Source organism: Mobula hypostoma, chromosome 21 (assembly GCF_963921235.1).
Source record: "Mobula hypostoma chromosome 21, sMobHyp1.1, whole genome shotgun sequence".
Classification (NCBI taxonomy): domain Eukaryota; kingdom Metazoa; phylum Chordata; class Chondrichthyes; order Myliobatiformes; family Myliobatidae; genus Mobula; species Mobula hypostoma.
The window spans coordinates 21,573,700-21,862,057 of NC_086117.1; the positions used below are offsets into that span (position 1 = coordinate 21,573,700).

The 288,358-nt window shown below is 42.6% G+C and overlaps 3 protein-coding genes across 5 annotated transcripts in view; 1 reads left to right on the forward strand and 2 right to left on the reverse strand.

Moving 5' to 3' along the window:
* Positions 1-7,967: 7,967 nt before the first annotated feature.
* Positions 7,968-71,871, reverse strand: qsox2 (quiescin Q6 sulfhydryl oxidase 2). 2 transcript variants are annotated; one of them, XM_063073603.1, is made up of 12 exons: positions 71,348-71,871; positions 61,391-61,491; positions 59,412-59,460; positions 57,039-57,144; positions 54,520-54,610; positions 53,723-53,868; positions 48,884-49,027; positions 47,696-47,825; positions 35,998-36,120; positions 33,630-33,780; positions 21,204-21,392; positions 7,969-11,951 (listed from the first exon to the last, which is right to left on the reverse strand). In XM_063073603.1, exons 1-12 carry the CDS (start codon positions 71,616-71,618, stop codon positions 11,428-11,430), a joined length of 2,025 nt encoding a protein of 674 aa, XP_062929673.1. In that variant the 5' UTR covers positions 71,619-71,871; the 3' UTR covers positions 7,969-11,427. The 2 variants fall into 2 exon arrangements, with proteins under 2 accessions (XP_062929674.1, XP_062929673.1); XM_063073604.1 differs by lacking the exon at positions 61,391-61,491 and having other exon boundaries at positions 7,968-11,951; positions 71,348-71,486.
* Positions 71,872-88,282: 16,411 nt separating this feature from the next.
* LOC134360084 (centrosome-associated protein 350-like) lies at positions 88,283-212,742 on the reverse strand. The gene is made up of 29 exons (XM_063074165.1): positions 212,613-212,742; positions 210,491-210,620; positions 206,899-207,563; positions 198,405-198,542; positions 185,562-185,696; positions 178,197-178,334; positions 175,475-176,208; positions 173,011-173,093; positions 167,739-168,454; positions 166,876-167,005; positions 147,667-147,812; positions 145,790-145,854; positions 142,172-142,308; positions 140,461-140,588; positions 138,378-138,538; positions 136,275-136,465; positions 135,117-135,204; positions 131,183-131,329; positions 128,910-129,085; positions 126,515-126,702; positions 117,181-117,305; positions 113,913-114,018; positions 113,324-113,484; positions 111,865-112,001; positions 109,695-109,768; positions 105,697-108,521; positions 103,930-104,268; positions 102,786-102,932; positions 88,283-90,593 (listed from the first exon to the last, which is right to left on the reverse strand). Exons 1-29 carry the CDS (start codon positions 212,740-212,742, stop codon positions 90,414-90,416), a joined length of 8,520 nt encoding a protein of 2,839 aa, XP_062930235.1. The 3' UTR covers positions 88,283-90,413.
* Positions 212,743-271,078: 58,336 nt separating this feature from the next.
* LOC134359857 (G-protein-signaling modulator 1-like) overlaps positions 271,079-288,358 on the forward strand; it is a 294,482-nt gene continuing 277,202 nt past the window's right edge. Inside the window, exon 1 of one of the 2 annotated variants that reach the window (XM_063073605.1) lies at positions 271,079-271,496. In XM_063073605.1, coding sequence (XP_062929675.1) covers positions 271,325-271,496 — 172 coding nt within the window. In that variant the 5' untranslated portion in view covers positions 271,079-271,324. The remainder of the gene's footprint in view (positions 271,497-288,358) is intronic. The other variant, XM_063073611.1, reaches the window with a different exon arrangement.

A 288,358-nucleotide genomic window follows, 5' to 3' on the forward strand; every position in this document is an offset into this window, starting at 1 on the left:
TTAGTTTACTGCATTCCTTTTATTTGGTCAATGAAGTATCCACGATTATGTTTATCTATAACCCGTTAGCTCTCTGAGTAGCTGGATGTGGCCACTTGGAATTTCAGTTTCACTCATAACGTCTACAGTCGCAGAAGCCATGTACCACTCCACGCCATACATTCGAACTCAGCCCCAAGTTTCGGTCAGCAGCTCAGCTCGGCGCACGCGTCCCATTGTAAAGGGTTGTCTTTAATAATCACGCTTGTTACAGCAAGTGTGTTCATTAGAATTAATCCGTTTACCAGACACTGTGAGAAGATTACAGTTAATAGATAGAGCATAAACTCCATGTGATGGCAGCGGAGGCAAATATGTCTGGATCTTCCCACCCAGTCAAAGGGGAACTGAGAGGCAGTACGTCGTGTTCTATTATTCCAATAGTTACATAAATTGCTGGTTTCTTCGCGCCAGACTAGCACTGCAAACTATCGATACTTCAGCTGTATGATCGTGATGGCCATTTACAATTTGAATCGAAGACAACTTTTTGTTTTAAATCAAATTCTCTTTCGTCTGGGCATACCACATGACAGCTGAATAGAATTGCATTGCATTTTGCGCATTTTCCCGCTGGCTGCAGCGGCGCTTATATTATTTGTCTGTATTACCCCTGACCTTAGCACACTGGAAATAAAATGTCAGGAGATATTCAGAAGCTGACAGAATGATCCAACCATGTGCTCACTGTGGGGACATATTTTACTGTTATAAAGAGATGGACAGAACATTTAAAGGCCTAGCTCCGGCAGGAGAGGGGTCCTTTGGTCCGCCAACTCACCTGACTCTTCACGGAGTTGGCTTTGTCCGATCACTGGCAGCTACGGTCATTTTATACCTAACGTTTGCATATTAACTAGTACTCCAAGTAACCACGTCGCCGCTTATTATTAGCTTGTTAAACTGCATTTATAGGCGAAGGTGTACAGTAGCATGCAAAAGTTTGGGCACCCCGGTCAAAATTTCTGTTACTGCAAATAGCTAAGCGAGTAAAAGATTTTTATGCCTTTTGGAAATCAGTTCAAGATGACATATTTCTTTAATATTTTAAACAAGAAAACTTTTTTATTTCCATCTTTTACAGGTTCAAAATAACAAAAACGGAAAAAGGCCCGAAGCAAAAGTTTGGGCACTCTGCATGGCAGTACTTAGTAACATCCCCTTTGGCAAGTATCACAGCTTGTAAACGCTTTCTGTCAACACACATAAAAGTTGCTAGTGAACGCGGCAGGCCAGGCAGCATCTCTAGGAAGAGGTACATTCGACGTTTCGGGCCGAGACCCTTCGTCAGAACTAAATGAAAGAAGAGATAGTAAGAAATTTGAATGTGGGAGGGGGGAGGGGAGATCCGAAATGATAGAAGAAGACAGGAGGGGGAGGGATGGAGCCAAGAGCTGGACAGGCGATTGGCAAAAGGGATATGAGAGGACCATGGGACAGGAGAGCTAGGAAGAAAGGAGAGGGGGAGGGGGAGGGGAGGAACCAGAGGATGCGCAAGGAGTGTAGTGAAGGGGACAGAGGGAGAAAAAGGAGAGAGAGAGAAAAAGAAAGTGTGTATATAAATAAATAAATGATGGGGTACGAGGGGGAGGTGGGGCATTAGCGGAAGTTTGAGAAGTCTATGTTCATGCCATCAGGTTGGAGGCTACCCAGTCGGAATATAAAGGTGCTGTTCCTCCAACCTGACTGTCGCCTCATCTTTACAGTAGAGGAGGCCGTGGATAGACATATCTGTAGCCAGTAAAGAGTCTTTCAATTCTTGTTTGGGCGATTTTCGCCCATTCTTCCTTGCAAACGGCTTCTAGTCCTGTGAGATTCTTGGGCCGTCTTGCATGCACTGCTCTTTTGAGGTCTATCCACATATTCTCAAGATGTTTAGGTCGGGGGACTGTGAGGGCCATGGCAAAACCTTCAGCTTGCGCCTCTTGAGGTAGTCCATTGTGGATTTTGAGGCGCAAACACGAGGAATTCTGCAGATGCTGGAAATTCAAGCAACACACATCAAAGTTGCTGGTGAACGCAGCAGGCCAGGCAGCATCTCTAGGAAGAGGTACAGTCGATGTTTCAGGCCGAGACCCTTCGTCAGGGCTAACTGAAGGAAGAGCTATTAAGAGATTTGAAAGTGGGAGGGGGAGGGGAAGATCCAAAATGATAGGAGAAGAGAGGAGGGGGAGGGATGGAGCCAAGAGCTGGACAGGTGATTGGCAAAAGGGATATGAGAGGATCATGGGACAGGAGACCCAGGGAGAAGGAAAAGGGGGAGGGGGGAACCCAGAGGATGGGCAAGGGGTATAGTGAGAGGGACAGAGGGAGAAAAAGGAGAGTGAGAGAAAGAATGTGTGTAAATAAATAAATAACGGATGGGGTACGAGGGGGAGGTGGGGCATTAGCAGAAATTAGAGAAGTCAATGCTGTGTTCACCGGCAACTTTGATGTGGATTTTGAGGTGTGCGTTGGATCATTATCCTGTTGCAGAAGCCATCCTCTTTTTACCTTCGGCTTTTTTTTACAGACAGTGTGATGTTTGTTTCCAGAATTTGCCGGTATTTAATTAAATTCATTCTTCCCTCTACCAGTGAAATGTTCCCCGTGCCACTGGCTGCAACACAAGCCCAAAGCATGATCGATCTACCCCCGTGCTTTAACAGTTGGAGAGGGGTTCTTTTCATGAAATTCTGCACCGTTTTTTCTCCGGACATACCTTTGCTCTTTGCGGACAAAAAGTTCTATTTTAACTTCATCATTCCGCAGGACTTGTTTCCAAAATGCATCAGGCGTTGTTAAATGTTCCTTTGCAAACTTCTGACGCTGAATTTTGGCCGCCATGAGCAAAGGTATGTTTGGAGAAAAAAGGGTGCAGAATTTCATGAGAAGAACGCCTCTCCAACTGTTAAGCACGGGGGTGGATCGATCACGCTTCGGACTTGTGTTGCAGCCAGTGGCACGGGGAACATTTCACTGGTAGAGGGAAGAATGAATTCAATTAAATACTAGCAAATTCTGGAAGCAAACATCACACCGTCTGTAAAAAAGCCGAAGGTGTAAAGAGGATGGTTTCCACAACAGGATAACGATCCTAAGCACACCTCAAAATCCACGATGAACTACCTCAAGAGGCGCAAGCTGAAGGTTTTGCCATGGCCCTCAAGGTTCCCCAACCTAAACGTCATGGAGAATCTGTGGATAGACTTCAAAAGAACAGTGCATGCAGGACGGCCCAAGAATCTCACAGAACTACAAGCTTTTTGCAAGGAAGAATGGACGAAAATCCTCCAAACAAGAATTGAAAGACTCTTAACTAGCTACAAAATGCGTTTACAAGCTGTGATACTTGTCAAAGGGGGTGTTACTAAGTACTGCCATGCAGGGTGCCCAAACTTTTGCTTCGGGCCCTTTTCCTTTTTTGTTATTTTGAAACTGTAAAAGATGGAAATAAAAAAGTTTTCTTGCTTAAAATATTAAAGAAATGTGTTGTCTATAATTTTATGCCTTTTGGAAATCAGTTCATCTTTTACTTGCTTAGCTATTCACAGTAACAGAAATTTTGACCAGGGGTGCCCAAACTTTTGCATGCCACTGTATGTGCGTATCTGAATAAGACGTGCATGGAAGGCGTGGGAAGGGAAATCTCATTCAAATCTACCGAATATTGAAATGCTTTTAGTGCAAGAGTCTAGGGACAATAGGGCAGTTTCGGAATAGAAAGACGCCTCTTTAGAACAGAGATGAGGAGGAATTTCATTAGCCAGAGGGTGGTGAATACTGCAGGTGGAATTCGTTGCCTAAGGCCACTGTGGTGGCCAAGTCATTGGGTTTATTTAAAGCGGAGGTTGATAGGTTCTTGATTAATAAGGGCGTCAAAGATTATAGGGAGAAGGCAGGAGAATCGGGTTGTATGCGGAAATAAATCAGCCATGATCAAATGCAAATGGAGCAGATGGGCCCAATAGGTTAATTTTGCTCCTGTAACTTATGGGGGCGTGGGCGTGCTTGCGAGGTGTGTACACGAGACCGTGGACGCCTGCATCACCGTGAGCAGCAAGTAGTGTATGTGAGTACCTCAGCGACGAGTCTGGGTGAGATGTAAATATGAGTACATGTATTTGTGACTGTATTGGGAGCTTTATATGTTAAGTGGAATGTTTGTATGTTCGTTTAAGATCTGCCTGTGTACGTTGTATGGAGGTAGAGATGGGGACTTTGAAAATCGTTTCTTGGGCTTTCCTACTTTCAACCCTTGATGAAAGCTCAGTAGGAACCCATACATAAGGATGTAAGAAGTGAGAAGAGGCGTCCAATAAGACTGCGGCATATCATTGTCCTGCACTAATCACCCCATATTCTTTGATTCCCTTATTACAGTATCCAAAAATCTATCAATCTCTGCCTTACATATACGTGGAAGACGGAGCCTCCACCCTTGTCTGGGGTAGAGCGGTTCAATGATTCATTGTCTCGAGGGTGAAGAATTTCTTTTCTCATCTTGCCCTGAATGGCTGACCCCCTTCACTGAGACCGCAATTCCTGGTTTTAAACACCTCAACTACCGGAAATATCGTCCCTGCTGCCTAGCCCCATTGAAAGAATACAAAATTACGATGAAACGAAGAAACATAATGTCCATCCTGGTAAAGAAAAACAGAGTTTAATTCCATTTACAAGATCTTTTTCCAGTGTATTGTAAGCTGAGTCTTCAAGTCGTCAACCAATATTTTGCAAAATGTACTTCTTTCTCTCTCACCCTTTCAGAGTCCGAAACCCCTGCTACTCGTTGAGTGAAAAGAGCTGCCCATCGCACACCCCCAGAAACTTTCTGCTAATCAACTTAAAGTCTATGCTCCATTGTTATTTCACCTCTACTCCGAGCTGTAGGCCATTCCTGTTTACTCTGCTTAAGCCTCTCATAATTTCGTATCATAATTACATTATACCCCAGTCCCCTTTGTTTTAAAGAAAATAATCCAGCCTGTAGTTTCTTTTCAGAACTATAATGCTCCATGCCCTGGAACATCCTTGATAATCTTGCCTGCACCCTCTCTAATTCAGACAACCAAGTTCAATGGGGGGTAGAGTGAACACCGTTGAATTAGCATCAGACTGAGCACATGGTAAAAAAGGACCGTTCTCACTGAGCTAAGATAAACTCTGCAGTAACTTGTTTAATATAAAGTTTTAATGGAAGGGGAAGTTTTGTCACTAAACCGAGGAAAGGGAAGGATGATGACACAGACAGTAGCAGCCAAATTCCTAAAGATGGACAAGGAGCAATTTTCTTGAAAGTCCCAGCCTAAATCGCCAATTGACTGAGGATCTGATTATGCCATTAGGCTGTATACATGGCAGTTGTACAGTTGATGAATCGGGACTTGTTCAAGTTTTTGGTTACACTCATCTTCCTACCCTGCAACTTTAGAGGAGCTCTACCCTCACGTAGATGACCACATACCATTGACGACTTGGCTTCAGCCCCAAATTCGGCAATTACCTCCCCAAATCTTCCCACTTCCAGTTAATACCTATAAATGTTTTATTTAGTCATGTGTCCCCTTTCCTCCTTTGGTGCGATCTTCATCCAATTCTGAATTTTCTGAGAAGATTTACTCCCTTAAGGTGCAGTATAGAAGCAAATTTTTGAAGTTAACACTATACATGACAACTCACTCACATACCTATCTAAAACGATTTGAACAATTTCAGATAGCCAACTAAACATAAAATAATCTGCTTTGAACATGTCTGGTGCAAATCATTCTTCCCAAACAGCTGGAGAATCTTTACAGGTTGCTCAAAAGAGCAATGGTCAATCTTGTCAGGATATTCCCACATGCCTGTCCCTTTTTACATGACAGAACTATCAGAAACTAAATGAAAGAAAAGGTGCAGAGTTAACTTCAATGTTGCTTCAGACTGAAAAATCAAAGGAGAAAATACTTGCCTTTTTTTTTAGTACAATACTCAAGATTCAAAGTCACTAGTCCACCATTTAAAAAGAACTAAGGACATGGGTGTTGCTGGCAATGTCACCAATCCCCAATAGGCCTTGAGAAAGTAGAGATAACTAGGCTTTTGAATTGCCAAAGTCCTTCTCGCAGCACTGTTGAGTAGGGAGCACCAGGCTCTGGAGACAGAAAAAATGAAGGGAATGTTTTTCCAAGTTATAAACTAGGAAGTGATGGTGCTTACCTAAGCCTACTGCCCTTGTTCACTTCAGTGGAAGAGTGTGAGGATTTTCCAGGCAGTGTCGAACAAGCTGAAACAAACAAGCAATAATACCCACAGTGTGTTTTTAAGGTTTATTATACACATATTCAAAAGCTGCAGTTTCACCTGGCATTCCATTATCCTACTCCGCTCTTCTTATCGATACCTGACTCAATAGCAGTTTGATAATTTGGGACATAAGGTTATGTTGGAATATGATTCTGCTGCAGCTGATAATCTACAGCCATACATGGATACGTGGTTTGCTACTGCCAGATCTGTTCCAAATCTACCCAAATTGGCACAAGTTTAGTGCCACAAAACAGGTCATGTGCAATGGTGTTTCAGTAGTAGTATCAAAAACATTGCAAGATATTGGTTAGATTTATTCCCTTTTGATTACTTAACACACATCACAGCCAAGGTTAGACAGCTAATCCTTGTGAGATGTATTTTGCAGTGGTGCCACTGATAGTGAAGGACATAAAATCCCAGCCTACAGTTTATGCCCTTGCCCTTCCTAATCTCAAGATTTAGTGGGTAGGTTTATTGTTTTTTTAAAATGACTGGTTATCAGTAGTTTCCTTTGTCCATGTTGTCTAGTGTCTGTAATCAATGTTGTAAGTTCCCAGTGCTGCTTACTCCAGCCTCAACATCACACTTCTGTTAGGTCTGTCTGGAATGAACTCATGGGGTTGTGGTGGAGGACAGCTGTCTGATGAGGAGACTTACTTTCTCATACTAGTCAAGCTACAGCCTTAACTACTGTCTGGGGGCAAGTCTCCTGAGTAGCTATCTGTCCTCAGGCACTCCTATTCAGATTTTGTCAAAACCAAGTTCTGTATCACTGGAATCTCATTGGTGGGTTTATGTAACTGACAAAACACTTTCTGGAAAAGCTACAATTACTATTTTCAGAAATAAAACTGTCCAACATAAAATTAGAGCTTAAGCACAAAATTTTGATATTTCACAAAAAGCTTTAAATCAAGAAGATTGATCAAATCATAAAAGTAATTATTTTATAAGATCTTCACTTGGTTTCTTTTCTTCCAAAGTAGTTTTAAGTTTTGCCAGGGACCCTTGAGCTTGCACAATAGTTTATGCCTAACATTTGGATAAGTATATCCGCCTCCTTTCTCACACTCACCAAAATCTATGGGATAATCTATCAAAGAAAGCCCAAATCCAATTTTGGAGAATTAGATATTTTTCTTCCTAGACAAGTGATAGTGATTGTACGTCAAAACATTGGTATTAACCACTATTATATTCAGTTACGCCAAACCAATGGTTCTCCAAAACCATTCAAATGGCATATTCATTTTGAGCATGTCCAAAACTACTATTTTCAAAACCTCAATTACGTTTTGAAGCATTTTTCATGTTAATAAAAACTTCAGCGTCTAGCTTGGGATTTCTTACTTCTCAGAATACCACCAAAAAGACAAGGTGAATAAACAGATGACACCCTCACTGTGCTGACACAAGAGATGGAAAGATTTGCCATATGTAGAAGGAAAACTTAATACTGAGGAAAAAAAATCCACCTTAGATCTTCAGAACTCTTGAGCAAAGCGATGGGAAATTTCTTTTAAATCAAAGTCACGAAGTCTCTTTATTTTGTGTTCATTGTGAAGAACATCAGCAATGAAGATCCCACAATTTCATCTCTTAGAATTACCAAAACCCAGCCATCACAGTGAACTCCCCTAGCTTGGCACTTGCATCTTCATTATAGCACCAATGTAAATTTCCAATACCAACAATACCCAAAACCTCTCTTGGCAAGACTGACAATGTGGTGAAAGCTTTACACTTTGGAAAAATATCAAGAAATAATTCAAATGTTAACATAGAACATAGAAAATCTACAGCACAATACAGGCCTTTAATACATAATGGTTTAATGTATTTCATTAAACATAAAGTAGGATGCTCTGAAGTCACAAACAGCATTGTATTAATACCTAGCTTCCTAGTGTAATTCAATTAACACTGAATTTAATTAAACTGTGCAGAGCTGTGCCTCTGACCACATGAGCTTCACATCAGTTACAATTTAACTTCCGTTATTTTTTAATGTTAACAAGTTGCTTTGATGGTCTTTTGCTAGCAGGATTTGTCCAATATGCACGTGGCTGGCAAGTATAGTTCTACTCAGCTGTTAAAGCACTCATGCAAAATATTTAGACTTCGGTCACATGGAGGTGTAACAAATAGGTTCATACATAGATCAAGGAATGTAATGGCCTTTATATTTTGCCTTCTTAAGAACCAGAATCATTGATCATTATATAGGGCAGATGCATGAAATTGATCAATGCACCTGAAATGCGAGTTGGAAAACAAAATTAGGAATTTCTCAAGTTCTTTATGATTTTTAATTAAAAAAAACACTGAACTGGATGTTCAACATTGCAGCATAATTTATTTGAACTTGTATTAGTCTTCCATGAAGCTTTTTTTCAGTACAAAATATTGTGTACATTTCCTCCGAATGAAAATATAAAGTATTAACTGACATTTGTATATCAAGAACAATTTAGTAAACTGAAAACCATGGAAGCTATGAATAAAATAAATAAATTAAACCAGACATCAATTATCTTTAAGAAATATTTGCCAAGAGATGGCAGCTTTCTGAATGAGCAAACGGCACTCAATCTATTTAAGAGCAGAATCAGAGAAATATTGATTTTTCTTCTGTCATTCAACAGAACCTTGAGATTTCAGGCTGGATATGGAATGATACTTCATCAATTAATAATCTAGGCAGTCCTACTATAGGTAGATCAGTTGGACCTTTCAGCTGATTTAAATATAGTTATGCTTTGAAGAAGATGCTATTGGTGTGGCTGAGGAAGGGAATGCAGTGAACGCAAATACAAGACGATTGGACTCTTCATCGAAGTTGGAAAGCAGAGTTACAGTTCAATGAAAACACTTCTGTTTTGTGTTTGCAGACATACAGGAAATTGGTCTCAACATATGCTTTCAGATAGTTTGTTGCAAAATTCTAGAAAAACACTTAAAGGGAGCAACATCTCTTAGGCAAAATACCTAAAACTTCAGGCTTGTTTGTGGTACAAGATGAATTCTGAGATTCTCTTATATATATACTGCAAGGACATCATGGAATGTACATCAACCCCAAATACACAATTTAACTATTGCACTAGGATAATACTTAAACATCTTTCTGACCTTACAAGATTGGGCTATTCCATCTGCTAAAGTATTTAAAAGGTCTCCGAATTGACAGTAATCAATCTTTTTAGTACCACAGGAAACTATCTTTCACTATTAAACAAGGACTGTTTTCAAATTGAGGTTTTAAAAAAGGGAGACTTTACAAGAATGACTGACCCTTGGTCAGTGAAACTAGGTCAGCAAGATGGAGGAGCCTTAGGAGTATATTTTATGTCACTGGTAAAATTTTGGCAGACTTAAAATAATTAAACTATAACAATAAGCAAATCTTATCTGGCACTGTAAAGTTGATTCCTTGTATACAATAAATAAAAAATTGCTACTCTATTTTAGCACCTTCACATTAAAGTTATATGACACTGCCATTAGAAAGGCATCAAATGTTTTCCCACAGAAACAAACTCCAGGCCCTAACTAATGTATGTTCCTCTACAGTAATTTGCTAAAATATTTAATGACATTCATTCAGGCAAATTCTTCCAAGCATCATTATTCTACCAATGAAAAAATATATTTTCCAAAAATATAACAATATTTTTCACTGACTCTTTGTACAAGGAGTCTTAACAACAAAAAAAAAATTGAAGAACATTCCAGCTTGGTGTCATCACAAAGAAAGCACACCAAAACTACTCCTGTCCAATGAATATGATCAATTCAGCACAGTGAAATGTGATGAGTAACACACAAAATATTTGAGCAACTCAAGGTCAGGCAGCATTATGGTGAAGAATAAACAGTTGATGTTTCGGCTCGAGACCCTGTTTATTCCTTTTTTGTAGATGCTGCCTCACCTGCTGCATTCCTCCAGCATCTTTTGTTTGTTACTCTGGATTTCCAGCATTTGCTGAACCTCTTGTGAAATATGATTGTTTTAAACTTTTAAAATCTGGACAATAAAGTTATTTAAATACTAAATAAGATATAGTCAAAAAACTAACATTTATGCCACATAAACACGAGAAAGTCTGCTGATGTTGGAAATCCAAAGCAACACACACAAAATGCCGGAGGAACTCAGCAGGTCAAGCAACATCTATGGAAATGAATAGATAGTCGACGTTCTGGGCTTCCATAGATGCTGCCTAACCTGCTGTTTCTCCAGCATCTTGAGTTACACCACATGGTGCATACAACTGATCTGATCACGAAATTCAAATTAGTTCATCTTGCCTATGCCAAAATGACCACAATTACTGAATTAATGTAAAGACTTTAACTTGGTAAAGTTAAATAACACTTTAGAACTGAAAATGTAGAGTTAGGGGTTATTCAAATTAATTATTGTGTTGAAGGTTAAGAGGTCTTCCACTTGAGAACAATGAACATTTGGAATTGCCTGGCAAGGTACATTGGGTACAGAGAGTCTTTTACCGCATACCATGTTGGGAGAATTAAGAGCACCAGGGTGGTCAGAGCAGGATCAGAACCTCGTGCTCTAAGAGTAAACATATCAATAAAAGTCCAAATTCACTCCTCAGCTCTTCTAATCTTGTTGACCTCAAAAGGAGTAATAGGGCAATGGAAGAGAGGTAGAATGAAAAAGAAAATTAAAAATCAGAGACAGATATAATGCAAAACATCCATCCTTCATCTCACTGAGTATTATAATATTTGCCAAGACATTGTGCACAAGTGTGCCCTGATGAGATATCAGTTGATTTCCAATTCTATACAATCTCACCAAATTCAACAGTTAAAATAGGGAGCTAAGAATGATGGGCAGGGTATGATGAAATTCCTCTAATAAAGGCACATAAAGAACTTAATTTTTTTTTTCATTTTTCTAAAGGAGGTGGAATTTCTGGAAAATAGCCACATGTCAACTTTGCATCATAATTCAGACTGAAATTCATAGTTAAAGGTGAAGGTGCAATTTGGGACAAGAAGAGGTCTGTGAATATTCTCACCAGAAAGACTACCTATGCAAAATAGATGAGTCATTTCCTTTTTGGAACTTATTTGAAAATTGTCTTAAACACAAGGACGGTTATATCTGCTTTTCCACCTTTTGGACCTCATTTGGAAGTAGAAGTACATGATCATTAGGAAAAAACAGGAAGCCGCATACAACATGACACAAAGGCTCATGTCCGCATTGGAAAAGCCTATTCCAAAAAATGCAACTTGTTTGATTTCTTGTTTGTGACTGAATACTTTCTGTTCTCGCTTCCTCAAGGCACTGTATCTTGAGTTTTGGTCTTCATTTGGAGAGCCGACTTTTTGCTCCTTTTGGTGATTTATCATTTTGGGTTGCCCTTCATCTTTACCCTTATTTCCATTACTTTTATGAGCTTCATTGTCTGCCAAGTGGGTTTCAGATTCATGTCCACTATACTTATATGAAATATTATCCACACTATAATGAGACTTCAAAAATTTCAGAACCTCCTCCTCTTTCCAGGTATGGATGCCTTCAATTTCATCATGACATTCTGGACAATGGTCTGGAGTTGGCCAAGCCACTTTAGGGAACATTGGATCCTCACTTGCAGCACCTAAAAAAATCAACAGTAAGATAACATTAGAAGTGCCCTGTCCATAGATAATTCTGGGAACAGACAGAAGGAAGTACTTAGCTACCAAATTAACTGTTTTAATACTTTTTCACTGGTCATGAGTAATAAAATCATAATACGCAATCCAAATGGTAAAGACACTCAATTTATCAGGCAGTAATGGCTTTGCATCAGATGCTTGATCATCTGTTTGCGTCTAACATCTACATGAGAATTGGAACACAAATGTCTATTTTGAGAAAGAATAGTCATGAGCACAGAAGCCTCAAACACCTGCTCAATGGGGAATTTGTTGATTCCTCTACCATCTCATTCCACCATCCACAACAATCAGACCCAACATCTAACTGACTAGCACTAGGATTAAAATTTACAACCAAAGTTCAGAACTAAACAGATGTTTCTGCTCATTGTTATTTTCTTTTTATGTCTGATATTGATTACATCACAAAACTGTTAGAATGACCATAATATTAACCAATCTAAGAACAAGATTTAATTAAATACATTCTCAAATTTAACTTTGAAAAATCAGTTAGGTCGCGAGAGGATTTTAGTACATGTTAATGCAGGGGGTTCTCTTCATCTGCACACACAAACCCACATTTTCACTACCGAATAGAACTTTAATATTTAAAGAAAAAATACATATGCTAGGTTTCAGGAACTTGCTCCTAGTTGTCTTAGTGAATCACTTGCATCATGGGTTGATAAAATTCCATGGATGGACAAGTTACTCTTTAACTTGGCAGTTCTTAAGGTGACTGGCTCTGAGAGTACTTTAGGTCGATCTGATTTTTTTTTTTTAAATACCTAAACTACCCATAATGATTGGAAAAGCTTATTCCAAAAAAATGAAACCTGTTTTATTTCTTTTTCATGGCTGGCTATTTTCTGTCCTCACTTCACCAAGGCACTGTTACTTTGGTTTCTGTCTACATTGATATGAGGAATAGCAATGGGGTGGAGAGGCACAGAGAGAGAAACAAGCTTGGTCAGAGGTGGTTTCTGAGAAACAGGTCTTAAGATGGAGAGTATGACAGAATTAGAGAGAATATTCTAAACTAAAAGGTCCTTTGCAGTTGAAACCAATTAAAAGCAGGTCCTGGAAAGACGGAGATTACATCAAGATACAAAGAAAATGTTACGTTTGATTCTACAGAAAATAGCTTAGGGAAAGAGTCAACCTGACTGTGTACAACTGGATGGAGTAAGAGACAGCCGTACTTGCGATGAGCTGAAGCTGATGGAAAGCCAACCAGTTGAAACAAGGTGAACAACTGGTGAGCATTCTAAGAGCAGGTTGTTAGAGGCAAGTCACACTACAAAAGGAAGTAGACTATGTGATGAACAGTTTAGGTCAAAAAGGATCCAGAGCTAATTGTACATAGTGAAAAAAGGGGGCAGAGTCAATGTCAAGAGTAGGGTTTGTGGAATAAACTGAAGGCACTGGTTTCCTTAATCTCAATGTTCTGATGTAGCTAGAAGTTATATCCCCATCAATCTAAGACACGTGATATTTAAACAAAACAGTGAAGCCCTGATACTTAAAACTAGCCCCAACATATGAGAAGTCACACATTTTATGATGACATTTAATACTGAATTGTGGGAAACAGGCCAGAAGGATTGAATGGCCTAATTCTATTTCAATGTGTGAACAGCATTGTATTCTGTCATATTGGCCAATTACAAAAACTTGGAATACTTGTTTTCCAACTTTACTCATTGAATTTAACAGTTTCCCCCCCTAATTTGCCAATGACTTCCTAATTTCTTGTAAACTGTTATTCTATGAAAATAAATCTTCTTGTTGAAATTAGATAGGAAAACGATCCAACAGTACTACAATTCCTTGCTTACATCAGGAGATCCACAATAGACTTGGTCTTTATAAGCAAAAGTGAGGAAAGCTATGGATATATGGATAGAAATTATGTGAAAAGAACTCACTCCAAGCTAACTTAATATTTAAGCCTGACTGAAGATCATATTTCTGCATTTTATAAGCAGCTGAGGGATGAGAATTATTTTGACTGTAGAATTCATCCCAAAAATAGCAGTAAATCTTTGAAGGTACAAATTCACCTTCATTTTCAGAAAACTGAAGCCCTGTTTTGTACTTGCCTATACAGAGTGGTGATGATGAGGTTAATTGGGGCAACTGTTCAGTAACTATTATATTAAAAAATGCCCAGGCTGCAACCTTTCTATGCCATATTTTCTACTTGAGGAGAGACACAAGCTAATCTCATTTCTGTTCATAATTGTGATTACAAAGGCCACAGAAGAATTGATGATTTTAAATAATGCAGTATCATTGTAGAAAGACTAAAGGCAGCAGTCCTGGTTTTGAAAATAAGGTTAACTTCTGAAAGTTTTTAAAGCCTACAGTGCCTAAAGGTACGCTCTGACAGATGCATTATTCAGTTTTAACCGCCTCCTCTACCAGCTGTTTCTTTGAAGCCTTTTTGTATAGGCCTTGGGCCTGGTTAACAATTCATTACAACACAAGGAAAACAAAACCAACTGACTCCTACTTTGTGAATTGTGAATGCAGGATTCTCCCTTTCACTGGTTACTGGTCGACAGATGACAGGTTGTGTGTCATAATTCTCCAAAGATGGGGTGGGAGGGGTAGGGTGGAAAGGGCTAAATTTCCAAATGGGACCATCTCTCGAGTGCCACAGTGACCTCTCTTACTTGATGCCTCCAAACAGTCAGTTACAGGAACACAATGGACATGCAAGCCCTATGCTGTTTATAGTGGCAAAATAAACTGAACGATAGAACACAGCTGTCCTGTAAGCCTATATTTCCTTCACAGTACACAAAAAAGCAGACTACCATTCAGATACACAGGCTGAAGCACACAAGTAGCCACTACAAGTTGACTAGTGTAGCTGCAGCTGCAGAGTACAATTAATTTGTGCACACCCCTGCTGTGATGTTATTGTACGTTTGTCAGTATCAATCATTGTTCTCGCCATTTGGCCTTGTGTTAGTAAATGGGATCCATTTTATGGATCATTAGACAGGCTTGGGTATTCAGTATATGGTATAGATAGGGAAAAATATATATGGAATAAAATGCAGCAACAAAGCCTGATCAGTCAGCCTACGCTGCCCTCTAAGGGTGGCCCTTTACAAAAAGGCAACGATTCATCTATATTGGGGAGCAATAATTCAGAAAAATGTGCTTCAGAAGATGCCCTCTCCTTTCTTTTTTGACATTAGCAAAACAGTACTTAACAGTCCACTTGCATTCAAGTGGTAATTGAATACAACTTCTAAACAATGACTTCACTCAACAATGGAGATGCAGAACAAAACGGGCAATTTACATGCTACATGTTTACAATAACATAGGATATGCAGAGCTAGGTTGTTAACCATTGCAATTCATCAAGTGAAATTTTCACATTTATTTAAAAAGAAACTATTGGAATAAGTTAACAGTGCAACCACATAATCTGCATTTGTTGAAGTATGAAATTTTGTTCCTCAGCTTCCCCCAATAAATTTAAATGATATCCGCTTAACTCCTGATGTACCCCATGCACAACCTAAATGACTATACTTGAACTGTCAGTCCAAAAGTGCACTTGTATTCATGTGGGCAGACAGAAGCACAAGATCTGAATTACTGGTAGGGGAGGGCTGAATTTTCAGACGTAAAGAGAAAGGGAGAGGGTCCAGATCAATTGGAAGTATGAGGATTGCAGTTTGAAATTAGAGCTCTATACACTGAGGATAACTACAATGTCTTTTGAACAGACTTGATTCTTGGTGACCCCAATCTTAGGTTGAAGATCAGTATAATTTTCATCTGTTGACACACACTGGATGTGATCTTCATTGCATCACTACTCAGAACAAGACAAAAGGCGGCCTTATCAATCACTATACATGAACTTGCTCAACCTTGGTCTTTGACCCCACAATCAGGAAATATTATGGATCATCCTTCAAAATGTGTCACAATTTTACATTTGTTTTATGTTGGCATGCAAGCAAAGACCCGAACCAATGAACCTACAACGGAGTCAACCTACGACCTACAACAGTGAAGGCCGGATTCAAACAAAACTGCATCAAAGATCTAACCCTTCTCTTAATCTTTCTCACCGGAATGACAACATCTCACTTCCAACAAACATTCTGCAAGAACAGAGTTAATCTGCAGAACTATTGGGAAACTGTTCAAACCAGACTGAAAATCAAGGGAGCCCAATACTCAATGGTCTAACTGCAGGATGCAGACCAAAACTGCATTTGTTTGTGATTGGAAGCAGTGTTTTTCCATTAGCGACCATTACTGATCCATTCATTGAAGCATTATGGGTGGATGCATCTTATACTCACACCCACAAGACAAAGGTCCCCTACCAACCTGGCCTGGCTGCACAAGACTTCCTTCCAAGAATAAAAGCTCATGACAAGACCCTTGAAAAAGTGGATCACTTCCTTACCTTGGGAGACCCCACAAGATGAAAGCAGATGAAATTCACCATTGGCTTCATCTTAGATAGATAGATAGATATACTTTATTAATCCCGAGGGAAATTTGGTTTCGTTACAGCCGCACCAACCAAGAATAGAGCGTAAATATAGCAATACAAAAAACCCCAACAATCAAACACCAAAATGCAAACTATGCCAGATGGAAAATAAGTCCAGGACCAGTCTATTGGCTCAGGGTGTCTGACCCTCCACGGGAGGAGCTGCACGTTCGATGACCACAGGCAGGAACAATCTCCCGTGCCGCCAAGTGTTGTATCACGGTGGAATGTGGCCCAAGTCCAACAGTAAAAAGTTCAATATCCAGTCTGCAAACACGTTCCTCAATCGTAATATGCCCCAGATTGCACCACCCGTTGGTAACCAGATCAGTAAGCACCCAACTCCTTTACGCTTACCGCTCTCAGTGCACTTCCGGTCAGCCGGAACGGTATTACCCACCGAACTCCTCTTCTCCAAAAGGCACTTGCAGCACAGCCTTTATCAATTGAAGGAAAGGGTGTCTGGAAAGAAAAAACTGAGCACAAAACTCAAGGCCTACCAAGGCAGCTGTGATGCCCAGCTTGCGTGTTCTTGAGAGCGGCACGGTAGAATAGCAGTTGGTGTAACACTTTGCTGCGCCAGCTCAAACATCAAGACTTAATCAATTCCCACCGCTGTCTGTAAGGATTTTGTACGTCCTCCCTGTGAACATATGGGCTTCCTTAGGATGCTCCAGTTTTCTTCCACATTCCAAGGATGCACGAGCTTGGGTTAGTAAGTTGTAGGCATATTATGTTGGCACAAGAAGCATGGCAACAGTTGCGGGCTGTGTTGGTCGTTGACGCAAACGCACTTTTTTTTAAATATATAATTCGATGCTTTGATGTACATGTGACAAATAAAGCAAATCTTTAAATGCTGGATGATTTATAGCAGGCAATTTAATGCATTGGAATGATACCACCAATGTCACCTCTGAGCAACTAACATCAAGTGTCCTCTTTCAGATTAATGAGGTCCTAATTAGTCAGTTAGCTCTGTTGGCCAGGCAATGTGGCTTTCATTCAGAACACCAGAATCTGGAATCAATTATTCTATTGCATGCTCTGTCATGGAAAGAAATGTCTAGGCAAACAGAAAACAATTCAAGGACACAAGGATGGCATGGTAGCATAGTGGTTAGCCCAGTGCTTTACGGTAGCAGCGACCTGGGTTCGATTCCCGCCACTGTCTGTAAAAAGTTTGTACATTCTCCCAATGATCGCATGGAGTTCCTCTGGGTGCTCCGGTTTCCTTCCATGGTCCAAAGACGTACCGGTTGGTAGGTTAATTGGTCATTATAATTGTCCCATGATTAGGCTAATGTTACATAGGGGAGTTGCTAGGCAATGCTGCTCTTAGAGCCAGAAGGGTCTATTCCATGCTGTAACTCAATAAATAATAAATCAAAAATAAATATTTGCCTTGAAACAATTCAACATCCTCAGTTGCTTCTGGGAACCCCTAGGCAATGACAGCTCATATTGGAGAAAGAATATTTTGGGTATTTATAACCTCAAGCCATGCACGCATGAGACCACAAAAGCCCTGCAGACACAGAGAAGCCCATCACCTCTCAAACCATCCATTCACTTCACCATCAAGCAGCTCCGTCCACATGTATGGAAAGATCTGCAGCTGTCACACTGTCCTCAGTCACCTTAGAAACCACAAAATAAGAGCGTAAGCAAGTCATCCTCAACAAAAATTCAAGATATGAATAATACTGGTAAGACTGCATTAGTTACTTTCTTCTTCCACCAGCACTATTTCTGTGACAAATATGCTTCTTGAACAATGCTCAATGAAGAATTCGAGAATTATAACCAAACAACAAGAATTGGTAATTATATACCATCCCAAGATTGTCTAGTTTAATTGATGAGGTAATTGTCCATTTTCCATAGTTGCAGTTTTCTAAGCACTCTTTACAAATCTCTTTTGGGACGTTCTGAGGCAATGGCCAAAGAAATGCTACTTTCAGTACTACACCAATTGTGTATAGAAGTTTTTCTCAAATAACATTGTGATAATGACAAAAAAATTTGCTTATGTGAGATTAAGAATTAAGCATTCGGCAGGATATCCAGAGAACCATCATTTTTTTCTTTTAAATCGTAGGATCTTTTATTGCTGGTTCAGAAATTCCTGGAGCTTAGGAGACGATGGCACCTAACGACGACTCCTTTGCTTGCACCTTTGGAAACAGCTCTATTTCCATTTTTAATATCTCTATTTTTCTTTTTCAGTGTTCTTTTGAAGACCCTGACCTGACGTTACACGCTGACTTCAGCAGGAATGGGACCTGCTCTTGGGATCTCATGACTGGCTGCTATTCGATATACCAAAGACACGGCCTAGAAGACTAGCACGCCTTCAGGGTCCTGGGATTTTGTGGCAATGGAAGCTGGCTGCTGGCTGTGTGCCCAGAGACCTGAGTTCTTTGGGCACAGAGCTTGGAAAATATGATGCAATGGAGTTTTAACATCATAAATAGCGAGTTGGTTGTTATTTCTCCCCTGTCGCTGTGAAACAGGGACATTTCTTTTTCCCTTATTAGGGAGAGAGAGAGGGAGAGCCTGTGGTATGTTGAATTATCGGGTGAACGAGTAGCCTTTGGGTACTGCAAGTCTGTGTCTTTACTGATGTTTTGCTGTACACGAGTGCTCGGTGGGGGGTGCTGATGCTTTTTTTTGCTGATGGGGGGGGATCGTTGATTTGCCGCTGCTTATGCGTGGAGAGGAGCGGGGAGGCTTAACTGTCATTCATTCTTTGGGGCACTCCTCTGTTTTTGTGGATGGTTGTAAAGAAAAAGAATTTCAGGATGTATATCGTATACACTTCTCTGACATTAAATGTACCTTTGAAAACTTTGCAAGCAAAGCATTTACTCATGCCCCCTTTGATAAAACTGTATTCCCTCAGTACTTTTTATGCAATTCCATGGAGTCAAGGTCACTTTGGTTCAATTCAGGTGACTGATGAGGCTAATGTGGGGCCGACAGAATCTGCCACTTGTGGGGTAGGATTTGCTTGAGGAGTCAATTGAGTGAGTAGGTTGGGAGGTTGTGTTTTCTTTCCACCCTTTATGGTGGGCTTGTTTCCTCTCCAAATATTCTTTCCCCCTTTGGATTGGCATGGACTAGAGATTCCAATAAATTGGTGTGGATCTTTTACTTTTTTTTAAAAAAAACGAGGCTTTGAGAACTTGCATTAATTGCTTCTTCAATGCACTGATTACCTCTAGCTGCAATAGAAGGGAGTGTAGTGTGCACCGGATGCCCAAAAGCTGTACTGGTGCACTGAAGGAGTTGGCGAATTTAGTTATTTAGAGATACAGTCAGGAACAGGCAATTCTAGCCCAATGAGGCACGCTTCCCAGCAACCCACCTATTTAACCCTAGCCTAATCACAGGACAATTTACAATGACCTATTAATCAGTATATCTCTGGACTGCTGGAGGAAACCAGAGCACCCATGGAAACCCATGCGGTCATAGGGAGACGTTACATGCAGAGCTGGAAATGAACTCCGATGCCCGAGCGGTAATAGCGTTGTGCTAACTGCTACACTATTGTGGGGCCTTGGTGATGAAAACAGTGATGATAGGCCTCATTGTGGAAATATATCATTGGAGGGTAGTGCTGTGTAGCCGGGCAGAATAATTGGAGAAACTTTGTTCTAATAGTAAGCAACGCACATAAAAGTTGCTGGTGAATGCAGCAGCATTCTAATTTTGCATTTCTAATATTAAGATTAATTTTCTAGTACGTTTCAGTGAATGAGTTAATGATTCAAATGCCAAACTAGATTTGCATAAATCTGCAAGGAAAGACATAAAGCCACAACACTGCCATTCCATACCACATCCATATGCGATTACCATCACTTGGCACCTCTTAAGACCACAAGACCATCAGAAGATGGCAACCTTACATAGTTGCAGCAATCCAGAGGTAAGTTCAGAGTAACTTGTTGTTAACAATGCTTCCTGAAGATTTAGTGTAGAACGTAACCACAATAGAAAACTACAAATTCATTCAGGTTTGTTCAATATGTTAGAAGTATGTCATCTTTCGCTCAATTTGGATTATTCTCAACTGAATCAGTGCACACTCTAGGAGATTTGGGCATTAAAGCAAGGCAACACTATAGTACAGGACCAAACAATGTTGCACTATCAAGAGGCATTCCTTTTATACTAGAGGCTAGGTTTGTCTTCAGGTAATGCAAAAGACTGCAAAGTACTACCTTGAAAATGAGAAAAGGAGCTTTTCACTTGTGACATGTTCGAAATCTATCTCTAAACTACCACACACAAAAAAAAATCTGATGTTTTTTTAATAATATCTTGCACAATAGTACATCGCTTTATATCTTCCCTCCTGGAATTGAAGACGACTTGTATCGACTACAGTTTTGTGGAATGAAACCCAAAGTGGAAGCACAATAGGTGCCCAACATAAACCGTACTATAATTAGGGCCTCAGTGCTGAGGATCTTTGCCTGGGAAAGGACCTCAAAGTTGGTTTGCTTATTCTTTTGTGGAGACAGCACTGGAGGTATATTTATTGGTGAGTTGATTACTGCAAGTAGTCAAAGGTCTTAGTAGCTGCTGTCCTTCAAACATTATGGTAACACACAATCCACAGTTCTTACTCCCAAAGAATCAAATTAATTTCTCTTACCTGCCAGCCTATTATTTACTTCGTTATGCTTCTTCCACAACCACAAAATAGCACCATCTAGTGTTTGCACATCATCCATAGATTCTTCAGCCATTTCTTCAAAATGTTGTGCACAGACCCTACAGCCGAAGAAATGATGAATATACCTTCTGATAACTTGCAGAACGACTTGAGGCCCATTATCAAAACCTACACAAATAAAAATTAGATTTGTTTAGGAGCAAGGCCAAAGCACCTAATATAAGAGTATCTTTTAAAAGGATTAACTACTTTCTCATAACACCAGTAATCTTTTTGTTCCTGAAAAATTAAATTCACCAACCTCACAAACTCATTCCCCTGAGAGACATTCATTTAATGAAAACATGGCTCAACTTTTCCTTGCACAGAAATAAATCAAGTTTGAAAACCTGTCTTTTTAAAAACTTAAATATCAAGTATTTTCCCAGTTTGGCTTTATCCAATTCTTTTCAAAGAAGAAACCTGCAAGTCAGCACTTTTCCACAGAGGGAAAGTCCTATGTAAAATTCCAACTAGACAGCAAAGGTCCATATATTGTTACCATCTGAGAACTCATTCCACAACCACTCATAGCAAAAATGATGGGATTAATTATATTAGATACAAAAAGCCATTATATAAAGTAGCATTCAGCAGTATTATTCTGCTCAAGCAACACACACAAAATGCAGCAGGAACTTAGTAGGCCAGGCAGCATCTATGGAAAAAAGTAGTCAACGTTTTGGGCCAAGACCCTTGGACAGGACTAGAGAAATAAAGTTCTTTTCCCTCTTGCAATTGAGTTCTATAGACCTTAATCTCTTTTTCTTCCTTCCAGTGCATGAATTTAGTTGCTGCAATCCTTTCCTAATCAGCTAACTTTTTCTAATAATACCCAAAACAGTATACTGTATACAACTAAGAGGAGCATGTCCACAGGGGATTCCTGTGTTTAGCACTTCCCCTGCCCCTTCCTGCTTCACAACGAATTCATTTGCAGCTTTAGCTCCGTAATGCCCATTAACCACTGACATGCCCCCACTGACCTTCATCAACTTCTATAGATGCACTATAGAAAGCATCGGGATGCATCACAGCTTGGTATGGCAACTGCTTTGCCCAAGACTGCACGACTGTATGGAGTTGTGGACACAGCTGAGTCTGCACTTTCCATTCACAGAAAGCAGCCAACATAATGGACTGTACCTCTTCCTAGAGATGCTGCCTGGCCTGCTGCGTTCACCAGCAACTTTGATGTGTGTTGCTTGAAGTTCCAGCATCTGCAGAATTCCTCATGTTTGCATCATAATCAAGGATCCCTTCCACCTAGTCATTCTCTTCTCCATCCTCCCGTCAGATAGAAAACAAACACTTGAAGAACACATCACCAGGCTCAAGGACAGCTTTTATCCCACTGTATTGAGCCTCTCGAACATATTGTGTTTATGTTAAAGATGAAATGTTCATTTCTCAATCTACCTTGTCATGGTTCTTGCACCTTACTATCACTTTCTCTGTAACTGTAACACTACTTTCTGCATTCTGCTATTGCTTTCCCCCTTGTACCATCTCAGTGCACTTGTGTTTTGAAATGATCTGTCTGGATAGCATGCAAAATAAAGTTTCTCCACTGTATTTTGGTACAGTTACAAAATTACTGTCCAAATACATTTCCTGCATGATCAGTGGGAATTGTGGAAGTGTTCCTGATTTTACAAGTAGCACAGGAGGATTTTCCGTGAGTCCTTGCTCAGCTGTCATGCCATAGCTCCCCACCCCCACATATAATCAAAGGACCTTGTAAATTCTCAGCTCCTTCGCTTCCACTCATTTCAAACAACAACACTAATTCCAAATTTCAACAACAGTTAAATCTTTATCATTTATGTTAACTTAAATGATATTTGGCAAAAAAAAGCTCTAACCCACACTCAGAAAAAGGAATTATTGCTTTAGAGATAGTGAAATTCAAAACTGCACCATTCATCTAATCAATCTTGTTATAATGGAAAATCAACCTGTTAATTGGAAAATGTTACTCTGTGGTTCCTAGCAACAAACAGCCTTTCAGTTAATCCCTGCAGCAGAACCCAAAGTATGGGACTAACCTTGATCTAATACACATTCCCATCTCAAATTATACAGGACAACAGTGTTTTACAATTTTAGTAAAGACAACAACTGGGCGGGGGGGGGGCGTGGTGGAGGTGGAAGAAGCCACACAAAAGCAAATCAGCATCGCTGTAAAACTGATCAAAAGAAAAAGAAATTCTGCACAATGACATCATACCCATTTCCCCCAATGTATTCACCTGGATGCATTTCTTTCACATGCAAGGAGGGTGCACGTTCTGAGGTGAATAGCATACAAAATTGGCTTGGTGGAAGGAGACAGACGGGTAGTAGTGGAGGGTTGTTTATTCAGATTGCAGGTCCGTGACCAGTTGTATGCTGTAGTGATTGGTGTAGGGCCCATCACTTCTGTCATCTATATTAATGATTTGAATGACAATGTTATTAATGTGGCTAATCAGTTTGAAGATGATACCAAAACTGGTGGTGCACTGTATCTAAGATTACAACAGGATCAAATGATCCAAACAGGGGGAGTGGGTCAAGCAATGATAGATGGAATTTAATCTGGACAAATGCAAGGAGTTGCATTTTGGTAGGTTAAACCAGGGAAGGACTTGCACCTTAAGTGATAGGGCCCTGGAGAGCAGAGAGACCTCATGGTACAGATACATAGTTTCCCTGAAAGGTAGACAGGGTGCTGATGGCAGCATGTGATATGCTTGCCTTCAATGGTCAGGGCAGTGAATACAGAAGTCATACAGTCACACTGCAAATGTAAAAGCAAATGCATCATTTAGGTCAAAAGCCAACACAGTCCACGGATGTGTTGGGGGCAGTCCACAAGTTGCCATATAGCATGCCCACAACTTACCATCTCTAATTAATCCATATGTCTTTGGATTGTACGAGGAAATTGGAGCATCCAGAGGAAACCCACACAGTCACGTACAAACTCCTCACAGTCAGTGGTGGGATTTGAACAGAACTGCTGGTGCTGTGAACGGTTATGTTAACCATTATGCTACTGAACAACTGTCTGCCTGTATTGAGGATTGAGCGTTTTGGAGACTGGCAGGATGGATAGGAATGGATTTGCCAGATGCCTTGGACTGCTGACATCTTCTGCCTTTTCACCCCACCCCGTTCATGCCACAAAACACAGGGACTGGGTCAAGCTGAGTAGAGCTGGGAGCACTGAGCAGACCCACCCATGGGGTCTGTGAGTACGGCTGGCGGCTGCTCTCCCGTCACTGCTGTTGCTGTGACCCAATCCCATACACTGCTGTTGTTCATTACCAATTTATGAATTTAGAACAGTACAACATTTTAGCCTACTCCAAGATCAATCCAATGCTTCCCTGCCACATAGCCCTTCATTTTTCTATCATCCATCTGCCTACCCAAGAGACTCTTAAATGTCCCTAATGTACCTGCATGTATCACCACCCCTGCAGCACGTTCCATGCACCCACAACTCTTTAAAAAAAAACCTACCTTTGACATCCCTCTATACTTTCCTCCAAACATCTTAAAGTTATGCCCCCTTGAATTAGCCATTTCGATTCTGGGAAAAGTCTCTGGTTTTTCTCTCTACTTATGCTTCTTTTCATCTTATATACCTCTACCAAGTCACCTCTCAGACTCCTTTACGCCAAAGAGAAAAGCCCCAGTTCACTCAACCCATCCTCATAAGACACAATTCGGGCATCATCCTGGTAAATCTCCTCTGCACCCTATCTAAAACTTCCTGTAATAAGGTGACCAGAACTGAACACAATGCTCTAAGTGTCATCTAATCAAGAGTTTTGTAGAGCTGCAACTTTATCTAATGGCTCTTGAACTCAAAACAATCACCATCCTGCAGAATCTCACGTGAATATTTGTTGCTCCCCGTCACTCTCTCCTGCTTCAATTCTTGGAGTTGCCCAAGGTGATCTCCCCACCATCACATACTGAAGCACTTGCACCTGATGACCTGGCCCTTCCATATTCTGTGGCTAAAATCCACACATCAAAACCATTAATGGAGGAGGAAGATGTGGGAGGGGGAAGTGCAGGTGATGGTGCTGGTTGGGAGGGGATGATGGAATAAGGGGCATGATACGCAGGGAATGGAGGGATATGGATCATGTATGGGCTGAAGAGATTTAGCTGAATTCCACATCACATTAGGGATGGAAGTCCTGGGTCATAGGGTTAGTTCCAGTGGTACATATGACATTAAAGCTTAGCTAATCTTTATCTTCTCTTCAAAAAGCTACTTTCTCTAGACAGTGAAATATTACTGTGATGTCAATTATAATCCTCACAAAATCTGCCTTGTTTTAGAAGCGGACGGTTCACTACGCTGTAATTATGATTAGTATCCAATTACTAACTTAGAGACCTTAGGCATCAAAGTCTCACATCTGGAGAGGACTATTTAGATAGCCATAGGCCGGTGAGCCTGACATCTGTGGTGTAAAAGTTATTGGAAGGTATTCTAAGAGACTGGATACAAGCATTTGGATAGACATGGTCTGACTAGCGATAGTCAACATAGGTTTGTGCTTGATAGGTCATGTCTAACCAATCTTATAATTTTCAAGGAAGATACCAGAAAAGTTGAAGGCAAGACAGTGGATGTTTGCAAAGCCTTTGAGAAAGGAGGTTGCTCAAAAAGGTTCAGTCGCTTGGCATTCAAGGTGAAGTAGTAAATTGCATTAGACATTAACTTTGGGAGAGAAGCCAGAGAGTGGTAGAAGATGGTTGCCTTGCTGACTGGAGGCCTACAACAACTGGTGTGCCACAGGCATCGGTGCTGGGTCCATTGCCATTTGTCATCTATATCAACAACTTGGATGATAATGGAATAAACTGGTTCAGAAAATTTACAGTTGACATCAAGAATGGGGGTGTAGTGGACAGCAAGGAAGAATATCAAAGCTTGCACCAGTATCTGATCCAGCTGGAAAAATGGGCTGAGAAATGGCAGATGGAACTTAATGCAGACAAGTGTGAGGTGTTGCATTTTGGGAGGATCAACCAGGGCAGGTCTTACATGGAGAACGATAGGGGACTGAGGAGTATGGTAGAACAGAAGGATCTGGGAATACAGATCATAATTCCTTGATAGTAACATTAGAAGTAGATAGGGTCATAAAGAAAGTTTTTGGCACATTGGCCTTCATAAATCAAAGCACTGAGTACAAGAGTTGAGATGTTACGTTGAAATTTTATAAGACTTTGATGAGGCCTAATTTGGAATATTGTGCGCAGCTTTGGTCACCTACCTATAGGAAAGATGAAAATAAAATTGAAAGCATGCAGAGAAAATTTACAAGGATGTTGCTGGGACATGAGGACCTGAGATATAGGAAAAGGTTGAATACGTTCAGACTTTATTCTCTAGAATGTATTAGATGGAGGGAAGATTTGATAGAGGTATACACAATTGTGAGGGATATAGATAGGGTAAATGCAAGCAGACATTTTCCACTGAGGTTGGGTGAAACTTCAAATAGAGGTCATGGGTTAAGGGTGAAAAGTGAAATGTTTAGGGGAACACGAGGGGGATTTTCTTCACTCAGAGGGTGGTGAGTGTGGAATGACCTGCCTGTTCAAGTGGTGGATGTAGTTTCGATTCCTACATTTAAAAGAAATTTGGGTAAGGTACATGTACAGGAGGGGTATGGAGGACTATGGTCTGGGTTCAGGTCAATTAGACCAGGCAAATTAATGTTTCAGCATAGATTAGATGGGCCAAAGAGCCCATTTCTGTACTGTAGTGTTCTACGAGTATGACTCTAGTATAAGCCTGTGCATAGTTAAAATGATAACTTAATGACGCTCCTGAAAATTCTTAAGAGGAATGAAAAGTTTGTTCTGCAAAAAGCACCAAAACAATAGAAAACATCAATTTACAGAAACAATTTTCTGAGACAGCTGAAATTTCTAACACAAAGACTTTGGTGGGGAATCGTGTGCTAAGCTAGCTCCCTCGTGTGGTACAAATGGTACAAAGCAGAGAACTCGAGTTGCTTGGCTAAATTTGCATACAACGCAGGTTACGCATCAAAAACATCTGCATCGTCGACTGTACCTCTTCCTAGAGATGCTGCCTAGCCTGCTGCATTCACCAGCAACTTCGATGTGTGTTGCTTGAATTTCCAGCATCTGCAGAATTCCTGTTGTTTGCATCTACTGTTTTTCATTATGGCATTCAATTAACAAAAATAATTGATATTATCACTTTTATGAAACAATAGGTCAATTTACAAATAACTCTAGTACCACAGTTTATTCTGGCTTCTGCTCCCTTTCTAGTCCTGATGCAAAGTCTCAGCCCAAAATGTCCACTGATCATTTCCCTCCATAGATGCTGCCTGACCTGCTGAGTGAGTTTCTCCAACATTTTGGGTGTGTTCATAGTAACAAAGTCGCATATTCAAGATGATATGATGATTGACTGACATTAAGTTAGGCGGAAAATAGAAATGCTCTTATGAAAAATAACAGTGGCACACCAACAGCCAGAAGAGCTGATAAAATTATTTACTGGTTTCTATACATTTTAGTATAATTTACTATTCAATAATTTACTACTTTATACAAAACAAACTGCCAGAGGAATTCCGTGGGTTGATCAGCATCTGGATGCAGTGTCTTGACCTGAAATGTTAACAACTCCTTCTCCACCACCCTCACAGATGCTGCTTGACCTGCCGAGTTCCTCCAGCAGTTTGGCTTTTGCTCCAGACTCTTCTGCCTCCAATTTATAAAACAATTAGAGCTTTTAAAAGGATGTACAAATAAGCTGCAAAATGGAAATTACAGAATTAAGTTATAATCAACTAACCTATGTTCTAACAGTAACTAGCATCCAACTTGGACTTGGTGAGCTAACAGAGATCTATACTTGATTAAAACACATTGCTTTCTGCATGTAATCCACCTATCCTTATCCTAGCTACAGTCACCCCGACATCTGCAATTTAATTTATACTAATCTTTAAAGTGTACAACCACATAAATCTACCTGCGGTGCAGGATTAAAAGATCTTCACTGGTTACGCTAGACGATGTGGATAAGTCATACGGAGGAAAATTTCTATAGATAATCCAGCTATCTTAGCTGACCCAATTCTTGAAACATCATAAGAGTACCTCACAACCTGCTTCATCTCATTAGTGAACACATGAGAAACACCAGCTGGTGTTAGGAAGCAACATGATAAAGCACAATTTGCTGATTTTGCAGTCTCCTCTGCAGTAACTCACTCCTGAAAAAAGTTGCTCTAGTGCCCACAGTCTCACTTGACAACCCTTTTTTCATGCAAGTATCTTGAATACATGCCTACTATTGGTCAAATCTAATGCTATCTCCAGTGTTCATTTTTCAACAGGACCTTCGACTGCAGCATATCCTACAGATTTCTTCTTAACACCACAGTCTCCCTCGTGCACTTTCCAACTCACTAAACAGGAACAGAAGAACAATTAATGCCACTCATGTTGAGATCAGCTGATTGGGCAATTCTGATAATCAATGACCCAAACATTAAACAACAGGAATTCTGCAGATGCTGGAAATTCAAGCAACACACATCAAAGTTGCTGGTGAACGCAGCAGGCCAGGCAGCATCTATAGGAAGAGGCGCAGTCGACGTTTCAGGCCGAGACCCTTCGTCAGGACCCAAACATTAACTCTGTTTTCTGCTCCATGATGCTTCCTGGGCTGTTAAATACTTCCAGAATTTTCTGTTTTTATTTCAGATTTATAACACCTCCAAAGCTTAGCCTTTCACTTTCTGATGTGTTCAATTCTGCATTATCTACATTTATACAAAAATGCATCTCACTTCATTTCAGCCCCGTAAATTCTACTGTTAATTTCAAACTACATCTTTGACATGATTACCATATTTTGTAAAACAAGTCAAACCTAATAGAAAACTTGTATGCCATTCATAAGAATACCGTGATTTGAAAGTGTTCAGAATAAACTTGCTCTGCAATATTTACAATATTACAGACAATACACACTCATTAGGTAGGAAACAACACATCGGCATGGATCAAAGATTTGCTAATACAAAACACAGACAATTCTTCTGGTTGACAGCACATATTGAAAGATATGCAGAGATCAATGTTGGTGCTTCAAATATTTTACAATTTATGAAAGTGAGGGCACTAAAAGATAGTCACTAAATATGCTGACAATATAGAGGTGAGCAGGGAATTTAGTGAAAAGTACATAAGGAACCAAAGAATGAGATACAAATAGATTAAGCAAGTGGGAAAAGATCTGATAAATTACTGTATAATGTAGAAAATGTTAAATTATCCACTTTAGCAGAAAAAAATCATTATTTAAATGGTAAATGATTGAAGAGTTCTCAGATGAAGACGGACCTGGGTGTCAGAGAACATAATTTGGAATTAGTCTGGGGTGAAATCATGAAGAGCAAAGGAAATAGGATACAACTGGAAGTAATCTATTGATCTCCAAAATACAAACTCTAAGTTTAGAAAATACATGAGGAAATATCAAGGGCATGTTTGAATGGAACTGCACTTATCATGGTTGATTTTAAACCATGGATTAATTGAACCAATCAAATTGGCAAGAGTATCGCATCAGAAGAATTTGTGGAAGGCATTAAGGATTTTTTTTTTAAAAAAGCGAAGAGGCTACCAAAAATGGGCTACTTTAGATTTGGTCTTGTGTAGTTATGAATGCAAAAGTCCCTGAGGAATCTTTAGCCACAAGATCCTTTATTAACACAAAATGATAGAATTCAGAAAACAATTTAAAGATGAGCACCACAGACACATAACCTGAGTCTTTAATTTAAATAACAGCAATTTTAATGGTATGAGGGAGAAACTTTCCAAAAGACAGGTCACTGGGGAAACTGAGGCAGATATTTAAACTATAGTGCTCAGCTAGAGTTTAACCCAGGCAGTAAGAGGACTCCACGAGCAAGAGAAACAATCAATAGTTAACAAAAGATGTGATAGACAATATTAATTGAAAACTAAGGTGTACAAATTGGCAAGGATTACTGTTAGACCAAAGAACTTGGAAGTTTTTCAGATCCAGCAAAAAATAAAAGCACATAGGAGAGAAAATTAATTTTAAGAGAGTACTTGCATCTGTATAAAAACAAACAAAAGATTTTGTTGATAAATAAATAGGAAGAGGGCAGCTATGCCTTTAAAGAATGAGGCTGGTGAACATTAAACAAAGAAAGAACAAATATTTAGAACACATTTTTTGCAAGATAATGATAATATCCTTGAGATAACTCATGGGTTAATTTGACAAAACATGGCAGAACTCAGAAAAATCCCAATTACAAGGGATAAAATGTTGGCGAAACTGAGGGTGCACTGCTGGCTGTTTCCAATTTTCTTTTGTTCTGGCCCAAGCTCATAAACAGGTAGAAATTATGCAAGGTAATATAACCACATCATTTACAGGTACACCTGTTCATTAAGGCAAATATCTGATCAGGTAATTATGCAGCAGCAACTCAATGCATAAGAGGACGCTGACATGCTCAAGTTGTTCAAACTAAACATCAGAATGGGGAAGAAATGTGATCTAAATGACTCTGAACATGGAATGATGGCTGGTGCCAGTTGGGCAGGTTTGAGTGTCTCAGAAACTCTCCTGGAATTTTCACACATAACAGTCATTAGAGTTTATAGAGAATGGTGCAAAAAACAAAAAAAATCCAGTGAGCGGCAGCTCTGTGGGCAGAAATATCTTGTTATTGAAAGAAGTCAGAAGAGAATAGCCAGACTGGAACAAGCTGACAGGAAAGCAACAGTAACTCAAATAACCATGTATTACAAAAGTGGCTCAAAAAACGAGTTTATGACAGAGATCTAGAAGATTATAAGGCTAGCAGGAAGGAGATTAAGAATGAAATTAGGAGGCCTTGGCAGACAGGATTAAGGAAAACCCCAAGGCATTCTACAAGTACGTGAAGAGCAAGAGGATAAAATGTGAGAGAATAGGACCAATCAGGTGTGACAGTGGAAAAGTGTGTATCGAACCGGAGGAGATAGCAGAGGTACTTAATGAATACTTTGCTTCAGTATTCACTACGGAAAAGAATCTTGGCGATTGTAGGGATGACTTGCAGCGGACTGAAAAGCTTGAGCATGTAGATATTAAGTAAGAGGACGTGTTGGAGCTTTTGGAAAGCATCAAGTTGGGTAAGTCACTGGGACCGGATGGGATGTACCCCAGGCTACTGTGGGAAGCGGGGCAGGAGATTGCTGAGCCTCTGGCGATGAGAATGGGAGAGGTTCTGGAGGATTGTGGATGTTGATCCCTTATTCAAGAAAGGGAGTAGAGATAGCCCAGGGAAGTAGACCAGCAAGTCTTACTTCAGTGGTTGGTAAGTTGATGGAGAAGATCCTGAGGCAGGATTTATGATCATTTGGAGAGGCATAATATGATTAGGAATAGTCGGCATGGCTTTGTCAAAGGCAGGTCGTGCCTTACAAGCCTGATTGAAGTTTTTGAGGATGTGACTAAACACATTGATGAAGATAGAGCTGTAGATGTAGTGTATATGGATTTCAGCAAGGCATTTGATAGAGTACCCCATGCAAGGAGTATTGAGAAAGGAGGCATGGGATCCAAGGAGACATTGCTTTGTAGATCCAGAACTGACTTGCCCATAGAAGGCAAAGAATGGTTGCAGATGGGTCATATTCTGCATGGAGGGCGGTGACCAGTGGTGTGCCTCTGGAATCTGTTCTGGCACCCTTTCTCTTCGTGATTTTTATAAATGACCTGGATGAGGAAGTGGAGGGATGGATTAGTAAATTTGCTGATGACACAAAGGTTGGGGATGTTGTGGATAGTGTGGAGGACTGTCAGAGGTTACAGCGGGACATTGATAGGATGCAAAACTGGACTGAGAAGTGGCAGATGGAGCTCAACCCAGATAAGTGTGAGGTGCTTCATTTTGGTAGGTCAAATATGATGGCAAAATATAGCATTAATGGTAAGACTCCTGGCAGTGTGGAGGATCAGCGGGATCTTGGGGTCCGAGTCCATAGGACACTCAAAGCTGCTACGCAGGTTGACTCTGTGGTTAAGAAGGCAAACAGTGCATTGACCTTCATCAACCATGGGATTGACCTTAAGAGCCGAGAGGTAATGTTGCAGCTATACAGGACCCTGGTCAGACCCCACTTGGAGTACTGTGCTCAATTCTGGTCGCCTCACTACAGGAAGGATGTGGAAACCATAGAAAGGGTGCAGAGGAGCCTTACAGGGATGTTGCCTAGATTGGGAAGCATGCCTTATGAGAATAGGTTGAGTGAACTCAGCCTTTTCTCCTTGGCGCGACGGAGGATGAGACGTGACCTGTTAGAGGTGTACAAGGTAATGAGAGGCACTGATCATGTGGATAGTCAGAGGCTTTTTCCCCAGGGCTGAAATGTCTAGCATGAGAGGGCATAGATTTAAGGTACTTGGAAGTAGATACAGAAGAGATATCAGGGGTAAGTTCTTACACAGAGAGTGGCAAGTGTGTGGAATGGGCTGCCGGCCGTGGTGGTGCAGGCAGAAACGATAGGGTCTTTTAAGAGAATCCTGGATAGGTACATGGAGCTTAGAAAGATAGAGGGCTATGAGTAACCCTAGGTAGTTCTAAGGTAAGGACATGTTCAGTACAGCTCTGTGGGCCGAAGGGCCTGTATTGTGCTGTAGTTTTCTATGATTCTATGACGTGCAGAAGAGCATCTCTGAACACACATGTCAAACCTTGAAGTGGATGAGCTACAGCAGCAGAAGACCACAGTGAGTTCTACTCTTGCCTCTAATAAAGTAGCTACTGAGTGCACAGAGCATGAGCAAGGGCACATCAGGAACACAACTGCTCTCCTTATTAAAGGAAGAATGTTTATGGGAAGCTGTTCCAACAAGGTCTCATATGAGCTGCAATTTTGAAACACGATAGAACACTATTGAGACATACCAAATTCTGATAAGTCTTGATAGGGTGGATACAGAGATGTTTCTTCTTTGGGGAGCATCTCCAGATAGGGGTTCCATTTAAGAAGGGATCATCTGTCCTAGGGCTGCGTGTGCTTGGAATATAGTTCCTCACCAGGCAGTGGTAGATGAGATTTTTGACAAGCAGAAGCTTTCAAGAAAGGGGGCTTGAGCTTAATATTTGATCAGCAAGTATTTCACTGAATGGTGGAGCAGGTTCAAATATTCAAGTGGACTAATTCAGTTCCTAATTAATATATTTCTGGTTATTGGTATTAATACCTTACCACATACACAAAACCTTTTGGGTACAGAAATATAATTACTTTAGGGGGGAAAATTACCAGCAATTATCTGCAGGTCAGGACGTTTCTCAGCATGTACTGTCAAAACATGAAACAGTGTCCAGAGAGAACATGGGTAACCTCTGTACTGCGGCTCGCTGCCTTGGCAACCAACCCACTCGACAGTATTTCTCAGAGACATTCCAGATATCTGCAAGAGAAGAATGCACAAATAATTGCTCAAGTAGCGTATTTATGCTTCAGTATTTATAAGATTCTTCAAAAGTTTTATCCAATTGTTTGAGGAAGTGTTTTTGGATTAACACTAGAAAGTTTAGTTAAATAACTACATTATTGTGAATACAATTGCTATTCCCTAAAAATGCATTGTTAAGGAGTGGTTGACACTGTAATTATTAAACATGCATGCTTCTTAAACTACTGGTTGGACTAGAGACAACAAGTGGCCTGATAGGCCATTTCAAAAAGTCATGTACATTACTGTGGGACTGCTTCCATATAAAGATCGGATAAGGATGGTAGGCTTCCTTTTTAATAACCAATTTGTTCAGACAGCCTCATAGTCACTTACACAAAAACAGATTTTTAGCCCTAGGTTTTACATACAAAGCTTCAAAGGCAGCTCAGCACATAGAAAGTATAAATGTTGTGTTTGAGCACCCAACATCAAATGCTTAAAGATAAAAGGCAGCAATTCCAATAGTCAATTACTATGCAATAAATAACAAGAAAAAATAACGTACATACAATAAGTATTTTAGGTTACAAATACAAAATGATCACAGGTAACATACGGAGGGGCAGCAAAAACTGGGGGAAAATGTAATATTTCAATTTGATAATTAGCTTAATGCCTAGTCAAATATTCATGGACAAAGATAGTTAAATAATTCACTTTTACTCATCTTGTTCAAAGGCACCAGAAATCCATTTTAACGGTTTAATTCCTAGTGTATAAATCCACTCACTGCACGTGCTAAAAAAAAACTTCCCACTTTGAATAACCAAACCTGTTCTTACTAAATCCAACATTGTGATTACTTCACAACATTCTTCCCCATAAGTTGATTATGGAAGTACATGAACAAGAGCTTCCCAGAAACACACAAAATGCTGTAGGAACTCAGCAGGCCAGGAATCATCTATGGAAAAGAGTAAACAGCCCATGTTTCGGGTTGAGGCCCTTCATCAGAACCTGTTTTATAACCAATTTGTTCATCAATCTGAAAACTTCATAGTCACTTACACAAAAACAGATTTTTACCCCAGGTTTTACATACATAGCTTTTGCATGCAGAGTCCTGATGAAGGGTCTTGGCCCAAAACGTCATCTGTTCATTCATTTCCATAGATGCTGCAAGGCCTGCTGAGTTCCTCCAGCATTGTGTGTGTATTGCTCTGATTTCCAGTATCTGCAAATGTTCTCGTCCTTGTGCTTCTATCCCAGAGGTGTTTTATTTGATTCAACTGAAGATAAAACTGCTTGGGAAGAAAGAAACTGGAAGAAAGAGTGACTTGAAATTCATATCCGTGACCTTTATTGCTAGCTCACTTTATGTAAGCATTATGAACATTCTCCTTTGCACTCTTGACCTCAGCTCGAAACAGATTCCTGGATTTTTTTTTATCCCTGTCCATCAATCCATACAGCAGGAATAATCGATAGGAATTCAGCTCAGTGAAGTCTCATTTACGTAAATAAAATTTTGTAAACTATTTTTTTTAAAAAAGTTGTACAAGGAAACAGAATAGAGGAACAAACAAATCAAAGAAATATTGACCTAAAATTTTGAACAGGGAGGAGACTAAGTACTGCCCACGCCGACCACTAGACTCAAAAACAGTTATTTTCCCCAAGCAGTAAGGTTAATCAACATCTTCACCCACTAACTCACCCCTCCACATCCCCCCACCACTACTTTATCACTTCCTGTCAGTCACCTTACGCACAGATACTGCTGTGCCTACCATCATTTTATGCACATATAATCAATGTATAGAAGCCATCTTATGTATTTATATTTATTGTGTTTTTTTTATATTCTGTAATCAGATCCAGAGTAACAATGATTTCATTCTCCTTTACACTTGTGTAGTGGAAATGACAAAAAAAAACAAGAATTATAGAAAAGCAATGGCTTTCTGAAACCATTTATTGTGACTACTTTGGAGGCTTGCATGCAAAATGAAAATAAGGTACAAAAATGTAATTATTTTGAGCGTTCATATTGGCCCTTTCAGTGCAATGTATTCAACATAAATGCATGTAGTAACAATTTGCACAAAAGAGAAAAAGGTGCAACAAGGAGCTCTAATTTTGAGAAAATTAGATGTCAAAACAAAAAAAAACTTCTCTTTAGTGTCGAAGAATATTAGTCAGCATTATAAATGATGAATAAACACTTACCCTCATTTTGTTATTCACCAGATCCAAAATTGCTTCGTAAGGAATTTTATCCAATGGAAGGCTCACCAACCACTCCTGTAATGTTTCCAGTAGCTTTACTACTGGCTGCGGTCCAGGGAACAGCTGCGAAAAAGAAAAAGAGTACTTGTTAGATGAAAAAAATCTAGCATAAAATAAAGTATGGTTACTAAATTAGGATACACTTCAATTATATTGCACATTAAATTTTTATAGGTAATGCTGATTGAAGCTACATACAATTAATAATGTCCAAGTCTCTTCCCATCATGACGTGATCAGGAAAATGTTCAGTCTCCACAGAATTTATGCATATTGCAGGTAATCCCACATTTTGACTTTTCCAGTCTCTCATCTTCTGATGTCTTCAAACCTAAGCTGCTGCTTTGAGCAGCAATACTTACATTGTGGCTCGCAGGCCGCATGGGTCTTTCTACCTCATACTATGAAATTTTATTCACTAGATTTAATTTCTCATTATAGACTGCTAAGACTTAAATAACTGTTAATAAACAAATAGAATTCATTGAGCATTGTAATCATGTGCAATCTTTTATGGACACTGTATGTATTTTGCAGGAGTAATATACAGGGCAAACTATAGCCATGTGGCTTTTTGGTTTGTGATTTTAAGTGTGATCCCAAATCAAATAACTGTACCATTGCTTTAGAGGATTCTTATAACCTTTTGAAAATTAGAAAAAAAACTCGAATGTGCTTTGCAGGATATCCAACGTTAAATCTTGGGGTTTTCCTCTCCTGGAGTACAGGAGGCTGAGGGGTTACCTTGTGGAGGTATCCAAGATCATGACAGGCATAGGCAGGGTGAACGGTCACAATCTTTCTCAAAGGGACTAAGGATTCTAAAACTAGAGGAACTAGATTTAAGGTGATAGGGGAAACATTTTTAAGAAATGTGAGTCAACGCTTCCTCCCTCACACACGTTGGTGGGTATGTAGAATGTGTTGCGAGAGATAGTGGTAGAGGTGGAAACAATTAAAACATTTAACAGACATTTAGATAGGTATGTCAATAGGAAAGGTTGAGAGGGATATGGACAAAACACATGCAAACAGGAATAGGTCAAGTAGGTAACTCGATCAACATGGATGAGTTAGCCCAAAGGTCCTGTTTCTGTGCTGTATAACTATGAATTTAAATGCATAAATCGGAGTGTGAGTGAGGGAGAATTAAAGTAATGGAAGACTGGAAGCTCTCATGGTCGCAGAGCGAATTAGTTCACTACTTGCAAAGCAGCAATCCGGTCTACATTTGATCTCCTCAAAGTTCAAAACAAATTTATTATCAAAATACACACGTCACCATATACAACCCTAAAAAAAAGTTTTCCTATGGTATACTGAGGAAATCCAAGAAACATAATAGAATCAATGAAAGATCACACCCAACATAATGGACAAACAACCAATGTGCAAGAGACGACAAACTCTGTAAATACAGAATTAAATAAAAATTATAAAATATAAACATTGAGAACATGGGATTGAGTCTTTGACAGTGTCCATAGGTTGTGGGAACAATACAGTGATCGGATAAGTGAAGTTGAGTGAAGTTATCCCTACTGATTCACGAGCCTGATGTTTCATGGATAATGACTGTTCCTGAGCTTACTGGTATGGGTCCTGAGGCTCCTGTACTTTTTCCTCAAGGCAGCAGCAAGAAGAGAGCATGGCCTGGGCAGCGGAGCTCCTTGATGATGGATGCTGCTTTCCCGCGACAGCACTTTGTGTAGAAGTGCTCAATGGTGGGGAGGGCTTTACCCGTGATGGACTGGGCCGTATTCACGTCTTTTGTAGGATCTTCCGTTCAAGAGCATTGGTGTTTCCATACCAGGCTGTGATGCAACTAGTCACTAAACTCTCCACCACACATCTGTAGAAGTTTGTCAAAGTTATGTACGTCATGCTGAATTTTCACACACTTTTAAGGAAGCAGAGGCACTACAATGATTTCTTCATAATTGCACATTTAGTGCTGGACCCAGGACAAATCCTCGAAACGAATATGGTTCCTCTGAAATGAAAGGAATTTAAAGTTGCTGACTCTCTCCACCTTTGACCCCTGATGAGGACTGGCTCATGGATCTCCATTTTCCTCCTCTTGAAGTCAATAATCAGTTCCTTGGTCTTGCTGACATTGATCGAGAGGTTGTTGTGGCACCACTCAGCCAGATGTTTAATCTTACTACATGCTGATATGCCACTACCTTTGATTTGGCCTATAACAGTGGTGTCATCAGCAAACTTAAACATGGCATTGGAGCTGTGCTTTAGCATCATAGTCATAAGTATAAAGAGAGTAGAGCAGGGTGCGCTTGTGTCGATGGAGATTGTGGAGAATATGTTGTTGCCAATCCGAACTGACTGGGATCTGCAAGTGTTATAATCCAGGATCCAGTTGCACAAGGAGGTATTGAGGCCAACGTCTCAAAGATTTTGATTAGTTTTGAAGGATGATGGTATTGAATGCCATGGTGTGGCCTATGAAGAGCAACCTGAACTATGCATCTTTGTTGTCCAGGTGATCCAGGGTTAAGTGAAGAGACAATGAAATGGCGTCTGCTGTGTACCTGCTCTGCCACAGTGCAGAGTAAACCACACAGTCAGCAGCAAACTAGTGTGCAAGTTGATGGCAGGACAAGGAATTCCTACTTCATGCTAACAGCGTGCTTGGGACTTAGATGGTAACGATGAAGGGGCAAATGTTGCACTTACTGGAGTTTCACGTAAAATTATCATTGTAATCAGTGTTGTGGCAAGAACTGTCGCCTCAGGATTCTAATAGGAGGAGAGAAGGCAAACCTGTTAGCTAGATCACATTGGAGGTTCTGGAGCTGCAGAGGAATGATCAGTTGAATATGAAAGTTACTGGGGAAAAGTAAGGACGTGGAATCCAGTTTCCAGGCGTGTGGAGAAATATGCGAGGGCAGAGGTATGCAAAATGTAATAGGCATGGTTGAGGGCTCTGTTGACAGTGTGCCTAAAGGTAAAATTAAGAATTATTCGAGGCACTGGGTTAGAAGGTGGCATTTTCCAAATCCATGCAATGAAGCCAAAGAAACTAGGGAATTAGAATCAACTCCTTGTCAGAAGCTGGGTAGAAAGACTTGTAGTCATGTGCAGTTGTGGGTGTCTGATAATTTTTAATAAGTTTCAGTTTCTGGTCTATTGTATGAAATTGAAATCACAAGGTTGATTAGGAGAAATGGAAATAAACTATACAAAGGTCAGAGCAGGATGAAACCAGTTGAAGGGTGATGAAATATTCCCGGTCCTGATGAGAATGAGGGCTGAGGTAGCAGCATTGAGCAGATTAGATTAATGTTCTGAATACCCCACAGAGAAAGGGACAACTTGGATCCACATAGGATCCCATAGCAACTCCTCCCATGAAGGCGGTAAACAAATTCAAGGTAGTTATTCAATGCCAGGGTTTATGGCAAAAGATATTCAAGGAAACAGCAGGGTGTCCTGCTAGGGGATGGAAATGTAGCTGGAAATAAGTCATTTGGTGCCTGAAGATTATCGAAGAGACAGAGGGCAGTGATTATCTCCTTCATTCCTACTCAATCTATTGCCCCAGACCCCTGTTAATGAATCTCTGCTACAATTTGTCAAAGTAGAGAAAACAAAACTACATATGATATCCCAGAAGAGGATCCACCAAAACATTATCATTGTAGCATTCTCTAATACTTTTTTTAAATATAGGCATCCGTTAGTCTCGTGAGACCATGGATTTGCACCTTGGAAGGTTTCCAGGGTGCAGGCCTGGGCAAGGTTGTGTGCAAGACGGGCAGTTGTCCATGCTGCAAGTCTCCCCTCTCCATGCCACCGGTGTTGTCGCAGAGCAATGTGTAGTTAAGTGCCTTGCTCAAGGACACAACATGCTGCCTCAGCTGAGGCTTGAACTAGCAACCTTCAGATCACTAGACCGATGTCTTAACCACTTGGCCACATGTCAACACTCTAATACTTTTAATCCAACCTTATTTTACGTACAAGGTGCAAAACTCTTATACCTTAGATGTTAACTTTTGCTTCATTAGCCAGCATAGAGTGTACTGTATATCAGTTTCTTTCCATTTAGAAAATACTTTGTTCTTCCATTCTTCCTAATACATTCTTTTTCCAACTTCTTAGCCCCTTCATCTGTCAAATCCTTTAACAGATTCTCTGCACATTCATTACAGCACATCTTCCAACTGGCATTGTATGGAAGATACATTATAATTCTCATCCAAATCATTAATACGGATGGGGGAAAAAAAATCTAAGGACACAGTACTAATTGTAATGACCAACTTAGAAAAAAAAGTTTTATACTATTCTCTTTTATGCATGCTATTACCTGAAACTCACAAGTTTTTAAGCTATAACATTATGTTCTTAACGTGATTCAGAGAAAAACAATTAAGAGAAACGTGTATAAATAGGCATATAGAGATGGCATGTACAATGTTCGATTTGCCAAATTAATAATAAAACTGAGTCATGTAAATAAAATTAATTGCTTGGTTTTATTCATAGGAAGAAAGCAATTCCTGCATTAAATCCCTTTGCTAGCTCTTGAGTCCAGAAGCAAGCATTTGAGGACAGAATCCTAAAATGTTACTTAAGTTGACAGTCTGAGCAAAAGCCAGCTGACCTCACAAGAAACAAAGATGAGGATTATGAAAGGAACGGAGGAAGAACCCCATATTTCGTTTAATGGCAGTCGAGACACTGGAACTACTAAGCAATCACCAAGCTTGTCATAGCTGAGAAAGAATAAAATAGGATTTAATATTAATCTTTAGAATTTCAGTTCTTTTAAAGGAATCAAGAGAAGCCTTGGCTCAGGAAGTTAAAGGAGCAAGAATGTGAAATAGGACTAAGTACTTAAGGACACATGGAGTTATGTTAATCGAAATTTACTCAGTGCTTACGTATTGTAACAGAAAAAGCAAGTTGACCCCTCACAATCCTACACCATGATCCCAGGGGAAAATCTACCTTGATCTTTCTAAATACCAATAACAGATGCTATGATTCATTACTCTATTAGATGGCCTTCTGTCCCTGAGGCACATCTGTCAATTGTGATGTGCAATTTTCTACTATGAGATTAATAAATGCAATTTCAATTCAAAGAAAAGCATTGCAAGCTATATAGTTTATTTCATTTGTGATCTTCTCCAAGAACAATGGTTTGAAATACCATATGTGGCCAAGACGAGAAATCCTAATATAGGTTCATCACTTATATCTGCATGTGGATTAAACAGAGCTGCTCCACATGTAGCTTTGAGTACAGCTGCAGTTACAGTTGAATAAAATTAAAGTGTTATACATTTACTTTGAATAGGTGTTTAGAAAGCATACAGATTTACGGCTGTTGCCAAATCTTCTGTTGTAATGACAGTTCATTTCAATGCACGATCATTACAACGGAAGGCCTAGTTTCAATGTCCAGATACAAATTACAGTACTAGATTTTCTGAGCAATAGGGAAATACAGTATGTACAACATTTCCTACATTATAGCAGTGATTACACCTCCAAAGCACTATTACAAGTGCAATAAATTGCTTGAGAATTTCCTACGGTCATAAAGGCAAACCTCAGTACAATAAACCATTATATAAAATGAGAAGCAAGACCTAGACATTTCTTCATTCATCCTGATACAAAATGTCAATTTCCTTCAATACATCAGCTTTTGGCTAATTGAAATGTAAAAACACAGAAAATATTGTTATTCTTTTCCCCACAAAAGATCATTAAGAAAAGCTTCTCCAGAAGACCTGAAAAGGAGATGAAGCATTTAGCATGCTCAATGTAATCAGATAGATACAAAACCTCCACAGATTTCAACATTTGAATTTAGTATCTCTTTCAAGTTCTTAGTCATAAAGCTAAAAAAGAAAAATCAGGTTTACAAATGCTGATCAACAAAATTTAAAAAAATATTACCTGACAATCTGGTGGGTTCAGCATTATGGAATACATCTAACTAAAATACTAATCCTATTGTCAGTTAAAGGATCAAATTGATCCGTCAAGAAAGTGGAGTATTAAGATGACTCACACTTTAACTCAGCCAACTTTTGTCCTTTGGTAAAGCACCATTAGAAAAAGCGGGGATTAAATTGAGAAAACCTCAAGGGGTAAAAAAAAAATTGCCGCAGGGAAAGAAATTTGTTGGCATCCTCCAACTGCGAAAACTCAGTTACAACAACCTGCAACCCATAATCTGATAAATTAATGGAGGAATAAAAGAAATCCCTTTGAATGCTACCTTTTTCTAGTGTGCAGTTTTTGCATATGCCGATTGGCATCTTAAGCTATTAAAATGTGAAAATTGTCGAGTGATATTTTCTGATGCTCCCATCCTTGGCAAGTTCATGCTTCCTTCAGTAAGATCAAAACTGCAAGCTATATTCCAGTTACATCCTCACCAAGTACTATTCAACTGCAATGGGACTTGATTATTCCTCTAATCAAATCCTCCCATAGTAGAAACTAACATGCAATTTGCCCTCTAAATTGCATGTAGCACTTGCAAATGGCTTTCAATTACTTCTTTTGAAGGACATCAAGGTCCCCTGAACATTACCTCTTTCTCACCATTTGACAATGATTCTGCTCACTTGCACTAAAATAGATGACTCACACTCATTATATTCCATCTGCTATGTTCTTTCCAACTCCAAACTCGTTCACTTTTCCTTGAAGATTATATTGCAATCACAATCCCACCTAGTTTAGTACCATCAGCAAACTTAAAAATATGACAAATATTTCCCCTTGGTCACTCTTGACATACTTTATGCATCCTTGGGGCTCAAGCGTCTACATGGTAGGAGTTGGCCATTAAGCCCAATTTGCCTTACGTTTCCAACAAAGCTGCTGTGCCATTCAGTAAGATCACAGTTTATCCAATCTCCTTAAAGTCTAACTTCATGTCCTTTGCCCATATTCTTTGACTCCCCCAATTAGAAATGTATCTATTGCAGCCTTAAATGTAACCAAGATTCTGTCTCACTAGGTCGCTGTGGCAACGAGATCCAAAAATCACATAACCAGAGAAGAAGTTCTTTATGGGGTCCTTCATACTCTTATTACAAGACTGTACCTCGGGTTCTGAACTCTCCCATTACAGGACATATCCACTTAGCAGCTGCCCTATCTAGCCTCACAGGATCCTTTCTTGTTTCAATCAGATTACTACTTATTCTTCTAAACTCCAATAAGTAGTTCTACCTTTCTTCTTTAGGACAACCCTTCCATACCCGAGATCATTTTGGCAAATAGTCATTGTACTGCTTTTAATGAAAAAAAAATCTTTCCTTAAATGGGGGTGGGGTGGGTGGGTGAAAAAACAAAATTGTTCTCAGTACCCTAAATAGAGTCTCACTTGAGATCTGTGTTATTGAAGTAAAACAAAATTGCATTGCCCTTCTATTCTCCAAATCACTTGGGGCAAGCCAACATTCTATTTGCCTTCTCCATTACCCACTGCACTTAGAAACATAGAAAACCTACAGGCTGTTCAGCCCACAATGCTGTGCCAAACATGTACTTACTTTAGAAGTTACCGAGGGTTACCCATAGCCCTCTATTTTTCTAAGCTCCACATACAAGGAGTTTCTAAGCTCCAGAAACAAGGAGTTTCTTAAAAGACCTTATTGTATCCGCCTCCACCACCATCACCGGCAGCCCATTCCATGCACTCACTACTCTCTGCGTAAAAAAACTTACCCCTGACATCTTCTCTGTTGCTACTTCCAAGCACTTTAAAACTGTGCCCTCCCATGTTAGCCATTTCAGCCCTGGGAAAAAAGCCCCTGACTATCCACATGATCAATGCCTCTCATCGTCTTATACACCTCTATTATATTATATTATAAATTATATTACTATATTATGCCTCTTCAAATGTTCATAAAAACTGCCTCTCAGGATCTTCTCCGCCAACTTACCAAACACTGAAGTAAGATTAACTGGTCTACAATTTCTTGGGCTATCTCTACTCTCTTTTTTGAATAAGGGAACAACATCTGCAACCCTCCAATCATCAGGAACCTCTCCTGTCCCCATTGATGATGAAAAGATCATTGCCAGAGGTTCAGCAATCTCGTCCCTCGCCTCCCACAGTAGCCCTGTATATTAGTTTTCTGCATTTTCTGCAAAATGACCCCCAAATCCAGTTGCACTGCATCTTCCTGCAATTTTTCCTCATAACAGTATTTTTCCCAGGATCCTTTGCTCTTTGCAATAACCTATCGATCCAAATCAGCATTTTAACCCAAATCTATGTGTTCTAATCCTGTTTGAGACCACGTAGAAAATGTCCTACTGGCTCTTTAAGCAGTGCCACCCAGCATACTGCCCTCGCCCCCATCAAATTTAACTCTAGCCTAATCACAGGACAATGACCAATGTATTAACAGGTACATCTTTGGACTGTGGGAGGGAACCAGAGCACTAGGAGAAAACACACACATCCCATGGGGAGGATGTATAGACTCCTTATAGCTGAAATTGAACTCTGATGCCCCCGAGGGAGGAGAAGACGGCGATGCGACGCAGCGTGCGCAGCCTCTCTGGTGAATGATATCTGTATTTGTCAAGTAGGATGCCATGCACAATCCTGATTTGATGGAGACAGACGTGAGAAGGAACATCTGGAGAAACTTCAGAAATGCCCGCTTCGCTGCTGCTGCTACTATGCAATCGAGAATCTCTGGAGGGGAAGGCCCCGAATCCTCGGCTTTGCCTGTTGCTTGGCGGCCGGGGTCGGGGTCGAAGCGCTCGGCAGGGATGGTGCTCGGTATCGGAGGGCTGGTTGGAGGCTCGCAGTTTTCGGACGGACTCAAGAGTTAGCTGTGGTTGGGTGCTTCCAGGGTGCTGCATCAGCAAGTTTGCGGCGCTGGAGGTTCATGGCAAGGAGAGTTTTCTTCCTTCTACCGTCTGCGTGAGATGATGGGGCTATCAGAACTTTGAGACTTTTTTCTACCATGCCCATGGTCTGTTCTTTATCAAATTACGGTATTGCTTTGCTCTGTTGTAACTATATGTTATATTATGTGTTTTTTTAGTCTTGGTCTGTCTTGTGTTTCTGTGCTATCATACTGGAGGAACATTTATCATTTCTTAATGCATGCATTACTAAATGACAATAAACGAGGACTGCGTGTCCTCTTAATCTAAAGCTGTAATAGTATTGACGTAACTGCTATGCTACCAAGGAAACCTTTAGCTATCCTCCAATCCAAAGGAAAAATTCCAGAATTTCTGAGAACTTTGCAAGATGACAACTAGACCTCCACAATCTTTGAAATTACTTCTTTCGCAACTTTGGGACATAAATCATTAGGATGTAGGATCTATCAATTTTCTGGCTCACCAACTTCTCCAGTAACTTTTGACTAACACTCATTTGTTCTCCATTTTCACAAGATTTTTCATTTTCACTTTTTCTAAAATATCTGGAAGGTTTTATATGGCACATGAGATCACTGGGCTGTTCTTGCATTGCTGAAAAAATGAAAATTCCAAAGTTCAACTATAATTCTCACTCAAAAAGAACTTGCACATCCTACCACCTTTCAAACTGTTTCACAGCCAATAAAGTATAAACTTATTTTGAAGAACAATATATTACTGACGTGAGAAACAGAACTCTAAGATGCAAAACAAGCTTTCACAGAAGTAATTTGATAGTGACAGCTAGTTTTAGTGATATTGAATTTGTGTTTGCCAAGGAGTAATCATTAGCTATGATAACAGAATCTCTTTGTGAAGATAAAAATTGAGTAACAATTTTAACCTTTATTAAAATGAGTACATGAACCTGATAGCAAGACGTTCCTATGAGCATAAAAGCAAGCTCTGCAAGCTATCTTCCTGTGGAATCTAGTGTTGAAATACTAATCAGGTTTAAGTCCACAGCGTATTTGCAACTTTAAAGTCTACGGCATTGACATGAATCATCACAGCTGCTATGGTTAAATTGCACACATTTAAATATTGGTGAACTGCCATATCATTTATGTTGCACTTATTTAATGGATCTCATTAAAAAGAAACTAATTTATTTTCTATACTTTACTTACTTGTAGCCTTGACAAATATGCAGAAGTACAAACTACCACACTTGACCAAAGGCTTTACAAAATTTTAGAATGGATTCTTAACTTCTCTATCTAAATTATATCTTTTGTCTTTACCACAAGAAAAAAAGTAAAAACAAAATATGATCAAAGTCTACTTCAATTTAGAGCAGGGGTTCCAAACATGGGTTCCACAGACCCATCGGTTAATGGTAGGGGTCCACAGCAAAAAAAGGTTGGGAATCCTTGATTTAAGAGACATCTGTACATTCTCTATTACTACTTCTATTACACTATTCTCAAGCCAATAGTTAAACAACTTTTTTCAGTCCTGGACCGTAATTCTTGTCTGCTCCTCAAGCTCTGTACGACTAAGACTTTATGCCCAGGATCTTCCATGTGGTGACTTACTGAAGCTGGAACTTCACTTATGGAAAGGACCAAGTCAAAGGTCATCACTTAGAGGGTGATAGGCTAATGCTGATGCTATCTTAGAAGTACCTTAAACGTGGATGTTTTTAGTTACATTGCTCAAAAATTAGGCATGCCATGGTATCTGAACCCTGCATAACCTCTGGTATGCAAAGCCTAAATAACAACCACACAAAACAGGAAGGAAATATAGTTGGCAATTCATCATAATTACTATTACAATTCTACCAACTGTTACATGCTCAAGGAGATCTGTGTTTTTTTGTGAGAATGATGTAATGGTCTTTTGGAGGTCACCTGATGTGAGGTCACGTGATGACATGTGACCCATGACTATATAAGGGTCGACCCAGGTGACCCAGGGGTTTTTTCTTAGTTTGTAGATTTCCAGGTCGAACGTGTTGTGTCTCCGTTTCTGTTGCGTGTTTGGTTTTGTGATGCAGTTTCATGTTTAAAACGGAGTATGGTGTTCTATAGAAAAATACCATATTATTGGACTGGAAATTTTTGCTAGATGTGTTGATTTACCCAATTCCAACAGTAGAAGGGAGAGTGAAGAATTTATCGAAGTACAGAATCGAAGGATCGAGAGAAGTCGGCATTGTTTGGCAGTTTAATAAAGGATCGACCTTATTGAGAGTTCGTTGGGAGGAGCACGACCTGCATCGAGATAACTCTTGCCAAAAAGAGCAAGTAGTTCATACAAAAAGGTGCTCTCTTTCTCTAAAGGAATTTAAGGTCAGTTGATTTAAACTGTTTATTTTCGGCATCGTGAATCCTGTGGACAGAACCAGCAGGAAAGTTGCGTCTGTGAAGAAATCCTTCTCCAGAGAAGTCTCTCCCAATTGAACGTGTAAATCTGTTGGACTTTCAAAGTTATCGCTTTAAGAACTATATCTGACTGTATTGCTTTAAGAACTGTTTTTGCCTTTAACGTTTTAAGAACCAGAGCCGAGGGGCGAGTTGGTGAACGGCTGCATATTTGTTAATTTCCGGTTAAAGCTTTTGTTTATTTTTTTCCCCTTATCGTTTATCCGTGTTTATTGAATGTTTGGTTGTTTTAATATAACCTGTCTCGATTGATATTCATTGTTGCCGGTTACATTACACAACAAAGATATTCCAGTTACCTTTGATAGAACTGTAATTACATCCTTTAGTGCTGTTAGTTCGGGCCCCTCCAATATCTTGTGGCTAGCAAGTTCTACTCGAAGCAGATAATGCAAAGCAGACTCCAGATCAGCCAAATACACCTTACCCCTGAAAACAAAGACAGGTTATATTTTAAATAGCTGTCCATAACCTAAGTGGATAGCGCACCACAACAATGGGACAGTAGCGGGCAATGCACATTCTTTTAATGCAGCTTAATTGCGAAAATTGGAACTACCTACTTTCCGTTTCATAATCTTATAATGGAAGAAGCCAGTTATATTGTAAACAAGGTAGGACAATGGAAACCTGACTGGTTGAGGAGCAATCAATCAGGAGGGACAGACTCCTGATTGAAACTCAATGAATTTCTCTGCTACTTCATGACCACAAATTTATCACCACAAATCTTAAAAAAAAACTAATGCCGTGTCTTTTCTTAAATTTATGCAACCAGCCTGCTGTACATTTACAATTACCTTGAATTTTGAGTTCATTGCGATTGATCTTTGCTTGCTTCATGATCAGCATACTGTTAAGAGGCAGATGTTCACTCTGATGTTGATGAATCCACTCTTTCAATACACAATTGAGATCTTCATTTTATGCTACATGCGGTGTTTTTCTTTTGCTTTAATTAACTTCTGTTCATTACATATGTGAGGTAACTTCTCAGAAGTACTTGTGGTGTGCAGAGGCCTATACATGGTTTGGGAACCTTCCCAGGAGCTAATGGGATTTTCCATTTATGATGTTATGTTAGCACTCAAAAATATTTTGGATTTTGGAATCTCAGCCAAGGGGTACTCAACCTGTACTAGTTACGTTTGGCTGTGAGATGAGAAAAGGATTCTTCATCTTCACAACCAGCAATGTTACAGGACATTTTCTGAAGGCACCACTCTAAAACTAATAAGTAGCCATTACCAATATATTAAACAGCAAATTGATGGGATTCCCATTGGGCAGATCAAGAGTATCTCAAAAATATTAGTGGGTGAAGCAAGCCAAACAGACCCTGTTCATCTATTCATTAAAATTCTGGTTGATCCTTCATCTCCACCACCCTAGCTTAATCCTACATTGCTTGATACTCCCAAGTATTTCTGAAAATTTACAACTTGGTTATAGACTAAAAAACACTAAATTTTGAAAGAAAAACTTACTGATCAATATCGCTCCAGGGCTTTAATGCAACTATTGTCTCTTCTCTCTGTTTCACAGGCTCTTTTTTTCGGAAAGGCAGTCTCTTGGTTACACCTGGCAAAGACTTTAAATAGGAGGTAAAGAATGATCGCAGAGACTTCTGTCTATTTAGAAAACAGAAATTGAGTAATCAAATTAAAACTGTGTAATATTTATTCAATGACATTTCTCATATTTCCATTAGCACCCTGATTGATCTTATTCTTCAGCATTTTCAAAAGTTTCCCCAAAAGACTTGTCTGCATTATTACAATTTAAAGTTACAGTCAGTTAGTTTACAATTAAAGTTCATATATGAATAATTAAAGTGCACTGCAAAAATGCTTCAAATAATCACTTTCATAAGTTCTGTTTTATATTTAAAGATTAAAAAGGGTCAAATTCAAATCACACAATTATCAAATTACTGGACACCAAAAACAAAATCAAACTGCAAACAAATGTCCCTTAAACTTCAGAGGTAGAAAGAAAATGAATTAAGTCCATTAATAAAGTAACCAAAATGAAAAATTCATAGCCAATGCATCCAGAGATGTTGGCAACCAAATTAAAAATTGCCATTTTCCTTATACAAGGACTGAAGTCTTCATTACTGCTTTTGCCCCAGAACCATTGCAGGCTCGGCCTGCTGTGGTGACTTCTCAGAAAAATATCCATGGGCAGCCGGGAGTACAGACTCTCGAGTACAAGAAGTATAATGATAAGGAGCTATCTGAGATGGCTGCTCGTTTTAAACAAAGGTCTGGGGAATCACTGACCGAATGGTTCCTCTGCTTGTGGGATGATGGAGGTGCTAGTACAATCTTTTATCCTGAAGAACTAGCAAGGCTAGGGTCTTTAACCACGAATTCTCGTATTAATATTGATATTCTTGTATTTGGAGTATTGTGTGCAGTTTTGGTTACCAAATTACAGGAAAGATATTAATAAGGTTGAAAGAGTGCAGAGAAGGTTTACAAGGATGTTGCTGGGACTTGAGAAACTGAGTTACAGAGAAAGGTTGAATAGGTTAGGACTTTATTCCCTGGAGCATAGAAGAATGAGGGGTGATTTGATAGTGGTATATAAAATTATGATGGGTACAGATAGAGTGAATGCAAGCAGGCTTTTTCCACTGAGGCTGAGGGAGAAAAAAAACCAGAGGACATAGGTTAAGGGTGAAGGGGGAAAAGTTTAAAGGGAACATTAGGGGGAGCTTCTTCACACAGAGAGTGGTGGGAGTGTGGAATGAGCTGCCAGATGAAGTGGTAAATGCGGGCTCACTTTTAACATTTAAAAACTTCGACAGGTACATGGATGAGAGGTGTATGGAAGGATATGGTCCAGGTGCAGGTCAGTGGGACGAGGCAGAAAAATGGTTCAGCACAGCCAAGAAGGGCCAAAAGGCCTGTTTCTGTGCTGTAATGTTCTATGGTTCTATTATGACTTCAGTAAATCTAACCAAGCTTATTATTTATCACAGAATAGGACTGCATTAAGGAAAACAAAATGAAATGTAATTAGCTGAAGAGATTAGGAAAAAAAGAAACATTATTTGGATTGGAACAGTGTCACAAACAACTGGAACAGAAAAAAAGTGTAAAAACTCTGTTTAAAGAGTTATCAGCTGGTTACTTTAAACATAATTACAGAGCTGGAACAGCACAAAATATAGACTAGTGGCCATGTGAGAAGAAAAGTGCTGGTGCATACTGTACTATTCCATGCTCATAAAGATATATTAAATAAGGCATTATTAAATTATTTTAAAAATCATTTTAATTTGAAGCAATTTATTGCAAAGCAGAGGTTAAGAAAACAAAAAATGATTACTTTTAGTAATTATTAATTACCACAATAAACTGGTGCTAGAGGCTGTACATGTCATCAGACAAGCCATTCAAGATAATGAAATTCTACCAACCTGCAATGGACAACAAATGTTTGGCTGCATGGTACATTAAACTCAGTGATTTTATAAGTATTAATGCTTGAGATCAGCATTTATTTTCTGCACAGCAAGCTCCCTTTCAGCACTGATTTGCCCTAGCTGAGAGGAAGGATATTCATAGTAGTGAAATTATGTCAGCATGTGAAAATCTGGAAGGATGAGTAACATCTTTTTGGTGGTATTTTGACTTCAAAGTATTTTTCTAAACTACTTACAGGAAAGATTCCTAGCAGGATCAGGTCACTGACTGTGAAATCTGTTGTTTTGTAGCAGCGGTACTGTGCAAGGTACAAACATACAAGTTACTAAAACTAAATAGTTCAAAAGGGGAATAGTGTGGTAGTGTTCATGAATTCATAGACTGTTCAGAAATCTTATGGCAGAGGGGATGCTGTTCCTAAAATGTTGAGTGCGCATCTTCAGGATCCTGTACCTCCTCCCCAATTGTAATGAGAAAAGGCATCTGTTAGATGGTGAGGGTCACTTTTTGAAGATATCCTCAATCGTGGGGATTGGCTGAGTCTATAAACCCCCCGGAGACTCTTTTGATCCTGTACACTGGAGCTCCAAACTAGGTGGTGATGCAACCAGTTAGTATGCTCTTCACCATACATTTGTAGAAATTTGCGGGGGTCTTTAGTGACATACCAAGCCTCCTCAAACTCCTAACAATGTATAGCCACCAATGTGACTTCTTCATGATTGCATCAATGAGATGAACTAGATCTTCTGAATTGCTGATGTCCAGGATCTTGAAGCTGCTCACCACTTATCCATCTATGAGGACAGGTGTGTATTTTCTTGATTTTCCCTTCATGAAATCCACAATCAATTTCTTGATTGTACAGATGTTGAATGTAAGGTTGTTGTTGCATCACCACTAAACCAGTCAATACACTGTGGTCTCCTGATGAGAAAGCCATGGATCTTACATGACTCTCCAATGCCACAAAACTACTTAGGCAAAATGTCCAAATCTTGAGGTCAAAACTTGCTTTTCCCCTTTGATTTGCTCTCTGAGAATTCTCATTGGGTGCTCATTCTGCTCGATGGCATCATGATTGCTGGAAGCCAGGATTCTCGAAGCAGTTAAGGTAATACAGTGTTGAGAAAAGAGAAAATTTATCAGGGAACACATTTTTAGATGCAGCCACTGTGCACTTGTTCCATGTGGATTACAAGGAGGCTACGATGACATGGATTCAGTCAAGCTGCTTAATGGTGTTAAGTACTGCACTCATCCAGTCAAATGGAAGCTTGACTATAGAGGCTGGAGTCAAAAAGGGAATCACTCATTACACAATACTCAGTTCCTGACCTCCTCTTGTAGCCAGGGTATTTATGCGACTGATCCAATTCCGTTTTTGTTTGCAATGATCTTCATGATGTTTGTTGTTTTGTGTGGTTGACTATGGGGGGCGGGGGTGCGGCGAATGCCTGTTTAATGGTATATCATAAAGATCAAGTGCAGGTGGGTGGATTCTCATACTGATTGTTATCGTCTGGCCCTTTGGCATAAATATTCCTGGTCATCTATCATCCCAAGCCCGTCCATTATCCCAGTCTTGCTGCTCATAGAGGTAGATTATTTTCATTTGCTGACTAACTACAAATGGAATTGAACATTGTGCGGTTATCAGCTAGTGTCACCACTTATTCTAACCTTGTGATAAAGCAGCCGCGGCTACCCAGGGCACTACCTCGGTGATGTCCTGCGGCTGGAATGATTGACCTTCAACAACCACAATCATCCGTTGTTTGCACAAACATGATGAGAAATTCCTTTTGGAAATTTATTTTAATCCGGGAAAAAAATGAGTAAGTTTCATTTTGCTTGGCTTTAGCACTCTTCTTTGGATATTTTGCACTGTATTCAATTATTTCACTACTTTTTGTTTTATCCATCCATCCCCAGATTAAATTCTTTAACTGCCTCGTACACTATGGATTAGATATATTTCTATTAAATATTCTTTGCAAACAGTAGCTGAACCTTAAAGAAAACTAGAGAGCAAATCAAAGGGAAAAGCAATTTTTGAACTGAAGATTTAGACATTTTGCCCTATGCTTAAAGTAGTTTTGCAGCATAGTAGAGTCATGTAAGAAATAGCAAAGAAATACAAAAGCTTTAAAACATCTTGAAATATTTATCAGTGAATTACAATAGACAAATGAATGAGATTGTCAAAAAAAATAACTTCAAAAGGATTTTTAAAATAACCATACACATGATGCAACAAAACATTAAATTTCCAAGTATTTTGCTTGGACGATGAAAGCAATTTGAAAATACCCCAAATCCTACCCAGTTAATTTGAGCCTGTTACTTTACTAGAATGAAGACCAAAAAAATCTTATGGTATAGCAAGAACCACCAATAGCAGTGTACTGATTTTGTGTTTACATGAACACAAGATGCTTTATCAAATGGATGATGTAATGATAGTAGAGATTTGCAATCATGACAATAACAAAATGCACGCCACTAAAATAACAGGTAACAACGAGCTTGTGGATACAAATCTGCAAGCCCCAAAGAAGAATATCACACTGAACTCATATAATGTATATATTTATTTCACCTTCCATCTCCAAAACCACTTTTAGGTTAAATGAAAAACTGGAAAAATGTTTTCCACTACCTCTGTGCTTGCTCCATAGCCTGATGGTGTGAGAGAGAAACCTTCCCCCATCTCAAACAGTAAAGTCACCAAGTGGCAAATGCATTTTCTTTCCAACCAGGGAAAGTCGAGCAGGCACTACACAGCAACACCTAAATGTATTGTTTTGTTCCTTCTCTATTCCATTTCAATTCATACAATACAGCATAAGTTATTATACAGTTCACGCAAGTAATTTGTACACTCACATGTAAATCAATCCATGAGAGCCATTGGGATGGAATAGGTAGCAAGATGGCAATGAATGAATATCTAGTTTCGCCATCAATTTTTTATCTATATCCGTTGCTCGGTTTACCACAATATTTTTATACTGCATTAAGTCAAGAATCACCTATTAAAAGACAACAAACAGCTGTAAACATCATTGTCTGGTTAATTTAATTATACAATTAAATTTCATTTTTTCAAAGTAATCAATCTTCTATTTGTTCTAAACATACCATCGGGGTTGTTCAGATATATTGTGTAAATTTCTGGATTTATCCCCCAAGCTAAGCATCTGGAATACAGATGACCCAAATGGAATGTACAATCTAGCAAACTAAATTGGGACTTTTATTCAAACCAATTCCAGAGAACATAATTCTACAATTTGAAATGAAAATATTCAACTTAGTGCAAATGAATTTAACTTGCATTCAGGATGCTACAATACATCATGTTATTTCAACTTCGAACTACTGCTATGATCAGAGCTGGACATTGATTGTACAGGATTTTGCTTACAGATTATAATAAATGTATACGAACATGCTAGATCTCAACACTGGTTGTTTATTGAAAAATGCATTCACTATTAATCAATTCTCGTTAATTTTTAAACCAAAGTTATTAGATATATTTCATCACTTTCACTTATGTAAAACAAAATTTGATGCAAGAGACAAACCTTCCAATTTGTTGAATGGAGAGGGCCAGAAAAGAAGAACTGCAACAGAATGAAGGAAATGGAGAACAAACTTGGCAGACATGACAAACTTACCTCCCGACCCACATAGGACAACTCTGTTTCAAAGATAACAGCAGTGTAATGCCTCTGGTGTTTACCCATGTTTGTTAGGATTGAAGAGGAGCTGAAAGTGAGGAAACACATTTTAAAGACCAGTCATACTTTTGAGAAAGATAATTCAAAAAATGTACAACAAAGGCTGCTCCTAAAGTGATTTCTATTTTTCATTTGAACAAAACTTTGGATGGATGGCAGAATTAATATTATAAATTAGAAGTTTCAGATTTCTGTAAAGAAACTAAATGTATTCAGCAAACTTTCAGAACTTTTGTTTGAAGATCATGGCAATCCAAGCTAAACAGCATGTTTCACATTTCTGAATTTTAATTTTAAATTTGAAGGGTTTCTAATTTTTAGTTCACCTTCTGAAGACACACTGTTAGATTGCTTAACGGGTTTGCACCTTCAGACAGCCGTCAATAATAGTACACCCTTTCCCAACAAATAAAAAAGCTCAAACAGTAACCTTCTCATACACTATACAATCTTGGAGCTCATGCACACCAAACTCCAAAGCTTCTCTCCATGCAGTTAATGTTCTTAACGTCTCAGGCAGACTTTGCTGCACAGTAGGTTTTGGAACACTTGATCACTGGTCTATTCCCCAAGTCAAAATTTCCAGTAAAAATTACTGAGATCTTGATTAACAATAATATCACAATGAATCAATGACCTTATGTTTTGTATGTCTTAATACTACAAAATCTAGTTTGTTTCAATATATTATGACCAATGGACATCAATAAGATCAAAATAAATTTATTACCAAAGTACATACATGTCACCATATACAACCTTGAGATTTGTTTTCCTGTGGGCATACTCAGCAAATCTATAGAATAACTAACAGCATTAATGAAACATTATCCAGAGAGAAGACAACAAACAGTGCAAATGTAAATATAAATAAAGAGCAATAACTAACAAAAACATGAAACAGCAAGATAGAATCCTTAAAGTGAGATAATTGATTGTGGGAACGTTTCAATGGATGGGCAAGGGGGGAACAAGATCGAAAGTCATAAGTTCAAAGTAAAATTTATTATCAGTGTACATACATGGCACCATATACAACCCCAAGATTCTTTTTCTTGTGGGCATAGTTAGGAAATCTATAGAATAGTAACTGTAAACAGGATCAATGAACAAACTGCGCAAATGCAAATATAAATAAATAGCAATAAATAAAGAAAATGGAACAACAAGCTAGTGTCCTTAAAGACAGACCATTCCATTGGTTGTGGGAACACCAGAAATAGAACGAGTGTAGTTATCCCCTTTTGTTCAAGAGTCTGACAACAGCCTGATGATTGTGGGGTAGAAATGGTCTTGAATCTAGTTGTGTGAGTCCTGAGGCACTTGTACCTTTTACCTGATGGCAGTGGCGAGAAAAGAACGTGGCCTGGGTGATGAGAATCTCTGATGATAGATGCTGACTTCCATGCAATTATGCTTAATGGTTGGGAAAGCTTTACCCCTGATGTACTGGGCCAAATCCACAACCTTTTGTAGGATTTTCCATCAAAGGCACTGGTGTTTCCATACCAGGCTGTGAAGCAGCCAGTCAATACACTCTCCACTACACATCTTTTGAAGTTTGTCAAAAGTTTTGGATGTCATGCCAAATCTGCACAGTCTCCCAAGTAGAGGGCTGACGTACTTAATTTGCAATTGCACTTATGTGCTGGGTCCAGGACAGGTCCTTTGAAATAGAAACACCCAGGAATTTAAAGCTGCTAACTCCCTCCCCTCTGATCCCCTGCTGAAGACTGGCTCTGGGCCTCTAGTTTTCCACTCCAGTTCCTTGGTCTTGCTGACATTGAGTGAGTGGTTGTTGTTACTACACCACTCAACCAAATTTTCAATTTCCATCATGTATGCTGACTCACCACCACCTTTGATTGGGCCCACAACAGTGGTGTCATCAGCAAATTTGAATATGGTGTTGGAGCTGTGCTTAGCCACACAGTCATGGGTGTAAAGCGAGTAGAGTAGGGGACTAAGCACACAGTCCTGTGGTGCACCTGCGTTGATAAAGATCATGGAAGAGATGTTGTTACCAATCCATACTGAGTGGGGTCCACAAGTGAGGAAATCCAGGACCTGATTGCACAAGGAGGTATTGAGGCCAAGGTCTTAGAGCAATAAGATTGCATACAAGTAATTTACGTTGTGCAAATAGATGAGAGAATTTTGCACATGACAGACACAAGGAAAAAAAACTGAAATAATGATCAAAGTCTAGTTCCTTCATTCCCTAATAGAGAGAAGGCTGCAAATCAATTTGCTGCACAGTGATTAGAGGAGAGAGGTAAAATGTAACTGCAATGTGGAATGATAGAATCAGACTAAATGTGAACAGCTCACCAAAAATTTAGAGACAGTAGGTGGCACCCTTTTCAAATAGATCACAAGCAAAATCTCTCCAAACTAGTGTTAAAAGACAATGTTATTTCTGTTATTCCTTCAAAATGTTAAATTTCCAACAATACCTGATTGGTTGCAATACAGGGCAAGCAGGCGGCTTATTAGTATTTGTACTATTTTGTAGGAAGTCAATAATTATCTGTCGTAAAGTCTGCACCTCCCTGTTTGATCCTACAAAACAAATATTTGGAAATTTAAGATCCTTCAGCTGTTATCCAAAAGCATCATTGCAAAAGCAAGTATAACTGTCTAAACTTTGTGACTTTCACCAACATTTATTAAATATCAGATTTATAAGTTTTGGCAGCACTCAAAATGAATGATTTAAAAAGTTGATTCCAAAACCAGATACCCTTGAAGTGTAACAAAATGTTGAAACATAATGATAAAATTATCAAGGGGAAAATCTGCAATGATGTAAACAAAAATAACAAATTGTGTCTCTTCTCTACGAAATTAACAAAAAAAACAATAAACTTTACTCTGTATATTGCTCTGCATTTCCAGTTACACAAGATCAACTAAAACTCTTGACATGATAGCAATTGCTTATATTTAAAAAAAAAATCTTGGTAAGTAGACTTGGCTATGAAGGCCAGCAATTATCAAACCTTAATTGATCCCAAATTGATGGGTTACTTGCCCATTTCAGAGGCCATTAAGAATAAACCATCTTCATTGATAAGATAGGTCAGACCAGGTAAGGATGAACAATTCCTTCTTTGAAGAACATGAAAGGACTAGTCTGGTTTTTAAATAACAATTCAGCTGTTTTGTAGTCACTATTACTAGTAATTACTTTTTATTATTAATGTATTTAATTAATTGAATTTAATTTCCCCAACTACCATGGTGGGAACTGAATTTATGAATCCTGATCAGTGAACTCAGGCAACTATTTACTAATCAGTTAAAACCGCATCACAAGTATATGCAGAGCAGATTTAATGGGACAGTTTAATTTATATTCCATTGACCTCTGGATTATTAACCATTATAAAAGGGGATTGGTTATACACTATGGAAATATTTATGGCATCCATTAAGTAGAGAATAAAGATGATTCCTTCAAATATGGAGGAACAAAGGACTGCAGTGCTAGCGAAAATGTGGTTTAAAAAAAAGAAAAAAGACATTTAAATATGAAAACAACAGATTCTGTAAATCTGAAACAGAAACACTCAGCAGGTCAGGCAGCATCTGTGGAAAGAGAAATAGTTAATATTTTAGGTCTAGGATTCTTTGTCAGAATTGGGAGAGAGAGAAAAAATGAGTTTTTAGCAGCAGAGACAGAGGAGGAATGGATAGAAGAAAAAGAAAGTATTTTTTGAAAGGTGAGACAAAATTAGTTAAAACGGCAGTAAGTAGTAGATACCCTCTACTGGTTTTATTGTGTTGATATCAGTAGGACTCAGCTGGAGATACCCAGCAGATCAAACTATATTAAAGGGGCAAAAAAAATTGAGCCAAAAATACAGATAAATGATTAGCAGAAATTGTCAACTGTTATTCAGGTAGAAAGAACATTACCTGAAGTTGGAAAGTTTAATATTGAATTCCAAAGGTTGTAATATGCCCACTAGAAAGTGAGCATCAATTCGTGAGCTTGCACAGGGATGCACTGCAGTTAACCATAGATAGATCAGAGTGATTAGGATAAAGCATTTAAGTAGCAGCCGATTTAATTGGAAGCTCAGGATTATTCCTGCGGACAAACCCAAGTGCTCCACAAAGTAATCACGCAATCAAGCCTTTGCATTCTCTAGTAAAGAACACGAAATAAAGTACACTAAAATGGAAAAGTTAGACAACTTATGGTTAACAAAAGTGAATCAGTGCTTCACCGAGGAGGACTGTTTGGGCCTCTGGATGGAAAGAAGGCAATAAGTGAAAATGAGAAATAAGAGAAATCTTTGTTTGCATGAGAAGGTGCCATAAGACAGGAAATAACAGATGGGGACAGAAGAGTGGACCAGGGAGAAATGCCATCAGAATGCTAATAATAGAGGGGCAGGAATATTCGTCTGGTGCTAGAATCCTTTTGTTTCTAACATAATAGTGCAAATTACTCAAAGATTCTAGATGGTACGGGTGACCATTCTCCATAACATGATAAATTTTATTTCTAACAACCTCAGTGCTTGGTAGATATATACAAGAATAACTCAGCCATTTTCAAATAAGAAGGGGATAAAACATCTGTAGAACAGAAACCATCTCAAAGTAGAGTATTTATACCTAAAGGCACCATGACTGTTGCCATTACAAAGGTAAGTACCTACCCAAATCTTCTACCAAATAACACAGTAATATTACTTCCACATTCAAATTACAGAAATTCAAATTAGTTAACTAGTATTTGGCTATTAATATTACATCAGGTGCCCTTTGTTCAATTATCTGCTAAATATGTAACTTCTTCTATAAGGTTCTCATACCTTTATAATCTTCTCCAGTTGTGAAATGACCTACAAGTGCTTTGAAGTACTGCAAGGGAGCAACAAAATAAAAATTAATGATATTAATAACAGACTTCTTACTGATAGCACAAGAGTTTGTTGCTTTTGTTTAATATTTTCATTTGTTTACACAAAACCACATGCAATTTTGAAAATTAGGAAGAAACTTGACAAAACATTTTTATTCTAAAAAATTCATCTATAAAATTAATCTCACCCAAATTATGATTAGTCACTATTTCTTCTGAAACCCACTTCCTTCCACTATAATTAGTAATTTATTACTTCCCAATTGCACTGAGCTATTCTGCAGTATTATGGTTGGGCTGTCAAGATCAAAGTAGAAATTTAGTTGTATATCGCTGAGAGAAAAAAAAGCAATGTAATGCAAGCCTCAAATTAAATGTTCTAAATTCCTGGAAGATGAAAACAAAACTGCTGACATAGCTGTGCCAGCCAAAATTTCTTAAGAATACAGTCAGTCCAGAGAACAAACAAAAACAATGTAACAATAAGCATTGCACTCAACTCATTAATAACTAGGTTTCTGAGCTCAAGGCTGTCGAGAAATCATGCTCAGCTACACCGAGAACTTCAAATGGGGAAAATTGGAGATTCATGACGTTTTACTTTGACTGAAAAAAACAATTGGTCAAGCATCCTTAGGCTGGCCAAGTCCTAAATTCTGTCTGAGGCAAGACAGTGGAATAAAAAAAAATTGTTGATCATGCAGTCATATGGTTTTCATCTCAACAGCAATACTGGGGAACTATTATCATATTACTCCAGATCATCTTAAAGCCACTCTGCTGAAAGGAAAAGACAAACAACTTGTCATGCAATTTGGAATTCGTAAAGATATCAATTGAGTACTTTTCTATAAACAAGAGAGAAGATTCTCCTTGCTTATTTAGTAACTGCTGACAAGGTTGACAATGAAACAAAAAAATATTGTTACGCAGCTAAAGGAAATGGAGACCAAATTAGAAAGATTGAGAATATTGACTGAGAATTTACATCTCAAAACAGCAGTAACTTTTGTTTTGTGCAATACACAGTGTGCTGGAGAAGCTCAGCGGGTCAGGCTGCATCTATGGATGGGAATAAAGAGTCAATGTTTCGGGTCCAGACCCTTCATCAGGACTGGAAAGGAAGGGGAGTAACTTTTTTTAAATATACAATTTATGAAAATCATAAGAATTAGCATATTTAACATATTTCCTTGATATTGCTTTTGCCTACTGCATTATGATACAATTTCTCCTAATGATGTACATTGTTATTTTATCTTACCCCAGTCAAGAACCAATGATTTTCACCCTTTAAATCAGGAGTGCATTGAACAATTGCAAAACTTCAGGAAACATCTGTTCTCTATGGTACACTGTATTTATCCTTATTCTGCTGAAATTCACCATGCAGGGAATTTTTCTAGTAGGACACTAGTTACATGCTGGCCAACTGAAATAATTAGGAATAAAACCTAAATTGTAACAAATATGTAATAAATAAACTTCAAAAGAATAACAAATTTTCAATGATATGGTAAACACAAAGGACATTAATACCAGCTTCTGATTTAACAAGAAGCCAGTATAAATAAATGGCATGATAATTAATTAGATGGGGAAAAAATAAATTCATTTTTTTCGAACTTCAAAGCCAAGGGCACCTGATGGGCTAATATTGCTGCTTTGGTAGTTCTAGACTGTATGTACTGGTCTAATAATGCAAGGAAGGAAACTTCACTGTTAAGTTAGTTCACAATTATAATGCTGTTGTGCTTTATCTACCCACGTAATGAGATAAAAATTGATACATTTCAGGAGATAGTGCAAAAAGGAACTGATAATTAGTAAAAATTTTTCATTTCGAAATGCAAGTTTGCAAAGCGATTCACTGCACAAAGACACTATTTCTATCACATGCTCAGCCAGTAAGTACAAGTATGTCCTTACCCTAAAAGTTGGATAGAAGTGAACACCAAATTCTGTACAAGTGGCAAAATTCTTCTCATCAGCACAGTCCATCGCACCTAACCTGATAGCCAATTCCCAATCTACAAAGAAATGTTCATTCCATTATTTTTCTGATACAAATCTCATCTTTGAAAGGTGAATGGGATACTTAGATCAAATAGGGAATAGAATATAAAAGCTGAAATTTCTAGTTGAATTCATGCCAACTAGAACCAATAAATTTGAATGTTATGGACTAAGAATTTTAAAGCTGCCTTCCTGGAGTACAGTTAAACAAAATCTAAACTGCAATATTGATTTTTATGCAGATGAAGTGCCAGTTAATTTCCCTTCACAGGTAGAAGTTAATTTAGGTTCTATAAAAACTAAATGTGCATCAATGATCTGCTTCACTCCAGCTGCCTGGGACAAGTCAGATGGTGGCAGCACAATAAATGTTGTGAAGTGGAAAAGGAAAACAATTTTTATCCACAACCACAGAGATGAAACCAGAGCAGGAGATTACTTATTGTAAAATTCAGAAACATAATCATAAAAAGCTTTCCACAAAATAAGTACTCAATATTTTAAAAACACTGCAATGGGGTGCAGGTCAAGTGCCAAATAAAACTCAAACTGTTTCCTCATCAGGCGGATGCAAACACAAACTACCTTTATTAAACAAGGACTCGAATAAAAACTAATGAAAAATAAATGCACTCCACTAAAAGTGCTTACACCATAGAACAGAGAACATTAAATTGATCTGAAACCTTAAAAACAATAAAAAGGCACTGTACTTAATTCTGTAATTTAGCTTCTCTTTTGATGAGGAAACAAAGGCATTTTAAAATTTTCACTGCAAAAGTTATCTAGGGAATTACAGAACTGTTAAGTGGTTCAGAATTAGTCCATCTTTCTGCTGCAATGTGCTCATACAACAATGTTGAGGTACAATCAATATGCCAGTTAACAGCAGCTTTAAAAATACACTGCTAGCTGCAAGTTAACAACTGACTCATATGATCAATGTGTGCTTGTGGCCTTAGCATGTGTTATGCAAAAAAGCCAAAAATAGCATTGTTATCTTATGGATACATTTATGAAGCAGCAACTTTTCCTCTCCCAGTGTTCCTACCACTAATGTACTAAACTATGCAGTTCAATGATATTTTCCAAATTATGAGATAGCAAACTAAAATGCTAAATTAAATTGGAGGATCTTTCAAATGTGTCTTTTGCACATTATAAAATATTGCACTTTTTCTGTTCATGTACTGTGTATGTTATCAGCAATTTATTATCCATTGTATTTGCTCAGGAATGAGCTGTATTCTGCCAACTTTATGGAACTCGTGTAGGTATGTGTACAGTACCACTTGGGGATAGAACTTCAGGGCTTTGCTCTGATGTGGAAAGACAAACATATTTTCAAGTGCACTTACTACCCTTCATTTTGACAACAGTGGTTCCAGAGTTGTTGCAGTTCTGGCAGAATACTGCAGTGCATTTTTTTTTAAGAGGGAGAACACACTGCTGGCTTGGTCTACTGGCAACAGAGATCAGGCACTTTGGGGCTGTATGTGTCAAGTGAAAAGTGCTGAAGCTGGATGATGCTAATCTTTTCCCACACTCTCTGTAACATGTTTTGTCCTTTTCTTTATGCCTCTTTCCTCTGAAATGTAAACTGTTTCTCTTTAAGTGTTTTCTAGCATTTTACTTTGTGATTCCCAGTAGTGGCATTTTCAAAAAAATTTTTACTTCCCAAATGTTATAGGAGCTGCATCAAGCAGGAGGTGCAGAAGCCTAAAGTACCACAGCACCAGGTTCAAGAACAGCTGCTGCCCACCCACCATTTGACTCTTGAAATAACCTACACCACCCTAATCACAACAATTTAGTAACAGTGACCACTTCGCACCAAAATGGACTTGATTTTGCTCTAATTGAGCTTTCTTGTAAAATATGTATCATTTATGTTGAATTTATGTTTTTCTTATGAATGGTGCTTATATGTTGGCACATGTTAAGTTTTTCATTTCACCTATGCATATTGGGCATGTACTTGTTCATATAACAATAAACTCATCTTCAACTTTTATTTAACCAATCCAGGCTATTGCAGTATTCAACACTGTCCTAACTTGTGGATGGTGGAAGGATTTGAGGAAATAAATCTTATTGCAGAAGACCCACTCCCTAACGTCGTAACCATAGCATCTACATGACTAGCTGACCAGTTAAAAAACTAGTCAATGAGGAATCTCATGATGATGAATTATGGGAAATTCAGTGATAGCTGTCCCATTAAATATCAAGGGGACACTGTCATTACCTGGTTCTGAATGTTATCTGGGTCCACCTGTATAAAAGCATAGACTGCTTCGTTATTCAAGGAGGTAGAAGTAGGTCATGTACAAAATTCTCACATCCAACATCACAATGAATAGCAACACACAAAATGCTGGAGGAACTCAGCAGGTAAGGCAGCAGCATCTATGGAAAAGAATAGATAATCAATGTTTCGAGCAGAGACCTTTCTTCAGGACTCAGAAGGGGGCAAAGACCAGAATACAAAGGTTGAGGAAGGGAAAGAAGGCTATGGGAAGGCAGGTGGGTGGGAAAGGTCAAGGGCTGGAGAAAGAATCTGATAGGAGAGGACAGTGGACCTCGGAGAAAGGGAAAGACAAGGGAACCCAGGGGAAGTAATAGGCACGTAAGAAGGAGTAAAAGGTCAGAGTGGGAAATAGGGGAAGGAGTTGGGGGGGGGGGGTGTTTACCGAAGGAGAAATTGATATTCATGCCATCAGATTGGAGGCAAACCGGATGGAATAAAAGGTGTTGCTCCTCCATCCAATAATGAATAGTTCTTCTACCACATCCTGCCATTTTTGTGCCTCCATTACACCAGGCAGTTAAATGCATGCCGATTTCAAAAGATTTTCTGGAACTTCAGAAAATTTCAATGCTGGAAAACTAAGATAAAAGCAGAAAATGCTTTTATTATTGGTCACATTGTCACAAGTATACAGAGGATAGAACAGTAGGTTAATGCACACACCCTCGAGATGCACCTGTGTTGATTGTCTACATGGACATGTTATCTCTGATCCATAATGACTGTCGTCTCTTGTTGAAGAAGTTGAGGGTCTAGTCTCAGGAGGTACAGAGGCACAGGTTTAAAAACAATGTGATTAATACTGTAGAGATAATAAGTGTTGAAAGCTGAACTGTAATCAATAAGTAGCAACCCAATGTATGTTTTGCTGATGTTTAGGTGCTCCAAAGCTGAGTGCAGAGCCAATGAGACTACACCCACTTTAGACCTGTTGCGAAAGTAAGCAAAATGCAGCAGGGTCCAGATCCTTGCTCAGGCAGGAGTTAAATCCAGCCATAACCAATCTCTTGAAGAAATTCATCATAGTAGACAAGAGTGCAACTGGCCAATTGCCATTGAGGCTGCTCACTCTGCTCTTCTTGGGCACTGTATGATTGCTGCCTTTTTGAAATAGCTGGGAACATCATACTGTAGCACTGAGAGACTGAAGATGTCTTTAAACACTCCAGCTAGTTGGCCGGCACAGATTTTTAGTACCTGGCCAGGTTCACCAATGGGTCTTGATGCCTTGAAGTGTTTTTTTCCTTGAAGGATGTTCTGACCTCAGCCTCCAAAACAAAGATTGCAGGGTCGCCAGAAGCTGTGGGAATTCACAAAACGCGCATAAAAAAGTGTTAAGCTCATTGGGGAGTGAAGCCTGTAATTCATGCTGTAATGTATGACTTTATAGGAGTAATGCTATACAAACCCTCCCACAGCAGTCATACATCTCTAATTTCACACAAAATTTCCTTTTTGTTCTCATGATGGTCTTCCATAGGTTGTTTATAGGATCCTGGATTGCCAGTCTTGAACACAATAGATTTAGCCTCAGCAGATTGTGAATCCCCTGGTGCATCTAAGGCTTCTAGCTTAGTAAAATACAGTATGTTCTCAAAGGTAAATACTCATCTACGCAGGTCTGAAAGTTGGTAACGCTGTGACATATTGATTCAGATCCGAAGATGAATACTTAAATCTGGTCCAGTTTACCAACTAAAAGCAGTCCTGTAAATGCTCCTCTTGCTCTCTTCACCATACCTTCATGGGGCTCACCAGTGGTATTGCAGTCACTAATCTCTGCCTGCATGCCAAGAATAGAAATACAGCCAGATGATTGGGCTTGCCAAAGCGTGAGAGTGAAATGACACGGCAAGTAGCCATGATGGTGGTGTAACAGTGATCAAGTGTATTGGCTCCTCTGCTTCTGCAGATAACATGTGGGTGATAATTGATCAGGGATTTCTTCAAGCTGCTTCAATAATTCATTCTTTTGAAAACTCATAGGAAAAATCTGTTCAACCTTTGCTCAGTAATCAACACCTGAGAACAGAAAAACTTATGAATTTACACTAAAATAACTCCAAGCAAATTTATCCTTCTTTAAATAAGGAAATCATAAATGCAGATAGCTGTTCGGGGGGGGGGGGTCAGAGATGGAGTCAGACATCCTGACTATAATATCCATGCCCCTTAAAGTTGCACCAATTTCCCACTTACTTTCCTAATTACTTTATCCACTATACGTGCATGAACACAGACAGCCACACAGCTTCAAAGACCTGGGTTCAATCCTGATCTTTGGCACCATGGAATTGGCACTCTTACGATAACTACAAGGGTTTCTCCAGGTGTACCGGTCTTCTCCTATGTCCTAATGGTTAGGGTTTGATAGATCAACTAGCCACTGTAAACCACCACTACTGTGCAGGCAAATGATAGAATATGGGAAGGGCTGATGGGAGTGTCGGGAAATTTAAATGGGATCAGTATAGAATTAACATAGGTTGGGAATTGATAGATCCTGCAGATGCTGGAAATCTTGAGCAACACACACACACACACTCACAATATAGATGACTGCTTGATGGACTGAAGGGCCTTTTAGGAGCCATGCATCTGTTTTCGATCTACATTGCATATTTACTATGGTAACTAGTCATGTGGGTGGTGGCACGGTAAAAGCGAAGGGAATAAGTTAAGTATTCATGCTTCATTGTGGTTAGTTTATAAGAGCTGGAGACTGATGGATGTCACAGCTTTTTGTTGACTGCTTAATTTCCTTTAAGTCCACTCAATTGCATTGGTTGAAGATTGTATGTTTTGCTTATTGCTAATAAAGGATAGAATACATTCTTCGACATTTTGGAGCATTATTATTGGATTGTTCAGAGGGTACATCATAGAAGGATAACTACCTGTGGGGTCACCAGCAGTGGCAGTGGTTTGCTCAGGTTTCGATGCTGTATACTTCTACAGAAAAGCATTCTATCATCTGCATTCATTTCAACAATATTTTATATTATTTTTACTCTCTATGGACAACCTCACTTTTTATTCCACCTGCCATATTTTGCCCACTAATTTCTAACTAATAGACTCAGCACTTTTATTTAAGGCATCAATAAAGAGTGCAAACAACAAAAGTCTGAACACTGACGTCTGTGGCAATCCAACAGGTACAGCTTGGAAAACTAAAAATGTAAACCCATTTATCTTTACTGTTTGTTAGCTAATCCACCTCTGGGAGTTGTGTTCGGTGATCTTTCATCGAATGCCTTCAGAAACCAAAATTCAGCAGACTCCCCTTTATCCAACCAGTTTCTTACATCATCAACAAATTTGAATTTCCCTTTCATAAAACACCAGCTGCTGGGTTAGTACTTCCTGAATCAATGATCCTCCATTAATTCAGTATGAACATCATTTGTTTTTAGCAACATTATAGTCAACATTGTAGCCAGGAAAGTGAAGGGCTATTTGGGAGGGAAGGGTTATAGTCTGATCATGGAGTTAGGTTAAAAAAGTCAGCACAACATTGTGGGCCGAAGGGCCTGTTCTGTGCAATGCTTTAACTAATGCTTTTCTACACTGGCAACACAACATCAAATGTTGATAAAACTATTTTAACAGGAGTACACAGTCATTTTATCAGCAATCTCATTACTCAGAAATTCATAACCCGAGGCCAACACCCAAATATGTCAGACTGAAACTCTACCAATATACACTCAATGTCACTTTATCAGATACACCTGTACACATGCTCACAATGCAAATACCTAATCAGCCAAACACGTGGCAGCAACTCAATGCATAAAAGCATGCAGACATGGGGTCCTGCCAAAGGGTCTCAGCCTGAAATGTCGACTGTACTCTTTTCCATAGATGCTGCCTGGCCTGCTGAGTTCCTTCAGCATTTTGTGTGAGACATGGTCAAGAGGTTCAGTTGTTGTTCAGACCAAATATCAGAATGGGGAAGAAATGTGATCTAACTGACTTTGACCGTGCAATGATTGTTGGTGCCAGACAGCAAGGTTTGAGCATCTCAGAAACTGCTGATCTCATGGGATTTTTACGCTCAACAGTCTCTAGAGTTTACAAAGAATAGTGTGACAAACAAAAAACATCCAGGGAGCAGCAATTCTGTGGTGAAAATGCTTGGTTAATGAGAGAAGTCAAAGGCGAATGGCCAGACTCATTTGAGCTGACAGGAGGGCAACCGCAATTCAAGTAACCACACATTACAAGTGGTGTGCAGAAGAGCGTCACTGTGGCCAAGACCATCACTACACGCGCTAACCAGAAGCCATGGATGACCGCGAAGGTGCGTGCGCTGCTGAGGACCCGTGACTCCGCCCTCAGAGCAGGCGACAAGGCAGCCCTAACAACAGCGAGGGCCAAACTGTCCCGGGCCATCAGAGAGGCAAAGCGTGCACACGCCCAGCAAATCCACAGCCACTTCCAGGACAGCGGCGACACTGGGCGCATGTGAAAAGGCATTCAGGACATCACCAACTGCAAGACAACGACACCTGCCTGTGCTGGTGATGCCTCCCTCCCAGATGCGTTGAATAACTTCTAAGCTCGTTTTGAGGTGGAAAGTGACGTGGCAGCGAGGACGACCACCCCTCCTCCAAACGACCAGATGCTGTGTCTTACTGTAGCCGATGTGAGGAGAACCCTGTGCAGGGTCAACCCACGGAAGGCTGTTGGACCAGACAATATTCCTGGCAGAGTGCTTAGAGGATGTGCAGACCAGCTAGCTGAGATTCTCACTGACATCTTCAACATCTCCGAGCAGCGCCATCATTCCTACATGCTTCAAGGCCACCACCATCGTCCCCTCGCTGAAGAAATCTTTAGTGTCCTGTCTCAACGACTACCGTCCCGTCGCACGCACATCAATCATCATGAAGTGTTTCGAGGGGCTCATCATGAGGCACATCAAGACCCTGCTGCCCCCCTCACTGGTCCCCCTGCAATTCGCGTACTGTCGCAACCGTTAACAGACGACGCCATTGCCATCACCCTCCACCTGGCCCTAACCCACCTGGACAAAAAAAAAGACAAGTACTGTACATTCGAATGCTGTTCATAGACTTCAGTTCAGCATTCAACACAATCATCCCTCAGAAACTGATTGGAAAGCTGAGCCTACTGGGCCTGAACACCTCCCTCTGCAAATGGATCCTAGACTTCCTGACTGGGAGACCTCAGTCAGTCCAGATTGGAAGCAGCATCTCCAACACCATCACACTGAGCACGGGGCCCCCCCCGCCAGGCTGCGTGCTCAGTCCACTGCTGTTCACTCTGCTGACCCACAACCGTGCTACAACACACAGCTCGAACCGCATCATTAAGTTCGCCTATGACACGCCCGTGGTGGGTCTCATCAGCAAGAACGATGAGTCAATATACAGAGAGGAGGTGCAGCAGCTAACGGACTGGTGCAGAGCCGACAACCTGTCTCTGAAGGTGAACAAAACAAAAGAGATGGTTGTTGACTTCAGGAGGACACGGAACAACCACTCTCCACTAAACATCGACGACTCCTCCATAAAGATCATTAAGAGCACCAAATTTCTTGGTGTTCACCTGGCGGAGAATCTCACCTGATCCCTCAACACCAGCTCCATAGCAAAGAAAGCCCAGCAGCGTCTCTACTTTCTGCGAAGGCTGAGAAAAGTCCATCTCCACCCCCACCCCCCCACATTCTACAGAAGTTGTATTGAGAGCGTCCTGAGCAGCTGCATCACTGCCTGGTTCGGAAACTGCACCATCTCGGATCGCGAGACCCTGCAGCGGATAGTGAGGTCAGCTGAGAAGATCATTGGGATCCCTCTTCCCGCCATTACAGACATTTACACCACACGCTGCATCCGTAAAGCAAACAGCATTATGAAAGACCCCACGCACCCCTCATACAAACTCTTCTCCCTCCTGCCGTCTGGCAAAAGGTACCGAAGCATTCGGGGTCTCACAACCAGACTATGTAACAGTTTCTTCCCCCAAGCCATCAGACTCCTCAATACCCAGAGCCTGGACTGACACCAACCTACTGCCCTCTACTGTGCCTATTGTCTTGTTTATTATTTATTGTAATGCCTGCAAGTGTTTTGTGCACTTTATGCAGTCCTGGGTAGGTCTGTAGTCTAGTGTAGTTTTGTGTTGTTTTACGTAGCTCAGTGTAGTTTTTGTATTGTTCATGTAGCACCACAGTCCTAAAAAACGTCTCGTTTTTACTGTGTACTGTACCAGCAGTTATGGTCGAAATGAAATAAAAAGTGACGACTTGAATGCACAACGCATCGAACCTTGAAGTGTATGGGCAACAGCAGCAGGCCACACGTGGTTCTACTCCTGTAACTAATAAAGTGGCCACTCAGTGTGAACCTAGATTAAGGGATTGCCACGTCACAAAAGAAATGATTTGCATTTCAATGCATCCTGAATAAGTACTTTGCATACTTGATACTCACAAAGGACAAAATTTCTGACAGATAAATTCAACATCCTCATTCAATACATCTCCCTCAAAAGCACCTATTGGCCTTCAAAATGAGCATCAATCACAAAAATCAACTTTCAATTTCATTTGCTGACAAGGACCAAAGATAAGAAATAATTGTTTAACTAAGCTTTCTTTTTGACAAGTTAAAGTAGACTTTGTATTTACTTCCTAATGAACCCCCTCATATTCTCTACACAAACAGCAGTGTTGATCTGAGATGTACTGTTTAAAACACAAATCACACTGCTTTTCCTTATTTTAGTGGAAAAATTTCGGTTACCACGGAAAAGGAATCCAAAGTTCAAACTGCAATAGAAGTGAGAAATGGCAAATGCAGAAATTCATATTCATGTATCTCACTAATTTCAACATTTCTTAAGAACAGTATGTGAACAAATTGTTATGGAACAAAGAAACTAACCGCTCAGATCAGATAATTATCATTCAGCTCCTTAATCATCATTCTTAATAACTATAATAAAGCCAAAGTATCGTCAGCAACGGGCAAATGAGATAAATACACAATGAAGTCAACATATGGTTGGAGAAAGGACTCGAGTACTGATGAGAAGAATACAGAGCTTCAAACGATCTGTTGGAGGAATGCAACAGATCGAGTAAGTCTATGGGGTTGAAGGGTGGGTGAAAGAACTGTCAACATTCTGGGTTAAAATGTATCATCAGGACAGAGCTTGTACTGGGAGCTGAAGACAATGACTCTGGTCCATCGAACACTCAGCTGGACAGATTACAACTTTTCCAAAGTGGAACACTACGAACCACTATTTACACTCGCCTCTGATAGTGTTTTTTTTTCGCATTATGTCTTATTTTATGCTCTATGCGGTGTCTAAACCTAAGCTTGTGCAATGAAGTTTTAAAAAACGGTACTTATACCACACCGTACCTGTGCATATAGCAAAAAACCCGGCTTGAAAAGCACCATATGGCTTAAGCAATCCAGAACGTTCATCAACAACGGACAAGGCTGACCTCAACACAAGCAAATTTCAGAACTACGGCTGGGCAGCGACAGCAGGGTCTGTCTGGGTGTTGTGGGACCCACCTTTGACATCGCGGCCCAACGCTTTCCAGGTGGGGGCGAAGTTGACGCAGTGGCCGCACCAGGAGGAGTAGAACTCCACCGCCCAGGCGGTGGTCGAGTTCACCAGCAGCGCCTTCACTCCATGGGCCTCCAGGATGACCACCGGGTCCTGGCTGTTGTACAAGCCGGCGGCATGGCCGTGCCGCAGCAGCTGCACCAGGAAGGTAGCGGCGGCGGTGAGGGAGAGCAGAGCCCGGCAGCTCAGGCGCTTCCCCCGACACATCGCGGCCATCGTTTTGAAGCGCTGCGGCCAACAGCCGCCAGCCGCTCGTGCAGCTTCAACTCTGACCCTACCGGCCTGACGTCACCCAGGGACGTGCTTGGTCTGTCCCCAGGCAACGGGCGCACAGCCCCGCCCCTCTCTGCAGCGTCTCCATCGAAGCGTGACTGCGCCCACCGAGACTGAGATCAGAAGCTGCAGATGCTGGAAATCAAAAGTCAAAACTCAGGTTAGCTGAAAGACGAGAGAGAGGGAATGACTGGAAATGGAAGCAAACAAGTGCTTTAAATTCAAAGTAAATATCCTACCAAAGTAATATATGTCACCATATACAACCCTGAGATTGATTTTTTCAATAAATCCATAATGGAATCAATGAAAAACCATACCGACTTGGGCATTCAACCTGTGTTAAAAAGCAACAAACTGCAAATACTAAAATAACTAAATAATAATCAAAAATAAAAATAAATAAGCAATAAATATTGAGAACATGAGATGAAGAGTCCTTCAAAATGAGTACATAGGCTGTGGGAACATTTCAATGGCGGGGCAACTGAAGTTGTGTAAAGTTATCCGCTTTGGTTCAAGAGCCTGATGGTTGAGGGGTAATGTCGGTTACTGAACGTGGTGGTATGAGTCCTGAGGCTCCTGTATCTCCTTCCTGATGGCAGTACCAAGAAGAGATCATGTCCCAGGTGGTGGGGGCTCCCTGATGATGAATGCTGCTTTCTTGCAACAGTGCTTCATATAGATGTGCTCAGTGGTGGGGAGAGCTTTCCCTCTGACAGACTGAGCTGTATCCACTACTTTTTGTAGGATTTTCCATTCAAGGGCACTGGGTGTTCCCGTATTAGGCTGTGATGCAGCCAGTCAGTACTCCATTACACATCTATTGAAGTTTGTCAAAATTTTAAATGTAATGCCAAATCTTCTAAGGAAGTAGAGGTGCTGCCATACTTTCTTTGTAATTGCACTTACTTGGCCCAGGACGGGTCCTCCGAAATAATAACACCTTGGAATTTAAAGTTGCTAACCCTGTCCACCTCTGATCCTCAAATGAGGACTGGTTCATAGACCTCTGGTTTCCTCCTCCTGAAATCAATAATCAACTCCTTGGTCTTGCTGACACTGAGTTGTGGTGGCTATCCCTCGAGGTCGAGGATGATGGTCTCCGTTCTGAAGAAGTGGCCCACAGAGTGAAGACACCTGTGCGTGTATTTGTTTAACGTGTACTTGCTGTTGCACTCCAAGAAGCACACGATACTTCACAAATAAACTGACTGATTCCAGTGGCATGGAAACCACGACGATTGGAGCTGATGGATTTGTTGCAGCCTTCATCCGCCTTCACAGCTGTTGAGTTCAAAGTAACTTTGTCCGCCTGTTCCACCGTTGAGATCTTGGTTGGATTGTTCTTTGTCAGGGACCTCACCCTCAACCTTAATGCCATGGGTGACCCTACCAGGAGCATAGCTCCAGACAGCATCGCTCTTGGGATCTCAGGACCACACAAGCTTCTCCACTACGACAAGGCGACAATCCATGGGGTAATTGAGTAATTGACATTGAGTAAGAGGTTGTTGTTATGGCATCATTCAGCCGGATTTTAAATTTCTCTCCTATGTACTGATTTGTTACCACCTTTGATTCAGCCTACAATGGTGGTGTTGTCAGTAAACTAGAATATGGCATTGGAACTGTGCTTAGCCACACAGTCATCAGTGTAAAGTGAGTAGAGCAGGTTCTAAGCACACAGCCTTGTGATTCACCTGTGCTGATGGAGATCGTGGAGGAGATGTTGTTGCCAATCCAAACTGACCGGGGTCTACAATTGAGAAAATCAAGGATCCAATTGCACCAGGAGGTATTGAGGTCAATCTTGAAGGTTATTGGTTAGTTTTGAGGGGATGATGGTTATTGAAAGCTGAGCTGTAGTCAATAAAGAGCATCCTGATGTATACGTTTTGCTCTCCAAATGTTCCAATGTCGAGTAAGGAGCCAATGAGATGGCATCTGCTGCGGACCTGTTGCTCCGGTAGGCATATTGGAGGGGATCCAAGTCACTTCTCAGGCAGGAGTTGATATGCTTAATCACCAGATTCTCAAAATACTTAATCACTGTGGATGTAACTGCTACTGGACGACAGTCATTAAGGCAGGTCACCTCATTCTTCTTAGGCACCGGTGTAATTGAAGGCAGGTGAGTATCGAGACTGCCGAGGTGAGAGGTTAAAGATCCCAGTGAACACTCCAACCAGATGATCAGCACAGGTTTTTAGTACCTGGCCAGGTACCCCATCTAGGCTGGATGCTTTTTGTGGATTCAGGTTTTTGTGGATTGACAGTCCTCGAGACTGAAATCACAGGATCATTGGTGGCAGCCGGAGTTCATGATGGTTCCTCCATGTTTTGATGGTCAAAGGGAGCAGAGAAGGCATCGAGCTTATCTGGAAGTGAAACCCTGCTGTCTCCTTTGTTGCTTGGCTTAACTTTATAAGAGGTAATAGTATTCAAGCCCTGCCACACTTGCTGTGCATCCTTCATTGATTCAAGTTTATTCTGGAATTGGCACTTTGCCTATGAAATGGCTTTCTGGAGATCGTACCTGGACCTCTTGTAATTTTCTCTGTCACCAGACTTGAATGCCTCTGATCTGGCTCTCAGCAGATTGCGGATCTCATGGTTCATCCAGGACTTCTGATTGAGGAAGACTCCGAATGATTTTGTGTGGGGACACGCACAAATACAACTGTTTTAATAAAGTCTGTGACAACCATGGTGTATTCATTCAAATCCGCAGATGAGGCATTGAACACGGCCCAGTCCACCGACTCAAAGCAATTCCATAGCCGCTCCTCTGCCTCTCCTGACCACCTCGAATGGACAGCTAAGTGATCAAATTTAACGAAATGTAGTCCAGACATGTAATGGTAAGCATTCTTCATCAGTGGTCTGGTGCATTAGGACCTCAAGTGCTACAGGTTTTATGCTGATGGTAATTGGGCAGGGTTTTTTTCAAAACAGGTCTGGCTGAAGTCCCTAACTATGATTTGAAATTCATCGAGATAGACTGTTTCTTGTTTGGAAATGGCCTCATGCAGTCTCAAGTGCTTGACTATAGTTGGTCGCTGATGATAGGTAAACTATGGTCAGGATTATGTTGGGGAATTCCCTAAGTAAATATAACAGATAGCATTTGATCATTAGGTGTTCAAGGTCAGGGAAACATGAGTTTGACAAAACAATCATTGCAGAGCACCATCGAGCATTTATCATGAAACACACACCTCCAATTTTTACCTTTTCTGAATCAGCAGTTTGGTCCATTCTATGAACCGAGAAGCCTTCGGGTCTGAACTCTGTTTCTAGTGTGCTGGAAGTAAGCCAAGTCTCATTCAAGCATAGAACACAACAATATCTTATTTCCCTATGATTCAGCAATCTAGTCCTCAGGCAGTGAGTAGAGGGGGTGTAGAGGAGAAACAAAGGGAGTGTTTACGAACAGATTCTCAACCTGAAGTATTTGTTTCCAGTTCTTTGGAAGAAGGTTAATCATATGACTCAGGAATGTTACTGCACAAAAAGAAGCCACTTTGTCCATGGTGCCTTTTCCAGATTCTTGAAAAGCAGTTGACTTCATGCCACGTTCTCTCACGTAATACTAGAACACAAGAATCAGGAGAAGGAGGCCCCTCATACCTGCTCTACAATTCTGTAAGATCATGGCTGATCTAACCTTTACCAAAATTTCACTTGACTGCTCTCTCTTACTACTCTTGACTTGCTTCTAGTTCAAACCTCTGTCAATATTTGTCTTTAGTATATTCAGTGACTGTTCCTACTGCTCTCTGGGGTAGAGAATTCCAAAAAGTCACAATCCTCACAGAAGAAATTCTTCTTAATTTCCATCTTAAATTGATAACCTATATTCTTTTACTAAACCCTATTAAGGTAAGGATCATCTCACTATCCACTCAGAACATGACATACTTCAATAAGGTCACCTCCCTTTCTTCTATATTCCGAAGAATTTAGATCCCACCTACCTAACCTCAAACGATCTATCAATAATCTTCATACCAGGAATCAACCTAGTTAAGCTTTTTTACATCACCTGCAATGAAAGTATATTATTCCTTAAAAAGAAGTGATATACCAGCATTGGAAGCTGTGAAAGAGGGAGACTAAAGTAGTAATCTTTTCTTCAGTCACAGCCTCACAACTTATTTACTTAAGCCTTTCGTCCCTACTGGGACATAGGCTGCCAACAGGAGCTTGCCAGAGTCCTCGATCCTGGGCTAGTCTTTTAAGTTGTCCCCAGCTGTAGCCCACTTTTGAAGATTCTTCCTCTCCCAAGAATGAGGTTTATGGAGCTTCTGTTGGTGTTGCTGTCGCACTGGGTTTTACAGGATGGGGTCGCCAGTCCCATATCCAAACCCCCTCCTTTCGTAGCCAGGCTTGGAACTGTCCATGGCAGAGTTGCAGCCTCACAAGCACCCTCAAAAGTTGCATTGAAACATCCCCTATTGTAATGTACTGTACCCTTTACAATAAAGGCCAATATCCTCAGGACATACTGATAATTTTTTGAATTTTAAGGGAATCAAATGATATGGTTTTAGTACTAGAAAATGACGTGAAAAATCAGCCATCATTTTATCAAAGAACAAAGGAAACAAGAAGGGACAAACTACCTCCTCCTGCTTGAAGCTGGATAGCATGTAGATGCACCATATGCATGACTCTACTGAGAAATCCAGCAAGTTCAGCACTTGTGAATTTGTTATCTTGTCCATCACAGGCAACTCTAGAAGAACACGAAACAAATATAACTTTCAAATACAAAATCATCACTTGAGATTAAAAGTATTTATAGGGACTGATTCTATCCACTTGGAATGTTCAGCTACCAAATCTAACAGAGGAAGGTTCTTCAATTTGAAACATTAATTCTGTTTCTCTTCCCACAGATGCTGCAGAGCTGCAGAGTGATTCCAATTTTCTTGTGCTTCTCTATTGATTTTTAATTTATATTCTCCATTCCTGTTGCCAACTATTTTCACTTCATGACCACTTTCAGAAACCTTTACCATTTTAAAGGTGTTTTTTTTATATCGTCGCTATAGGATTTCTCCAACTTTTTTTTGTGCAATAGGGTCTTGCACTCTAGAGAAATGAGGTCTTGCATTCTCTAAAGCTTTTATGCTTTTATAGGCGAACAACTTAATCATGAAAATCATTTCATTACTTGTAAAGAACCTTGATATAGATCATTGATACATTGATAATGTTCTATTAGGAGGGATTAGTGTCTTGGTGTTTTTGATTTGCAGTTTAGTTGGTTCAGCACAACATTGTGGGCCGAATGGCCTGTTCCTGTGCTGTGTTGTTCGACATTTTTGGTGCTCTTAACCTCTCCTTAATTGAGCTTTATTTTGGATAGCTGATCCTAGTCTATCTAATTAGCTCCATGACCTGAAACAATTGTAGGATAGAGCTTTGCTTTGATACACTTTATTTTCATACATTCTGAAATCACCCTGATTCTCTCTTAAAATAATTATTAAGTATATTTTGTCAGTTTTCACTGTGGAATATACCAGCAGTATGGCAGAAATTTGAGTGCCAGGGAGCAGAAGTGAGTGTAGCTGCTATTACTAAGGAGAAAGTGCTTGGGAAACTGAAATATCTGAAGGTAGATAAGTCACCTGGACCAGATGGACTTCGCTGCAGGGTTCTGAAAGAGGTAGCTGAGAGATTGTAGAGGCTTTAGTAATGATCTTTCAAGAATCACAAGATTCTGGAATGGTTCCAGAGGACTGGAAAATTGCAAATACTGTATCGCTCCACTCTAAGAAGGGAGGGAGGCAGAAAAAAGGAAATTATAGGCCAGTTAGTCTGACTTTAGTGGTCAGGAAGATGTTGGAGTCCATTATTAAGGATGAGGTTTCAGGTTTCCTGGAGGTGCATGATAAATAGGTCAAAGTCAGCATTGTTTCCTCCTGGGGAAATCTTGCCTGAGGAAATAACAGGCAGGATAGACAAAGGCGGTCTCTGCAAGCGTCGTGGAACGTGTAGAGCAGGACTAGACACAGAAGACGTCCTGGTCATCCACTGCGCCTAGTCCCATCTACAGCCGTCTCGACTCTGTCTTGCCACTGGATCCAGATAGGAACTGGGAAGAGAGAGTGAGGCTGACGGTGTGCAACTCTCCCTCACTTAAATCCAAATCATGCGCTAGTCTCGACACCATCATAATGGTGTTGAGGTCCTCATCAACGTTGACCATGGACGAACACATAAAACCCAGAATGATTTATGTAAACAAATAAAGAAAGCTTAGTCAAACAATATATTTACAATATAACTCAAATATTACTAAAATATTAAATACACAACACTCCTCTCTGCTATAAACTCCAACTCAATATAGAATGCATCACAACATGAATATGTAACATATTGCTCTCTAGTCATTTTATATATATATATATATACACACACATACTAACATACTATAAACATATAAACATACTATATGATACAACTACAAAGCCACAGCGTAGTAAATATTAAATTGTCCTACTCAAGTCTAAAGATTTGATTGTTGTGGAAGATTTTTTACTGTTGTGGAATAATGCCTTTCCTGACGAGATGGGTGGGTGGTCATTCTGCTTGACAGGTATGACTTGTGGCCAGATTTGGAGGAAACTGTTATTACAACAATGATGTGTAGAAGACCATCTCTGAATGCACAGCACATTGAACCTTGAAGTGGGTGGCTACAGCATCTGAAGACCATACACTCAATGCAGGAGGTACCTGCATCTAATAAAGTGGCCACTGAGTGTATTGTGTCACTTAAATTTCTGTTCACACATCACCAATATTCCACCAACAATAAATCCAATACATTTCAACATTTGGAAAGGTGAAATAAAGTTCTGAGTTAGCTTGAGCATTTTAACATCCTGGTTACTACTTGATTTCTTCACCTAGTTCTTGTATATGATGACCTTTGCTACTTTTCCCTATAAAATTTGCACTGGTTGGCCTCGAGTTTGCTTCGATCTTTGTTTTCAAGCAACCTGATGACAGATGTTCCTTGAATCCAAAATTGCTTAAAAAGGCCACTTTAAAAAAGGACATTTTGTACTTCCACTATGAGAAGAACTCCCCTTCATGTCTTCTTCCCTTCACCTGAAAATACCATAGCTAGTTCTCAAAATACTAAAACTTAGAGACATCTTATACATGTTTGATTGTTGTCTCCATTGCTCAGGCGATATCATATGTCCACTTGAAATTCAGTTTCTTCTCATTGAACACCCTCTCTTTAAATTTCCGTATCCTGGATTCCCTAAACAATCCCATCCTGAAATATTTCTTCTCCACTTGTAAAGAGTGTTCACCCTGCTACAGAATGTCTCAAACCTACTAGACCCTGCAATAGCGTCATCTGGATGTTGATCTGAGTTGTTAAACACATACCAACTGTAAGGTATATAGACCTTGTCTGAGCATTCAACAGAGTATGTCGCCTGTACAGATTTTTATTTAAAAGATACCCAAAATGTTTCCCTTTCCCCCTCCCCCTCACATTCAAGCTCTAATTGTCTTAAGGAGAATGAGGAGATACAAGTTTTACTGCCAAGTGCCCTTTCACATTACCAAAGCCCTGAACAAAATAAGGACACAATTACTTCCAGCTGTTAACAAAACACTGCAAACTTTATTTCATGAAAATACAAAAATGGTTTAAAAAACAATAGGTGATAAGAACTTTCCAAGGAAAATAAATTTAAAAGTTTCTATCATCATTATATACAACAATCAGCTCACTATGATTTGGGCAATTAATTTACTCATTTAGAGGATTTTAGAAGAAATTAGCTGTGTTATTATACAGGAGATATCACAGTAAAATATGTTTAAAATAAAAATATTAAAGTAAAAGAATAATAAAAATAAAATGCAAACTCACTTTAAATCACCTCTGAATAGCAAAGCAGTAAAATAGCTGACAATTTTACTAATGACAGGAATATGTGGCGAAGAATTTAAAATTTAATCTTGATTACTGTTTGTCTAGAGCCAAATAACAGCAAGCTGTTTTAAGTTTTTGCAGCAAAATGCTGCAGGAAGTTGAAGTGCCTGGGAAACACTCAGTTAACACCTCAGTTTTATCTACCTTTGTCTTTAGACTTTAGTCAATCAGCACCAAGGAAGATCTGAGTTCAAATGAAAGAATAATAGAATACAAATTTTTGGTGAGATGGTTTATCATGATCATTAATTCACCTTAATAGTTGAGCTACTGTATATCAAAGGTAGAAGCTACAATGAAAATCAGTTTTTTGTTTTGAATCTGAGAAACAGAGTAATGAGGCCATTAGCACTGGTTAGCATCACAAATCAAAATAATAATCTTCCCAAAAGTCATCAAAGGGAAAATGCAGAATAAGCCCACCATTCTCATAACATTGTTTTTCTGTAGCTGAATGTGAGTTATCAAAAATTTTAATAAAATAGTACTTAGTGAAAACATTATGTTTAATGGTTATAACTAAGTTAGAGTTGTAATTTCATGCACATAATTCTAATTATCCTCAATTTCAATTTCTCAAAGGATTGAAAGATACATAATCATCCTGACTTGGTTGAAATTCAGATTATGTTTTCTTTACTCTCAAAGCAAATCAATGGACTATTGTTGCCCCTGGTGTGTAGGTGACTGGTGGCATCTGAGGGGTGGGAATTGATTGGGAGGTAAAGGGAATAAAATGGTATTAGTGATAGGATTCATGTAACTGGGTGATTGATAATCAATTGAACAAACTTCCCATTTCCATGCTGTATAACTCAGTGACTCTATGATGGCTTCCCCAATGGATTAAATGGATAGTGGGATCCCAAATCAGACAGACCTAGAAAACAAAATGAAAATTTAAAAAAAACCCTGCAGATATAGTAAATCTGAAATTAAAACAGAAAATACTGTAAGTACTCAGTTGGTCAGACCACATCTGTGGGAAGAGAAATAGAGCAAATACTTCAGGTTGAATGTATCAAAATTGGGAAGAAATGAAACATGTTTTTTAAGCTGCAAAAGGAAATATTTTTGATAGGGTAAAACCAGGCTGACTTTGGGATAAGCTGTAAATAAATCAGTTACATTAATTTTGGCTGTATCAGTAATTCATTTGTGATATTGGCTCTGCTTGTATTTCTCCTTTTTCTCTACTTTTTTTTTCTTCTGGAATTGGATGACATGCCCAGCCTAATCTGCCAGGCGTATCTCCCTGCTCTGCATTTTGCAGCTTCAACAGTCTTTTGTCTCTGTTCTCTCCCTCCAACTCAGGGGTTCCCAACCTGGGGTCCATGGGACTGCTCGGTTAATAGTAAGAGTCCATGGCATAAAAAAGGTTGGGAACCAAAATTCTGATGGCTGTCATTCACTCATTGATGAGGTAACTTTGGTTACAGTTTCTCCCATTAGTTATCCCTGTTTTACCCTGTTACGTACCCCGTAACTGGGTTGCCAAACCAGCAGAAATGGATCACTCAGTTGGAGTCTGGATTACCAGAACTAAGAAAGTTTTATTAAAGAAACAAGCAACACAGTAATCGAAAGGATAATAAATGCAACAGTTCAGCAATGATAAACACACGTGCACAGAATTAAGATAACAGCATCAATTAAGCTCTATCGTTGTCTAGGGATAAATGACCAATTTCAAAGTGACACAAAGTTCAGTCCAATTTAGTAGTTCAGTTCGCAGTAATCGTTGCCATGGCGATGGACAACGTGGGGCGAGAGAGAGAACGACTGATCATTCAGAAACAGCTTCCACTCACAGACCGGCGATTTGCTCACAAGCAGCAGCTCCCGGGCGGGTCCTTTGTGATGTCACCTGAGGTCACCGACTGTGACCCCTCCTCCAGATGCAGTCGATCCTCTGCAGTGAACCCGGCACCCAAGCGAGGGTGGACACACACCGGGTTCCCGCTGATCGTACCTTTCCGCCCTGTGCGTTTAAGGTCCGATACTTCCCACCGACTCGTGAGAGGCGCACCACTTTCAGGGTCTCGTTACCTCGGGTGTCGTGTGTCTGCTGCCTTAGCGAACCTGTCCCTTTTTATCCCCCTGCTGGGGTATCGCCTGTCCATCACTTCAAACAGTTCAGGGTTCAAAGGGGGAGCCGCTCTAGACAGCTCTCTCTCCCGTCCCTTCATTACACATCTCCAGATGCTGCTTCATTGTTCCTTATCTCTCTCTTCAAGACAGGTGGCAGACCAACTGCTGATCACACAGGACAGCTAACATCTTATCTATGTGTATTCTTGTCACAACCCAATCAGAGATTTACCCCTTCCCCCACCATCCTTGCATCTTAAGCAGCTCCTTTTTTTTACCTTCCCAGTTCTGTGAAGAGTCTTCCACCTGAAATATTAGCTTTGCTTCTCTTCCCACAAATGCAGCCCTACCTGCTGAATATTTCCAGCGCTTTCTGTTGTAATTTCAGAACTGGAAGATGTGCTTTATGAGAGGATTGCTGCCGCAGCAACAGGGGACATGCTAGCTATAGCAACAGCATCTCTGGGCAGGGAAATTGAAGAGGGAAAAAACAAAGCACAGCCAGGTCCCTGATGCATTAAGTCACTTCCTGTTTTCTGCAAGTGCTGGGAATAAAAATACTTGAAAATTATTTTCTTTCAAGATATACAATGACTATAAACTGCAATAAAGGTGTGTAAAGTCTGACATAAGCAGCCATAACTGAGTACAATCTTCAGAGATCATGTTGAGTGGATGCCAAACAGCTGCACAGGGCCATTGAAAGGACATCAGATTCAATAGCACTGTTAATATACTCACGTACTAAATGATACAAATAAATCATTTACGGTTGTGAAGGTATTCAGAAGCTAAACATGAGAATTCCAGACTAATTATCTGCTATGCTATAAACATATATAGTGTTACGTACCCCGTAACTGGGTTGCCAAACCAGCAGAAATGGATCACTCAGTTGGAGTCTGGATTACTAGAACTAAGAAAGTTTTATTAAAGAAACAAGCAACACAGTACTCTAATCAAAAGGATAATAAATACAACAGTTCAGCTATGATAAACACACATGTGCACAGAATTAAGATAACAGGATCAATCAAGCTCTATCGTTGGCTAGGGGTAAATGACCAGTTTCAAAGTGACGCAAAGTTCGGTTCAATTTAGTTCAGTTCAGTTCGCAGTAATCGCTGCCGTGAGAGATAGACAGTTGGGGGAAGGAAAGAGAGAGCAAAAACGAATGAATATTCAAAACGGCTTCCACACAGACCTTCGCAGTCAGCTTTCGGGCGAGTCCTTTGTGATGTGATCTGAGGTCACCGACCATGACCCCTCCGTTTCCAGATACGATCGTTTCTCTGCGGTGAACCCAGCACCCAGGCAAGGGTGGACACACACCAGGTTCCCGCCGATCGTGCCTTTCCATCCTGTGCGTCTATGGCCTGGTCCCACAATCGGCCTTCCAAAACTTCCCACCGACTTGTGAGAGACGCACCGCTTCCAGGGTCTCGTTACCTCGGGTGTCGTGTGTGTCTTGCCTTAGCGAACCTGTCCCTTTTTATCCCCCTGCTGGGGTATCGCCTGTCCATCACTTCAAACAGTTCAGGGTTCAAAGGGGGAGCCGATCTTGACAGCTCTCTCCTTCTGTTACTCTCTCTCCCGTCCCTTCATTAACATCTCCAAATGCTGCTCCATTGTTTTCCTTATCTCTCTCTCTCCTGAAGGCAGGTGGCAGACCAACTGCTGATCCCACTGGTGCCAGCACAGGACAGCTACATCTTAATCTTTGTGTATTCTTGTCACACTTCCCCCCTTTAAGGATTTTTACCGGGGTAAAAATTACAAACATGAATACATTATTTGATACACATAAATACACATCTTTATCAGCTATTTGGCTAGTACAGTGAATTTGAAGTTGTCAAAACCTGACAGACAGTCAGCAATCACATTTTCTGTTCCTTTTATATGTGTTATTAATAATCCCTTAGACCAGGCTCCAACTTAGCAAACTTCATAGTAGCCAAAAACACTGATGAATTGTGATCAATGTAACCTCTCATTGGGTTTCGTCCCGGACCACAATAACAAGGGTCATCCCATTCCGACTTAGTTTTCTCTCGCAAGGGCTTAGTAGGAGGGGGAGGGGTAGTAACCGCAGAGTTATTGCAATACTTCCTACAGTACCCCACCATCTCCAAGAGCCTTCTGAGGGCCCTCTTGTCTGTCGGGGTGGGGATGTCAGAGATAGCCCGCACTTTAGCTTGCATAGCTGCCAGCTGCCCCTGTGTCACCACAATTCCCAGGTAAGCGACCTTCGTGTGGCCGAACTCATTTTTTTCAAGGTTCACTATCAAGCTGGCTTCAGACAGCCGTATTACATCGCCAATACACACCCCTGTGTTCATCAGCCCTTCAGTCACTGAATTACTCATTCTATAGGTGCGGTGCTCGCTAGGCTGGCCTAGTGTAACAGATACCACCCAACGTCCCAGTTCTTTGCATCGTCTCGGGACAATCAAACACATGTGTGCGAGTTGTTTAATTACTTCTCCTAAAGAGTCGCTTTGTTCGGGGATTAAGGGAGAGACCTTATCAGCAGAGCTGGCCAAAACAATAGCCTTCTCCCCGCTGGTCGATACCATACTCATCTTTTCAAAATGGTTTTTTTCTCTTATCAGGGGGACCCAAGCTTCATTGATTTCCACGCTAACACCGACTAGGTTTGTTAGCATATCAAAAGCCTGTGACCGTCTCAGTTCGCGTCGGCCATAATCAATAACATCCTTCCTCCTGGGCAGCCGGTAAACCTCTTTCATGATTCCACCAACTGTTTCCTCCAGCACCGCAAAATGTCCACCGGGGGGTACCTTGTGGGCCAGGTTAAAAACCTCATCCCCATAATTCTTTTGCACCCCCCCATTCCTCATCTGCGGGCACGGTACTTGGTCTCCCTTTCTTCCTTAGCACTTCCTCCTCCACACAATAGCCTACTGGTTCCCTTATTAAGTCTGTGTCAGAGAGAGCTGCCTCCGCCAAAACCATCAGCCCCTCGTCCCGCTCCTGCGCCTGCACAAATTCTTTCCTGGCTAATGCTAAGTCTGTCTCAGCTCCCTCACTACCTCTTGTTTCACTACACTCCTTCTTCTCACTTTCTACCCCCTTCTCGTACAAGGCTGGCAGAAACGTCTCAGCTAAATTTACTACCGCAGTCCCGTGATGAACCTGTGAGTCCATGGGCGGGGCCTGAATGCTGGCAGGCTGACCTGTCAATCTCACGGCTGGGAACACGATTCCCCCGGCGAGGTCATTACCGAGCAAGACTTCCACGCCTTTCATCGGTAATTCGGACCTCACCCCGATCGTGACTAGTCCAGAGACCAGGTTACTTTGTAAGTGTATCTGGTGTAAAGGGATTGCCTCTGTCCCTTCCCCAATACCTTTGACCTTGACTCCCCAGTCTGGGTTTCTGAGCTAAACTCTAATACACTCTTCAGTATCAGTGACTGCCACGCTCCCGTGTCTCTCCAGATCCGCACTGGAACTGGTTTTAACCCCTCCTTCATTGACACCAATCCGGCCGAGATAAACCTCTCGCACCCTTCCTGAACTTTGGCAGACCTGTCCTCTCCTAGCGGTTTGTTTACCAGCTCGATACAGCCGGTCAAAATCGCCGTTTTTCCTTTTCCTGTCTCCCTCTTTGGGGCAAAGCACCTGGACGCAAAGTGTCCGACTTTCCCGCAATTATAACAGACGACCCCAGGAGACTTCCTACCAGACTGCTCCCGGTCTACCTTATCCTTCTCACTAGTCCCCGGCTTACTTTCTGACTTTTCTGGCGGACTCTCCCCACCGTCCTGACTACCCTTCTGGTAGCCTTTACTCGGGGCAAACTTCATTTTATGCATCAACGCATACTCATCCGCTAACTTAGCAGTTGCGGCTAACATGGCTGCCTCTTTCTCATCTAGGTAGGGTTTCATACCCTCAGGGACACAACCTTTAAACTGCTCAATCAGGATCAGCTGTAGCAGTCTGTCATAATCCCCCTCTACCCCCTTCGAGGCGCACCAATGCTCACAATATGTCTGCATCTCCCGGGCAAACTCTAAATACGTGCGGTCCCACTGCTTCCTCGCATTCCAGAACCTCTGCCGGTATGCCTCCAGGACCAACTCATAAATCCTGAGGATGGCCTCTTTCACCACCTCATACCTCTGGGCATCTTCCGCGGACAAAGCTGAGTAAGCTTGTTGGTCTTTCCCTTTCAGCACACTCTGAAGCAAAACAGTCCACTTATCCCTCGGCCAGTCCTGACTTGTAGCAACTTTTTCGAAATGGAGAAAGTACCAATCCACGTCGGTATCGTCAAATGGGGGAACCAGCCTAACCTCCTGGGTCGCCCGGAACCCTCCACCTTGGTTCGGCACGGGCCCCTGCTCTGCCCTTATCCTTAACTTCTCCAGCTCGAATTCACTTTCCCTCTGTTTCTCCTCTCACTCCAACTGTCTCTCTCTCTCTCTCTCCTGCCTTTCTAACTGTTTCTCTTTCTCCCGCCTTTCTAACTCTCTCTTCTGCCTTTCTAACTCTTTCTCTTTCTCCTCTCGCTCCAACTGCCGTACCCGGAACTCGTGCTCGAGTCTCAGTTTTTCAAGCTGTACCTGTACCGCGTCTGTGGCAGGTTTTTCAATAGACTCGCCTTGGGGAAACACACCTTTAGATACATAGTGCTCTACGATAGCTCTGTGTATCTCCTCTCTCCTCATTGTCGACTTCCCCTTAGCAAGATTCAACTGTTTGGCCACAGCTACCAATTCCGATTTCCTGGCATCCTCTAATGCCTCCAAGGTCGGCGCCTTTATAATTTCCTCAGCCTCCATTTCTGCTGTTTGTCTTTTCTTTCCTTCGGGAATTTTGACCCAACCAATTTACTCCGTCCCAAATTTAGCGTTCAAAATCGCGGATGAGAACCCCACTTATGTTATGTACCCCATAACTGGGTTGCCAAACCAGCAGAAATGGATCACTCAGTTGGAGTCTGGATTACTCAAACTAAGAAAGTTTTATTAAAGAAACAAGCAACACAGTACTCTAATCAAAAGGATGATGAATGCAACAGTTCAGCAATGATAAACATACATGTACACAGAATTAAGATAACAGGATCAATCAAGCTCTATCGTTGTCTAGGGGTAAATGACCAGTTTCAAAGTGACGCAAAGTTCAGTTCAATTTAGTTCAGTTCAGTTTGCAGTAATCGCTGCCGTGAAAGATGGACAGTGTGGGGGAAGGAGAGAGAGAGCAAAACGAATGAATATTCAAAATGGCTTCCACACAGACCTTCGCAGTCAGTTTTCGGGCGAGTCCTTTGTGATGTCATCTGAGGTCACCGACCATGACCCCTCCGTTTCCAGATACGATCGTTTCTCTGCGGTGAACCCAGCACCCAGGCAAGGGTGGACACACACCAGGTTCCCGCCGATCGTGCCTTTCCACCCTGTGTGTCAATGGCCTGGTCCCGCAATCGGCCTTCCAAAACTTTCCACCGACTTGTGAGAGACGCACCGCTTCCAGGGTCTCGTTACCTCGGGTGTCGTGTGTGTCTTGCCTTAGCGAACCTGTCCCTTTTTATCCCCCTGCTGGGGTATCGCCTGTCCATCATTTCAAACAGTTCAGGGTTCAAAGGGGGAGTCAATCTTGACAGCTCTCTCCTTCTGTTACTCTCTCTCCCATCCCTTCATTACACATCTCCAAATGCTGCTCCATTGTTTTCCTTATCTCTCTCTCTCTCCTGAAGACAGGTGGCAGACCAACTGCCTACATCTTAATCTATGTGTATTCTTGTCACAATAGTTTCATACCCATGTAAAGGAAAACATACAGGAGCCTAATACTAGTCTAGGATGAGAGCAAATTACGCTCATGTCCGTTACGTTGCCTATGCTTCCCACCACAGTAGATATTATTTAATAGCTGTGAATAGACAACAACCACTAAGCACTTGCCTGAATAAACACTTCAGGTAAGTCACATGACTAAATTAGCACTCAAAACACATCTTTGGTAACACTAGTTTCATCCATTATTGAATCATTCAGAGGCAAGAATAATCCGCTCAACAGTTATATCTGAGAACAGCACCAGTGAACGAGGCTACTTAGACTGTTAATTTCTGCGCAAGAGCAAACCAGTCTTCCCTCTCCATACTCTTCCCTCAGCTTTGCACATTTTTCCGCCTTTTTAATAATGCCAGCTCCCTCTTAAATATCGCAATTGATCTGCCTCTACGAGGACCTCTGGCAGTACACAGCAGATCCAAATCCAAAGTCATTTGGCACAAATCAATCTGGTTGCAGTATGTCCCAAATACTTCATTCTGATATCCCTTTCTCTCCTGTGCACTTATCTGTTTCCACTTATTGCAGCCATGCTTAACTGTTCAATGTTCTCTTGTGATCTGAAGTCTTGTACCTATCTTATCGAGGAGCTATTTATTTATTTATTATTGAGATAAAGCACAGACCAGCCCTTCGAACCATGCCTCCCGGCAAGCCCCGATTTAACCCCAGCTTAATTTTCAGCTCCAGCTGGTTTTCAGGGTTCTGATAGATACCAAGTTACTATTGAGAGCTTTCATACTTTTAATAGCAGGCCAATTACAGTCATACCTTGATTTACTAAATTGATGTATCACTGGAAGATCTTTTAAGTGTAAAATTCAGGGCAAAGTGCACACAAGTGTTTCAGTATTCTGAATCCCTTTACAGAGACATACACAGTAATCATCATTGACAGAAAGTGTCATAAATCACATGATAAAAACACACGGTTCTAAGAGTAAATGGCCCTAAGAGTTTCATAAATCAAACTTTAATAAATTGAATTACTGTATTATAATCTTCAGAAATTATTTGACAAAAATATTTTTGGGCTGTGAGTTTTTCTGGCACAGGGTGTATTCTATCACCCATCTCGAGATGCTCTCCGGAAGATGACTGTGAATAAGCTCCTCAATGCCTGCCATCAGTGTAGTGTGGTACTCACAACTTGCTACTGTATGCGAGTTATAGGATTATATCCAACTGTCTGTGACTGCAGCAGTGGAAGCTATGACCAAAGTCACACATGTTTAGGCTGATCCAATAAGAGTTCTAGATTCCAGCTTTTAAAGCGCTTGCCAAGGCTCCATCATATGTTCTCCAACAGGTTGGTGAAACACCACATGGTATTTGGCAGCAGCCCAGTTTTACATTCGCTTACCATCCACTCCAAGGATGCCAGCCAGCATTCATTAGCTTTCCTCGCCATTCTGCCACTGCCCTGACCGCTGTGTATTACCCATACCGAGGAGGTACAGTATGATCTGAAGCCATTCTGTCTGGGCACTGGGCTGTTTGAGGCCACATTGCAGCTGATGTCCGGTTACTGACTCTTACTGGTGGAGGGCCAAATGGACTACTACTTAGAACCCCAATTATAACCTAACATGTAATACTGGGGAAGGAATTGTAATATTTCTGGATTGCTTTAGATAATATTTTAATATCTCCCTCTGTTCCATCAGACATTTTAGTAAAACATCTTGATATTTTGCAGATAAACTTAAGAAGGTCAAAGAGTCAAGGAGATGTACAGCACAGAAATGGCCCTTTTGATCCATCTTGTCCATGCCAACCATTTTGCCTGTCTACACTAATCCCATTTCCCAGCATTAGGTCCATATCTTTCTATCCTTTGCCTATTTACTAAGTGCCTGCTGAAATGTCTCTTAAATTTCATAATTGTCATAATTTCATAATCCACTTGTCAGGTGTCACTTTATCTGTAAGCATATGCTCTCAAACTACTTTGCTAAGTCCTCTCTTACACTATATTTGTGAGTCATTGCTACAGGACAGGCAAGATAAGAACAGTGCATTAGACCAAGCAAGGCAAGGACCAAATATTTATATTGGTTCAGGTCCACATTGAACAAATACATTCTTCAATGTGTTTCTCAAGGTAAGTTTAATACTTACTTAACAGGTGGGAATATTCTGTATAGTAGGCGAGAATGTTGTTCAAAATCTGGGTGGAAGGCAAAAAAATTAAATAATTTGCAAAGCAGTAAAGTAAAAAAAAGTATGAAAAGTTGCATCTCTGCAGTCAGTGTCCATTACCACCACAGCAACTCCTAAAACACTTTACACCAGGTGAAGTACTTATTGAGTTTCTGTCGATTGTCATATAGAAAACACAGCAACCAATTTGTACTCAGCAAGCTCCCTTGGATAGCAATTTGCTTATGGCAGGGTAATCAGTTTCAGTGCTACTGGTTAAATAGACTTTCCAGAACACTGGTGCTAATACCTCAGAATAGCCTCATTAGAAATTTAACATCCACTTGAGAGACAGATTCAAAAACCATCGGCACTACAACATTCCCTATTTTCAAGTGGATTTTGTACAGTCATGTTGGAAGACTCCAACCCACAACTTTCGACTCAGAAGCAGGTGCTCTGTGCTAAGCCATGATCAATGTTAATGGGTGGCCATTACCCTGTTAGTCAATGTCCAAGGCAGACCTTCTCCCCAATACAATCAGGCATTGAAGTTTGTTTGCTCAGCATTGTGTAGATTCACTGTTTTAAATTTTCACATTATATGGTAATTGTGAACATTCTGTGAAACTTTTTAGTGGTTCTTTGCCTTCTGTTGCCTATAACTTGTAAGTAATACATTGGCTTAAATTGTCATGTGCTGGAAGAAATGAGCTTTTGTTCTGCCAGCTTCTTTCCACAGATGGTGCTGAGGATATCTGCAGTGTCATGAAGCAGGATGTTAAAGATGTCTTCAGTTAGTTTCATCTTCAATGCTAGCTCATCATCAGCATACTCAATCCAGTGACTCTCTTCTTCTTGCAGTTCCTGAATCTAAACAGGAGAGTGTTATTAGAACAGAGAATAATGCAGCAAAGACTGTGCCCTTTGCCACAACACACTGATCATGGTGTAATCTGTTGTGTATTTAATATTTCAGTCATATTGTAAATATATTGGTTGATTAAGCATTCTTTGTTGCTTAACTAACTTGTTACAGGTAAAGGTACATGTTTACTTTTGTTATCACGCCAGCACATCATATGTGTGCACCTTCCTTAAAGTAAAAACAAAATTAGACATGTATTCCTAGCTTCGTGTTTTTTTATTTCAATTAGTTTTATGTTTTGGAGTTGCAAAACAAAACAGTGGTGATGAGGGAGTTATAAACGAACCCGAGACGATACCTACCTGTTAAAGCACAGCGAGTGGTTTGAGTTAAAAAAATTAGCGCAACAAGAAACAGAGAAGTAAAAAAGCAGCACAGCATGTGCTTCTTCAAGAGGAGACAGAGACAGTCAAGTTAAAAAAAAAGAAAATAGATTAAATTCATAGGTTCAAACAGTGAGCAAGGGATGATAATAATAAATTTTTAAAAAGCAGAAATTGTTGGTTACATCAGAAATGTAGACACATTTGTTTGCACACAAGATAACTGGATATTGTATACTGAGTGAATTGGACAGTATTAAAACAAATGGAAAAGCCAATGAGAAGCAGGTGCCAGTTTTGCTGAGTTCATTGGGTTTAAAGGCATATAGTTTGCTTAGAATATTGATTGCTTCAACCAAACCAGTTGATATGAGTTTTGCTGATACTGTAAAAGTAATGTTTAAACATTTAAAACTAAACAATTGTTGATTGCTTAATGCTTTAGGTTTCATAAGTGGAATCAAAAGGAAGGGGAGTCCATTTCATAACTACTGTGGAAATAACATTTGTAACAGTGAAATACAACAACCAGCAAGCCACATTGGATTTATATGTGGTAAAAACATGAGGGCTACCATTATGGGGCCGTAATTGGCTGAGACAAGTACAACTGGATTGGAGAACTGTTCACAATCTGCATGCCACATTCCATACAATTGAGTCAACTGAAAATGGATTACGAAAGGTACTGGATGATACCACAGCAGTGTTCAAAGATGACAATGGAAAACTCAAACATTTCAAGGATAAAATAGTGTTAAGTGAAAATGCTAAACCCAAGTTTTACAAAGTCCATCTGGAACATTACACAATTTGTGATAAAATAGCCAGTGAGCTAGATCACATGGAGGCTGAAGGAATTCTTTCCAAGATTGAGTGGAGCCTATGGGTAATGCCAGTGGTCCCACAGTAGCCAAGAAGAATGGGACTGTCAGGAGATTTTAAGGTCACCATCAACCCAGTACTGAAAGCAGATCAATACCCTCTGCCCAGGGTAGAGGATATCTTTGCAAACCTTTCTGGAGGAAAACACGTCAGCAAATTGGACTTAGCTGAGCCTACCTACAGATGGAGATTGAAGAACAGTCTGAAGTGTTTCTAACCATAAACACTCATACAACACCCATAAAAGTTGCTGGTGAACGCAGCAGGCCAGGCAGTATCTATAGGAAGAGGTACAGTCGACGTTTCGGGCCGAGACCTTTCGTCAGGACTTGCGTTCACCAGCAACTTTTATGTGTGTTGCTTGAAATTCCAGCATCTGCAGATTTCCTCATGTTTGCATTTATAAAGACTCATAAATGGTTTTATTACTATAATTGGCTTATTTTTGGAGTAGCAGCTACACCTGCACTCTGGCAGAAAGCTATGGACCACATACGGCAAAGCTGTCCAGGCACTCAATGTTACCTGGATGATATTGTAGTTACCACTAAGGATGACAAAGAACACCTCCAAAATCTCAAGACAATGTTAAAAAGATTAGAAGATTATGGTCTCAGAGCAGAACGCAACAGGTGTGAATTCTTTAAACCAAGCATCACTTACTCTGATCACACTAATGATGCACAATGATTACCTAAGTGTGCTTAGAAAATTCAAGCAGTGGTGGATGCCCCAAGGCCAAAGGACGTGTCACAGTTGTGCTCCTTTTTAGAATTTGTCAATTACTATAACAGGTTCCTGTCAAACCTGTTGACTGTGCTCCATCCCTTGAACTCATTCATACGGATTGGAATGAAATGGCAATGCACAAAGCTGTGTGAGGTGGCTTTCGAAAAGGTGAAGGAAGACCGTAATATATAGGAGCAGAATTAGGCCATCTGGCCCATCAAGTCTGCTTCACCATTTCATCATGACTGGTCTAATTTTCTTCTCACCCCCAACCTACTGCCTTCTCCTCGTGTCCCTTCATGCCCTGACCAATGAAAAATCTATCAACCTCTGCCTTAAATATACATAAAAACTTGGCCTCCACAGCTACCTGTGACAAAGAATTCCGCAGATTCACCAATCTCTAGCTAAAGAAAATCCTCTTCATCTCCATTCTAAAAGGACGCTTCTCTATTCTGAGGCTGAGTCCTCTGGTTCTAGACTCCCCGACCATAGGAAACATCCTCTCCACATCCACCCTATCAAGGCCTTTCACCATTCGATCGGCTTCAATGAGGTCACCCGACATTCTTCTGAATTCGTGATTCCAGGCCCAGAGCCATCAAACGCTTTTCATATGACAAGCCTTTCAATGGAATCATTTTCACGAACCTTCTTTGAACCCTCTCCAGTTTCAGCACATCCTTTCTAAGATAAGGGGCCTAAAACTGATTGCAATACTCGGTGAGGAAACGGTGATGTCAGGCGCTGTACTCACACTTTATGATCCACATCAATAAGTTGAGAAGAGCAGAATCAATTGTTGGAGAAGAAAGGGAGAGAGAGGGGGAGCGAGAGGGAGAGAGGGAGAGAGGGAGAGAGGGAGAGAGGGAGAGAGGGAGAGAGGGAGAGAGGGAGAGAGGGAGAGAGGGAGAGAGGGAGAGAGGGAGAGAGAGAGATGCATTCTGTATTGAGTTGGCGTTCATAGCTTAGCAGGGAGGAGTGTTGTGTATTTAATATTTCAGTTAATATTTGAGTAATATGGTAAATATTTTGCTTGATTAAACATTATTTGATGTTACCTAATTCATGATGGGTCATATGTGTGCACCTCATTTAAAGTAAAAACAAAGTTAAACATGTTATTCCCAACTCTGTTTTATTTATTTTGATTAGTTTTATATTTTGGAGTTACAAAACATAACACAGTCAAACTAATCACATCTGCCTGTACATGATTCAGACTCGTTGATTCTATGCCCATTTATGTGTGTGTTCAAATACCTTTTATATTTGTTGTTATATCTGCATCTACCACCTCCTCTAGTAGCACATTTTCCATGTAAAAACACTTGCCACTTAAGTACAGACTTTCCTACTCTCGCCTTAAACCTATACTCCACTTGTATCATAGCCACTTATAATTTTATAAATTTCTATCATATCACTCCTCAGCCTGACACACCAGAGAAAACTATCCAAGTTTATTGAAACTCTCTTGTATCTAATACATTCCATTCCAGGCAACACCCGATGAACCTCTTCTGCATCCTCACACTTCCTACTATAATGTGGCCAGAACTGCACACAATATTGCCAAGCCAAAGTTTTGTACATTGCTGCATCATGACTTGTCATATTTTATATTCAGTGCCTTGGCCAATGAAGGTTGGTATGCCATATTTCTCCTTTAACATTCTATACTTGCATTGCTACTTTCAGGGAACTATGGGCTTGCACTCATAAGTGTGCCCATTTACTGTACATTTTCTTCTTTCATTTGAACTCCCAAAATGCAACTTTACATTTATGCAGATTAAAATTCATTTGCCATTTCTCCACCCAAAGCTCCATCTGATTTACTACTTGCAGTAGAGACTATTAATAGATGTAATTTTCAATTTGAAATCTTTTGATAATGGCTCGATATCTTATATTTATGGTCTGTTGTTGGGACTGAGAATGGCTCCCTTAGACAAAATTAAAAAAGATTGGGAAAAGGATTTACAGACTTCATTATCTGATGAGACCGGGAGGGCTATTTTCAAAATGGTAATTCGTCATCATTATGTGCTCTTCATTCCCTCCTACAGTTTAAAGTGGTACATCGGGCTCATATGTCTAAACACAAGCTCTCTCGTGTTTTTGCAGATATATCTCCTTATTGTGACAGATGTAATAATGGAGAGGCTTCTTTAATTCATATGTTTTGGTCATGTTCGAGCCTTGAAAAGTATTGGAAAGATGTTTTTCAACTTTTTTTGTACTTTTTAAAGTTAATTTTAAGCCCAATCCTTTGACTGCCTTATTTGGTATTGTTGAGGAAAGACTATAATTTTGGAGCCTTCTCATTTGCGGGTACTGGCTTTTATTTCTTTTATGGCTCGGAGGGCGATCTTGCTTAAATGGAAGGAGGTTGCCCTTCCCCCCCACATATGCTTAATGGTTATGCCATGTTAGGACATGTTTAAATTTAGAGAAGATTCGTTGTTCGATTTCTGATTCTAATCAAGATTTTCAAACGCTATGGGGATGCTTTCTGAACTATTTTGAAAATCTTTGAATTGTTATTGTTATTAAAATATAGATCAGGGCTATTATTATAAAACACTATATGGTAAAGTACTCTCTTTTTTCTTTTGTTTTTTTACCAACCAGTTTTGTCTTGGAAATGGGTGTAGATTTTTTTAATAATATAATTAACCGTATTATTGTATTTCATAATTCAATTTATTTTATTTGGTTGATCATGAATATGGGGTACCGTGATTGTATCAGTGTGATTTATATATGGTGCATTTTGCGCTACCTTATTTTGATTTATAATAACTATCCTTATGATTTCTGTATTAATGTATATGAAATTTAATAAAGATATTGGAAAAAGAAAAAAGAAACTACCTTTCCTTTCATAACTTTACCAATTTCAATGTCTTCTTCAAACTTACTAATCATTTTCATTTTAAAATCTTTTTATTTTTTTCATTTTAAAATCTTTTTATATAATCTTTTTATAGTAAACTTACTAATCAGTTCACTGACATTTTCATCTATATTTGTATTTATAGATATATCCATCTATATCTACCATACATAAACAGTATCTATAAATATACATATTAATATATATGTTCACTGCTTCTTGTGGAGCACCACTGTTGACAGATCTCTAGTCAGTCAAACACCATTTCACTACCATACTCTGTCATCTATGACCAAGTCAATTTTGTATCCAAGTTACTAGCTCACATGTATCCCATGTGATTTAATCTTCATGAAGGACCTTGTCAAATTATTTACTAGAGTGACAATATCACCTTCCATTTTTACTTCCATCTTACTCCACTAAAGGCACCCGTTGATTGATCGAGTACATTTTTCTCCCTTCACCTATGGTCACTCTCTGGTCACCAAGTTATTAAACCACAGAGAGTTTCAGTTAGATTTTCACCATCCAGTCAAAACAAAAATGGGGGACTGCTTGATTTTCCTCCTCTCTTACCCGGGACTACCAAGGCTGATAGCATCCCCTCTTCCTCGAAGCTCAGGTGAGATTTTTTAACTCAGCATAGGCCTGGGAGTGATGTGTTTCAGACTTTCCTGTTCAGATTCACTCATGGGTCGTCAGGTCATAACACATCTTGCATGACTGTGGTCGATTCCAACAACAGCCACAACTTTCTTAGTAGGAAGAGGAATACACTACTGAGACTTAGTTCAGGTTTACAATCTCTAAATAAACTTGCTGATCATAAGTACACAAAAGAGCAGTACTCAGTATGGTGGTAATGTATATTCAAGATAAAACATGGAAAAAGTTATTTTCGTCAATCAGATGCATTTTATCCACCACCTGAATAAATATTTCTAATCAGAGCCTGTTCCCACGTTTCGTCCAATCCCTTCTTTTTGCTCTAGCAGTAATAAACCTTAATCAATCTCCTCAAAAGCCAGAATAACAAATGTACGTCATCTTTCTTAACCATGAACATATGCTTTATGAGAGCATTTTCTTTATGTATGATTGCCATGGAGTCTGTGGTCTTCACTCGGTACACCATGGCCAGTTGCTGTATTGAGCATAGGTGATACAGCATAATCTCGTGACCTACAGCTCCATGGGAGCAGAACGGCACGGCCTTGTCCCTTTCTTGAGCCACTCTCAAGCCTTCAGCACAAGGCTGGCTGTTAATCAAATTGATTAGTTTAAAATGATTCCCAGAACGTCAGCAACGCTGCATAATTGAATTGGATAGAATGGCTTGAGTCATCCATCAATTCCAAAATGTGATTGTGTGTCAGATGGGACCTCCATTCAAGGACAATGGCAGCCATCAATTTACACACATCAGGTCTGTATACCAAGGTATATTTGTCAGCTAGCCTGGGATGTGATTCTCTGCTCCCTGAAAACTCAATATTGAAGCCTTTATGTTGTAACCAATAAGAACAAAATGATAATTTAGTGAAAAAACTCAAACTGAATTGAAGCTGGATGAGTCATTGTCAATTTTTGAACTTGGACCTTGAGCATTACGAAGGAAACTTAAATCGAAGTCAGATTCTAAATTAAAAGTGGGAGGGCAGGGGAAGTGACGCTGACTTCAAATTATCGTCCAACATTTTGTTCAACCATGCACTCCTCCCCTCTCTGAATTTGTACACAATGGATAAAAGAAAAGATTGCTTTCACTCTCAGCCAAGCCTCTGCCACTTCATCCTTTTGAAGAATGTCAGAGCGGACATCTACAGCTTCTTCTCCCATATCTAAGAAGAAGAGGATATGTCAGGGAAATGATTGTCGCCACGTTCAAGAAAGGAAGACAAATCCAATTACAGTCGTCACAGAGGTCTCTCTGATATCTGCCATAGGGAAAGTCATCTGTTCTCCACATTCGCCCCTTCCCGGAATCTAAACAACTGCTTCTCAAAACAGGGTGGATTGGATCACCTTGAGGAACAATAGACTAGGTCATCACCATAACATGATTTCAAAAGAAGAAATCCAGAGAGCAGCATCAATTACACACATTGCCATTTTCGACCTGACTAAGGCCAGTGACTATGTCAGTTGAGAAATCGTGTGGAGAACCCTTCAAATTTGGCTGCTCCCCTTCATTCATGTTGATCCTCTGCCTGCTGCATTGGGGGAGCTTGCCACAAATTTAGCCAGTGGATCCACAACTGTGTAAAGCAGTGACAAGGAGGGCTACATCTTCTTCCCAACATTCTTCTGAACTTTTCTCATTTCATAGGACACATCATCCCCAACAGCGATCCTATTGCAGTGGAGCTGATCTACAAAACAATGAGGGAACTATCCTACACCAATGTCACCACAGCCTCTGTCATTGGGTTGCACTATGGAGGTACACACTTGCGTGTGTGATGTTAGGAATTTTGGGTGATCTACAGGAGACATTTCAATCCACCTTATCAGATTGGGTAGATCACAATTGGTACACAGCAAAATTACTAGTTGGACAGAGGAGATTATTCAGTGACGTTCTCAAAGCCTCCTCAGAAATGTACTACATCCACACGCACTCATGGAATTCCTGGCACATGCATACTTGAAACGGAGAGGTAACATTTGGGATAGCACCAATAATCTCGAGACCCTACAGCAGGAGCACTCAGAAGCTTTGCAAAAATCATGAAAGGAATGTACCATCTCCCCACTTGCTATGTCAAGGACCTCATGCCACCGAGGGCCGAGTCCATGGGTCCCACACCAACCACAATCGCCACCTCAGGAGCTGGAGATCTGAAGCGAAAGCAAACCATCCTTGACCCTAAGGGATGACCTATCAGGAAGAAAGCTTTACCTCTGGCAGCTGGAGGGACAAGAGTGGGCGAACAACTGGGGAATGTCCTCATCTCCTCGGGACACAAGGAGGCAGCTGAGTTCATGAAGTAAATGGAAGGACAGAGGACCCATTGACTAGAGTCCGACTGTTGCAATCAAGAACCAGAATCACAAATTTTAATAATGCAATGTTTCTGCTGCGGAAATAATGTCCAGCATGAGGCGAGTTGCAATTTTTCCTTTGAAACAGAGCAGTTCAACAGATCTTCCTTCCACCTTCAGTTGGGAGCTCCCCAGGGTGGAAACATTTATAATGGGAACTGGGAACTCAGGCAGGATTCCATGATCTGCTAGACTGAACCATGCTTCAGTGCAAAGTAGGTTTGGCACTACAGAGGGTCTGAAATGCATTGGAACTATTTTTATTTCAATGCTCAGAGGTATGAGCATTAGAGTTGCCTTTCAGCTCTGAATACTGTCTCAGATGGGGTGGTCGATAGCTGCTTCATAGGTGGGAAGTTGTGCAGTACTTGTGTGTTCCAGGGTACTTTGTGTTTGCAGTACCAGCAGAGCTGTTTGTGCTTCTAAAAGAAATACAAGGCTTTCCTATTTTAGCACAAGGTAAATCTTGGGAAAATGTGCACCACTCGGGCAGTTTCTGATTTCATCTCAGCTAATTGTCCACAATTTGAGTACAACTTTGGGAATGTGAGTAGCTACAGATGGACCACGGCAGAGGGAGGCACACACAGAGGAGCAGATGAATTATTTATAAGTACCACTGCAAGGATATCATAATGGACAATTCCCCTCACAACCAGCTGTTCCCACATTTCTATTATGCTACACAAAGACGGCTGTCTACAGACTGTCAGACTGCTGTAACCAACATAAAGCACAGAAAATAAAACAGGAGACACTGGTTAATGGATAAAAACCGTTTTTACAACAATAAGTATACAATTCATTTCGTAATGGAAGAGGCAGTTTGATCGGCCACATCAAATTTAGATTTGTGACAATGGGTACTCAGTGTAAACCCCTGAAGAATCCAAATCTATCTCACAGAGGCAGCTGATAAATCGTTTATCCTCAGAGGATGCACATGAAAATCTAGAGAATGTATTAGAGAAAATCTACTTGTGCCTACATTATGCATAGCCCACGAATTTGGGCCTTATTTGTAATGTCTGTGCACATCTCCTTGGGAAGTCCTTTTCATCCAGAGAATGGACCAGGCACTTCCAGCACACATCAGTTACTTAACGGAAGATATTGGGTCAAAAGGTCACTCATTTCAACCTGTGCTCAACTGGCCAGACAGTTCATAAAGAGGTACCTTACAATGAAAGCCCAAATAATTTGAAGTCACCCCAGGACATTGCATTTGCTGTTTGAAAATCATTAAGAATCAGAATTAGGTTTAATATCACCAGTACTGGTCATGAAATTTGTTGATTTTGTGGCAGCAGCACAATACAATACATAATACACCACCTTCTCAAGGGCAGCTAGGGATGGGCAATAAATGCTGGCTTAGCTGGCAATGCCCACATCCCATAAATGAATTTAAAAAAATAAAAAAAAACTGAATTATAGTAAGTATTGTTAAATTAAATAAGTAGTGCAAAAATAGAAATTTTAAAAAGTAGTGTGGTAGTGTTCATGGGTACAACGTCCATTAAGAAATTGGATGGGAGAGGGGAAGAAGGCAATTCTGAATCATTGAATGTGTGTCTTTAGGCTTTTGTACCTCCTTCCTGAAGACAGCAATGAGCACAAGGCCTGGGTGATGGAGGTCCTTAATGATGGATGCTGACTTTTTGAGACGTTGCTCCTTGCAGATGTCCTTTATACTACAGAGGCTAGTACTCATGATGGAACTGACTAAGCTTACCATTCTCTGCAGTTTACTTTGATCCAGTGCCGTAGCCCCCACACCCCCATAATGCAGCCAGTTGGAATGCACTCCGTAGTACATATGTAGAAATTTTCGAGTGTTTTTGGAGACATACCAAATCCCAATGATTTTTTATCCCCATGAACCTTTGTTGCTGGGTAGCCTCAGCGAAGGAGTCTTCTTTAAACTGTTAAGTGCAATTTGTGGATTGCTAACCCATTACAGCTGAGAGGCTCAGGACTATCCTTGACCACTGGGCACAACAGGCCAGCTACATACTCGATGGGGGAGTGTTTCTCCTGGGAAACCTGTGAGATTTTATTTCTTTCCCCCAAATATTTCCCTTTCCTTTCCATCCTTGTCCCCTGCACTTTCCCTTGACCTCATCTATATGGCAGCCTGTCCAGCAAGTAGGATTATATGTAGAACACACAGTTTGTCTTTTACGATTAAATATGGAGACCCACCCACAATAATACACTTTACTGAAGGATGTCCCAGTTTCATGATTTTTTGGAGATATTTGATTTAGTATTTGTAAAACTACACAATTAGTAGTCTACCTCTAAAAGAGGTAGAATTGAGTTTCTCGACATCCGGTTTAAAAATTAACATGGCATGACTGCTTGCCACTCTATTAGTGTCTGTTATCAAAATCTGTTGGTTGCTCACCAAAATAAAAATGACACCTCAGCCAAAGTTTGATCATGTCGAAGGAAGATTGACTTAGATCATTGGAGCAAATGAGACCACTCAGACCATCAAGTCTGCTCTGCTATTCCATCATGGCTGATTTATTACCTCTCTCAACCCTATTCTCATGCTTACCACTGATAACCTTCGACTCCCTGTCTAACCAAAAATCTATCAACCTCTGATTTAAGTATACCCAATGACTTGCCCTCCACAGCTGCCTATTCCACTGATTTACCACCCTTTGGCTAAATAAATTCCTTCTCATCTCTGTTCTAAATGGGCATCCCTCTATTCTGAGGCTGTGCCCTCTGGTCCTAGGCTCACCCACTGTAAGAAACATCCTCTCTGCATCCACTCTATCTAGACCTTTCAATGTTCGAGAAGTTTTAAAGAGATTCCCCTGACTTTCTTCTAAACTCTGGTAAGTACAGTCCTAGAGCCATCAAACACTTTTCTAAATGCTCTCCTTCTCTTTCTTTCTTTATTAAAATACATTTCAATATCATCCATTCTAGATGACGTGGCACTTCGTTGACAACTGCAAATTTTGCTGACATGTTGAAGCACCTTCAATAACTCCAAAAGACTGAAGTAGGGTAAATACTGAAAGGCTTTTATTCGCAGTAAATTACGACTTCCATGGTGAGTGTCTGCCCCCGGACTGAGGGGGAGGGGCAAGGCGAAATCACCTTTATTCAGGGGCAGTCAGCAGAAGGGCGTGTCCAGATAGTTAACCCAGTTACAACATATATATGGTTTACCACACATGTGATTATGTTTCAATTCATTAATATTATCATCTAGTAATGACTTCCTTTCTAGGATAATGTCCACCTTCTCTCCCTTGCTCTTGTTGTATTTGGTCAGTTTTTGTATTTTCCTTCTCTTTTCTAGGTCACTTCTGTTCATATTTAGTAACTTGGTCACCTTGTCTTGGATGAAATGCTTAAAAAGTTTCAAGGTCAACAATAGAATTAACCCTTAAAGAAACATTTCTACCTCAAGGTTTCTTTTAAAGAAAAATGGCATTTCAGTTGGGTTGCTGTGACTGAACTGGTGTGGAGGCAGTACTCTACTAACATTTAAATATCAGGACAATCGCAGTGGCAGCTTGGGGCATTCCAGAGTTCAGAGTTCAATTCCAGCACCATCTGTTAGGAGTCTGGACATCCTCCCTGTGGAATGTGTGGATTTCCCAGGTGCTCCAGTCTCCTCCCACAGTCTGAAGACGTAGCGGGTAGGTGAATTGGTCATTGTAAATTGTCCCATGATTCGATTAGGGTTAATTGGGTTCGTCGGGCTGCTGAGCTGGTATGGCTCAAAGGGCTGGGAGGACCTACTCTGCACTTTATCACTAAATAAAATAATTTAAAAAAAACACTTTAATCACCAACACACAAATCAAGTGCTGGTAAATGGGATTGACAGAGGTAGGTAGCTAATGGTCTGTATGGGACTAGCAGGCCCCCTCTCCCCCAGCAGATATGTAGCTGGTCAATTGTGTCCAGTGGTCACGGATAATCCTGAGACCCTCAGCGGTGACGGGTCAGCAATCAACAAATTGCACTCCAGTTTAAAGAAGACCCCTTTGCAGAGGAACGGGTGAGGAGGGTCAAGGAAAGGGTGAGGAGGGTCAAGGAAAGGGCGAGGAAAGGGCAAGGAGGGGCTGAGGAATGGGTGAGGAGTGGGTGAGGATGGGGTGGGGGTGAGGAGAGGGTGAAAGAATGAAGCCTTTCACATCCTCAGACATTTCATAGCCCACAAATATTTGCAACCAATCATAAGTATTTGTTTTTAATAGATAGCTGGCATTTACCGTCATTTCAGTTTTGTCCTCTTTATTGAGAGCATGACCAGAGTAGAATAAAGCCCGAGGCCTGGCTTTCATCCATGGATCTAGTTTGTTCTTTGGCTCCTTTTTTAAGGCATTTTGGAAAATAGCAGAAGTCAAATCAAAAATAGCCTATGTGAAGAAAAAAAAGGGAAAAATCAAATGTAATCAACAAAAATTCTGCATATAAGACAAAGGAACAGAAGTCAGCTATTCGACCCATCGAGTCTGCTCCACCATTTTATCATGAGCTGATCCATTCTCCCATTTAGTCCCACTCCCCTGCCTTCTCACCATAACCTTTGATGCCCTGGCTACTCAATTTATATTTCATATTATTGCAGGGTGAAAGAGCTTGGAGGGAACCGAGTCCCAATTACATTCCTCCACAAGTATCCTAGCTGCTGAAATCATGGTCCTCCCAGTTTAGTGTCATGACCTTGAACTTATGAAACAACTTCCCCAGGTGTTTTCATTGCGCAGTGGCAGAAAGGAACCTGACAGACTTCCTTGAGATTTCTGCAGTCAGTCTTCCAATCTTAGTTACTGAGCTCCACTTTAAAACCAATCAGATCATGTTCAGGTGCTTGACTGCTTAGAATTAGACACTGGCCAGATTAAAGTCCACCTCTAGTTCCTTCTCAATTTTTGAATTCACTTGCGAGGAGAGAGAGCTTCCGTTTAACATTTCACCAAGAAGATGGATTTTCTCACCCTCAGAACTGCACTGGAAAGAAACACCCTAAATATTGCACTCAAGTCCCTGGAGTGGAATGTATACCTGCATCTAAGAGCAAGTGTGCCCTCACTGGGCCTACCTGATGCAGTCAGCAAACCCATATTGATCTTTATTTCTAAGAAGGGAAATGTCATAAGATTTATCTCTTCAGAAACGACAATTGATTGAGGAGACATTTTGATTTGTGCAGCTGATCTACATGGAATACAGACTGTTTTAACCAACTGGTCTGTGAGTGTTTGTGCAAGCCTCCTCCCACTCACATGTCAGCATGTTCCCCCATTCCTTCTACCCACTTCTGTCTCATATCCTCGGTTTGACCTCACGCGAAGTCTTATTGCTCTTACACTCCTGAGCAATACAAGGGCCACCCACCCTCACAGGATTCACCTGTTTGTATACTCTCTTGCTTTTTCCATCAGCGTTCATTTCATCAGTATCCTTTCGGCACTCCAGCACATTGATCCCGTTGCCGTCTTGAAGCTGGCCACGTTGCCCCCATAGAGCATTAACAGAATTTCCAACCCAGTGTTGAATCTCTGTGAATTTATGAGGCACAACAAAAGTGGTTTCTTCCGACCGTCTCCAGGGAACTGAACACCAGTGGTCCAACAGAAACCTCTGTCCATGGGTTTTGGTGCCCAGGAAGGGCTGTAGTCCCTTCAGCTTTCTATTACCTATATCTGGGCTGTTTCCAGATATCCCTGCATTGTGCACCATTTTCAATTGCTTTAAGAAAACATATGCAAAAAACAGTAAATCTAAATTGACTTGAAGGCCATTAACAAAGAAATGTAGTTATTTATATAATCTACTATCATGTCCTAGTGCAAGAATCACAGTCACATGGATTACAATCGAGTGAGGTGTGGAAAATTATTAGGTTTAATATCAGTCAGCCAAGGACAGCCAAAGAAATAATGACAAGAAAATTTGATGTATCCAACCTGCCAGCTGAGGTAATAAATATTGGTTGAAAAACAAGGGAGAATTCTACTTTTTCTTGAAATGACACAAAGTGATTTATTTTCAAGTCCACCTGAGGACGGGGGATGAGTCTGTAATGTCTCATTTAAATCCCAGCATCAACCAACAACAATCCTTCAGGACTACACAGGGAGCGACAGCTTATCCTGTGTGCTCAGATCCTTGGAGTAGGGTTAGAATTCTCCTGGATCCGAAAATGGGAGCAGAAGAGTGAGCTCAAACCTGAAGTTACACATTGACATGGTTCAGCATGTCATATTACTCCAGCGAACAAGGTTACAGGCATTCTGGTTTTACACTCAAAGGAAAGGCTGTAGCTACCTGTGCAGAAATGCAGGGGAAAAAAATTCAAGGACCTAATTAGCAGGCTTATTTATACATAACAGCTGTTATAAAGCGAAGTCAGGGAACTATTCCAAACCACTACCTTCCCACAAAACAACTAATCTGTTGTTAGTTAGTCTAATTTCAAAAAATACGCTACTGGTCAGGAAGCAGAGAGTGTCCTGGGGAGCTGGAGATCTTTTATGTCAACCTTTGAAGGTAGAAAGGATCTCACTTGGTGCTGGTCCATGTGGAAACAAAATATTGTTCAGAATTTAAATGGTATAAGTGCATACAACATAGTGGAAGCCATTTGTTCCATTGTGCCTTTGACAATTCTTTATAAAGGGTAATAAACTAGACTGACTCCAACTTTCTTTCCTACAGCTCAGCAAATTTTCCCTTCAAGCTAATTCATTCAAGTGCTCTTTGGAAGTTACTATTAGATGTGTGATCTGTGATGAACTGAGACAGAGGCTATGGGCCTACCCTGGGTCTACAGACTCCATTTTGTCTGAATGTTGTTGCTTGCTCTTATCGTTTGCATGATTTGTGTTTTGTTTTTTCTTTCTCCCTTCCTGCACTTTAGGTGTTGGTCTCTTTTTTTAAATCTGTGTTCTTTCAGGTTTCTTGCTTTGTGGCTGCCTGTAAACAGATAAATCTCAAAGTTGCATAATTTATACATACTGTGATAATAAATGTACTTTGAATCTGCTTCCAGTAACTGCCCTTTGGTGCATTGCATTCCAGATCATAGACTGCTGTGCAAATTTCCCTTTTCTTATGTGGTTCATCTACTGTTCTGAAACAATTATTTTTATTTATACAAATTGTTTTAGTACTCACAGTCGAACACTCCACTGCAGGCTGAGAATACAGAATTAGTTTTGCTTCAGTATTTCCAGTACGTTTCCTCTTGATTTTTTTGTATTCTTTTGTGGCTTCATCTATGAATTCTGTGATTAAATAATTGATCACATTTTCCATGGATTCTTTGTAGCTGCCGTTCTTTGCAATTCTAACTTTAACTTGCATTAAGTCTACTCTGAGAAGGCCAGTCATTTCTTCATAGGATCTGTCAAGAGCTCTCTGCCTTTGAAGAGTCTGGGAGTTCTGCTGAGTCAACTCAGCAGAATGTCGCTTGATTTGACACTGGCTGAGTTTCTTTTGGGTACTGTGATATTCCTGATCTCTAATGCCGGTCACTTCGCCCAAAGTTCCTTCTACAAGATACTGCGTGAGAAATCCTTCAGCATCATTCAATGACTGCTCGCTACCTTTTCCGACAAGCTGCTGTTCAGCCCGGGAACGGACTAAACCTTCTGAATTTAAATTATTCTCCAAGTGAGATTTTGGCTCCACTTCAGCACCCAGTAAATTTTCAGAATCTGCAAATGATTCTACTGCCTTTGCGCACTCCAGAATTATGCGTTGCAGCTCAAGATCATTGTTACTATTCCGATGTGCCTCGGCCTCGTCGCTTTGGTCCAAAATAGGGTTTTTGTCTTTTTCCTGGGAAGCAAATACTTTCTCTTTCATCTTCATCTCAAATTCTGCTTCAGAAGACTGAGCTCGCTTCAAATAGTCATTGGCATCTCGCTGGTTTAGAATAGGCGACCCCTCAGAGAAGGAGTCTTCACTGTCAGTGACATCAGTATTAACATCAAATATATCCCAGTGCTGGAAGAGGTCTTCTGGAGTGATAGGGACGTCACATTTCTTTGTGCATTCCTTGTACTTCAGCTCACAGATGGCTCCATCATGTTGTACTGTTGGTTTATCCAGTTCTTCAGCAACCCAATAATCCTGACCAAATGATGAGTGTCCTTTAAATTTTAGGGAATCAGCCTTTTTAATATCTATCAACTCTTGGTCTCTGATAGTAGAGCAACTTAAAGGCTCAACTGTTTGTTGCCTCGTTTGAGGCAGGAGGACTCTTGAGGGCTCTAACAAAAGATTATTTCCACAAAACTCTGTTATGTTTTTCTTGTCTCTACTTGATCTGAGGGGGTATTTGTATTTCTCCGTAACATTGCTGTTCCTTTCTTCCACCATTTTTTCAACAGGGGGAGGAGGGTGAGTGAATTCATCAGTGCTCACCCCATTATTTTTATTATGCACAGATGATTCATATTTGGGAAAGATGTTGGCAGATGATGGTGAGAAATCTTTGATTTGAACAATACTATTAGCTCTTGATGGAGAAGGAAGCTCTTTGCTCGGAAGCATTATGATTTCTTCAGCCAGTGGAGGAAATTCTTCAGTTTCAAATGAGATAGTACATTCAGTAGGAGATGAAGAAACGTCAGCTTCATGAACCATTGATTCATCGACTGAAGAGCTCATCTCCTTCGTATTAAGCGGATTGTCTCCCTCAGTTGGTGATGGAAGCTCCTCAGTTACGAATGAGATTTCTTCTACAGGAGGTATCCGTCTCATCTGAGCTGACGTGTCAATGAGTGGAATGGCCAAGACTTCCATTTCAGAACTGGATTTTAAAACGGGTAATAAACCCTGCTGCCAGTGTAATACCCCTTCTGCATTCAAAAGTGGCAATTCAACACTTTCAGATGCAAAGCCTTCAGCTGGAGATGCCGGGTCTTTGCTACACGAGGTCACTTCTTCAGCTGCTTCACTTCTTAATGAATTTTCTTCTTGAGGTAAAGGTGGAAGTATTTCATTTGTACCTTTTACAGATGATTGCACTTCCCTTTTGCAAAACAAGTCTTTTTCCATGCCTTCCGACTTATCATCAGTGCTGGGAAAGTCGTCGTTGAATACAAGGAAGCTTGCAGGGGAAATAACTTCTGCAGTCCAGGAGTCTCCAGCAGCAGTCTGCTGACTGTGTGCCAAATCTGCCACCTCTTTCAGTGTACAGGGGCTGTTTATTAAAGGAAGAACTGAAGCTTGTTCACAGATATTAGCAGTCCTCCTTGGGGGAGATTCAGCAGCTATCCCTTCCTGACCACCAGTCTCATTTGTCAGTCTGTTTGCTCTTAGCCCCAATGCAGGCTGTTGGTTAGAGGAAGGCGTAAAACCAGAAATATTTGCCAAAAAAACATGAGATCCAAACCCATTTTCTTTGAAGCCTTTTGCATTTATGACAACAGTGCTTGATTGATTCAAGTCAAATTCCACCCTGTGATCTGCTTTCAGCTCAGTATTGCTATTCACAAAATCCTCACAAGTGTTTTGTGAAGAATGATCTGCTGCCCTGGCCTTGCTCCAATTGCTCCAAAAATCATCTGAGTGCAACTTGAGTCTCCTTTGAAACAACGATTCCTCTTCTTCTGATGGAGATAGGGTTGTATTTTGTTTAGGAGAAGGGTTCGTGGACAACAGGCTATTGCTGCTTTGGGTTCTATTAAAAGCTGAAGAGTCAGGCCCATTGTATTGTAGAACCTCTTCCTTGGAGTTCGGGGATGGACCTGATTTGTCAGTCGTAACATCCAAATGCCCAGACCATTCCCGGAAGACAGACAATGTAAAAGTTCCTGGATGGGTCTCTTCACTCTGCATCCGCTCAACAGGATGGGATAGAGGAGATAACTGGGCATTAGGGACATGCGATGACTTTTCATCAAACTCAGAATTGCCAGCCGAGGTTAGGCCCTCAGCTCCAGCTGTCTCTTGTGGTTTTATTGCCTTCACAACATCTTTAGCCTTTCCATCTGGAATGACAGTGAGATTACAATAATATCATGTTCAACATCTGTGCTTGCATAACTTGCTGCATTCAGGGGAAAATCATCCACTTGACTATGTCTAAATAATAGTCAGAAAGTACAACACAGCAGTGTTCTTGCCTTAGGCTATTAGGCTATTTTATAAATGGGGAGCAAGTTCAGAAATCAGAGTTGCAAAGGGACTTGGGAGTCCCAGTGCAGGATTCCTTAAAGGTTAACTTGCAGGTTCAGTTGGTAGCAGGGTACAAGGAGGCTGCCATGATACTTTGTACTACCCATGACCAAGTGGTTCACGCAGGCTGCTTGTGCTGAAAATTCTGTCTTCTCTGCAATTCTATGCACAATGATCAACATTTTCATTAAAAATAGCCAACAACATAGAAATAACAGTTGTTATAGGCTTGAGTCTGGCTGTCAACAACAGAGGGCTTGTAGTCAAAGATGACCTCAGGAAAAGTAGCCTGGAAAGATTTTATGGATTTTTATGCACTGATTTCCCCAATTCCATTGTTACCTTGAATGCACAGCCTCAGAAGGCAGGAGAGGCATTAAGGGGCAGTGCACCAATCAGACAGGTTTATTGGAAGATTGAAGAAATCTCACAGGCTGTAAAGATTTGAGATCTGCTTATTTCCTATAGCAGAAAGTAGAATGAAGAATTGTAATTCATATTTGAAATCATTGTATGGAGATGAACTGAACACCGAGAGAGTCACTTGAAAACGCGATCAAATATCGAACTATAAACATAGGGGATATACCCTAAGATTCTTGTTAAAAAGGGACTCCATTTTTAAATTAAGTCTGAGTGACCGAGATTCCACAATTGTAATATTTGATTTTCAAGGCCAGAGAGGTTGTTCTGCATATTTATAACATGAGACACAATTGCAAACTCTGTTGTTCAGGGTGAAACTTTAGCTGTGGTTATGGCAAGAAAAGAGCATGGAAAGTTGGAAATTCCTGTCAAGTGACTGATTTTGAGCAAAAGGCTGTTGAAGTGGATGCCATCAATAAATAGACCATCACCAATTTCCAGATTTCTGTGTTTAACCGCGTACTGATGATGCCAGAAACTGCCATTAGATTAAATCAGCTATGGTAATGAGCTTCAACATCAAAACATTCACAAATCCCAGCCCATCATACATCCCCTACCTCGCTTTGAAGGTAATTCTTGTGACTGAAGTGTCATAGCATTTTGTTTGGCTGAATGCTGAAGGAGATTGGATCTAGGTGGAAGCAAAAATTCTGTCATTAATTATGACTCCCATTTATCCTCAATACTAGCTCAGATTCATTTATATTATGTTCTAGGAGAGAGATGTGCAGAGGAAGCTAAATTTGGTGCCTCTCAGAGGGATGTGCATACTAGCCTCCTTAACATTATGAAATAGTTAACCCTTGCTGATCCATGATATGACATTTGAGTGATCGTTGGGATGAAGGAGTATGGATGAAGGTGACCTGTACCTGTTTTCCCACATTGCAATCCTTGTGGCAGCTTGTTTCAATTTCCTTTTTCTCTTTCTTTTGCTCACTTTGCTTTCCTTTTATCTACCCTTTGGTTTCTTTCTACATTTTTGTCCTTACTCATTTTCTTTACTCACCGTTTTCTGCCTCCTTTTGACTCCTACCAGCAAATTGCTTATCATTTTGTAGGCAGGAACAACTACATGCTTAGAGCAGTCTCGATGGGCTCTATGGTCTAATTATGTTCCTATATCTTATGGTCTTGTGCATAAAAACAAGAACAGTCAGGATGAGAAACAGTTTCTTCCTTCAGGCCATTAGGCTTCTGAACTCCCTGCTGCATCGCATTCAGAGTGTCACTGGTTAATCTGTTCTGTACCTTACTATATTTAATTTATGCACTTTAGTTTATTTAAGTGTAGTCCATCTGTAGAATTCATCATTACTTTCACAAGTTATTATATGGTATGTGTGTTATGCATACTACTGTGCTTTGCACCTTGGTTTGGAGAAAAGTTTCGTTTGAGGTTATCCATGTATATAGTTAAATGACAATAAACTTGACTTCACAAACAAAAGAGAATCTGCAGATGCTAGAAATCCAAGGAACACACACAAAATGCTGGAGGAAATCAGCAAGCCAGGCAGCATCAATGGAAAAGAGTACAGTTGACATTTCAGGTCATCAGGACTGGGAAGAAAGATGAGGAGTCAGAGTAAGAAAGTTGGGGGAGGAGAGGAAGAACCACAAGGTGATAGGTGAAATGGGGGGGGGGAAGGGTGAAGTAATGGGAAGTTGATTGGCGAAAGAGATAATGGGCTGGAGAAGGGGGAGTCTGACAGGAGAGGACTTGACTAGACTTCTGTCTTATCCACATGGGACAAGAGCAGAGGATTATAACATTCCAGATATTCAGGAAGTTAAAGTTTTCCACTTTTGGAGTGTGTTAACCATGTAGATAATACACACAACATATGTTCAAAGGTTTTTGGTAGGAAGCATTTAGCTACACCCCGTGTATGATACTAATTTGATCCATTTATCACAATTTGTGGTTTTTCTAGTAGACAATCGAGGGATAGCAAGCTACAACAGGAGACCCAAATGATTTCTTCCCCACCCCCCCCAAAGTCTTTTTTCCCCAAGGCAAGGAGTTAGACAATAAAGCCACAGTTGCTACAGTAACCAGTAACATTGACCCCCAAAGCCACCTTCAGTTCCAGCACTCATTCCAAATGCAACAACGTTAACTGTCCAATTACAGGTCAGATTTCAACATCAGCAATGGATAAGATATGATGAGAAAATTAATAATGCCTGTCGCATATTGATCTACACTCAGTGGCTACTTTGTCAGGTACGGGAGTGGAACCCGGTGTGGTCTTCTGCCGCTGTAGCCCTGCCCACTTCAAGGTTTGACATGCTGTGCGCTCAGAAATGCTTTTCTGCGTATCACTGTTGTAATGCGCGGTTATTGGAGTTACTGTCAGCTTGAACCAATCTGGCCATTATCCTCTGGACTCTCTCATTAACAAGGTATTTTGCCCACAGAACTGCTGCTCATTGGATGTTTTTTGTTTCTCGTACCGATCTCTGCAAGCTCTAGGGACTGCTGTGTGTGAAAATCTCAGGAGATGAGCAGCTTCTGAGATAACATTTCTTCCCCTTTCTGAGGTTTGGTTTGAACAACAACTGAGCCTCTTGAGCACATCTGCGTGCTTTTATGCCTCGCGGTGCTGACACATGCTTAACTGATTAGACATTTGCATCAATGTGCAGTTATACAGGTGTGCTGAATAAAGTAGCCGCTGGGTGTATTTGCAAGGTTCCAAACATCTCCAACCATCTCTGTACCTGTGTGGCCGAGGAAAATCCATTTGTGACTTGTACTGAGCTGCAGAAGGGGTCATAATTTGAGGCTTTAGAATTTGGTTGACATCGGCGTCCAAAATCAATTCGGCTTGTGTTTTACTGATAAAGGCATCGTATGCCTGCAATACAAATAGCAGAAATGTAACAGTGCCTAACTCTGGGCTAATGATCAAACATAGGCTTCAAAGAAGCACTTCATAGCAAACAAGTAACTCAGTTAGCTAGTATTTTAACCAATTCTCACTCTGGCGCCCCACCCAGACTTCCAATCTGTGCCTTGTAAGGCATGAAAATGCCCGACGCAGGCCTCTCATGGTCTGAGTCGATGTTCCCTCCCCTCACTCTGAATCTGTGCGTCTTTTGAACATTTTCCATAACTTTTCAATTACTAATTCAAAGTTATTCTAATCAATTGTGATTTTAGTTTTAATACAGTGGCTTCCTCTTTTCTTGTGATTTACATTTTTTATCCAAAGTTGTAAAAAAATTCAGAGTCTCCAATGCAATCTCCAATCTGCATGTATCCAAATAACAAATAAAATTAATTGGGTAGATTTCTCATTGAAACCTACCAAATGTTGAAAGGACGAGATAGGATGGATGTGGAGACGATGTTTCCTATGGTGGGGGTATCCAGACCAAGCCGGCACAGCCTCTAAATTGAGGGGTGACCCTTTAGAATAGAGGTAAGGAGGATTTTTTTTAGCCAGAGAGTAGTGAATCTGTGGAATGCTCCGCCACAGACCGTGGGTGAGGACAAATCCATGCGTATGTATATTTAAGGTGGAAGTTGATCGTTTCCTGATTGGTCAGGGCATCAAAGGTTATGTTGAGAAGGCGGTCTATGCGGTTGAGTGGGATCTGGGATCAGCCGTGGTGGAATGCTGGAGAAGATTAGATGGGCTGAATGGCCTAATTCTGCTCTTATGGACTATGCTTTGGATATCTTGAGGAAGTGAATGGTGGTACAGTATATTTATTTGTCCATGTAGAAACAAGTTCCTGCATTTATATTGTCTTCTTCATAAATTTCAGATATCAGAGAGCATTTTACAGGGAACAAAGATTTCCTTTGGAGGTGGTGTCACTGTTATAATGTAGGAAACTTGGGAACCAAATCAAGAAGAGCAAATTCTCACACACCAATATCAATTAGCTTTCCGGAGTGCCTCAGAAAATCCACTGCTCCTCTTCTACTTATGATCAGGGAATTTTAGGCAGCCTATACTTCATCTGAGGGAAGATATCTTTCATACTGCAGTACAAATGCACTGGTGTTATCAGCTTAATCTTGCATGAATGAGTGGGATTTATAACCACTGCCCTCAGAGTATTGGAAACAGGAGTATTATCCACTGCTACTGACATAAATGCAACTGCATTCTTTCAATGATAAGGGTCATTGACAATAAGTTGTTCTCATTTGATGTATGCAACAAACCTCCAGCTGCCTGCACAGTTCAGCTTCCTCCATCTTTAACTTCTCCCTCTGTCGTCTCCTTTGCTCACTCTGTATGCTGCCCAGCTTCACCCTGCGGCTCGCCAGCTCATGTCTCAGTGGGGAGGTGTGGGTTTCTCCAGCGGTTGACTCTGCACCCATCTCTGTAATGGAAAATATTTCTGCTTCATCACAAGGCTGGCGCACAGCCCCATCTTATCAGCTGTTCTGGGAATGGATAACAGTAGCTGGAACTTTCAAACAATTGGCCACATATTGCAGTCCAACACTGACCAAGGCAAATATGACAACATAGAATGAGCTATTTTAATAGTGTAGCTGTATTAATTTTTAGCCATGACCTATTATTTTAAAATGTGTGCTTTCCATTATTTTAAAATCTACAGTTCTCTTCTCTACACATATTTTGATAAGGATAAATAATTGGATATCAATCCTGAGAAACAGGAGTTTATATAGGATACAAATCAGATACAATCATCTTGACAAAAGCAGCAGATCTCTCAACACTTCCCAGCAGTAAAAATAACATAACTCAGTCTTTAAAGCAATAGGCAGATTCTCTTCTTACCACTGAGGAGAAAAGCTTTTTCTGATTGAACCTTGCCTGCTTTCATCATTAACTTTTCAGAAGGTTCAAGAACTGTACAGATTGGTTTCAAAGTTTCAGCTGGTTTCTACAATGGAGAAATACAGATATTGAGAGGTATCAGTTAACCACAAACTTTGAAGCATAAAGTTGAATTCTACAGGAATAGATTGGCCAGAAAGAATGGTACACCTCAGCCATACTTTAAGCCCAAGAGACTTGACATTGTTAATCCTACGTTATGAGGTACTGTGCCGTATCGTTCCAGGGTAGTCTGTATGGGGGGTAATCTGCTAAGATTAGAGGTCTCAATAATGGATCGAATTGTTAGATCACTGTCTTCTATCTATTTCCAAGGGGTGCATTCTGAGATCTATCAAACACAAACCTCTAATTGGTGAAGTATTCTCTACATTGACAGACGTTCATAAATCCCTCAGAGGATCAGCATCAACGGAAACAACCAGAAGACAACAGGCTCCTTTTGGACTTTGACAAATTGTTACAGGTTCAGTTTTACCATTTCTCAGCCAATCAGGTACACACTTTCATCGATAATCTTAACAAAAGCAACATTTTTAGGTGTTAGGTAGAGCTGATGCAAGACTTTTCAAAAGAAAAAGAGGATACCACATTGAAACATACTCAATTCTCAAAAGGCTTTCCTGGCTAGACATGCGGGGGATCTTTCCCATGGCTGACTACACAACAAGCAAGGTGCACAATTTCAGAATAAGAGGTAGCGCATTTAAGACTGAGACAAAGAGAAATTTCTTCAGTCAGACTGTGGTAAACCTTTAAGATCATCTATCCAAGATGTCTGTGGTAGCTAAGTCATTGTTTTCATTTAATTCAGAGATTGATAGTCTTCTCAATTTGAAGGGATGTGAGGAGAGTACAAAAAATAGTAGAGGTAGAAAAACAACCAATATCATCATGAACACTGGAGCAGACATAATGAGCCATTGGGCTACTGCTGTTCCTATTTCCTATGATCCTGCGCTTTATTATATTTGTCAATAATATTGTTACTTCATTTTGCAATACTGTAAAGTTAAAGTACCCACTAACCTGCGAGTTTAAATTTCAGTAGAAATGTTAGTCCACAACTCTCGACTAAGCAAAACCTTAGATACTGCCTGAACTGTAAAACTTACATGATCCTCAATCCATATTTCACAAGAAGGAGAATGGTCTTAACTTGGATAATCAAGAAGTAGAATTAAAATAGGTGGATTTAAGAAACAGCATGGGACAGAAAACATGAGTCAGTGGCAACACAGAGCATAGCATAAATCAAAAGAATAGAGGGGCCTGTAACAAGTGTAATACAATCACCATGGTGGACTCATATCCTGCAGACTCAGCAAATCAAATTACCAGAAGTAGCAAAGACGACAAATTCATCAAGTGTATAAAAAGTTGTGTTCCAGATCTGTATGTTGAGGAACTAACAAAGAAATGGCATATTTTGGATCAAGCGTCATGCAACTGGAAAATGTTAATTAATAATCTATAAAGATTCTGCCATTTATAACCTTAATGGTTCTTTTAGGAAGATTATCAAAATATGATAGAACCTTATTTCCAATCAAAATGATATTATTCAATCTGAAACCTTCAATCATAACCACAACCTAGAATGGCTATAGTTGATTGGGAAACTACTTTGAAAGGTGTTATATAATTACAAACAATAATTAACACTGAGGGAATTAAAATAGAGTTAACAATAATTACATAAATTCCAACAGGTAAGATGATCCAGCCATGGTTAATAAGTTAAGGGCAGTGCTACATCAAAAGAAAAGCCGTATCATGTTGTCGAAAAGATCAGTAAAGATAAGCAAGCATGCAGAAAATTTCAGAATTCAACAAACAATATTGAAGATGTTGACAAAAGGAAGGAAGAATGGGAGATCTGTGGCAAGGTATAAAAGCAGAGATTTATCTTCTATAAATATATAAAAACTAAGTGATTAGCAATAGTTGTCATGGGTCCCTTATAGTCTAAGGCACGATAAATTACATCAGAGTGCAAGAAATCAGCAGAGAAATTAATTAAATTCTTTGCATTTGTCTTCAAAAGCAGCACAGAAAATCTCCAGTAAATAGTGATCAATAACAGATCCAAAATGAATGTGAAAATGTGGAATTAGAATTTAAAAAGTAATGGAAAAATAAAGGGATTGCATTCTGATCAAACTTCTCACCTAATGGAACTGTGAAAGAAGTGGCTATGAAAATAATGGATTCACTGGCTGTCATCTTCCAAATTTCCATTCATTCTATAATTACTTATGAGCAAAAAAAGGTACCCACACCCCACCATTAGGAAAGAAGGAGAGAGAAAACAATGAACTTCATCTGATAACTTCCAATCCTTGGATTGATCTGGTGAACCATCACTTCAATCACTCTAGAATACGTACCTCTTTGCTTGGTAGGAAGTGCAGAAATGTTCACAATATTCCAGATGCAGTTTCATGAGGAGCCATAAAGGGACAGGAAACATCAGCAGGCTGGGCTGCCAAAGGCATGGTTGAGGGAGGGGAATGAGGATGGTGAAATACAGCAAAATAGCTTCCACACTGACACTCTGCGGTCCACTCTGGACCACTCAATGGGAACAAGTCTTACTGAGTTTTACTATTAAAAGTTATCCATTACCAACAAGACCACTTAGTTTGGACTGAAGTTAAAACTTTATCTTAAAGTTGGGAGCAGAATTTAGTAACTAATCCCCCACAGTCTTTACACAATGAAGAATATTATTATAAATCAGCTACCAGTTTGTGAACATCCAGGAATAAAAGGGTTAATGTATGGTGGGGTGAGGCAGAGGGTGGTTTTGATGACTCTGGGTTGAGTTTAGAATAAATAGATCTCATTGAAACTATTATATATTGAAAGGCTGAGATAGAGTTGAGGTGGAGAGGATGGTTCCTTTAGTGTGGAAGTCCAGGACCAGTGGGCACAGTCTCAGAATACAAGGACATCCCTTTAAAACAGCGATGAGGAAGAATTTCTTAAGCCAGAGAGTGGTGAATCTGTGGAATTCATTGCCACAGACAACTGTGAAGGCCAAGTCATTGGGTATACTTAAAGCAGAGGTTGAATGGTTCTTGATTAGTAAATGCGTCAAAGGTTATGAGGAGAAGGCAGGAGAATGGGGATGAGGGGGGAAATAAATCAGCCATGAGGCCTAGTTCTGCTCTTATGGTCTTGCAAACACTAATATTATGCTTACCACAGTCTGCTGCCCTCTAGTTAGTTCATCCAAAGAAAAGTCTGCAGCCAACATCATCATTTTGTTGATCTCAAGGTGCTTGCTTGATTCTGGGTTGCTGGAATATTCTACAGCATTCCTGTTATCTAAGTTAGATGAGAGAAAGATGCAAGAAGGATAATATCTCATGCCACAACACACAGATACGGGAGATCACAGTAATAGGGTCAGGCACGTTTAAAGTGCCAACATTGGCTGGAGAACTCCTCAATTCGTGAAAGTATAACTTGTATTTATGCACAAATTTCAATCACCTTAACAGTAAGTGTGCTTACTATTGTATTGTAGAAAATGCAACAATTAACTTGTAGCAAGGTGATCTGTTTTTACTGACCATAAGGGATTTAAAAACACAAATCACTAAAATACCCAAGGAGATATACATTAGAAAAGTGAAGTTCATTTTAGGGGGACAGAACTGAAAATCTGGAAAGTCGCCTACAAGTTGGCTATGTCACACCTGGAGACCTGTGAGCACTTTTTGCCTCTGCACTCGGATGCCTCTGATGTCAAATCTCAGATGAGCCGTACAGGAGCAAGATAGATTGGCTGGTTGAGTGGTGCTGCAATAATACCCTTGGACTCAAAGCCATCACGACCAAGGAATTGATTGTGGACTTCAGGAACGGGATGTGGGGAGAATATCCACCAGTGCTTATTGAGTGATCAGTGATGGAAAGATTGAGCAGCTTTAAGCTCCTGGATGTCAATGTCTCACAGCATCTATCCTGGGCTAAAGGTGTTGATGCAATAACGTAGAAGGCACACCAGCAGAGCTACCTCACCAGGTGCTTGATGAGATTTGGTATGTCACCAAAGAACCTTGCAAAGTTCTACAGATATTCAGTGGGGAGCATTCTTGCTGGTTGCATCGCAGCCTAGTATGAAGTCTCCAATTCATAAGAGGCTGCAGAGGGTTAGAGACTCTACCATCATGAGAACATCATGGGCCTCTCCCCGCCATCGAGGATATCTTCAGGAGGCAGAGCCTCAAGAAAGCTGCGTCCGTTATTAAAGACTCTCAGCATCCAGGACATGTCCACTTCATGTTAGTACCCTCAGGGAGTAAGTACAGGAGTCTGAAGACACATACTCAACATTTTGAAAACAGCTTCCCCCCACCCTCCGCTATCAGAGTGCTGAATGGGCAATGAACCCATGAACTCTACCTCATTATTCATCTTTTGCACTATTTATTTTTATAACTTAAAATAATTTTTGACTTGCACTGTACTGCTGCCACAAAACAGCAAATTTCATGACGTTTGTCAGTGATAAAAAAATCAGATTCTGTTTCTGTCTGTTGCAATATCCTACTGTCATTTACTCCTGCTTTTAAGTGCTTACACCTATCTTACAGTTAGTCTGTATCTTCGTCAAAAACTGAGTTTTGAAAGGTAACGACTCCCGAATTAATCTCAATGGGGAAGACAAAAAGCTAGCCAACAATCCCAGTGAAAAAATGTCATTGAATAGGGCCCTAATGCACAATGTGAAAACATGCCAAAGCATATTGTTGCCGACTAAACCAGTAATAGCTGGCAGGAATTGGCAAGTTCTCAAGTCTCTTTGAAGGTTCAGTAGTAATTAGTTTTGATTTATTAATGCGACACTCCCGTGCAGAGTGCAGGGTATTAAAACCCTCATCTGTTTATGATACTTATTGAAAGTATCATCAAGCTCTCTGACTAATTCCATGGGATCCACTGTTTACCCCACTTCCTTTTAGCACTTAGCACAATGATTTCCTGTTAGGGAAGGAAAAAATTCACTTTGAATCCCGACATGCTTTTGCCCTGGTATCAGCCAAGGCTCATTGGGGGAACACTCTCAACTAGGTCAGAACTTTAAGTTCACGTTTTACTCCAGGGACATTTGGGTGAGACTGAGCCTGCCCTTCCTAATGAATGCAACTGAACGGATTTGTTATACTTGAAGAGCAGGAGAGTTTATCTGAGCCAATATTTATCCTTTAACTAGCATCACAGGGAAAGATGATTTTATCCTACACTTAAAACAACATAGGAGACCACTCAGCCCATCGTCCATGTTGACTCCCAGAGGAGTAATCACATCAGTCCCATTCCTTCTCTACCTACTTCCATTGAAAATACCAGCACATCTTTGGGACACAGATGGAAACTGGAACCCCCACTGAAAACACACACAATCACAGAGCAAACTTGTAAGCTACAAACAAACAGCACTCAAGAATAGAATTGCACTTTGTACCTGGAGCAAAGAGGCAGCAGTACTAACTGCTGTTCCACTGTGTTGCTACTGTCTCAAACTATCTGTTGCAGTATCCATATTACAGACAGTGACAGAGGCTTAAAGTAAACTTACTGGTTTAATAGAGCTTCAGAACTTCTTAAGGTTGTAAAATAAACAACACAGATGCAACTAGCTATTTCTGAGTGACATCAGCACCCTCCTCACCAATCAGGTGCAGATTTATGCTGCAGACTGTGCTCATTATCAGCTGGTTTGTGCTACAACCCTCTCATAGAGTTAACCTCTGTGCCACAGTCTTGCCTTCTGTCTGCTGGCACTTTTGTTCACGCTGATGATTTCACTCAACATTTTTTTGGGGAGGGGGGGAGGATCTGTGAACACAGGACCGGACTGCAATTTGGTAAACTGGTTTACTATTGTTACATGTACTGAAGTACAGTGGAAAATGTGTCTTCCATATAGAACAGCTCATCACAATGGTGCATTGAGATAGTACATGGTAAAATAATACCAAATGCAGAATAAAGCCAAATAAACTCTTCCTGGGCTTCCAGCCAGGTACAGATATTAATTATAATTAACGTTTTGATGCCAGAGTACCACCTTCATCAGGGATGATGCCTGGGCATTTCTACTCCAGGATCAGGATGGGGCTGGAGATCTGAGCACACACAGTTGAGGAGACCAAAGGTTTCTTCCTGAGATGTGGGGGCAGGACTCCTGCTTCAGCAGGCCAACAAGACAAAATTGTAAAACCCCCCTGGGTTCCTCAGGCCCATGTGGACGTCGTCAACAGCACACTATTAAAATAACAATTCCATATGGCCACGTTCTAAGTGCTTTTGACCGGACATGAACGTAGGCGTCCAATTTACACAGTAAGATGCCACCAAAAACAGTGCAATAACTTTCAGACCATCAGCTTGCAATGATGTTAATTGAGGGATAAATGTTAACGTGGTCACAAGAAATAACCACCTGTTCTTCAAATAAATCAATACCATATTTTGCTTCCACCTATGGTCACCAGATTAACCTCTCAGCTGATGGTTGGCACCTTGGATGCTGCAGCATTTCTTCAGTGCTCAGCTTACCCTTGGGATGTGAGGTGCTGATCGCACTGCTACTTTGGTTTCCAACTGTTACGAGAATACACATAAAATTAAGATGTTTGCTGGCCTGGGTTAGCATCAGTGACATCAGCAGTTGGTCTGCCACCTGCCCTCAGGGGAAGGAGAGATAGGAGCAGCGTCTGGAGATGTGTAATGAAGGGACGTGGGAGAGGGAGAGCTGTCTGGAGCGGCTCCCCCTTTGAACCCTGAACTGTTTGAAGTGATGGACAGGCAATACCCCAGCAGGGGGATAAAAAGGGACAGGTTCGCTAAGACAGACACACACGCCACCCGAGGTAACGAGACCCTGGAAGCGGTGCGCCTCTCACGAGTGGGTGAGAAGTATCAGACAACGGCCAGGGAGGAAAGGTACGATCAGCGGGAACCCGGTGTGTGTCCGCCCTTGCCTGGGTGCCGGGTTCACTGCAGAGGATCGACCGCATCTGGAGGAGGGGTCACAGTCGGTGACCTCAGGTGACATCACAAAGGACTCGCCCAAAAGTTGCTTGTGAGCCATCTCGCTGGTCTGTGAGTGAAGCCGTGTCTGAATGATCAGTTGTTCCTGTTCTCTCTGTCTCTCTTCCCCCACGTTGTCCATCGCCATGGCAACGATTACTGCGAACTGAACTACTAACTGGACTGAACTTTGAGTCACTTTTAAATTTGGTCATTTACCCCTAGACAACGATAGAGCTTGATTGATGCTATTATCTTAATTCTGTGCACATGTGTGTTTATCATCACTGAACTGTTGCATTTATTATCCTTTCGATTACTGTGTTGCTTGTTTCTTTAATAAAACTTTCTTAGTTCTAGTACTCCAGACTCCAACTGAGTGATCCATTTCTGCTGGTTTGGCAACCCAGTTACGGGGTACGTAACATAAGTGGGGTTCTCGTCCGCGATTTTGAACACTAAATTTGGGACGGAGTAAATTGATTGGGTTAAAATTCCCGAAAGAAAGAAAAGACAAACAGCAGAAATGGAGGCTGAGGAATTTATAAAGGTGCCGACCTTGGAGGCATTAGAGGATGCCAGGAAATCGGAATTGATAGCTGTGGCAAAACGGTTGAATCTTGCTAAGGTGAAGTCGACAATGAGGAGAGAGGAGATGCACAGAGCTATTGTAGAGCACTATGTATCTAAAGGTGTGTTTCCCCAAGGTGAGCTGGGGGTGGTGTCTATTGAAAAACCTGCTGAAGACGCGGTACAGGTACAGCTTGAAAAACTGAGACTCGAGCACGAGTTCTGGGTACGGCAGTTAGAACACGAAGAGAAGCAGTTAGAAAGGCAGGAGAGAGAGTTAGAAAGGCGGGAGAAAGAGAAAGAGGTAGAAAGGCAAGAGAGAGAAAGACAGTTGGAGAGAGAACAGAGAGAGAGGGACAGACAGTTAGAGAGAGAGGAGAAAGAGAGGCAATGGGAGCGAGAAGAGAGGGGGAAACAGAGGGAAAGTGAATTCGAGCTGGAGAAGTTAAGGATAAGGGCAGAGCAGGGGCCCGTGCCGAACCAAGGTGGAGGGTTCTGGGCGACCCAGGAGGTTAGGCTGGTTCCCCCATTTGACGATACCGACGTGGATCGGTACTTCCTCCACTTCGAAAAAGTGGCTATAAGTCAGGACTGGCCGAGGGATAAGTGGGTTGTTTTACTTCAGAGTGTACTGAAAGGGAAGGCCCAAGAAGCTTACCCAGCTTTGTCCGCCGGAAGATGCCCAGAGGTATGAGGTGGTGAAAGAGGCCATCCTCAGGATTTATGAGTTGGTCCCGGAGGCATACCGGCAGAGGTTCCGGAATGCGAGGAAACAGTGGGACCGCACGTATTTGGAGTTTGCCCGTGAGATGCAGACATATTGTGAGCGTTGGTGCGCCTCGAAGGGGGTAGAGGGGGATTATGACAGACTGCTACAACTGATCCTGATTGAGCAGTTTAAAGGTTGTGTCCCTGAGGGTATGAGACCCTACCTCGATGAGAAAGAGGCAGCCACGTTAGCCGCAACTGCTAAGTTAGCGGATGAGTATGCGTTGACGCATAAAATGAAGTTTGCCCCGAGTAAAGGCTACCAGAAGGGTAGTCAGGACGGCGGGGAGAGTCCGCCGGAAAAGTGAGAAAGTAAGCCGGGGACTAGTGGAAAGGATAAGGTAGACCGGGAGCAGTCTGGTAGGAAGTCTCCTGGGGTCGTCTGTTATAATTGTGGGAAAGTCGGACACTTTGCGTCCAGGTGCTTTGCCCCAAGGAAGGAGACGGGGAAAGGAAAAGCGGAAATTTTGAATGGCTGTATCGAGCTGTTAAGCGAACCGCTGGGGAAGGACAGGTCTGAAAAAGTCCAGGAAGGGCGCGAGAGGTTTATCTCGGCTGGATTGGTGTCAGTGAAGGAGAGGTTAAAACCAGTTCCAGTGCGGATCTGGAGAGACACGGGAGCGTGTCAGTCACTAATACTGAAGAGTGTATTAGAGTTTAGCTCAGAGACCCAGACTGGGGAGGTAGAGGTCAAAGGTGTTGGGGAAGGGACAGAGTCAGTCCCTTTGCACCAGATACACTTACAGAGCAACCTGGTCTCTGGACTAGTCACGATCGGGGTGAGGTCCGAATTACCGATGAAAGACGTGGAAGTCTTGCTCGGTAATGACATCGCCGGAGGAATCGTGTTCCCAGTCGTGAGATTGACAGGTCAGCCTGCCAGCATTGAGGCCCCATCCATGGACTCACAGGTTCATCACGAGCCCGCGATAGTGAATTTAGCTGAAACATTTCTGCCAACCTTGTATGAGACAGGGTGTAGTGAGATAAGAGGTAGTGAGGGAGCTGGGACAGACGTAGCAGTAGCCGGGAAAGAATTTGTGCAGACGCAGGAGCGAGACGAGGGGCTGATGGTTTTGGCAGAGACCGCTCTCTCTGACACAGCCTTGACAAGCTATTGTGCGGAGGAGGAAGTGCTAAGGAAGAAAGGGAAATCAAGTACAGTATCCGCAGATGAGGAGTGGGGGGTGGTGCAAAAGAGTTATGGGGATGAGGTTTTTAACATGGCCCACGAGGTACCCCCCGGTGGACATTTTGCGGTGCTGGAGGAAACAGTTGGTGGAATCATGAAAGAGATTTACCGGCTGCCCAGGGAAAAAAATGTTATTGATCATGACCGACGCGAACTGAGACGGTCACCGGCTTTTGATATGCTAACAAACCTAGTCGGTGTTAGCGTGGAAATCAATGAAGCTAGGGGCCCCCTGATAAGAGGAAAAAACCATTTTGAAAAGATTAGGATGGGATCGGTCAGATGGAAGAAGGCTATTGTTTTGGCCAGGTCTACTGATAAGGTCTCTCCCTTAATCCCCGAACAAAGCGAATCTTTAGAAGGAGTAATTAAACGACTCGCACCCATGTGTTTGATTGTCCCGAGGAAATGCAAAGAACTGGGACGTTGGGTGATTGTGGTTACAATAGGGCGGCCAAGTAAACAACCCCCATATTTTTTGAGTAATTCAGTGACTAAAGGGCTGATGAACCCAGAGGTGTGTATTGGCAATTTAATACGGCTGTCTGAAGCCAGTTTGATAGTGAACCTTGAAAAAAATGAATTCGGCCACACGAGGGTCACTTACCTGGGAATTGTGGTGACACAGGGGCAGCTAGCAGTGATGCAAGCTACAGTGCAGGCTATCGCTGGCCTCCCAACCCCGACAGACAAGAGGGCCCTCAGAAGGCTCTTGGAGATGGTGGGGTACTGCAGGAAGTTTTGCAATAACTCTGCGGTCAATACCCGTCCCCCTCCTACTAAGCCCTTGCGAGAGAAAATTGAGTCGGAATGGGACGACCCTTGTTGTTGTGGTCCGGGACAAAACCAAATGAGAGGTTACATTGGTCGCAATTCATCAGTGTTTTTGGCCACTATGAAGTTTGCTGAGTTGGAGCCTGGTCTAAGGGATTATTAATAACACGTGCAAAAGGAACAGAAAATGTGATGACTGTCTGTCAAGGTGTTGACAGCTTCAAGCTCGCTGTGTTAGCCAAATAGCTGATAAAGATGTATATTGTGTATGTATCAAATAATGTAGTCATGTTTGTAATTTTTACCTCCCGGTAAAAATCCTTAAAGGGGGGAAGTGTTACGAGAATACACATAAAATTAAGATGTTTGCTGGCCTGGGTTAGCATCAGTGACATCAGCAGTTGGTCTGCCACCTGCCCTCAGGGGAAGGAGAGATAAGGAACAATGGAGCAGCGTCTGTAGATGTGTAATGAAGGGACGTGGGAGAGAGAGAGCTGTCTGGAGTGGCTCCCCCTTTGAACCTCGAACTGTTTGAAGTGATGGACAGGCAATACCCCAGCAGGGGGATAAAAAGGGACAGGTTCGCTAAGACAGACACACACACCACCTGAGGTAACGAGACCCTGGAAGCGGTGCTCCTCTCACGAGTGGGTGAGAAGTATCAGACAACGACCAGGGTGGAAAGGTACGATCAGCGGGAACCCGGTGTGTGTCCGCCCTTGCCTGGGTGCCGGGTTCACTGCAGAGGATCGACCGCATCTGGAGGAGGGGTCACAGTCGGTGACCTCAGGTGACATCACCAAGGCCCTGCCCAAAAAGCTGCTTGGGAGCCATCTCGCCGGTCTGTGAGTGAAGCCGTGTCTGAATGATCAGTTGTTCCTGTTCTATCTCTCTCTCCCCCACGTTGTCCATCGCCATGGCAACGATTACTGCGAACTGAACTACTAACTGGACTGAACTTTGAGTCACTTTTAAATTTGGTCATTTACCCCTAGACAACGATAGAGCTACATACATCAAAGTTGCTGGTGAACGCAGCAGGCCAAGCAGCATCTATAGGAAGAGGCGCAGTCGACGTTTCAGGCCGAGACCCTTCGTCAGGACTTGATTGATGCTGTTATCTTAATTCTGTGCACATGTGTGTTTATCATCGCTGAACTGTTGCATTTATTATCCTTTCGATTACTGTGTTGCTTGTTTCTTTAATAAAACTTTCTTAGTTCTAGTACTCCAGACTCCAACTGAGTGATCCATTTCTGCTGGTTTGGCAACCCAGTTACGGGGTACGTAACACAACCTAATCAAAAGCCTACTCCTATCCATGATGGTGGTTTGCAGGAGGAACAGTGTAAGGGAAAGGCTAATATAGAGGTCAGAATTTTCCAGAAAATAAATTTTAAATGCACAGTACAAGAAGTGGTGAATTTAATTTGTGTTTTAGACAGCATAATGTGCTTGGAAATACAAGGAGTGAGTTTTAAACTAATGCTATTTACAATATGCAAGATTTGGAAGCTGCAGTCCAAATACTGCCACCTCTATAATTTCCCACTAAAATCAGCTTTAAGACCTTTCATACCTGAAGAGTGGTTCATTAACCCAGACCATTTTTAATGTAGTTGTGATTATGCTTACAAATTGTAAAGCACATAATTAAATTCTCCCATTTTTACATCATCAGATCAGGAACAGGGGCAATGTCTCCCCATTAATAGCCAATTGGGTTTGGAGTTGTGGGAGCACAAGAGACTCTGGATACTAGAATCTGAAATAAAATACAGCTGCTGGAGGAACTCAGGAGCTCAGACAGCATCTATGGAGGAACTGAGACTCCTCTTCTGGGTCAGGTGAAGGATCTCGTCCCAGATCTTTGGCTGCCGTCCACTTCTCTCCATCGGTGCTCCATTTCCCAACGAGTTTCCCCGGTGTTGTGTGTTGCTCTTGGAGTTGTGGGGTGGTGGGCAGTGAAAAGCTGACACTATTTTACAGGAAACGTCAGAAAGTGAAGAGGATAAAGATCACGCTTAACCCTCTCACACACATACTTCCTGCAAGCTAGTTACTGAGCTGCAGCCACAAGCACCAGGCTGGTGACGGAAGGATCAATGTGTGATGTGCGAAGCAGAAGAGAAGAGCTAGCAAGTGATTAAAAATAGAAACCTAACAAAATAATTGAGCTGACGTGTACCTGTCTCTGTGGAAGGTCCCCATATGCTCGGAACCTGCTCCCTGATCTGAGGACCCCAGGTGGCCAAAGCCTCCGTCCCAGTCCTGTGAACAACGGGTTCCTCTGTGTCTGAAGAGTGCTTCCATACCAGCATACTCATGGCTTGTTTCTGCTGCCTGAAGACTTCCTCCTCAGTTTTAGGAAGGAACCTATTAAATGCAAAAGGATACATGCATCCTCAACTCAGTCAAACAAAGAATCCACAGAGCAGCTGTAAAAGAAGCACAGGTGACCAAAAGCACACTGGCAACACTCTCTCAGAGTCTCTACCTAAGATGTGTGACAGCTTACTTGTGGTTCAAAAGCAAAGGAATTCAATTAAAGACATTACTAATAACACTGTTTTTGAACTAAATTGTGGTAAACTATCACGATAAACAATGGAGAGGTGAGTGAGGGCAAAGCGAACTCAAGAGATGTGCCCTGCTGGTGCGCTGCAAAATCAACGCACTTGGAATTGGAGCTGTGCTGGTTGGAGTGGATGATTCAGAGGGGAGAAGACAGGACGAAGGAGTTACGGTGCCCGTCCAACTTACCCAGATGTGAGTGTGGATCGCTCTGAGTGCCAAGCCGATTTGGTGAAGACGAGAACGGCTTCTTCGGCAGAGAAATCCAGGTCCTAAGCGAATCGCTGTGTGGCGTGTTCTAGGCCCGAAGTGATTCGCCGTGGTGATGGCCGGATCCTAATGCGAGCTATAAAATGCCGTTTGGACAATCTAAACACCAACCCAGATGGACTGAAAACGCAGGGGTGTCAGGAATTGGGTGAGGTTGGATTGCTTTAAATGCTTAACCGATTTGGAGAGGTTAAGAATGGCTTCTTCAGCAGTGAAATCTAGGCTTGGAATGATTTTCCACAGTGGGGCCTGGTTCCTCGTGCAAGGTTTGGACAAAATAAACACCAGCCCAGAGAGTCTGGTGTCTTCTCTCTCCACGATGCTAAGGCTGTGAGACTGCCCCTGGCTGCTGTGGTTTGTGTCTGTGAACTATGCAGTAACTTGCCCCGCTAATATGATGAACTGAATACTGAGGCTTTAGGCCTACTTGGGGATTCAGATCTAGGGACTCAGTTTGGTTCAGAACGCTGTTGTTACTGCTTGTTTCTATTGTTTGCATAGTTTATTTTTTTCCCCTCTTTCTCTGTGGGCACTGCGGGGTTGGCCTTATTTTTTTTTAATTTGGTTCTTTCGGGTTCCTTGCTTTATAACTGCCTGTTAAGCAAACAAACCTCAAGGTCGTATAATCTATACATTCGTTGATAATAAATGCACTTTGAAACTTTGAATCTTTGTATTGTTGATTTCCCTCAACTCCTCTCAGATCAAGGCGAGTGAGAGTTCAGCACCGACTGCCTTCCTTTTGATCACTGCTGGAGAAGGAGTCTGTGATTGGCCTATCGCTGTGTGGCTCGCTGTGGCAGGCGGGGAGGCCTCATGTGATGTCCCTCTCTTTTGATGTATGTCAGTGATCATGAAGGAAGGTATCATGATTCTGTGTTTATGGATTGGACCATTGCATTTATGGACCGTGGACTTTTTCAGAATTATGGTTTTTATATTCTGTATTTTTTATTGTCTGTTCCTTTTCCATTTTGTTGTGCGAGGGGAAGGTGTTTGAGGGTTGATATTCTGTTAGTTTTTTTGTTTGGGGGAGAGGTTGTAACTTTGGGGGTTGATGTTCCTGTTCTGTTTTGTGAGGGTGAGGGGGTGGATTTGATGTTTCTCACTGAATGACTTTCATGTTCTTTCTTTGTTTCATGGCTATCTGGAGAAGACAAATTTCAGAGTTGTATATGGATACATGCTTTGATAATAAATGAACCTTTGAATGTTTTTGAAACTTTGGAATAGGGGAAGGGGTGGAGTCCACTGCGATGGGAGAGGGGAAGGGGATGAGCCCACAGATGGGGCAAAGGAAAGGTGGTGCCTGGTTTGTACAATATTACCAGCTATTAGTGCAGTCCCACCACCATCAACTTACATCACCAACCCAGAGTGAACACAATTCTGGCCTGAGCAAACAATACCTCCCAGCCAATACAGAAAAAAAAGTGAAGGGCATTGTTGTCATGTGATTTCCTTTCCATTTTAGGATTACAAAAACAGCTATTCCGCCCCTCCAGCCTCCACTCAAATTGATTATGGCTGACCAATATGCTGTTCCCTCATCTCTTCCTTCACATTGGGATCTAGCCACCTTCCCTGGGCCCAGTGGGACTCCAGTATCTGTTTCAGGTTGGAAATCTAGTGATCAGCCTTCCCTATGTCCCTGTGTAAGGGTCTAAGGTGCCTTTTTGTAACCTTGCTGTGTTCTGCCACTGCAGGGCTCAACAGCAGTCATTGGCAGGGTAGCTCACCGTTCATCCGGTTTTCTGCGCATTTCCTTCAGTCGCTCCATGACTGAGCTCCCATCACTCTCAGGGAGTGGCCGAGGGAACGAGCAGCCCACATCTGGGTCAGGTAGGGGACTGATCATCCGTGTGGATTCACTGTCAGCAGCTGGAGGCGATGTGGTTTCCTTCTCCTCTGAAAACTGAACAGGACACTGGGAGTAGAGTAGAAATGGACCAGGATATTCAACCACTATGCCAGTGCACAGGACTGGTGCCACACACGGGGGCCAGAGTCATCAGAACATGAGAAATAGGATCAAGATTAGGTCATCTGGCCCATCAAGCCTGCTCCACCATTCAATAACAACTGATCTGGCTGAGGACTCAGTTCCACATACCTCCCCTCTCCTCAAATCCTTAACTACTGTGCAAAAATCTGTCAGTGCCGTAAATATATTTAATAATGTAGCCCCTGCTGCTTCCCTGGGCAGAGAATTTGACAGGTTCACTACTCTCTGGGAAAAGCAGCTTCTCCTCAGCTCCATTCTGAATCTATTTCACCGAATCTTGAGACTATGTCCCCTAGTTCTCGTCTCATTTGCCAGTGGATCCAACTTTCTTGCCTCTGCCTCAGAGGTTCCCAAGCTTTCTTATGCCATGGGCCCCTCCTACTAACTGAGGGGTCTGTGGACCCCATACTGGGAGCCCCTGCTCTATCTTATCTATCCTTTTCATAATTTTATAACATACCCTCTCATTCTTCTGAATTCCAACAAACCCTGCAGTCACTCCTTCTAGAATCAGCTCATGAGCAACAAATGAGCAACAACCACACAGCTGACTTGCTTATTAGTTATTGTTTCAGACCCACTTTCCCTAACACTTGGCTCTACTGAAGGTGTTGCCCTTAGAGTCATAGAACATAGGAATCTACAGCACCTTTGAAATCCTTTGGCACAAAATGTCGTGCCAACCATGTACCCTATTCTAGAAACTGCCTAGCATTACCCTACCACATAGCCCTACTTTTTTCTAAGCTCCATGTACCTATCTAAGAGTCCCTTAAAAGACCCTATTGTATCTGCCTCTATCACTGTCGCTTGGCAGTGCATTCCACACATCCACCACTCTCTGTGTGAAAAACTTACCCCTTATACCTACTTCCAAATACCTTAAAACTGTGCCGTCTTGTGTTAGCCACTTCAGGCCTGGGGAAAAGCCTCTGGCTATCCACACGATCAATGCCTCTCGTCATCTTATACACCTCTATCAAGTCATCTCTCATCCTCCGTCGCTCCAAGGAGAAAAGACCATGTTCACTCAACCTACTCTCATAAGGCATGCTCCCCAATCCAGGCAACATCCTTGTAAATCTCCTCTGCACTTTCTCTACAGTATCCACATCCTTCCTGTAGTGAGGTGACCAGAACTGAACACACTACTGCAAGTGGGGTCTAACTAAAGTCTTTTATGTTGACCATTCTCTGGCATATTCACTGCATTGAGATGCTCCCTGGGCAAACTGCTCCAACACTATCAGCTCAGCTTGTGTGTGTTCACATGCTTGAACGTTGAATAGTCCAACCTAATGTGAACCTGAACCAGTGTCATTTCAAGTGAGGCACGTGAGAGGGGCAAGTGCTGTATTACTGGAATGATCAGTGTCAATAATCTTAGTTGATGGCAACTTTTTTTTCCCCAGACCAGAGTAACTCAGTGCTGGAAGTAACTGGGCAACTTCCTGACGAAGAGGAGAATGGTGCAGTCAGCTGGGACCTGTTGGAAAGTGTTGCAACACATGATCCTCGTTCATGTCACTCTCCCATCTCGCTATTAATTATCTGGTTTGAGAACAGCGTAATGAGGCAAAATAGTGCAAGGTGATTATTAGGACAGTGAGCGAAGAGAATGTAACAAGTCACATTCATGGAGAAACAAAGTCAGCCACACAGACAATTGTAATGAACATCAGGAAACGAGGGAGAACCCCACAGCTCAAGGCACCAGCAGCTGAAACACGGCCACCGTTGGCAAAAAAACTGTAAAACAGAAAATGGTCAAGGGACAGAAATGAAAGGAGGTCAAAGTTCATGGAGGTTGTCAGGGAGGAGGTGGGTATAGAAAGGGGATGGGGTAGCATTTTCAAAGGGGGGGCACCAAGGTAGGTGAGGATCAATGATGAAAAGGTCCAGTTGTGAGTTGGGGTGGGGGCTCCAGAGGATTGTTTGAGCTGAGGGTGATGGAGGCTGTAAGGTGATGGTGGGGACAATAGGAGGCTGGAGGGAGTAATGTCTTACCCAGGGGCATGTGGCAGACCTGCCCAGCTGCCACTGCAGGTGTGCTGTTGATCGATGGATCCGAAAAATCTCCTGCTGCTGCTTGAGAAGGAGCTTCCTCTCCTGGTGCGCAACCTGACAGGCATTCTGGAGGTGTCGGATCTCTGCCTAGAAATGGGAATGAGTAGGTTAAACCCTAGCAGGTAGGCAGCTAAGCAATTAGACTTCAATTCTGTCACCAAAGCTGAGGAGACGCAAGACATTCAGTCTCCTCAGTTCCAGGAAAGCAATTTAGATCTTACGTTTTCATGGTGCTTTTTAATCATTTCAAGACAAGCCAACATACTTCAGCTTGGGAAATGCCTTGGAATAGTTTTCACTTGTGTGTGGTGTCAAAATAATAGCAGGCAACTGGGGCTACGTCCACACTAGACTGGATAATTTTGAAAATGCCGGTTTCGAGTAAAAACGACAGGTGTTTTTCAAAATATCTCTGTCCACATTAAAATGGATATTTGGGCGAATCTACTCCTACTGGGCATGCGCGGACACATCTACAGAAAACAAGTGAAGAGGAAACGGTATAATATTTGCATTTCTGTGGTGGTGTTGTGCTATTTCCATCGGTCAAAAACTAGAGTACCAACAACAACAGTGAAAGAAAGTTTTCAACAATGTCTTTGAGGAATACAAAGAAAACCTCCGCTGAAAAAAGCAGACCGGACTTCTTCCTTTAGACAAACAATGAAGTCAAGCTGTTTCTGCGAGTTACAAATGACCACAAAGTCAGCAAAGCAGTGGAGATGTTTAACTCCAAACAAGCTATTAACGTAGACAATAAAGTAAACAACACATGCATGAAGCCTTCCTCTACCCAAGATCAACGAGAGAGTGGAATTTTCTGCCACCAGACCTGCACAGTATTTCTGACATTAATATTTTTAAAGATAGACTCAATCAAATCAATTTAGGGGATCTAGTCAAAAAAGCTCACTTTGCAATTTAACTCTCACGCCGCTCACACCGACTGCCGTTATGACAGCCCACCAGCAGTGCTTGCGCAATACCAAGCAGAAGCAGAAAAAGCATTGTTGTTGTGGTGTTGTCATGACAGCGTTTTTAAATATCTCTGTTTACCCCATCCACAGAACAATGTGCAACAATCGTTTTCAAAATTACGCACTCTGGAGAGCGTTTTAGAAAAGCTCCGTTTTCGGGGAATGAAAACGCCGTTTCAGTGTGGACGGAGGGTCAAAACGAAGAGAAAAAGCTTCATTTTTATCTGGCATAGTGTGGATGTAGCCTGGTTCTCCACAAGCAACAATGTGATAATGACCATGTTATCAGCTTACTGATTGCAAGGCTAGAAAGTAGAAAAGGTGATAGATGGAGAAATCTCTAGTTTTCTCTCCAAATCACATCGGAACATTTTTTGGTCCCATTTCAAAGGGAATAGGCATAGGCTCTGTATAATAGACTCATCCAGACCTCCGTACCTCTGACACAGCAGCATCTCCTCAGTACTGCACCTTCAGAAGCCACCACAATCTGACTCAAAAGGCAAAAACACAACCCAACAAGTCCTGGTTAATAGCAAGTGCTTCTCTACTAAAACTACAGGCTGAGTTCTATCAGCAATTTCCTATCATGATCTGCCAGTGAAGCCTATACAGAGTCCTAATGTGGGCAGCATCTTGCTGTCTTAGATGTCATAGTGGAATGGACAGCAACAGGATCCACAAACCCATTCATATAGTTGAGGGCTATACAGATGCAAACAAAAAAAGCAAGAATCGGGCAGAGATCGGACCAGGAATCCTTACAGAGGACTGTGAGAACAGCTGAGAGAATCATAGGGGTCTCCCTACCATCCACTGGGGACATTTATTTATTAGGAGCGCTGCATACGCAGGGCCGTTAGTACCATTAACGATCCCACCCATTTATCCATCAACCTCTTTGACTTTGTATCATCAGGCAGGAGACTACGATGCAGAAAAACAAGAGGGGTCAGGATGAGAAACAGTTTCTTTTGCCAGGCCATTAGGCGTCTGAACTCCCTGCCACATCACATTCGGTGTCACTGGTTAATCTGTTCCGTACCTTACAATAATTAATATCAATACACATTAGTTTGTAATTTACCTGTGATTCAAGTGAAGATTTTATCCTTATCATGTGTAATGTGTACTACTGTGCTTTATATTGTGGTTCGGAGAAACGTCTCATTTCTATATACATTATATGATTATATACATTATATACATGTATGTAGTTCAATGACAATAAACTTGACTTGATATAAAATTCAGCAGATGCTGTAACCCAGAGAAAAAGACAAACAGCCAGAGGAACTCTGGTCAAGCAACATCTGTAGGGGCAAAGGAAGAGTTGACGTTTCAGATGGACACCTGCTGAGTTCTCCCAGCAGTTTGCTACATTCATTCAATCATTTGGTTTTTAATTTTTTTTAAATGTTTTGACTTGTTTTAAAAAATGCCCCTTCAATTTTTTAATTGAGAGACACAGTATTAAAAAAAATTCACAGTTGTCCTGAGGTAGGGTCTCATCCTGAAATATTCCTTTCCCTCCTGATCCACTGATTTTTTCCAGCAGTTTGTGTTTTGCTCAAGAAAACTACAGTTGTTTCCAGAAGACATGGCTACAAAATAGGGGGTCAATAGGTCCAAACTGAAGTGTGTGAAAGTTTCTTCTCTCAGGGGAGAGGAAATCTCTAGAATTCTGTCCCCAAGGGTGGCCAGATTGTAATTAAGATGGAGATTGAGAAATATTTGTAAGATCAAGGAATTTAGGAAATGGATGAACTGTCACAGAGGAGGAATTGAACCCAGCATAGATAAACCACGATCACTTTGAATGGTAGGGCCGGGTTGAGAGGCCTGCAGCCTACGCTTGCTGCCATCTCCTTCTGCTTCCAAATAGCAAAACTGAGGCACTCATCAATGTCTCCAGATGTGTTTTGTGTGCACAGATACCAATTATATCATAGGATATTAATCTAGTGAAGATCCAAATGTTATAATTAATCTCAACATACCTAGTGCCAAAGAATTGCAACTTTCTGCAGTGGTTTCTCGTCCTAAATTGACATGGATGGAGTGAACTCCTCAGTTATAGACACAGACCAGCCATTCAACAATGCAATGCAAAATTCAGTATCATCATCATGCCATTGGTTCTGGGAGCTGCCACAGAATTTGGGAGCTCCGTCAATTATCCCATTTCGGTAAAGACAAAATCTACAACCACTCAGATCGATTAATATTGTCAGTGCTGAGAAGGAAGCAGGAATTCTGACTGAACTGACCTCAGCTTTGTGCAAGGTGAAGGGAAGTCTTGGGAAGCCATGAAGATTGTCAGGGTGTCAGGGGAAATAAAAGAACAGAATGGTGATGAATGGGACAAGAGGCTGGAAAGGATGATGAGATGAGCCAAGGGGTTCAAGGAAGAATGGGGGAAAGAGGAGGAAAGACAAGTTGCAAGGGAGAAGAAAAGGGGGAAAAAGTGGAAAAGCAGAAAGGGAGAGGAAAGGAGATGGAGTAAAAAGCAAAGGGAGAAAATGCAAGAACATTTGAGACAATAGGTATATGGTGGAAGAAATATGTCAGGAAAAAGGGGAATGTAATGAGTGAGGGGTGAAAGGAGCATGGAAGTGAACATTAAGGGTGGTAGGGCAATGGGGAGGGGGGTGAAAGGGACAAGAAAGCTGAGGGTGTGGATCAATAGCAGAGGGGAAGAAAAGTAAATGAAATGAATAAGAAAGGGGTGAAGAGTTTAAAGGGACAAGAAGAGCAATTGGGGCGTGGAATTAAATGAGTACAGGAAAAGCAGATGGTTAATGGAGTCACAGAGTGAGGGGTAAAGGGAGGGGATGAAATGTGGATGAAATGTGTTTGAAGGTTGTGGACAGGGAGTGGACTTCAATGTTCCTCACCTTTTCCTTTTGTAGCTTCAGCAGAACTTCCCGCTGCTTCCTGACAATGACAGGCCTTTTGTCATCTTGCCCTTTGTCCTGGAGATGTCTGTGGAATTAATCATTTCAATGAACACAGGTGAAGCACGTTTAGTTCATACCATAATCTGCACCCATATCACAGAATACACTCGGGCGACTTTACTGGGTGCACTTGTGCACCGGCTCGTTAATGCAATTATCTAATCAGCCAATCATGTACCAGAAACTCAATGCATAAAAGCATGCAGGCATGGTCAAGAGGTTCAGTTGTTCAGACCAAACATTAGAATGGGTAAGAAATGTGATCTAAGTGACTTTGACCAGGCATCCCCAACCTTTTTTGCACCGTGGACTGGTTTAATATTGACAATATTCTTGAGGACCGGCCGACGGGGGATGGGGGGGGGTTCAAGTTCAACAGTGCATGACAGAGATAGAGGAAATATCATTTCATATCGCCAATTCATATCGTTTCCTTGCAGCCTGGTACCGGTCCGCGACCCGGTGGTTGGGGACCACTGAATGATTGTTGGTGCCAGACAGGGTGATTTGAATATCTCAGAAATTGCTGATCTACTGGGATTTGCATGCAGAGCAGTCTCTAGAGTTTACAGAGAATAGTGCAAAGAACAAAAAACATCCAATGAATGTCAATTCTATGATGAAAACACCTTGTTACTGAGAGAGGTCAAAGGAGAATGGTTCAAGGTGATAGGAAGGCAAAAGTAACTTAAATAGCCATGTGTTACAACAGTGATGGGCAGAGGAGCATATCTGAACACACAACATGTTGAACCTTGAAGTGGATGGGCTACAGCAGCAGAAGATCACACTGCACTCCATTCCTGTGACCACGTTATTAGATACAATCCTGTCTGCATTATACCCTAATGGTGCCATGAACCTCTATTGGGCTCCAGTCTCTGACAGCCTCTACAGAATGTTGCAATGATTTCTTCTTCCCGCTGGACTGCAGACAAATCAGTCTGGCCCCATGCAAGGTGCAGGATCCTGCCCCTACAGTCACTACCCCCTGTTCAATCACCTGCCCCTCTCAAGGGGCAGATCATCATCTCCTGTTCCTGAACATTGTTCCATACTCACTCTGCAAAGCACGTCTGAGAAAGAGGGGCTCACGTTTTCTGATGCTCCAGCCAGGCCAGCTCAGCCCTGGTCTTCTCCTTGAGTGCCTTCTCCCTCAGTCGGAACAAAGCTGCCTGGTGTCTGGCTCGAAGATCCTCTTCCTTCAGGTACTGGTGGGCCATCTCGAGGGTAAAACGGCTGAATGCATCGTGGTTCCCAAAGATGGGCCTTCCCGTTTCCTCCCACTGCGACAAAAATATAAATGGAAATAAGAAACCCTCGATTACCAAGGCTCCCAGTCTATGAAGCACGTAGTCAGGAGAAATGCTAATCTAATGACAGTTTCACTTACAGGATAGCGCTGTTGTTTTAAAAAGCACAACACCAACATGGAACTTGTATACCAATTTTAATGGGCGGAAAGTTCTGAAGGCACATCACAGAGATGCTGTCAACAAATTATGAGAGTGAGCTAAAAGAAAACCCTTGGTGAATGAAAAAGTTCCAACAGTGGGAAACCTTTCAGCCAATCAGTCAGAACTACACGGACACCAGTTGTGCAAATAGAGCTACCTGCTTCAATCTCATTGGCTTTCCTAAATGTTTGCAGACTTCCTTCTTAAACATTTATCAAATTGTTTTTTTTACACTCAGTCATCCATGTGGTGAAAGATTCAATGCTCTAAACATCCATGTAAATAAAGACAGCTCCTGTTAAACTTAGCACTCAGCTGGTGCCCCTGACACCAATCAATCAGAGCACCATTCCACTATTCATCCTCCATTGAAGACATTGTTTAGATTTCTCCTCAACACTCCCTGTGTCAGAGCAAATACCCTCTTTGGGCAGAATGTGAAAGCCTGCAATTCTTAGCTATAACTACGGATCATTCTGCAGAGCCATGCCCTCCTTTGCAATCTTCCTAGCCCTCTCAGCTTATAATTAAAAATCATGAAGTTATTAGCACTTTAAAAACACAAGGCTGACAACATCTTGTATTTATATCCTGTTTTTAAGTAGATAAACCATCCCAAGTCACCTAAATCTGACAAATTTTCAATACCATTGATTCTGTTCCTACCGGTGTGATGGATATTTACTTTCCAGGGCCCAAGGTGCTTGTTGCTAACCTCCGCTTTCTAGTATGGCAGCATGATCCATTCAAGGGTCAAAGAGTTGTTTTTGACTCGTAAACTAATGACAAATATTCCTTGCTCAATCTCTGTCGTAAACAACGGAAAAGGAGCTTCTCATTAGCGCACGATTTAATCAAGAAACAAAATGGGGTCCATGTTGACCTAATCAAACATTGCATTCACCTAGCCTGATGAGTGGAACTAAATGTATCCCACGCAGATGATGTTAACCAATAGCAAGTCAGCATAAATGTTAGAAAGCAATCAAGATTGTTAAGAATGACAAAGATGCAGTGCACAAAAATATATCTAAAGTTCATTCCTCGGCCTTCAGTTGCTGCACAGATGACTCGATTGTCTGAACTCATTGGTATGTCGATTTAGTTTGAAAGGATTGTACCTGTGTTTGAAAATCATTTGCTGTTTTGAAATCTTTTGTAAGTTGGGGATCATTTATAAGCTTGTAATCCTGTAAGTTTCGAGTCTATGTCAAGAATTATTTATTTAAATTAAATGTGTATCACCAAATATAAAATAAACAATGTTAAACTACTTTAAATACAGGAGATTCTGCAGATGCTGGAAATCCAGAGCAACACACACACAAAATGGTGGAGGAACTCAGCAGGTCAGGCAGCTTCCATGGAAGTGAATAAACAGTCAATGTTTCAGGCTGAAATGGATGATCAGGGATGAAGGGTCTTGGCCTAAAAAGTCAAGTGTTTATTTATTTCCATTGATGCTGCCTGACCTACTGAGGTTCTCCAGCATGTTGTGTGTGTTGCTTTAAACTACTTTGTGAGCTGGAAGCATTTCCTCCTTAGAAGGAAGGGCGTCCCCACTACTCAAATAGTGATTGTGGATAACTAAACTGAGCTATGGAGACAAAGCAATGAAGTAAATTAGTCCTTGAAGTGCGGGCTGATGCAGTATAATCTCCCTCAAGTCAAGGTACTCTAAGTCCTCTTTTCAGTTTAGAGCTTACAGACAGCAAACTCAATATCATCACACTGGCTGTACCTTGTTAAAGGAAATGCTTGGTGTGTGCAGTACACTGCCGTCCCTTGAATGCAAGTTCTTAATTCTTTCCATTGTCTGCCTATAATGGCTCTCAGAAGGCAACAGGGACCAGAGGGATTGCTCCATCAGTGATCCATGGGTGACAGAGGTGTGAGCGGTTCCTGAAACAGATTCAACAATTGAGTAAACAACAGAGACGCAGTTTCCTGTCAGGATGTTCTACTTGTCCAGAGGTGGCTTCAATCCAAACTCAGATAACGTCAGCTTGCAGTAGAAATATCCAAATTAACAGTCACATGGGAGAGAGGCATTCCTGGGCAGTGAGTCAGCTGGGCCTCCTGAGTACTTTTTGAGATAGGAGGACATATCTGAAATTAAGACACTTTAGACACTGCAAGTGAAAAGTGGGATTTGATACACAAACACGAGGAAATCTGCAGATGCTGGAATTTCAAGCAACACACATCAAAGTTGCTGGTGAACACAGCAGGTCAGGCAGCATCTCTAGGAAGAGGTACAGTCGACGTTTCAGGCCGAGACCCTTAATCAGGACTAACTGAAAGAAGAGCTAGTAAGAGATTTGAAAGTGGGAGGGGGAGGGGGGAGGGGGAGATCCGAAATGATAGGGGAAGACAGGAGGGGGAGGGATGGAGCCAGGAGCTGGACAGGTGATTGGCAAAAGGGATATGAGAGGATCATGGGACAGGAGGCCTAGGGAGAAAGAAAGGGGGAGGGGAGGGGAACCAGAGGATGGGCAAGGGGTATAGTGAGAGGGACAGAGGGAGAAAAAAAAAAGTGTGTATATAAATAAATAATGGATGGGATACGAGGTGTATGAGGGGCATTAGCGGAAGTTTGAAAAGTCAATGTTCATGCCATCAGGTTGGAGGCTACCCAGACGGAACATAAGGTGTTGTTCCTCCAACCTGAGTGTGGCTTCATCTGAGTGGGATTTGATGATCACTTAGGGCAAACTGGATCTATCATGTTAGTGCTAATATTTGATCTGAACTAATGCATCAGATGTGGACATAATGTCCCCAAATTGACTGACTTAACTAGAAATGAGCCCTGCAGAGCATCTTCACATTGTCTAGAACAAGATGATCTGCTTGAAGGAGGCAGAATCAACTCTAACGAGCAGGAATAAAATTTTAGTGATTTAGTGGTTAATGTGTGGTCCAAACTCGCAGGGTTGGAGTTTCATAACTTCCATCGTACTAAGGGCATCAAAGGTTACAGGGAGATGGCAGTAGAATGGAGCAGGGAGGGATAATAAATTAGCCATGATTGACTGGCAGAGTAGACTCAGTGTGCCAAATGCCCTATGTCTCATGGTCTAAGGTCACAACTTAAAAGTTTCACTCTCATGGAAGGAGTTGATTCAAACGAATGTAAATTTGATAAGATGCCTCTTAAACAATTTTGGGAAATAAAATGATTTTTAGTTTATGGCATGACTTGCACCAAAAGGCAAGGTATTTAAGGCATTCCTGGCCAATGGTGACTCTGGGCCAATGGTTCACAAAGCTCTCCAGCCCTGTGGTACTCCCTCAGTCATGGTTGGAACTGCTGTAGTCTAATTGAGGAAGATTAAATAGTGAACAATTCCAGTATAATGGCATCATGTGACCATTCAGATGGCCATGGTAAAAGCAAAATGAAAGTTAAGGACGGGGACATTAGTTATATATTCATAGAGCACAGAAATAAGTCCTTCAACCCACTGAGACCCGCCAGGCTATCAACCATCCTGATAACCCACCAGCAGTACCCTTCCCATCTCACTCCTCCTGCCACCATAGTCACCCAGGCTAATCAGCAGACCATGATCAGGAAGAACCAACTCCGCTCTATGGCAGAACATTTAGTGTAACACTATTACAGCAGTAGAAATCCAGGCTCTATTCTACTGCTGTCTGTGAGGACTTTGTACATTCTCCCTGTGACTGTGGGGGTTTCTTCACACATTCCAAATATGTACAAGTTAGTAGGTTAATTGGTCGATGGGTATAGTTGAGAATATAACAGGCATATATCTGCTGTATCCCCAGATAAACGAAAGGATGAGTATAGCTCGTACCGTTCCCATCCACTGAGATCTCTGCACCGGTCCTGCTCCTGCTGCTCTTCAGATGTTCAGTGGAGTCAGGGGACATCAAGGACCTCTTCATCTCCAAAACAGAGTCTCCTTTCAGGGGTGTTTTCATCCTGCAGAGGAGATCGGCGTGAAGGACAAAGAAAGCAAAATTCTGCATAGATCTTCTCTCATTATCAAGGACCAACAGGAGCAGAACATATTCTGGCTTCCGGCTCATTTTAGTTGTTGCTCCCTCACCATCCTACGTCATTCAGTTTTATTTACAAGATAAATCCCGTACTACCCCTGAAACCCACACCAGACTCCCACCATCCACTGCGAGATTGGTGAAAAGAATGTGATAGCTTTGTCGAGGGTTTCTTATTAACCAAAAGGAAGAGTGCTCTCCATTATTTGCGGGGCCAGTAATCAAATGAGAAATGATGGATGTAACCAATGACTTCAACATTGCTGGAAGTTGGCATGGGAAAAGAGACACAAGGGCATCTCCTTAGAAATCTGAAAGCCTTGACTGATCTTGTCTCCATTGGCCATATAAGGGAGTAATTTTCAGGTCACCCTTAACCTGCATAAAGCCTTTTTATCTAACCCAACTGCTTGCCCTTCACTGAGTCAGTACGTCTTGGTCCTGTAACAATCTGCTCAGGGGAACAGCTTATTAGGAACCAGACATGCGACACGGTAGCACATGGGGGGCAGCATGGTGGCATAGTGATTAGCGTAACGCTTTACAACACCAGCTGTAAGATTGGGATTCAATACCTGCCACTGTCCGTAAGGAGTTTGCACTTTCTCCCTGTGACCATGTGGGTTTCCTCCAGGTGCTCCAGTTTACTCCCACAGTCCAAAGATGTATAAGTTAGGGTCAGCGGGTTGTAGGTATCCTACTTTGGCACCCGAAACGTGGTGAAAGTTACAGACTGCCCTCAGCACATTCTTGTCACAATCAGCACTGTATATTTTAATGTACGTATGGTAGATGAGGTTAATTAATAATAGAAACATTTGGAACCAGTTAGGTTCTTACACACCTCCATCAAATCTCCTCTCAACCTTACTTGCCCTAAGGAGAAGAATCCCAGCTTCTTCAGTCTAACTTTCAGACTGAAATCCTTTTTTATCACTGAAATCTTTACAGTAAAACTGTTCTGTCACTAGGACTTTCACAACCATGAGCACAATGGGCCCAGCTACTGGGTTCCTCAAAACAGTAACCTTTTCTCTTCTCAGTCTTCGCCAACCCAGTGGGAGCGCGCCCAAGTTATACGTGATGAGAGAAGAGGAGAGGGAAATTCAAAACTAATCCATGGAATCAATATTGGTGATATGAATCAAGTATAACCTTTACCCTGAGCTTTAAGAATGAATTCCACTGGATTCACCAGTTGGGAGTGAGAGCAGGGGGCACATGAAACCATTTCTCTGGTGAGGTATTTTCAGGACTGTACGGAACGGTGGTATCTTACCCAGCTAATAACGCACCATGAAGGTTGAAAGAATGTAAAACAAGCATTGGACATAGTTCCAACAAGGAATTTAAAGTAATCCCCAGGCCAGCTCCCAGCTCAGTGTGTCCCAGAACCTCAAAACTGAGACATGGCTACCACTGGCCAATACTTTCAAAACAAAATGGGGGATACAGAGGAAAGTAAGGAGCTAGGTCCCTACCCCAAACCAGAACCTCTTCTTTTACCTTAACTCCTCAGTTTCCTCTTGGAGTTGCTTCATCAGTTCGGCTAGCCTCTGGGTCACTGGGTCCTCCTTTCTCTTCACCATCTCATTTGTGGTCACTTTCCTGGGATTGATTGCAGTCTTGGAATCACTGAAAGGCTGAAAAGGAAAACATCACATTCGGCTCCATTCACTTACGTGTGACTAGTGCGGTAACAACTGTATTTATACAGTGTCTTCAAACTGAGAAAGCTTCTTCAAATTTCAAAAAAAAAAATTCTACCTTCTCTTTAAATATTTCTAATGATCTCACCTCCAGAAACCACCACCCTCAACCCAAGACAGAGAATTCCAAAGATTCACCCATTGTCTGCAAGAAGAAATTCCTACACACCTCAGTAACTGACCATTCCATTTACTTGTAGCTATGGTCCCTCGTTCAAGATTGCAGGAGAAACATCTGAACATCCATCCACCCTCTTAGGATCTTGTATGTTCAAAAAATTTCACCCATTCTAAACCCCAAATAATACAGTCCAAATTTCTTTAGCCACTTGTGATAGGCTGACTCTCTCCTCCCAGGAATGAGCCTGGTTAATCTCTGCAGGACTGCCTTCAACGTGGGATATCCTTTCTTATCTGCTGGAATGAAAACAGCACAGTGTTCCATGTGTGACCTCAACAACACCCTGTATGACTGCAATAATACTCATCCCTTTCTAAAGTCTAGCCATTTGCAACCAAGGCCGACGTGCCATTGTCAGCAGGTCAGGCAGTACATATCAAGTTACTTCAGGTTTATGTCCTTCCTTCAGAAATCAATCATGTTTTATGCTGCAGTGAAGATTGTGAGAAGAAAGGGAATATCTGTGGTGGAGTAGGAAAGCAGAGGGAGACACAGAGTGGGTGTTTCTGTGGAAGGAAGATCAGCATGGTCAACGAACATGTTTGTCATATATATTAATGATCTGGATGATGGGGCGGTAAATTGGATGAGTAAGTATGCAGGTGACACTAAGATAGGTGGAGTTGTGGATAATGAAGTAGGTTTTCAAAGCTTGCAGAGAGATTTAGGCCAGTTAGAAGAGTGGGCTGAAAGATGGCAGATGGAGTTTAATGCTGACAAATGTGAGGTGCTACATTTGGTAGGACTAATCAAAATAGGACATACATGGTAAATGGCAGGGCATTGAAGAATGCTGTAGAACAGAGGGATCTAAGAATAATGGTGTATATTTCCCTGAGGGTGGAATCTCATGTGGATAGGGTGGTGAAGAAAGCTTTTGGTATGCTGGCCTTTATAAATCAGAGCATTGAGTATAGGTGTTGGGATGTAATGTTGAAATTGTATAAGGCATTGGTAAGGCCAAATTTGGAGTATTTTGTACAGTTCTGGTCACCGAATTATAGGAAAGATGTCAATAAAATTGAGAGAATACAGAGGAGATTTACTAGAATGTTGCCTGGGTTTCATCTCCTAAGTTACAGAGAAAGATTGAACAAGTTGGGTCTTCATTCTTTGGAGTGTAGAAGATTGAGGGGGGACTTGATAGAGGTATTTAAAATTATCAGGGGGATAGAGTTGACGTGGATAGGCTTTTTCCATTGAGAGTGGGGGAGAGTCAAACAAAAGGACATGAGTTGAGAGTTAAAGGGCAAAAGTTTAGGAGCAACATGAGAGGGAACTTCTTTACTCAGAGAGTGGTAGCTGTGTGGAACGAGCTTCCAGCAGAAGTGGTTGAGGCAGGTTCGATGTTGTCATTTAAAGTTAAATTGGATAGATATATGGACAGGAAAGGAATGGAGGGTTATGGGCTGAGTGCAGGTCGGTGGGAGTAGGTGAGAGTAAGAGTTCGGCACGAACTAGAAAGGCCGAGATGGCCTGTTTCCGTGCTGTAATTGTTATATGGTTATTATATGGAGAAGATCAGTAACTGTCTGGGAGTTTGGTTCTGATGAAAGCTCATCAATCCATTACATTGACTCCATTCTTCTCTCTCCACGGGAGCAGACTGTTTGGTTTCATATTTCTAGCAACATTTTCTATTTCACTATTCTAGCATTGTGTTTTTTTCCTACCCCTGTTCTCCTTAATTTCCTATTTATACAAATACAGATCAACTCTAATCAACCATCAGTCTTTACCCTCTCTCAGTCAGACTGCTCCCATTTTCATGATTGAAGACTGCTTGCTCACCACTCTAATACAGGCATTGCATTGGAGACACAAAATTCTGCAGATACTGGAATCCAGAGTGAAAACTAAACTGTTAAAGGAACTCAACAGGTCAGGCAGCATCCATGAAAGGAAAGGGGCAGCTGAGGTGTGGGGTCAACACCCTTATTTTGTCTTCACATTTCAAACTTTTTCCATTTCAGTTGAAAACTAACTGAACCATAATGTTAAATTAATTTCCCTCTCCACAGATGCTGCCTGTCTCTTGAGTACTTCTAGCATTTTCTGTTGTTACTTCAGATTTTCAGCATCTGCAGCATTTTTGCTGAACAATTCGGAAGGTCAGGATAAAGAAATTCAAAAGGATACAAGAAACTGGCAATATTTAATAGGCAGTTTCTCTGCCTTTGTTGGTTGATCATGTGTTTTATTTTTGAACTGTGAGGAATTACATCGAGGAATCTGTCGAAACATATCTGGCTCCTGGCACAGAAGGATCATGTCAATTACTAGTCAACTTGGCTAATTATATTTTGTTTTACTTTTCCATTTTTCTTTTTCTCTCACAGTCCAACTTCTCTTTCCCACTCTCAGTTCCCCGACTTTAAACAGAGTTCCTCTACTGCATCCCTCTGATTCCCCCTCCTTGTGTTATTCATTTCTCAGTCCTCTGAGATGCCGCCTACATCCCGTCAATTACTTGGGTTCCTGACAGTCCTTCACTTCACAGCCAAAGCCAAACAGGTGCAATCAAGTTTTCTTGGGAGTTAGAGGGTAGCTGGGTACAGCACTAACTGTAAACCATGAGCTAGTATTTACCTCACCATCACTAAGGAAATTCTAGCATCCAGCAAGGCTGTTGACATAGGAAGGAAAGAAATATTCCCCCGAGCAGCCTTTGTAGTGGATCAAATTTTTTTAAAAAACAAGAATTTTTGGGTGTCAATGATACAAGCTTCTATCACAGGGACAGTTCCTACTGATCTTGCATCGGATACTCAGGACAGCCCCAGTTTCATCCTGAGTGGGTTTTTGACCTGGGAATATTTTGACAGAGACTTTAGTGATTTCTGGGAGAAGCCGTGGGTTCAATGATGTGGCATAGTGACATTGCATTGTTGTCGTGGTTAATGGAGGAGTTGAAAATACACTTTTCCCTTTCACGAACTCTGTGTGAGGTGAAACGTACACCTTGGGATGAGGGCACGCACAGTATCTAGAGCAGGGGTTCCCAACCTGCCATGGACCAACACCATTAAGGGGTTCATGGACCCCAGGTTGGATCCCCTGATCTAGAGCGTGGCAATAAAGAAGCAGCAATGTTGCCATTTTGCTGAGCAGTAACATGGGTGTCTATTAGAAAGACAACAGTCAAATCTTCAAAGGGTTGAGGAGAAAACAAACGGAAAATCACTCTTAATATCGAAGTTGTAGTGATGGAGCCATGAATGAGGAAAGTCTTACCTTCCCACTGTGAGGGTTTCTGTGGGACTGAGAGCTCAGGTAATAACAGCTGCGTTCAGTGATACCTGCCAAATTACAGAATAATGGACTGTTAAGAGCAAGATTAAAGTTGTGAAGTTTAACACAAAACAGTGATGGAGTTTGTACTTGCAGAAAGCCTTCAGCAGCTCCAGCCCCTCATATGGTGCTTGACACACAGTGCAGTACCTTAGAAGTTTAAAACTTTAATCTCAGCCAGTTCTACACAGCAAGTCCCCATAAAACCACAGTTAGTGAACAAATATTCTGGCTTTGTTAATATTGAATAAGGAATGAGTATTGTTAGGCATCACAGTACTTCTAAAAATATTTTCATGGCATATTTCTCATCCATACAAGAGTGCAAATGGGATTTCAGCAAGCTTTGTTCTGAAGTATCATTCGTTATGTCTGTGTTGTATGATGTCAGTGATCATAGTCTTCTGGGCAGTGTCTTTGCAAGACAGGTGACCCCAGCCATTATCAATACTCTTCAGAGATTGTCTGCCTGGCTTCACGTCATCCTTCACGGGGGAGCTAAGCAGGTGCTATACCTTGCCCAAGGGTGATCTGCAAGCTAGCGGAGGGAAGGAGAGCCTTACATCTCCTTTGGTAGAGACGTATCTCCACCTTGCCACCCAAGTGCTTGAGTATAGCCTTTCTAAAACAGGATCGTTTTCCCCGCAGTTGGGTGACTTTACAATAGGTGTGTTGCATAGAGATCTAGGGTAGCTTTATTGTCAGTATCTAATAACACAAAAAGAGAAGACCTATACATTACAAAGGCCCCTTATGCAAAATATCCATCTGTAGCAGAATATGTATTAGTGCCTTATGTAAAAGAGAAGAGAATATGGCAGAGGGAGTTTATTCATGAAGATAAAAGAGCACTTGAAGCCTGAAGGGCTTTTGCTGTGCAGCTTCTCTGAAAGGCAAGTATGTTTTAGATCCATTTGCCTTTGTTCTGACGAAACTTTGATGTAGATTAAAATTCCTCTCTGCCAGCTCGCCAACCTCATCTTCAGGGAACTGATTATGCATGGCTGGCACTTTATGTCATAAGCAAAATTTTTACAAAAAATATTATAAAATTCCTGATGAAGGGTCTGGGCCCAAAACGTCGACTGTACCTCTTCCTAGAGATGCTGCCTGGCCTGCTGCGTTCACCAGCAACTTTGATGTGTGTTGATAAAATTCCACTCAGTGGGTTGTCAAAGTTGAACAACCTTCTGATGAAAGCAATTGAATTCATGTATACCCATGTTAATATGGACAAGATGCCATTGCTTACAATGGTGTACTTCTATGTATGGGTGGTGGGGTGGAGATAAATCTCTACCAAAGCCTGCAGATCACCCTTGGGTAAGGTGTAGCACCCTTCCACTTGGATCAGGGTCATGTGAAGTCATTGGAGCAGGTGGTGGATGGTCGTATGAGCAGCTGGTGCATATCACAAGTCCTGGTTATGCGACCACTGACACCAGGTTGGCAATCTCTGAAGAGTATTGATAATGGCTGGAGTTACCCAACTTGTAAAGACACTGCCCTGAAGAGGGTAATGGCAAACCATTTCTATAGAAAAACTTGTCAAGAGCAATCATGGTCAAAGACCATGATCACCTACGTCATACGACACAGGACATGATCATAATGATGATATACTTATATGTGACTGAAGTTAAAGAATATCTCAGAGTTAATGGACCTATGGTCTCTACTTCCCATAACTGCACAGACACTCCACTCTTATCCACTACAGGGTTCAGATAAAAGTGACAAGGATTCTCAACAGATTCTGGTGGTGGCTTTAACCACAGATCTCCTCCACCCACAAGGGCCATGGTGCCAGAGGTACCTACCACAATCCTTCACGGTGACGGACTCCTCGTCTCCCAAGGACGAGCTGGGCATGGTCCTGGATGGTGACCAAGGTGAGCTCAGTCTCTGACTGTTTTCAATCAAGGGCTTGTTGCCATCTTGCATGTTGCCTGTTTCCCAAGATCCTCTAAGTTGGGGAACAAATAATTGTTCATAGTCAAGGCTTTCTCCTTCTTTAAAAGAGAATTACACCAAAATTAAACACAGAGAAATAGAACACTGCGCCCAATTGGTCCAAGCTGGTTATTAAGCTCAAGGTAAATCGCTTCCCATCCAAGTCTGATTAACTCCTGTCGGTATGTTAGACCAGACCAAGGCAGACACAGTTACACATAATGTAATAGTTACCTATTATATGACAAAATGGTCACATATTACTGTAACACTTTGCTCTGCATTCTGTTATTGTTTTACCTCGTACTACCTCATTGCGTTGTTGTAGTGAGTTCATCTGTATGAACTGTATGCAAGACAATTTTTTCCACTGCACCTTGGTACATGTGACAACAATAACCCAATTTACCAATGTATTATCATGCAAAATGGAGAGCAATGAACTCAGTATAAGGTATTGTGGGACTTGCAGTCATTGCAATTGAAAACTGTTAAGAAGGTCCGTCTTCAATTCAGGGGAAAACTGAACACGAGATCACATTGCACAGTCCCAGGGACAATCTGGTAAATATCATTAGAGCAGTCCATAAGATGATCAAGTAGCCACATGACCTGAATTTGCTGATGGAAAATGCATAAAAATTACCTGATTCCCTGTGTTCAGTGCAGAAGTTGCCTGAGACATTCAGCAGCTTTCTTGTTGCTGGAACAAGCTAAGCCTTTCATGATTGGAATGGGCCCAGGTGTTGAATGATTCCTTGGTCATTTGACATCTACCTATTCCTATCTCCCTGCTTAGGGTCAGGGTCACGTGAAGGCATGGGAGCAGGTGGTGGATGACTGAATGAGCTGCTGATAAATATCACAAGTCCTAGTTATGTGACCACTGACACCAATCTCTGAAGGGTATTGGTAATGGCTGGGCTGACCTGTCTTGTAAGGACACTGCCCAGAAGAAGGCAACGGCAACCACTTCTGTAGAAAAAATTGCTGAGGACAATCATGGTCAAGACCATGATCACCCACATGATGTAATGATGATGAAGATGACGACTCATTCAGATGACATCACTCACACCCCTCAACATTTTTTGTATTGTCACCTTCACTGAAAATGATCAGGTTGGTGGAATAATACTGGAGGAGATAATCATCCTCTTTCCAATGAATTCTGAGTTAGACTCAATCCAGCTCTCTGCGGGTACGGATTAGGACCAACCATCCTCCAAATGGCAGAGTAGCTCTGAGGTGCTGGAGCAGTAAACATTGTCTATTCTTCAATCAAGGAAAAATGCAAGTATAATGATTGAATGTGCTTTGACTCTCTCTAGCAGGATGGCCAAACCTCCAGGAATTTCCCAGAGTCTTCATGAACAGAAGGTTCATTCAATGTGTCTGCAAGTAGAGAATGTGCTAAATTAGAAATTACTCTGTCTTCATATTTGTCTTACACATTTGACCACTTGTTAACAAAAAATATTGGAGATGGGAAAATGGTTGGTTGTGTAAAGTGCTTAGTTTGGGGATTCGCCCATAAAACTGGCAACACTGACATTGAGTGTGTACATTCTGTAGCACCTCAGTTATTCGCCAACACTCCGCTTTGGTCGGTGGAAAGCACTGGCCATCATGGATGTCAGAGATACAAGTTTTCACGAGCTATTTTTAGCCGGCATCACCTCACATTGATGCTCACACTACAGCCACTTTACTTCAGGAGCTGTTCAGAAACCTTTCACAGACAAAGTGAGGAAAACTTTTCAGTGTCTCTCACATTGTCCAGCCTTCATTTGACAGTGCTCCTGAGAAGTATCATGGGATACTTTGCTTCATTAAAAGGTGCTATATAAATGAAAGTTGTTGTTCAAAACCAGTTCACATATGCATTTTGTTTTCTGCGTAACATTTTATGAACAAGTTGAATTTCTGAAACGTTTCCTGCTTGAATGTGCTTTGGCATCCCAAGGTTATTGGTGGTGTGTGTTCCTTAAGTCTTAACTTACTCCTCACAAATACGACACGTCCTCAAACAGACGTGGATTCCGAATCATTCACATCTGGAAACTGAACTAAGCACGTGTAGCTCATCATCGTTTGCGTCGGGTAAGATAGCTGTCTGGGTGAAAAATCTGGGTTAGGTTTAGATCTGAGGAATAGCTGTTTGGGCAAAGGACCATTGAGAAGGTGCAAATCAGACTGAACGGATATACTATCAGAAAATGAGAGAAAGTATTGTAATGGGAAGAGAAAGATAGAAAATAAAATAAATATCACATAAGTGTGTGTGCAAAGTGGCAACACAAAACTGTTCCACAGTTTTGTCTATAGCAGCTAATAATTTTCCACCTTAATATCTACATCTTCCGATGGTAGGCAGAATCTGTGTGGAAATATGGACCCTACAGCGCACCCGTTGTCACAATATCTATGACAATAACACACAAAGGAAATACACAACTCTCAGTTTATGCAAGAACACTGAGTCTATTTCCTGTTCCATTGGTGTTTCCAACAGCGTTACAGAGGGCAGCAAATTCCATTGCTAATACTAACAGTGAACTAAATTGTAGTTTTGCTAACCAGTAGCTGGGTGATATTGCAATTGACTGCCATGTTTGTCTACTTTGCAACGATGACTAGTTTTCTAAGGTGTTGTTTTACAAGTCAGACGGATATCCTGAGGTTGCAAAATGATCTATGTAAAAGTCTTTTAGGTTTCATAACAACTTCATCTTGCAACATAGCTTGGATACAAACACACACTAAAAAGGTTGGAAATACTTAGCAGCCCGGGTAGTATCTGTGGAAGGAGAAAGAAAATTAATGTTTCAGGTCAAGTTCAAAGTTCAGGTTCAAGGATAAAAAGAACAGAAGAAAAAAACAAATGCAATGGCTGTGTTAAGATGGAGACCAACTGAAACTGAGAGACCAAAGATGTTGGTACAGTCTATGAGAGGATGAAGGCTTTTTATATCATTCAGTCTCTTCATCTCATCCACATCACCGTCATTGCCTTTGTTTTCACTGTTCCTCCCAGTTCTCTGCAACTTCAAATTATTTTTTGCCTGAAGCATCTTAAAAGTGTGTGGAAATACTCTTTCTTTGACTCAGACCTTGGACAAGGTCATGCATTGGCTGGCTCTTTAAGTTGCTGACTCATGCCCACTTTGAAATACAGTGCTGTGGACCACAGACCGTTTCTCACTTTAAGAAAACTTGAACAGAAGGGCTTTTTCAAACCAGTTTCTCAGTTGGACAGTGACCCTACTTAACGACTTCATTCAGAAAATCAATTTAGTGTTAATATATCTTTAATACATATTGTCACCAATGAACCAATTGTGAGAATTTAATTGGAGCTCATATCAGCTCCCTTCATCTAGTGCCAATGCCTGTGGTCCTCAGCAGTCAGGTGCCACCAGTTGGATCCAACGGGAGAAGGTGGATGGGATTTGGTCTTGCAAGGAGCTGGCCAGTGCAAGAGTCTGAATCAAAGAAAGAGCATTTCCACACACTTTTAAGATACTTCAGGCAAAAAATAATTTTAAGTTGCAGAGACCTATGTCAGGGAACACTCGTTGTACACTTTCAGATGCTCCAGGCTTATTGATATACTGTACTTTGTAGCCATTGTCCTGGGAAATGCAACAACAATTGGCACACACCAAGATTCCATGAACAACAACATGCAAATAACAAGCACATTAACTTTTAGTGAGCCTCCATCCTGATGGCATGAACATTGACTCCTCAAACTTCTGCTAATGCCCCACCTCCCCCTCGTACCCCATCTGTTATTTATTTATATACACACTTTCTTTTTTTCTCTCTCTCCTTTTTCTCCCTCTGTCCCTCTCACTATACCCCTTGCCCATCCTCTGGGCTCCCCCCCACTTTTTCTTTCTCCCTGGGCCTCCTGTCCCATGATCCTCTCATATCCCTTTTGCCAATCAACTGTCCAGCTCTTGGCTCCATCCCTCCCCCTCCTGTCTTCTCCTATCATTTTGGATCACCCCTCCCCCTCTCAAATCTCTTACTAGCTCTTCTTTCAGTTAATCCTGACGAAGGGTCTCAGCCCGAAACGTCGACTGTACCTCTTCCTAGAGATGCTGCCTGGCCTGCTGCATTCACCAGCAACTTTTATGTGTGTTGTTCGAAATTCCAGCATCTGCAGATTTCCTCATGTTTGCGTTTAACTTTTAGTAACATTGGTTTGGGGGATTATTATCGGAATAACTCCCTTGATCTTTTAAACACACTTTCCATCTCCACGAGGGGATTCAGTTTAATGAATTGTCTGATTGACACAGCCTCCACCCTCTTTCCTGTGTAAGTTCTCACTGATCTGACTTGACACCAATGAAGGATTTCACTGTATGTTCTGATACTTCAAAGTACCGGTGATAGTAAAGCGAATCTTTAAGAATCTAATATTGAAGTCACTGAGAGATAGAGATACAGCACAGAAACAGGCTATTTGGCCCGCTGAGTCTGAAGGAGCCATGCGCCTGTTCTCTATCTGCCTTATATTCTGTGTTGTGTGTTTATTATGGTAACCAGTCATGTGGGTGGGGACACAGTAAAGCGTAGGGTTCAGTTACAAATTCATGCTTTGTTCTTGTCAGTATCATTTAATACTGGAGTTGACTTTTGCAGACCGCTGGAAATTTATCAATCGTGCTTAGCTTACATTTGGGTGTGCTTAAATTTTTGCTTCACTGATTGTACGTTTGTTAATTGCTAACAAAGGATTCAACTTTTTGGAAAAATCATTTCGTTGGAGCTGAGGGCGCATTGTGCAAGTCTAACAAATCTGTGGGGCCACTACAGAGTGCATGCTGACTATAAGTCACACATTTAAACCTACCCTACATTAAAAAAAAGATCTAGTGCTTTCCCGGCATATATGGCGAATAAACTCTTCTTGGGCTTCCAGTTAGGTACAGGTATCGATTATAACTGACGTTTCGAAGACAAACTTCATCTTCGTCAGGGCTGATGTTTGCGGCATTTCAGTCCAGTGGTATTTATACCCCATAGTTTGTCCCTCCTGATTGGTTAGTCCTCATCCAATCAAGTTTCAACTGTCCTACCTTGTTTACAATCAAATTCCAGTAATTACTTAGAGCAAGATTTTCGTCTTTGTTACAATTCTTTTTGGGACCACCTGGTAAAGGAAGCCATTGAAATAAAGCTAGAGGAAAAAAATTTCAACAAAGACCAAGGCCTCGCTCTAAATAAGAACTGGAATTCGATCCAAGGTGGGAGGGCAGTGGATATAGTGTATATGGATTTCAGTAAGGCATTTGGTAAGGTTCACCATGCAAAGCTCATTCGGAAAGTAAGGATCCAAGGAGACCTTGCCTTGTGGATCCAGAATTGGCTTGCCAACAGAAGGTAAAGGGTGGTTGTGGATGGTTCGTACTCTGCATGGAGGTCGGTGACCAGTGGTGTTGCACAGGGATCTGTTCTGGGACCCCCCCCACCCTTTGTGATTTTTATAAATGACCTGGATGAAGAAGTAGAAGGGTGGGTTAGTAAGTTTGCTGATGACACAAAGGTTGGGGGTGTTGTGGATAGTCTGGAGGGTTGTCAGAGGTTACAGCAGGACATCGATAGGATGCAGAACTGGGCTGAGAAGTGGCAGATGGACTTCAACCCAGATAAGTGTGAAGTGGTTCATTTTGGTAGGTCAAATTTAACGACAGAATATAATATTAATGTTAAGACTCTTGGCAGTGTGGAGGATCTGAGAGACCTTGGGGTCCGTGTCCATAGGACACTCAAAGCTGCTGCGCAGGTTGACAGTGTTGTTAAGAAGACGTATGGTGTGTTGGCATTCATCAACTGTGGGATTGAGTTCAAGAGCCGTGAGCTAATGCTACAGCCATAAAGACCTTGGTCAGACCCCACCTGGAGTACTGTGTTCCGTTCTGGTCACCTCACTGCAGAAAGGATGTGGATACTATAGAGAGAGTGCAGAGGAGATTTACAAGGACGTTGCCTGGATTGGAGAGCACGTCTTGTGAGAATAGGATGAGTGAACTTGGCCTTTTTTCCTTGGAGTGACGGAGGATGAGAGGTGACCTGACAGAGGGTGTATAAGATGATGAGAGGCGTTGATTGTGTAGATAGCCAGAGGCTTTTCCCCAGGGCTGAAATGACTAACATGAGTGGGCATAGTTTTAAGGTGGTTGGAAATAGGTACCGAGGGGATGGCAGGGGTAAGTTTTTCACAGAGAGTTTGGTGGGTGCATAGAATGCACTGTCGGTGGTGGGGTGGGAGCAGATACAATAGGATCTTTTAAGAGACTCTTAGATAGGCATATGGAGCTTAGAAAAATAGAGGGCTATGCGCTAGGGAAATTCTAGGCAGTTTCTAGAGTTGGTTACATTGTCAGCACAACATTGTAGTCTGAAGGGCCTGTAATGTGATTGTAGAATTCTATGTTCTAGGTCCTATAAAACCTGATTGGATGAGGACTAACCAATCAGGAGGGATGGACTACAGGGGGGTGGGATATAAATACCACTGGACTAGACATGGCCAGGCGTCATCCCTGATGAAGGTGGCAGAGTTTGTCATCGAAACGTTGGTTATAATCAATACCTGTACCTATCTGGAAGCCCAAGAAGAGTTGATTCGTTACCCTACATTAATTTCATTGTTAATTGTCCCCACATTATCACCTTCTCTACACACTAGGTGCAATTTATGCATGTCTTTGGGATGTGGGAGGAAACCAGAGCACTAAGAGAAAGCCCACGTGGTCACTGGAAGAACGGGCAAACTCCACACAGACAGCGCCTGAGGTCAGGATTAAACCCAGGTCTCTGGCGCAGTTAGCCACCATGGTGCACTCGCTGGAGTATCACCCTCGAATGCGGCGCTCAGGTCTTTAGAAGGCTCCCCCACACTCACAGCCCGAGACCCCATGGGCAAGAGCCACAAATCTTGAAGGGCATTAATGATGAATTTTCCCAGACAGGGAGTGGCCCTCACAAACCTTGCACTGACCTTCTGGGAGAGCAGCATTTCTTGCCTGCATTAGCTCACACCAGAGGAATATAATTGCATGGAAACACAGCTGTCAACATGTTTTATGCTACAATCGGCTTATATAAATCTCATTGCACTTCTGCAGTAATAAGCTGTTCCTTTCCTGGCAGGGAACAACACAAAAACAGCCAGAAGAGCTTAACAGATTGTGCGTTGTCCCAAATACATAGAAATAGCAACACCATTATAACAGGGGAAGCCAGGAGCTTCAACCGAACATACAGTACAAGCGAATAATTCTGAACATATTTACCCACTCAGTCCCCATCTTACTTCCACCTCGCTCTCTTCATCTGCCTGTCCCATGCCCTTGTGAACTTTAACACAAGAGAAAAAGATTCCACCAGCCATACAGCTTAATCTGAAAGTTTTGCTACAACTCTCTTTCAGAAACTCTTGCAGTCTATTTTTTTTAACTTTGGCCCCAAGTTTTGGATTTCTTAACTGATGCCATTGCAGAACAACTCTTATTTATATCTAATCTCCCCCAAACTTTAATTCAGATTTATTGATCACATGTACACCAAAACATAGAGTGAAATGTGTCGTTTGCATTAACAACCAACACACCCATGGATATCCAAATGTCGCTACACTTTCTGATGTCAACATAGCATACCCACCAAACTCAGTGGAATAACACCGGACACAACAAAACAGAACATACCTAGCAAAGACAGCGAAACAAGCCCCTTTCCTCCCCCTCTCCCACTCACCCACCCACACAGGCCTCCAACCCAGGACAGGTAGTCTTTGGCGTCCAGCCTCCAGGGGACTCGTGGATTTGCAGCCATTGGGCCCTGAATTCCCCAGTGGGCTTGCAGAGATTCGCAAATTTTGGATGACTTTGGCTTTCATTTTTAACATTTGCTTCACACCATTGGTTTTTAATGAAAGGTATTGAAGAACTCAATTTATACATACTTCCACAAAGAGGAGAGCAGTTTGGAAGTTTGATTCTGTGGAGTCTCTTAAAACTTTGTTTTATTTCTAAAAGAAATAGATTTTAAACGTTTCTTCTTTAAGAAAAGAGTATGTAGCATGGTATTGTTCCGAGATCCTGAGAGCTGGGCAGAGGGTTTTGTGCTCAACATCCCACTATAGAGTGTTGTAGTGACAAAGAGCTCTCCCTCTCATACACTGTAGTCTACTCACCAGGGCATGGTGCTCTTGCCGCTGAGGCAGGACCATAAGACCACAAGATATAGGAGCAGGATTAGGCCATTTGGCCCATCGAGTCTGCTCTGCCATTTCATCATGGCTGATCCATTTTCCCCTCTCAGTCCAATTTCCTGACTTCTCCCTGTATCCCTTCATGCCCTGACTAGTCAAAAATCTACCAACCTCTGCCTTAAATATGCCTCCATAACTGCCAGTAGCAATGAATTCTACAGATTCACCACCCTCTGACTAAAGAAATTCCTCCTCATCTCCGTTCTAAAAGGACGCCCCTCTATTTTGAGGCTGTGTCCTCTGGTCTTAGACTCCGCCACCATAGGAAACATCCTCTCCACCTCCACTCTATCAAGGCCTTTCAGCATTCAACAGGTTTCAATGAGGTCACCCCTTATTCTTCTGAATTCCAGTGAGCAGAGGCGCAGACGTTTCTCATATGACAAGCTGTTCGATCCTGGAATCATTTTCGTGAACCTCCTTTGAACCCTCTCCAAAGTCAGCACATCTTTTCTTAGATAAGGGGCACAAAACTGCTCACAATACTCCAAGTGAGGCCTTTCACAAACATCGCTGTAAATGATAACATGGTCAATGCCATTTTGCTGTGTGCAAATTGCCATCTGCTGTATTCCCTACATTACAAGCAGCACTGTCGCAATGTGCCAGGAACTTAAATCAGGTTCATCCACACCTTCCATTGGCAAGGTCAAGGCAGCAGAGGATGGGGAACAGAGTTCTCTTGCCGTTTGTGCTCACCACAGGGTTAAGATCTTGGAATCACTGTGGGATTACCTTCACCACATGGACTCTGATAACTGAAGGACCAGCCCGGTGAGGAAACAGTCATAGTCATAGTCATAGTCATACTTTATTGATCCCGGGGGAAAATGGTTTTTGTTACAGTTGCACCATAAATAATAAATAGTAATAGAACCATAAATAGTTAAATAGTAATATGTAAATTATGCCAGTAAATTATGAAATAAATCCAGGACCAGCGTATCAGCTCAGGGTGTCTGACCCTCCAAGGGTCGAGTTGTAAAGTTTGATAGCCACAGGCAGGAATGACTTCCTATGACGCTTAGTGTTGCATCTCGGTGGAATGAGTCTCTGGCTGAATGTACTCCTGTGCCCAACCAGTACATTATGTAGTGGATGGGAGACATTGTCCAAGATGGCATGCAACTTGGACAGCATCCTCTTTTCAGACACCACCGTCAGAGAGTCCAGTTCCATCCCCACAACATCACTGGCCTTACGAATGAGTTTGTTGATTCTGTTGGTGTCTGCTACCCTCAGCCTGCTGCCCCAGCACACAACAGCAAACATGATAGCACTGGCCACCACAGTCTCGTAGAACATCTTCAGCATCGTCCAGCAGGAGACGGCTCTGACCCTTCTTGTAGACAGCCTCAGTGTTCTTAGACCAGTCCAGTTTATTGTCAATTCATATCCCCAGGTATTTGTAATCCTCCACCATGTCCACACTGACCCCCTGGATGGAAAAAGGGGTCACCGGTACCTTAGCCCTCCTCAGGTCTACCACCAGCTCCTTAGTCTTTTTCACATTAAGCTGCAGATAATTCTGCTCACACCATGTGACAAAGTTTCCTACCATAGCCCTGTACTCAACCTCATCTCCCTTGCTGATCAATGAGCAACGAATTCTAGTCACCTCATTTGGGCTGGAATGTGGTTTGGAGACACATTGAGATAATGCACAGTGCTGGTTCGATACAGTCGGGTTTTAGCTTTTCTTTGATGTTGGAGATCTGTCAATAAAACTGGTTCACTTATAACTGGGCCAAGGGGCATGAATACCAACAGCCATTTAACAAACCTGAGTGACACTGGTCCAACCACGGTATAACATCAGTACGTTTGATTTACTGAAACAGGGCACGGTAACACAGCCGGTGAAGCTGCTGCCTCACAGCATCAGAGACCCCGGTGGTATCTCGCTCTGTGATTGTGTGGCCTTTCTCGGGACTCTCATCCCAAATTGCTATGGTTGGCTGGCTGCTAATTGATCACTGTCTACCGTCCAGAGGGTGTGTGGGAGATGAGACTGTGGGAAAATAAAGAGGGTTTTATGGATGGAGTGTGGGCTGTTTCCACGCTGTGTGACACTGAGAAACCAGATCTCCTTTCACAAACTCCCTCGCTGCACGGATCAATGTGTGGTGGGATCAGAGAGGACTGGAGTCAGCGGGGAGGGATGGATTCAGGAGTGGGGGGTGTGGAAGGTGATGGGGGCGAGTCAAGTGGGAGTGACGTAGTCAGGAGATGCAGTGGAGTGAGGCCGCAGAATGGAGTGGAGAGTAGCACAAGTCCTTGTCAGTGTTTGCTGAAACACTTAGCAAATCAGAAGCTAAGGGTTTGGTGGGGCTGAGAATTAGGGGATTATGGGCATAGGCGGAAACACCTTTACAGAATAAACAAAAATGTTGGGTTGGTCGGAGAAAAAGGCGTAAAGCAAGAAGGGAAAGAATTATATTGACTCAACTTAGAATTGGGCATACTACGCTTCAATTATTCCTTATATCTTGTTGAAAACGTCAGTCTGGGGTGTGTAGGTTTTGTCATCATTCAACACATTATTTTACAATATGAAGCATACAAGGTTGAAAGAAAGCAAATGCAGGCTGCACTACTAGCTTTGGGAGTGGATCATTTTCATCTTAAAACTTTACTAAGTTATGCAACACACATCAAGGTTGCTGGTGAACGCAGCAGGCCAGGCAGCATCTCTAGGAAGAGGTACAGTTGACGTTTCAGGCCGAGACCCTTCGTCAGGACTAACTGAAAGAAGAGCTAGTAAGAGATTTGAAAGTGGGAGGGGGAGGGGGAGATCCAAAATGATAGGAGAAGACAGGAGGGGGAGGGATGGAGCCAAGAGCTGGACAGGTGATTGGCAAAAGGGGATATGAGAGGATCATGGGACAGGAGGCCCAGGGAGAAGGAAAAGGGGAAGGGGGGGGAAAGCCCAGAGGATGAGCAAGGGGTACAGTGAGAGGGACAGAGGGAGAACAAAGAGAGTGAGAGAAAGAATGTGTGTATATAAATAAATAACGGATGGGGTACGAGGGGGAGGTGGGGCATTAGCGGAAGTTTGAGAAGTCGCTGTTCATGCCATCAGGTTGGAGGCTACCCAAACGGAATATAAGGTGTTGTTCCGCCAACCTGAGTGTGGCTTCATCTTTTCAGTAGAGGAGGCCGTGGATAGACATATCAAAATGGGAATGGGACGTGGAATTAAAATGTGTGGCCACTGGGAGATCCTGCTTTCTCTGGCAGACAGAGCATAGGTGTTCAGCGAAATGATCTCCCAGTCTGCGTCGGGTCTCGCCAATATATAGGAGGCCACATTTGGAGCACCGGACACAGTATGTAGTCTCCAACCTGATGGCATGAACATTGACTTCTCAAACTTCCGCTAATGCCCCACCTCCCCCTCGTACCCCATCCGTTACTTATTTATATACACACATTCTTTTTCTCTCTCTCCTTTTTCTCCCTCTGTCTCTCTCACTATACCCCTTGCCCATCCTCTGGGTTTTTCCCCCCCTCCCCCTTTTCCTTCTCCCTGAGCCTCCTGTCCCATGACCCTCTCATATCCCTTTTGCCAATCACCTGTCCAGCTCTTGGCTCCATCCTTCCCCCTCCTGTCTTCTCCCATCATTTTGGATCTTCCCCTCTCCCTCCCACTTTCAAATCTCTTACTACCTCTTCTTTCAGTTAGTCCTGACGAAGGGTCTCGGCCCGAAACATCGACTGCGCCTCTTCCTAGAGATGCTGCCTGGCCTGCTGCGTTCACCAGCCACTTTGTTGTGTTTTGCTTGAATTTCCAGCATCTGCAGATTTCCTCGTGACTAAGTTATGGAAGTGACTTCAATTTAATCCACAATATTGTCTTTCATTACTTACAATCTATAGGGCTTTTGGGGATAATTGAGTATTCATTGGTAAAGAACTAGTCAGGGTTTTATTTCCCAACTCTCCACACCACACTCCAGTCCAGGTGGTGACACTAATACACCTTTAAGTTGGACTGCCAACCGCCATTAAAAGTCAGAAGAAGTGTTTGTTGAAGAAAGGGGAAAGAAACATTCAGGAGTGTGGGATTGCAGGATTGCAGGAACAGCCACAAATGGGTATTTCCTTCAGGAAATGGGCAGTGCCCAGCTGTGTCCTAAGATTCCACAAAGAGCCAACAAGAGGATGAAGCCTGTTCCTGTTATCCTGAAAACCTCTCCGTTTCAGGGGACGAGTGAGTACGTGCAGATACAGCTGTACGCAGGTCTGAATGGAGCGTACCAGTTCAACAAGCACCCACAACAAACACTTTGCTTCATGATAAGCCCTCAGGGACAACTCACACTCAGCTCTGCCAAGATGACATGGCAGCCAGGAACACTTCAAGCAGCAAACGGCTTGGATGAGCAATGTGGTGTCATGAGTTGTGACTCCACCCACTGTCATCTCTGGATCAGAAACCAAGTGAATCCTGTGCAAGGCTGAGGAAACCGTGCAGCTTCCATCAATGGTCACTGGCGGCGAGGAAAGATGATAATCTTTTCATTTAAAGTCACTTTTCAGGCAGACAACATTGAGATCATTCCTGAACTGACCAACATTCCCCCACTTCCTCGTCGTCCCTTCCGCTCCAGTGCCTGCCACTGTCTCCTCTCCTCCTCCTCAGAGCCAGCCTGCTCCAAGCCCAAGCAGCAACACTCAATTTGGTAAGAGTGCCGGGGCAGATTGTTTCTGAAGCAAAGCCGACAGCGTAAGTGATCTTGATCCCTGAAGGGGGGAAGCTGGCGAGTTAAAATCTGGGGCAAGTGTTTCTACTGTCTAATCCAACTGCAGTTGTAAGCGATCAAACAATCTCCTTAAAACTGATCTCCTGCGGTATTAAGCATCACAATATCTATTGTTTGGGGAATATGCATTAAAAATATTAATAGATAGAAAATAAAATCTGCACGAATTTATTGGTGCCTGAGAAAAGCAGCTCCAAGTATTCAGCAGATTAGTAAAAGAACCTTTCACTTCAGTGCCTCTCTTACTGAAATTAATTTGATGACATAAGCCCTGGAGACACAAACCATCACCAGTCCGGGGAAGTAGTATCTGATGTTAAGATTATTAAGCTCTTTCCTCAACCCTCACTGATCTGCCATTAAGTGGTCTTTTGGTTCAAAGAAAGATTATGTTGTTTTGCATCAATTTTAAAAAGCAATATACTGACAACATGCGTTCACTTCAGACAGTGGAACTGTCTTTGTTTGAAAGCTCCAGCCGTTTCCTGATTCTGGACCACTCCCTTCAACCACACTTACTCAAATTTTATTTTTCTGATTTAGAGATTCAGCACATTAACAGGCTCGTGTGGCCTAATGATCCTGCGCCGTCACCACATGACAAGTTAACCTACTAACCCCTGTGTCTTTGGAATGTGGGAAGAAACCAGAGCACCTGGAAGATACCCACGCGGTCGTGGGGAGGATGTACGAACTCCTTACGGGCAGCAGCGGGACTTGAACCGGAGTCACCGGCACTGTAACAGTGTACCGCTAGCCACGACACTACAGTGCCACCCCCAATTACAGAGGAGGAGCAGCCCAGGGACTGGCCTTTCAGCCCCTCTGACACATGTCAGCCCTTCAAATGGAGCACACATCAGGAGGCCATTGGCAGAAGCAGAGGCTGATACTGATTACAGGAGGCCACTCGGCCCATTGTGGGGCTATCCATATTGACACCATTGGAAGGGTGGGAATGTAGACACTCAGCACAGCCATTAGGTGATGCTCTCATCGTCTCTAGTGGACTGAAAATGAGCGTGCAATTTGACACCTCAGCAAAGACAGTCAGATCAAAGGACTAAGTCACAATTGGGGCAGGCTTCCAGACGGCAGGTAAATTGGCACGCAACAGAGCATAGGTAAAGAGGGAAGACAGGTAAAATTCCTGAGGCTGGAGGAAAAGTGGAGAGTTGGAGTGATGACAGGGCACAGGGAAGGGTAACAGCACAGACCTGCATCTTACGGGCTTTGAAACCCAAGAGAAATGAGAATGCTCCACCAGAGGCGAGTACTGGCCATGCACTAATTGAGATGCTTCTGCCCAGACAGTCTAAGTGACGACAGGTGATGCAGAAAGTCAGGGAAAACCACTCTGCCACCACAGCTGCCATTAAACTTCTCCTGATTTTCGCAACATCTCAGTTTATGTGAAGCAGGCGATAGTACAGTTCAACATTAGCAATAATATAATTCAACTTGTTACACAAGCCACTTTCATAAAACACAAACTACCACCTATTAAGGACAAAATTACACCTCAAGTCACAATTGCTGTTGTGTCCAGTCCGATAATCTCCAGCGAGAGAAAGGCTTTTCATTAAATAGATGCTAATGCACTTCTCTACTCTAGCCTGAATCTTAAGCTTCTGATTAATCCTTCAGGGAATCTGCTCTGGTTCAAGTTATAATACTTTTGCCAAGTAAAGGACTACAGCAAACAGATGAGCTGATATTCAGGGCTAATGAACGAGAGGTAAATGATCGAGCGTTTCAATATTAAGTAGACACACTCAGTTGTCACTTCTTTAGGCACACCTGTACACCTGCTAGTTAATGCAGATATCTAATCAACCAATCAGGTGGCATTAACTCAATGCATAAAAGCATGCCGACATGGTCAAGAGGTTCAGTTGTTGATCAGACCAAATATCAGAATGGGGAAGAAGTGTGATCTAATTGACATTGACCATGGAATGATTGCTTGTGCCAGACAGGGTGGTTTTGAGTATCTCAGAAACTGATGGCCTCCGGGGATTTTCACACACAAGTCTCTAGCGGTCGCAGAGAATGGAGCCAAAAACAGACAAACATCCAAAGCGCGGAGAAAACATCTTTTTAATGAGAGAGGCCAGAGGAGAACGGCAGGACTGGTTCAAGCTGACAGAAAGTTACAGCGGTGGTGCGGAGTCCGAGCATATCTGACTGCACAGCATGTTGAACCTTGAAGTGGATGGGCTACCACAGCAGAGGAGCAGACTGAGTTCCACTCCTCTACCTGAGCAACTGGCCACTGAGTGTGTGATTACCAATTGACAGCTGTGTTTTGTTCTGAGGGCTTATGGCACAAGTTTTGACAAAAGGCTATTGCCTATAATGTGCATCAGTTGTCCTTTGAGTGCTCCGCCTGAGGGGTAAATCCTGCAGAATGGCTCTGTGGTTCCTCTGTGCCTAATTCGAACCTTGATTTGACAGCTCCTCCAGACAATGGCACGTCTGACAGTGCTGCACTCCCCAAGCACTGGAGCTGTTCAACACCCAGGGGTGTGCGTCTGAGGTCTGTGGGCTGGGATTGAACCCACAACCTTCTGATTGCGAAGCTGAGCATCACCCATGGAGCCAGGACAGCAGGAGCTGCTAGCGAGGGCACAACACGTTGAAGGGAGTGGGTGATGGAGAGGCGGAGAGTCCAGGAATCCAATGTCTGGGCATTTTCCCCAACCACCCCCCCCCACCACCACCACCACATTTGTATCTCAGACCAGACCACATCCTTGGGGCAAACCACCCCTCCATATGGGAGCTGTGGATGCTCCAGGAGATGGTGCAGATAGTCCACACAATGGCCATTCAATGAAAAGACCAGAGTTCATCGATTGTTACACCTCTGTCCCTCAGGGAAGGAACTGAACTGTAACCAATATTTATACAGAGGAGAGGAGAACCCGAAGAGAAAGTGATCAGTGGACATCAGGATATCAACTAAAACTCAACTGCTAGAGTTGTCTCCAGTTAATCAATTGCCAATAACTGAGAGAAATGAGTAAACTGTGCTACACAAGGAAGGTAATCTCTGACACAGAGAGTGAAGCTCTTTTGTATTAAGATTTCTGTCTATCACTGAAGCTGCATTGAACACAAAGAGCTCATCAACCCTCAGTTTTGCTTAAAGTCTCATCTGATGTCCCTCCCCATAAAAGCAGTCAAAAAGCATACATGAAACCCCTCCCAGCCCAATCCAACAACCCTCCGTGCCTTTGCACCTCGCAGACCATGCAAACACAAAACACTGGAGGAACTCAGCAGGTCAGGCAGATCCATCGATGGCAATAGACATTCGGTGTTAGGGGGCGAATCCCTCTCGTCTGGACTGAGTGGAGGGTCCAGAACCCTCTCACTCTCGCTGTCTGCAAAGTTCCTTTCGTCAGTGGCATCTGAGACATGCTATCGCTCAGTCGACCGTACCGAAGTAAATCATTTGGCCATTGCCTCGTTGCCTCTTGTGGGAACACGCCATGCAGGACGTCTAGTAGAGCAGCAATCACACTTCAGAAGTAATTTATGAGAACAAAAGCTAAAATGTCTCAACCTGAAACGTTGGCTGTCTCTTTCCTGCCGCAAATGCTGCCCGGGTCACTGATTTCCGCGATGGTCAGCATGGTAGCACAGTGGCTATATAAGGCTTACAAGCGCCAGCGACCCAGCTTCAGTTCTGCTGCGACCTGAAGGAGTTTGTACGTTCTCCCTGTGACCGTGAAAGTGTTTCCTTCCACATTCCAAAGACATACAGGTTAGAGTTGGCAAGTTGTGGGCATGCCATTTTGGCAGTGGATGCATGGTGACTATTGCGGGCTGCCCCAGCACATCCTCCAACTATGTTGGTTGTTGGCACAAACAATGCACTTCACTGTACGTTTCGATGTACACGTGACAAATAAAGCTAATATCTCTTTTTCCTGCATGTTGGCCCAGCATCTTCGGTCGATTGTGTCTCCAAGATTCAGCCACTTTAGTTCCTGTGTCAACTTCCTCACCCTTCCCCAGATCACATCCTGTGAGATTCTTCACTCCAGGTTAATTTTAACTCCAAATAACGAAAGAAACTATTCAGGCAAATGACCAAATGTTGTAGCATTTGAGGAGAATCTGAGAGGAAGAGAGAGGGGCAAAGAAATTAAGGAATTCCCCTGTATGGAATTTTGTACCTCAACATGATGTAGTCAAAGACACTGCAGGGAAAGGTCTGGTCTGTGTGATGTGTAGCCAGAGTGGTTGCTAAGACAGCACATAGGGATATGGAGGAAAGGTCACAGAGTCATTTGTAAACACTCACAGAATTACAAAACCAAGAGAATAGAGGATTGGAAGCCAGCTTTGAGAGCAAAGGCAGGGATAGCTCCATAAACCGCATAATGTAAACCAAAACAACTTGTGGTGTTCCTGAAGTGAAATGAGCAGTGGGAATTGTACAATGGAACAGGTCCTGGACGTTTGGGCGAAAAAGGGAAAAATATAGTGCTGGTCTGCCACCCTGTGGGCAACATGCATATTGCAAACATTCAATAAACGGCCTCAAGGATGAATTCACTATTACTTCCCACCCTTCACATCTACAAGGGATTCCAAATTGTTTTACAACCAATAAAATATCATTGAAGTGTAGCAGTTGTTGCTTATAATTAAGAGAAACATACCCATCAGTTTGCACACAGACATCCACGGTGACCTGACGTACCAATACCAAACCCAATTCCCACATCAAGTCCCGAAATCACTGGAGTATCAGAATTTCCAAGTTCATCAAACTTCTAAAGGAAATACTTTTCCAATCCTGACAAGTAACAGACATGTTCGCTCCTCCTGATAAAATGTTCATTTTTTCCTTAATCCATTGGTAAATCTGAATACTTTACACTGAATTCCCCCCCAAATTACAGACTCACAGAATCATTCAGCATGGAAACAGGCCTACACTGAACTCCTGATGTATCAGCTACATCAATCTCTTGTTTTGTTTCCTCTGGTATCACCACATTCACTGTGTCCTCTCCCCAACCGTCCCCCAACCCGTTAACAGTACTCCTGCCACCCACTCTCACTCATGTTGAAGTCTTCACCTTCTTAGATAGACTCTTGCGTGAAGGATGCCTATTTTGACTGGGGTTTTGGGCTGGCCGGTGAGACCGATGTGGGGCATACACATTTTACCACAGGTAGGACGGAAGTTGCTTGATACATCAATGACCAAGGTTGGCCACTGTGGCCATTGTAGGTTCCCTCACAAGTGCCACCTGAGACAGGTATCACTCAGGCAACAGTACTGAAATCATTGCCATATTGCTTTGTGCTGTGTACAAACTCGCTGCAGTGTTTACTACGACAATGAACACATTTCAGATACAATTTATATAGTACGTAGTTCCTGCCACGCCGTGTTTGGCGTATTGGGCGGCAACTTTGCCGCTTGTCTGTTTTATAAGGCCGAGTTGCGAGCTCGATGCTCAGCCCAGCACGGGCGAACCTCGTGCAAGGAGCCTGCCAGATTCGAACCCAGGACCTCTCGCCCTGAAGTCTGGTGCAGGTGCTGTGACACCACCAGCACTGACTTAGATACAGTTTATTGGCTGTAAAATATGTTGGAATCAAAAGCTAAAAACTTCAGGTGTCTGATATCTGAAGTAAAAACAGAAAATGCTGGAAATACTCAACAGGTAAGGCAGCATCCGCGGAGAGATAAACAGAGGTGATGTTTCAGGTCAACGACCTTGCATCAGAATGCCCTATAGCAAGTGCTACATCATGTTAAGACGTGGTCTTCAGCTGCAATGCACAATAGCCTAGAGTTATTTCAATTATAACTTGCTACCAGAACAATTTACATTGATGCTCTGTCTTATGCATAGTAGAAACACTTGTAAAATGCATCTCTAGAACGTTATTAATGCCGAACCACACCAGGACATATTGCTAAAGCACTGGGTGTAGAAGCTGATCGCTACAGCAAGCATCTTCAACGATTGTCTGTCATGCATTACCCTTTGCCCAGGGACCCACTTGCAAGTTGGGGTGTGTCAAAGGCGGTCTCATCCGTACTGGTTTTCCTTTCCGGCTGATGCTTTCCTTTGCTGAGTGTCCCCAGATCATCATCACTCTGGTCCTCCAACCCTAAGAAAAAGTAAATGCACCAATTCAGGCATGGAAAGGTTGGGATCAGTAAATTTAACAAATGATTGCAGAGACTCTTCTTGGGCTTGGGCCATGCTTCGAGCAACCACGAACTCGATTGTCATAAAGAGCAAGAAATGCCCTTCAGAGAGCGGATTCCGATTCGTTTATTTATCACAGGTACTTCGAAACATTGACACGCTGAAATGCACCATTTGTGTTAACAATACAACCTCAGGGTGTGCAGGGGGCGGCCCTCAGGAGTCACCACACATCTTGGCGCCAATTTAACATCCCTGCAATAACGGCAGAACAGCAGCAACAAAACAACAGGATAGCAAGACCCCTCCCTCCCTCCCACTCACAACCATACGTAGACAGTCTTCCAGTCCCTTGGTGGGCCTCATCTGGGTGGGTCTCCAATGCAGATACTGGGCCTTTGGCCTCCCCAGTGGATTCACAGATGGGGCTACTTCTCTGCCAGTCCACCTCACATTCCCATTTGGGTTAGACTTGCACACGACCCCTATCTTCAAGGTCTATCCCCTCCAAAATAACCAACAAGTCAGCATGATGTGTGTACAAATGCCAAAGGCTGCTGCACCCTCAGCAGCTTGGGGGGAAATGGATTAGAGGACAGAGAACTTTAAAACAGAGGCACGAAACACAGCAATGGAACTGTGCAAGGAAAATGAGGAAAGCAGCCGGGGCCCAAGTACATAACTTGTCCTACCTTTGTCTTCATCCAGCAATCCGTTGCTTGACTCCCTGGGGCTACAGATGACTTCGCGGTCTGACCAGGTTTCAGAGTCGCTCCACAGGAAGTCATCACTCTGAGACGAGGGACTACGCAGCAGTTCATCCACGAGTTCCTTCACTTCCAGGTCAGTTTGATTCTCAGCACGCTTGTCCTTTGGCCTATCAGCTTCTACTCGACCTAGCTCCTTGAGCAGAGAGTTGGGCAGGAGACTGAAATCAGTTGGCAGGCTTGGCGATGTCACCAGGGAACCACCTGGCACACCTTGCCACTCCGGTCTGTTGCCATGAGCCAACATGGCTGCAGTATCAGGTCGGACAGGACCATCCAAACCGCCCCGTTCCCATTCCTGGGAGCTGTCTCGGCCTCCAGGACCCGGCACAATCCCTGTCTCCATTCCTAGTCTCCTTGCCTCATTCTCAATACGGCTGCTGAGGGCTGTAGCCATGGAGCGAAGGGCCTCGAGGCGCTGCTGCCTGTCCCTGTACTGAGAACCCTTGCAGGGAGCAGGGCTGCAGTTCGGCTGCTGCTCGTGGGCTGCGAGGGATCGGCTGGTGATCGGTGAAGAAGAAGATAGCTTTGGTGAGTAAGCAAGCGGATCCAAATCTTGAACTCCCAGCGGGTTACACTGGCCAGGCAGTGAGTTACACGATGACCCCATGAGGTTTTTCAGCTCCTGTCGATATGACCCACTTGGGAACAAAACACGTTTTGATATCAGGCAGGAAACAGCACAGCTTAGTCAGACAACAATCATCGTGCCTAGAATTATACTGTAAAACTGTTGCTGCATTACATTACCATTACAAAAGTCAAACAAATTGCAGATGTTGGAAACTGTAAAGGAGAATGCTGGAAACACTCAACAGGTCGGGCAGCGTCAGTGAAAAGGAGTTAACGTTTCATGTCGAGAAATCTTTGTCAGAATTGAGAAAGAGAAAAAATAATTATGTTGTAGTTCTGATGCAGTGTCTTCAGCTGGAAACGTTAACTCCATTTCTTTCCACAGATACTGCCTGATCTGCAGAGTGTTTCCAACATTTTGCCTTGTAATCCCATTCCCCGTTTTGGCTAGGGTTCTTGGGACAGGCTCACGCCCAAAGGTTTAGGGACCCCAAATGTCATTGTACTCTTTTGGGAGTTTGTTCCCTCTGTGTGGATAAAGGTGCTGGCCATTATCACAAGGAGCAACACGTCCAAATTGCTGGAGGAACTCAGGAAGTCAGGCAGCCTCTACGGAGAGGAATAAACCGTCAGTGTTTCAGGCTGAGACCCATTCTTATCAAATGGTCTCTGTCTGAAACATCTACTGTTTACTCCTCTCCATAGATGCTGCCTGACCTGTTGAGTTCCTCCAGCATTTTGTATGAGTCACACTGGGTTTCCAGCATCTGCAGAATCTCTTGTGTTACTGTCGCAGAGAGCAAGGATCAGGAGGATCTCCGTTGGCATTCCCTGGAGAAAATCAGATGGATCGGAGACTCATCACCTTGACTGGAGAAGGGGAATACAATACTGCGAATGCAGCCAGGGTCCTGGTGCCATGGATCTGCACTCAGGGAGTCCCGCTGGCTCACTGGAACGGCAGTGACCAATCAACCCCTCCAGTCTGTTCCATCATTCAGTCAGGGAATTGTCCAACTCCACCCTCTTTCCTTGTCAGCTTCCCTTCAAGTCAAACAAAAGCACTCTCATTAAACTTGGTCCCCACTTTTGAAGCTTTCCCCTCAGAACACTAAACAGCTTTGACAGTTAAGGTCCAGTTTTTCATTTACCTGTGGGAAGAGACAGTTTCTGCATTCACCCCCGAAGGTGCTTGTTCCATTCGTTTCCTTCAACTATAAATCCCCGTTTGGGGAAATTCAAACTAACTATTGACCCCAGTAATCCCCTCAGTGTGGTCCTTTGTTCAGCCAAAGAGGAAACGTCAAGTTGTCCTTGATAGATACCCATTCCATCCCCTTCCTGATACTTCTCTCCACTTGCATAAAGAGTTGTGATCAGATCTCACAAGTGTGTTAGGGTTACGCTGGAAACCCCTGCTGACTAGAGCTTGATGAAGGTTCACAGGGGCCTACAGAAATCTTTGTTTTTTTAAAATCTTTTAATGTTGAACTGGTCCCCATTGCATTACCCTCCCCCATACTCACAGAGTCTGCCGAACCTCTGAAGGAGACTGACAGAACGATTATTAGTAGAAGCCTGTGTAGGGAAGGAGATGGATTTGCTGGAAAGTGTGTGACTTTGGATCGTGAGGAGGGTGGGGGCAGGAGGTGCGGTCAGAGAAGGAAAGGTTTGGAGGGATATGGGCCAAACACGGGCAGACCAGATGAGGTTAGTTAGGAATCGTGTCAGGGCAAACCATTTGGGCCAAAAGACCTGTTTCCTCTCTGTATGACTGAGCGGGAGGGGGTATGAGGAAATGGAGTATAACTGGATGCAGGAGTGGGCGGGGGGGTGCAGGGATAATGAGAGGCGAGGGGGCCTCCCCCAGGGTAATGGGAAGCAGGGAGGGCCCCCGAGGTAACAGTAGGCAGTGGGGAGGCCCCAAGATTACGGTGGCGAGGGGAGGCCCCGAGATAACGGGGGAGAGAGTGAGGGGGATGGCACTGAGGTAACAGGAGGTGAGGAGCTAGGAGAAGATACTGTGGGATGAGGGAGTGGAAGCTGAGGGAAGAGGAGAGGTTGATACTATCCATCCTGAAACTGTCCCCCGCTCCAGTTGACCTGCCGCCCATTTCAGTCTGTTGTGCTACACTGAGGAACAGCCTGACACCATTTCCCTGCTTCGGTTGACCTGTCACCCCTGTTTCGGTCTCTGTTGTGCTGTACCGAGGCACAAATCAGTCACAGCTACCGCTTCCTCAAGTGACTCTCAACAATTGTGCTCTACAGTCATGGAGCAAGGTAAAGAAACTTCAGTTAAAAGAGAATTAAATCAGACAGAAGTTTAATTACCCAATAGACTCGTCTGAAGGCTGTGGCTGTGACTTGACGGGCCATAGATTAAGGTTTTTTTTCTGGTTGAGAATCAGACTGTTTCCAGCTTCAATACAGATAGTCCACAAGGCAATAAACCTGTCAGCTCACCCCAGGGGAGGTGCGTTTTCTGTAGCCCCACCAGGCTCTCAGTGTGTGCCAATGTAAACACCATTGATTCATTCACAACCATATGGACAGATCCTCCCTGCTTCCACAAGGATCAGCATTATCCCTGGCCTTTGGTCAAGCCTGCTAGTGTCTCACAGCACCATTATCGCAAAGAAAAGCAGACAGCTGCCCCGGCAGCCTAACCGGACAGTTATTCCTTGCCCAAAGTCTCAAATTATTTGGTCATCGTTAAACTGCATTTTCTGGGAGCTTGTTGTGCACAATCTCTTTGACCTACTACCATCAGGAAGGAGGTACAGGAGCATCAGGACTAGGACTGCCAGACTGGGTAACAGCTTCTTCCCTCGGGCAGTGAGACTAACGAAAACACTTGCACCATCAAGGTCTTGTCACGAGGACAGCGAGCTGTTTACTTTTTACTGTTTTACTGTAGTGTTTACTGGTTACCTGTGCTGCACACAACTTGCATCTTGGATTATATTTTATTAACTTATTTACGGCAATATTTTGGTTTATGTGCTGTGTGTGATATATGTATTGCCGGTGCACTGTGGTCCGGAGGAACGTTGTTTCATCGGGTTGTATAAATGTTCAGTCAGATGACAATAAACTTGACAATTTGGTTGCCGTTTTCCCCACTGAAGAGACAACCTTGCAGAAGTGCTTTATTGGCTCTGAGGCATTTGGGCCATCCCTGGACCTGACAGCCATCGTGGTTTTCCATTGCTTCAACATGAACCATTTGGGCATCTCAGCCCAGATCACACCCCAGTTCCACAAGCAATCAAAATGCATAGCAACATAATTTGCAATATCACAGGCTGTTGGTGATTTCCACCAGAAAACAGGCAGCCTTTGTGCATCTCACAGCCGCCTGTGCTTGCTGTATGTCTTAACATGGAGTGGACAGCAGGGAAAGAGGTGATTTGGCCAATCAAGTCTGTGTGACCAGACACTCGTCCTGAACCAATCCTATTTTATTCTTTCTGCATTCTTCTCAATTCCAACCGATCCCACTCACTCTGCCCTCCCCAATGCTACAGAATAGAGGCAGTTTACAGAAGCCAATTAACTTACCAGCCTGCGTCACTGGGATGTGGGAGGAAATTCCACGAGGTCACAGGGAGAACATGAAACTCCACATAGGCAGCATTGATTGAACCCAGGTCACTGGAGGTGAGAGGCACCAGCTGCCATCTTAACTCCATCTCCCACCTTGGTTTCATATTCCTCGATCTTCTTGCTTACCAAAAATATATGCAGTGCAGTTCTGAAAATTTCTGTTGATGGGAACTCGGAAGCTTTTTGGGGAAAAGCAAATCGCCTGTTCTCGACGACTTTATTGCAGAGTGGGCACTCCGAGCTGACCAGCAAACAACGGGGAACTGAACCAGGGCAAAGGTGAGTGAGATTCTGAAGTCAGGATTACCCAACTACGTAGGTGAAAAATAGAACCGGGGTCAGTTGATGGGAATGCATGGAGTACATGAATAAACTCTGCTTGGGCTTCCAGCTGGGTACAGGCATCAATTTTAACCAACTCTGCCATCTTCATCAGGGATGAAGTATAATGTGGCAGGGAAGATTACTGGGTAATGGGAGTACTCTGTGAGTTGGCATAAATTAGTTGGGCTGAAATGGGTCTCCTATTTCATAAAGAAATGTGAAATTCAATGAAGTGTGGTCCTTTCAATCCTCTAAGAAATGAGACAAAGCATTCAGCCTTTATAAAACACGTTAGACGTCATTCAAATTAAAAGAGCACTCACTCAGAAAATGGTGATGTTTATGCAGAGAGGTAACAGAGCTCCCTCAGGACTCATCTGGGGAAATGTGAATTGGTAAGGTGGGGGCTACAGAAAGTTAGTTGGAAGATCATGATCCTAAGCCCCTATGGATTCACATCACCATTCTCAGAGCTAGAATTGGACCATTCCTCACCCTCAACCAACACTGAAGATCATTCACTTCCTTCTGCTGTCTGAAGCCATGTTAACTTACACGACATAACATCATGGACCACGCAGTCCTCACTTCTCTGGCTCGTTCCTACAGCCAACGATACATCTTGTAACCTGTTAGCCGGGTACTAAGACAATTATATCTCAACTGCCGACGTGGCTTTAGCAAACTCTACCTTTTCTCCAAGTCTCCAGGCTCTGGCCTGTCCCGTGTTGGTGTCTGATTCTTCGTCAGCTGTGTCGACCCCAAGCTCTTTCCCTAAAGGATGGAAAAAGTCCTGTAACTAGTTGCAAGCTCCAGCATGAGAACACAGTACACAGAGCTCCTGGGTTCTTGTCAAACAAACACTCCAAGTGAAGATATGATCACAGTGAAGTCACCATTTCATGAGGGATACTCCGATCCTCCTGTCTGTTCCACCATTCAGGTAGAGCAGTTGTCTTTACTTCAACACCACCGGTTCACCTTGGTCATGTGACGTGCAATCGAAAAGACAATCAATTTACCTTGCAGTTTCATGTCAGAGCCTGGCTGAATGAGTAACCTATAGATTTTCATCATGAATCGTTTTTTTTTTGATATTACACTTCAACAACGTCTAATTTTAAAGTAACACTTCTGGAGTCACCAACTGTAAATAATAGTTTCCCTTTACAGAATCATTTAACCTTCCTGAACAATTAGATCACAGCTTATTCTTTTGCGTCCAAAACACAATTTAATTTATAAACCTGCTCTTAACTGTCCAACAATGAAAGCAGTTGTATCCTCAAACATCTCCAGCCACCCCACAACACTTGAAATACTAGAATGGCAACACACACAAATTGATGAAGGAACTCAGCAGACAGGCAGCATCTAAGGAGAGGAATTTAACCTCCCTGGCACAAAATGTCGATTGTCTGCTCCTCTGCTTAGATGTTGCTTAACCTGCTGAGTTCCTCCAGTATTTTGAATGTGTTGCTCTGGATTTCCAGCATCTGCAGAACCTTTTGTGTGTTTACAGGATGGCAGTAGCAGGAGGCAGCATCTAGCGAGATGAACATCACTGGATGCAGTGAACAGCACAATAGACGGGATTCCCATGCACCAACCCACAAAGTAACCCCTGGATGAGAGATTATTGTCCCATGTCCATTGTCCCGAACCCAAATGACCCAACACAGGACAGTATGGAAATCAGAAACTGACTTGTGACTTCTCCACGATAAAAAACTGATGAACATCGATTTCTCCATCTGGTATAAAATTTCTCACCCCCCCCCCATCCCACACTTTGACCTTTTACCCTTCTCACCTGCTGATTACTTCCCCCGGGTTCCCTCCTCCTTTCTTTTCTTTCGTGGTCCAAACTTCTGTCCTGTCAGATTCCTTCCTCTCCAGCCCTTTACCTTTCCTACCCACCTGGCTTCATCTATCACCTTCCAGCTAGCCTCCTTCCCCTCCCCCCCACCTTTTTACTCTGGCATCTTCCCCCCTTCCTGAAGAAGGATCTCAGTCTGAAATGTCAACTGTTTATTTATTTCCATAGATGCTGCCTGACCTGCTGAGTACCTCCAGCATTTTGTGTGTGTGTGTTTCTTCTTATGGCTCTGTCTAAGTTACTGAAGGACAGGGGCCATTCAATGGTTTATTAACTGCCTATTTTTTACTTCACTCTCGGAGAAAACCTCTCAGTGGTGCTTCAGGTCCAGTTAATCCAGCTAATATAAAAAGGGACATATTTTAATTGACATAACCACCAAGAATGTTGGTTTTAAACACCCTTCACTTTTATTGCCCATGGAAATCAATGGGACTGATGTTGGATGGTGCATAACCTAGTTCCAAGGGAGTTCCAAGGGAATTCTGCAGGAATCTTGGCAGTGTGTTGGTCGGGTTGGTTGGGTGGTCCCATGCTGAACATGGGAAATCTGTCTTGTTCAGAACAGTGAGCTAATGAATGAGCAGGAAGTCTCCAGCTATCCTTAGCCATAGCAGCAAACTACAGGGAAAGAATTCGATCAATAAGCTGCCAGAATAACTCAGTGGGGGCAAAGAGCAACCAAGGCCAGAACGAGCACTCACCCCAAGGAACTCCGGCACCACTGGGCGGCTGGTGACTGAGAGCAAGGGAGACCAAGGATGAGGAAGATGGTGTCAACACAAAAGGCATCCGTTAGTCTTGTGAGACCATGGATCTGCACCCGGAAAGTCTTCACTCTCCAGGGCACAGGCCTGGGCAAGGTTGTATGGAAGACCAGCAGCTGCCCATGCTGCAAGTCTCCCCTCTCCACGACACCAATGTTTTCCAAGGGAAGGGCATTAGGACCCATACAGCTTGGCACCAGCGTCGTCACAGAGCAATGTGTGATTAAGTGCCTTGCTCAAGGACACAACACGCTGCCTCGGCGTCAACACACACCAGCACATTCTGTCTTGGGCATCAGTGCCAGGAACATGCAGATTCACCTCAGAGAGCCCGATGGGTCAACCACATTGGTGGGGAAACTGAGTCATGCGCAGGACAGACAGGGGACTGGGGAAACAACTGTGTTCTCAACACAAACTGGTGGCCTCTGAGGTCCTCAGAGGCCGATTATCTCTCAGTTAGTGAAATTAGGTAGTGGTGAAATTGTGTACAAGGGGTAGGAACTTACTGGCCATGCGGAACTTTTATATCCTTCCACAGAGTTCTGAACAGGCAGAGTGTCCTTCTGCCTCCCTTTCTTCTGTCTGGAGACAGCCTCCTTCTGTTTTCTATAGACTTCCTGCAGTCTCCTCTTCTTCATCTCCATGGCCTGCTTTACTGACTGTTTCCTTTCACTTTCCTTCCTTTTGCGCTTTGCCACCTGCCTGCTCATGTACTCGCGGACCTCATCTGCGTTGTAACTGCGAGCCACGGGGGACCGTCCCCGCTGTTCCTGGTTTTCCACTTTAGCTTTGTTCTGCTCTGGGCTGGAGGAACCTACTCTGTGCCCTGCAGGTGAAGGTCTTCTCTGAACTCCTGAATAGGGTTTCCGTTTCGTGGTGCAACTTTTTGGTGAGCAAGTGCGCCAGTGTCTTGGGCCACCGTGCTCATCTTCATGTTTGTCTCCCTTAGGAGTAGCAAGGTTCTTCTGAGTATCTTCACGTTTTTCCTCTACATTTGCGCTGTCATCTCCCGTCTTCCAAGTGAAGCTCGGGTTCATTCCAGCAGTCTTTCCTGACTGTAAACCGGCCAAGGTTCCATCTACCTGCATGCTCTCCAGGCCTGGCTGTGAACTGTCCAATGTCCCCGTTCTTGTGGAGTTACCACATTGATCATCCTCGCTCGCCACATAAAGTCTTCGCCTGGGATTCCTTTCATAAGATGGTGATCTTGCACGTCCCTTGGGGTATTTTACTTTCTCGCCTGTTATATTAAAGAAGAAATTTATAAGAAGACGGAATTTATATTTAAGTACTGCAGAATACGCAACAAATGTAAAACAGTAACACAACACCTGTAACAGAAGTGGAGAGTGAGTAAGGGAGAATGTTTCCAGGGTTGAGAGTACTCGCTTCTTCAAAATATCATTAAAAGGATTAAATATATCATAACATGAATTCCTACATTAATAGCAGATTAAAAAAATTTCTATACAGGGTCTATATACTACACTCAAAGCAGGGCAAGTTCCAACACAAATCTCCACCTCATACCTGCTAGGTAAATGTCCATCCAATTAACTGCTGCTCAGTGCATTAAAAGTAATGTTGAGAAAGCAATTCTCACTGCGTACAACACCAATTTGAGCATTCTCTGCAGACTCAGAGGGATACCAATTCATTCACTGGTATAGCATTCGGCAGGATATTTTGTGGCCCCTGTGAATGAGAACTGTGAATGATTGCTGAATGCTTTTGATGGCATTGAAGATACCTCACGTAAAACTAAAGCAGCTTCTTTTAGTCTAAGACTGAACATTCCCATTCACTTCTTAGCATCGGTCTGATGTACAAACCAGTGCAACAGAGGATGTTTTATTTAGTTGGAGAATCTAGGATCCAATGAAGAGCTTCAAAATAAAGGGGCATCCCTTTAAAACTGTGATGAGGAGGAATTTCTTCAGTCAGAGGGTGTTAAATCTGTGGAATTCATTGCCAAGGATGGCTGTGGAGACCAACATATTGGGTGTACTTACAGCAGAGATTGATTGCCTCTTGCTTGGTAAGGTGATTAGGGGTTAAAAGAGAAGGTAGAAGAATGGGGCTTTAAAAAAAACAGTCATGAATGAACAGCAGAGCAAATTCTCTGGGCCAAATGGTCTAATTCTGCTCCTATATGTTATGGTCTTTTTGAACCCAAGAACTCTTCTTTAATGGAAAGCACCACTTAGTTCATTTGTAGTGTGCCATGCCATATGATGTAAACGATCATGGTCTATCCAGGACCATGATTGTTCTTGGCAAATTTTTCAAAAGAAGTGATTTGCCATTGCCCTTTTCTAGGCAGTGGCTTTACAAGACAGGTGACCCCAGCCATTATCAATACTCTTGAGACCGTCTGCCTGGTGTCAGTGGTCGCATAATCCAGGACTTGTGATATGCACCAGCTGCTCTTACGACCGTCCACCACCTGCTCCCATGGCCTCACGTGACTAAACAGGTGCTACACCTTGCCCAAGGGAGATCTGCAGGCGAGCAGAGGGAAGGAGTGCCTTACACTGCCTTTGGTAGCAATTGAAACAGGTCAAAGACTGCCAAAGTCATTTGGCATATTGATATATCAGTTAGAGCTCTGAAGGCAATTGCAACACTTATATTTTAAAAAAAGAAACAAAATAAAGCTTCATACAGCAGAGAAATAAAAATAACATGAAGGAATGATGCATACCAAGGATGAAGATGTTAACAGTCACTACATCTGTAACAGGTAAACCACTAAAGAATTCACCAGTAGACAAAGTAACTTGTTAGTTCAAATTTCAAGATTGTTTAATGTCAACAGATTCATGTTCAAGGACACTTCGTCTCATGTTCTTAATATTTATTGCTTATCTATTTATTATTATTATTATTATTCCTTCTTTTCTATTTGCATAGTTTGTTGTCTTCTGCTCTGTAGTGGGTGGTCTTTCATTGATTCTGTTACATTATTATTCTGTGAATTTATTCAGTATGCCCACAAGAAAATGAATCTCAGGGTGGTATATGGTGACATAGATGTACTTTGATAGTAAGTTTACTTTGAACTTTGATTTCCAGTACACAAGTGTTAAGGAGAATGAAATAATTGTTACTCCAGATCCAATGCAGCACCAAAAAAACACGATAAGATAAAGAACACAATAAATATAAAAGGATAAGATAGTTTATATACATAGACTGATTTTATGTATAGACAGTTGTGAAGGTTACCTGAAAGATATTGGCTGTTGCTATCATTGGTATCTGGAGTTGTGACTGGGCTCTGTTGACGCTTGGGCGTTGGACCAAGTAACATTCTTATCAACTTCTGGCCTTGCTTCCAAGAAAAGACATCAGAAGAGGATGAACCTAGCACAGACAGAAAAGGCAGAAACTAGCTTTGGAAATATATTTGAGTTAAAGTTGAGTTTACAAATACATATATACACAGGTCCATTGAAAAACCTGCTTGCTGCAGCATCACAGATACATAGCAGCATTCACAAAAAAACAAATTTAAGCTACACACAATTTTTACAGCACAATTGGAGCAAAAAAGCAATAAATATTTCACAAGTAATTTCTCCCTAGCTCTCTTGATTTGTACACTGCCACGACAGAGATATTTTAAAGGAATTAACAATTCACCACTCTCCAAGCAATCTTGAGACCTTCAGCTAGCAAGGTCTCAGGAATTGAAAATCCAAAACAATGCAGATGCTGGAAATCTGAAGTAGTGGAAGAACCAGTCAACAGGTCAAGCAGCACACACCAACCAAGAGACTGCACTGGGGTTTCTGATCAATCAGTGAGATACACGTGAGCTGTGGGGTGCTTCGGCACTTTCCAGGTTTATAGAAAAGCTTGCTCATTGATGTCAATATTTTTCTTGAGAGGTGGGGGTGTCAGGCCACAGTTTTGGAAGATTTCACATTTCACAACGTGAAGCAAGAACAGAAAGTGATGCAAGTATTCAAATCAGTTCTGTGGAAAGAGAAACCAGTTAATATTTCAGATCAGGAATCGTTTGAACTATATTGGCCCCGACATCACCCCTCAATTGCCCACATCTAATGTAGTTATATCCTTTTGTCCAGGGCTCCAACAGAGAAAATATTTTCCTTCCGTCAACTTAGCGGACTCTTGGGAGGTAGAAGGAATGTGAATACAGACGATGGAAGGTTTTAGTTTTGGAGGAGAGGGAATAGAAAACGGGACACACACACACACACACACACAGTTGGAGGAAATCTGCGAGTCAGGCAGCACCTATGGAAGGAAATAAATAATCAACTTTTCAGGCTGAAAGTTCTGATGAGGGCTCTCAGCCCAAAATGTCAACTGTTTATTGCCCTCCATAGATGCTGCCTGAACTGCTGAGTTGCTCCAGCGTTTTGTGGGCCAGCGGTCTAGATTTCCAGCATCTGCAAAACTTCTTGTGTTTGCGTCTCTGATGGGGGCAGAAAGGAGGCAGCATTAATACTGCCATGCCCGCAGCAAGGAGCAAAGAGAAAGGAAGGGTGACTTTGAGACATCCTTATCAACTGGATCAGTAACCAAACATCAAAATAAAACAAATGGTCAAGTCCAGAAAGTAAAAAAAAATACTCACAACTTTGTCATGTAACTGCAAAACCAAAATGTAAAAAAAAAACACTCTATGATTGCTCCCATTAAATCCTGTGGCACTGGCAATGTGACCCCTGAACCGTAATCCATCTTTGAGCAACGCCGCTCTGACATCATGCCTGACAGAAACAAACGACCAATAAAAACACTCTGACAGTGGCAGTTACGATGATAAATGCCGCTCGTGTCATAGCCTCACCACAGGGTCTCAGAGGGAGAGCTCAGCATTTTTTTTTTGCAGCCGCAATCTGTTAGAAGAAATAATTTTAATGCATTTCAAAGCAGCACAGAAGGGCTGGAATACACAAAAGGGATATAATGCTCTGTGCTGCCAATCAATAGATTATATTCTGAGATTAACCTTCCCCATTTTTCTCCTGTTTTGACCTCTCCAAAGCTGTCCAGGTACTCTGACAGTGCTGCATCTTCGCTCAACTTTGCTGTGGTCAGCAATGTGATTTTCTCTATCGTCTCTGGATATTACAGTGGAGTAACCACCAATACTGTGTCAAAACGCTGTCATCCTGTGCAGTGACTTACTCCAGGGGAAGAAAGCGATTCTGTTCGGATTCCTTTCTCCCACTGAAGGCTCAGCTCCTGCTCCACCTCCACCTCCATCAGTGGTTCTGTGCTCCAACCTCAACATCAGTCAACAGCACGTTTCATTTGCAGAGTGCCTTCCACGGTGCAAAATATCCCGAGGGCAGGAGGCTTCATGGGGTCGGGCCATCTGCCACGTCAGAGGGTACGGGTGTGTGTGTGTTGTTCCTCTTTGCGCCTTGTGGCACATTGGGCTTTGCAGTTTCTTTCACATTTTTGTCCGTTTCTTACGAGGCCGAGCTGCTGGCTCAACGTTCAGCTGAGCACGGATGGAAAGCATGCAAGGAGCCGGCCGGATTCGAACCCGGGACTCCTTGCCTCCAAGTCCGCTGCAGATGGCACTACACCACCAGCCGACTAGAGGGTACTGGTACGGGTGACTCACTGTGAGTGAATTGGAAAGGCAGAGATAGGACCCCGGCTCAGAGTGCAGGATAGGTGGATTGTAAGCTACTTTTATGCTTTAATATCAAAACCCTTGGAATTGGGAAGCTTGGGAGAGGTTACTGGCTTGCAGTCTAGTGTGCAAATGACTCCAATTTATAGATCAGGTAACAACATCCAAGTGTCTGGATTCCACCAGAGGTGGAGAAAGAGATGGATGGGCTGCACACAATGCCCGGAACTGGATTCATGCGGAGATCTTAGATGTTAGATTGGCTGTAGAAGATTACAGAGGTTGTATCCCCGCAGGGCCTCAAACATTTCAAACACAAGATGAGAGGGTGCGTCAGGGAGCTGAGGGAATGGGATGCAGCAGGTGTGTGGATGTGCAGAGAGAGAGAGAGAGAGAGAGAAGATTAACTGATAACATCTCCTGGTCTTCAGCACATCTGCAATTGGGAGGGGCTGGGAAATTTTTCCGAGTTGTTAGCCAATTCATGGAAGAGATGTGAACATGAGGAGGGAGTCCCATGGTGTCTGTGGCCCAGGTACATGATGAGCACGCCTGCACTAGCTTGGACGCTCACCTGCCTGATCCTAGTAGGAAACACCAGGCAAGAACCTGAACACAAGACCTTGAGACATTAGACAAGTCTGTGTCTTCATTGATGCTTGCTGCGCACTTGCGAGCTCAGTGGAGGGTGCTGATGCCTTTTTCTGGTGGGGGTGGGGGGAGGGTCATTGCCTTGTTGCTCTTTGTATGTGGGAGGGGGGAGCTGGGGGGTCTTTGGGGTTCTAACTTTCAACTGTCATTCATTCTTTGGGGCACTCCTCTGTTTTCATGGATGTTTTGTGAAGAAAAGGAATTTCAGGATGTATATTGTATACGTTTCTCTGACATTAAATGTACCTATTGAAACCTGTTCAAACACAGGAGAAGAATTAGGCCATTTGGCCCATTGAGTCTGCTCTGCCATTCAATCATGGCTAATCCTTTTATTCCCTCCTCAGCCCCACTCCCTGGCCTTCTCCCTATAACCTTTGATGGCATGTCTAATCAAGAACCTATCAAGCTCTTCCTTAAATACACCCAACAACCTGGCCTTCACAGTTGCCTGTGGTAATAAATTCCACAAATTCATCACCATCTGGCTAAAGAAATTTCTCCACATCTCTGTTTTAAAAGGATGCCCCTCTATCCTGAGGCTGTTCCCTCCTGTCTAGACCCCCTCACCATGGGAAACATCCTTTCCACATCTGCTCTGTCTAGGCCTTTCAATATTCGATAGGTTTCAATGAGATCCCACCTCATCCTTCTAAATTCCAGCGAGTACAAACCGAGAGCCATCAAACATTCCTCATATGATAATTCTTTCACTCCCAGAATCATCCTTGTGAACCTCCTCTGAATTGTCTGCAATACCAGCGCATCTTTTCTTAGATGTGGAAACCAAAATTGTCCACAATACTCAAGGTGCCTTATAAAGCCTCGGAATCACATCCCTGTTCTTGTATTCTACACCTCTTAAAATGAATGCTAACATTGCATTTGCCTTCCTCACCACCAACTCTACCTGCAAAGTTAACCTTTAGGATGTTCTGCACCAGGACTCCCAGGTCGCTTTGCATCTCAGATTTTTGGATTTTCTCCCTGTTTAAAAATTAGTCTGCCCGCTTATTTTTACTACCAAAGAGCATGATCATGCATTTTCCAACATTGTATTTCATTTGCCACTTTCTTGCCCATTCTCCGAATCTGTCTAAATCCTTCTGCAGCCGACCCGTTTCCTCAACACTACCTGCCCCTCCAACAATTGTCGTATCATCTGCAAACCTGGCAACAAAGCCATCTGTTCCATCATCTAACACTGACTCCTGTGGAACAACACTAGGCACTGGCAGTCACCCAGAAAAGGATCTGTTTATTCCCACCCACTGCTTCCTACCAATCAGCCAAAGCTCTATCAGTGTCAGTAATTTTCCTGTCATACCATGGGCTCTTAACTTGGTAAGCAGCCTCATGTGTGGCACCTTGTCAAAGGCCTTCTGGAAGTCCAAATATACAACAACCATTTATCTATCCTGCTTATAATCTCCTCAAAGAATTCCAACAGGTTTGTCAGGCAAGATTTTCCCTTAAGGAAACCATGCTGACTTTGTCCTGTTTTGTCCTGTGTCACCAAGTACTCCATCACCTCATCCTTAGCAATTGACTCCAACATCTTCTCAATCACGGAGGTCAGGCTAACTGGCCCATAATTGCCTTTCTGCTGCCTCTTCTGTTCTTAAAGAGTGGAGTGACATTTCCAACATGAGCAACAGCTGATCACCAATTAAAGTGGAAGGGTCAGAATCTAGGGAAGGGAGCAAGACTCCGACTGCTCGTTCACTGGTCACCAGGTCTGAAGTCAGCCCTCAAATGAGCAATCTAAATACTCGTTTTATCTAAAGCACAGTCAATACCATTAATCCCAGAGTTAAACTCAGAAGAAAATGTGCAAAAGCAGGACTAAAGTTTCAAAAGGGACTGGGGAAAGGGGCCCTATAATTTTTAATGCTTTATTCACATGTCAATTAGAGAATAAGATATCATTAGAAGAAATTATTCCACCAGTTATCAAGGCTGCCTGGTTTTCAAAGAGTGCTTAAACAACACTGTGTGTGCTCTCTATGGGGCTACCTGGGTGTGTTCAGAACTGCAAAATAGCTGGACAACTGTGCCAACTAAATTCCGGCTGCAACTGATGTGCCAGCATGACCTTGGATCAGGATCCAAGAATAATGGTCGACCTCAGGTACTTTGCCTCTTATCAGGGTAGCAATGAGAGTTGGACTAGGTTAAAACATATTCTGGAGATGTGGAATAGAGCAAATATTAATTTCAACTGGAACCAGTCTTCAGATCTGAGGTCTTGGCCTGAAACATCGACTGTAGTTTTTTCCATACATGCTGCCTGGCCTGCTGAGTTCCTCCAGCATTTTGTGTGTGTTGTTCCGATCTGAATGTGGATTGTAGATTCAGTTTAAAGTGCAGCTCTGAACAATGATCTTCCTGGAGCTGCAGACTGGAGTTGATTACAAACCAGGAAACACCCCATTCACCTGAGATATCCGCATATGAGTGAATGCAGCTCAGAGACAGCAGGTGACTAACACACACAAAATGCTGGAGGAACTCAGCAGGCCAGGCAGCAACTATGGAAAAGAGTACAGTCGACATTTCAGGCCAAGATCCTTTGGCAAGACTGGAGAAAAAAAAGATGAAGAGTACATTTATAAGGTGGGGGGAGGGGAGAGAGAAACCCAAGGTGATAGGTGAAACCGCGAGGGGGAGGGATGAAGTAAAGAGCTGGGAAGTTGATTGGTGAAAGAGATACAGGGCTGGAGAAGGGGGAGTTTTAGCAGTGATTAACATTCATTTTGGCTGGTTAGTGTGAAGATCTCAGTGCTTGAACATTATGTAGAACTCAAAGGAAGCATTATGAATGCATTCTAACTATAGAAATTGTCCTGTTGTAACCTTTGATCCTTAGCACCTAAAAATGTGATGTAATGTTGGGTCAGGGGCCTCTCTCCAGAGTGACTCCAAATGCTGTTAGCTTGTGTGTGCCGAATTAAAGACTTTTATACTGTCATCTGCATGTCTCTCCGGTGGCTTTCATTGACAGTCACATCAGGCTACACGGTCTCCATAGCATCTCTAGTATTTGTTCGGAAAATCTTAAAAACAAATTGCAGGTGCTGCAAGTCTGAAGCAAAAGTTGGAAACATTCAGCAGATCAGGCAGAGTCCATAGATGGAAAAAAAGAGTTAACGTCCTGTCCATCCTTCCCACCTTTTCTGCCATTTAAAATTCATTCGTCCCAGATTTGACAAAGGGTCTTTGACCTGAAATGTCTCCCTTCCCATGGCTACAGCCTGCCCTGCCCTGCTTTGTATCTAAAGCATTTTCTGTTTGGCATTAGTATTGCCTTCACTTGACGTTGTGCTTGTACTCACTTTATGGAAGAAGTTGCTGGCGCGTCATCAGGAAGAGAAACCTGGGCAAAAGTTTCCCTTTCCTAACGCCAACAAAGCACAGGAAGTCAACCTCATAGCACACTAGTACTCATGGTGAATGCAGGTCGATTTTCACACAGCCCCTGGGACAACTTCAAACCAACACCATGGTCCTTGACACCTGATCTCCCATACTCAGCAAACTAAAAGTAAATTAACAAATCATGATCAATAAAGCATAGTCCCCAAAATTACATCTTTTACATAAGAATATTTAGTTGATAAAAGACTGAATGATTACTATCTGAAGCCAAATCCCAGAATGTGGTATTATTAATCCCAAACTAAACCAAAGCCTGTTTAACCCTCTTTGGTGTTGGAAAGTCAGACACCATATTATCCAAATCTCATTTACTTATCTAACATCTCTTTGCTCTCCGTTGGTAGTAGGCCTGAGATTCTAATGGCAAATACCACACTTGAGCAAGTCAACCCAGCCAACAATATGTTCAGAATGGCTGCCTAAACCAAAAAATGATTATCAATCTTGGATTTTGTTTCCAACTGTATGCAGTTATTAAATCTTCCATAAATAAAACTAACATATTGAGCTGCCAGACAGAAATAAACCAATCTTTTGTCTCCGTCCTATCAAACTGTGACCAAATAAATAAGATAAATAGGGTTTCCAATCATTTCTGCAGCTTGTTAATGGTAAAGTCTTATAAAAGAAGGCTGTGTAATCTCAGAGAGCCCGCTGAGACCTCAAGATGTCCAAAAAGATCTTAAATTAGAGGGAATTGGCAGAATCAACCTGCACACAGGAAGAGTTTTAGTGTAGTCATCTTATAATGAGCTACATCACAGACTGTAATATCAGAGATATAAACATAGAACTGTTGTCACTGTTATAAAAAGACAACATATTCAGAATCTAACTTTCCAAATGCTTCACAAGGTTGCAAGTTTTTCTTTATTCCTTACCATTAACTTTTGCGGGTTCCTTTGGGCTAATTATCTTTGAGCAGCTCTGAGGTTTGCGAGTCGCCTCGTGTTCCCTGCTGGAATTCTGTTGGTGTTTTCTTCTCTGTCCTGGAATGGAGATTGGGATTCTGCTGTCTGTGTACGATAAATAGTTTGTATTGTACTGGTGGAAACAAAGAGGGAATTTAAAGAGAAAACAAGTTCTACACAACTGGAAAGAACAGACAATTGTTCACACCTACAACTTCTGAAGGAGAAAGTCAGCAGCATAGTTAGGGTTTGCTGCTCTTGGCCTGGTTTGCTGAGCATGCAGACCAGGCTGTCCCCAGTTCAATTCCCAGCTTAGTCTGGCTTGGGTGGCAGAAAATTTGGTTCAACTGGCCTTCACTGCACATGGTTAATGAGTAGGGACGATCAGTCAAAATTCCCACCCCTGGCCCCAATTCACTTACTTAACTTTGAGCACGGCACCAGATGCCCTCCTTTCACGGACTCTTTGGGAGAAGACTGAAGGGACAATGGATACTATGGCAAGAACTTTTAGAATTCATTTGATACATGAAAAGTCGCAGTGATTGGAGGGGAGCAGTTATTGAAATCATAGACATAATGGGGGGAGGAACACTCTTCTGATTACAGATTGTCAGGAAATTGCTGGAATCCATTCTTGGGCCAAATCATCTCACCCACCAGTCCATATTACAGGTGAGAAGGTGGGAGGCTCGACAAGGCCAGCGCCAGTCGCCAAGCCATTGAGCTTCTGGTCACCATGTCCAAGTGAGTCCCTCGTCAGGGCATTAGCCTCAATGCACAGTAAAACTCCCTGGCTTTTGGCTTAGCAGACTCTGCAGCTGGAGATTCTGGCAGCATCCATACACATCAGCACACTGGAGAAAAGGAGTGATGCGCAAATTACTTTGCAGCTCTTCAGCAATATCAGGAACTGGGTTGGGTGGCTCTTCCTGTCTTATAATTATTGGAAGTTCTGGAGTGTAAATAAGATACTTTTGAGCACTTTATTTCCCTATTTTACTCACAGGCTTGTATTTTACTTGAATAATAACGTTTTGCAATATAAAACATTACTACATTATATACTGTACCAATATATAACATCCTAAGACAGCACCTTCCAGACCAACGACTACTACCACCTAGAAGGACAAGAACAGCAGATACCCGGGAACACCAGCACTTGGAAATCCCTCTCCAAGTCACTCACCATCCTGACTTGGAAACATAACACCATTCCTTCACTGTCGCTGGGTCAAAATCATGGAATTCCCTCCCTAACAGCACAGTGGGTGTACCTACACCTCAGGGACTGCAGTGGTTCAAGGAGGCAGCTCATCACCACCTTCTCAAGGACAACTAGGGATGGGCAATAAATGCCGATTTAGCTGGCAACGCCCACCTCCCATAAATGAATTTTAAAAAGTACAGTAGCTTGGTTCTATATGCTCCATTTTAATCTGTAAATTTAATTAATCAGAATGAATGAAGTTGTCTTTATTCTAACATACGTTATCAAAAAAATTCAACTAATAGTTCTGGTCACTGAATTATAGGAAAGATGTCAACAAAATAGAGAGAGTACAGAGAGGATTTACTAGAATGTTACTTGGGTTTCAGCACCTGAGTTACAGAGAAAGATTGAACAAGTTAGGTCTTTACTCTTTGGATCGTAGAAGGTTGAGGGGGGACTTGATAGAGGTATTTAAAATTATGGGGGGAGATAGATAGAGTTGACGTGGATAGGCTTTTTCCATTGAGAGTAAGGGAGATTCAAACAAGAGGACATGATTTGAGAGTTAGGGGGCAAAAGTTTCGGGGTAACACGAGGGGGAACTTCTTTACTCAGAGAGTGGTGGCTGCGTGGAACGAGCTTCCAGTAGAAGTGGTAGAGGCTGGTTCGATATTGTCATTTAAAGAAAAATTGGATAGGTATATGGACAGGAAAGGAATGGAGGGTTATGGGTTGAGTGCAGGTTGGTGGGACTAGGTGAGAGTAAGCGTTCGGCACGGACTAGAAGGGCCGAGATAGCCTGTTTCTGTGCTGTAATTGTTATATGGTTATATATGGTTAATAGATACTAATCCATCCATGTGATATATAGGCATCCGTTAGTCTCATGAGACCATGGATTTGCACCTTGGAAGGTTTCCAGGGCGCAGGCTTGGGCAAGGTTGTATGGAAGACCAGCAGTTGCCCATGCTGCAAGTCTCCCCTCTCCACGCTACCGATGTTGTCCAAGGGAAGGGCATTAGGACCCACACAGCTTGACACCGGTGTCGTCGCAGAGCAATGTGTGGTTAAGTGCCTTGCTCAAGGACACAACACGTTGCCTCAGCTGAGGCTCGAACTAGCGACCTTCAAATCACTAGACGAACGTCTTAACCACATGGCTATGTGCCAACACGCCATCCATGTGATACATACCAGAAAAAACATGGGAATATAGGATGGGTGTGTGCCTTTATTCCATTTCACTCAGTGGGCTCATAGCTCATCTGTGCCCCAGTTCTACACATCTGCCTTCTCCCTGTAGCACTTTAAATCTTCAGGTAATTAGTATTGATTTTAAATTTAAAATTAACAAATAACCTATCACCAATTTCCACTCCTGGAGAATATGGAACATAGAACACAGAACAGTACAGCATCGGCCCACAATGTTATGCCAAACCAGCTAAAAAGTAAATCAAAACCACCCCCCCCCAACAAATCGCTCTTACCTACACAATGCCCGCATCCCTCCATCTTCCTCATATTCATTTTCATATCTTAACGTTCCTTAAAGGCCTCTGATGTATTTGCCTCCACACCATACCAGGCAGTGCAGTCCAGACATCCACCACTTTCTGGGAAGTTTCAAGTCTCGAACACTCCCAGAAAGTGGAAGATCTGGAAAGATCCAGCTTTAATCCCTAGACTGTGCATGTCTAGTTCTGGACTCCCAAGTGAATAGAAACAGTCCAAAATAAATCACCTGTAATGAACAGATGGTCTGGGTATATCGAAAAATAACTGAAATATACACCAAATGTTGGAAGATCTCAGGAGGCCAGGCAGCATCGATGGAGAGGAATGAACAGTTCACATTTCAGGCCAAGACCCTTCATCAGGACTGGAAAGGAATGGGGAGGGAGTCAGAAGAATTCTTCACCTTCCTTAATCCCAATGAAAGACTCGGCCAAAAACATCTACTGTTTATTCCTTTCCTTAGGTGCTGCCTAATCTGCTTAATTCCTCTAGCATTTTGTTTGTGTAACTCTGGCTTTCCAGAATCTGCAGATTCATTCGTTTAATAATGACTGATGGTTATTTTGTTCACCGACACTAACCACAAGCAACTTTAGATGAAGCATCTGAAACGAACTTTCAGAAGAACTAAACAGGTCAAGCAGCATCTGTGGAGACAAAAGGGTGGTGGCCAATGCTACAGGTCACGACCCTGTAATCGGGGACAGAGAGTGTTGGGAGAGAATGATCTGTGTAAAGGGATGAGAGGGAGGGGTGAGGCAGGGGCTGGCAGGCAATAGGTAGAAATGGGTAAGGAGTGGGGGAAATATATTGTCAAATGGAGCCAATGGAGGAGGGAGGAAGACAGGTGGATTCATGAATCAGTGGCTGGTGGGTCATAGGTGGAAACAGGCTGGAAGATGATGTGAAAATAAGAGATTGCAGATGCTGGAATATGGTCATGAAGCAAGGTGATCATTGGAACCAGCTACATGCATGGCAATGGAGAAATGGAGGCCTCTCCCAATTGGTTTCATCTGTAACCTCTTGTTTCTTCTCATCACTCTTCCAGCCTCTGTCACCCCTCTGCCCACTTGTCCACTGTCTGTAAGGAGTCTATACGTTCTCCCCATGACTGGCTGAGTTTCCTCCGGGTGCTCTGGTTTCCTCCCACATTCCAAAGACATGTAGATGTTGGTGGGTTATTTCATCACTGTGAATTGTACCACGATTGGGCTCGGGTTAAACTGGGGGTTGTTGGGCAGCACAGCTCGAAGGGCTGGAAGGGCCTATTCCATGCTGTATCTCAATAAATAAACAAATAATTGATTCCCCCCCCACCCGCTTCTCCCAGTTCTACCTATCTCCTGCCTCATGCCTCCCTCTCACCTCCATATAGTGAACTCTCCCCACTCCCCCATTACCCATAGCCCTGATGTAGCACATCAGTCTGAAACATTGACTATCTCTTTGCCTTCACAAATGCTGCTTGACCCACTGAGGTCCTCCAGTAGTTTCCTTTTAATAGATATTCCAGCATCCATAGTCTCTTTTGCATACGAAATTATTGCTGAAGGTGATAATATTAAGTAAAAACAAAATACATCACAACTTTCTGTGTAAATTTGATTTGGTGTCAGTGCCAATATCAAAATTTACATGTATTAAAAAAGTACTCTCTTCTAAATAACTCGCGGTGAGGAATAAAAAAGGAAATGCTAGGTATACTCAGCAACATCCAAGGAGCAGGAAATAAAGTTAACCTTTCCTGATGATTATTTTAAGCATTGTCTCTTTTTATTTCAAATATCCAGTATCCATGGCTTTCTTCTGTTCTCTCAATTCTGTTGCGTATGTGGCCTGGTTACACAACAATGCTACTAATAAAAATGCTGGAGACGGGAGCCAAGGTTCATGGTTCTTTACTGGCAGAAACCAAACTCAGCACACACGTACAGATCAATACGTGCCAAATAGTGCATGCTGAATATGTGCCTAATAGCACATGAAATGACGTGTCCCTACAACATAAAGTAGTCCCTTATTATACTGTAGGCCATAGAGTACAACTTCTTTGTCACGAGTTTGATTATCTTGTCTGAATTGGCTTAATTGTGGGCCGGGCCAGGATGTCCAGACCAGCATGGGTAAAGGCTGGTGGCAGGGGTCAGCAGGAGTCAGAGTCGGCATTCCCTGCGGGCAGGAAAAATGAAGTCTGATGACCCACCTGGGTTTGCGAAGGAGTGAGACCGGAGTTTGAGGCCTAGTGTTCAGTGATCAATGGATCCTATTGGTTGATGCCAAGGATCCAATGGGAAGTCTCGAAGTTGAGGCCTATTGGCCAGAGCCCCAGGTCTGCGAAGCTCTGAGAGTCTGCTGGGGTGTTTGAAGGCCCAATGTCTGCATGCCCAAGTCTGCTGGAGACCGAAGAAGACACCCTGCCTTGGGGTGAGAGGACTGTTCATATGCATGGCTGGGAGGGAGGAACAGGGCTCGATTTGTTTGTTGCTGGTTGTGTTCTGTGTTGTTCTGCTGAGCTTTGTTGGATTTCAATGTTGGCACCAGAATGTGTGGCAAGACTAGCAGCATACTGCCAGTAACCCCTCATGTATATTGGCTGTTAATGCACACAACTCATTTCACTGCATGTTCCATTGTACACATGATAAGTGAATCTGAATCTGGAAAATCTTACTCAGAACTTCTGAGAAAAGACAGAGGAGACCTCAGTACAAGCCCAGATGTCTAAAAAAACATTGTGCCAGTCACAAAAAGAGAGGGAACCACAGTATACCGATGATAAGTTTGCAAAGAACATGGTATATGTATATACAACCACATAAATAACACCGAGTACGACAACAACACAAACAAAATTCAGGACGCTAACAGAAATAGAAGCAATCATTGTAATGCTCAGGATTCTCACGACTCTGCATTGGATCTGAAGTTAATCTTCAATCTCTACATTTCACTCCCTCCAGGGAAATAGATGTTAGGCTAGCTCTTCTCAGTCTTTCGCCGGTTGTAGCATTTCTCTAAGTGGGCTTTGAGGCCCCTGTTTGTCTGTTTGACTCATCACTTATATTATAATTGTTTTTCTAATTTTAATTCTTCCTTACCCAGTTGCTTTGTACTGTACAGACAAGTCACATGATCTTTGTGATGTTTTGTAACTTCAGAATCTAATCGACAGAAAACATGTACTTTTTGTTTTGGTTCGTGAGACGCACACTTATGATGTGGTGACGTAATGACGTATACCATTCGCATACTTTTACATATAACCTGTAATGAATTATGTAACCAACAAAGAATGCTTAAATCAAACAATATATTTTTAATATTACTGAAATATTAAATACATAACAGTCTTCAGTGCACAGTGTACTGATGAACATCATTCAGCAGGACAGAAAAGGATGAAGAAGCAGTTCGTATTATGGCCATATATGTCTCAGAAGTGACTGGCAAGCAATGGGCCTGATGATCTGTTGTTTACACTGCACAACAGGACTCTAAGAAAGTATAGTCTACATTACAGCACTTTAGGAAAATAAAATAGCATTTGACAAATTGAGTTTGGTTTATTAATAACGAAGAGGGTTGACAAAGGGGAACCAGATATGCAATGTTTCTGGATGTTTTGCTACATGAAAGTCAGATTTTGTTGGGCAATAGTGTGATTAAAGGACAGAATTGAGACAGTAAGTAGATTGATTCTTTTTGATTTGAAGTGGAATGCCTCAAGACTCAATCACAAAGATAGACTGTTAATAGCTGAGGTGTCAGGACAGTGACGAAGGCAAGCTTAATGATGATATGCAACTAGGGAAGATATGAACCATAAGGAGGAAGCAGAGGGTCATCAAAAGTACAAAGTCAGGTTAAGTGACTCTGCAAGAAGATGGCAGATGCAGTACAAACTGGGAATAAGAGGCTGGAGCTTTTATCAGAAATGAAAATGAAAATCAGGGCATATGAATATTTTGTGTTGGCTCCAGAGAGCTATGGATACTCAAAGTACAGCAAGGCAGAGATAATATTTTCAAGTCTTAAGGCAGGGGTCCTAGGACCCCCTTGCTTAATTGGATCATGGCATAAAAAAGGTTGGAAACCCTTGCCTTAGAGGATCCAAGGATTGGATGGGATGTGAGCTTCAGTTCAAAGATCAGCTATCATTTCATTGAACGATGGAGCAGGTTTAGGGAGATTCCCTTGTATTTCTTTCCCATATTCTATCTTATTACTCTATCGTTAAGGAAAATAGTTAATGCCTGGTCTACCAGAAGTTTCTTTGCACCTTTTTCCTCAAATTATTTGTTAGAAGAACATTAGGAGCTGACCTAAAACTTATAAGAATGTGACTGAGATTCCTTCAGCTTTGGAGATAGATGGACATAACCACCTAGACAACAAAATACACTATTATGTGTCCAACCTTTGAACACCTAGCAAGTTGCTATGGTAATTCGTAATCACAAAATAATCTGCAGATGCTGTTGTCAAAGGAACACTCACAATACGCTGGAGGAACTCAGCAGGTCAGTCAGCATCAGTTGAAAAGATTAGTCGATGTTTCGGGCCAAAACCCTTTGTCAGGACTGGAGGAAGAACTTTGGGGAGGGTTTGAAGAATGCTGGTAGTTGAAAAAAACAGTAATTTTTAAGACAAAGGGGTGGGGGGGGGAAGCAGGGAGGTGATTGGCAGGAGATCAATGCGCAGTAGTAGAAGGAGGCGGAACTATGAGGGAGGTGATGCGAAATAGGAATAGAGGAAGGGAGGGGGAGGGAATTACCGGAAGTTGGAGAATTCTATGTTCATACTAAGGGGCCGGAGACGACCTAGATGGTGTATGAGGTGTTGCTCCTCCGACCTGAGCTTAGCCTCATCATGGCAGTAGAGGAGGCCATGTATGGACATATCTGAATGGGAATGGGAAGCAGAGTTGAAGTGGGTGGCGACCGGGAGATCCTGTCTGTTATGGTGGACGGAGCGGAGGTGCTTGACGAAGCGGTCCTCCGCGCCACGCTTGCTGCCATGCGAAGTACCTAAGGGCCCTGTCCCTCTCTCTGCCACCACTCCGGGACTCACTCTCCACCGTCTGCCATGATCCTCTCCTACACTTCATTCTCTGCCGGATTCATGCCTCCAACCGCCGATTCTTCTCCTTCCTCGCGTCCAAGAAGGACAGCAAGCTTGCCCGCCTGGAGCCCACGACGACGACCGGCTCCATCCTGGACCGAAACCCCTCGGACCTCGACTTCTCAGGCTTTCGGTAGGCCGGAGACCCATCTGCCTCTGAATCTGACCCTGAATGGAACCGTGGGCACCAACCCCCAGCGGGCCATGGACTCACTCGCCTCAGAACTCCGACCTCAGTTCTGGGGGCCTGCAGGATACAGTCTCCGTCACGCCAAGTTTAGGATCCAGCTCCTACAGAGGTCCTGAAACTCTTCAAACTGGAACCGCTCTTACTGCCGCTGGGTCCCATCGCCTATCCTATTCCCCCACTACCCTCTTTCCTCCCATTGACTCCCAAACATCCCTCTACCCCTCATCGTCCATCCATTCCTCTGATTCCTCATCCTCCCCTAACCCCGCTATCCCTGAACATCCCAACCTTCCTCTCCCTCCTGAGACCTCCCACTCTTCACCCTCCTCCGACCCCAGCCCCAAAGCCTTGCCGTGTCTTCACCATCCCCTCTGACCTTCCCCTCTCTGAGGCAGAAAGTTCTGTCCTTAACAAGGGCCTCACTTTTGCCCCCCTCCGTCCACACCTTAGTGAGTTCCGTGCCTGCCATGACGCTGAACTCTTCTTCCGTCGCCTACGTCTCCGAGCTGACTTCTTTGGCAACGATTCCCCTCCCCCTACTGATGACCCCTTCTCCTGTCTTCAACCCTCCTCCTCCTCCTGGACACCCCACCCGGGCCTTCTACCTGCACTCGATCGTTTTATCTCCAATTGTCACCGAGACATCAACCGTCTCAACTTCACCACTCCTCTCTCCTGTTCCAACCTCACTCCCTCTGAACGCACTGCCCTCCACTCTCTCCGCACTAATCCCAACCTCACCATCAAACCTGCTGACAAAGGTGGTGCCGTAGCAGTCTGGCGGACGGACCTCTACCGCACTGAGGCCAAACGGCAGCTCTCTGACACCTCCTCTTACTTACCCCTGGAACAGGACCCCACCAAAAAACATCAAACCATTGTCTCCCGCACAATCACCACCCTTATCAACTCCAGAGACCTTCCATCCTCAGCCGCTAAACTCATTATTCCCACACCCTGTACCGCTTGGTTTTACCTCCTCCCAAAGATACACAAGCCTGACTGTCCCAGTAGACCCATAGTTTCTGCCTGCTCCTGCCCCACCGAACTTGTATCTGCCTACCTGGACTCCATTTTGTCACCCATAGTTCAGTCCCTCCCCACCTACATCCGCGATACATCCCATGCCTTCCACCTCTTCAATAACTTGCAGTTCCCCGGTCCCAACCACTTCATTTTTACTATGGATGTCCAATCCTTATGCACCTCCATTCCCCATCACGAAGGCCTCAAAGCCCTCCGTTACTTCCTAGATAATAGACCTCACCAGTTCCCCACCACCACTACCCTCCTCCGGTTGGCGGAACTGGTTCTCACATTTAATAACTTCTCTTTTGGCTCTTCCCACTTTCTTCAGACTAAGGGTGTAGTTATGGGAACTCGCATGGGACCCAGCTACGCCTTCCTCTTCGTTGGTTATGTGGAACAGTCTGTGCTCCAAACTTATTCTGGTACTGCTCCCCAACTTTTCCTTCGATACATTGACGACTACATTGGTGCTGCTTCCTGCACCCATGCTGAGCTCATCAATTTCATCGACTTTACTTCAAACTTCCACCCAGCCCTCAAATTCACTTGGTCTATCTCGGACACTTCTCTCCCCCTTCTCGATGTCTGGGTCTCCATCTCTGGAGACAGACTGTCCACTGACATCTTCTACAAGCCCACTGACTCTCATAACTACCTCAACTACACCGCTTCCCACCCCGCCACATGCAAAAATGCCATTCCCTATTCCCAGTTCCTCTGTCTCCGCTGCATCTGCTCCCAGGATGAGGCTTTCCGTTCCAGGACATCTCAAATGTCCTCTTTCTTTAAGGATCATGGTTTCCCTTCTACGGTGATCAATGATGCCCTCACCCGCATCTCCTCCATTTCCTGCACTTCAGCCCTCACTCCATCCTCCCGCCACCACAACAGGGATAGAGTTCCCCTTGTCCCCACCTACCACCCCACCAGCCTCCGAATCCAGCACGTTATCCTCCACAGCTTCCGCCACCTTCAACAGGACCCCACCACTAAGCACATCTTTCCCTCTCCACCCCTCTCCGCTTTCCGCAGGGATCGATCCCTCCGCGACTCACTTATCCGCACGTCCATCCCCACGGATCTTCCACCCAGCACTTATCCCTGTAAACGCAAGTGCTACACCTGTCCCTACACCTCCTCTCTTGCCACCATTCAGGGCTCCAAACAGTCCTTCCAGGTGAGGCAACACTTCACTTGTGAGTCTATTGGGGTCATCTACTGCATCCGGTGCTCCCGGTGCGGCCTCCTCTACATCGGTGAAACCTGACGCAGACTGGGGGACCGCTCCGTCGAGCACCTCCGCTCCGCCTGCCACAACAGACAGGATCTCCCGGTAGCCACCCACTTCAACTCTGCTTCCCATTCCCATTCAGATATGTCCATACATGGCCTCCTCTACTGCCATGATGAGGCTAAACTCAGGTTGGAGGAGCAACACCTCATATACCGTCTAGGTAGTCTCCAGCCCCTTGGTATGAACATAGAATTCTCCAACTTCCGGTAATTCCCTCCCCCTCCCTTCCTCTATCCCTATTTCGCATCACCTCCCTCATAGTTCCGCCTCCTTCTATTATTGTTCTCCTGCCAAACACCTCCCTACTTCCCCTCCCCCACCCCTTTGTCTTAAAAATTACTGTTTTTTTCAACTACCAGCATTCTTCAAACCCTCCCCAAAGTTCTTCCTTCAGTCCTGACGAAGGGTTTCGGCCTGAAACATCGACTAATCTTTTCAACTGATGCTGACTGACCTGCTGAGTTCCTCCAGCGCATTGTGAGTGTTGCTATGGTAATTATTCTTGTACAAAATTTACGATGTAGTTTGGTTATTTTGGAGTATTTCCAGATGGCACTAAGCAGTTCTCCATTTACACCTCTTGTTGCAAAGGACACACACTTTATGCATTAACCTTGATCAGAGCCAGTAGAGCTTTTGGATCAGCAGTCCATCACGCTTTGTGAAAATAGAAATAAAGGTAAAAAGGAAGAAAGTGAGAATGAACATGTAAACATTTTTAAAAGGGCATTATCAAGTGTTTTACAACCAATTAAGTACCTTTGTTTTCTTTTTAAGTTCAGACACCAGCACAATTTATGAAATGTGGAAATCAGCACTAATCAACTTGAAATTACGCTCAAACATCTATCCCTTTGAACGCGCGTCTCAAGTACTTCCAATGCAACACCTCCAAAAACCGAGGAGCAATCTGGTATTTAGCTTTCAGGCATCAAAGTGGATATAATCTTATAAATCATGTCAGTCTTGTGCAGTATACACGTTTAAAATGTCTGCTCTCAACACACCAGCACACATGCACACCTGTCTGAATAACCCCCTCCCCTCGCTCACAGAAACACTCTCATCCTGCATTGGTCTCTTTTCATCTTTTATTCCTGTTGTTTCACGTATTTACGATATGACTGCTTATTTGATTAAGATCTTACATTTTAAAGTCTTACAGAAACATGTAACTCACACTTTATGTCAACCTGTCAACCTTCAGGCCATGTCCCTCAGGGACGTGTGCTAATGTTACTTGGTGCTGGATCGCAACTACATGTGCTGTGTGTGACTGTATGTACTGTGATTTGCACCTTGGCCCCAGAGGAACAATCTTTCATAGAACATAGAACATTACAGCACAGAAACAGGCCTTTTGGCCCTTCTTGGCCGTGCCGAACCATTTTTCTGCCTAGTCCCACTGACCTGCACCTGGACCATATCCCTCCATACACCTCTCATCCATGTACCTCTCCAAGTTTTCCTTGAATGTTAAAAGTGAGCCTGCATTTACCAATTCATCTGGCAGCTCATTCCACACTCCCACCGCTCTCTGTGTGAAGGAGCCCCCCCCCCCAATGTTCCCTTTAAACTTTTCCCCCTTCACCCTTAACCCATGTCCTCTGTTTTTTTTCTCCCCTTGCCTCAGTGGAAAAAGCCTGCTTGCATTCACTCTATCTATACCCATCATAATTTTATATACCTCTATCAAATCTCCCCTCATTCTTCTACGCTCCAGGGAATAAAGTCCTAACCTATTCAACCTTTCTCTGTAACTGAGTTTCTCAAGTCCCGGCAACATCCTTGTAAACCTTCTCTGCACTCTTTCAACCTTATTAATATCCTTCCTGTAATTTGGAGACCAAAACTGTACACATTTAGCTGTATACAAGTGTATGGTTGAATGACAATAAACTTGAACTTTCACCAACATCATCCTTAATATTATGTCTTGTTTCTTAAATCTCTCCCCAATCCTATCTCCTACTCAATTACAGCAGGATGGGCAGAGTTTAATCTTTCACCAGATGGCATACTTGTGATTACTGAGAACAGTTTCATCCATTCCAAAGCAACACACACAAAATACTGGAAGTAGGTCAGGCAGTATGGATGGAAGTGAATAAACAGTCAGTGTGTTGGGCCGAGATCTTTCTTCAGGAGTGGAAAGGAAGGGGGAAGATGACATAATAAAAAGGTGGGGAAAGGGGAAGGAGGATAGCTGGAAAGTAATAGGTGAAGCCAGCTGGGTAGGAAAGGTAAAGGGCTGGCGAGGGTGGAATCTGAGAGGAGAGGAGTGTGGACCATTGGAAAAAGGGGAGGAGGAGGTGATAGGCAGATGAGAAGGGATAAGAGGCCAGAGTGGGGAATAGAAGAGATGGGGTGGCTGAGTTCCTCCAGCATTTTGTGTGTGTTGCTCTGGACTTCCAGCACTTGCAGAATTTGAGTTTATCAAACCTGGTTCTTGATGTCTGTAGAGTCTGTGTCGTATCCGTCCCCGGCTGCTGACGGGAGGATTCCCTGCAGAAGCCCCCTCTGACTTCTCCACACCAGTGCAGCTTTCAACTTCAGGAATCAACTTAACAGCATTGAAACCTGAAACAAAATGGAATAACTCAATCACTACTGATGGAGCAGACTCTGTTCCATTGATTGGAGGGCAAATAATCAGAGGAAACAGATTTAAGCAAATTGGTTAAATACACAAGACGTCGATGGAGGGTCTCTGCATCAGCTCTTTATTCCTTTCCATTGATGTTACCTGGCCTACTGAGTTCCTCCAGCATCTTGTTTGTGTTGTTCTGGATTTTCAACATTTGCAGACTCTCATGTTGATGAAACTACTTCGTCACTAATTCGATTGAATTGTTCAGATGGAAAAGATCTGATTGTTTAGATCTAGAACTTCTGATCTCAAATCGTGGTGAAAGAAGGCTCCACCCTAATTTTAAAAATGGTAATCAAATAAATTTCTGAAGGGCAGAAAAGGAAATAAGGCTATGAGGAAACATCAGAGGAGTGGAATGGTCCAAACACCAGTACTGGTACAGTGAAAAGTCACAGGCTCCCTCTGGTGCTGAACAATTGCCCCATCTTGTAGTTCTGATATGATTGGGTAAAATTAAGAGGTGCCTTGTTCCTTATTTAATGTTGCTAAATTTGCACTGAAGTGAGTCAGAATATGCCCTGGGATAGGTAAACAATTCACCTTAACAATAGTTGTAAGAAAAAAATGACTTTCCATCCAATAAAAAACAAAAATAAAAAATTAAAATTAAATAGTAAACAGATACAGATTTTAAAATCAGGTTTTTTTTTATCACTGGCATGTGTTGTGAAATTTGTTAACTTAGCAGCAGCAGTTCAATACAATACATGATAATATAGAAAGAAATAAATAAGTAAATCAATTGCAGTAAGTATACGTGTGTATATTAAATAGATTAAAATAGTGCAAAATCAGAAGAAATATATATACTTTTTTAAATGAGGTAGTGTTTATGAGTTCAATGTCCATTCAGAAATTGGATGGCAGAGGGGGAGAATTACAGTATACGTATATTGAACAGATTAAAAGTCATGTAAAAACAGAAATAATATATATATAGGAAGTGAGGTAATGTTCACAGGTCCATTGTCCATTTAGGAATCAGACGGCAGAGGGGAAGAAGCTGTGACTGAATCACTGAGTGTGTGCCTTCAGGCTCCTGTACCTCCCTCCTGATGATAACAATGAGAAGAGGGCATGCCCTGGGTGATGGGGATCCTTAATAATGGATGTCACCTTTCTGAGACACCGCTCCTTGAAGATGTCTTGGGTACTAGGGAGGCTAGTGCCCAAGATGGAGCTGACTAATTTTGCGACTCCTGGTGGCTTCTTTCTGTCCTGTGCAGGAACCTACACCCCTCCCCCATACCAGACAGTGATGCAGCCTGTCAGAATGCTCTTCACAATTTCACTGAAATAACAGAGTAAACAGTAATGTATTCATACAATTTAGCAACGATTCCAAATGGTGTTTGATACGACGTGTGATTCAAAGCTAATAAGGGCAAACTTTGTGCAAAGTCAACAGTTGATTGAAATAAAGAGAGAGCAGAGAGCAGACTTATTCAGGCATCCCACAAGATTAAAAAGTCCCTATGTGAGGAATCATAATCTTGAAAACTGTCCAATCTTACTATCAGTAAGATTTAGGAAGCATTGCATCCAATTCTTGTCTCTTGGACTTTAAAGAGTTTAAAAAAAAACACTTAGCAATGTGGCGTTCACTTGCTGAAGTGAGAGGCGGAAGATAGTGGTTAACACTGCAACCAATTAATTGGCACTGGTCTTTAGTGTTCAGGAAGGTGTCCCGGCTGGGCCAGACGCATTCCGTGGGTTCACCCTCCTGAAGGATGCTCTCACATTGGCATCAGGGTCTGAAATCACAGGGTCATTCGGGCTGTGGGAGGTTGTGAAGGCTCTTCCATGTGTCAACTGGCAAAGTGAGCATAGAAGGCATTGAGTTCACATGGGAATAAAGCTTTGCTGGATGTCCTACTGGATGTCACTTGAGTTCTCTTTGAAGAGCTGATAGCATTTAAGCGCTACAACAGCTGTTGAGCATCCTTCAGTGATTCTGTTTTGTCCAGAATTGCCATGTCACATGTGAAACTTCTTTCTGGAGATTGTACCCAGACCCCTTATATTTCACACGGTTGCCAGACCTGAATGGCACTGATCTGGTCCTCAGCCCACTGCAGATCTCATGGTTCATCCAGCGCTTCTGGTTGGGGAAGACTCTGAATGATATTGTGGGGACGTACCAATCTAAAACTGTTTTTATAAAGTCTGTGACAACCGTAGTGTATTGGTTCAGTTCCATTGATGACCCTTGAACTCATGCCAGTCTATTAACTCTAAGCAATCCTGTATCCACTCCTCAGCCTCCCACAACCACCTCTTTGTTGTCCTCTTCTCTGGAGCCTTGCTCTCTAGCTCCTGCCTGTATGCAGATAGGACGAGGACAGCTAAGTGGGTTAGATTTACAGAAATGTGGTCTGGGCATGGAATGGTCAGTATTCCTAATCGTAGTGTAACAGTGGTCAAGTGTGTTGCGACCCCAGGTGCTGCAGGTTATATGCTGATGTTAATTGGACAAGCCAGACTGAAATCCCTAATAATGACTTGAAAGGCATAAGGGTAGGCTGTTTCTTGTTTGCTAATTGCACCATTCAATACACCGAGCGCTTGTTTAACATTTGCTGTCAGGATCACAGAGGATAAATCTTTGGTAAGTAGAACAGTTCGCACTTAATCATCAGATATTCCAGCTCTGGGGAACAAGAGTGTAACAAGACTGCTATGTCTGAGCACCACAAAGAGTTTATCATGAAGCACAGAACCCTGCCTTATGCATTCACTGAGTCAGCAAGAAGCCCTCAGTGAGCCATGTCCCCGTGAAACACAGAACACATCAATTCCTCATTTACCTTCAATTTTCAGTTCGGCGTGATAGATCTTGCTTGTTTCATGACCAGCATACTGTTATATGTTAGCATATCAGCATATGTTCACTCCAACGCTGAAGAATCCACTTTTTCAATACACATTCAAGATCTTCATTTTTCTATGCAGTGATCTTCTATTTTTCATTAACTTCTGTTCATTACATATGTGAGCTTACTTCTCAAAACAGTCTGTGGTGTGCAGAGACCTGCATATCATCTGGGAAGCTTCCCAGTGTCTTGTGGAATTTTCAGTTTGTGATATCATGTCAGGGAACATCTGGGTAAGCTGGTTCTACCAAACGTGTGTGACTGCTCTCTGGTAGTTAAAAAGCTAAGATATCCAACTAAAAGTTCATTAAAAGTACCTTTCCTGAGGTAAGTGGTGTTAAATTATTGCACCAAACAGTGAAGGAGTGAGCGATGGTGAGACGAATTCAGGGGATGAGCTGAGATGGTGTGTTGCAGAATCATTGCAGATGGAGTTCTGATTTCCCTGGGAATGAGGTTGGATCACTCTGGGTGCCGAAAGGAGGATTTGGGGCCTGGGCAGAGAAGTTCTGATGCCTGTTCAAATGCCCCAGATGTGAGGTTGGATTGTTTTGGGCACCAAGCTGATTTGAAGAGCTTGAGAGGTGCTTTGGGCTGGGCGATGAAAGCTGGGCCCGGAGCTAATTGCTGGGCTGCATGGTTTAGACCCAGAGTCTTTCACAGCAGTGGTGCCTGGATCCTAGTGTGAGATACAATGTGCTGTCTAGGCAGTTTAAGCACTGGCCCACATTGGAGATGAGAGCTGATTTCACTCACTCTCGCCAAGGCACAGAGCTTTTTGCTCTTCCATCGTTGGGTCAACTTAAACGTTGGTCCAGATGGACTGAAAAGACAGAGTGTCGGTCAGGATGAGAGCCAATTTCGCTCACTCTCTGCAGCAGTCATCTCCATGGTGCTGAGGTAATGAAGACTGTCCCGGCTGCTGTGCTCTGTGCCCACTAACACGATGAACTGATAAGCAAGGCTTTCGGCCTACTCTGAGCTGCTCGGGGGTTCAGATCTGAGGATTCATTTTTGGCTTGGAATGTTGTTGTTCATTTCAATTGTTTGCATGATTTGTGTTTTTCTCTTTCTTGCGCATCGGGTGTTGGTCTTTTATTTTTATTTTTTATTCCTTTTTTCCTTAATTGGGTTCTTTTGGGTTTCTTGCTTTGTGGCTACCTGTGAGCAAGCAAATCTCGAGGCTGTATAATTTATACATTCCTTAATGATAAATGCACCTTGAATCATGTCAGCACTCAAAAAATTCAGAATTCAGAGGTTTTTGGATTTTGGAATTGGGGATAAGGGGTACTGAATCTGTATTATTTCTTTTTTTCCCCCCTTTTTGTATTTGCAGTTTGTTGTCTTTTGCACATTGATCGTCTATCCTGTTGGGAGTGGCCTTTCATTGATTCCATAGTGTTTTTTGAATTTACTGTGAATCCCTGCAAGAAAATGAATTTCAGGGTTGTATAAGGTGACGTGAATGTAATTTCATAATAAACTTACTTTGAACTTCAGCGTTTCTCTTTTAAAGAGATGCCAGCTTAGAGACAAACACAAGCCAGGCCATTAATTTAAACTTACAGTTCTGCTGGATGGAGCAGCTACTGAAAATTATAGCGGCTCTTCTATGGTATATGGCTCTTACACCAACAATGACACTGTAGGACTCTGACAATTCTCCACAAATAATGTCCTGCACATGTACAGGGACAGAGTGCAGAAACCCATACCAGAATAGGCAGTCTCGCCCACGTTGATCTGCCACTGTATGATAATTACTTACTTAATAGGTCCCAGGAGCAACCACTTCATCTTACATGCAGGCCAGTCACAGAGCTATTTGGCAACTGTGTCATTATCATACATCTCAAGCCATTCGATTGACACTTTCCTTCACAAGTGCAAGCATTGACCAGAGAGATAGAGCAACGTGTCTGGCCCAAGGCTAAATCCTCTGTCACACAGTCATCTGAGTAATGGTCATAGCCATCACTTGCTTTGCAGTCTGAAGTGCACTTTCTGTTAAAGTTTCTGGCCTGATACTGTGCAGTAACAATATATTACAGCTGAAAGAGGCAACAGGCAACTGTGAAGAGTTTGTCAGCTGACTACTAGTGGTTGTGGAGAATGGGTTTACAATTTTAAAAAAGTGTGCAAGAGAAAGAAAAATATGATCCACAAACACTGAGATTATGATTGCACTGTGAAATCAGATGTGAGAATCAGAATCAAATTTATTATCACCAACATATGTTGTGAAATTTGTTGTTTTGTGGCAGAGGTACAGCGCAATACATAAAATATACTATAAATTTTAATAAGAAATATATATTAAAAATAGGTAAGTTTTACAAAAAGGGAGCAAAAATAGTCATGTAGCGTCCGTTCAGAAACCCGACGGCGGAGGGAAGAATCTGGTCTTCTGGATACACTGTGCAATGATTCATACACTGAACTAGAAATCCAGAGATGTGAACCAAATCTCCAGAAACTGAGAGATCAAGTGCATCCTTGGGAGCTTGAGACTATGAATTCATTAGGGAAGTAACTCCAGCAATAAATAATGGTGACAGTAAAAATGACCACGAAGCTGGCGGATAGTTGCAAAGATTCAATTTGTTCATGGATATCGTTCATGGCTAACAAGCTGTCTGGTTGTGTCCCTACTTTCTCTGGGCAATTGGAGGTTGGTGATTAAATAACATTGAAAACCGACAGCGCTAAAGCAACTGTGGCTACTTCAGGCCCTGTATCATATTGCAATAGCTGGAGTCATAACTGACTTAACCAGAGTCACTGCCCAGACAGTAATAAATCCACCTGCTGAACCTCACAGAGGTTTGTACAACCTCCACAATTAGCAGGCCTGGGTCTGCCCAGACCATTCACTGCCCAGACAGTAATAAATCCACCTGCTGAACCTCACAGAGGTTTGTACAACCTCCACAATTAGCAGGCCTGGGTCTGCCCAGACCATCCTTTCGAAAGCCAGATTGGAACCTGATATGGGGCTGTGAGGAATGATAAATCAGCCATGATTGAATGGCGGAGCAGACTCGATGGGCCGAATGGCTTAATTCTGTTCCTACGTCTAATGGCCTCCGCTGGATCTCCAGTTGCATTCCCTCTACACATTAAGGTCCCTTGAAAAGAATAAATTCAGTCAAAACAGTTCCTCTCCTGAAGGTGATTATCATCTCCACTAGTCTGGTGGAAGACCCACAGTAACAACAAGCCACTCTACTTAGGTCTCAGTACGTTTACTCCACAATTTCTGATGTTTCAGCCTCACATGAACACCTGAAATCTCAACACGTTTACTCAATATACTCACCCCACCCAACCCAGTTCATCGGTTTATGATATTATGTCAGCACTGGAGTGGAAAATTATTGCTAAACATGTTCTCAAGGGTAAATTCACCGATCACATGCTGCCAAAAGGCTGAGCCCAAAGGAAATGCAGATGAGAGACAGAAGTATAACATCCTAATTTTCACTTCTTTTACGCGCAGCTGTACTTTGGGGCTGGGAGAAGATTTACAGCACACAATCTGCCTTAATCGGTTTCTGGGTTTTATGCCTTTTTATGCATTTTTTAAAAAAAATTCTATTTCCTTTCAACATAGAGTGGTCACTTGGTCCAGAAAGCCCATCGGATTCTCAGAGCAATGCCATTCACCTACTATTCACTCCTCACACGTGCTCATCAACATTACTCCCTTTCACCCACCTACACCGGTGGCAACTTAAACCGGTGAATTAACCAACCAAACAGGGGGAGGAAAGAGGAGCATCAAGGCAAAGCCAACCTAGGCACAGGGAGACCATGCAAACTCCATGCACAGACAGCACCAGAACCGAACCTGGGTCATTGGAGCTGGGAGAGAGCTGCGCTCCTTCAGTCCACCAACTAATTCACAGTTGATGTGTTGTTTTCAGTCTCTGGGATGTACTGCAGTCCTTGAGCAGAGAGTATCATACTTGTGTTGGACACAAAATTCAGGCCATTGTTATGGATTACCCAAGTAGTATTTGAGACTCCAGCTCCAAGACTGACAGAAGAGAGTTGGTTTCCTTCTGTTTCAGCCCACCACCCCTCATGTACCAAAAGCTTTTACACATGTCATCAAATATTCTGGCGACATGTTATTTCAAGCCAGCTCCTTTGGAGAAATATTACAATACACACAGCAGGCTCCCAGCTTCCGGGGAATGTTGCCATCAAATGAACGGAAGTGAAAACGATAGATGGAAAATGAGAGTGCAGCCAAGGGGTCATGGAGACCTGGTCAAGCTGGTGTAAAAAAAAAGTGCTGTCAGGAAACATATTCCTCCTTCTCTGCAAGGAGACTAGGAAGGGCATCCAGAATTAGTCTGAAGCTCCTCACAGGATGTTGCTTGGGAAATCTCTGCCTGAGATTGCAGCCTATGAACGTGTTCTTTCAGGAAGGCTGCCATGAAGGCAAACGCTGCTGTCTTTGAAGGAAATGAGATGAAGTGGCCTCTCAGCAGCGGTGGCCTGGAATAATCCCAAGGCAGAGAAACTAGATGAACTCGAGGCACAAAAAACTGCAGATGCTGGAGTCTGGAGCAACAAACAATCTGCTGGAGGAGCTCAGCATGTGGAGCAGCATCCGTGGGCGGGGGATTGCTGATGCTTGAGGTCGAAACCCTCATCGGGAAGTAAAGTTGACCTTAACCTTTCTAGTCATAGCAGCACACACAGATGGAAAATCACAGACCCAAGAAGAAAAGAAAATCTGAATATATTTGGAAGATTATTGTCCTTTAAATAACAACTTCAAGGGAAATAGGGTCAGTAAAACTTACTTGCTTTCCTCGTAGGCAAAAATTGTCCCTTACTTTTCAGACCAACAAAGTTGAAAATCTCGGTGGAGACGAATTTTGTAAATTGTAACTACAAGCTGCAATGCTAGGATGAACAAAATTGAACTGAACATTTTGAAAGCTTATGAGGGGTGATTGATAAGTTCGTGGCCTAAGGTAGAAGGAATAAACTTTAGAAAACCTAGCACGCTTATTTTTCCTACATTTACACACTTAGTCCAGTGGTTGTGGAGCATACGGATCCCTTCTTTGAAGAAATCAGTGTCTTGGACCTCCAGAAAGTGGTCTACAGCAGAGGTGATTGATAAGTTCGTGGCCTAAGGTAGAAGGAGATGAGTTATTAACTTCAAACTTTGTGCATTTTTACTCAAAGAGTTGAACTGCAAGTACATGTAACGAGAGCGGTATAACTCATCTCCTTCTACCTTTGGCCACGAACTTGTCTACCACGAAAATGTCTACCTGGGTTACGTTTCAGCCACTCAGAGACTTCATTCTTAGACTAAAGATACCTGATAAGAAAACAATGTCCACATGGCAATAATCCCTGAAACAAAGAAATGGTCACTTGCCTTTGTAGGCTGGTGCTGGTGGCGCAAAGGTCACTTTCCTGACCAAACATTTCTCCAAATCATCTTTGTGTGTCTTCTGCCTGAGAAATGGGATAGATTGTTCTTGAGGTAGACCTGAGTCAGTCTTTACAAACTGCTGCTCTTTCTGTAGCTTCCTCTGCATCCTTATCCGTTCTTTGAGCCTCTCCAATTTGTTGGTGGGAGATTTGCTCCGTTTTAGTTCCAGGCACTGGATAAGTGGACTTCCAGGAGGACTAAGGGAGGAACCAACAACCAAAGGATCTGGAGAACTTTTCCTCTGTTGTAACATCTGCCCTTGGCTACAATTGTCAAATACCAAATCAGCACCATTGCCAACTGGAGGTTCTCCTTCAAGGTAACATTTGTAGGATCGGTTGCGGTCATCTTGCTCACGAGCTTTGTAGCAGCCTTTCTCTGAAACATCCCATTCTGCCAATTCTTCACATCTTGTTGGGATAACTCTAGTTGATGGGTTATCACTTGACTTTTGGTCAGCAGTTTTCATTGTCCGACGGACAGCAGACAGTTGAGAGGCATGGTCAGTAACGTGCTTGTATGAGCTGTTTATACTTCCATTCCAAAACATTCTTCTTGAAGAACCACCATTCTCCAGTATGTAATCCACTTTTCCACTGCTATTTGATCTGTTTGGGAAGTTGAAAAGCAGGTGAAAATTGGGTGTTTGAATGCATGTATGTTTATAAATCACTTTCATCTGCAGATAATCATTGAACAGTTTTTCTCCCTCTTTGTACTTTTGACAATCATGCTCCAAGCCACAGCAACAGGAAATCTCCCTCCTTAAAGTTTGGTTGAATACGTTTGGGGGCTTCAGTCCAACAATAGGCCCTTCATCAACCTTAGGAATGCCCTGTCTCTACCCTCACTATTCTGCTGTAATTTTGCAGCTACCATTTTTGGGGCTTTGCTATTGCTTCCTTGGTGGGTGGTGGGTACTGACGCTTTCTGCTGAAATATATGGGGGTGAGGGTGGGGGAGGTGGGGAGGGTTGATGCTTTGCAGCTGCTTGAGTGCGGGGGGGCATTGGGGTTCTAACATTTTACTGTCATTCATTCTTTGGAGTACTCTTCTGTTTTTCATGGATGTCTGTGAGGAGCAAGAATTTCAGGTTGTATACTGTATACATTCTCTGATATTAAATGGAACCACACAACCATTGAACCATGTTCTGTATAAGCTCTCCAATTTAAAGAATTCAAGTGGAAAGAATTCTTTTACTTGGACTTAAAAAATACCATTAAAATACAAGGGTTAGATAGAGTGAAACGATATCCTCATGTAGAGTTATGATGCTCAAGTATGATATCCAAGAGCATTTCCTGACATAAGCAATGTGGAATTCTAGTGATTTCTCTCATAAAGAGCTGTTGAGTAGGTGGATTGATTGAAACCTAACCTTGAATGGTTTCATTTCCCTCTGAGAATTCGGAATGAAAACAGACATATTCCTTATAAAAAGAGGACATGCAGGAAATACTCAGCAAATCAAGGCAAGACCTTGAGTAACTGTTTCTAGAATTCTGTGGGCTGTTTTGCTCTCATTATCTGGAGAAGGACAGTCCTGCCATAGTGGAAATATAACAAATGCTCCTAGGATATGCAAGTTGGTTGGACAAACTTATAAACACAGGAGTACAAGAATGACAAGGGATCTCAGAGAAGTCAAAGTGCTAACATGACTGGACAAATTAGAAGAGAAAATCAGCAGATGCTGGAAATCCAAGCAACACACACAAAATGCTGCCTGGCCTGCGAGTTCCTGGACAAATTAGATGCAGGTAGGATGTTCCCAGTGGTTGCAGAGCCCAGAACTGGGGCCACAGCCTGGGGATACAAAATAAAATAAATTTTGAAATAAAAATACTGATGAAACTATTGGAATGTCGTAAAACATATCTGATTCATTAATATTCTTCAAGGAAATAAAATGTTAGTCCACACGTGTTACTTTGCTTGGAGACACAAGAGACTGCAGATGCTGGTAAGAAGTGGGTGCGTGAGGGCGCCTCGGTGGATCAAAAGGAAAGAGAAAGGATCAGAGGCGGTTCAGGTGACCTTAAATTTGAGAACCGTGTGTTCTTGCTGTCAGGTTGTAGACTACCCAGGGAGAATATGGGGTGCAGTTCCACTCGTTGTCTGGCAAGGGAAGAGGCCGAAGACAGGTCAGTGTGGAAGGGAATTGAAAGGGACTGATGGCTGGCCATCGTGGACAGATTGCTGCACACTCAGAAGAGCAGTCGCTCTGATTGGGCTTGGTCCTACTCATGCAGAGTTCACATCTCTCTCCTACCTGGTTCCACATCACTTTCCCTTCTCATCAGAGCCTCCTGGATCCATCTGCCCATCAATCTGATCCACCCATCATCAGCCAGCTCCTGCATTCTACACTCCCCGTTCCCTCTCAGTGCTGCTGTCTCCTCTTCATACCCTCCACCCTGATGCACGGCTTCGATTTTAAACTATCCCATTGCCTCCACAGGCGCTGCCTGACCTACTGAGTTCCTCCAGCAGTCTGTTAATGCTCCATTCCTTTGCTTGTTTAACGCTCAGTTATATTGGCTCGTATATGCCTAGGGGAAATCCTACCCAGCACCTGCCTTAACGCTTCCCACGGAGTCGGTTGCTGCCCGAATCAATCCCAAACATCAATCATCAGCCAGCACACCCAGTACGTTTTACCAAGTACACTTTATAGATATTACTAATTCTATGACATTAACATAAATTCGATACAGAAAAGGAAGTAATGAAAAAAAAAGCGCCAAGACTTATCAAAGTCCAAGTTCTTCACGCGCAACTGTTGGAGCTCAATCGATTCCTGACGACCACCCGAATCCTGTCAACTCACGGCTCGGGACCACGCGAAGTGATCGACTGGAGCCTTTCCGCACGTCCGCCGTCCTCCCCGTCTCTCCTCTGACTCCCCGTCTCTCCACCGTCCTCCCCGCCAAAAACCCCATCCCCAGTCATATGAGACAGCATTATCACCCGAAAACAAAACGGTACATGACCACCCATTGGCTAATAGCACCCTGCAATCTGTATTAACCCAAGCAAATGTCTAGCTGGAGACTTTCTCAGCATTTAACATAACAAAGAACCATTCCCCAGTATAACATAACAAAGAAGCCATTTTAAATTTAATATACAAAAAAAAGAAAGACCCCGTACACTTGATTCTTGCCAACAACATCCACTTTCCATGAACAAAAGAAAAGTGTATGGAGATAGAGGGACCACTCTAAAGAGGGGAAAAATTGCTGAGCTATGAAAGAACAGAGTGTCTGGGGCAGACTGCTGGAAATCCAGAGCAACACACACGAAATGCTAGAGGATTAAAAAGCAGACATTTCGGGCTGAGACCCTTCACTGGGACTCGTCTGGCACTAATTGTTCAGTTCTTTTCAAGCCAATACACACCCAGGAGACTGAAAGACCTCGAATATTGCTGCAATGGCCACAGAATGTTCACCAGATTCGTTCACCATTCTTATTTTGTCAGGGGGATCCCAAATTCCTGAAATTAAACCAGGAACAAATTCTGGTTTACCTGCTTGAGGAAGAGTTCCAGCCCTGGGAGAGGCTTCCCTGTGTGCCCAGTCTGCTGATATTCATGGAAGCTGGTCGCTGTGGTGAATTCCCTTCATCTGAAATGCTGCTGGAATTCTGTACACCGCATCCTACAACAACACACCAACAGCAGATATATTGTCAGGGTAACTACTCCAAAAACCTTCTGATATCAAGGCCAGTGGCAACTGTTGGAGTAAATAGCTGGATTTTGGCTGCCTTCCATTTAAATCTTAAAAGAGGCAAAAAAAAACAAATGTTTGCTCCCTCTCTGTAGGTCAGCTGTTTGCAGAGAACCGACTACAGAACAAGTCCAGACATATCCCAACCCATTATATTCACAGGCTGATTTGTTATCATCCATCCCTCAATGCAGAACTGGTGCCAGCAACAGTCCCTTGTTTCACACTGAGAAGTCGATAATACTAACACACAACTTCTGATTTCCATATTTCCTTACAACAAAAAAAGCAGGAATTCATCCCACTCCGTCTTTGCTGACTCACAGAGCAATCCTCTTCCCCCAGCAGTCTTCCCTAGGACCTATTCTCTACACACTCTCAATAATTCTATCATACACCTGTACAGTTACAGAGGCAAAATAACCAATGAGCAAACACATCCTTGGGATGTGGCAGTAAAATTGAGGATCTGGAGGAAGCCAATGTGGTACTAGGGAAAATGTGCAAACTCCACACGTAGATCTGGAGATGAGGATCGAACCTGGCTTGCCGGATCTCTAAAGCAACAGCTGTACTGCTTGTGCCTCCCAGTTTATGCAACCTCTCCTCATCATTTGACACTTTCAGGGCCACTTCTGATAAAGAAGACTCTATCAACCAAATCTCAACAACCACCACCACAGGCCATTGTCCAACTCTTTCCTTTAAAAAGGAGATATAAACTATCCATGCTTTTCTGCTGCTGTGGCCCAGCCACTTCAAAGGTTTGATGTGTCACACATTCAGAGATGCTCTTCTGCACACCACTGTTATAAATGCGTAGTTATTTCTGATACTGCACCTTCCTGGCATCTTGAGCTAGTTAGGCCATTTGCCTCTAATCTCCCTCATTCACAAGGTATTTTTGTCTATAGAACTGCCAATCCCTGGACTTTTTTGTGTTTTGCACAATTCTCTCTATGTGTGAAAATGCCAGTTTTTGAAATACTTAAACCACCCCATCTGGCACCAACAATCATTCCATGGTTAAAGTCCCTTAGAATACATTTCTTCCCTATTCTGATGTTAGGTCTGAACAACTGAACCTCTTGACCACGTCTGCATGCTTTAATGCATTGTGTTGCTGCCACATGATTGGCTGATTAGATATGTGCAATATTGAGTAGAAGTTTGGGTGTACCTCATCAAGTGGCCACTGAGTGTATGTCATATCTTGGCAAGGAATTGACAACAACAACAATTTGGCTTCTGGCATCCCAGGTCATGGCAGTTCTCACTTGATATACACAAAAGATTCTGCCTGGCCCAAACTATCAGCTGTTTATTCCCCCTCCATAGATGCTGCCTGACCTGCTGAGTTCCTCCAGCATTTTGGATGTAGTCCTCACTTCACTTCCTGCAGGTTTCAGTAGAGTACCAGCCACTCTACTCATTACTGATTATTCACTGGATGTAGGGATAACTGGCCAATCAGAGTATTTATTGACTTTCCCTAATTTCTCCTGAGCTATTTGGCCTGTCGAGCTATTCCAAAAATTAATTTGGAGTCATCCATATAGTTCTGTTTAAGGAAAACAACAAATTGATTTGATTGTGGCAGGTGATACGTGAAAGGATGACAGTGCATGGAACGGGCTGCTGGCGGCGGTGGTGGAGGTGGAAATGATAGGGTCTTTTAAGAGACTCCTGGATGGCTGCATGGAGCTTAGAAAAATAGAGGGCTATGGGTAAAGCCTAGGTAGTTCTAAGGTTGGGACATGTTGGGCACAGCCTTGTGGGCCGAAGGGCCTGTATGTTTTCTATGTTTCTAAACAGATTTAATAATAAAGGGTATCAGATTAATTCTTGAGTAGATACAATAAGCTAAATGGCTTCTTTTCTGTTTTATCAAACAAGGAGAAATATGAATCACTAACTCACCTTGTGTCTCGAACTGTAGGCATTTTTGAACCCTTGACTCAGGAAGGTGCTCATCCTCTTCAGAATTCAACTTGCTTTCAGTCTGTTGTAACTGGAATTTGTCAGGACAGCTCAAGAACTCAAGAGCCATGTACTTAATTCTCACAATAACAAGAAAGATCTGCAGTTAAACACCAATGATATACCATCCGTTTATTCAGAAATTTCAATGGCTCAACTGCTGATTCAGCAGGTAATAATTGCCTTCCAACTCACCAGGGTCCACGTTCCTGTGCTCCTTCCAACTCACCAATATCCCTTTTCCCATGCTCCCTTCAAACTTACTCAGTTCAATGAAAAATTTATTATTCTATAGCATTAACATTAATAAATTTGAGTTAAAGTGTGTGCTGTGCTATTAATAGGAATGATAATCCATGGTCTATAAATCTGCTGGTCCCATACCATAAGAATCCCAAACATGCCAGATTATCAGAGTGCCTCCATGCTAAAATACAATCAAATCAATCTTTACATGATAGTGTAACCTAGAGGTAATCAATTTGACTTCTTTCCTCACCTACAATTCAATTGACTTTAATGGTCTGTGAACTTCCTCAAACCGATTGTATATCACTGCACAAAGTGAATATCAACAACATTGGTTCCTAAAAGCAAACAGGCATATTTCTGCCAGGCGCAACCATACACATGAAATTACAGGGTTCACAATATCTTTATTCAATTTTTCATAACCATTATACAGTTTGTGGTCTTGTTCATCTTATTGATATCAGATGTGCTAAATAGTTTATGAAATGCCATTATTAGCAGCTTCTTTAACTCTTGTACTAAAGTACTCTCTTTCACAGTCCATAGGCTCTGGATAAGTCTAGTCATAAAATGTATTTGTGCTTCTTACCACTATTTTGGTAATACAGTGGATTCTGGTTAAGTGGCCATTGGCTATTTGGGTCAGCTCTTAAGGACATAAAGTAATTGACAGAATAGCTGGGATTCCCTTCGTCTATTTAGGATGCTGTGTTGTTTAATTGGGAGAGGAGACTATTGCCGAACAGTTTCTAACTAGCGTCAGTTGCACACATGTGTGTGGCAGTTGGACATTACACCATGCTTAGAGCAAACACTATCTTTAAAGTTGTGTCAGTTGCATGTATTTTTGTTCCAAAAGCAGTGATTTTTGTCACTGATCGTTGGAGAGAAATAAATACAAGAGTGTTTGCTCACTCTGGTTTCAAGCACTTAGGCGAGAACAGCCGGGAATGAAAATGAAACAATTTCACTACTTCAGCAAGTTAGGAACTACAAAGAACTTGAAGGTATCAGCAATCGTCTTGAATGTTACAATGAAAATGAAGATTTGGAGGATGCAACAGTTTCTAACTAGCGTCAGTCACGTGGACTTGTGTGGCCGGTCGACACTACACTGTATTTAAAGTGAACAGTTTTTAAATAGTGTCGATTGTGTGTGTTTGTGTTATATTATTCATTTGGGCCCACGGATGCCGAATTAAATAGCGGTGATTTTTGACACTACTTCATGCAGGAAGGCAATGAAGGCAGTCCATTATCTGCACTAGGTGCCTGCACTGATTTTGATCATTTACAGTCAATCAAATGAACACAGCAGCGTACACTGGATCAATTCCTCCATCAATAATTATTAGGACTATAGTACTATTGTTAGCGTTTATAATTTATTTTGTATTTCATTTAAATACATAATTTGTTATTCATGTAGTTTACCCTTTTTAAACTATTTCCATGAAACTTCAGCTAACTGGGCCAGCTGCTTAATTGGGCCAAAATGCACTGGTCCTGATGTGTCAGAAATTAACCAGAATGCACCATATCTCTGACCTTGAAATGCCTAATGTGCCAGAAACTGCAACAGTAGGCATTCTTGTTGATAAAGGGATTGCCTAATTATTCTGTGTTTAATCATCATAGCAATGGTCCCATATACAACGATATTACCTCCAAGATGGCTGCTTTTGGAAGAAAATGTTCGAATCACATTTAATCAAAATGTCACTGGAATCTGGCTCTGTTACAGAACTAACAGGAATGAGAAAAGATCAAAATAATCAAGGGCACTGTTATTTTTCCTTAAGTGTTGTTTTACTATTATTTATCTATTAAAGTAAGTGTTTGCACCGTTCACTTACTAAAGGGAAGCTGATTTTGTTCTTCACTTTTCTGTCCTTTCAAGTACACTGAAAATTTATGCACCATAAACTTAATTGCTGAATGATGAAAAAGCGCCAAAAGAGAACAATTAATCCCAATCTAACACTTCAGTGTACCCTTGAAGAATAGAATCTTTTCAATTAGAATTAATCAGTCCCTGAGGTGTTAAAAGACTAAGTGTGGTCTTTCGCTGTGAAGTGAGACTAGAGGAAAGGGAGTTTAATTGGATCAGGTTATGTGGGTGTAATTTCTGTGATTTCATTTGTAAAACCTATGCCCACATTTTTAATAGAACAGTTAATACAAATCCATTTTACACTTCCATTATCTTGCTAAAGGCAGATGATGAAGGACAGAAGAAGGGGTGAAGTTAAGAATTTCAAACACAAATACAGTTCATTTTCTCCTGTCCAACAGGACAAAAATTGGGAAGGCACAATTAAAACTCTGGCGGAGGTACCTAGAATCATGGTGAAGTTGTTCTGGAGTAAGGGAGTCATCTATTTCAGATGAGGACTTCTCTTTCGTCTCTGTCATTCATCATTATGTGCGTTGTCATATGACATAACTAATCATGGTTTTTAACAATGATTGTTGCTGGCAACTTCTCTACAGAAGTGGGCTGCTATTACCCTCTTCTGGGCAGTGTCTTTACAAGAAGGGTAACTCCAACTTTTATCGATACTCTTCAGAGATTGTCTGCATGTCGCATAACCAGGTTGTGATGTGCACCAACTGCTCATATGACCATCCACCACCAGCTCCTGTGGTTCCATGTGACCCTGACTGGGGAAGGGGCTAAGCAGATGCTACTCATTGCCCAAGGATGTCCTGCAGGCCAGCAGAAGGAAGCCGTGTCTTTGATAGAGGTGCATCTCTACTCCGCTACCCAATCTCTGTCATTAATCTTTGGAATTCTAATTCTCTACACAAGGGAGCTATGGAAGCAATGTCATTGAAGATACTCAAGGCAGTCACGAGGAATTCTGCAGATGCTGAAAATTCAAGCAACACACATCAAAGTTGCTGGTGAACACAGCAGGCCAGGCAGCATCTCTAGGAAGAGGTACAGTCGACGTTTTGGGCCGAGACCCTCCGTCAGGACTTCGTCTCGGCCTGAAACGTCGACTGTATCTCTTCCTAGAGATGCTGCCTGGCCTGCTGCATTCACCAGCAACTTTGATGTGTTTTGCTCAAGGCAGTGACTGAAAGACACTTAAATGACGAGGGAAATCAATGAGTATGGGTAGAGAGTGGAAAGTGGATCAGCAAAGTTCTCATTGAATGAGGCCAAATGGCCTACTTCTACTCCGGTCCCATATGCTCATAAGAGAAAGCTGGCACTTGTGTTTGTTGCTTAACCATGGTGGAAAAGTGCACACAAATCTTGAGGATAATTCATGGTGCAGGCCAGTAGTTAATGAAGGCAAATTTATTACCACATGACACCTGAAGATCTTTTGGGCTCACTGTTGACTAATGAAAGAAATCCAGGCTTTCAGACACATCGGAACAAAATCCTTCACTCAAAAAACAATAGTACTTGTGCAAGATAGAGAGAAAAAAGTAGCTCCAAGTTAACAAGTAAATATGATCCATTCACTCCAGTGAGACCAGTTTGGCCATTTGTTTGATAAAAATGAGATGCATTTCTTTCAAGTTGTGAAGCTGAACAAACACCTCCAGCTTTGAAGGGGTGGAAATGGGCGGAACTGGAGTGAAGGAGTTCACCTGCCTACAAAAAAAATGTTGTCAACACCATGAAAGAGAATGCCACCAAGAAAAATGAAATGCTAGAGAACAAAGATTACAAGACAAGTAATAAGATATGCTAAAGGTTCAAACCAGAACAACCGGTAATTTAAAAGGCAAATTACAGCGCAGAACACAACAGATACACAACAGCAAATAATCTGAGAAACAGCATCTCCAAGACCCTGTAAAATGAGAATGTGTTACACAAATGTATCTCTTGCTTTTAATTTTTTTGTTTTGGAAACAGTAAAGTGTCCAGATCACTCACAGGAGAAATTGTCGATCAGAATGTGGCACCAAGCCACAAAGTGTGATACTTAAGCAAATGGCCAAACAAAAACAGGTTGGTTTTAGGGAGTGTCTTAAAGAAGCATGGAGCAGTGGAGAAGTAGAGAATATTAGAGCTTGGAATTGAGGCAGTAGTTAAAAATCAGAGAGGTACAAGAAACCAAAATTAGATGGGCACAAAATAACATTACAAGAGTTTATAGTATAGTCATAGTCATAATTTATTGATCCCGGGGGAAATTGGTTTTCGTTACAGTTGCACCATAAATAATAAATAGTAATAGAAATAGTAATAGTAATATTACTATTAGTAAATAGTAATAGTCATAGAAATAATAAATAGTAATAGAATAGTATTGAGGAGGGACAAGATTATGGAAGGATTTAAAAACATGGACAAGCATTTTAAAAATAGAGTGAGGATATTAAGTCAGAGTGAAACTAGAAGATAAGGGTTGAAGCCGGCGATATTTAAATCTTTTGATTATTGCCCACGTGATCTCCTAGCATAAGTAGTATGGAAAGAGCCTCCATTTTGCATCTCTCCAATTAATTCAACTCTACTTACAAGCAGCAAAAAGGGCCATAAGGAATACACAAGCCTTGACTGGCCCACAAAAATTAACTCGATCCTCCCAGAGCTGCAGCTATGTGAAATATCAGGTGGAAGGGAAAGGTGTTTGCTTGTACAATTAGTGTGTAGCTGAAACCTCCAAACAACACAGGGTTCATATTTGATGTGGTGGGGAAGTGTAAATTTATGCACGTCAGCCATCAACCCAGCAGAGAAGCTGCAGCAACACAAGGAAATCAGCACAAGTACCAATCATATGACTTCATTTTTGCAGCTATATTCTTCATAATTCTGTCTGAACAAATCATTCCAACAAATAACGTTTCAATCTAATCTTCTAATAGTGCTGGTCATGAGGAGCATAAAACTATTCAGAAAGTTAGGACAGAAAGTAAAAGGTGAATTAAAGGTGAATGATCATTGCCAGCAATACAGTAGTACATCACCCTTCTGAGAAGACTCATTCAGCTCCACTGTCACAAGGATTGTTACAGAAAATCTTCCCTTCCAAATGTGATAAGCATATACAACAGTTCATCTCTGTGCAACAGGAGAACACACATCATAGTACGATAGTCTGTTTTATTATTTTGTACGTTATTATTGCACATTGGTAAATTATTATTGTGTATATTATTATTCTGTACTTTAAGTCTGCACACTGCTAAGTGTGTTTTCAAATGTGACTGCTGTAACGAAAGAACTTCCCACTCGGGATCAATAAAGTATTTATTATTACTATGACACAGCAATTCAGCCCTTTGATCCTGTTAAGCCACTCAATTAGATTGGAGATACAGAAGACGGTAAATGCTGCAACCTGGAGTTTAAAACAAAATGCTGGAAGAGCTCTATAGGTCTGGCACCATAGGGATGGGCGATGTTTCAGGCCGACTCAAGGGATGAATGACTGATGTCTCAACCTGAAATGTTGACCATCTCTCTGCCTCCACAGGCGCTGGCTGACCTGCAGAGCTCCTCCAACAGTTTGTCTTTTGCTATTAGATTGTGGATCTGAACATTTTAATCTACTCATCACCTTTGCCAAGAGATCCCAACTCAACAGAAATCTGCATCTTGACAAGATTTGACTCTTCAGTGGCTGGAGATTTTTTTGAAGCAAATTTCAGAAGTGACAATTCCTCTTTGCATGTCATGTGCTTTTTAGTTTCTCTCCAAAGCAGCCAAGATGTGTTTTATATGGTCAATGTGTTAGATTTCCCCTGAAATATATATATATATAAAAATAAAAGAGAGAGAGAGAGACAGAGAGACACACACACACACACACACACACACACACAGGGTGCCTAAGACTTTTGCAAAATACTGTATTCGTCAATGTGGAGCGGAAAATTTGTAAATCTGGCAGAATCAAAAGATGTTGGGAATGGAAAGAGTGGAGCGTCATGGGAGGGGTGTGGGACGAGAGAGGGAGTGCCAAGGGTGGGGGTGGTGTGGTTTCAGACAAACCCAGCCCTGAGACACCAGGCAAAGTCATTTGATTCCAAACAATTGGTTTATCGATCACTACAGAATGTCTCTCTCTGGTGTAACCCTCTCTCTTCCATTTCCCCAGCCCTAGTTCCCCTCTCTCTGCCTCCTTCCTATTCTCAGTACGCAATGGAGACCGATATCAGAATCAGGTTTATCATCACTTACATATGTCATGAATTTAGTTTTTTTTTGGCGGCAGCAGTACAGGGCAATTCATAAAATTACTGCAGTACTGTGCAAAGGTCTTATGCGCTGAAGCTATATACTGTAAGTGTGCCTTAGACTTTTGCACAGTACTGTAACTATTCATGAAAGTTAAGTATCAGGTGGCCTCTGGATGAACACTCCTGTGTGTGATTATTGAACCATGAAGATTCAATTACCAGAGAAAACACAGGAGTCAGTCCACACTACTAGAGAAAATCAGAAACGGGCAAAATCAACAAGAATTTCAATGGTTGACACGTCTTTACCATGACTAGGTTAATGCTATGGACTTAGAATAGTAGCAGCAAATAGCTCAGGTGCAGTTAAGAATGAGGAGAATGTGCATGACAGAGAAATGACAGAAAGACATGTGTGATTGTGTTACCTGAAGGAAAAAAGCCGTTTCTTTGTAATTCCACGTAGACCAGCTGATCAAAATTATCTGGTCATATTGAGATAGTCAGGGGAGGGAGAAAAAAAAATTAATTAGCTGCATGCCCATCATCGGCCAGGTGTCAAAAGGGAAAGCTCGGTGCTGGCAATCTGGCTTTTCCTCACAATGGCTCCTAGTCCAACAGTCCACGAACATACAGAGTTTCCAGCGACGTGAGGGATTGGTCACCTGGGAAATTATTGCTCGTGGAATCGCACATTTACCATAAGATGTTGCAGAGATAAAAGAAAATCATTATAACCAATCTCACTCTTAGGACCCAATGATAACCTGGGAGATGTTACAGCTATTGCACAGCAATTGAGTTTCAATAGTTCTGGCAAGTAATTGTTGCATATTCTGTCAAGGAAATAAAAGTATAGAAAAGTGAACAAGCCCAGTCATGTTCATATTCAATTAACTTGGAGCAACCACTGGACTGAAAGAGGAGTATAGAGGTTCCAACCACAGCCTTTTGACTGCATCTGTCCTTACACAATACCTACTTCATTAAATACACCTGACAGATTACTTGCGATAGTAACAAAGCTTTGAGGCTTCGTTTTGAGGGGTGTTGATTTAACCTTAATACCTTCATTACATAACAAATATTTCACTGTCTGAACAGGAAGAATGCACCTTTGGAACAGCTGGATGACTAAACACAATTTTAGGAATCGTGCCTTTGGATAAGTACACTGCCTTGGAAACATGATAGGATTAATTATGAGGAAAGTTTGCACATTTTCAGGGATCAAAGTTCAAGTTTATTCACCTGATACATGAACGTATTAGGAATTTCCTGTGTGCGCTCATGCTACAGATAACAAAAAAACAACATTCAACAATTATAAAGGATAAACAGTTATAGAAAAATAAAGTTATAAGTGTGGATGTGGAATATATGTGCATGTATTTACAACGTAAACAGCATTATAAAAGTAACGCACACAAATGCTGGAGGAACTCAACAGGCCAGGCAGCATCTATGGAAAAGAGTACAGTCGACGTTTTGGGCTGAGATCCTTCATCATTATAAAAATGCTGGTTTGAAGTGTTTACAGTGCAGTGACTGAGGTAACAGATAGAGGAGGTGGGGGCCTAACTAAAATAATTAATCAGATTAACTTCCTGGGGAAAGAAGGTGGCATGAAGCTTTTTGTGTTAATAACCCTATACAGCCTTCCAGAAGCGAGCTTTCGGAAAAAGCAATTTGCTGGGTGTGTAGTGTGCACCACAACTTTTCCTGCCCACTTCTTTGTCCTGGACACATACAAGTCCTGTAGTGTTGGTAGTTTGCAACTAATGACCTTTACTGCTGCCCTGACAGTTTGCTGCACTCTTTGTATATCGTGAGAGAATGCTGCACCAAACCAAACAGTGATGGATGATATCAGGATGCTCCCTATGATGGCAGTGTAGAATTGCACAGTACGGTCGGGGGAAAATGGAACCTTACCAAGTGACACAGGTAGTAAATCCTCTGCCACCGTGTACAGAAAACTAATGGAGTTGTTTAAAATGATTGAAGAATTCGGTGGGGCAGATGGAAAGATACTTTTTCTGCTGGTACATTCAAAGAGTAATAACCTTGAAACTAGAGACTGACAATTTAATGTTATGTTGAAAATCTTCATACACAAGATCCAAGGAACTGGGACCTTTTATCCCTCCTTATTAATTAATCTTTATCCATCCAAAAAAAAGGGACAAATCTGAGTATCAATTTACCATACTTAAACTGAAGCAGATTCATTTTGGACTGTCAAATATATTAACAGGGGCAGAGAGCCAACATAAATTTAGATTGCACCTATCGGATGACAAAACATTCTCTGTTGCTTCATTGGAACATTATTCAATATAATTGACACCCAAAATGTCATTAGGTACCATGACATTTGGATAAAGAGGCAGATTTTAAGGAGTGTCTGATCTATTTCCTATATTCATGACTGCGTGGCCAGTTTCTGCTGTAACCTTCACCCACAAGATTGCAGATGACACCACTGTAGTGGGCCGTATCTCAGATAATGAGTTGGTGCACAGCGAGGAGATAAGGAGCTCAGTGACATGGGGTCTTCACAAAGATCTTTCCCTCAAAGTCAGCAAAGCAAAAGAGCTGGTCATTGAATTCAGAAAAGGGGTGGTGCCCATGCTTCTGTGCACGTCAGGAGTGTTGAAGTTGAGTGGGTTGTGAGCTTCATGTTCCATGGAGCAAACATCACCAAAAGCCTGCCCTAGACCAAATATGTTGACACCATGGCCAAGAAAGCTCACCAGCACCGCTACCTCCTCAAGAGGCTAAAGAAATTTGGTACATTCCCTTTGACTTCCACCAATTTTTAATCCATACACAGAAGGGGAGGGGAGGAGAAGATGGCGGCATGACACAGTGCACGTGGCCACTCCAAAATGATATTGTATTTGTTAAATAGGTAACATGCACAATCCTGATTTGATGGATACAGCCGTGAGAAGCATGGAGCAACATCTGGAGAAACTTCTGAAATGCCTGCTTCGCTGCCGCTCCTACTGTGTGATCGAGAATCTCCGGAGGGGAAGGCCTCAAATCCTCGGCTTTGCCTATTGCCTGTTGCCGGGGCCGGGGTCGAAGTGCTCAGCAGAGATGGTGCTCGGTGTTCAATGTCGGAGGGCTGGTTGGAGGCTTGAAGTTTTTGGACGGACTCAAGAGTGGGCTGTGGTTGGGTGCTTCCAGGGTGCATCAGCAAGTTTGCGGCACTAGAAGCTCATGGCAGGAAGAGAGTTTCTCCTCCTTCTACCGTCTGCGTGACAAGATGGGACTTTTGAGAGACTTTGAGAATTTTTTTAAACCGTGCCCATGGTCTGTTTTTCATCAAATTACGGTATTGCTTTGCATTGTTGTAACTATATGTTATAACTATGTGGTTTTTGTCAGTTTTTTTTTAGTCTTGGTTTGTCTTGTGTTTCTGTGATATCTTTCTGGAGGAACGTTGTATCATTTCTTAATGCATGTGTTACTAAATGACAATAAAAGAGGACTGCGCATCCTCATAATCTAATCTAAAAGGTACTCAATCTGGCTGTATCGCAGCTTGGTATAACAGTTGTTCTGCCTGTGACAACAAGAAACAGCAGAGAGCGGGAGCGCAGCTCAGCACATCATGGAAACCAGCCTCCCCTCCATGGACTCTGTCAACACTTCTCACTGCCTCATAATCAAAGACCCCATTCACCTTGGTCATTCTCTCTTCTCCTTCCCCCGCACCATCCCCCCCCCCCATTGGGTAGAAGATACAAAAGCTTGTAAGCACATACCACCAGGGTCAAAGACAGCTTCAATTCTGCCGTTACAAGACTATTGAACCGTTCCCAAGTATAATAAAATGGAGTCTTGACCTCACACCATCTACTTCATTACGACCTTGTACGTTACCGTCTACCTACACTGCACTTTCTCCATAACTGGAACACGTTATTCTGCATACCTGTCATCCTGTTTACCTTGTACTACCTCAATACACTGTTGAAATGCATTGATCTGCATGAAAAGAACGCAAGACAGCTTTTTCACCGAACCTTGGTATACAGTATGTGATAATAGGCTGGTCCTGGACTTATTCATAATTTACTGGCATAATTTACATATTACTATTTAACTATTTATGGTTCTATTACTATTTATTATTTATGATACAACTGTAACGAAAACCAATTTCCCCCGGGATCAATAAAGTATGACTATGACTAATAAACCCATTTATTGATTTACCACCTTAAAATCTCAAAGTGTATAATTTATACATTCTTTGATAATAAATGTTTTTGATGTATTACCTTAAAATTGCAAGGAGAGGTGGATGGAGAGAAGTTCAGAGCTTGAGACTGTGGCTGTTGAACTTCAGCATCCAACAGTAGAGTAATTAAAATTAAGGATGCACGAATAGCCAGAATTGGAGACATGCAGAGACCCCAAAGCTTCCACCGGCTGGAGGAGGTTACTGAGAGGAAATGGGAATGACCAAAGGAGATAAGAAATCCAGAAAGAGAATTTTTAAAGAATGGAACGTTGCCACTGCAGGATTCGATGCAGGTAAAAGTGAATCAGGCTCACATGCTGAAACTAAACAATTCTCCTTGGTTTGTGTTATTTTCATATATGAATTTTAACCTTAGTTTTTGAATTCAAGATAAGTTCACACATTAGTGGGCAGTTGTGCCCCAAAATGGCAATCCTCTGAACTAATTTCCTAATATTCTCAAAACACATTCTGAATTCCCACTGCAACCCTGCACGTCATCCTTGGGCAAGGTGTAGCACATGCTTAGTCCTCCTCCAATCAGGCTCTTGTGAAGCCATGGAGGCAGGTGGTGGAAGGTCATATGAGCAGCTGGTGCACATCACAAGTCCTGGTTATGCCACTGACAGCGGGCAGACATTCTATGAAGAGTACTGATAATGGCTGGGGTCACCCGTCTTGTAAAGACGCTGCCTAGAAGGTGGAAATGGCAAACCATTTCCGTAAAAAATATTGCCAAGAACAATCATGGATATGGATCGACTATGCTCACCTACATTTTACAACACGGCACATAATGATCATGATTATTATACGATACAAATAGTTTGAGGGGTAAATTAGTTTTCATCCCAGCGTGGCCCAGCATGCCCCAGCTACTTCTTTGAAGGAGTTGTCAATTATTCTCTGTCTCCAGCTGTCTTCCCTGACAATTAAATTATCTAGTTTCAACATATAATACTGTTAAAGGGATTAAATAAAAGCTTAGGCAATATTACATTTTTATAATATTAAGGCACTGATATTTCCTCCACAGTCGTAATGAGGCACCTGGAATTTGTCACAATGAAAACCAATGCAAAGTTAAGGGAGCTGCCTATTTGCAGGGCAGGAGATCCACTCCACCAGGACATAGATGGAAGTATATCCCCCACACTTGAGTGAGACAGAATTCTTCCAAAGATGTATCATATCATGGACTGAGACAGCAAACTCACCACTGATTTAGCCTCCTGAAGGTGGTCCCAAGCCAAGTCCACTTCTGAAAAATAGTAAGAGCAGAACCGGGAAAGATGAAAGAAAATGCAACGTCTCGCAAAATGCCAACCTTAATGTACTGTCATTCATAAATCCACCATGCCAATATTAAAAATGTGGAACCATCACCATCATAAATTGCAGTCTGAGCATTGTCCGTTCTGAATGAACATCAATAAAAATGTCAAGGTAGAACTTGACTGGTAATCACACTGTGTGGGAAGAGAGGATTTTCATAAACGATATTCAGTTCAAGCAAGCCCTTGGGTGTTCCTGATTGTTAGAGTGGGTTAGAAAGGACTTCTCCAGACTAGTTCAAATGCCAGGGAAGTTGTGGGATTTTGCAAGGAAGAGGATGTGGAGCAGCAGAAGAGAGTTGTTGGCAACCGGCAGGAAGAAGCATTTAGTTACAGTGCTGCAGCCATCATATCTCAAGAAGCTAGCTCGAGAGGACAACTCGCCTGTTTTTGACTATTCTTTTCATATGATGCATCCAAGCCCAATATTGCATCAGCATAGATTCAACCTTGTAGAACAGTCTTTTCCTTAAATTTTATTATTTATTTTATATTATAAATATTAAAAAATTACAAAGGTTAGTTTTAATCAGCAACAGAGATCATTCTGGATAAAGTGTCAAGCAGAAACAATACTCAATACTTAACATTATCTATCACAATCAAATCAAGTTTACTTATCGGTCAAACCACACATTGATGCAGCTGAATGGGACAGCGTTCCTCTGGGGCCAAGGTGTGAAACATTCAAAATAGCATGCAAGCATTAAAAATAGTGAATAACATAATTCAAAATATAATTCAAGCATATTAATGTGAAAAGAACATATATAGTCCAAGATCTTAGCAACGATGTCCCGCATTCAATGGTCCAGTTTCCTGGCAGTGTGCAGATGCACACACTCCAGCCTGTCATTCCACTGCTTGACCGTGGGAGGGTAGCACTATACGGGAGGATAGGCCCCAGTTGAGCTCAACCACACTGTAGCATTTGCATGCCTCTCACCCGGTCTGCTGCAGCAGGCAAGCCTGAGCCTTGAGGCCTAGTTCTCACCTACAACTGAGGCGACACAGCTCCCATGTCGACTGCCCCACCACCAGACAAGGGTAATAGGCCTGCGACAACTTACATTAACCAACTGAGTCTCATGGTCCCAAGTGAAATGTCCGAGACAATCTCCCACAGTTATACTGCTCCAACTTCAATGCTTCTGAGTAGCAGGCAGCAATATGGCCTGTAGCCAGGTCAACTCCTCCAAACCCAAACCAGCTCCTCCAACACATTGGAAGGCTCCCCTGATATCCTGACCAGCTCCTCCAACTTCTCGACCAACACCTCAGCCGACCCTTTTGACACCAGTCCAGCTACTCTGATCTACGAGCAGTTCATTGATGGAGTAGCCCTGGAGTACCCATTGTTCTTGGAGTAGAATTGTCTCTGGAACGTAAAAAGCAAATTCTACAAAGAAAATAAGCCTTTAGTTGGCCCCGGAGAGGCCACTGCATTCGCACGTGCTATCATCTTACCAGAAGTCAATCTTTGATCCACAGAATTTAGATCATGTTCATGAAAACTGAAACAAAAGAACAATCTAAGTTCAAAGCAACATATTAGAGGAACTCAGCAGGTCAGGGAGTATTGATGGAAATGAATAAACAGTCAACATTTCAGGCTGAGACCCTTCTTTAGGACTGGAAAGGAAGGAGAAAGATGCAGCTCTGCTCCATCCACCAAACGCAGAATTTCCCAGTGGTCAACTGTTTTAATTTCTATCCCCATTCCTGTTCCTACATGGTGGTCCATGGCCTCCTCTTTGGCCATGATGAGTCCACTCTCATCATGGAAGAATAACACCTTATATTCCAATCTAGGTAGCCTCCGAACTGATGGCATGAATATCCATTTCTCCTTCTGGTCAATTTTTCCCTTCCTCCTTCCCTATTCTTCTAATCTCTACTCTGGCCTCTTACCTCTTCTCCTCACATGCCTGTCACCACCCCCGGCACCCTTCCTCCTTCCCTTTCTCCTATGGTCCACTCTCCTCTCCTATCAGATTCCTTCTTCTCCAGCTCTTTCCTTTCCCACCCACCTGGCTTCACCCATCACCTTCCAGCTGGTCTTCCTTCCCCTCTTCCCACATTTTCACTCTGACACCTTCCCCTTCTATTCCAGTCCGAAACGTCGACTGTTTATTCATTTCCATAGCTGCTGCCTGACCTGCTGAGTTCCTCCAGCATTCTGTGTGTGGTACTCTGGATTTCCAGCATCTGAAGAATCTCTTGTGTTTATAATCTATGTTCAAAGATAGAATCAACTCACCGTTGAGCTTACTTGAATATTCCATCTTAATGGCTGAAAACTCCAGTGCAAGCTACATCATGTTAATTTCTGCTTTATATCCATTTATCTTGTGTATGATCTAAAGAAGGCAAGAGATACATTGATATAGCATCTTATAATAGATCACTAACATTTGACTGTGCTGCATGTATCATAACTACCTTCAGGTAAGCTATGGGGTTGTGCAGACAAAGGAGAAACTATTTTGTTAAAAGTGATGAGATGAACCAACAGTTATTATTGTGATCATTTTAAAACAGAGCATTGGCTAATAGATCCAGTTTTCTTCAGTTGGAACCATATGATCCAACTCCTGAGTACCTTGGGATTTTTGAAAAGCAGCAAAGCCTTTGTTCATCTCATCAATGAAGAAGTTCAGCTCTACATCATGTCTAAAGTTCCCACAAGTTGACTTATTGTCCTCAGCCTCAGAACAGACTCCTCTTGTAACCTGATGGGTTAAAAGCTCAGCTCACAAAGGCATCATCATCTCAAAGCACAACATTTTGACACAAGTAGAGACCGCACAGAAAAACCCACTGACTGGGCCTTGACACATCCCAAATTTCAGTGCAGTGTTTGGCAGCACAATGAAAGGGGCCGGGATCTCGTGTCTGGGTGAAGTTCAGTTCAAACGATGCATCTGACTGTCGATGCGCATCTTTGCTTTGCCTCATCATCCAATTCATAACTTCAAAGATGTCCAATACCACCCAATAGCAACATCTGTCTGCGTTTTCATTAACACTGTAAGTTACCTTTCCAGAAGGCAGACAAGATATCTCGCTGCGCAGCACAAGAACACATTAGGATGAGAGGAAAGAATAGATAAGATAAGATCACATGACATAGGAGCAGAATTAGGCCATTTGAACCATTGAGGCTGCTCTACATTCAAACATGGCTGATTTATTTTCCCTCTCTTGCCTTCCCCCTGTAATCTTTGACACCCTTACTGATCAAGAGCCTATCAACCTCCGCTTTACCTATACCCAATTAAGTGGCCTCCACACCGTCAGCGGCAATGAATTTCACAGATCCACCATCCATCTGGCAATAGAAATTCCTCCTCATCTTTGTTCTAAAGGTGTGTCCTTCTATTGGACTATGCCCTCTAGTCATAGACTCTACCAATTTTGGAAACATCCTCTGCAGATCCACTCTAACTAGGCCTTTCAATATTTGGTATGCTTCAATAAGCTCCCTCCTTGTTCTTCTAAATTCCAGTGAGTACACGCCTAGAGACATTGAACGCTCAAAATACTCCAAATATGGTTTGACCAGTGCCTTACAAAGCCTCAGCATTACAGCCTTGCTTTTATATTCTAGTCCTCCTGAAATGAATGCTAATATTTCATTTGCCTTTCTTACCACTGACTCAACCTGCAAGTTAACCTTTAGGGAATCCTGCACGAGAACTCTGAAATCCCATTGCACCCTTAATTTTTTAATTTTCTCCCTGTTTAGAAAATATTCTATGCCTTTATTCCTTCTACCAATGTGCATGATCATACACTTCCCTACACTATATTCTATCTGCCACTTCTTTGCCCATTCTCTTAACCTGTTCTTTCACAGATTTGACATTGTGGCCCCTGCCCATCCCCCACGAGTCATCTGTTGTCAGCCCCCAGCCGACACATATTCCACTCTCCCCTCCTACCCCTCCTCACAGTCCCCCACCCTGCTCTCATGACTATACCCCTTCCCCACACAAAACCACCATGGTGGGCTTCACAGCTGAACAGGTGAGAAGACAGCTGAAACATCTCAACCCAAGCAAGGTTGCAGGACCGGATGGTGTCAGTACTAGGGTGCTCAAAGCCTGTGCCCCTCAGCTATGTGGAGTAATTCGCCATGTCTTCAACCTGAGCCTGATGCTCCGGAGGGTTCCTGTGCTGTGGAAGATGTCCTGCCTCGTCCCTGTGCTGAAGACACCGTGCCCCAGCGGCCTCAATGACTACAGACCAGTGGCATTGACCTACCATATCAGGAAGACCCTGGAGAGACTTGTTCTAGAGCTGCTCCGGCCTATGGTCAGGCCACACTTAGATCCCCTCCAGTTCGCCTACCAGCCCTGACTAGGAGTTGAGGATGCCATCGTCTACCTGCTGAACCGTGTCTATGCCCACCTGGACAAGCCAGCAAGCACTGTGAGGGTCATGTTTTTTGACCTCTCCAGTGCATTCAACACCATCTGCACTGCTCTGCTGGAGGAGAAGCTGACAGCGATGAAGGTGGATGCTTTCCTAGTGTCACGGATTCTTGATTACCTGACTGGCAGACCACAGTACGTGTGCTTGCAACACTGTGTGTCCGACAGAGTGATCAGCAGCACTGGGGCTCCACAGGGGACTGTCTTGTCTCCCTTTCTCTTCACCATTTACACCTCGGACTTCAACTACTGCACAGAGTCTTGTCATCTTCAGAAGTTTTCAGATGGCTCTGCCATAGTTGGATGTATCAGCAAGGGAGATGAGGCTGAGTACAGGGCTACAATAGGAAACTTTGTCACATGGTGTGAGCAGAATTATCTGCAGCTTAATGTGAAAAAGACTAAGGAGCTGGTGGTAGACCTGAGGAGAGCTAAGGTACCGGTGACCCGTTTCCATCCAGGGGGTCAGTGTGGACATGGTGGAGAATTACAAATACCTGGGGATACGAATTGACAATAAACTGGACTGGTCAAAGAACACTGAGGCTGTCTACAAGAAGGGTCAGAGCCGTCTCTATTTCCTGAGGAGACTGAGGTCCTTTAACATCTGCCGGATGATGCTGAGGATGTTCTACGAGTCTGTGGTGGCCAGTGCTATCATGTTTGCTGTTGTGTGCTGGGGCAGCAGGCTGAGGGTAGCAGACACCAACAGAATCAACAAACTCATTTGTAAGGCCAGTGATACTGTGGGGATGGAACTGGACTCTCTGACGGTGGTGTCTGAAAAGAGGATGCTGTCCAAGTTGCATGCCATCTTGGACAATGTCTCCCATCCACTACATAATGTACTGGGTGGGCACAGGAGTACATTCAGCCAGAGACTCATTCCTCCGAGATGCAGCACAGAGCGTCATAGGAAGTCATTCCTGCCTGTGGCCATCCAACTTTACAACTCCTCCCTTGGAGGGTCAGACACCCTGAGCCAATAGGCTGGTCCTGGACTCATTTCCTCGCATAATTTACATATTACTATTTAACTATTTATGGTTTTTATTATTACTATTTAATTATTTATGGTGCAACTGTAACGAAAACCAGTTTTCCCCGGGATCCATAAAGTATGACTATGACTATGACTCCCAATCTGTCCAAGTCCTTGCACAGACTCCCTAATTCCTCAACACTTCCTGCCCCTCCATCTATCTTTGTATAACCCACAAATCACCCACAAACTTGGCCACAGGATTTGCATGCACTAATTATTACAAACAAGCATTTTTTTAAACCAATAACATAAAATATAGGCTCCTTCCCCCTCCCACAGACAGCATGAGCCCATTCTCCGTCAAGAGCCTGGTAAGTAAAATAAGTCTTACAAGTTCAGACAACTTTGTGTTTAAGATGGTGCTACTGAAAACATGCAGCTTACTTGTGGTTCAAAATCAAAGGAATTTGATTAAAAACATTATTAATGATACTTTTTTTGAAGTAAATTGTGGCAAACTATTTCCATAAATAATGAAGTAGCAGTGAGGGCAAAGCAAACTCAAGAGATGTGCGCTGCTGGTGTGCTGTAAAATTGATGCACTTGGAGTTGGAGCTATATTGGTTGGAGTGGACGATTTGGTGGGGAGAAGACGGGATGGGTGAGTTCCAATGCCTGCCCAACTTCCCCGGGTGTGAGGGTGGATTGCTCTAAGCACTAAGCCAATTTGGAGAGGTTGAGAATGGCTTCTCCTGCAGCAAAATCCAGGTCTGAAGCAAATTGCTGGGTGGTATGTTCTAGGCCAGGAGTGATTCGCTACGATGAGGCCCAGGTTCAAATGCAAAGTACAATATGCTGTTTGGATAATCTAAATGCTGGCCCATATAGACTGGAAAGGCAGAGAGTTGAGAGTTGGGTGAGGTGCTGAGTCAATTTGGAGAGGTTGAGAACGGTTCCGGGGCAAAATCTAAGCCTGGAACAATTTGCCGAGGTGGGGCCCGGTTCCTAGTGCAAAGTTCAGACAATTTAAACACAGGCCCAGATAGTCTGGGGGCTCCTCTCTCCACGATGCTCAGGCTGTGAGACTGCCTCCTGCTGCTGTGCTTCGTGTCTGTGAACTTTGCAGCAACTTGCCCTGCTAGTATGATGAACTGAACACCGAGGCCTTGGGCCTACTCCAGGCTGCTCTGAGGACTTGGATCTCAGGACTCAATTTGGTTCAGAATGCTGCTGTTGCTGCTCACTTCTATTGTTCGTGTTGCTTGTTTTGGATTTTTTCTCTTTCTCTGTGGGCACCGGGTGTTGGTCTTTTTTCTAAACTGGATTCTTTCGGGTTCCTTGCTTTGTGACTGTCTGTTAAGCAAACAAATCTCAAGGTTGTATCATTTATACATTTGTTGATAATAAATACACTTGTATCTTTGAATTACAAGTCACTGGCATCTTTCTTGCTTCCAAAATAGAGGACAACAACACTCAAAGATGATGCTTCCAAAATGTGGCATCCATTATTAAGAGCTCCCATCACCCAGGATATGCTCTCTTCTTATTATAACCATCAGGGAGGAGGTATAGGAACCTGAAGACACACATTCATTGTTTTAGTAACAGCCTCTGCCATCAGATATTTTAATGGACAGTGAATCAACACATGAACACTACCTCACTATTTTTGCACTTGATATTTTATATATATAGATATACACACTCACCCCTTATGGTGCTTATGTGAATTTTTCTGTCAATCTCAGGTCCTCTACCAGAGGCCTGGGAGTTTCAGGGTTCGGCACAGTATCCTTGCTGTTCCTAGGAGCGCGGTTTTCTGGACCGAGATCTCAGATATTGTTCCCGGGATTTGTTGGGGAGCTACTCTCTCAGTCCAGCTGTCATAGCTCCAAGGAGCACGGTCTCCAGATCGAGATCTCAGATGTTGTTCCCTGGATATGATGGAGTACTCTCCCAGTCCAGGTGTCACATCTCCGAGTGCTCTTGTCACCACTGGGATTACCCTGGCTTCTTTTCTATCTGCTCTTTCCCAGCTTCTCATATTCCTTCTTCCTGATGTTACTGTCATTCGGGATTGCCACATCTATTATTATTGCTTTCTTCTGTTCCTTATCCAATATTACTACGTCTAGGTGATTGCCAGTAACTGCTTATCAGTCTGTATTTGGAAGCCCCACAGGATCTTAGCTCTGTCATTCTCCACTACCTTGTCGGGTGTTTCCCATTTGGACGTCGAAGTGTCCAGTCCATACTCAGCACAGATGTTCCTGTACACAATTCCTGCAACTTGGTTGTGCCATTCAGTATATGCTGCCCCTGCCTGCATCTTGCACCGTGCTACCATGTGCTGATGCTTTCAGCAGATTCCTTGCACAGTCGACATCTCGGGTCTTGTCTGGTGTGATAGACCCCTGCTTCTATTGCTCTTGTGCTCAGCGCCTGTTCTCGTGCAGCCGTGAGCAGCGCCTCTGGGCCGTCCTTCAGCCCTGCCATCTCCAGCCATTGGTAGGACTTCCTCATATCAGCCACCTCTGATATCCGGGGATGGTACATCCTGTGCTGAGGCTTGGCCTGTATTCCTTATTGCAGTTTTACGTACTGCTGCCGCAAAACACCAAACTTCATGCCGTATGTTAGTGATACTAAAAACCTGATTGTCAAGAGGGAGAACAGACCAAGGTTGACCCTCAGAATAACATGATTCTGTTGAGTAGGATACTATACGGTGCACAACACAGACTAAATAATATAGCATGGTTGATTTTGTAACTCTTGATGACATACTTGATCTCTTCAAAGGGAATGAGTGGGAAAATAAATCTCTAAAGATTCTACTGATCCAATTGGAATGAAATGACTGTAGTGGGGAGCTTTGTCCATTATTGCTCACAAACTACCCAACACATGATTGTGGAAAACATACAGATGTTATTCTGCATTCAGAAGAAATGAATGAAGGGCAACAAATGTGACTCAATGAACTGCTTTTTCACCTCTGAGCCAGAAATTCATTGGTTCAAATCACACTTTAGACCCTACAGCAACAAGCTTGAGCTGATATTTCTGTAATATCAATATGAATGTACAGTTCTGAAGAAGTTTAAGGCGTGGTCTTGGTCAAGGCTTGAAATCCATATGACATAATTTTTTCCTCTAGGAGGGGATTTCTCCACTATCCTGGCCAAAGATTATCCCTCAGACAACATCCGAAACAAGTGAAAGGTTATCAGTCTAAAACATTAGCACTGTCCCTCCTTCATAGTCAGGGCTTCACCTGCTGAGTATTTTCAGTTTTGCTTTTGGGTCGTTGATACAACCCATGGGCCCAAATTCACTGACAGCCTGCCTTGGACTGTGCTATTGGTCCCATTATGGCCTCCAGCTCAGCCTTCTGCTGGGATCATGGCTCATATCACTTCAGCTTGGTCTTATGTAACATAGGAGATATATCAGCATTGACAACAGCTGCCTGCAGAGAACCCCCGAAGCCTCATCACCTCCCTCCCCTCATTTCCCCAGGCAAAGCTGCTGGTGTGGTTGATGCCATTGAGTATCTACACAAATTGTTAAACTGTAACACTGACATGTAAAAATAAAAGTAAAACTTCATTTTTTAAATTTACTTAATATTTCAAAAAATTAAAATCAAATTCATGCACAAAAATAATGTTAAATCACTAAACTTAACAAATAATAAAACCATAACTACTAGGTCTTCTGGGACTTGAGCAACACACACACAATGCTGGAGGAACTCAGCAGGTCAGGCAGTATCTATGGAGGGGAATTACACAGTTGATGCTTTAGGCCAAGACACTTCATCAGGAGGCTTCTATCTACACTTCAATCTAGACAACATTTTGGTAACCCTCTTTTGCACTGTCTCCAAAGTCTTTATTCCCCTCCAGAGCTGCTGCCCAACCTGCTGAGTTCCTCCATCATTGTGCAAGTGTTGCTCAAGACTTCCAGCACCTGCAGAATCTCTTGTGTTTACGTTCTCCTGGGATATGACGTCACCAAGTCATCTGCCATTCAGATCTGACTCCGCACAGGCTCAGTTCCCAGCAGCACCACTGCCTCATGACTTCAGGGACCCAGGCGCGATTCTGACCTCGGGCGTTTGCACATTCTCTCATGAACTACAGCCTCCTTTGTCTCCCGTCAATGTGTGGGTTTCACCCAGTGGTTACTAAGTTTTTCTCTCACATCACAAAGGGGTTTCCGATAGGTCACTGCAAATGATTTCTCAGAGAACCCAAGAGCCAGAAACAAATTGATTGTCATGAGAACGAACAGTTTGTAGGGCAGAGGGAAATAAAGGGAACTGGACTGAGAGGATTACCCTGCTTGAGAGCTGGTACAGACTTGATGGGCTGAAAGGTATCCTCTTTTGTTGGAAGAACTAAAAGATGTAGCAACTGTGAAGCTGCAGGAGGTCCCACAACTCATCAGGCTCAGTAAGGAGACCGGAGCCTGGGCAGAAGATACTGCAATTCTCCGAGCATTGGAACCATTTCTGCAAACTGGGACATCTCCTGGTTTACCTGGATAGGCATCAGAATAGAAAATTGGCTACTTTAGATGTATGGTCATTATCGTTCGTGTATTTGAGACGTTGCGTGGAAGTTAGTTGGTGTGATTTCTGCAACCATGCCTGCATTTGAAAAGACCATAAGACACAGGGGCAGAACTTTGCCATTCGGCCAATTGAATCTGATCTGCTGATAGATCATAGCTGATTTATTATCCCTCTCAACCCCATTCTCCTGCCTTCTCCCTGTAACCTTTGATGCCCACTAATTAAGAACCTATCAACCTCTACTTTAAATATACCCAACAACTCGGTGCCCACAGCTGTCTGTGGTAATAAATTCCATAGAGTCACTGACCTGTGGCTAAAGGAATTCCTCTGTTCTAAAGGGACATCTTTGTATTCCAAAGCTGTGCCCTCCAGTCCCAGACTCCCCCACAATAGAAAACATCCTCTCCACATCCACTCTGTCTAGGTCTTTCATTATTTGATAGGTTTCAATGAGATCCCCCCTGATTCTTCTAAACTCCAGCAAGTACATGCCCAGAGTCATCAAACAGTTCTCATAAGTTAACCTTTTCATCCCCGTGATCATTCTCATGAGCCTCCTCTGGGCCCTCTCCAAAGCCAGCACATGCCAAACCTGCTCACAATACTGCAAATGTGATCTGATCAAAATCTTTAAAAACTTCATCATTACTTTCTTGCTTTTATGTTCTAGACCTCTCAAAACGAATGCGAACATTGCTTTTGCCTTCCTCTCAACCGATTCTACTTGCAAGGTAACCTTTAGGGAATCCTGCACAAGGACTTCCAAGTCCCTTTGTACCTCCAATTTCTGAATTCACTCCATGTAGAAAATAATCTGCACCTTTATTCCTTATACCAAAGTCCATGGCCAGACATTTCCCAACACTATATTCTACCTACCACTTCTTTGACCATTCTCCTAATCTGCCAAAGTACTTTTGCAGGCTGCCTACTTTCTCAACATTGCTTGCTCTCCCCACCTATCTTTGCATAGTTTGAAAACTTGGCCTCAAAGCTATCAATTCCATCATCCAAATCATTAACATGAACCATAAACAATAACGGACCCCACACTCACCCCTGTGGAACATCACTAGCCACTGGCAGCCAACCAGAAAAGGCCCCCTTTATTTGCTGACTCTTTGCCCCCTGCCAGCCAATCTTCAATCCATGATTCTTTCTTCTTATACCATGGCTTCTCATTTTCCTTAGCGGCCTCATATACTGAAACTTGTCAAAGGCCTTCTGAAATTCCAAGTAAACAACATCCACTGATTCACCTTTGTCTATCCTGACCCTAATGAAGGGTCTCGGCCGAAACGTCGACTGTACCTCTTCCTAGAGATGCTGCCTGGCCTGCTGCGTTCACCAGCAACTTTGATGTGTGTGGCTTGAATTTCCAGCATCTGCAGAATTCCTCGTGTTTGTGTATTGGTTCAGACTCTCTGGTGAATCCTTGAACCCAGCCCAGCGACTCAAAGCAATCCCATAGTCGCTCGTCTGCCTTCTGCGGCCACCTCCTTGTTGTCCTAATCTCTGGAGCCTCGCTATTTAGCCTCTGCTTGTACACAGTTAGGAGCAGGACAGTCAAGTGATCAGATTCCCCGAAAGGCGGTCTGGGCATGGCATTCTTTATCGTAGTAGCAGTGGTCAGGTGCGTTGGGACCTCGTGTGCTGCAGATTATATGCTGATGGTAACTGGGAAAAGATTTCTTCAAACAAGCCTGATTGAAGTCCCCGACTATGATTTGAAATGAGACAGGGTGGACTGTTTCTTGTTTGGTGACGGCAGCATGCGGTATCTCAAGCGCCTGATTACAGTCGGCCAAAGGTGGTGCGTTAACTACAGTCAGGTTCACAGGAGAACTCTCTCAGCAAATCAGAAATCCAACAGATTGGTTAGGTGAGGTTTACCCCGAAGGAAACCGTGCTGACTTCAGTCTATTTTATCGTGTGCCCCCAAGTCCATCCTTAATAATGGACTCCAAATTCTTGCCAGTCACTGAAATCGGGCTAACTGGCCGATAATTTCCTCTCTCTGCCCCGCTCCCTTCTTAAAGAGTGAAGTGACATTTACAATTTTCTACTCCTCCAGAATCTATCGATTCTTGAAATATCATTACTAATGCCTCCACAATCTTTTCAGTTATCTCTTTCAGAACCCTGGGGTGTAGCCCATCTAGTCCAGGTGATTTATCTGCCTTCACATTTTTTACCCTCACATTTTTCAGCTTCCCAAGCACATCTCCTAAGCAATAGCAACCAAGCAGGTATGAAAGATACTGTATAAAGTATTACTTAATGCTAAGAAATTCTATAATCACACAACACGCTGCAGTAACAGATTCAATACTGATCAATGACATTCTGGAGTAATGCCAGATACTATTATCAGTTATTGTTATAATTACCAAAAGTTGAGTGTAAATAGATCACTTGAGAAGTAACAATGCATTGATTTGAGTAAGTAATTGGAATAAAATAATGTCGAATACCATACGGAGCTCTTACAAGGCAATATCATAAACACGCAAACAGAAAATTGGATATATTTCCAGCCAAGAATCTGAATTTTGAGATTGGAATTACAATCTGCAATTCATCGTCCGAGATAAAATGATTGCGAAAGGTAAAGATCACAGCAAGATTCTTCAGAGCTTTATTCACGGACCACTGGCTCCTTTAATGTTGCTGGTGCCTTTGCTTAAAAAAAGCATTCCCCTCCAAAAAGGGACAACACTCACAGACCGTTTTTTTTTGGGGGGGGGGAGGGAGAATTGCAATCTGGAAGGAACTTTTAAAACAAAGTTATGATTAAATGTAAGTGGCTATTACTGACGCCAATTGAGTGGGCAGACCAGATAGAGACAGAGACTGCAAAGTACACTCGGAATTCTATTGTAAGTTATGCCCCTGTAATTAGAACTTTAAGAAAATCAAAACGCACACAACCGTTAAATGGCAACACCTGGTGCTAGCAAGTAAAAAGATCTTGCACCCACCACAAGTTCAGGGTAACTCCCTCAGTTGAACCCAAGCATTCGGAAATCATTTGTTCACCATTCAATATTTCCTTTAAAACAAACACAAACTTTAAACTAAAAACAATTGTGTCCGTTTTGTAAGCATTAGAGCAGACACTTTGTAAAACAAATCCTGTAGTATATTGTCCCATTAACTGATAATTAAATAAAAGTGTCCATCAACCGATTGCTGATTTAATCTGTGATGAAATAAAAGTGGAATCACCTTTTCACGGGAGAAAGTAGAAAACTTGAAAGTCAACATCAAAATAACTCAATATAACATATGGACTGTCTCCTAGTAAAATAAAACAACTGTGGACTATCTACCCTATCTATTCCTCTCAGTTCGTATTCTTCCATCAAGTTGTCCGCTGTTGTCATCAGGAAGAAGGTACTGGAGCCTCAGGACTCACACAACTAGGTTCAGGAACAGTTATTACCCCTCAACCATCAGGATCTTGAAAAACGCATTTTGAAAACAAAGTATAATTCTCACCTGTTAGTTTAAGGAAGACCAAAAAGAACAATCTGAAATGCACTTTCAAGTCTCTCACATGGGTTCCAATCCAATCCTGTCTTCCTCTTTGCGTTCAGCGGGCAAGCAATAAATGACAGAAGACTTCGTCTCTCGTGGCCGCGCCCGATTCCCCTGTCACTACACCTGCCTCTCGCACTCTGCCAGGACAAACAACACGAGGAAACGCAGTTCGCTGCTTTGCTCTTTGCTCGAGGCGCCACAACTGGCGGCAAACTCAACCAACCCCACGTATCCAAGGAACAGTACTTGTTGGTTTGCGGCCAGTGTCGAAAGCTGGTTCACTTCAACAACTAATGAACACAAGCTTCTCTTGTATTTTCTACGATGACATATTCTGCTCCTCCTACTCCCCACTAGACAAATATAAATTCGCTAAGCTAATGTTCTCAACACTTTCAAATTAAAACAAAATAAACACGAACCTGAAAGTCAAGTTTCATAGTCTTAGTCATAGTCATATTTTATTGATTCCGGAGGAAATTGGTTTTCGTTACAGTTGCACCATAAATAATTAAATAGTAATAAAACCATAAATAGTTAAATAGTAATATGTAAATTATGCCAGGAAATAAATCCAGGACCAGCCTATTGGCTCAGGGTGTCTGACCCTCCAAGGGAGGAGTTGTAAAGTTTGATGGCCACAGGCAGGAATGACTTCCTATGACGCTCTGTGTTGCATTTCGGTGGAAGGAGTCTCTGGCTGAATGTACTCCTGTGCCCAACCAGTACATTATGTAGTGGATGGGAGACATTGTCCAAGATGGCATGCAACTTGGACAGCATCCTCTTTTCAGACACCACCGTCAGAGAGTCCAGTTCCATCCCCACAACGTCACTGGCCTTACGAATGAGTTTGTTGATTCTGTTGATGTCTGCTATCCTCAGCCTGCTGCCCCAGCACACAACAGCAAACAAGATAGCACTGGCCACCACAGACTCGTAGAACATCCTCAGCATCATCCGGCAGATGTTAAAGGACCTCAGTCTCCTCAGGAAATAGAGACGGCTCTGACCCTTCTTGTAGACAGCCTCAGTGTTCTTTGACCAGTCCAGTTTATTGTCAATTCGTATCCCCAGGTATTTGTAATCCTCCACCATGTCCACACTGACCCCCTGGATGGAAACAGGAGTCACCGGTACCTTAGCTCTCCTCAGGTCTACCCCCAGCTCCTTAGTGTTTTTCACATTGAGCTGCAGATAATTCTGCTCACACCATGTGACAAGGTTTCCTACCGTAGCCCTGTGCTCAGCCCCACTTCCCTTGCTGATGCATCCAACTAAAATTTAACTTCTTTCTCACGCATGAAAGTATTTCCAGTTAACTTTTTCAATAAATACAGATCTTCGGGATTGGCGTGAATAGAAATGCAATGAGCAACGCTAAGGATAAATTCAGCAAGCTCCAAATTCTTTTTTTTCCCCCAGTATTCCCAGTCCATCACTTATCGTTGCTATTGTGCTTTGACGTGGTCATTTTAAATTCTGCCCCCTTATGCCAATAGATTCATTCCATATCCCTCACAGTCTTTTCATCTCTGAGCAGAATTTGCAGTCTCCCTACTTCCTCCTGGATGGCCTTCAGGCCAGGATGTATTTATTGCCTCCATCTGTGACTGACGCAGTACTCTCTCTGCCCATCATTTTTTGATGTGATTGATGCATTGTTCTCTCTTGAGCATAGACCAATACAGCAGAGGAATAAGGCTTTAGGGTTATCATACCTGTGGCAACTATGACACCAATAGAAAGTAATCCCATCTGTCTGCATATGGTCTATATCCTTCTATTCCCTGCCTGTTCATGTCAGTCTGTATGGCTCTTAAATGTTGCTATCATATCTTCTATCTCCACCTCTGCAGTCTGGGCACTTCCAAGGTTTTAAAACAAACTTGCCTCCTAAAATTCCTTTAGACTTTCCAGCTCTCAACTTAAACCTTGAGTATTTGGCATTTCCACACTCACTGTCTATGCCTCTTGTCATTCTAAATCTTTCGATCAGGTCGCCCGACACTTTGGAGAAAAGATTCCAAGTTTGTCCAATCCCTTCTTATAGCTAATACACTTCGGTCTAGCAAACACTTTGGTGACTCTCTTCTGCACCCACCCCAAAGCCTACACATCCTTCCTATAGAGTGCTGCACACTCTATATGTTTTGTATAGCTGTAACATGATTTCTCAATTGTTTTACTCAACACCCTGACCGATGAAGACAAGGATGCCAATACACATTGCTTATCATATTATCTACTTGTGTTGCCATCTTCAGGGAACCATGAACATTAATCTCAAGATCCCTCAATGTTCTGAATGGTCTTGCCATTTACTGTTTCCTTTCCTCTAGCGTTTGACCACCGAAATGCATCACATCACATTTATCCAAATTTAAATATACAGAAACATAGACTATTACAGCACAATACAGATCCTTTGGCCCACAATATTGTTCCAATTTTGAACTTATTCTAAATCAATCTAACCCTTCCCTCCTACACAACCCTCTATTCTTCCATCATCCATGTGCCTATCTGAGAGTTTCTTAAATGCTCCAAACGTATCTGTCTCTACCACTACCTCTGTCAGGACGTTCTATGCACTCACCATGCTCTGTGTAAAAAACTTATACTTTCCCCCAATTATCCTACAATTATGCTCCCCTCACATTAGCCATTTTCATCCTGGGAAAATGTCTCTGGCTGTCCACTTCAATCTTGTCATCTTGTACACCTCTACTAACACCTGCCAATTCTTTACCTGCATTTCCTATTAATCTGTACCCTGCTGTATACCCTCTAGTAACCTTCCTCACTATTCACAACACCATCAAGTTGAGATCATCTACAACCATAGCAATCAGACCACCTAAGTTTTCATCAAAATCAATAATATACTGTACGATGAAAAGAAAAGATTTGCAAATTCTCAGACTTGCAATCAGTCTACCATTACTCTCTGTCTTCTGTGGCCAATTTTGAATTTTGAATTCAGTTTACCAACTCACCGGGGATCCCAGCCAAGCATAAGGGAGAAAGAAAGAAACTGCTGGAGGAATTTACTGAGCCAGGCAGCATCTGTGGAGGTGAAAGAATGGCGAGTGTTTTGAGCTGACACCCTGCATCAGGACTGAGAATGTAAAGGGAAGAAGAACAGTGGTCAGATAGTGCCAGGTGATGTTAAGGGGAGTGTGGAGGTTGATTGGAGGCTGGAAGTTTAGATCTGGAAACGCCATGGGTGAGAGGTGCTGGAATCTGACTGAAGGAAGGCAATAAGGCATCTAAATATAGACTGACTTTTTCCCTCTATTTTGCAGCCTAACCCATTAGGTTCTTCCAGTATCAGTGTAGAATTCTCCCTATGTTCTGTCTCAGGTGGTGGTGTAACAGAGGAGAGCAGGAGTCCTGGAAATGGAGGAAATGTGAGCGAGTGTTCCATCAACTATGGAAGAAGAGGAGGCAGATCTCTGGAAGTAGGATGACATTTCAGATGTTCTGGAACAGAAAACCTCATCTTCAGAACAGACAAGAAGAGAGAGAAACCAGCTGGTAGGGGAGGAGCCTTTACAAGAAGGCAGGTGGAAGCAGTGCGGTTGAGTTAGTTCAGGAAGCCAGTGGCTTCATAGTAAAAGTCAGTAGATATTTGTCTCCTGAGTACTGAGAGATTCAGAAAAGGGAGAGGCATGTCAGAAAATCAACCAGCTGTCTCTTGTGTCTACCATGGAGGAACTTGACCAATGCATTGGTCCAAGTGGACAACATTCACTAGTCTACCCTCATTACTTTCTAAAAAAACTCAATGAAATTTGTGAGATGGGACCTCCCTCACACAAAGCCAAGGAGATTTATCCAACTCAATGTTTGTCAAAACGCCTAACACCGGGGGAGGAAAAGATGGCGACGCGACGCAGCACGCGCAGCTCTCCAGTGAAATGATATCGTATTTGTAAGTAGGATGCCGTGCACAGTTCTGATTTGATGGAGACAGACATGAGAAGCAGAGGAACATCTGGAGAAAACTTCTGAAATGCCCGGTTCGCTGCCGCTGCTACTGTGCGATTGAGAATCTCCGGAGGGAAGGCCCCAAAATCCCCGGCTTTGCCTGCTGCTGGCGACCGAGGCTGGGGTTGAAGTGTTCGGCAGAGATGGTGCTCGGTACTCGGTGTCGGACGGCTGATCGGAGGCTTGAAGTTTTCGGATGACCCAGGGTCTGACTGTGGTCGGGCATGGCAGGGAGAGTTTTCTTCCTTCTCCCATCTGTGTGAGATGTGGGACTTTCGAAAGACTTTGAACTTTTTTACTGTGACCATGGCCTGTTCTTCATCAAGCTATGGTATTGTTGCACTGTTGTAACTATGTGTTATAATTGTGTGGTTTTTGTTAGTTTTTCAGTGTTGGTCTGTCCTGTGTTTCCATGATATCACACCTGAGGAATATTGTATCATTTCTTAATGCATGCATTACTAAATGACAATAAAAGAGGACTGCGTGTCCTCATAATCTAATCTAATCTAACACCTCCTTCTTCTTAATATTGACATGTCCAGGAATATCAGCATACGCCTCCATAATCTTATCACCATCCACACCACTTTCCTTGGTTAATATCAACGTGAAGTAATCATTAAGGACTTTGTCAACTTTCTCCAGCACCATGCATAAATTTCCTCCTTTGTTGTTGAATGTATCTATCCTTTCCCTTGTTACCTTTTATTCCTAATATAGATTTAAAATATCCTGGGATCATTCTTAATCCTACTTTTCCAAGGACATTTCATGGCTCCTTTCAATCCTTCTCATTTCTTGCCTAAATTCTTTTCTGCTTTGTTTATATTCCTCAAGGGCCTTGTCTGATTACAGCTTTGTAAAGCTTAAGCATACTTCCTTTTCCTTTTAACTAAACTTACAATATCTCTTGTCACCCAAGATTCCCTCATCTTTCATCTTCAGATGAGTATGCTTGTTCCAAACTCTAATCAACTGGTCCTAAGACTGTAAGACATAGGATTTGGCCCATTGAGTCTGCTCCGCCATTTGATCATGGCTAATTTATTACCACTCTCAATCCCATTCTCCTGGCTTCTTTCCGTAACCTTTCATGCCCTTATGTGAAAGACTTCCAGATGTGCAGTTATCTGAAAACATTCCGTCCCAGTCTGCTTTCTCCAGTTCCAGCCTAGTACTCAGTGCTCTTGACATGGCCTTCTCTACATCAGCTAGTGCAGGCAGGGCAACTGCTTTGTCAAGCACCTGCGTTCTGCCACAGCCATCTGGAGTTCCCAGTTGCTAGCTCTTTTAATTCCCCTCGCATTTTCCACACTGACCTGTCTGTACTTGGCTTCCATCATTGCCAGAGTGAAGCCAAACACAAAGAAGAAGAACAGCACCTGATATTTCCCTTAGGTAAGGCTACATCTTGACCGCACGAAAATGGAGTTCCCTAGTTTCAGGTAATCTGCTCCCCCTCTGTCCCTTTTCTTCCTCTTCTGATCTCCCCATGTCATCCTACACAGAACTACCCCACCCCCTCTGATCCCTAACTCCCAGTTTATTCCTCCTCACTACTTACACCATCTACCTATCACTCATACACTCCTCCCACTGAGTCACCTTCTCCCACTGTTCCCACTCACCACCCACTTCCCTTACTTGGTCCCATGTTGCACCTTATTTTTGTATCAGATTCCATCATCTGAAGCCCTTTGTTACCTCCACCTCTGCTGCTATTTCCACTCTTCCCTCCTCAAAACAGGATCCATCTATTTCTTCGCAAACACGAGGAAATCTCCATCTATTTCTTACCAGCTTTTGTCCCACCCCTTCCAACATCTCTTTATGCTGGCCTGCTCTCCACTCTTTCAGTCCAAATGAAGGGTCTGGACCCAAAAGGCCAACTGTTTCTATTTCCTTCTATATGTACTGCCTGACTTGTTGAGTTCCTCCAACTGTTTGTCGCTGTTGAAAGACGCGAAACATCCAATGATTCCAGGAACATCACTGAAGATGTGTCCAGAGGCATCAATGATGTATGTGCACAGCTTACACCCTGAGTTCATCAGTGACAGCCAGGAAAGACTTGGTGACAACCGCGAAAATAGTGGTGACGACTAGAGAGTCAGTGACAGCCCAGAGAGACGGCAACCAGGGCAGAACGGGCTGGCAACCCAATCTGTGTCCTCTGAGAGGAGGACCCCCACAAAAGCTATGATGAATCTAAGGGAAAGATACCCCCAGGGGTGCCCGAGTGGGGGTGGGGGGGGAGGATGAGCACCCCTGTCGAACCGACACAACGGCATCAGACCCAGGGAATGAACAAACGACTATGAGGAAGCAGTGTGCATGTGGCAAAATCTGCAAGAACGATCGCGGCTTGAAGACCCACCAAGCAAGGATGAAGTGTTTGGCTGGAGCAGGAGCAGCACAACGCGCAGATGTCCAACCTGATGAGATGAAGGAGGGGCCAGGCCCGGAGTCACCCCAGAGTGCCCAGAACCTCCAAGTGTTACAAACTAATCCCTCTAACATCAAGTCCAACAGGAGGCAGATCAAATGGCCTGCAGCTAACATGACTTCACTGTGGAAGCAGTTTGATGAAGATGTTAACCAAATTCTAGAGGCAACGGCGAAGGGAGGGGTTGATAGGAAGCTGCAAGCCATGACAACAATCATTGTTAGCATCGCAGCTGAACGGTTCAGAGAAGAGGAGAAGAAAAGCTCCAAAACGCCTTACTCGAAGAACCAAAGAGCATTGAGGATCCACAACGTCAGGCAGGAGATGAAAGCGCTGAAGTCCTAATACAAGGAGGCAGGAGAAGAGGAGCGCATTGGCTTGGCCCAGCTGATGTACATACTACGAAAGAAGATCAGGGTCCTCCGCCGGGCAGAGTGGCATCGGAGGCGGTGTTGTGAAAGGGCCCGAAAACGTGCTGCCTTTATTGACAAACCCTTCAAGTTTGCCAAGGAGTTGCTGGGGGAGAAGCGCAGTGGGAAACTGGCCTGTTCGCAGGAAGACATAGACCAACATCTGAAGAAGATATATAATGATCCTGAAAGAGAGCAGGAGTTGGGAGAGTGCGACATCCTAATAGACCCACCTGAACCGGATGTGCAGTTCAACACGTCAGAGCTGCAGCTAAAGGAAGTCGGAGAGGTCGTCTGCAAAGCAAGGGCAAGCTCGGCTCCAGGACCAAGTAGCACTTCATACAAAGTGTACAAGAGCTGCCCCAAACTCCTGCTGTGTCTGTGGAAGATCCTGAGAATCTTCTGGAGAAGGGGGAAGATCCCAGAACAGTGGAGAGTGGCTGAAGGGATGTGGATCCCGAAGGAGGAAAACGTCACCCAGAAAGACCAGTTCCACATCATCTCCCTGCTGTGTGTCGAGGTGAAGATCTTCTTCAGTACCGTTTCTAACCGGCTGTGCACCTACCTAGCAAAGAACACCTATATTGATACATCAGTCCAGAAGGGTGGCATTTCAGGGATGCCGGGCTGTCTGGAGCATATCGGTGTGGTGACACAGCTCATCAGGGAGGCCAGAGAGAGCAAGGGCAACCTGTCAGTGTTGTGGCTCGACCTGGCAAATGCTTATGGCTCCATTCCGCACAAGCTGGTGCAGATCACACTGACCAAATATCACGTCCCCAGCAGAATCAGAGACCTTATCGCTGATTATTACAGCAACTTCAGGATGAGGGTCTCTTCAGGAGCAATTACATCAAGCTGGCACAAGGTGGAGATCGGCATCATCACAGGGTGCACTATCTCAGTGACACTGTTCTCCCCAGCCATGAACATGCTCACTAAGTCTGCTGAACCAGAGTGCAGAGGGCCCAGAATGAATTCCGCTCAATGTCAACCACCTATCAGGGCATTCATGGATGACCTCACAGTCACCACAGAATCAGTCCCAGGCTGCCGGTAGATTCTGCAGGGGCTCGAACAGCTGGTGGAGGAGGCCCGGATGCATTTCAAACCAGCCAGATCAAGATCAATGGTGCTGAGGAAAGGGAAGATGGAGAACAAGTTCCGGTTCAGCATCGCAGGCACAGCCATCCCAACCATCACAGAAAAGCCAGTCAAGAGCTTAGGCAAAGTTTTTGACAGCTCTTTAAGGGACACAACATTCATTCAGGCGACCTGCACCGAGTTAAATGGCTGGCTGAAATCTGTGGACAAGTCTGGCCTAACAGGGAAGTTCAAGGCCTGGGTGTATCAGCATGGCATTCTTCCCAGAATCCTGTGGCCCCTCCTCGTCTATGCAGTTCCAATCTCGACAGTCGAAACCTTAGAGAGGAGGGTTAGCAACCACCTCAGGAGATGGCTGGGGCTGCTAAAGAGCCTGAGCAGCGTCGCACTCTATGGACACCACAACAAACTGCAACTGCCCTTCAAATCCTTGGAGGAAGAATTCAAGGTAACAAGAGCCAGAGAAGTGCTACAGTATAGGGACTCAAGTGAGCTGAAGGTGGCTAGAGCAGGGATCCAAGTGAGTACTGGCAGGAAGTGGAAGGCAGAGGAAGCTGTTCAGGAGGCAGAGGCGAGGCTGCGTCACAGGAGGCTGGTGGGAGTGGTCACACAAGGCCGAGCTGGGCTAGGATCCTTTCCAGCTCCCCAGATGGACACCAGAGGGAAGGAAAGGCGTCGTCTAGTCAGGAGGAGGTGAGAGCAGTAGTGGAGGAGACGAAAACCTGCAAGGCGGTGGGAATGAAACAACAGGGAGCTTGGACCAGATGGAAGAATGTGGTTGAGAGGAAAGTGCCCTGGGCTGAACTTTGGAAAGCCGAACCACACCGCATCCAATTTCTCATCCAGGCAGTGTACGATGTGCTTCCAAGCCTATCAAACCTGCACACATGGGGCAAGGCAGAGTCATCTGCATGCCCACTGTGCTCCAAGTGAGGAACCCTGAAGCACATCCTCAGCGGCTGTGCAAGGGCACTTGGTGAGGGACGGTACAGGTGGAGGCATGATCAGGTCCTGAAGACCATCACTGAAGCCGTCAGCGCAGGAGTTGAGTGGGCAAAGCAGTCCCGACCCTCCAAGCAAACCATTGCCTTTGTCAGAGCTGGCGAGCAGCCAATACCCGCCAAAAGAACATCTGCAGGCATTCTGACCTCTGCAAGGGACTGGCAGCTGTTGGTGGACCCCGAACGGCAGCTGAAGTTCCCCAACCATATCCCAGCCGCCACCCTGCGACCAGACATTATCCTGGTGTCTGAATCTACTAAGCAAGCGGTGCTGCTGGAGATGACAGTCCCATGGGAATATAGCCTGGAAGAGGCCTTTGAAAGGAAGCCCTCCAAGTACGCAGGACTGGTCAGCAACTGTCAGCAGACTGGATGGAGAGCGAGGTGTCTCCCAGTGGAGGTTGGTTGTAGGGGATTCGTAGCCTGTTCTTTAGTTAGAGCCTTCAGCAATTTGGGGATCGAGGGAGAGAGGAAGAGGAGAGCCATCCACAGTACCACCGATGCGGTAGAGAGGGCCTCAAGATGGCTGTGGCTCAAAAGAGGGGAGCCGTGGAGTCATAAGTTGCCAGCCATCTGGACACAAGCTGGGGTCTGATCAGCCCCGGCTGGGTCACCTGGAGGAGGTTGTATGATGTTGAAAGACCTCAAACACCGGATGATTCCAGGAAAATCACTGAAGATGTGTCCAGAAGCATCAGTGGATGTTTGTACACAGCTTGCTCCAATTCCAGAATCTGCAGACTCTTGGCTCTTCTGCCTAATACATACTGTTGTTATTCAGCTGAAGATTAACCACAACATTATCCATAACTTTCTGAAAACTTGATGTATTATCATCAAGGTTCTCAAAATGTTCCTCTGCTACAACTTCAATCATTTGGCCACACTCATGTCCCAGTATCTAATCTATCCTAATCCCCAACTGGACAATCTCTTTGCTGAATCAAGAAACCATCTGAACAAAATCTACCCCCTCTAATCTCCTGGCACTATGGGATCCCAAATAATACTAGGGAAGTTAAAATCACCTACTGCAATAACCCATAAACACAAAAGATTTGCAGATTCTGGAACCATGGAACAACTCAAATAAGATACTGGCAGAAGTCAGCAAATCAGGCAGTATCCATTGAAGAGAGTTGACATTTTCACACCTTACAATGACCTGCCTGCAGTTTTGTTCCTCTGGCTCTTGCTGGCTGTTGGGAGGCCTATGGTAAAGCCCACTGGCTCTCTGCTTACTTCCTATCCTCTGTAGTCCATTAACTCCACCCCATTAAATACCCTACTGCTTGCAACCACACCAAGCCACATTCACTCATTGCTTCCCGCGAAGCTACATCGACTCCTGTTCCAGTGGTGTGCCGCATGTAGCAGCTATGACCGCGTGCGAATTTCTACACGCTCTGATCCCTCTGCATCACCATAATTTCCTCTATCTGCACAATCACATACCTGGCAAATATTACAGCCCAATGCCTCCATTCGCAGCTCCTCTGACTCACAATCGGCTGCTATATCTTCTTCCATGTAGCCCCATGTTTCGAAGTTCAAAGTTCAAAATTAATTTATTATCAAAGTACATATATGTCACATATACAAGATGTGATTTTCCTGCGGGCATACACAGTAAATCCAAGGAACACAATAGAATCAATGAAAGACCACACTAAACAGGATGGACAGTCAACCAATGTGCAAAAGACACATAGCGACAGTTGTAAGATCAGGGTTCAGTTCCTGCCACTGTCTGTAAGGAGCTTGTACATTCTCCCTGTGACCAGGTGGGTTTCCTCTGAGTGCTCCAGTTTCCTCCCACATTACAAAGACATAGAGTTAGGGTTAACGAGTTGTGGGTATGCTATGTTGGCACTGGAAGCATGGCAAAATTGGCTGGGCATCCCCAGCACATCCTTGGACTGTGTTGGCCATTGACACAAACAACATATTTCTCTGAATGGTCCGACGTACATGTGACAAAGGAAGCTAATCTTCTGAAATAAAAGTTATTGAAGGCAAAGATTCAGGATAATCAAAGACACGACCCACCCAGCCAACACACTTTTCGTCCCTCTTCCCTCCGGGAAAAGGCTCAGGAGCTTGAAGACTCGTACGGCCAGATTTGGGAACAGCTTCTTTCCAACTGTGATAAGACTGCTGAACGGATCCTGACCCGGATCTGGGCCGTACTCTCCAAATATCTGGACTTGCCTCTCGGTTTTTTTACACTACCTTATTTTCCATTTTTCTATTTTCTATTTATGATGTACAATTTAAATTTTTAATATTTACTAACTTTTACTATTTTTAATATTTTAAATATTTAATATTTGTAATCCAGGGAGCGGGAAGTGCAGAATCAAATATCGCTGTGATGATTGTACGTTCTAGTAGCAATTGTTTGGCGACAATAAAGTATAAAGTATAAAGTAGATTCTCACCTGTGGTTTGTACATCTGTGTTTAAAACATAACTGATTCACTGGTCAATGGTGAAGAAATTTGTCCCTACCTCATAAGATGCTTCCTCCAAGGCGACCACAACCTTGTTGTGGTTTGGAGCCTTGCGTGCCTCAGCTACGCTGAGAGGTATGCTGGCTGGAGTCAGGGCTTTGTGGCTTGGCTCTTGGCAGGGTCACCCATTCCAAACAGGTCAAAGGGTAGAGGCCAGACCATTGGTCCACTGGTCCCCCAGGTTCGGGGGTTCAGCTCAGGGCTAACAACCCTGACTGGTAAAACAAAATTGTTACGGAAACAGCAATGAAGAATCCTTTTACATCCAAGTGTGACGGCATTCCTGAGCCTCCACCGGGACTTGCGTGATGGACAGTAGTGAAAACTGAGAGGAAGCTACTGACATAATGAAGGAAGGCCTGAACACCACCAGAGATGGAGGACCTTCATTTCTGCCCTAAACGCCAGTGGCGTAATGAGCAGTAAGTAAGTAAGTCAGAAGATGCTTAAACTAGCAATGGGTGAGAGCCAGTGCATGTCTTATGTCAGGTCCTCAGCAATACTCTTTTGCACATTAGGTCTAAGGTATTGTAAATACATTAGATTTTGCACCAGAACAATGAGTAAAGATTTGCACAGAAAGATCTTTCCTCCACTGGCTCCATCACAGCACAGCCAACAAGTACCTCAGAGATCAAGGATTCTGTGGGAGGAGTTTGCTTTGAGAGAAACCTTGTGAGTCTGAGGTGGTTTGGGAACAGTACCACTTCAGTTGGGGGTGTCAGCATCTCCGAAGTTCAGTGATCAGGTTAGGGTCTGGGGGAGGATCCAAAGGACATTAGGACAATAAGTGTGGGAAGGAAGCAACAAGCAGGGACTCTATAGCTATCAGAATAATCCCCTCTAAACTGCTCAGAAGCAGACCATCACATCAGTTGTTAAGATCTGCCTCTGTATGTGTGGGTCTGCATTGTTTCCAGATACATAAAGGAAATATGCGTGAATTACATCTAAACACATATTGTGTTGTTTGATGACATTATATGAGCACAGATGCCTTCTTCTTCAGCCTATCACCTGTACAGGGGCACAGACTGCCAACAGCTTCTCGCTAGAGTCCTCTGTCCTGTGCAAGTCGTTTAAGGTGTAGCCCATTGAAAGTCCTTTCTCTCCCATGGATGAGGTCTTTGGAGTTCCTCTCCTATCAGATTCCTTCCTATAAAGCCCCTTACCTTTCCTACCTACTTGGCTTCACCTATCACCTTCGAGCTATCCTCCTCCAACCCCCCACTAACTCACCCCCCATCCCTTCCAGTCCTGAAGAAAGGCCTTGGCCTGGAATGTCGACTGTTTATTCATTTCCATAGATGCTGCTTGACCTGCTGAGTTCCTCCAGCATTTTGTGTGAGTTTCTGTTAGCATTTCTGTCGCACTGGATTTTTATGGGATGGGGTTACTATCCCCACACCCAACTCTCCTCCTTTCACAGGCTTGGGACCGTCTGTGGCGGAGTTAAGTATAGATATAACTGCATGTAATCATAATATATACTTGGAGCATCAGAACAAATTTGATATTCTTTAAGAACTGTGCAAGTAAGTACCTAAGCTGGATTTTGATTAAGTTCCTTGATGTAGCAGACAAAAACACCACCCTGAAATAATTCAGGGCCAACATTTGTCGATCTGAATTCTCCTAAAGGATAATTTTTAATAAACGGTGTCTTTCAGTGAATATCTGCTATCTTTTATTCTGCATGAGAGCAATCATTATAACTGAACCAAAGTGTCATAAATAGCGCATTCTTGGTTATTGTTTTCATTTTGAAATTTTGCTGCAGCAGCAATCAGATTACTGAAAAGGCACAAACTGCAAAGCACTCTAGCAAATGGAACTTTCTAATTCATTGGTTCAGATCATCTCATTGATTTCTACAGTGTGCATTGTTACCCCATCAATTTTCCCTCATGGTTATGCTGATGGGATAAGACAAGAAGAGGTGGGAGGCTGCTTGTTTGCAGCATAAATGCCAGCACAGAGTAGTTTGATTGAACGGCCTGTTTCGGTGCAATAAATGTTAAACAATTCAATGCAGGAGGAAAGTGGGTTGCTTCCCATCAGTTCCAAATCCCAACCTCCTCGTGTCCAGTTGGCATTCATCGCACAGAGCCTGAGAAAAACAGCCCTAATCTATGACCACTGCAGAAACAATGCAAGCACTCAGGGTCCAGGCCCAACCTCCATTCTGTACAAAGGAAGCCCAATTAAAGCAGAGGAAATTCAAATTTAATTTTCAAAGTGTGCGCTTGTCACCATGTACAACCCTGAGGTTCATTTCCTTGCAGGCATTTACCAGGAAAGTAAAGAAATACAACGGAATTTATGAAAAGCTATGCAAAAACAAAGATTGACAGATAACCAATGTGAAAAAGAAGATAAATTGTAGACGTAAGTAAGTGGATAATGCTGAGAAAATGAGTTGCAGAATCATTGAAGGTGAGTCTGTCGGTGGTGGAATCAATTCAGAGTTGATGTGAGTGAAGTTATTCAAGTTTAAGTTTATCATCATCCGACTGTACGTACACACAACCAAAAGAAAGTTTGTTCCTCTGGACAACGGTGCACCCATACATCATGTATCACACACAGCACAGAAACCAAAACATTATCATATAAGTATGCCAATAAGATATAATTCAAAATGCATGTAGTGAAGTGCAGTACAGGTAAACAGTAAACAGCTCGCTGTCCTAGTGGTGGAGTCCTCGGTGGTAGCAGGCTATTCATCATTCTCACAGCCTGAGGGAAGAAGCTGTTAGCCAGTCTGGCAGTCCTAGTCTCAATGCTGCTGTATGTCCTTCCTGATGGTAGTGGGTCAAAGAGATTGCGGGATGGGTGGTAGGGATCCTCGGCAATGTTTTAGGCCCTTCAAGTGAAACACTCTTAGTAAATGTCACAAATGGGGGAGGGGTGTGGGGGGAGACCCTGATGAGCCTCTCAATACTTTTACTGTTCTCCATAGGGTCTTATGGTCCAATGCCTTGCAGCTTCCGTTTCACACAATGATGGAGCCAATCAGGAACCCTTGATGGTGCTCCTGTAGAAAGTTGTTAAAATGGTGGGGTGGAGGGAGCCTTGCACAGCTCAACCTCCTCAGGATGTGTAGTTGTTGCTCTGCCTTCTTAAGTCGTGAGGAGGTGTCGTGGGTCCAGGTTACTCACGCCAGTTCAGGAGCTAAATGGTTGTAGTGTAATACTGTTCCTGATCCAAGTGGTCTGGGACCTAAGCCTTCTGTACCTTCTGCCCGATGGTCGTGGCAAGAAGAGAGCACGGCCTGGATGGAGGGGGGTCCTTGATGATGGACGCTGCTTTGTAAATGTACTCAGTGGTGATGGACTGCGCTTTCCGTAGACTTTTCTGTTCTTGGGCATTGATGTTTCCATACCCAGTTATGGGGCAACAGGGGAGGATAATCACAACTGTACATCTATAGAAGATTGTCAAAGTTGTGACTTGTGACTTGCTGAATTTACTAAGAAAGTAATTAAAGCAGACAACTGAAATTCATTAAAGTACAAAACCTGTTCAGACTCAAGATTTATTCTACTTTATTTAGAGATACAGCACGGAACTTGCCGTTCCGGCCCAACAACCTGTGCAGCTCAGTAACTTACCTATTTAACACTAGCTTAGTCACAGGAAAATTTACAATGACCAATTAACCTACTAACCGGTATGTCTGTGATTGAGGGAGGAAATCAGACTATCCGGTGGCTTGAGACCTGTGGCCTCTGCTACTTGCTGTAGCATCTTGAGCCTCTAGGGTACTTGAGCACCTGTATTTATTAATCATTATCTTTACTAGAGCCGTTAAGCTTCTGTGCTTTCAGATGAACCTTGTCAAGTTAATTGTGATGGGCATGTGTTTCCTGCGTTCTGTGATTATTTAATGAGGACTCTCATTTAGTGCCTTGCAGAGTTATTGTGTTGGGGAGAATGATTTGCCTCAGATGCTCATCTGTTGGTATTCTTCAGTCCAACCTCTTGTTTCCAGCTCTTCATGGGGATTCTGCCCTTCCTCCACCTCTGGGTTGAGACCATGATGGAGAAAGTCTGCCGTTCCCCTGCACTTGGGTCCAGTCCTCCAAGAGCACACTGTTTCACCCGGATGAAACCCAGGCAGTCACAGGAGAAGGTATAAACTTGTTACAGATGGCTCCGGAGTTGAACTCCAGACTCTGATGTCCCAAGGTGTAATAGCGTTGCTCGAACCACTACACTACCGTGGTGTCTGATTTTAAACAACATGCATTTATTGTTCTACTAATGTGATAAAAATTCTGCTGCGCTCCAGAATTTGGTAGGTATTATGATTTTCATTTGATAAAAGTTGCTTTAAACCTCCATAATTTGGACTGCTGTGGAAATTTCATCTGCTCATGTACACAAGCCGAGAGCCTTGCACTGAGGTTTCCCCTGGGGATCGAGAGGAAAGGGTTTGGGCATGAGGCCTGCTCACAGGTGCACTCACCACATAGCCAAACCACCCACGTATTGGCCAAGGAGCAGATATCCCAATATAACTTAAGCAAGGTGCTTTGTAAAGATGTACTTCATTGAGAGGCAGTGAAGTTATTCATCTAAGTAATGGCTTTTGTGCATGTTTTACAGATGAGGAAGTACCTTTGGAATCATGGAATGTTTTTACTCCAGCACCCGGAGGTCTGGTCCAGCACAGCCACTGCCCATGTGGTTAGGTGAGGGTTAAATTGGGGGTTGCTGGGTGGTGTGTCTTGAAGGGCTGGGGGAGCCTGTATTTCAGTAAATAAAATAAGCATGGCGTGAAACTGAGTGCAGGCTTTAGTCTTTATGCAGCCATTACTCATCTTTAAGTGCTTATAATGCTGCAGTCCATTTGGTAAATGTGCATCTAAAACATTATTAATTTTATTCTTCCAGGATTTAGAACTCCCAATTCTGACAGGACAATGATATATATTTCAAAATCAGCATTGTGTGTGGGACCAGAACAACATCGAACTGATGGTGTGCTCCTTGTAGATAGAGGTCACAGATAATGGAGGTTCTTCTGCTTTTCTTAAAGTCCCCATGCCACAGTATCTGCAAGGTCAGAGAAGAAAAATAATTCAATGTGCCATATATTCATATTGATCAGCTGGACGAGAAATATAAATGCACAAATTGTTTCTGAGTAATTGACCTCAGCTTAATATTGAAGACCCAAATATTGTGGTTGAGCCCCAAGCTGCCTGACAAGACATTCATTTGTATCAAACCTGAAACAAGGCAGCTAAAGCAAAGTAACAAATACTAGTCTGATATACACTCATACCCTAAGAATTCTCTTAAATAATCAATGGAATTTGGTCCCATTTATTACCACAAGTACTAATGCTGCAGTGAATGAACATTGCACTATACTATGGGCCAGTTCAAGTTCAAACCTCAAAGTAAATTTATTATCAAAGTACCTATATGTTTATATGTGACCATATACAACCCTGAGATTTTCTGGCTGGCAATCACAATCAATACAAGAAACACAATAGAATGAATGAAAGACCACACCCAACAAGAGAGACAAACAACCAATGTGCAAGAGACAATAAACTGAGCAAATACAAAAGGAAAAAAAAATAATAACAATAAATAAGTAATAAAGATTAGGAACACGAGATGAAGAGTCCTTGAAAATGAGATTTAGTTGTTGTGGGAGCTGGTCAATGATGGGGCGAGTGAAGTTATCCCCTCTGGTTCAAGATCCTGATGGCTGAGGGGTAATAACTGCTCCTGAACCTAGTGGCGTGGGTCCTGAGGCTCCTGTACTTTCTTCCTGCTGGCAGCAGTGAGAAGAGAGCATAGCCTGGGTAGTGGGGGTCCTTGATGATGAATGCTGCTTTCCTGTGACTACACTTGATGTAGATCTAATCAACGGTGTGGAAGGCTTTACCAATGATGAACTGGGCTGCACCCATTACTTTTGTGGCTTTTCCATACAAGGGCATTGGTGTTTCCATGACGACACCAGTCAATATACTCTCCATCACATGTCGATAGAAGTTTGTCAAAGTTTTAGTTGATATTCTGAATCTTCGAAAACTTCTAAGAAAGTAGAGCGCTATCATGCTTTCTTCATAATGGCATTTACGTGCTGGGCCCAGGATAGATCTTCTGAAATGATACCACCGAGAAATTTAAAGTTGTTGAGCCTCTCCACCTTTAATTCCCCCGTCGAGGACTGGCTCATGGACCTCTGGTTTCCTTCTCCTGACATCAATAATCAGCTCCTTGGTCTTGCTGACATTGAGTGAGAGGTTGCTGTCATGGCATCACTCTGCCAGATTTTCAATCTCCCCCCTGTATGCTGATTCATCACCATCTTTGATTGGGCTAACGACAGTGGTGTTGTCAGCAAACTTAGTTTTGGCATCGGAGCTGTGTTTAGCCTCACAGTCATAAGTATAAAGTGAGTAGAGCAGGGGGCTAAACACACAGCCTTGTAGTGCAACTGTGCTGATGGTGATTGTGGAGGAGATGTTGTTCCCAATCTGAACTGGCTGGGGTCTGCAAGTGAGGAAATCGAGGATCCAGTTGGACAAGGAAGTATTGAGGCCTAGTTCATTTGTTTTTGGTGCAGAAAAAAACTTTCTAACTATTCTGACAGTGATAGGCTTCCTTTAAAATTGAGCATGCTGTGGTTAAGTTACTAGACAAGTAGACCTGCAGAAATGAATTCAAATCCCACAATCACAGCTCAAGAGTTCAAACTGAACTATTAAATAAGTCTGGAATAAAAAGAAGGCTTCAGTAACCATTTCCACAATACTATTGAATGTTTTAGAAACATATCAGGGAAGGAAATCTGCCTTCTAGTCTACAAGTGAACATCAGAACATTACAGGGATGAATAACAAATAGTGGCTTTTCCAGTGGTGCCCACAATCTGTGACTGAATAAGAAAAAATGTGTCAAATTGAACAATCATTGAGTATTTTTGTGTTTTAACAACAGTGGCTAGAAGAGAAAAAAAACACTTGAAGGAATATTATACTTCAGTAGGCTCTTGCCAATGGTGACACCAAGGTTGGTGGAATTGTGCACAGCGTAGAAGGCTGTCATAGTTACAATGGACTATTGATAGGATGCAGAGCTGGGCTGAGAAGTTGCAGATGGAGGTCTTTCTTCCGGGAAAGTGTGAAATGATACACTGCAAGGTTGAACTTGAAGTCAAAGTACAGGGTTCTTAACAGCATGGAGGAATGGAGGGATAGCTCTCAGTTCTAAGTCTGAGGGAACCCATAGTTCCCTTGAAGTTGCTGCACAATTGATAATAAGGCAGGTGGCTCTCTTTAGTTTGGGGGAACGTGTTCAAGACCTGTGAGGTAATATAGCAGCTCTAAAAAAACTCAAGTTAGTCCACACTTGGAATATTGCATCCAGTTCTGGTCGTTCCATTATAGGAAGGATTTTGAAGTTTTAAAGAGGGTGCAGCAGAGGTTTACCAGGACGCTGCATGGATTAGAGAGCATGTCTTATGAGCAAACTCGGGCTATTCTCTTTGGAGCGAAGGAATATTAGAGTTGACTTGGTAGAGATGAAAAGATAATAAGCGACATAGAAAGTGTGGACAACCAACACCTCTTTCCCAGGGTGGATATGGACGACACTAGAGGGAATATTTTTAGGGTAATTGGAGAAAAGTATAGGGGAGATGTCAAAGGTAGCTTTTTTCACTCAGGGAGTGGTGGGTTTGTGGAACATCGTTGCAAGGCTGGTGGTAGAAGCAGTTATATTAGACATTAGGGAAGTTCTTAGATAGGGATGTGGATGAAAGGAAAATGGAGGGCTATGAGTGAGGGAAGCATTGGATTGATCTGGAGGGATAAGTTAAAAGTTCGGCACAACACTATAAGCCAAAGTACTTGTCGTGTGCTATTTTCTACAGACAGTGGGTTTGAGAAGAACTGCAATCTACCAAAAGATCAAGGAAGTCACAATATAAGGTTTAAGACGGAGAATTAGATTCAACTGAAGCCTCACAAAAGCTTGATTACCTTTAGGTTAGTTGCCAGCAGAAATGTCCTGCCCAGAATAACAAAACACTTCAGCATCCTTAATACAGTTGACTGTCGTGATGTGCACTGGCATTGTCGGAACGCAGGAAAGACAAACTCTGATGTAGAGATGTTGATGGTTTATTCACAAGAATTCCAACAGAACATCAGTGGCTTGGCTGAGCGATACCACGAGATGTAACATTCTCAAAATTATGACCCCATGATTAGCACTAATTGGGCGACAACTTAAATAATACAAATAACACAGAATCCCTGGGCTATAAAAGTAAACTTAACAAGTTTAAACAGAAAGCATCAGGAGATCGCATTACAAAGAACGAGTCGCTCCAGAAAAGACACAAGGAATTCTAAATGATTAACGACTCTCATTAGTCAAAAATTGACCAAATCAGGAACTCTAAAAACTTTGGAATCTTTTAAGTTTTTTGAGTCTGTAACTGGACACACACGGACCAAGTCTTTCGTTTGGCAATTTCCTTTCAAGTTTTTCTAGTCTGTAACTGGACAAACGCGCACCAAGTATACCACTTCCTCTTTGCTTGTTTTCTGTGTGTCCTGCGCCTGCCCAGTAGGAGGAGATTCACCCAAATATCCGTTTTAATGAGGATGGAGATATTTTCAAAAGTGCCTGGTGTGGACGCCTATCATTTTTACGCGAAGCAGACGTTTTCAAAATTATCCGCTCTAGTGTGGACGTAGCCTCAGTGTTCTCCAGCTCCCCACATGGGCTCTGAAGAGCTCTTTAGAGTTGACTGCATTTAGCCTTGGGATGTGGCGAACTTGTACTTCTAGTACTGCAATGAAGCCAAATAGTTGATCATAATGCAAAGATTATATCCATTCGATGCTCATATAGAAGGAATCTAAACAGTAATATTCTTCCAGAGAACATAAATAGTGAATTCCACACTATTTTTCTTTCAACTTTTATCAGAAATTTCTCTGGAATGGTCATTTGATCTTCTAACGTCCTACAAGCAGGAAGTGGGGGATATTTGTCAGAAAAAGAAACAGCACATTATTTTGTGGTTAAAATACATTTTTATCACAAAATATTTATTGCACTTAACTCAGCAAGTCCCTGTTGGTTCTCTGGGGTCAACAAAATATAAACAATGACCAGTATCTGTTCCATACCTTTCCATACCTTTGCCTTGACATGAATTTATTAAACAAAATTTGCCACTTAAGAAGTACTGCAGTTAAACACATGACCAAAAACATGGGCTGAGATGGGGAGGCTTCATTGGAAAGGTTTTACAGAAAGAAAATGAGGTCAAAAAATGGATAGATTTGGGTAAGGAATTCAGAGCTTTGGGCTTTGGCAACTGAAGACATAGCAATTACTGAAGGGGGTGATTAAATTTGGAAGAGAGAAGGCTGGAGGACTGAAGATATCCCGCAAAATTATTGGGTGAAAGTAGGTGTCTAATTTTCTGCTTTTTGTTATTGCAGAAGAGGAAGAAACCTAATTAGAAGGATTTAAGTGAAGTATTCCTTGAAAAATGGGCAGGATTGCGGAGGAGGCAACACATTAATTTACTTTAATGAGGAAATGGAGGTTGGAAATAAGTGGTAGTTTGCAAGGACTAAGGAGCTAAGGATTAGTTTCTGAAAAAAGACTCAAGAATTACTCACCCAGGCTAGGGTGGAAATAAGGTCATCACCTCTCAGAGTATTTCCTACTCTCTATATGAAACCTGAAGACTCCATTTGTTTGGTTCTAGTTTTCTGTGTACCTCTGTTCCGTGTGCTCCATCCCCAGCATCCATGCCTTCACCTGTTTGGAATTCTCTTTCAGAACTTGTTTCCCTCACAGCCCATTCCTGTGGCTTTAAACCCATTTTGAAGCTTTTTTTTTCTGACTAAGCTTCTGATGGATCCTCCCTCTGCTCAGTCTCCAACATTCTCTTCATTGGCTCATTGTTGTCTTCCTCAAGCCTCTCTCCAATGATTATTTTTGCTCCATTTTTAAACAAATGTAAGTCACTGTTGACCCTTGAGCACCCTCTTGTGGTAGTTTGTAAACAACAAAAGTGAAAGGCTGGGGTGGATTCTTCCTCACTGCACACTGCCCACCAGCACCTTTACTCCATGAGAAAACTAAAGAAATTTGGCCTGTCCCCTAAAACCCTCACTAACTTTTATAGATGCACCGTAGAAAGCATTCTTCTAGGGTGCATCACAACCTGGTATGGAAGTTGTCCTGTCCAAGACCGAAAGAAGCTGCAGGAGATCGTGAACACGGCGCAGCACATCACACAAACCAATCTTCCGTCCGTGGACTCACTTTACACCGCACGCTGTTGAAGCAGTGCTGCCAGGATAATCAAGGACACGACCCACCCAGCCAACAGACTTTTCATCCCTCTTCCCTCTGGGAGAAGGCTCAGGAGCTTGAAGACTCGTATGGCCAGATTTGGGAACAGCTTCTTTCCAACTGTGATAAGACTGCTGAACGGATCCTGACCCAGATCTTGGCCGTACCCTCCAAATATCTGGACCTGCCTCTCGGTTTTTTTGCACTACCTTACTTCCCATTTTCCTATTTTCTATTTTTGATTTATAATTTAAATTTTTAATATTTACTAATTTTTACTATTGTTAATATTTTTAATATTTAATTTTGTAATCCAGGGAGTGGGAAGCGCAGAATCAAATATCACTGTGATGATTGTATGTTCTAGTATCAATTGTTTGGCAACAATAAAGTATAAAGTACCTTCCTAGATGCAATTGACCAACTTTAAAGGCACCAGGAAATTTGGAAGAAGGAGAGAAGAGTCTTCATTTCCTTGAGTGGCACAGTAGTGTAGTGGTTAGCAAAATGCTTTGCAGTAGAGATGACCGGGCTTCATTTCCCACCATTACTTGTAAAAAGTTTGTACATTCTCCCCATGACCTGCGGGTGCTCCACAATTGGAAACAGATGATAAATATTTTCTGGCCCACAAGTTCTATGAGTATCAATATAACGATCAAGAGGAGCATCTGACTGAGCATGTTTGATGAATGATAGATAATCTCTCTATAATGCAACAACTAATTTCACAATGTTGAATCTTCCTGGTTTGTAACAAAGTGGTGATAGAAAGTTGCATTCAATGATACTCTTCATGTACAGTATTGGAAGCATCTAATTATGTATTATAGTGCACAATCCATTTTAATTCACTCTTTTTAACTCAGCCAGATTTGGAAACAAGATCAAACTGCAAAAAGTTCAAAGTAAAATTTATTATCAGCACCATATACAACCCCGAAATTCTTTTTCCTGTAGGCATACTTTGCAAATCTATAGAATAGTAACTATAAACAGGATCAATGAACAACAAACTGTGCAAATGCAAACATAAATAAATAGCAATAATAAAGAGTATGAAATAACAAGGTAAAGAGTCCTTAAAGAGAGACCATCGGTTGTGGGAACACCAGAAGTAGAATGAGTGTAGTTATCCCCATTTGTTCAAGAGCCGATGGTTAAGAGGTGATAACTGTTCTTGAACCTGGTGGTGTGAGTCCCAAGGCTCATTTACCTTCTACCTGATAGCAGCAGCGAGAAAAGAACATGGCCTGGGTGGTGAGGATCTTTTTTGATGGATTCTGCTCATTGGTTGGGAGGGCTTTTCCAGTGATGCACTGGGCAGGTCCTCTGAGATAGTGACACCCAGGAATTTAAAGTTAATGACCCTCTCCACTTCTGATCCTCCAATGATTACTGCCTCATGGATCTCCTGAAGTCTATAATCAGCTCTTTCGTCTTATTGACTTGAGTGAGATGTTGTTGTTATTCCACCACTCAGCCAAATTTTCAGTGTCCTCCTGTATGCTGATTCATCACCACCTTTGATGAGCACCACCTTTGTGTTGGGCACGTGGCCAAATGGTTGGTGTTTGTCTAGTGATCTCAAGGTGGCTATTTCGAGCCTCAGCTGTGGCAGCGTGTTTGAGTCCTTGAGCAAGGCACTTAACCACACATTGCTCTAGTGTCTGTGCGAAGAGTGGCGCCCCACACAGACTTCCAATCTGCGCCTTGTAAGGCACGAAAATGCCCAACGCAGGCCTCTCATGGTCTGAGTCGACGTTCCGTTTGATGAGGGCCTAGTCTCTTTTTTTTGCTAAAAAAATCTAATGGTGTTTTTCATTTTCATAAATATTCATGGGATGTGGGTGTTAGTGGCAGACCACATGGTTATTGCCCTTATATTATTTTTGAGAAGTTGATAGTGAGATACTTTTTCGAACAGCTGCTTTTGCTTTGGTGAGGGCACTCTCAGAGTGCTGTTGGGCAGGGAATCCCACGATTTGAACCGTGTAATGAAGCGACAGTGATGTGGCCTGTGGACATTTTTTAATCCCCTTTAAATGGGTTTCCAGGAGTGTGATGGAATACTCTTCAGTCACAGATTCATAAAACATTACGGGACAGATACAGGCCCTTCTGCCCATCTAGTCCATGCTGAATGGTTATTTCACCTAGTCCCATGAACCCGCATCTGAACTATAGCCACCCTTACCCCCCTTATCCATGTACTTGTCCAAATTTATCTTAAATGATGAAATCAAATCTACATCCACCACTTCCGCCGCAGCTCATTCTACACTTGTACTAACTCAGGTAAGATCCACCTGAAATATGTCACCATTCACCTCCAACATTTGACCTCATCCTGATTCAGAAATATACAACCCTTTCTCTATCATTATCATCATCATCATCATTACGTACTGTGTCGTATTGACCTGGGCAATCATGGTCTATCCATGACCATGATTGTTTTTGGCAAATTTTCTACAGAAGTGGCTTACCATTCCCTTCTTCTGGGAAGTGTCTTTACAAGATAGGCAATCACAGCCATTATCAATACTCTTTAAAGATTGTCTGCCTGGCGTCTCTGATCACATAACCAGGACTTGTGATATGTACCATCTGCTCATACTACTATCCACCACCTGCTCCCGTGGTTTCCCGTGACGTTGATTGGGGGGCTAAGCAGGTGCTACACATTGCCCAAGGGTGATCTGCAGGCTAGCAGAGGGAAGTAGTGCCTTACACCTCCTTTGGTAGAAACTTATCTCCATCCCGCCACTTGTCTTTATTAACACTGGATCTAAATCATAAACTTCCAGGTCCACAGCACTGTCAGAGTACCATCAAGTACTGCAATGGTTTCTGAAGACAGCTCACCATGATTTTTTTTCTACAGAAATAAATGCCAGCCTTGCCAACAGTGCCAGCTCCAACAACACAAACAAAGTGCTGAAGGAACTCATGAGGTCAGGTGGCATCTATGGAAATGAAAAAAAACCGTTGACGTTTTGGGCCAAGACCCTTCATCGGTATTAAGTAATATTCATGTTAAATCAGTCTCCCAACCTAAATATCCTATTCTACCAGTCTGTGGTGGCCAGTGCTATCATGTTTGCTGTTGTGTGCTGGGGCAGCAGGCTGAGGGTAGCAGATACCAACAGAATCAACAAACTCATCCGTAAGGCCAGTGATGTTGTGGGGATGGAACTGGACTCTCTGACGATGGTGTCTGAAAAGAGGATGCTGTCCAAGTTGCATGCCATCTTGGACAATGTCTCCCATTCACTACATAATGTACTGGGTGGGCACAGGAGTACATTCAGCCAGAGACTCATTCCACCAGGATGCAGCACTGAGCGTCATAGGAAGTCATTCCTGCCTGTGGCCATCAAACTTTACAACTCCTCCCTTGGAGGGTCAGACACCCTGAGCCAATAGGCTGGTCCTGGACTTATTTCATAATTTACTGGCATAATTTACATACTACTATTTAACTATTTATGGTTCTATTACTATTTATTATTTATGGTGCAACTGTAACGAAAACCAATTTCCCTCGGGATCAGTAAAGTATGACTATGACTATGACTATGACTATCCACTCCCTCCGTAAACATTGTATTAACTCTTTATATTTAACCTACATTTGAGTTCTTCCTTGAATAAAACAGAAGCAAACAATGAACTAACCACCCTTTCAGGCTTTAAAAAGACAACTATTTGTACTCCTCTTGAATAATCAAGTTAAGGGAATCCTTCATTATTCAGCTCCAGTTAGGATATTGTAGTTTTACTGCACAGACTGACTGTCGGAATGGGCCATGATTTTGTAAGATCTCTCATCAAGAGAGATTTCATATAAAAGCTTTGTCAGATTCTCTTCCTCAAAGGTCTTTCCTCCAATTTTTGTCTTCAGATTTACTTCTCAGGACATTTATTTTGAGTGAAAATGAATAAGATTCCATTACTTTATAAGAAAGTTTTTTGGTATTTTCAACAAATGCTACAGACTTTTAAAAAATTCATTGAACAGTTCAGAATTTGCAGGATTAATGTGCCTCATGTCAACCCAGTTAGATATCAAATACCCATTGGACTTCAGAAATGTTTCTTGCCACAAACCACAAGGACAATGAAGCATCTGAGCTCCCAGTTAATGAAGTCAAGGACTGAGGACAAAATAGAGTGAATTAATGTCAAAAAGAAAAAGTAGAGGTGGAACGAAGGATTAATTTTAAAAAAGTGAAAGGAGAAATAAAAGTAAGAATATGTTTCTGAAGTCCTTTTGGAATAATTTATCATCTGATCCATTTCTCAGTTTGAGTGACATTGCAAGAACATAACTCTTGCTTTGAAGTGGATCCACACATTGTTAAGCAGCACACATAAAAATTGCTGGTGAATGCAGCAGGCCAGGCAGCATCTTTAGGAGGAGGTACAGTCGACATTTCGGGCCGAGACCCTTCGTCAGGACTAACTAAAATAAGAGATAGTAAGATTTTTGAAAGTGGGAGGGGGAGGGGGAGATCCGAAATGATAGGAGAAGACAGGAGGGGGAGGGATGGAGTTAAGAGCTGGGAAGTTGATTGGCAAAAGGGATATGAGAGGATCATGGGACGGGAGGCCTAGGGAGAAAGAAAGGGGGAGGAGGGGAAAAACCCAGAGGATAGGCAAGGAGTATAGTGAGAGGGACAGAGGAAGAAAAAGGAGAGAGAGAGAGAGAGAAAAAACTTAATAATAATAGTAAATAAATAGATAACTGATGGGATACGAAGGGGAGGTGGGGCATTAACGGAAGTTAGAGAAGTCAATGTTCATTGTTAGAGAAAATGTTCAAAGTTAGAGAAGTCAAGTGGCCACACATTTTAATCCCATGTCCCATTCCCATTCTGATATGTCTATCCACGTCCTCCTCTACTGTCAAGATGAAGCCACACTCAGGTTGGAGGAACAACGCCTTATATTCCGTCTGGGTAGCCTCCAACCTGATGGCATGAACATTAACTTCTCTAACTTCCGTTAATGCCCCACCTCCCCTTCGTGCCCGGAATGTTGACTGTACCTCTTCCTAGAGATGCTGCCTGGCCTGCTGCGTTCACTAGCACTTTTTATGTGTGTTGCTTGAAATTCCAGCATCTGCAGATTTCCTTGTGTTTCCATATATTGTTAACCTAACTTTTGAAGGAAGCTGGAAGTTGGAAGTTAGTTAGTGGTATTTCTAGGACAAATGCAGAAATTTTAATATTAATGGAAAATTGATAATGAGCACAGTGTAACACAGCTTTGTGCAATTTGTGCTGATTCCCATCAAGGGCACTTGCAGCAATTTAAAATGGACCAATTTTTACAAATGTGTATTTTAAATGTGGCTTATGTGTCGAGAGGTTCAGTTGTGTTGTTGCTTGCATAAAAAGTAAATGGAGGTAGAGATCCAGAATCATGTCAACAATTGAGCAATTTTCAACTAAGTCATGGCATTTGGTCCAAAAATTTACCAAAATGTAGCAAATGCTGCTACTTAGTTGAAAATTACTCAACTCTGAAGGGGTATTCAACTCTAAAGTTATAAAAAACACCTTTAAACTGAGATGACCATAGTTATCGATTGCCAATCGCATAGGTTGAATTCCCATTAATTGTGAGGATTAGCTTCACTTCTGTGGGACGTTTGTTGGGGTGAGGTGCAGCACTGTGGTGAGAAGGATTGGAAACGCGTGTCAGGACAATAAGGCTAGCTACCCTGTTTGACACCGGTCAATATTGACAGTGTCTCTGTGGTGGACGTGGTCTTTAAAATTGTGATTTTTACACAGTTTGTTCTTGGTGATTGGTTTATGATTCTCTGGGCAGCAGAAACAGAGGAGTGTCCGACCTTCCCTTTCAGTTGGAGGTTTCAAACAAGGTTGAAAAAGGACATGTAGAGTGGTTGATCCTGCACGCTACCCGAGTCATACAGAGAACATCATGCTCACCGCAGCTCAAGGCTGTCAAAGAGTATCTCTACTTCAGAAAGACAGAGGTGTGTAGGATCCCAGTGATGATTTCTCATGTAGCAGACAGGAGGAAATGATGTTACCGAACCTAACCTTGCTGTCTTGAAGATGCTCAAAGTCACTGTGCTCCCCAGTAGGTCCTCCTCTTTTCCGATGTGGGCGATAAGGTTGTGGATTTTTGACCAAAGTTCTTCATTGCTAAATATTTGAACTTCAGTGTCTTTCAGGAGGCCTTGTTATTTTTTTAAATTGAGATATGGCCCTTTTTGTTTTTTTGTTGGTACAGTGTGGTAAGGCTGGACAATATAGATTGTTGTGGGATAGAGTCCAGGATGTTCACAGCTGAGATCTTCAAAGTGTTCCTTCCGCTCGCACAGACCACCTTTCTTTCCTCAATAAGCTCACCTCCATTCTTGGCTTTCAGTGGATTGGAGCCTTGGGTGTTTGGTCTGTAGTTGGTCTAGACACTGCTGAAGAACCCAAATTTCAAAATTCAAAAGTCCAAAGAAAAAATATTATAAAAATACATTCATACATATTATCACGCTCTACCTTGTGGTTCATTTTCTTGCAGGTGTTCACAGGAAAAAAGAAATACAATAAAACTTTATAGAAGTTATACATAAATAGACAAGGACTGATAAATACCAATGTGCAAAAGAAAACAAACTATGCTAATAAAAATAACTTACCTCCATCTTGATGGCAGTAGCAAGAAGTGGGCATGGCATGGGTGGTAGGGGTCCTCGATGATGGATGCTACTTCCTAGTGGTAGCACTCCATGTAAATGTACTCAGTGGTGGGGAGGACTTTTGCCAAGAGCACTGTTGGAATTGGCCTTACCTATTCCCTCCTTCTCAATCACATCTTGCCAGATGGTTGACATTTTCTCTCCCGATACTGGAATTAAACCAGAGGATTATTTTATCTCCATCGATTAGGTGGACCAGGGCTTTTTCAAGGTCAGAGCAAATGGCCTCCCTGGTCTCACCTGAAGCTTCTAGGCTTCAAGTGTTTGGTCTGATGACCATAGGTTTTGGTTTAAATTAGAGGAAGCTGAAGAGTTATAAGGCACACGCTAATTCTACACTGAGAAGCCTGTGGAGCTTATTCCTGATGCTGGAGGTCGCTTCATGAGACGAGGTTCCATATTCTTTAAATGAACCATTTAGTCTCACATGGAGTAGCAATGTTATTGCCCAGGTCTATGATAGTATCGTGGTCAATTCTTCCATTGTACGTGTTCAGGCCCAAACTCTAAGCCATCCCAGATTGGAACCTGTGATTTACATTTTGATGGTGTTTTTTTTGGGATAATTGAGTGATCTGGTGCTTTGTTGTCTCTCAGGGGGTTCAGTGTTGTTTGAAGAGGAGAGTGCCGCCTAGAGGCCTGGAAGCCTTGAGATAGGGCCAAGCCCACGATTGACTCCATTGCTTCTCTCCAATTGGGGTCGATAACGATGAGAGCAGAGGACGGGCAGGTTTTTGATGCCATCTGTCTGCGTTTGACCAGTCTTCCTCTCCCTCTTGCTAGCTGCTGTCTTGGGATCCATGTTGCAAGGATTGATCAATGAGGCTGAGGACTCACTTTGGGGGACTTTGAGGTTCAGGTTGCATGTATTCCTGGACTCTAGTTACTCTTTTTTTTACTGTGTTTGAGCGGTTTGATCAGTGTGGACTGGGGCGCTTTGGCAAAGAATGGCCCTACAACTTGCTATTGGCATGGCACTGAACTGAAACAAACTGAATACTACTGGTCTCCTGGTTTGATGTTCGATACTCTATGTGTTGTTCACTCACTTTCTGCCACTTGCGCAATTTGTCCTTTTTTTTCGCTCATTGGGTGTTTGAAGTTTTCTTGAATGGGTTCCATAGTCTTTCTTTGTTTTCTGGCTGCCTACTGGAGGACAAATCTCAGAATTGTATTCTGTATAATCAGACATCCCACCTCTCCCAGAAGTTCCAGGAGTCTCCTGCATATGAATAGTGGCTCCCTGATGCCCGCAAATTATATACAATATCACGGAAATCAAATTTTTTGAGAGCGAGCGTGCGAGAAAAAGCAAGTGAAAGCGTGAGAGAGCGCGTGAGCGAGAGAGAAAGAATGTGAGAGAGAAAGCAAGCGAGAGTGCGTGAGTGACCACGAGAGAGCGAGAGCGCGCCAGAAAAAAAGAAAATATAAACCGTACGTCACCCCAGACTAAAGTGTACCCCTGCCTAATAGGGGTCAAAAATAATGACAGTGTTGCTCGCTGCACTGATGGCAACAGTGACTTTTCTATTGCCCGTGGTGGGTTAAGACTGTAAAAGACATGTCGAGGTGAGTTTAACAGGTGTCATTCATTCATTAGCATAGCTAATGTTATTTAAACTAGCTGGCTAGCTGCTAAGGAGCTATTCTAGCGCAGAAATCCCACCTCTCCCGGAAGTTTCCCGCAAATTGATGGTGCTACCTCCCTGAAATGAGTTTTTGCAGGGTGGGATGTCTGTGTATACATACTTAGATAATAAATGTATATTTGTATCTTTTTGAATCTTCAACTTGTTCACTGAAGCAGAAGCATTACAATCTGCATCAACAAGACAAATGTTCTCCACCACCCTCCCACCAGTCCCACGTCCAGACTCTGCCATACAGCAACCGTTACCTGACAATACACATTCATGGTGGACCACCTTTCAGTGAAGGCAGACATTGATGATAAGATTCACCACTACTTTCAATGTACTAACTTTGGTCTATTGAGGAAAAGGGTACTTGAAGATCAAGACCTATTTTCAGACATTTTTAACGTCCCCCTGCTTCAGGCTGCTGCTTCCTCCTGCTTTCAGAGGACCACTATCATCTTGGTACCAAGAAAAACACGATAATATGCCTTAACAGCTACCGCCCACAGCTCCAACATCAACTATCATCAAGTGCTTCGAGACGGTGATCATGGCATATATCAGCTTCAGCCTTCCGTCAACTTCGACCCACTCCAAATTGCCTACTGCTGAAACAGGTCTACACTGGATGCCATCTCCCTGGCCCTACATTCTGGCCAGTAAAGATGTCTAAGTTTATTGGTTACAGCTCCGTTTTCAATAGTGTAATTCCAAGCAAATTTATCACCAAGCTACAGATTCTGGGAGTCAATGTCTCCCTCTGCAACAGGATCCTTGACTTCCTGACCAATAGACCACGATCAGTACGGAGAGGCAGCAACACCTTTGCCACGATTATCTTCGACATTGGTGCTCCACAAGGTTGCGTCCCCAGCCTCATACTCTACTCCCTATACACTCATGACTCTGTGGCCAAATTCTACTCTAACCCCATCTACAAGTTTGTAGACGATACCGTAGTGGGCCAGAGTACAGGAAGGAGTTAGAGGTCTTATTAACAGGCTGCCATGACAATAATCTTTTCCTCAATGTCATTGACTTCAACAAGTGGGTGGGGAGGAGATGGTGCGCATGCTCCCATCTACATCAACAATATTGAGGTTGAGAGGGTAGCCAGCTTAGATTTCTTCCAGTGAAGAAAGATAAGGTTGTGACAATAGGTGATTTTAATTTTCCACATTATTGGCTGGGATTCCTGCTGCAGAAGGGCTGGATGGGATAGAGTTTGTCCGAGTTCGAATCCAGCCGGTTCCCCTGCACGCTTTCCATCCGTGCTGGGTTACAAGCTGGTGATCTCATCAGTTCCCTTCATTAGTACATAAGAGGTCCCTACTGGAGAAGGTGTGATACTAAATCTCCCATTAGGGAATGAGACAGGTGGGAAAACACTTTGCATTGATTGATCATAATGCTATTAGTTTCAAGATAATTATGGAGAAGGATAGGTCTGGTCCTCTCAAGTTGAGGTTCTGAATTGGAGAAAGGCCAATTTTGATGACATCAGAAAGGTTCTGGCAAGTGTGGATTGGGACAGGTTTTTTTTAGCAAAGGAGTACTTGGTAAGTCGAAGGCCTACAAAAGTGAAATTTTGAGAGTACAGAGTTTGTATGCAACTGTCAGAATAAAAGGCAAGGATAAACTGTTTAGGGAACCTTGGTTTTTGAGAGATATTGAGGGAAAAAGGAGGTGCATAACAGTTATTGGCAGGTAGGAGCAAATGAGGTACTTGAGGAATTTTAAGAATGCAACAGAACACTTAAGAAGGAAATCAGGAGGGCTAAATGAAGGTACGAGTTTGCTCTAGCAGACAAGGTGAAGGAAAATCTGAAGGTTTTCTACAGAAATGGAAAGGTACGTCGCATCCGGAGTTAGCGGACTATTTCCCTCCGCGCCTCTCTGACGTAGTGGGGAACCATGTACGGGGCAAGTTACAGCAGTGCTTTGCCATTGCCTTCTGCCGGGTGAGTTTCCAAAGAGATCACCAGCTCGTAACCCAGCACGGATGGAAAGCGTGCGGGGGAGTCGGCTGGAGTCGAACTCGGAACTTTGTGTCCCGAAGTGCGATGCTGATGTTACTACACTACCAGCTGGGTTTCTACAGATATATGAAGAGCAAAAGGAAAGCAAGGGGCAAAATTGGTTGTCTGTAAAATCAGAGTGGTAATCTATGCACGGAGACAAAAGAGATGGGGGTGGGAGACATAAATCCATCGTCTGACACATGGTACCCAACCTCCTTGTCTGGTCTTGTTGAATCTGTAAGAGGGGATAAACATGCTGCATTGTTTTGCATGGATCAGACTTGTCTATTCTAAATTAAAGATTAACTCCTGGCCGTCATTTTGCATCCAAAATAATTTAACTATGTTAATGACATAAAGAGTAATAGACGAGAACAAGTGAAAACACATAAATTGCTTGAGGAACTCAGCAAGTCAGATAACATCTAAGCGAAGGAAGAAACAGCCGGAGGGCCCTCGGCCCAAAATGTTAACCGTTAATTGCCCTCCGTAGACGTTGCCTGACTTGCTGAATTCCTCCAGCATTTTATATGTGTTGCTCAAGATTTCAGGCATGGTTCGTGTCCAAGAACCAGTGAAATCTTGCAGACACCAGGTGGCACGATTGCTCCAGCTTGAAAGTTTAATAAAGCAAACCAGACCGAAGTTTCAAATCAACCACCCTTCAGTAACGCTGTAAATTAAAACAATAGACAAATACCATTAAAAAAAAGTTGGCGAGTTGTGGGGCTGGGGGTGACCCGCCAAGCCCCTGCCTCCACTCCGGTGCCCGGCGGCGCTCCTGTCAATCAAACCGGGAAGCGCACCAGCGCAGGCGGAGGCGCCGCTGACGGCTCGGGGACGGGGACGGGGCTGAGGCTGGGGCAGGGTAGTATGGATGGAGCTGTCCCCTCGGCCGCTTCTGCCCGCTCGCTGGACACCACGCGGAGGCCTGGCTTCGGGATGTGCCGGGGAAGGAGTACGGTATCGTAGTGGTTGCCGGCGAACACTCAGCGGAAAGAAAAGTTTGGGTGAAGGGAGCTGGAATTACCTGCGGTCGGACATGCATTGTAAGTATCAGAATATATCAGAATCTTCTCCACGGAACTGGAGACCCGAACAGGGAACGGCTTCGGCTTTTGCTTTTGTTTTACTTTCGCTGACTTTATTGTTTCAAGAACTTAAGAAATTTTCTGTTTAAAATCCAATTTCCAGTAAAAAGAAGCCTTGTTGCACGTGTTAGATGCCAATGTTACTTCCAGTTGTCTGTTTTATTCGGTACACTGTGTGTGCTTGCCTCCACCCTTCCCACTTTACTTTTCGTGGAGAGGCCTGGGATCAGACCTCGGCCCCCAGTAAGAATGCGGGCGGCAGGAAGGGAAGGCAAGACCGGCTGGTCGTTTCGGATTTGTACCCTTTCGCAACGATTGGCTTACGGGAGGTAACTGAGCATGAAAGCATATACCTTTATTCCCCCTCGCCCTGAAGCTAATGTAGGGAAGAAAATTACTGAGAGTTTATATATTTGATCTGTGTTGCTGCCTCTAACTTTCTGATCGTGGAAACTGAGTAATCCTCCGTTAACCTGGAAAGGGAAGTTTACGTTTGAAAGATATAAATTTGAAACAGTGTACCAACAGCGAGCACTGTCCTGGTACATAAGTCTTCTTGTACAGTACTGCATAAACTGGCAGCAAGTTTAATGTTTACGAGAAGATAGGACTCCAGGGAATGATTGTTTAGTTATTTTCTCTTTTGGCTTAATGTCAGCTGATTAATGAGTTAGCATTTATTTATTTTTCATACACTTTAGAAAGTGGTTGAGTAGACATAAAGCTAGATTATTCTTCGTCTATCTCTTTATCTTTGTTTTCACAGGCTCACTGACATTTGTGTTCAGCCAGTACTTTCAGCTACAGCACTCTGCATTCCCAGATAATCAGTGTGTGTGACCCTGCTATTGCATTAATCAACTCCAGATTTGTATAGAGATCAGATTGCATAGCAGCAGGATAAGTAAGAGATGTTACTCGGGAAAGAAAGTATGCATGAGTTTTGTGGGGGATGGGGAAGAAGGTAAATTAGCTCTTTTTTTTGTCCATTCATTTTGCACTCCATGACCCCTGGTCAAAGTTATAGATGAAAGTTGAAGATTAAGCAGAAGGCTGTCTTGTGAGCCTTCCTTTTGAAAAAGGATCTAGTTCTTTCCTGGCATATATGACGAATAAACTGTTCTTGGGTTTCCAGCCGGGTACAGGTATCGATTATAACCGATGTTTCGCGGACACTCTGCCATCTTCTTCAGGGATGATGCATGGGCATTTCTAGTGCGGTGGTATTTATACCCCCGTAGTCCGTCCCTCCTGATTGGTCAGTCCTCATCCAATCGCATTTCTGCTCTCTCACCTTGGATCGAATTCTAGTTCTTACTTGAGTGAGACCTTCGTCTTTGTTAAGATTCTTTTCCTCTAGTTTTATTTCAATGGCTTCCTTTACCAAGTGGTTGGAAAAGCCATTGGTGCAGCGCAGTAGTTTTGTGCCGTCGAAGTCAATCCTATGGCCATTGCGAATGCAGTGTTTTGGGTTCTCCGGGTAACCCAAACGGATACACCTCCTATGCTCGATGCAGATTTCCACCATGCGTTCTTTCTGGCCAATATATGCTGCTCTGCATTTGCAGGTCATCTTTAACCTGCATAAGCTGTGAGTTGAGCTTCCTTATGGGTTTGTGGATAATATTTAATCTGATATTTCTTCAGGATCCTGGAGAACCTCCCACAAACTGTGGGAATATAGGGAAGATAGGCAGTAGCGACGGGTTCCTCCTCATTGTTAGCTTTCCTGGTTATTCTGTCAGCCCTTTTAAGGGCCCGATTGATTTCCTTCACCTTGTAGCCATTCTGCAGGAACATCATGCGTAATTGTCCTATTTCCTCAGGGAGACTTTCTGGGTCTGAAATAGTTTTCATATGCTTAATCAAAGTAGAAAGAACCACTATGTTGGGAGGCATGATGGTCGCTGTTACTGTTGAGGGATACAAGTCCCTGTGAATGGGTTTTCAATAGACGCCATGTCCGAGGCTACCGTCCAGTTTGTGTCATATTATAACGTCCAGAGATGGGAGGCAACCATTCTTCTCCTTCTCTATAATCATAAATTGAGCGTTTGGATGTATACTGCTCAGATGGTCATGGAACTGTTGGAGTGCCTGGAGTCCATGAGGTCACACTACAAACATGTCATCAGTGTAACTGAAGAAACATTTGGGGTGCAAGGGTGATGAACTCAGAGCTCTCTCCTAAAAGTCCTCCTAGAAATTGGCAATAGCCAGCGACAAGGATGACTCTATGGCCACTCTGTCTGTTAGTTCAGAGTAGTTCCCTTTATAGAGGATATAAAGGTGTGTTCAAAAAGGTCAATGGTAACCTTATTAAACCTTGACCTCAGGAGGACCAAGCTGTTCTTAATGGGAACTCTCATGAACAGGGGCACCATTGCAAGACTGACCATTATGTCCTCTGGGTTCAGCTGGACGTTGGTTATCATTTTAACGAAGTCAATCAAGTTTGTGATGTGATGCTCACGGCCTCCAACAAAGGGAGACAACATGGTCGTTAAATGCTTAAGTAAGTTGGAGAATCCACCTCACTGATGACAGACCTCGGGTTGGGGGGGGAGACCCTCTTTGTGTATTTTAGGGAGCCCCTAAGGTCTTGATGGTACTGGAGCCTGGGGTAGAAATGTCTTGCAGATGTGTGCTGGTAGTCTGGATTTCCCTAAAGCGGAGGTGGAGATCGCCATCGAATCCATGGGTTCCTGCTGCCGAATTCTGTAGGCAGGATCGTTGAGAATTTGTTGGACTTTCCTCTGATATTCCTCAGAGGACATCAGGACTGTTGCATTTCCTTTGTTTGCTGGTAAAATCATGATGACTGGGTTTCACTACAGTGCCTGGGAGGCCAGTGGCTCTCCTTTTGTCATGTTCGGCTTCAGCGATGATTATGCACTACGTTCCTACAGAATGGCTACAAGGTGAAGGGAAAAAATCCGGCGCTTAAAAGGACTGACAGAAAAACCAGGAACGCTAACAACAAGGAGGAACCCATCACTACTACATGTCTTCCCTGTATTTCCATGGTTTCTGGAAGGAGTGCCAGGATCTGGAAGAACTACTGGATTAATATCATCCACAAACTTGTAAGGAAGCTCAAATCACAGCTTATGCGGGTCAAAGATGACCTGGGATTCAGGTCGGCTGGTGTTTACAGGATTCCCTGTGAATGCGGAGCAGCGTATATTGGCCATATGGGACACACAGTGGAAACCCGCATCAAGGACCACAGGAGGTGTATCCATTTGGGTTAACCAGATAAAAATCGGTGATAACAGAACACTGCATTCACAATGGCCATAGGATTGAATTTGATGGCACAAAACTACTGTGCCAGGCCAATGGCTTTTGGGACCACCTGGTAAAGGAAGCTATTGGAATAAAACTAGAGGAAAAGAATTTTAACAAAGAAAACAGTCTTATTCTAAGTAAGAACTGGAATTCAATTGTAAACAAGGTGGGAGAGGGGAAACCTGATTGGATGAGGACTAACCAATCAGGAAGGTCGGACTACAGAGGTATAAATACCACTTGACTAGACATGCCCAGGTATCATCCTTGAAGATTGCAGAGTTTGTCATCGAAACGTTGGGTATAATCGATACCTGTACCTGGCTGGAAGCCCGAGAAGAGTTTATTCATCCTTCCTTCTGTTGCTTGCTCTTGAGACTTGGACAAGAAAGAGGTAGAAGAGTTGTTGTCACTCAAATATATTCTAGATTTCCAACCTGGGTCCATGGCTCTCTCGATTTGTAGTGTTCTTGTGCAGTGTGATGAAACTCTTGACTAAACACCAAATTAAACCGGAGCCAATGAAGACAGAGTCGTAGTAAGGTTAACCATTTACTGTTCACTCTTCCACATTAGCATCATATGGTGAAAAGGCGTTGCTTCTATAATGTTTCTTTGTGAGTAGAAATGGAGCTGTTCACGATCATGTTGCACGCACGGCACCCACCTTCACACCACCTCCAAACCGGAGGTTACACATAAGACGCGGCGAAACCGGAGGCGACATCATCACATACCGCGATATACCATAGACAATGAATTTACCTTTGTTAAACTGTAACATAATTTTCAACCTTTAACTAGAAAATACTTACCAACAGATTATTTAAAGCATAGACCCAACAAAGTAAAATAAATGCCTTAAGGGCAACACACAATTAATGATAAGGCTCAGTGGCACAGAAAGGCTGGGAACCTCTGAAAGACATTGAACTGCCAGTGCTTTGAAACTGGGATTTGGGCTGCCTTGTGGTAAAGTTAAAAGAGGACACTATTAGTGAAATGCTTTTTATTTAATGTTTATAATTAGAATGGAGAGTGAAGGAGGGGATGAAAAGGAAATATCTGAGTGTGGCATCGAATCGCAAGTGTATCAATCTTTGTATTCCAATTCCCTTTTGTAAGTTCGTCCAGGTATTGAATTGAATTCTGTTGGTGTCTGGTGAAGAGTGAGCGGAAGGGGCTTGTGCAGAACACAGACACAGTGCCATTTGATGGGCAGCCCTTATTCTGTGCTGCAGATCATAAAATTGTCAAACTGTGCATTTCAGGTAAAATTAAAAATCATTTTTTCTATTCTCTGCCCTCTTGTTACTGGTTCTCTATCAGGGGATGTAGTTTCTCTTTATACTGTCAAAGTACTTCGATTTTTGAGTACCTCTATAATATTATACTTCCTGGCTGAGGAAGGACAATCCAGGCTATAAAAAGCACTGGCATTTCAATGTCTCTGATTACTCAAAGTATTCTGAAAGTTTTTGCTCACCCTTGCCAACGGTTTGACGTGCTTCTTAATGTAAAAGTCCAAGATTGGACACCATATTTAAAGCTTGTCCTCAGTTTAATTTTTTGGTGTGAAGCTGCAATAGCTGCCAAGTTCCTCTTTTAACTGGGTGAGATTGTTACCATTTTCGTAAGAAAATCCCAATTACTTTGTGGTAAAAGCATGTCCTGAAAAGATGAAGAGTGCTTAATTGTTCCATAATTTAAACTAGTCATTGTTAGATAGGAAAGGAATTTTTTTGGTTCCAGTTTAGTTTTGTGGGTTCTAAAGAAATTGATAGGTCAGGTAAAGGAACTGCAAATGCTTCAAAGAATGAGACAGGAGATGCCTATCAGGACAGTTTGTGAGGCGGTCAGCTCCTTCTGCCGTTTCCACAGGTCTCCTGACGTTTGTTCCAATTTAATTTTCAGCTACTATTTGGAGAGACTGAAATTTGGTGCAAATCCTGATTTATAGATCTTGTTTCAAATGAAATGACCCCAATCAAAGTTATTAAAACAAGCTTAATGGAAGTTATGAGATTCTGGGCTGCAGTGCTGCGATGTGAGTTGGAGCATAGAACATTGAAGCAGAGCAAGCTGTGCCATGAAGTGTTTGCTTAGTTGGAAGTCACACCACCAAGCTTTGCTGACTGTCAATAAAACAAAAGGAATAGGATCAGATTTAGTACCACCGGCATATGTCGTAAAATTTCACTTCGCGGCATCAGTGCAATGAAATACATGACAAACGATAAAACTGAATTATAATAAAAATATGTATATTAACTAGTTAAATTAAGATAAGTAGTGCAAAAAAAAACAGAAACTTAAAAAAAAAAAGCAGTGAGGTAGAGTTCAAGGGTTCAATGTACATTTAGAAACCGGATGGCATAGGGGAAGAAGCTGTTCCTGAGTCGCTGAGTGTGTGCTTCTGTACCTCCTTCCTGATGGTAATAATGAAAAGAGGGCATGTCCTGGGTGGAGGGGGTCCTTGATGATGGAAGCAGCTTTTCTGAGGCACCGCTCCTGGAAGATGTCTTGGATACTACAGAGCCTAGTACCTGTGATAGAGCTAGTTCTACAGCTTTCTGCAGTTTACTATAATCCTACGCAGTAGCATCTCCGCCCCTGCCACCACACCAGCCAGTGATGCAGTCAGTCAGAATGCTCTCCGCAGTATATCTGTAGAAGTTTTCGAGTGTTTTAGGTGACAAACCAAATGTTCTCAAACTCCTAATGAAATATAGCTGCTGCCTTGCCTTCTTTATAGCTGCATCAATATGTTGGGACCAGATTAGGTCCTCTGAGTTATTGACACCCAGGAACTTGGAACTGCTCACTTTCTCTACTTCTGATCCCTCTTTGAGGATTGGTTTGTGTTCCCTCATCTTGCCCTTTCTGAAGTCCATAATCAGCTCTTCAGTCTTCCTGACGAGTGCAAGGTTGTTACTGAGACACCACTCAACTAGTAGGTATATCTCACTTCTGTATGCCCTCTCGTCACCGTATGAGATTCTGCAAACAATGGTTGTATCATCAGCAAATTTATAAATAGCATTTGAGCCACACAGTCATGAGTATGGAGAGAGTAGAGCTGTGGGTTAAGGACACATCCCTGAGATGCGCCAGTGTTGATGGTCAGTGAGGTGGATGTGTTATGACCAATTTGCACAGATTGTGGTCTTCTGCTTAGGAAATTGAGGATCCTGTTGCAGAGGGAGGTACAGAGGCCCAGGTTCTGTAGCCTTTTGATCAGACTGGAAATCCTGATCAGAAATCCTGGCATCTATAGAGAGGGAAACAAAGTTAACATTTCTGGGTAATGATCCTTTATTGAACCAAGTTGGAAAAGTAGCGTTTTTTTTTCATTTGCAGTACAAGGGTAGGGCTGGGGAGAATTAAAGAAGTATTTGTGGTAATTTGAAGACTAAGAGAGACTGAGCTATACAAAAATCGGTGGTGAAGACTTAATCACGCTAAATTTGCCTGTACAAGGGGAAAGGAGAGAGGTGAATGAGGCGAGAGGGAGAAAGCAATGCTGGAGCTTGAACATGCAGAATGAAGCAGTGATTGGAGATTTGAACCCCTCAGGACTCTCACCACCGGGTTCAGGAACAGTTATTATACCTCAACCATCAGGCTCTTGAACCAGAGGGGATAATTTCACTTGCCCCATCATTGAAATGTTCCCACAACCTAAGGATTCACTTTCAAGGACTCCTCACTTCATGTTATTTGTCTGTCTGTCCATCTGTCCATCCATCCCTCTTTCATTTATTATATTATGTTTCTTGGATTTGCCAACTATGCCTGCAAGAAAACGAATCTCGGTAGTATATGGTGATCAATATGCACTTTGATAATAAATTTACTTTGAACTTTGAAATAAAGAAAATGCTGGAAATATTCAGCAGGTCGGGTTTACATCTGTTGAATCATGCAGTGTGGAAATAGCACCCTTCCATATTAATCCCATTGCCCCGATGCGTAAGATTCAGGTGTAAACCTGGACAATTAAATGCTGTTCATGATCAGCTTGAATCACTCTCTTAGACAATGCAATCCAGGTACTTGCCCTCTCTATACAAAGATTCCCCTCATACTCTTTCTGGATTTCTGTATGCTTACAGTCAACCTATGTCTTTTCATTTTGTTTACCTCTGATATAGAAAAAATTACCTGCAATGATCTATACCCCTCTTAACCTTGTATATTTCAATCACATCCCTTCTTGGCCACCTCTGCTGTGATGATAAAAGGGCTTGTATCTCCAATCTCTGTTCATAACTGAACTTCTGCGTCTCAGGCAACATCGTGGTGAATCCTCTCTGCACCCTCTCCAGTGCTCGTACCTTGGTGAGCAAAACTGCGTGCGCTATTCCTCGTGAGGTCTGACCAAGGTTTTAGAAAATTGAAGCATAACTTTACATATCCTGTTCACCTTTCTAGCCATGTTATTCAACTCCATTGCCACTTTCAAAGATCTCTGTACCAACATTCCTTCTCAATTTTTTTTTTACATATACTGCACGGACCAGCAGGAAATTTTTACACGGCCTGAAAACTGTGTAAAATAAAAGAAAATCCCAGCTGCATGGCAACAAAGGCTACATGTCTGGGAGCATTTCAGTTACTGCGCAGCTGCGCAGCCTAGAGGGAACTGTACACTGAGTCCCTCTATTCCTTAATACACCCTAAAGCCTGATTTATACTTGTGTGTACGGGCTACGCCGTAGGCCTGATTTATACTTTTGCGTAGCCCTACACCATAGTGAGTATGCGTGTTGTGTCTGCGTCGCTTTGCAATTCACTGCCAAAACGCTAGTTGGCGGTGGGGTTTCTATGCCACTGTGAGTTTCTTCGTGAGAGACATGGACGAGGACATGCATTTCAAATATTTTTGGATGTCGGCAGGTAGATTTGACGATTTGGTTCATCATCTCCAACCATTTATTTCGCATCAGTGTACAGACATGGCGGAGAAAAAGCAACCGGAAATGCGTAGGAGGAAATGCGATGCTACCAAGTGGACCAATCACAGTCGTTGCAGTCTGCGCCGCCATGACGCATGGGTTACTTTTTTGGGGAGGTGCACGTCACCCTACGGCATAGGGTACGCGGTACCTATGGCGTACACTTGACGCAGAAGTATAAATTGGGCTTAGGACTGTAGCACTTTTCCTATGTGTCCTAGCCTCGTTTGGGCTTCTGAAATGCAGCAGCACACATTAGTCTGAAGTCCATCTGCCATCTTTAAGTCCAAGACATCGATATCTGAAGCCTAATACGACCCTCTGGACTATCAGCGACTCCACCAATCATTTTGTCCTTCATAAACTTCATGAATTTTACCTCCTACTTCCACAACAACAAGGGTCTCAATACTAATCCTTGCAGCTAACCACCATGTCATAGGCATCCATTCACAAAACAACCCTTGACCATCACCGTCTGTCTCCAAAGCTGAGCCAGTTTAGGATCCAATTTCCTTATTTGCCCCGAGTCCAAAGGGCCCCTAACCTTTGAACCGGTCTTCCACACAGGACCTTGCTGAAGTCCATGTAACTCATACTTACTGCCCTATGCTCTTCTCCACCTCTTCAAATAATTCTGTCAAACTGTAAAGGGAAAAGAAAACTGAATTAATATAAGGATCTAGTGCTTTGTCTGCATACATGACGAATCAACTCTTCTTGGGCTTCTGCCCAGATGTAGGTATCGATTTTAACCGACATCTCGATGACAAACTCTGCTATCGTCATCAGAAATTATGCCTGGGCGTGTCTAGTCTGGTGGTACTGAGGCATGCCAAGGCATCATCCCTGATGAAGAAGGCAGAGTTTGTCGTTGAAACGTTGGTTAAAATCGATACCTGTACCCAGCAGGAAGCCCGAGAAGAGTTTAGTTGTCGTAAGTTAATGATCTTTTATTGGGAACAGGCCAGCCTGACATAGTCTGAAAAGGTAAGCTCAGGCTTGAGTGTGGGCTCTGTTACGTACCCCGTAACTGGGTTGCCAAACCAGCAGAAATGGATCACTCAGTTGGAGTCTGGATTACTAGAACTAAGAAAGTTTTATTAAAGAAACAAGCAACACAGTACTCTAATCAAAAGGATAATGAATGCAACAGTTCAGCAATGATAAACATACATGTACACAGAATTAACATAACAGGATCAATCAAGCTCTATCGTTGTCTAGGGGTAAATGACCAGTTTCAAAGTGACGTAAAGTTCAGTTCAATTTACTTCTGTTCAGTTCGCAGTAATCGCTGCCGTGCCGATGGACAGTGGGGGGAAGGAGAGAGAGAGCAAAACGAATGAATATTCAAAACGGCTTCCACACAGACCTTCGCAGTCAGCTTTCGGGCGAGTCCTTTGTGATGTCATCTGAGGTCACCAGCCGTGACCCCCTCCGTTTCCAGATACGATCGTTTCTCTGCGGTGAACCCGGCACCCAGGCAAGGGTGGACACACACCAGGTTCCCGCCGATCGTGCCTTTCCACCCTGTGCGTCTATGGCTTGTCCCGCGACCAGCCTTCCAAAACTTCCCACCGACTTGTGGGAGATGCACCGCTTCCAGGGTCTCGTTACCTCGTGGTGTCGTGTGTGTCTTGCCTTAGCGAACCTGTCCCTTTTTATCCCCCTGCTGGGGTATCACCTGTCCATCACTTCAAACAGTTCAGGGTTCAAAAGGTGAGCCGATCTTGACAGCTCTCCTTCCGTTACTCTCTCCCGTCCCTTCATTAACATCTCCAAAAGCTGCTCCATTGTTTTCCTTATCTCTCTCTCTCCTGAAGACAGGTGGCAGACCAACTGCTGATCCCACTGGTGCCAGCACAGGACAGCTAACATCTTAATCTATGTGTATTCTCGTCACACTTCCCCCCTTTAAGGATTTTTACCGGGGTAAAAATTACAAACATGAATACGTTATTTGATACACACAAATACACATCTTTATCAGCTATTTGGCTAATACAGCGAATTTGAAGGTGTCAACACCTTGACAGACAGTCAGCAATCATATTTTCTGTTCCTTTTATATGTGTTATTAATAATCCCTTAGACCAGGCTCCAACTTAGCAAACTTCATAGTGGCCAAAAACACTGATGAACTGCGATCAATGTAACCTCTCATTGGGTTTCGTCCCGGACCACAATAACAAGGGTCGTCCCATTCCGACTTGGTTTTCTCTCGCAAGGGCTTAGTGGGAGGGGGAGGGGTAGTAACCGCAGAGTTATTGCAAAACTTCCTACAGTACCCCACCATCTCCAAGAGCCTTCTGAGGGCCCTCTTGTCTGTCGAGGTTGGGATGTCAGAGATAGCCCACACTTTAGCTTGCATCGCTGCCAGCTGCCCCTGTGTCACCACAATTCCCAGGTAAGTGACCTTCATGTGGCCAAACTCATTTTTTTCAAGGTTCACTATCAAGCTGGCTTCAGACAGCTGTATTACATCACCAATACACACCTCTGGGTTCGTCAGCCCTTTAGTCACTGAATTACTCATTCTATAGGGGTGGTGCTCGCTAGGCTGGCCTAGTATAACAAACACCACCCAACGTCCCAGTTCTTTGCATCGCCTCAGGACAATCAAATACACGTGTGCGAGTCGTTTAATTACTTCTCCTAAAGAGTCGCTTTGTTCGGGGATTAAGGGAGTGACCTTATCAGCAGAGCTGGCCAAAACAATAGCCTTCTCCCATCTGGTCGATACCATACTCATCTTTTCAAAATGGGTTTTTTCTCTTATCGGGGGACCCTAGCTTCATTGATTTCCGCGCTAACACCGACTAGGTTTGTTAGCATATCAAAAGCCTGTGACCGTCTCAGTTCGCGTCGGCCAGAATCAATAACATCCTTCCTCCTGGGCAGCCGGTAAACCTCTTTCATGATTCCACCAACTGTTTCCTCCAGCACCGCAAAATGTCCACGGGGGGGGTACCTTGTGGGCCAGGTTAAAAATCTCATCCCCATAACTCTTTTGCACCACCCCCCATTCCTCATCTGCGGGTACGGTACTTGGTCTCCCTTTCTTCCTTAGCACTTCCTCCTCCACCAAAACCATCAGCCCCTCGTCTCGCTCCTGTGCCTGCACAAATTCTTTCCTGGCTAATGCTAAGTCTGTCTCAGTTCCCTCACTACCTCTTGTTTCACTACACTCCTTCTTTTCACTTTCTACCCCCTTTTCGTACAAGGCTGGCAGAAACGTCTCAGCTCAATTTACTACCGCAGTCCCATGATGAACCTGTGAGTCCATGGGCGGGGCCTCAATGCTGGCAGGCTGACCTGTCAATCTCACTGCTGGGAACACGATTCCCCCGGCGAGGTCATTACCGAGCAAGACTTTCATGCCTTTCATCGGTAATTTGGACCTCACCCCGATCGTGACTAGTCCAGAGACCAGGTTGCTCTGTAAGTGTATCTGGTGCAAAGGGACGGCCTCTGTCCCTTCCCCAATACCTTTGACCTTGACCTCCCCAGTCTGGGTCTCTGAGCTAAACTCTAATACACTCTTGAGTATCAGTGACTGACATGCTCCCGTCTCTCTCCAGTTCCGCACTGGAACTGGTTTTAACCCCTCCTTCACTGACACCAATCCGGCCGAGATAAACCTCTCGCGCCCTTCCTGAACTTCGGCAGACCTGTCCTTCCCTAGCGGTTCGTTTACCAGCTCGATACAGCCAGTCAAAATCGCCGTTTTTCCTTTTCCTGTCTCCTTCTTTGGGGCAAAGCACCTGGACGCAAAGTGTCCGACTTTCCCGCAATTATAGCAGACGACCCCAGGAGACTTCCTACCAGACTGCTCCCAGTCTACCTTATCCTTCTCAGTAGTCCCCGGCTTACTTTCTGACTTTTCTGGCGTACTCTCCCCGCCGTCCTGACTTCCCTTCTGGTAGCCTTTACTCGGGGTAAACTTCATTTTATGCGTCAACGCATACTCATCCGCTAACTTAGCAGTTGCAGCTAACGTGGCTGCCTCTTTCTCATCCAGGTAGGGTCTCATACCCTCAGGGACACAACCTTTAAACTGCTCAATCAGGATCAGCTGTAGCAGTCTGTCATAATCCCCCTCTACCCCCTTCGAGGCGCACCAACGCTCACAATATGTCTCCATCTCCTGGGCAAACTCTAAATACGTGCGGTCCCACTGCTTCCTCGCATTCCAGAACCTCTGCCGGTATGCCTCCAGGACCAACTCATAAATCCTGAGGATGGCCTCTTTCACCACCTCATACCCCTGGGCATCTTCCGCGGACAAAGCTGAGTAAGCTTGTTGGGCTTTCCCTTTCAGTACACTCTGAAGCAAAACAGCCCACTTATCCCTCAGCCAGTCCTGACTTGTAGCAACTTTTTCGAAATGGAGAAAGTACCGATCCACGTCGGTATCGTCAAATGGGGGAACCAGCCTAACCTCCTGGGTCGCCCGGAACCCTCCAGCTTGGTTTGGCACGAGCCCCTGCTCCGCCCTTATCTTTAACTTCTCCAGCTCAAATTCCCTTTCCCTCTGCCTCTCTCTCTCTTCTCGCTCCCATTGCCTCTCTTTCTCTTCTCTCTCCAACTGTTTGTCCCTCTCTTTCTCTTCTCGCTCCAACTGCCGAACCCGGAACTCGTGTTCGAGTCTCAGTTTTTCAAGCTGCACCTGTACCGCGTCTCCAGCAGGTTTTTCGATAGACACCCCCTCCAGCTCACCTTTAGATACATAGTGCTCTACGATAGCTCTGTGTATTTCCTCTCTCCTCATTGTCGACTTCCCCTTAGCAAGATTCAACCGTTTTGCCACAGCTACCAATTCCGATTTCCTGGCATCCTCTAATGCCTCCAAGGTCAGCGCCTTTCTAAATTCCTCAGCCTCCATTTCTGCTGTTTGTCTTTTCTTTCCTTCGGGAATTTTGACCCAATCAATTTACTCCGTCCCAAATTTAGCGTTCAAAATCGCGGACGAGAACCCCACTTATGTTACGTATCCCGTAACTGGGTTGCCAAACCAGCAGAAATGGATCACTCAGTTGGAGTCTGGATTACTAGAACTAAGAAAGTTTTATTAAAGAAACAAGCAACACAGTACTCTAATCAAAAGGATGATGAATGCAACAGTTCAGCAATGATAAACATACATGTACACAGAATTAACATAACAGGATCAATCAAGCTCTATCGTTGTCTAGGGGTAAATGACCAGTTTCAAAGTGACGCAAAGTTCAGTTCAATTTAGTTCAGTTCAGCTCGCAGTAATCGCTGCCGTGGCGATGGACATTGGGGGGAAGGAGAGAGAGAGAGCAAAACGAATGAATATTCAAAATGGCTTCCACACAGACCTTCGCAGTCAACTTTCGGGCGAGTCCTTTGTGATGTCATCTGAGGTCACCGACCGTGACCCCTCCGTTTCCAGATACGATCATTTCTCTGCGGTGAACCCGGCACCCAGGCAAGGGTGGACACACACCAGGTTCCCGCCGATCGTGCCTTTCCACCCTGTGCGTCTATGGCTTGTCCCGCGACCAGCCGTCCAAAAAAACTTCCCACCGACTTGTGGGAGACGCACCGCTTGCAGGGTCTCGTTACCTCGGGGTGTCGTGTGTTTCCTGCCTTAGCGAACCTGTCCCTTTTTATCCCCCTGCTGGGGTATCGCCTGTCCATCACTTCAAACAGTTCAGGGTTCAAAGGGTGAGCCGATCTTGCCAGCTCTCCTTCCGTTACTCTCTCCCGTCCCTTCATTAACATCTCCAAATGCTGCTCCATTGTTTTCCTTATCTCTCTTTCTCCTGAAGGCAGGTGGCAGACCAACTGCTGATCCCACTGGTGCTAGCACAGGACAGCTAACATCTTAATCTATGTGTATTCTCGTTACAGCTCTAATAACCTTAGTTGAAGGATGAGATGTTAAATTGTTGGAATGGTGTAGGAGCCCAGCACTGGTAAGTGTGGAGTAGAGAATTAAAATGTTGGACAACTCAAAGCTCTGGATCATTTTTGGTGACTGAATGGCGGAGTTCTGTCACTCGTCACACAGTCTGAATTTGGTTTCTCCTGATTTTTAGATGAGATCAAGTTGGGTGTTTTCAAAAAATACTCGCAACTGTGAGAAGGACGTAATGAGGGTTAATGGTTTGAATTAAAGAACAAAAAATGAGAAGTCTAGAAATTGCAAGGGTAATAAAGACCTCCAGATAATCTCAGGAAAATGGAAGAGGCAATCTGTAAGTAAAATTTCTGATGAACAGAATAGCACAGGGGTGATTTTATTTACCCTGCATATTAACTCAAAGTTAAAGTAACTTTAATACTTTCCATGTAAAAGGTATAAAAAGCAATGGATTTTTAAATTGCATTTTTTTTGAAAAACTGGTTTTTAAAAGAATTGTACGGGGGCTAGTGTAATTCTGGGTTAAGTTTTGAGGCAATTAGGTGTGGATAGAGAATGTTTTTCCTCTGATGCCTCAGAATCAGGTTTATTGTTAATGTTGTATTTGACATGAAATTTGTTGTTTTGTGGCAGCAAATTCAAACATTATTCCTTTTTTTTGCACTTTGTAATTTATAGTAATGAGGTAGTGTTCATGGATGGTTCTGAAATCTATCTGATGGTAGAGGGGAAGAACCTCTTCTGAAATCATCAAGTCTTAACAATGATTAAGGTAATCATGAATTATGTTTCGCAGAGTTTGAGAAGAGGACAATGGTGAAGTAGAGGTTCTAGATTTGCAGTTCAGGTCAGTAAGGCATCCGTTAGTCTCGTGAGACCATAGATTTGTGCCTTGGAAGGTTTCCAGGGTGCAGGCCTGGGCAAGGTTGTATGGAAGACTGGCAGTTGCCCATGCTGCAAGTCTCCCTTCTCCAGGCCACTGATATTGTCCAAGGGAGGGGCACTAGGGCCGATACAGCTTGGCACTGGTGTCGTCGCAGAGCAATGTGTGGTTAAGTGCCTTGCTCAAGGACACACACGCTGCCTCAGCGAAGGCTCAAACTAGTGACCTTCAGATCACTAGACTGATGCCTTAACCACTTGGCCATGTGCCAACAGGTCAGTAAGAGTGCCATGAGAAGTGAGTTAGCAGAAATGGACTGAAAGCTGTTATTCGATGGTAAGTTTTTTTCATACCGGGGAGAAACATTTAAGAATTAAACTTGAGGTAAGCAGTTTCCCACACCTACAAAGACGAAGGATATGATTGCAAAATATACTACAACTGCACTGTCTTTGCTGGCATTTGGGGACAAAATGCTGCCTGTTACCTCATCTTTGAATGTGGCTGCTCAGTTTATGTTGGGACAAAAGCTGTAATGGGCGTCTTCAGCCAAGTGGTCCTGAGGAAACAGTGCTGAGTATTGGTATGCAGTCAATGTGTGGCTTTCCCACTTGTTGATACCTTCTGTCATTTTGTTGTCTGAACAGTAATTGGATGGCTTGGATTTCAGTGGAGAGGGTGCCTGAGGCTTTTTTCCATATTGTAAATCAGTGCCAGTGTAGTTAAAGTTGGATCAGCTTGACTAGTTCAGCCTTGTTCTGAAGCTTAAGTATTTAGAAGGCGGGTTGCTATGTGGTCTCAACTTTAGCTGTATCTCTTGAACTTAGATGGAATAAATTGAAATAAATTGAATTAGCTGAAGACTGGCTTTATTAATGATGGAGATGATGGGGGAGTTGGGGTGGGAGGGTCAGATGAATCATCCACATTGAACTTCTGGCTGACGGCGGTTGCAGACACTTCAGCTTTGTAGTGTTTATTGGAGGAGGCCTTTCATCTGCTTTCTGCTCCTCACACGTAACCCCGGCTGTCATCACACGACTGGCACTAGAATAACAATAGCACAATTTCCCACAGCAGCCTTTCAAAAAGCTTTTGAAACAAAAATATCAAATTCAAGTGGCAATTTATGCAAATGAACCAGCTTCATAATGAGGAACATGATTTTTCTACTTGTAGTCCATACCAGACCTTTAAGTTAGTTCAAAAATAAATGTTGTTCATAATAAAACATATACAAAAGAAGTACACAATGCGATGCTCTTTACGTTCTTGGTGTCACTGGTTCTATACATAGTAGTGTTCGCACATTTTTTTTTCTGTAACTAGAATCTTTGCCACCCATGTGGCCCCTGGTGTAATATGCTCTAAATTTTCTGAGGGGCATTCTGCCGGACTCAGCCCCTTAGTGTTCACTATGGAATAACCTGCTCTGGTCTTCCACCTGGAATCTCGCTACGTCCCTCGATACGAACTTTTGCAGCCTGGAATATGCTAGTCGACAACTTTCCCCTGTCGACTGCACGGTAGCGTGGCAAGTACCGTAATGCTTCACAGCGCCAGCAGTCGGCAATTGTGGTTCATTGCCTGCTTGTAAGGCGTTTGTATGTTCCTCCCATGGGTTTCCTCCGGGTACTCTGGTTCCCCCTCATATTCCAAAGACTTCAACCCAGATAGGTCAAATTTGAAGACCGAATATGATATTAATAGTAAGACTCTTGGCAGTGTTGGAGGATCAGTGAGGTCTTGGTTCTTTCTCCATAGGACACTCAAAGCTACTGCACAGGTTGAC

Bases quoted from the DNA above. Each gene is read 5' to 3' on its own strand.
- qsox2 (XM_063073603.1), bottom strand. From the start codon at position 71,618: ATGGCCGCGATGTGTCGGGGGAAGCGCCTGAGCTGCCGGGCTCTGCTC. The intron at 47,826-48,883 runs GTAAGTTTTTCT...CTTTGTTTTCAG, and splicing joins CCCTGGAGCGATATTGATCA to GGGTAAGGTGTATTTGGCTG. The intron at 21,393-33,629 runs GTAATTTTCCCC...TTATTTGTGTAG, and splicing joins TGACCTGCAGATAATTGCTG to GTTTTGATAATGGGCCTCAA.
- LOC134360084 (XM_063074165.1), bottom strand. From the start codon at position 212,742: ATGGCTCTTGAGTTCTTGAGCTGTCCTGACAAATTCCAGTTACAACAG. The intron at 126,703-128,909 runs GTGAGCTACCCT...TGCATTTAATAG, and splicing joins CGCAGAAAACCGGATGAACG to GTTCCTTCCTAAAACTGAGG. The intron at 113,485-113,912 runs GTAAGAAGAGAA...TTTCCATTACAG, and splicing joins AAAAGCTTTTCTCCTCAGTG to AGATGGGTGCAGAGTCAACC.